Source organism: Centroberyx gerrardi, chromosome 8 (assembly GCF_048128805.1).
Source record: "Centroberyx gerrardi isolate f3 chromosome 8, fCenGer3.hap1.cur.20231027, whole genome shotgun sequence".
Taxonomy (NCBI): domain Eukaryota; kingdom Metazoa; phylum Chordata; class Actinopteri; order Beryciformes; family Berycidae; genus Centroberyx; species Centroberyx gerrardi.
Genome location: NC_136004.1, coordinates 18,700,877 through 18,959,848, shown reverse-complemented (window position 1 = coordinate 18,959,848; position 258,972 = coordinate 18,700,877). Strand labels below are relative to the sequence as shown.

At 42.1% G+C, this 258,972-nt stretch overlaps 20 protein-coding genes across 23 annotated transcripts; 12 read left to right on the top strand and 8 right to left on the bottom strand.

The window, feature by feature from the left end:
* Window positions 1-31,035: 31,035 nt before the first annotated feature.
* On the bottom strand, window positions 31,036-43,491 carry LOC139927559 (hypermethylated in cancer 2 protein-like). The gene is made up of 2 exons (XM_071919750.2): window positions 43,420-43,491; window positions 31,036-33,754 (listed from the first exon to the last, which is right to left on the bottom strand). Exon 2 carries the CDS (start codon window positions 33,698-33,700, stop codon window positions 31,934-31,936), a length of 1,767 nt encoding a protein of 588 aa, XP_071775851.2. The 5' UTR covers window positions 33,701-33,754; window positions 43,420-43,491; the 3' UTR covers window positions 31,036-31,933.
* Window positions 43,492-46,511: 3,020 nt separating this feature from the next.
* LOC139927431 (uncharacterized) lies at window positions 46,512-47,378 on the bottom strand. Its single transcript, XM_071919572.2, has one exon. The coding sequence runs from the start codon at window positions 47,376-47,378 to the stop codon at window positions 46,512-46,514; it is 867 nt and encodes a 288-aa protein (XP_071775673.1).
* A 5,095-nt stretch (window positions 47,379-52,473) lies between these two features.
* Window positions 52,474-53,367, top strand: LOC139927457 (uncharacterized). Its single transcript, XM_071919601.1, has one exon. The coding sequence runs from the start codon at window positions 52,474-52,476 to the stop codon at window positions 53,365-53,367; it is 894 nt and encodes a 297-aa protein (XP_071775702.1).
* Window positions 53,368-57,188: 3,821 nt separating this feature from the next.
* Window positions 57,189-58,109, top strand: LOC139927467 (uncharacterized). Its single transcript, XM_071919613.2, has one exon. The coding sequence runs from the start codon at window positions 57,189-57,191 to the stop codon at window positions 58,107-58,109; it is 921 nt and encodes a 306-aa protein (XP_071775714.1).
* Window positions 58,110-66,618: 8,509 nt separating this feature from the next.
* On the top strand, window positions 66,619-67,506 carry LOC139927472 (uncharacterized). The gene has a single exon (XM_071919624.2). The coding sequence runs from the start codon at window positions 66,619-66,621 to the stop codon at window positions 67,504-67,506; it is 888 nt and encodes a 295-aa protein (XP_071775725.2).
* A 3,293-nt stretch (window positions 67,507-70,799) lies between these two features.
* Window positions 70,800-71,684, top strand: LOC139927482 (G-protein coupled receptor 183-like). Its single transcript, XM_071919637.1, has one exon. The coding sequence runs from the start codon at window positions 70,800-70,802 to the stop codon at window positions 71,682-71,684; it is 885 nt and encodes a 294-aa protein (XP_071775738.1).
* Window positions 71,685-73,667: 1,983 nt separating this feature from the next.
* LOC139927374 (protease-associated domain-containing protein 1-like) lies at window positions 73,668-77,687 on the bottom strand. The gene is made up of 5 exons (XM_071919501.2): window positions 77,567-77,687; window positions 77,113-77,213; window positions 76,872-76,981; window positions 76,190-76,357; window positions 73,668-76,056 (listed from the first exon to the last, which is right to left on the bottom strand). The coding sequence occupies exons 1-5, from the start codon at window positions 77,640-77,642 to the stop codon at window positions 75,936-75,938; spliced, it is 576 nt and encodes a 191-aa protein (XP_071775602.1). The 5' UTR covers window positions 77,643-77,687; the 3' UTR covers window positions 73,668-75,935.
* A 1,439-nt stretch (window positions 77,688-79,126) lies between these two features.
* il12b2 (interleukin 12B 2) lies at window positions 79,127-84,748 on the bottom strand. Its single transcript, XM_078285246.1, has 8 exons — window positions 84,683-84,748; window positions 84,126-84,207; window positions 83,669-83,935; window positions 83,029-83,137; window positions 82,689-82,867; window positions 81,905-82,053; window positions 81,667-81,777; window positions 79,127-79,349 (listed from the first exon to the last, which is right to left on the bottom strand). The coding sequence occupies exons 1-8, from the start codon at window positions 84,683-84,685 to the stop codon at window positions 79,218-79,220; spliced, it is 1,032 nt and encodes a 343-aa protein (XP_078141372.1). The 5' UTR covers window positions 84,686-84,748; the 3' UTR covers window positions 79,127-79,217.
* Window positions 84,749-87,553: 2,805 nt separating this feature from the next.
* LOC139926987 (transcription factor BTF3-like) lies at window positions 87,554-90,760 on the bottom strand. The gene is made up of 6 exons (XM_071918939.1): window positions 90,699-90,760; window positions 89,747-89,815; window positions 89,526-89,639; window positions 88,671-88,872; window positions 88,498-88,554; window positions 87,554-87,954 (listed from the first exon to the last, which is right to left on the bottom strand). The coding sequence occupies exons 2-6, from the start codon at window positions 89,813-89,815 to the stop codon at window positions 87,908-87,910; spliced, it is 489 nt and encodes a 162-aa protein (XP_071775040.1). The 5' UTR covers window positions 90,699-90,760; the 3' UTR covers window positions 87,554-87,907.
* A 547-nt stretch (window positions 90,761-91,307) lies between these two features.
* On the top strand, window positions 91,308-98,566 carry utp15 (UTP15 small subunit processome component). 2 transcript variants are annotated; one of them, XM_078285190.1, is made up of 12 exons: window positions 91,308-91,454; window positions 91,968-92,080; window positions 92,221-92,313; window positions 92,928-93,112; window positions 93,631-93,809; window positions 94,730-94,855; window positions 95,429-95,564; window positions 95,732-95,816; window positions 96,835-96,990; window positions 97,228-97,329; window positions 97,562-97,695; window positions 97,837-98,566. In XM_078285190.1, the coding sequence occupies exons 2-12, from the start codon at window positions 91,991-91,993 to the stop codon at window positions 98,126-98,128; spliced, it is 1,578 nt and encodes a 525-aa protein (XP_078141316.1). In that variant the 5' UTR covers window positions 91,308-91,454; window positions 91,968-91,990; the 3' UTR covers window positions 98,129-98,566. The 2 variants fall into 2 exon arrangements, with proteins under 2 accessions (XP_078141316.1, XP_071775430.1); XM_071919329.2 differs by having other exon boundaries at window positions 91,947-92,080.
* Window positions 98,567-100,335: 1,769 nt separating this feature from the next.
* Window positions 100,336-142,401, top strand: LOC139927218 (rho guanine nucleotide exchange factor 28-like). The gene is made up of 39 exons (XM_071919281.2): window positions 100,336-100,368; window positions 103,517-103,658; window positions 105,303-105,412; window positions 105,731-105,917; window positions 108,338-108,521; window positions 109,082-109,283; window positions 110,862-110,937; window positions 112,549-112,595; window positions 113,449-113,521; window positions 123,229-123,350; window positions 123,573-123,931; window positions 124,568-124,742; window positions 125,478-125,589; window positions 125,818-125,898; window positions 126,974-127,016; window positions 128,073-128,162; window positions 128,796-128,919; window positions 129,730-129,874; window positions 130,152-130,207; window positions 130,980-131,037; window positions 131,706-131,844; window positions 132,371-132,492; window positions 132,699-132,839; window positions 133,269-133,519; window positions 133,598-133,723; window positions 133,898-134,015; window positions 134,536-134,790; window positions 135,271-135,347; window positions 135,445-135,623; window positions 135,775-135,872; window positions 136,075-136,266; window positions 136,903-137,031; window positions 137,131-137,264; window positions 137,359-137,406; window positions 137,649-137,750; window positions 137,924-138,088; window positions 138,857-139,108; window positions 139,873-140,242; window positions 141,170-142,401. The coding sequence occupies exons 1-39, from the start codon at window positions 100,336-100,338 to the stop codon at window positions 141,358-141,360; spliced, it is 5,508 nt and encodes a 1,835-aa protein (XP_071775382.2). The 3' UTR covers window positions 141,361-142,401.
* A 312-nt stretch (window positions 142,402-142,713) lies between these two features.
* Window positions 142,714-159,027, top strand: osmr (oncostatin M receptor). Of its 2 annotated transcripts, XM_071919401.2 has the most exons (17): window positions 142,715-142,885; window positions 149,728-149,888; window positions 150,082-150,235; window positions 151,052-151,309; window positions 151,525-151,654; window positions 151,904-152,058; window positions 152,382-152,515; window positions 152,621-152,762; window positions 153,725-153,813; window positions 153,947-154,160; window positions 155,205-155,390; window positions 155,494-155,595; window positions 156,375-156,542; window positions 156,982-157,128; window positions 157,306-157,387; window positions 157,482-157,566; window positions 158,130-159,027. In XM_071919401.2, exons 1-17 carry the CDS (start codon window positions 142,798-142,800, stop codon window positions 158,547-158,549), a joined length of 2,715 nt encoding a protein of 904 aa, XP_071775502.2. In that variant the 5' UTR covers window positions 142,715-142,797; the 3' UTR covers window positions 158,550-159,027. The 2 variants fall into 2 exon arrangements, with proteins under 2 accessions (XP_071775513.1, XP_071775502.2); XM_071919412.2 differs by lacking the exon at window positions 157,482-157,566 and having other exon boundaries at window positions 142,714-142,885; window positions 158,130-158,304.
* A 1,555-nt stretch (window positions 159,028-160,582) lies between these two features.
* On the bottom strand, window positions 160,583-165,427 carry LOC139926741 (uncharacterized). Its single transcript, XM_071918546.2, has 5 exons — window positions 165,309-165,427; window positions 164,596-164,650; window positions 163,724-163,795; window positions 162,025-162,109; window positions 160,583-161,764 (listed from the first exon to the last, which is right to left on the bottom strand). The coding sequence occupies exons 1-5, from the start codon at window positions 165,366-165,368 to the stop codon at window positions 161,716-161,718; spliced, it is 321 nt and encodes a 106-aa protein (XP_071774647.2). The 5' UTR covers window positions 165,369-165,427; the 3' UTR covers window positions 160,583-161,715.
* A 156-nt stretch (window positions 165,428-165,583) lies between these two features.
* Window positions 165,584-172,152, bottom strand: ykt6 (YKT6 v-SNARE homolog (S. cerevisiae)). 2 transcript variants are annotated; one of them, XM_071919131.2, is made up of 8 exons: window positions 171,971-172,152; window positions 171,404-171,577; window positions 171,134-171,216; window positions 170,076-170,176; window positions 169,873-169,977; window positions 169,377-169,442; window positions 168,388-168,489; window positions 165,584-168,279 (listed from the first exon to the last, which is right to left on the bottom strand). In XM_071919131.2, the coding sequence occupies exons 2-8, from the start codon at window positions 171,505-171,507 to the stop codon at window positions 168,244-168,246; spliced, it is 597 nt and encodes a 198-aa protein (XP_071775232.1). In that variant the 5' UTR covers window positions 171,508-171,577; window positions 171,971-172,152; the 3' UTR covers window positions 165,584-168,243. The 2 variants fall into 2 exon arrangements, with proteins under 2 accessions (XP_071775232.1, XP_078141323.1); XM_078285197.1 differs by having other exon boundaries at window positions 171,404-171,574.
* Window positions 172,153-177,887: 5,735 nt separating this feature from the next.
* On the top strand, window positions 177,888-183,680 carry gck (glucokinase (hexokinase 4)). Its single transcript, XM_071918594.2, has 10 exons — window positions 177,888-177,968; window positions 178,534-178,696; window positions 178,833-178,987; window positions 179,433-179,552; window positions 179,766-179,861; window positions 179,998-180,097; window positions 180,207-180,390; window positions 181,062-181,217; window positions 181,881-182,114; window positions 183,038-183,680. Exons 1-10 carry the CDS (start codon window positions 177,888-177,890, stop codon window positions 183,183-183,185), a joined length of 1,437 nt encoding a protein of 478 aa, XP_071774695.1. The 3' UTR covers window positions 183,186-183,680.
* Window positions 183,681-185,586: 1,906 nt separating this feature from the next.
* Window positions 185,587-188,477, top strand: myl7 (myosin, light chain 7, regulatory). The gene is made up of 6 exons (XM_071918581.2): window positions 185,587-185,622; window positions 187,361-187,436; window positions 187,734-187,838; window positions 187,998-188,076; window positions 188,191-188,239; window positions 188,355-188,477. The coding sequence occupies exons 1-6, from the start codon at window positions 185,587-185,589 to the stop codon at window positions 188,457-188,459; spliced, it is 450 nt and encodes a 149-aa protein (XP_071774682.1). The 3' UTR covers window positions 188,460-188,477.
* A 2,832-nt stretch (window positions 188,478-191,309) lies between these two features.
* agpat9l (1-acylglycerol-3-phosphate O-acyltransferase 9, like) lies at window positions 191,310-198,465 on the bottom strand. Its single transcript, XM_071918977.2, has 14 exons — window positions 198,398-198,465; window positions 197,739-197,954; window positions 197,502-197,568; window positions 195,830-195,978; window positions 195,521-195,666; window positions 194,758-194,832; window positions 194,539-194,628; window positions 194,350-194,443; window positions 194,120-194,235; window positions 193,677-193,732; window positions 193,365-193,450; window positions 193,092-193,220; window positions 192,390-192,469; window positions 191,310-191,956 (listed from the first exon to the last, which is right to left on the bottom strand). Exons 2-14 carry the CDS (start codon window positions 197,880-197,882, stop codon window positions 191,851-191,853), a joined length of 1,338 nt encoding a protein of 445 aa, XP_071775078.1. The 5' UTR covers window positions 197,883-197,954; window positions 198,398-198,465; the 3' UTR covers window positions 191,310-191,850.
* Window positions 198,466-202,383: 3,918 nt separating this feature from the next.
* Window positions 202,384-224,817, top strand: LOC139926995 (A disintegrin and metalloproteinase with thrombospondin motifs 12-like). Its single transcript, XM_071918952.2, has 24 exons — window positions 202,384-202,570; window positions 202,771-203,123; window positions 209,802-209,979; window positions 210,124-210,332; window positions 210,594-210,677; window positions 210,904-211,028; window positions 211,131-211,280; window positions 211,966-212,109; window positions 212,794-212,938; window positions 213,058-213,150; window positions 213,294-213,439; window positions 213,647-213,816; window positions 214,345-214,478; window positions 215,204-215,324; window positions 216,374-216,618; window positions 216,990-217,131; window positions 217,295-217,421; window positions 218,143-218,353; window positions 218,508-219,731; window positions 220,510-220,662; window positions 220,825-221,001; window positions 221,709-221,855; window positions 222,004-222,157; window positions 222,507-224,817. Exons 1-24 carry the CDS (start codon window positions 202,453-202,455, stop codon window positions 222,620-222,622), a joined length of 4,866 nt encoding a protein of 1,621 aa, XP_071775053.2. The 5' UTR covers window positions 202,384-202,452; the 3' UTR covers window positions 222,623-224,817.
* An 8,176-nt stretch (window positions 224,818-232,993) lies between these two features.
* Window positions 232,994-239,938, top strand: fgf10b (fibroblast growth factor 10b). Its single transcript, XM_071919536.2, has 3 exons — window positions 232,994-233,453; window positions 238,655-238,758; window positions 239,133-239,938. The coding sequence occupies exons 1-3, from the start codon at window positions 232,994-232,996 to the stop codon at window positions 239,322-239,324; spliced, it is 756 nt and encodes a 251-aa protein (XP_071775637.1). The 3' UTR covers window positions 239,325-239,938.
* Window positions 239,939-242,678: 2,740 nt separating this feature from the next.
* Window positions 242,679-250,225, top strand: paip1 (poly(A) binding protein interacting protein 1). The gene is made up of 11 exons (XM_071919187.2): window positions 242,679-243,058; window positions 243,875-244,023; window positions 244,329-244,526; window positions 244,732-244,844; window positions 245,545-245,656; window positions 245,810-245,935; window positions 246,053-246,159; window positions 246,830-246,947; window positions 247,039-247,093; window positions 248,074-248,158; window positions 249,036-250,225. The coding sequence occupies exons 1-11, from the start codon at window positions 242,863-242,865 to the stop codon at window positions 249,121-249,123; spliced, it is 1,347 nt and encodes a 448-aa protein (XP_071775288.2). The 5' UTR covers window positions 242,679-242,862; the 3' UTR covers window positions 249,124-250,225.
* The last annotated feature ends 8,747 nt before the right edge of the window (window positions 250,226-258,972 follow it).

Sequence of the window (258,972 nt, the reverse complement as noted above, 5' to 3'; positions counted from 1 at the left end):
CAGAGTACATGCACAAAGTACACGTACACAAATGTTAAAACTACATCCGTTATAATGGTAGTGTGGGTTAGTTATGAGAGAATGACAGGACCACAAGATAGACTTCGCTGTATTCAAGACAATATGCTTTATTAGTGCAACAAATCTGTGTTTTATAAAGCTCCTCTATGGCCACTCTAAAGAAAAGACTTTCCCTGCACTCTGTGAGGGCTTGTCAGGACACACATTATAGCCAAAACACTCACACACTCACACTAGATATATCTCTCTCTCTCTCTCTCTCTCTCTCTCTCTCTCTCTCTCTCTCTCTCTCTCTCTCTCTCTCTCTCTCTCTCTCTCTCTCTCTCTCTCTCTCTCTCTCTCTCTCTCTCTCTCTCCCTCTCTCTCTCTCTCTCCCCCCTGTGCCCACGTGTTATACACTATTGGTCTGGGCGGCTGAATGGGCCCCTGTGTTCGCCCTCTCCTTATCGTGTGACCTTTGATCTGTTTGGACAGCGTGACCGATGGAGGCTACAGGGAGAGGAGAGCAGAGAGACACACAAGTCAGAGCAGAGTAAACTAATGGAGAAAGACTCGCCACAAGACACTGTATCAAATGTGTGGATTAAAAATGCATCCATGGCATGTAACAGGCATCAACCGCACGCATGGATATCAACATAATTCACATTTTTATGGATCAAATTAAAAGGAGATATCTAGGTCGTCAGGCTGTGGCATTATGAAACCACAGCTAATTCCTCATCCCTCCTATCCTCTCATGACTTCACTAAGTCTCTGTTACGCACTGCGCTGACCTCAAAATATCAGTCTATAACTAATAAATCACAGCATGGCCTTGCACCTTCATACACGAGTGACATGCCACAGCGGCCGACCCGCACACTGAGATCTCAGGATGCAAACTTACTTGTCCCAGTCCCAGAATCAGGAAACTCTTCGCCGGCAGCAGGGCTTTCTCTTGCAAAAGCTACTATTTCTACCAGAACACCTTGGCGGCACATGTTTGAGATTCAGAGACTGTCACTCGCTCTCGAATCTGGGTTAAAAATAGCGTGTTCAGCCTCGCCTACCTACCCTCTTAACCCTCTGTTGTTCCTCCTCTCTATGTGTCCTCCAAATCACTTCCCAGAAGCCCCTGTCCGCCGCCAGCCTCTGATCCCTGCCCTTCACCCAGCCATGGCCCCGCTTCTCTCTATGGACTTAACAACTGACTTGTTCCTCGCTGCATTGACTCTATGGACCTCACTGCCCGCTCTCCAATCCTTTAGCAGTGCTGGATCATAAAAAATGAATCATGTGGACAGTGCATTCCTACGTGTAAAAAACCGAACCACTTTTTCCTATTTCCTTATTGTTTATTATTTTACACACTCCTGTCACCCAGACTAAATTAATAATTTAGCACAGGTCCCCACTGACTCAAGTGACTTGTAAAATAATCTCTCAATCCCAGCTATTATTGTTCATATTTATATTTATTATAGTTCCATTTTTCAGCTGTCTTCTGCTTGTTTGTCTACTTCTTTTTTCATGTATTTAGTGCTTTGATCAGTGTTTTATTATGCCCATTGTGCAGAAATATGTAAGTTTTCATATTTTCTCCATGATGTGTTTTCTTTATATTTCTCTACAGTATTGTGACATTTCTGTGTGAAATGCATTTGGAATATATTTGATTTGATTTGGCAGCAAGAAAAGTATGAGCAGAGACAAGCAGAATACATCAGCGCCACACAACATTTTTCCAAACAGTAAGTTTTCCTACAGTTCAGCCATGCAGCGGTGTGTTTGCCCAGCAGAGGGCTGAAGCAGCAACAAACTGCAAGAGCATCAGTACAGAAACCTTGAATCCCAAACAGACTGGAACAGCTTCATATTCATCTGATGAGCCTTCTCTAAGCCATTCATTTTTTTAGTCCTACTTGTTCTCTCAATTTGATATGTCAAATAATTAAAAAAAAAACTTCAAGTGATTTTTTTTTTCACTTTACAATAAAACTGAATTGAAATTGAGTGAATTCATCCAAAAGCACAGAGCTATTTTCTCCATATAGCTGAAGCACAGAACCAGTGTAATTTAGCACAGTCCATGGAAACCAAACAACAATAAAACCTCTGCCACTCTCTCAACCGTCATGACCGCTGTTGTCACGGAGACCCATTCAGATGCCCGGTGGTGACCTCTGACCTGAGGGGAGGCTGGTGAATGTAGCTGAAAGGGGCGGCTGGGCCGGGGCATCTGGGGTATCATCTGGCGCCTAACAAAGCCCCTCGCCAGCTGGGGAGGAGGGCAGGAGATAGAGAGAGAGAGGGAGCTGGAGAAAGGGGCACAGAGGAGGAGAGGGGAGCAGAGAAAAAGAGAGAGCGCCCTTTTCTTCTTGCCCTCTTCAGAGAGAGTGGCCATTGACACTGTGCATCTCATTAAAATCTGTGCCCCCCCCCCCCCCTCCCTCTCTCCCTCCCTCTCTCTCCCGAGCGCAGGCCTAGGCAGCTGCCTGTCCCGCTCTACCCATTCAAGCTCAAGTGCAGTCCACTGCAGGATATAGAGAGAAAAAAAGACAGACAGAGAGATGGGGCGGTGTGGGGGGGGCAGAGGCCCTGGACATATGCCACCACCACTGGGGCTGGAGAGGTTGCGCTGGGAAAGACATGGCTGTGCTGCTGTCTCTTCAAACACTTTTTTTTGGTTCCTTTTTTCAATTTAAAACAATAAGGAAGACTATGCTGATTAGAAGAGTGACGTGCAAAAAGTGGCGTCCCTACTGCGAATCACTTCATCGCCCTGCTTATCCTACAAAAGAGAAAGAGTGTATGCAGCGCAACATGCATCCCGAGTCAGTCACTTCATTTTTCTTGTTCAGCTGTCTGCTTTTGTTTGTGCGCCTGTGTCTGTGTGTATAATTTGCATGTATGTGTGGTGAGCGAGATGAAGAGCGGCGTGATGTCACCGAGGCGCCAGACACGGCCCCGTCCGTGTGAGGATGGACAGCAGGATAAAACATGCAAACAGCTGCCGGGTGGCAACACGCGTAATCACAGACAGCAAACAATGACACACACACCCCTCGACCCCCCCAGAACCCCTCTGCTGTCCCTTCGCCCCTGAAGGACATTGTGGATATGCACAGGGCTCTCTATGGGTCATGGTCATGCAGTGTGTGTGTGTGTGTGTGTGTGTGTGTGTGTGTCTGTGTGTGTGTCTGTGAAGCCAAGAGAGCACAGCAGGACTGCTGTCAAAACAGAAAATCTGCCATGGGGTGCAAAAGGTGGGGGGTCTGTAGCGAGGGAGGGGGAAATGACTAACATGAGGGGCGGGGCTTAAACCAGTGGGAGCTATGCTGATGAGATGATAATGCTAATACTGGGCTGCTGCTGCAGGTACTGGAGAGCGGAAGATATGCAGAGTCTTCATCACTGAGAGGTAAACACATGCACATTTGTATGTATGCACACACACAAACACGCACTCTAAGCATGTGATTGTTTTAGGAAATAATACAGAAATCGATAGACTCAAAACAACAGGTATCACATGTCTAGAGGAATCGGCCTCAACTCTCCCTGCTCCCTCTTTCATTCATCATAATCTAGTTTGGATTCCTAAATTCAAGGGTACAGAGACAGAGCCCCTCGTCCCCCCGCATCTTCTCTCTCTGTCATCTCTGTTGATGAATGGGGCCTTGCGTGTGGATTTTAATTACTGCTCTGTCGAGGTGGGAATTGGCCATGCATTAAATTGGAATGAGACACATTTTTCCCCTCAGCAGGGGAGGGAGGAGAGTGGAGGGGGTGAGGTAAAAAGGAGAAACTGGTTACTGTATATTAATTGAACCGTCCAGTGGCAAAAAGTTCTCACATAACTGTGCAGGGTGAAGAATAAAGGAGGTAAGGAAAAGCAGCGCAGGTTTTTTTTTAAATAAGCAAATCAAGGCGGTAAAGCAGAAGTTTACTTTTGGGTTTATATTATGTGAAATAGGACATGATCTGTCCCTTTAATACAAAACGTTCTGTGCCCCATATTTTACAAGAGGGACATTTTTTCCTTCTGTGGAACATACGACATAGCATAAAGGCAGACTATTGTATGGGTTAAAGGCATGCTGGTTCCTCTAGTTTATTCTACTTTATTTATTGTGAGTGAAGGGCTCCCAGCATGGTTGGCAAGGGCAGATGCAGTCATGACGAAGGGCTATCTGTGTCAATTACCTCTGATTAAAAAGGACATCACATAGGTCAAATTACATTTTTGCAGCATGTCAGTGCAGCTCAGCACCATCAAAGAAATTGGAGCTTTGTGTCCATTTGCTCACATAGAGGAAGGCCGCAGTGTTCAGCAGACCAAAGAATGACAGGTCTGCTCACTGAATGTTTTTCCAATTTCAGGAAGTGAAAGAGGACCAATCTTTTGCTTTTGCTTTTCTTTTCCTCATAAAGCACATAAAGCACCTATGGTCTGGGGATGGAGTAGAGATAATGGCAACTCTTCAGCTGGGATTAAAACCAAAGTGGAAATTGAGTCTACTTTGAGAGCCCAAATGTGGGATATGAATATGATACTTGAGGGTGGTTGAAGTTCAATCTTGTCCTACGTTTCAGCTATTTACATCTAGTTACTGTTACTAGTTATTTTCCTTGATTGTATCTCTTTAAAAAGGAGATTCACATGAGTTTTTCTCTACAAATCACACATACTTAAACTGAACTATCCTCCAGTATCCTGCAGTCTAGGCTGTTTCAGTATACTGAATTTAAAATGGTTTAGTAGTGATCTTATTCTCCAACATACTGTTTTCTGGTATGGATTTAGAAATACTAACCGCAAATTAGTAAAACCGACCACAATGCTATGCAACATGGGTGATGGTAGAGTTAAAGCTACTGTAGGCAATTTTGCACATTGGCAGCTCCAAATGGCAGCGAGAGGTAACTGTTCGAAAACTGTTTCAACTTCAGTACCCAGAAATCATGTAATGTGATGTCAGTAAACTGCACACAGCACATTTTCAGACACAGCAAATGGGTTGGACTTACTAGTGTTGCTAATGTAGGAGTGAGAATAAAAATTTAGAGCTTTTATTTCCAAACTGGACTACTATTGTTCCTGCTAGGCGTAATGACTCTACTCCTACTGATCCAGAATCTCAATGCCAGTAATCAAAAGCGTTGCCGAAAAGGAGCAAGGAAGAGATTTCTATAAATAGCATTGACATTGTTCAGGTCACATTGATAGAGGATGACTTAAGACTGACAGTCACGCCTGTCTATTGGATATTGGGAGTGTGAAACTCAATAGGATCATATGCACAGCGGAAGGTAAGACTTTGAAGTGCATATCTCACGGCCCACCGCATGCATTCACAACAGTCCAATGTGGTTGCGAAGTAGCCGAGAAATGATAGAGATGAGTGTAAAACCCAATAACACTGGCATTTTCCGTTAATCATTTACTGCCTCCTGATAAGGACGTGACCTGAAATGTCTCCTAATCAGATATTTTTCCTTTGTTTTTAGCAGACTCCCATTTAAATGCTAGTTCACTTGCGCTGGTGGAGCGGGGAGATGAGTGCGTCTTTCTGACCGCTGTTCTGGGCATATGTGACCATCACATGATCTGATTGGAGGTTACAGAGGTCAACACAGGGTCATCTGTAGTCAGCTGATAGGCAAGAGCCCAATCTGTGATAACAACCCAGACGGGCAAAGGACAGGAAAAGCATGACCTGGCAAACAACACGTGACAAACATCTCTGTCTGTTTGTCCTCGTCTTTCCTCTCTTGTTCTCTCATATACTCTCTGTCGTTCTCCTTCGCACTCCAGCGTATTACTCCCCATCTCATCTGCCCTCCTCAGCTGAGCGCTCCTGTTTTCTCCCAGTATGTTGAAGTTGAGTGCTCCAGAGCTTTTCGCTGAATTATTGATTAGCTGTTGTATAGGGATCTGGAGGATTCCTTCCTTGAGAGTCTTGAGTTTCTTGGGCCTGACTGCCAGGAAGTTATTAGACGGTATGAAATGAAATTATTTTTTTTCCCCTCCAGTTTACATCAGTCAAATATCACATGATTTTCAGTTGCAGCACGGGTTTCATACACGCTGATGGTGGTTATTATCGTCTTGGGGCGGTTACTTTCAAAATGTGTTTTATTACAGATTTAATGATGACCTGCTAAAAATTCTAATCAGTAACATAATCCACTCAAAGCAAAATTCACACTATGCCAGCGTTTATATCAGTCCACACCATCAGAGTTAACACTTTAAGATCCTGCCTCAGATCCATATGAGCTTTAGGACTGAACAAACCACTCTCAAATTTAATTGTCACTGAAAAACAACACATATTAACACTGTTTAAACACTATTTAAACACAGCAACTCAATTTGATTTCCTTCATTCATTTCTTGGTTTACTTGGGCCTTTAAAATCCACCAATATGCTGTTATTGCAGTTTATTCTGATTCACACAGTGTGTAAAATGTTTTTATCGAAACATTATTTCATTTTGTCTTACCTCACCATCTAACGATCTTTTGTCCTTCAAACATACTTTTAAATATACCATGTATAATCAACTATTTCTAAATGAGTGTCTGAAACACGCAGCTATAGAGAAGTTTATTTTGTCTTCCATTTCCCCAGACAACCTTCTTTTTCCACTCCCTTTTCCTGCCCTCCTACTTCTGCTTTTTCCTCCCCTTTCCTTCCTTTTCTCCTCCTCTTTTCCCACTCCCTCCCTCCCTCCTTCTCTCCCTCTCTTCCTCAGTCTGTTAATGGAGTGTTGGCAGTGAGCCAGGGGAAGCCTTGCTCTCTAGGTCTTCCCTCCTTGGCAGAGCTCCCAGTGTGTGTGTGTGCGTGTGTGTGTGTGTGTGTGTGTGTGTGTGTGTGTGTGTGTGGCGCAGAGCTTTCTCATAATCACCGCCATTCAGCACCTCGCCGGAGTGTGTCCGTGTTTACACGAGAGGGGTCAGGGAGCAGGCAACGACTCTCTCCTTCAAACACACACACATACACACACAAACACACACACACACACATGCACAAACATATGCACACAACAGAGGTCAAGGGAGCAGTATGACAGTAGCTCCTCACGTGAATGACACACAGGCACATGCTAAAAATGTATCAGTATGCACAACACACTTGAAAACACCACCTTCGATAAGTGGCAAAGAGAGTGAGGCAGGAAAGTGATACATTTAGAAATGTAACAGTGTTAAAGAGTAAGTGGAATATCAAACGTAAAATATCATATTATCATTCATTCAGTCAAAGATCTCTTTAAATAATACATTTTACATGTGACTCATCAGTGCATTCAGCCTGTCTGTAATTATGTTTAAATGCACGTTGACATCTCAGTATTGTTCCCCTTTTCAGCTGGCATATGTAAATGCCATATTAAAACCTGAATAGCTGGGACATGTTTACACCACAATAAACCTGATCTCATTTACTGATGTCTGACTGTGAGCTCTCTTTCCAAGTTAATATTCAGAATATTCAGTTTATTCATACTTAATAGGATGTTTGTGATTAGAATATGAAGATGGATATAGTTAAACACATTTTGCTATGATAGATTTTAATTGGGATTTGGACTTCCAGCTGGAAAACTGTGTGTGTGTAAACAGTAATTTATAGCTTTCAGCTGAACAAAGCATGCTAATAGTCAATAGTCAAGCGGTAAATGTTTTTGCCCCCTTTTATTTTTGTACCCCTGTATTACGTTTGCAAATGATGTTAAGCTAGGCTCATAGGAAAAACACTGGAAGGCATTTTCAACTTTCATGGGCAGAAGAGTGGTAGTTACAGCTCGCAGCTCTCAGCAGGGCAACCTGGTTTTAATGTGCAATTTCACTGCACTCACGTTGACAGGTATTGTGAGGAAATAATTGTCTTTGAAGCAAAGATACCCCTGGCATGGTGGAATGTGGCTCGTTCTCTTTCTCCCTCTCCCTCCCTCTCTCTCTCTCTCTCTCTCTCTCTCTCTCTCTCTATTTTCTTTACCTCCCTGTTATCTGGTATTCTTTTTTCTCTCTAATAGTTACCCTCTGCATTTCTCCCTGAGGGCCTGCAGGCCATTCCCTATATATTTGCATGTTAGGAGTGGGTGTGTGAGCAGTTGAACTGTCTGTTTGAATCTCAAACAGCCCAGGGAAACACTAGTCATCACTGGATGGGAATTGTGCTTCCTGGAAAAATGATGGACACCTGTAAGGGTAACACTGGCTACCTTTGGGGCTGTCCAAACAGAATTACCATTGTACAGTGTTAGAGAATTAATATTCATGATCCTGGTAACTGACTTTGGTGTAGATTTTATTAACTGCTGCAGGACCAGTGTTCTGCTATATATATGTGTGCGTGTGTGTGTGTGTGTGTGTGTGTGTGTGTGTGTGTGTGTGTGTGGACGTGCACATGTGCAAACACACATAACTGAAAGTGAGAAATGAGTGGCCCTACATCATGCATGTGACTGAGCCATACAGAGATAGAGAGACAGATAAATAAGAACAGAGAGAGAGAGAGAGAGAGAGAGAGAGAGAGAGAGAGAGAGAGAGAGAGAGTATTATGTTGCAGGTATGCTTACAGGGTAAAAGTGGGCCTTCCATAAGCCCCCCAGCCCTCCACACACACACACACACACACACACATAGAGTTTCTTTGCCCTATTCTACCAGCATGCTTACTCCACTGGATTACCATGGCAACCAGCCAGCAGCCCTGCATGTTAAAGAGGAGGATGTCCCAGAGCGGGAGAGAGAGGGAGAGAGAGAGAGAGAGAGAGAGAGAGAGAGAGAGAGAGAGAGAGAGGAGGGAGAGAAAGAGAGAGAGAGAGAGGGAGGGAGAGAGAGAGAGAGAGAGAGAGAGAGAGAGAGAGAAAGAGAGAGAGAGAGAGGGAGGGAGAGAGAGAGAGAGAGAGAGAGGGAAGAGAGAGAGAGAGAGAGAGAGGGAGAGAGAGAGAGAGAGAGAGAGAGAGAGAGAGAGAGAGCAAAGTGGGCCTTCCTTATTATTAGACGGCAGACGAGCAGAGTGCTGGAGTGGAGAAAAGTAATGACACAGAGGCAGAGAGAGAAGGTAAGTAGGAAGGGTGGATAATCCAGGTAGAGAAGGGAAAGAGTGGTAGTTTGCTGTCCAGGGACATTAAAATACAGTATAGTAAAGTAAGTAAAGCATGAAGAAACATGCATCCATTGTTTTGTCCAGAGCTCCTTTTGTAATCATAAAACAAAAAACACAAACACCAACAAATAATTGAAAACAGAACAGCTGCAGGGTTTTAATTTGATGTAATGTCATTTAACGTAATTTATTTATTCTATAGTTTCATTTGGTTTAATGTAATGAGCAAAAAACACTGAGAGAGGCCAGATCCCACTGTGACACAAGTAGTTAAGGTTGAGGACATGTGACCTACAAACTGAACCAGTTTAGTCCCCAGTCTGCAGGTTTGTGAAGGGCCAAGCCGTCTGCCCTCTCTTTCCCATTAGACCTCTCCTTTAACTCTACTGGCCAGCTCTTGTTTTGGTTAGAAGAGGAATATGAGAAACAGAAACAATATAAACAAAACCTTATTGGAAACATATGCATCAGCACAGATCTGGTTTATTATAATTTGTTTTTTTGTTTTTTTTTCATTAGTTTATATTAGTGTCAATTTTGATTTCTGCTTGGGTTTCCTAGTTTTAGATTTATTAATACTTCTCAGAAATGTTTTGCATTAGTTTGTATATAATTATATTCTAGTTTAACTTTTAGGTGGTACTAATACTAGTATGGTGGTGGTACTAGTAGAGAATTGTCCATGGTTGGGCAATCCTCTATCCGTGTCTCTAAAATGTATTGCTAAATAATCAGTGCCCATTCATCACCAAAAGATTTGTTTTCCCCTTCACTCTCATTGCAGTACTGATCAAAAGGTTGATTTCATTGGTTGATTTCATTTGGTTCATTGATTTCTTTTTTTTAGTAGTTCACAGATTGTAGCCATAGACTAGCCTCTTATTTATGAACTTTACTTTTCATTAACATTTCAGTTTATCATATTTGTATACCTGTGCTAATCTTTGTTTCATACCCAGTATTAATCTTTGTCATCACGGTGTAATCCGACCGTCTCCTCCCAATAGCTCTAATCCTTATTTTATCCCACCTTTACATTGATGGCATTTAACCCTCAAAGTGGCCCACTCATCAGCAATCTGCTTATACCAACTGGGTCACTTGCAACTAATGAGGAAATGAGATCAACGAAGGGTGATCCAATTCCCTGGGCTCGAGATCACACCCACAACACTTTTTCTCCCTTTTCTTCCTGTATACACACACATACACACACACACACATACTCCCATTCCTCCTTCTATCGTGTCTCCTTGGATTTGTTTCAGGTATGATACAACTGTAATGGAGGCATGAAAGTAACTTAAAAATATCAGTTATAAACAACAGTAATTAGAAAGTGTGGCCATTGACCAGTAGGTTTTATATGAGGCCCAAGAGGTCTGTCTCTCCTTCTTCCTTCTTTGTTTTTCAAGAAACAGCAGCATTGAGCTTAGTTTGGTTTGGTAATTCTCCAAGCAGATTAGGATGCCTACTGCATGCTTGCAGGGGATTGGGCACACGAGCACACAGCAATACAGCAAGACAGATTACCTATCCACAGTGGCACAAGGCTGACCACAACTACAAGGAAGTGCAGGCCCTACATTTATATACACACATACAAGCATCCATAAACACACAGGCAGCCCTTTCCAGATACGCAGCATACGCACACAACGCACACACAAAAACACACACACTAGCGCACATGCCTACACAAACAAATACAAACACACGTGTGCATGTAGCCGGCACACGCCAGTACCCAAGCACTTGAGCCTGATCATCTGTGTTGATCTGCTGTTTTGTATGTACAGAGGTCAAACTACATTACATTCACATGCATGTGCACATATGTATGCTTTAAGCAGACATAATGTGCTCTGCTCCGTAATGTTATTTTAAAGGGAAAATACCGGCCTTGCATACTCTTACACTGTTATATATCATCAATCTGTGATGTTCAAAGTTATTTTGTGATGTAACTTTTTTGGTGTATCCACTTTCCCTCAATCTGCCTCATCTACTTCTACTAGTGATTTCCTACATTTCCCAGAATGCCTTTCAACAACCCCCAGAGAACGGGTGTGAACTTGTTTCATTCAGCCGTGGGTTATACGTGTAGGTGGAGAGAGTAATAGCAATAGCGATAGTAAGAGAGAGTTTTTTCAGTCAACAAAAACTGAGTCGCCCTTTACTCAAAACACAACATGTCTTGTGGCTGCATTGCATTCTGGTCTATTGAGGCTACTGTCGGTGGAAAACGTAGTATCTCTTAGGCCACAAAAACTTGACGTTTACTGTTGATGATTTAGATAGCTGAAATTTTTTTCTGCTATCAAACTCCATTTTAGCTGCATTGGAAATATCTCAACATGACATAATGTAATCGACGTTTAGCCACTTATCAACGGGAATAAGATTAATATACCACCAAACAACAAAAAGGGCTCAGAAATGCAAGGTGCATGACCAATAGCTGGATGGATTTAAGTGACTGTTATGGTGTTATGGAATCACATAAAGACAAAAGGTTCAAACTGCAACAGTGCCAGGGGCAAGTTGCTGGACATATGTTTTATACCTACTGGCTTTGAGTGTATGTGTATGTGTGTTTCTCTGTGACTTGGTTGCCCAACCATTCCCTACTCCCTCTAATGGGTGAAAACAGAGTGAAGCAGGCTTGCAGTAAATATTGGGACTTTGAATGCTGACTCTGTAAATCAACATGGCACTGCCATAGCTACAGCTGAACGTGACAGGATTCGCTTCAATTTGTGACACTATAACACTGATGCTTTGCTTGCTGCTGCTGATCCTCCTCATCTCATATAAACAGGCACCAGCTCACAACAAGGAGAACTACATAATATTGTTGTTTACCATTGTGTGGCAGGCTAGCCATGTGCAATTGAGATTTGCAAAGAGATTTTTTGTTCAACCCACTCTATGCTATAAAGCAAGCATTATGGTGAACTACATGGAATAGGAAAACACTGGCCACTGCAAATGTGTTATATGATTTATCCTCATCTGCCCTGCTAAGGGAAAAGTCAACCCAGAGCCACTGGCCATGTTTTCCTCCATTTTCCCAAGACTGTTGTTCCCTGCCAGCAAGGTTATAATGCTACAGCTTCCTATAGGAGGAATTGAGGTCTGCTATTGACTAACAACACAAATGTACCATACAATTGCCCACTTATAGACTGCGAAATGTTCACACAAGTCACACACACACAATTCGCTAGTGCTGCACTTGTGAAACCTCTATCTACACATCCAGATAGAGTGGGTCTGGCCCAGTCTAAGGGCCTGAAGTCCCAGAGGGCCGACGAAGGTCTCAGGGCCCCCGTGGTTGAGAATAGCTAGGTGATCTATATTCATTGGCTAGCTTTGGAGAGGCCCGCTGTCATGGCCTCCCCACCCCCCAAGGCAGACCAGACCACGGGACCTGTGTGTGTGTGCATGTGTGTGTGTATGTGTGTGTAAGTGTGTGTGCATGTGCTCCTCATGGCACTAATGCAGTCTGACAGAGATGAATGGTCCTGGACCACACGGTTTCAGCAATGAGGGGTCTACAGAGCATACAGCGGAGGGAGTCATCTGCATAGAAAGGGAAAGAGAGGGGAAATGGAGAACACAGAGGTGAGAAGGGAGAGAGAGAGAGAGAGAGAGAGAGAGAGAGAGAGACTGCAGGGAGAGGAGAGAGAGGGAAACAGATAAACTGGAGGGAGGGAGGGGGGGAGGGAGGGAGTAGTGGAAGAGATGCAGGTGTTGAGCTGGGATGGGCCGGGCTTGGAGAGAAGAGAGAGGGGGGGAGAAGTAGAGGAGGGATATTGGTCCACTTCATAGGCACTGCATATGCATTGGGGTGAGGATGGAAGAGATCATGATGGCGAGAGGATGGTAAAGACAAGAGGACAATGAGAGAATGACAAGGTTGAAAGAGGAAAAAGAAAGAGAGGGAGAGAAGAAGACGTGCATAGAAAGTGGGGGAGAATAAAAAGCTGTGGTTGGGAAAGGCTGTGAGGAGGAGTGAGAGAGAAGGTACAGGAGAGCAGAGAGAAGGGTTTGAGAAAGGGGGCTGGTCCCATTAATGTTAATCAAACAGCCCTGACAGATCCTAATGGAGGTTTCATAAGGAGGGTTATTCATGACTTCTCCTCTCACTCGCAGTATCACATATCCACACCGGCGCTGGAGTGGCGTTTGTGACCGAGAGCAGAAGAGTTCATCTTTGGCAGGTTTTTTTTTAATGACCTTCCAACTCCTCCATTTCCCCACAGATTGCTCTCTCATTTAATTTCCTCTATATAAATGGAACTATTTTAACCAAATCTAAAATTTGAATAATAAGATCAGTGTCAAACTAGCAAAAGCAGGTTCCTAGACGCTAGGTGGGCTGCAGAGGAGGAGCAACCAATAATGGGAGGCCTGTGTTGATTCAGGGTCCTTTCAAAATCTGATTACAGCTGGCATGAGCTTGTATGTTTGTCGTGAGATACAACATGGATGTGGAACGAGTGTCCAGCATATAGACTCCAACCTTTAGGGATCCATACTTGAATGTGGAACCTGACAACCATCCTTGGTTGGCCATGGCAGCCATTTGAGCTGATTAGCCAGCAGGATGTACAGCATGGCTAACATGGAAGGGACAATTAAACACATCACCTTTATGTAATGCCCACATATGTGTATGTGTGGGCCTGTATACAGTTTGTGTATCCTTGTGTGTGTCTGAGTGTGTGTGTAGGGGGGTGATCATAGTTTTTTTCCAGGTTTCTGGTAGATTGACTCTCACTAAAAGGAAAGCGTGTATTCCATACATGTCACGGCCAGGATAATGACTGTGTTTTATTGTGGACATGCACACATATAGTCCTTCGTTCCCTTTCTGCAGGGTGTCTGTGCCAGCAGCACTGATGTGTTTATGTGCCATATGCACCATGCTGGTTCCCATTATGGACCTGCGTTTCTCTTACCTCCCTCCTCCGCTCACTGCGATTAACGGCACTATCCTGTCAGACTAATGAACACGGCAGAAAGCAGAGAAAAGAGTGAGAGGAAGAGAGAGAGAGAGGGGGAGGTTATTATGAAAGAGGCGAAATGAGAGGGAGATCGTGAGATATAAAGAGGGATATTAATGAGGAAATGAAGTGAGAGGGAGATGGAGAAAAAGAGGGGGATACAGAAAAAGGAGTGAACGGAGGGAATGTCAGTTTGCTCAGTCAAACATCAGATCTTGGGTTTACTATGGCAGCAGGGGGGACCAACCCTCTTTATTTATGGAAAGGCCATTGGCAAACCTGTGCATCAGAGGTGCCAGCAAATGACAACCAACGACCCCACAGAAGAAAACTTCTGCCTGTCTATACTGCCGGTGAAAACTCTGATCAGGAAAGTCATTATAAATTCGATCATAGTGCTAGCTTCTAATGAATGAAATAACAGAGAAACTAAACTACTCCTCACTGTGCTGGGTCCCTGGATTGAAGTTTGGAAACCGGAGGCGATTTCACACCTTGAAGTCTGTCATTCCAAAGAAAAGCCAATTTGGCTCTGGTGCTGCAGATGAAGGTGGGATCAACAATATAGTTAAAACAGAACCAGTCTCAGAAACATATAATGCCCTCACCATGCTGAAACAGTGAGCTACTCTGTCACTTCAGCCCTATACATGGCTAAATTAGCCTGAACCTAAATTAAATGTAACAATTTTTATATACGCAATTTTATGCATGATGAAATGACACATACTTCTTCTCCGAATTCTTAGTCAGATGAGAAAGTTGCAAAAATTGTATCATTTACTGGTAAACTGTTACATGGAAATTAGATTATTCCCTCCTTCAGCAAGACTTTACAACCCCACACAGAGGTGTAGCTCTCAACACTGCAGTCGCCTCCTTAAGTGAAACAGAGATGACAAGATTACTGAATCTAATGCCACTGCAGATGCTGTGATTCAGTATTCTGTCTTAAATGAAAGAGGACCAAGGAAGGATGACAATGATGACCCCGGTAAATGCCGAACCAGTAAATGTCTATTTGTACCGCAAATGAATGCATGTACAATGTCATATTTGAACACTTCAGGAATTAATGTTCATGAATGATGATCAGTAATAATTCCATCAGCTTGTTAATAAATCATTTACTGCCGCTTCTCTGTATCTGGGCTAGATTAGTGGGGGAAATTCTTAGGATGAGAAAAGGGGGGGGGGGGGGGGTAATGGAGGTTGCTATGGCAACGCTAATGACACCCACCCCCTCTGCCTATGTGTGTTGGCCCTTTCCTCAAGACAGTATGTAATTGCAAAGCTGCTGCAAAGGTTGGCAGTGCAAACATTTGTGAAAAACCCTTGATTTAACCCAGCGTATTGGTCCATGTGTGAGCTGCTGTTTGAAGTCTCAAGGGGAAAATTCCACCCACTTCACGAGACACAGTTCACGTTTTTTTTTCTCTGACAGTTAAGATTTGTGATCTTGAGCAAGTCACTGCCAAAAGCTTGAGATGAAAGTGCCAAGACTAATATTTGATGTAATCAAGCTAGGACAAATCCTATCAATCAACAATAAATGGGAAAACGAGTGCCAAAGGCATTTTTCCTGGGATATGTGCTCATTATTCAGGACAGTTTGCACAAAATTAAAGTTCATTTGGGTGTAAAAGCTCAAACAAACATTTTACAGTAAGTGTTTCAGCAAGTGTCAAGCTCCAGGTAGAAAACCCCGTTATTTCCTTTTGAAGAAATCACTGATTGCAGTCTTTGAAATAGATTTATTAATGCTCAGTGAAAATGTTGTATCTGCCAAACTTCAGCTTTTCAGCAATGAAGAAAAACAGATTTCCAGATTGACCACCTTGCATTTTTGACGTTATCCAGTCTCTGGTTTCATAAGCTCAAGCTCAACCCATAGAAGACCATGCAATCCTTCAAATGAAGTTAAAACATGAAATTCACCACAATTGGAGCTACAAGGTTATGTCTGCGCTGTTTTTTTGCGCATGTTCATGCTCACAATCACCTTATTTTGATCTGTGTGTTTGTGCTTTCATCTTGCTGAATGTGTGATTACATAATTTTTATGCATGAATGTGTGGATATGTCACTGTGTAAATGTCCTTGTTTTTTTTCTCAGTCTCAGGGTGAGAATGTTGACAGGTTAGACACTCACATTCGAGTTTATCTTGTGTTGTTGTTTTTTTTATTTTTTTTTATTCCAACCACATTATTGCAGATATTTTCCCTTTATAAAAAAGTGTACCTTTTCCTGGGTGAGTGAATGACGGGCCCTGCAGCGTTGGCGCACATCCCACAGCCCTCGGACTGGGATGAGATGACTGAGGAGACTGGGCTGTTGGTGTGGAGAGAGGCTTAGACCCATAGGCTGATTACTGATTACCGCAGTACTGCTGAGTATGCTAAAGCACATAGGCTCAAGGTGGGCTGGGTCACTATGATTAGGGGAGGGGAGGGAAGGAGGAGGGGGGATTGGAAAGCGAAGGAGGGGACAGGGCCGCTGAGACCCCACCAGGAGAGAGAACTGCTGAGCTGGACCGAGAAAAGCCACTGCAGGCCAAATCATCCTTCCCGCCTCCTCTGCTCTCACGTCATTCTACGTTCCCACATAGGAAAACACACGGGTGACTGCCCACTTTCCAGAGGGAACACACTATGAAAAGGAAATGACCTACCAGACACAAATATTATGTCACTGCAATGTTCACAGAGGTGCTTGGGAGATTCTGCATGTCTGCAGTCGGAGTTTAAAAGTGTCAATCACAGACACGGTGCTTGACATCTTTAAAATGTTGGAAGAAAAAAAGGCACAGCAGAACGCTTTAGCGAAAGCTGTCAATATGGGTAGGGTCATACAGTCTGCTCTTGAGGGGAAGAGGCTTGACAGACTCATGAAGAAAATGAAAATGTGCTTTCGTGGAGAAAACACCCGGAAAATGCTGAGTTTACCTTAATCCAAGATGCGTGTGTGTGCAAAGACATACTTGAATCGTGTTGAAGATTATTAAATCCGTTTGTGTGCGTGTGTGTGTATTTGTATGTGGTGCGTGTGTGTGTGTGTGTCTTTGTGTTTGAATGTGTGTGTGTTCTGTCCCCCTCGGGTAGCTCCTGATTTTATTGCTGGTCGCCTTATTGCCACAGTGTAACTGTCCAATCACTACGGGTGAGACGATAATGAAGTTGCCTTTTATTGGTTTAACAGTCCAAGTCAAGAGGCCACTTTCCAGCTTCAGGTCACAGCTTTTATGTATGGGTGTGTGTAAGAGAGAGAGAGAGAGAAAGAGAGATTGTAGCAAAACTGTGAAAATGAATCAGATCATTGCAAAGTATTCGGCTGAAGAGAAAAGGTCAGTGAGACAGGAGTGGCTGTTTTCCTGAATAACAACCATCAGGACCCGTTCAGCTGGCCAGTAACACGACATGAAGAAATGTCACAACACAGCGTCTTATGACCAACAGCCCCACTGCCACACTAAATCAATAATCATTAATACTGTAGCTATGTAATGCTAATTACATACACAGCATTTTGAAAGCATTACACAGAGTCACACAAAGCATAAGATGAATATTTTGTTCAAATCGATTCCATGGAGCTCATTGTACTAATTATTTTATGGATGTATCTTCCACACTTCTTTTGCAGTTATCTGGGGAAAACTGATATTGCTGCGGAAGCACATATTAACACTGAAATAGATATGCTCCTCATCTTTTGACCCATTATCTGTGTATTTTCTGGATTCCACTCAAAGACACATGCAGGCACACAAACAGTATCGCTGCCAGGCAGGGTGGAATTACTAGAGATGTGCTTCAACTTGCCCAACCACATTCCCCAGAAACCATGGCAACCTAGCAAGGTATATTGCAAACGTGTGTGGTGTGTTTACTTACCTTTAAGGGTCTCCAGTGCCCATTGGCAACAGAGTCTTGACTACACCGGCCCTCACTGCAGCCTCTCCACATCTTTCAGAGGCTGAATAGGGTCAAGCCTGCATGGCAACAATCTCTTCTTCTTTTGTGGCTCCCTGGGATCCTTCTAAGAAACCAGGAGGGCATAAAACTCATTCACTGACTCACTCACTCACTCGCTCACACACACACAAGCTACACACACACACACGTACACAGACGCACTGTTACACATACACACACATACAGCTGCAGAACATGGTGGTCTTGTGGGAATGGAGGGGTAAGTGCAGTGCAACCTCAGACAGACCCCTCGCTTGAGTGAAGGCGCATGCATGCATGCACACACATGCATGTACACACACACACACACACACACACACACACACACACACACACACACACACACACTCTAAAGAGGCCCTAAGTATAATGCTTTCAAAAGGTAAATCCAGCATTACCATCCAACTCTACCTCTTAACCCTTTCCAATAAGTGGCTGTGAAGTCGGATGTTTGCAGCGGGATATTTTGGTACCTAAAGTGTGTACAGTTGGAGGCGGATTCCTGAGCAGAGCTGTGGGGTGAGGACAGCTAAGGGTCAGTTTACACATATCTCTCTCTCTCTGACTCTTCAATTATTCATACGCTGTAACATCCTCTCCCTGCTACCAACCAATCAACATAAGCTGGATGAGGAGAGGAGGCTTGGGGGAGGGCATGGAGGAACTTGGGAGTAAAGAAAGAGCTGATGCATCCGTGGGCTCCCTGAGAAGCTGCCATTCACACACCGCTCACCATTATCTTCTGGGGGTATCAGACAGTATCTGATTGCACAGGCACAAACTGTAGATGGTACACACAAGCATGTACACATGTACGCTCATTACATACAGCAATTTAACACACACACACACACACACACACACACACACACACACACACACACACACACACACACACACACACTCAAGGAAGCATTCACTGAACAATGCCGCTACAATTGCTGTGTAAGCATTAGCATAGTAATGGTGTGTTGAATACAGGGTGACAACAACAACTACGCATCAAGTACTCTTTTGGCTAAATTGAAACTGGCATAGGAGCAAAATGACTTAAAAAATGTGTTTAGGGGTGAAAACAGAGGTTTTCAAGGCCGAATGGATTGGGATTCTTGCGGTTTCAGGAAAGTCAGAGGCAGAAAAAACACAAAGAGGCCTGGTGAAAAAACCTAAAGTGAGAAGAGGACCTGGCGTGGCTAAGTGCTGCTGCTGGCCTGAGAAGTTCACTGAAGGAGCTGATTCACGTTGACAGCTATCAAATCATCACTGTGTTTGTGGAAGACACTTTGTCACAAGTAAGGAGATGTTTACTAATTTATCTCACAGATTGTAGTGATTGTAAGAGGAACTTAGCTACGATAGCTATATCTGCTTTAGTCATTCTATTGGTGTTAGCTAGCTAACATGAACCTTTTTGTGCCATGCAAGAGGTTAGCTACCATATTGACTAAATTCCACTTAACCTAACCTAGATGAATGGCTAAATATTAATAAGTTTAGTCAGCTGTATAAATTAGGTGGCATTCAGTTAATATGGTAGCCTAGCTAACATGAGTAAACATTTTTCTAGTAATTTTGCACCAATGTAGACCTATGCTGGTTCAAAGTTGTAGCCGTTAGTGCTTGATGCGTAGTTGTTTACATTACATGAACATCACATATTGCTCTGAGGGACCAAACAAGAAGCACAATCACTGTTTCTCCCTGGAGTGAGACTGCCAACTGACCTGCTTCCCACAATGCACTCTGATGGCCTCAGGGCAAAGGGTGTAGCTCTGTGCCACAAGGGAGCTTTCCTACTGCCCTTTAACCCACTGCCCTTACCTTTCTTTTATTCCTCTCTTCTTCTCTCTCTCTCTCTCTCTCTCTCTCTCTCTCTCTCTGAACAGAAACTGAAGAAACTGTAGTGAAGAGAGTGAAATAGTGAGGGGCAAGGGAGAACAATGGAGAGAAACCAAGCAAAAAAAAGAAAACAAAATATTGAAAGCGGGGGGAGAGAGAGCAAGAGAGAGAGAGAGAGAGAAATAACTAAAAGAGAGAGAAAAGAGAGAAAATAAAGAAAAAATAAGACAGAGGGGGAAAGAAAGAGAGAGAGAGGGGCAGATCAAATTCTGTCCAATTACAGCAGTAGCTGAGGCGTGAAGCAGAGTGGTTTGAGGAAGGAGGAGGTGCTCTCACTAACCTAATATAACCAGACAGAGAGGAGAGGAGAGGAGAAGAGAGGAGAGGATGAAGTGGTATTGTGCCTGGGCTTGATGGGGAAAAGAAGGAGGATTTGAAGGAAAATGGTGAATTGGCAGCATAGAAGAGACCAGGGCAGCGGGTGTTGGGAGGAATATGGGAATATGGGGTCAGGGGTGAAGTAGAGAGGCTGAATCAGACGGGTGAGAAAAGGATGGGAACCGGTGATGGGAAGAAAGAGGTGACAGAAGCAGTGAGAGAGACAAGAAAGAGATTTGAGAGAAACCAAGCAGAGAGGGAAATCAGTACAGCATGAATTCAAGCTACTAGATAATGACGAGCAGCTACATCGCCAACAGAAAGACTACTGTAACTTCTGCCACTTCATTTATCACTGTTAACACTGAACAAAGATTTGAAGTTAACTAAGTTAATTCTTATGCACAAAATGTATAATGTCATCAGTGAAAGTGATTTACCAATGTGTCCGAAAGTCAAACATATCTGTAAGAAATCAGCGCTCTGACACAGCTTGGGTGTACCTGAGACACTTTGCATTCAGTAATACCTCCAATTGAACACATAAAGTGAAGTTTTTCTCCATTAGAAACTGCAAGCAGCTTCACATGCTCTGTGCCTTTAGTGAAACCAAGGCTATACAAAAAGGAGAGAAGAGGAATTTCTCTGAAACTGAATGAGGTTCTCTGCACAGAGCCTGTGCTTGATCTGCTAACAGAGCCAGATCTGCCATGACTCATTCATTCAGCATCAGTCCTTTTATAGTATTCAACCCTGAAAACATGTGATTTATTTATTTTTTAATCTTATTTCACATGTACGGCTATGCTTTTTATGTAGGGTCAGGGAAAGACTGATAATTGGAGCAAAAGGGAAGAAGCATTTAAACATGATACATACGTTGACAAAACTAACTGATTTGATGACACCATGCATATATACAAGTCACCAAAAACATAATAAATCTCACTTTTTGTGTAAAAAAAACATCTTAAACAGATTTGTTTTTGTGCAACTTTGATGAATGAGGCTCCTGGATTCTTTTAAATGAAAGATGTTCTGATTTTTTTATGCTAAACAAAATACTGATCTGTTGTAACTCAATAAATAAATAAAAACATGCAATGAATGTGTCACTAGCCAGTCATGTTATTTATGTTTCACTGTATGTAAGCAATGACCAGTAATTAAATTGCTGCCTTTCATACAAGACATTTTATGTGAGCTTGTGCCTGTGCATGCCTGAGATTAGTATTTCAGAGTATTTATATGTGCGCTGTGATTAACACTCTAAGTCAGGCAGTGAATGATAAATTAGGAGCAAGTTCTAATTCACTCACCACCAAAGGGAATTATAATAATCAAAAAAATAATCACACACACACACACTCACATACACGCATGCACACACACAGAGATAAACAAATTAGTGCAAAGGGGAGGAGATTAGAGAGCAAATGAGTTTATTCATACACCATGACACTGATTACTCTTCTAGACAAATACCTTTCCCCTCATGACGTCCTTCCCCTGTTTATGACTTGAATGTAAGTCTCATTATAGAGGGCAAATGAATGAGAGACAGTAGGGGACAGTGGATAACCTCATGCTTACAGGACTCCTTTGTGCTATGGAAAAGTTTGCTATTGGGCCCAAATTTCCTCAGTGAGTTATTACATTGGTGTGCTTGGGAGAACGTCATTTTCAAAATGGCACCAAGATGAATTAGACTTTTACAGATGTAAGTTAGGATTTATTCAGCAGATAGAATAGATCATATATTCGATGACAAACTAGATGCGAAGAATAGTTTAGCCTTCCCTTGGCCAGATCAAAGGGTATGCAAAAACCTTCACAGATGACAAGAAAAAGTTTACACTGAAAAACAATCTGATTTCTCTTAAAGAAACCACAGTATCAAGCAAACATCACAAACGCCATTCGGAGTGAACAAAACCCCAAACAGATGAGACTGTACCACGAAGCAGGTCAGCCAGACTTTAATTCTTATTTAGCTCTGAAATGGGATAATGATGATAATGAGTATGATTACCGAAATGGACGTCTTCGAGCACAATAATCTAAACTGTCTGTCACAAAGAGCAAAAAGGATCTGTGCAATTTTTTGTGCGGCTGTGTGTCACAGCTTACAGTACTACTCTGTAAATGAGCTGGCATTAGCATGCTCTGAAAGGAGCAGAGCTGGGGTTGAAGGGAGCAGGTGAAAATCTCACTTTGAATCATTTCCCCTCCCGGTCCCTGCCATTGTTCCTGTCCTCACACATGGCAGAGGCAGAAAGAAAGGATCCTATTATCCCAGCCCAAGCCTGTTCTCCTCGTTTATCGTTTAAAGAGGGGGAAGAGAGGGGGAATATTCTGATGGAAAGCAGGGCCTCTGTGGCAGGCTAGCAGTTGTGTGCCAGCTGAAAAGACTCTGCGGGCTGAAGCTGCGGCAGTGCCCACCACCTGCCGAGTTCTTTCTCCTCCATCTCTCTTTCTCTCTCTGCTCTCTTTCTCTCCCTTTCACCGTCAAGCGCTCGGTGACTCAGCAGACCGGGCTCAATTCAGGCTGAGGCCTCATGAAATAAAGTGAAAAGAAGGGCACAGAAGAAGAAAAAAAAAAGACAGAAAAGATTAATTTCTTGAGTGGGAGAGAGAAAAGGGGGGAAAAGAAAGTGTGCGCTGGGCAGATACATAGGTACTGTATTTTGTTTTGCACTGAAAGAAGGGGCTACTAAGGGAGTCTAAGCTGCACCTGGCTCTGGATTTTGAAGTGGTTTCTATGGGTGTTGAAAAAGGAAGCAACATTTATCTCACCCTCTCCTGTAAACCGTCACACTTTTTGGTTTGGACCACACAGTTTCAGTGTGTAACCACTACAACATCCTACCTCTACTTTGTGTGGAGGATGTGTATGTTATACAGAGCATGGACAAGAGGTGCATTTACTTGAGCTGTGTCTGTTTTGGCCTTGTGTTGTTCCTTTACCTTCTGCAGAGACCTTGGACATCCTCCCCTTGCTCCATACAGAAGACCCACTGAATTTAAGATCAAGCCCAAACCTGTAATGATGCTCTGAGTGTACTCAGCCCCCATCAATACTGATGGGTTATTAATGAAGAAGTGAGAAAATCCTTGTACCACACCATCATGAGACCAGGCCTGTCAGAGGAAAATCTCTGTGTGCAGGTTGGGTAAAGCAAGGTGTTGCCATATACATGTGCACACACACAATGCAAAAATCAATGAAATCCCACACAAATGGAGATATATACATTGCCTGCAGCGTTGCACTTTTGTGCCAAGACAAGTGTCTTCCCAGTGGGCCAGGATCCACTGCAGTCTTCCCTGAGGAAGGAGGAGGAGGAGGAGGAGGAGGAGGAGGGCACGGTGAGCTGGATGGACAGAGGGAATGGCCCCACAAGCAGAGGTACAGCGATAAAAACTATAAAGAAGAGAAGAAGTGTTGGAACTTGATATGAACAGGGCAGAGTTTTGTATCAGAAGGAAAGCAGCAGTGCATCAACATTTCCCAGGATTTCTCCCTGCTCTAGCAGGAGGAGGATCTGATAACGGCTATACAGACAACCTGGAGCTTCGAGGCATTAATTCAACACATTGTTAATAATTGATGTGCAGCACAACATTGAAGATATATGCACACATGATCAGAATGCATAAATTCTACTTGTGGGTGATCCACTCTCTCAAGGGAGTTTTAACCATCTGGTCTGCAGGCAACTGGTATATTGGCTTTACTGAGCTGCAACCTATCTTTCTCACTCTTCGAGCTACTTTGGACCGAGAGAAGGGTCTGTGTTCAGCTTTCTGTTAGAGAGGCTGGCATCACAGTGTGCTTAGTCAAATAACAAACCAGCTCGCTCACTTCTCAGTGCTAACAATCTGTTTTGCGTCTGCTCTAAATTATGCTCAACTTGGTCACAGAACAGGTAACGCTTATACGTAATTGAAACACTGACATCCATTTTGGATACAATATTTGTATATGGTAACGGCTCCATCTTTGCAGCTACTACACTGAACTGAAAATGCCCCCTTAAAAGCAAAGTAGAACCAGAGACCAGTCACCAAGATGAGACCATAGTCCTTCTGCTTAATATCATGGCTACAGTTAACAGTTTGAAGACAAGAAGGTCATCTGGCATTGGAGATAAAGGTGTGCGTGTGGTGTGGGTGTGTGTATACCACTTATAACCAGACGTTGTCCATCTCCTCGCCCACCCTGGGCAGGCCAGGCATCCCTCATCCACATTCCTCAGATTGTAGAAGGCCATCCCGGACGAGCAGAGGCAAGCCTGGACCCACCTGGGCAGACCCTGGTAAATTCCACTCATTCTCACAGACCCAATGGGACAGGGAAAGCTGTGGAGAAGTGGGGGCATGAGAGACCATTTTAGGAATTTCTCAATTCCCTTTTTTCCCCCCCAGATTAAAACGACAGCATTTGAATCAAACTGGCCTGAAATGTTGAGGTTCCTGTTCTCGCCGACCAAAACGCCACTCGGCATGAATGACCCCTGGCAAATAGGCTCTCCTGGTCTTTGCTGTGGGTAATGTCCACCCCGTACCCACCCCACCCACCCCCTCCGCTCCCACTATTGTGTTTGCCTGGCGCTGATGTTAGGGAGAGAGGGGCTAGGGTGGGGGGAGGGCAGCGCAGGGCTATCGACACCAGAGTCATTGTTTCTCAGCGACCCCATTCAGGGTCATTTAGCATGTGACACCTCCAGGGGCACAGCGCATTACTAATGGCACAGAGGAGCAATAAACGTGCCAGCTCCCCACTCTCTGACCTGAACCAGGATGATGAGAAACAAGGCAAGGGGGTGGTGGGGGTGGCAGAGAGAAAATGAGATGATAGACTAGAAATTAGGGACAAGACAGGGAGTGCTGGCGAGCAACATGCACTAAGTGAATCCTGAATAAGGGAGTAACGACAGCGAGAGACACGGGCTTAAAAGCAGAGGAGGAAGGCCGAGGAATGAGAAAGAGCTCATCCACCCACCTGGGGGGTTGATCTATGCAAGCCTGTGTTTACCGTAAGTGATGGACCAGCCAGTAGCCCACAGCTATGGCCACACCTTGCCTGCCTGGGCATTCAAAGGAACATGTGAGAGAAAGAGATGACGGGGGGAGGGGGCTAGCTGTGCTGAAAAAGGGGCCAGTCCTAACCCAAGTTGGCTTGTGAGAGCACTCAATCCTAACTAGCAGTAGAGTCCATAGGCCATATGGATGTTGGGCTCATATCTATTGTCTGTGACAAAAACCGAAACAATAGACTTCAGTAATCCGTCTCTCACCTCATACAGAGGAACATACACATGCATGCTAGCACATAACACACGTCACTAGGCATGTTTATAGAGTGCACATAAATAAACCCTCAGGCAAACTGCACAAGGCAGCAATGACTGAAATGAGACAGAAAAATGTGCCATGTGAGTCACAGACACTGTATATATAATAAGATCTGTGGACAGAATTGCATACATGAGATATCTAATGCAAGACACACTCTAGAAGACAACAAAACTAAGAAAAGTCAAACACAGACTTGGTTTTCAATCAAGCTTTTAATGAAAAGATCATAAAATAACAGTTTATTTTTCCTCACCGCTGTACATTAAGACTGCAAGGTTGTGAGTGCTGAGGTCAGCTGTATTACACTTTTATGACACTTTGAGTTTGCGAGCCTCATCGCTGTGCGCGGTGATGGCTCTGACCTGAATACGAGCTCTCTGAGGAGTGGAGATAAAGAGAGCTCAGCCTGGGTGCTGCCACTAGCCACAGGGGGTCACAGAATATCACCTTAAATACTGGTGTGAGTGTAAGTGTGTGTTTGAAGTCTAAATGGAAAGAAACTGTGGCATCTGTGTCTTGCATGTGTGCGAGTGTATGCACATGCATATCAGCAAAAGTGAATCTGGGTGTGCACACCTTTGCATGTGAAGTGTGTTTGCAAAGGGGGAGGGCTTGTCAGCCCTTAATTATTCATCGGCAAAGACCCTAGATGTCCATTCCAGAGCCTCTCAGCCCACGGATCCTGATACATTATTGAGAGGCTGTTCATGAAGAAAACAGACAAGAGAGAAGCTTGATACACCCACTTCATGGACAGCTCCGGTAATCAACTTTTCAAGTACTAGTTTAGCAGCTAATCATGTCTTTCCATCAACATAGTGCACACTAAGGTGACAGCGTGCCGTTATAAATTCATAAAGAGATGTAATAAAAGATTACTTACTACTCCAAAAATGATATTTTGGTTAGAGACGGACAGTTAAAAAAACAAAACAAAAAAACGCATAAATGCTGAGATGTAATGGCAAGATAGCATATTGCTGTAAACACTGAAAGTTTTGAGGTAATTTGGTGTTTTCTGTTGTAGTCACTTCTGCACAATGTCACTGTAGGTACAGTAAATACTGATGTGAAGATGTAAAATGCAGCAGAGCGGAGGATACAGTCACCTGTTCAATAACAGGGACGACAGAGGGTCAAAGGGCTAAGCAGTGGGTGAGGGGTAACTAAGATAAAGCAAGGGACAGTAAAGCTTAGACAGGGTTTAACAGCCTCCTTGAGTCTGGAGCACACAGCAATGAACGGGAGGCCATTTTAAAACTAGCTTTGGTTTAGTCTGCCGAGGTAATGAGGAGCATCTCCATAATAACTGGACAGACCAGCCCCTCTACTGTACATTAAGCCTGGAGAGGATGGCAGGGTGTCATAGGTTACAAGGTAATAACGACCGCACAAGGTGTAACAACAATAATAATACAAGAAATGAGACGGAAACGTGAACGTTCAGAGCCGAGTACAGTCGCTCGGTTGCGTTTCCTGCCTTGTATATTGGTTTTTAAAGCTTTTGTAACACTGCATAATGATATGATATTTCAACAAACACACGGCAACAATGATGAGGTAAGAGAGAAAGACAAAGAGTAAACCGTCAGTTAATGGGAACCGATATGAGAGCGCCCAGGTCTTCCCAGAGGCTTTGAAAAACATACAAAGTGCACTTAGTAAAGCTATCTCACCCCACACTTCTAACACCCTCCAATGTAGAACTAACAGACACTAAAAACAAAAACATGTACAACAGATGGAAGTAGTGGCAAGAGGTTTAAGACAAGAGATGTAACAATAGTCACAAGGAGAATACTAGAGAAAGAGAGAAGTGTTGATTATGTGCATGTTTCTGGTGTGTGAATATGTTTTTAGCATGGCGGGAGCGTGGCAACACCCAGGGAGAGCATGTTTGAGAAGATACAGTAGCCTCCATTCTGCACAGGTAGGTCACAATGTCCTGCCTGTGTCCACAGACACACACAAGGGGTTAAAGTTCAATTCCCCTAGTGTGCAGTCATTCAGTGAGAACCCAAGAACACATGGGCACAAACACCCATAGTGAATTACATGAAATAAAAACCCTACAGACTGTCAGTTATAACTGAGAAAGAAGATATTAAATGCCATAGACCATTTTCTTTGAGTCTCTGTGACAAAAAAAATAAAATAAATCCGTTCTCCCCCCAAAAAAACAAAAACAAAAAAGTCACCTTCACAGATTGTGGTTAATGGCTATGTTTTGTGTCTCATTTTTGATTCTCAGCTTGAAATCCTCAAAACGAAAACAAAACAAAAAAAAAAGGGGGTCCTGCCACCACCTCAGTCTCACACACTGAGCGAATTCTTTACAGAGGTGAGGGCAGGACCAGAAATAAATACATTCATCACTGACAACAATAGACATTTGATAAAAAAGAACACTGTCAATAAGTGTTTGCACCAACTTTGTATGAGGCCCGGCCAGCCAGAGGTTTGTGCTGCTTTTACACACAGAACACAGGCAGCTAAAAAAAATCATAGATTCAAAACATCATAAAAAGCAGAAAAATGACAACAACATTCACAGTTAAGACTACCAGATAAGCCTGTTTACATGCAATTAATAAATCAAAGCTACTTTCTCCAGATAGGTTTCAACCGCCAGCATCAGAGAGGTACCATGAAAGACTATTAAAATATCCCAAACCCTTCAAGCATCACCCACCCACTCCCACATATTAAGAGACCCAAGCAGCAGAGATAGTCCTCAAGTGCATTTGGGTAAACATAGAGACACAACATTGAGCCAAAGACCCTGACTAACAATGCCTTTTGATTAATATGTCAAGGACACATTGCCCACCCCCACCACTGCTGTCCCAGCTGAAGACAGGCCAGAGGGCAGGGGGACTGGGGCGCAGGGTCACCCCAAAGCCAGCTGGCAGAGGGGGGAGCGCCCCTAAACTCCACACCCCTCCCCCTAATTGAATATGCAGCAGTTCACCGCATGTTTGACGCTATGCTTTTGTTTTGGCAGCAACCTCTGTGGAAAAGCATTTTCAAAAATACACAAAAAAAAACACCTCTCTGACTGGCCGAGCCTCGACTGAGGTCTGTAAAACTGTAAAAGTTTATGTAAACAATGAGATAAATACATATGTTTCTTTTTAGAGCCACACACGGTTCCATAATCATTCAAATGTGCTTTGGTTTAAAAAATAGTTTGTGGATTTGGGTATGAGCTTTTTTTCTTCTTAGTTCTTTGTACAACTTTGCAACTATTTCTGAACATATTGTGTTACTAACTAAAATGTAGACTTGTTTTGAGCTGCCTCGCCTTTGTCAAGGCTCTTTGTGTTAGTTGAAAAAGTACCCCCCTTTTTGTCTTAAATATGAAACTAGTGTTTTGCTTTTCCCATGATTAAAATACAGAGAAATCGATACAATACTATGTCTTACAAATGTAGCTGAGAGCCCTGCATTCACAAATGCAGAACAATCCCTGAAGTATTTGAATAGTAGTAGTAGTAGTAGTAGTAGTAGTAGTAGTAGTAGTAGTATGGTCACAGTTTGGAGTTCGCAGTTTTCTTCTTTATGTCGAACAAGCAAGCATTCGACTACAGCTGCAAAGTCTTTTGCAGAGATGGCTAGAGATCTTGTACAAAAACACCTTTTGCATGACAGACATTATGCTGTACTGCAGTAAGTGCTGACAAGTACAATAACGTTTGAAGGCAATGCATTGTGGACTCCCTCTTAAGCTAGAAGAAATCACAAGCAAAATGGATCAGGCGATAAATAACATGTTTGTGGGGGGGAGTGTGAAAAATCCATAAATGTACCATGCAATCACTAAGCAGTAACTGCTTTTTAGCAAGACACCAACATCCAACATAACCAAGTAACAACTCCGGGAGTCCAGGACGCAGGTACCTTAAAATGGTAGTGATGCTTGTGTAACTGTAGCTGCATCCCTATGATAACAAACATTTCACAGACCATAACATGAGGACGAAGGAGGAATAAAAATCAAGAAGACAGTTAAAACCAACATAATAGAGGAATGCCTATACCAAAAACTTGTACTGAAGGTTCATGCTCCACAGTGTAACTGTTAAGAGTCTCGATACACTGGACAGGTTTCAACGTAGCCCAGTGACAACAGAGGGGCCAAACCCGACTTACGATTGCTAATGGTTAGGTAAAGCTTTGGAGGTGATACCTAAAAATAATGAAATCATTCTGTGGTATAATGGAATACAATCAGAAAAACGGATGCTGCAGGAGACCATTGAGTTGTCCAGCTGTCCAGTGCATCTCTGCTTCTCCCTTCTTATTACAAGTTTTCACAAGTCTGGCTCAAAAAACTAACAAGCAAACTTGAACTTCACATTAAAATTCTGATTATAATTCCTATCTTTTTTTCTTTTTCTTTTTTTTTTGGTCTGAACAGAACACATACAATGTCATCAAGTCCTGTTTTTAAAGTCAGGGAATATAAAGTGATAAGGACTCTGGATACAAACGAAAGAAAAAAACACGTCCAGGGAACATGTTTTAAACTTTACCCATTTCTTTAGGTCGTAAAGTTTACATTATACCGGCCCACCAATCAGCACAAGCTTTCCTTGCAAACCACACAAGAACTCTCCTCAGTCTCAGAGTCATTGGTCAAAATTCCATCAAAACAGTGGATTTCTTTGTCTGGACTTAGAATATAATTCATAATTTGTTTTTATACAGCAAAAAGAAATCAAAAGTGAAATAATTTAGTATGCTATATATCTTAAGTACATCTTTTTTTTTTAATAACTTTGGTTATGAACTTGTCTAGCAATGTTTGTTAGTCAGCTCTGTTCTCCTCAACATTCATAAGATCTTTGGAACACTGTACATCTAAACTAACTAACCACTATTTGCTCCAGGCAGGAAGCTACAGTACATTTTGAGGCGGGGCACATTGAGCAGGGCACCCAAAAAAGCTATCTTCATGACAAGTAAAAACAGCTAAAAACAATGTTAACGTGTAAAATCTATCAGCATTAAAAACCTGTGTTGAGAGATGGGCAGGTTAAAGCATTAGGTGAAAAGTTACCGTAATCTACACACTTTTTACAATTAATTACATTGGAACTTTCGACTAATCAACATAGAGTTCGTAAGAGTAATCAGAGGTAGCGAGGTCACAAGCCTATATAAATAGACTTTTCTTTTTTCTGAGGGGAGGAAAGCTATACAGACAAAAAATAAACGTACCCACTGAACATAATGTTCAGTCTACACCCTCTCCCTCCCCCCTCCATTAAACTACCCTCCCACCCCCCCCCCCCACCCCACCCCGACCCAACCCCCCCCTCCACAAGAAACATCCCAAGACCTTCCAGTTTAAACATTCACTGAAACATTACAAGTTCTTTGAGTAAAACAAGTACCTCAAGGGGTTCATCTTTCTAACAGGATTCATTCCTGGGAGCTCTAGCAGGCAAAAAACAAAAAAGAACGTCCTTTCTAAAGCCCTGTGAACAGCTGCAGAGAGGATTTTGAGTGTTTGTCGTCTGTAATAACTAAAACCTGATCCAATGTCATCCCACCTGGAACCCCCTTTCAGGACTTTCAGTTAAAGCATGGAGATGGTCCCAAACCTGGTCACCCCTCCTCTTACATACAGATCCCCATCACCAACATAACCAAGGATATAAAGCTGTCTGGGTAAAAATAATCTTTTGCTGAATTATTGCCTGTAGTGTTTGCATGGGTTTTTGGTCAAAATAGCATTGGAGCACAGAGGGGAGTCTGAAGTTGACTGTTGACCATTTGAGGATCAATCTGAAAAACTCAAAGACTTGACGCTCAAAGATGGAAGAGTGGGAGACTGCTGAGGGGTATGAGATGAGGGGGTTTGACATTACACCAGTACCCACATTCACATTTAACAGACTTACAACACAGAGCAGAAGTCATGCCACTCCACCATGGGTTCGTGACTTTGGAGAAAGACAGAGGAGTAAATTGTCCCTCCAGATCTCCTGAGAGGTGAGCAGACGTCACTTGATATAGATGATGACATGATCCCACCATCACCAAGAGCCCACTCTGGCCAACGGCTACATCATTTTCTTAGCCAGGGGCTCGTAAACTGGAATCAATATGTAAAAATGTGTGTGTCTGCATGTGAATGTGTATATGTGTGCGTTTCTTTGCTTTTGAGATGGAAAAAGGTAAAATAGATAAAGGTTTGTTTCTATTCCCAGAGTTCTTTGGCTTGATGCGTTTCTAAGAGGGTGAGGTGTGCATTCTCAGGTGGCTGATGAGGTTTCGCTGCTGGGTGAACTTCCCCCCACATAGCTGGCATTCATACGGCTTCTCCCCAGAGTGGACACGCATGTGCTCCGTCAGACGGTACTGGCGTGTGAAGCGCATGCCACACTCTTCACATGCGAACGGCTTGAGGCCGAGGTGGCTGCGCATGTGGCGCGTCATGGTGCCCCTCTGGGTGAACATCTTGCCACAGATGTTGCAGGGGAAGGGCCTGGTCAGCCAGTGGCTCTTTTCATGTTGTCTCAGCGTCGCTGGGTCTTTGTAGCTCTTACTGCAGACTGTACACTTGAACGGACGCGTTTCAGAGCCACCAAAGGTGGAGGGACCAACAGGGGCTGAGAGGTCCTCTGCCTCCTCTTCATCTTCCTCTTTCACAAAGGTCCCTCCCTCCTCTTTGATGTACAGCTCATCCTCAGTGTGTGTCTCCACATGAGCATTGAGCTGCTCAGAGCTGGGGAAGCCCTTCCCGCAGGGGATGCACACATAGAGGTTGTCTCCAAATGCTGGCTCAAAACCTTCCTGGCGGTACACGTAGTTTGCGCTGTGGTGTCCCCCTCCTGTTCCTCCTCCACCTCCTCCGCTCTCTCCATCGCTTTGCCCACTCTCTTCACTGTGGTCCTGGCCGTTTTCTCCTCCCTCTTCCTCTTCTTTACACTGGAAGGACTGATCAGAGGCAAAGCTGCTGCCGCTGCCCCCTCCAACCCCACCAGTAGAGGAGCGACCCTCTTTAGGACCCACGATCACCCCGTTAACCAGGGGCCTGTCATGGTCTTCAGACTTCAGCCCTGATGCCCCTCTCTTAGGCCATTCCTTCTTGCGAGCAACCTGTCTGGATTTCTTGTGGGGTGGGGGTCCATCAGGGTGGTTCTGGGTTTCCTCAGGGGCTTTGGGGTTGAGCTCCATGGACTCTGAGCCACAGGCGTCTATGCCTGGTAGGGTGGCAGAGGAGTCGTCCAGTGAGGCACTGTTGGTTGTGGATACTGAGGCAGATTGAGGGGACTCTTGGGAGTTGCTGTGTGGGCTGAGGGCGTCAGTGGCTGTGCCCGCAGAGGGAGGGCTCTTCTTGGACAGGTCTAGTCCAAGGTCTGGCTCCCCAGCACTTCCTCCACTGCTGAGGTTACCATTACTGCTGCCATTCCCCCCATTCCCATTCTTCCCAGAGCTGCCGACAAACATCTCGTCATCTGAGAGTTTGTCCCGAAGGCCTTCATCTGGCTGTGGCTGGTCGGCATCGGAAGGGGTGGGAGGGTAGTGGTTGTTAGGGCCAGCAGGGGTAGAGGAGGAAAGGCGCTGGTTGTTGAGGCGTAAGCGGCTAAGGGGACCTGGAGTGGAGGATTTACCTGGTAGGGGTTTCCCACCACTGCGCTTGAGCTTCTTTCTGCACAGAGCAGCGAGGTCATGGAGCTGGAGGTAGCTGGCTGCGGTTAAGAGGGCACTGAAGTTCTGCTCACTGCTCTGGTCCGACGAGGACAGGAGCTTCCCAGTGTAGATGAAGTCCAGGACCTGTCTGAACACAGAGGGGTTAACCATCTCTGTGTCCAGGTTAATGAGGTTATCGTGGAGGACCAGAGATTTGAAGTAGATGCTGCTAGCCGCCAGGATGTTCTTGTGGGCACGGAAGAGCGCATTCTCCACCACGATGATAACGTCACACAGGAAGCCCTTGGCTCTCTGCTGGTTGAGTTGCAGCAGCAGTTGTTTGGCATGATTTGGCAGTTCCATTTCCACCTTCCTTCTTTCCTTCTCTCTCTCTTCCTACACGAACACCACCTGAAGCTGAGACAAAAAGAGAAGAGACAGTGGTTAGTTATACATTGGAATATGGAGGAATATTATGCTGAAACTCAGATATTGTAGAGAAAGTTGCCTTCTTTAAACCGTACTTGCTTGAAAAGTTTAACTACTAGACCACAAATAAGCAGCGGGAGAAAAAAATATTAAAATTCTGCCTGGCAGAGAATGTTTCCAATTTCTAACACTAACCCTAAGTAAGATTTGAATTCATTAGAGGCTTAAAACAAATTTATAGTCTGAGAGTGCCAGCATGTGTCTGGCAGATCTAACAACATCACTCAAGATGCATGTGTTATGAATCCTGGTGAGAGTAAATCCATCTAAGCTTTTAGCCCTCATGGGGAAATTAGCAAACTGTCAGCACAGCACGCGACATAATCACATGGTAGATGAGAAACAGTAACCCTTGCCTCCCTCTCTTCTTCCTTTTCAAACAAATTGCTACACTACATGTATCAAGTTCTGAATTGTACACATTGCCACTGTTCTGGCACAAAAGCCAAAGGGGCGGATAAGAAGAAAAGGTAAAATAACTACTTTTCTAAGCTGCTCTCTCTCAGCTTCTCCTCCCTATCTAAACAGCGTAACTCTAGTTTCGATGGGGTGCCCTCTTTGGAAGCTCAGCTCACACTAGTCTCCATTAGGTCATGGTAATGTCAGCCCTGCCCCATTGTCTGGGGGTGGGGGTCGGTGGCATTGCAGGGCCGGGGGGAGGGATTAGGTGACACCTGAGCAGGTAAAACTACACAGGAGCTGGGGCAGAAGAAGGGGGAGAGGGTGTGGCTCAGAGACAGGGATAGCACCACCTGATCCTCCAGAGAGGCCCTCATTTATGGAATTAGGACAGATGAATCTCATTCACTGTTTTACTACATACTGAGCACCTATTACACACTATTGTGCTCTAGTTCGACTCTGTGACTGAATCCACAAACGTTGTAAAGAATTACAATGCCAAAAGAATATATCCACAGCTCAAGTCTAATGGTAACACTAATAGTGTGTTTTGGCTAAAGCAGCAGGGTCTGTCCCTGACTCATGTTTAACATGTTCTTAAAGCCTTGGACATGCTGGGAAAATGGACACACACCCTTAATGCCCCTGATCAGAGCAGGGTATACCGTATTACAGGAGATTATACTGTAATGCAGAAAGATGCTTCACTTGAGCCATAAATAAATGTGAAAATGTACCATTTCAACCCAGTGCCAACCTAGAGATTTACTGAGAGTTATCTTTCATAATACAAAGCTGGAAATACTGGAGTGGTTCCTAAACTATACCAGAGTGCCAAAAGCACCAGACCTGAATGCAAACACATACAGCAGAACTTAGTTTATCTAAACCTCCTCTGGAATAAGGGTTCTTCACAGGGCTGAAATGTTTTGATCATTGAGATAGTCTACCAAGACAAAGCTCATTCTTAAAACCGCAGATCCCAAAGCGGCATGCGCAGCCTATTTTCTGGTTAGAATACTCTTGATTGCATATCAGCCAGGATCAACTGCACAAAAAGACACAATATGTTTTTGTCCAATTACCCAGTCAGTTCAGATGCCTGAGGTTTGGATAAATGAGGTTACAGTAAGCTCACGGTGCATCTGTTTGCTTCATCAAGGAATCTGATTTTTTCCCCCACAAAAAAAAAAATAAAAAAAGACGACAGACTCCACTGACGACAGACTCACAGCCTGTCAACTATTTCTTGTGAGAACATTCTATTATAGAGAGCAGCAACACAACAGCCTACCAATCTTACTTGAAGCCTATAAAATGCTGTAGCCAAGGCCCTACATTTATGATTCTAATGAGAAAACAAGAGTTGCCATTGAAGAAAGTGAAATATAGGAAATAATTTGTTTGGTCTGGCTGATGAGGACATGAACAAAAAGATAAGAGCCGTAAATTAAGGATTGCTGGCTGATGTATCAAAACAGGCTTGGCTCAAATATTCGGGCTGGCTGATACAATCAGCTGGAGTGATCATTACTCTCAGGTCCAGGCCTGGGCTTGCCTCCTCCGCTTTGACACTTCTACCCATGGTCTTCCCCTCCCCCTCTCTTTCCTCTGCTTCTCTTGTCCTTTCTCTCTCCCTCTATCCTCCCACCCTCACCACCCTGTTATGGGGCATGCAGGCAGATCCCAGGAATACTTCCCCACATCCCTGTGCCCAACATGACTCACAATGAGCTACACTATAATACATAACCCAGATCAGCAGTTAAATAGAGGATGTGCTACAAGGGTGAACAGCACTCAACCCTGCAGGCAGTGAGGTAGAAGAGGACTAGTAGAGAAAGAGGGCCTCCACTATGATGCCAGCCAGGAAGCCATATATCAGTCAAGTCGCTCTCCAACACACACACATATACACCTCTGCAGGCTTTATGGGGGGATTCAAGAGGCTTTTCCAGCAGACCGACGTAAAAGGGGGCTGGGCTCAGAGTAGAGAAGCCAGCTCAGGAGAAAAAAAAAAGAGCCCTCCCCCACCCCCCTCCTCTTCTCATCCCTCGTTCTCTCTCTCCTCCCCCCCATCACCCACACGGCTGCCCTCTCCCCCTGGCCCCTCCTGTGCTGTGCTGTGCTGTGCTGTGCCGGCTGGATTCCAGGGAGCTGCTAATGGATTATGCCTGATCTATATGCAGCTAGGGTGGGACACGTGTAGGCCCAGCTCCCCCTACCACTGGTGCTGCCCAGGAAAACAGGCTTAATACCACAGGGGACAGATAGGCCTGCACCATCATGGCAGCTCCATCTGTGAGCGCCTAGCACTCTTTGTACGTTGTATTAACATTTTCAATACCTTGTGTAGGCTATTGAGCAACACCTCAAATATTGAAGTATCACAGCCTGAAGCATTAGAAAAGGATGATGCTATTAGAACTACACTGACTGGAAATGTGCTTCCAATGTGTAGAATGCCTAGTTCATATACTTAATGTTAAGTAGTAGACTAACTGAGTGCAGTATTTCCACAGGGCTGGATCCCTGTATTTTAAGTCCTTTGCGAGAGCTGGTGTGGTCTAGCAAGACGGTTGAGAGATGGCGAGGTGGCCGGTCAGGAGGGCCATAATAAATTATTGACACCGGAGAAACAAGACATTCTCAGACCAAATATGGCACCACATACCAACCAGAGCCAGCTCTGGGACTGGACCAGGGTAAATGTTGCCCTTAAGCACAGGCACAGGATCAGCTTACCTTGCCCGCAGTGTTAACCTTTTCAAAAACTGACTGTGGCTTAATGATAGAGGGGGCAGCCTCATTTTAAAAACACAGCGCCCTCCTGCTTAGTCTCAAACCTTGACTACTTTCATGAACCTACTTCTGAGCAGACAGTGACAGTGTGATGTTTACACAGACTAAACAGACATGCCTACATGATCAGGATAAGATGTCTGTGTGTCGACTTGGGACTGAGAACTGGTGAGCTTCACTGCCCCCAGCACTGAATTAATGTCAGTCTCCTCTAAATTAAACAGGTTACACTAGAGATCCGGATGATCTGGTTTGACTTCATTAACTGCTTCCTGTCTTTGTATCCCCTTTTCCAAGCAGTCTGGGGATCAAACAATATGCCGGTAAACCTATCTTTTGGAGTCCGTGTTCATGCAGTGAAGGTGACTGTGAGAGCGGTGGGTTGTGGTACTAATCTCCTGAATAGAGGGGCAGACAGCCAGGAGAGAAGGCAGAGGTGAGGCAAAGTCCAGTGGCGCAAACAACTAGTAAAGAACACACACCCTACTACCGAGTAAGATTTACTGGTGGCGACCAAGGGAAAACACCACTGAGTAGGATTCTGAAAACATATTCAACCTAGTCTTTATTGCAGGCTGATCTTTCACTCCGATTCCTTTGAACAACATACAGCAATGCCTTTGTCAGGCTGTGTAGACGGCCACATTGTGCGGGAGAAGAAGAGGGGGAGAAGAGAAGGATGTGCAGGTGAGGCATGCTTCAAGCAGACAGAGAAAGAGCCCATCATGTCCTCCAGGCCTTGCTGCACGCACACACACACACACACACACACGCACAGTACACTCAGCACACACCCAGAGTGAATGCTGGTGGGCAGAGGGAGTGGGGGAGGGGTTAGGGGGATGGTACAAAGCCAGTTTGAAATACAAACACCTAGCAACCAGCTCAGAGCCATTTCAACATGGCTGATGGGTTGCTGTATGGGTAAGGCTGATCCTTGTTGTACTCACGGGCATTGCAATTATCTGCCTTTCGGTTCTCTTGAGTGAAAGGGTGGCCGACAACACAGAGTGGAGATGAAATAGAATAGCAGCGCTTTTCACCTACCCATTCTGTGGGTTGCTCTATACCTGTGTAACGCCTACCTGAATAAACAAAGTAGCGCCATTTTACTGTACAGCGTAAATGTATTCGTAATTCCACTGCGAAAACAGGAGGAAAATGAACTATTCATGTTACATTAATTTGTTCCTGGTCTAAATAATCTACTTGAGAAAACTTACAGAGTAGTAGCTGTATAGCAAAAGCAACATACACTTCTTCACAACACACAAATGTTTCTACATTAGTCTTTTAGTTAACCTAAAATGGCTTGCTGGCTTTGCTTGCATATGAGAAACTTTGGTCCACAGTGTGACAAATGAGAGAAATAAGCAATCAAATTCAAACTGTAAAAGTTAAAGCCCTAATACAACCTCAATTCTTTTTTTTCTTTTTACACAAGAATTATAAAATATGCTTGTCTTGTATTCACCTCTACTCATTAACACCATTTCCTTATATAGGTCCAGTGATGTATCTAGAGCATCTACTGGAATTCCTGGACACTGATTTAATTCTGGACATAATCTCTTCACCAAGGCTGCTGGAGAGAAGTCTTGCTGTATAATGGCTCAAAAACAGTGCGAAGGACAATAGGTAAAGGCTGATCTGTCCGGTCTTAGAAATGAGAAATTCTACAGAATTGTTGGATATAAATGCTAGTGAGCAGGTGCAGTGACCCTAGTGTTGCACGGCTGAGGTGGGAGGGGGGGGTACATCATTTACTGTACCCCTGCCGCAGTCCGGGTGGAACCCTTCCAATTAAGACTCATTTTCCATCGGGCAGGTCAGCCATGTTGAACACAAACACAGTCCTGCCCAGGGTGCAGTGGAATGAAAAGAGCCCCGTCCATTTCATCACAGGAGGGGGCCTTTAGTCGCTGCGTACCCCAGATGTGCCAGTGCTGTGCAGAGAGAGAAGAAAAAGCAAGACTCTCTCTCTCTCACACACACACACACACAAAGCCAAAGGCAAGACTTCCACACACATACATGCACCTCAACCTGTAATCAAACCCATGGATCCTCACCATCTTTTTTCTGTTGTACGGTCTACATAAACCACATATGTTTAAATAACAACTACTGCTTTTTAGGATCTTCTTATGGCAGGGCATTAACACCAACAAAGAGAACTACATCAAGTTGGTGCATGGTGACTATAATGACTACTGTAAGATATACAATGTATGGCAAAGTATTCTTAGAGAAACTTGAATCTCTCTTTCCCTGGCCTGAAGAAGTGGGACTGTGCATGTTAAATTTTTTGTATTTCCTACAGCTCAACCAACCAACAGCTTGTGAATGAGTAAAGTGCTAATGGTGTGCATGTCATCCACTGGTAATACTAGACCCTCGGGGCACAGCGAAGTCTAGAGGGGGTAACTGGTATACTTTCTCATGCACACAATAATATCAAACACACCAAACCTTTTCCCAAAATTTCACTCCTATACATTTATCTTCATGAGGATGGTCGATGCAGCGCCCGACCCGGGGACAGTCGCCTCCCCTTTTAACCTTTTATAGGCACCATCACCACAGTGTGATTAGGGAAAATCCAATTCAATACAAATTTACGCATTTATTTATCCGCATGGGGCAGTTTAAAGCATGCAAATAAAAGGCACAAGCAAACACTAAAAACCAGACATAGAATAAAGATATCACATTACAAAAACAGGCAAAACAGGACAGATTACTAGATTAACAGTTGACCATTTGCATATTTGTGCTATTAAAGTGCAGCGTGCAGGCAGAGGTAAGCAGTCATACGCATAAAGCTGAAATTATAACCATCCAGTGTAAGAAACCTCATGATTCTTATGTGAAAATGTTATTGCTTCTGGTATATTCTTCTTTAGATTTGTCTGACACTGGGGTGCTAGAAAGCAGCTACATGATTGGAGGAGGTTGAATTCACTGTGCAGTATGTGTGACTTATCTAGTATTGCTTGGGCCTTTCTCCGAACCTGCTGAAAGACTTCCAGCTTCTAGACTACCAGCAATACAGATTACCAATAGTTGACAACACGTATTGAACTGTGGATTGTTTCACTAAAAAAAGTTGATCAACCACTTCACTAACATGTTAACATATGATAGCTATGGCAGAGTGAAGTCTGCCTTGAAAGAATGAATTCTGTAGATGAGATAAAAAAAAACCCATAAAGCAGCACACTGACCCACATGACCAAGTGCCTAATGCGCTTGTTAAGGACAGAGGGCATGTTGGGTAAAGAAAGATCCTATATGGTCCAACGTTTTACAGAGCTGCCACCACCCCTTACTCACCCCCCCACCCCTCCCTTTCCACACACACACACACACACACACACACACACACACACACACACACACACACACACACACACACCTCCTCCGCCTTTAAACACTGCACAACCTTCTGGCTATCAGCACTACATTCCAAGGACTGTTTCTTCTCCTTAGAGAACAACAACAACCCTGCCCCGAGGTGCTTTAGCCACTGAACAAACCAAACTGCCTGGAACAAGCAGGACAGAACAGACGGACCTATATGGATACGACAGGCTAGCACAATCCATAAGTCCTAGTCCAACATGTCAGCAGAACATATAGCCTAAGTACCCTTCTTAGTGCAAGTGCTGCCCACACACGCCACTGTAAGCCATGATCACAATGTACACAGGATACTGTGTGTGTGTGTATGTATAGAAGGGGAGGGGGGGGGGGGGGGGGGGGGGACAAGACCAACCAGCCGATCATGAAGCACACACACACACAAACCCACATACACACACACATAAGGCTAATATTACCCTCCAGGCCTGACTTGCCAGTCCATAGTAATCATTCAAACTAGTCACATTGATCAGTTGATGGTCATTCTAAAAGGCCTAAATCAACTTGTCCATCACTTATAGAACAACATAGTGATATTCCACAACAGCTACAACATCCAGATGGGCGGGCCTGGCAATGCGACTGTTACTTCATTATACTTTTGGTCATAGGCCAAATAATCTCTTTAATTGCTTTAAAGTGTTTTGGCAAATAAGCCATCTTGCTACAGAAGAGTTTCAGAAAACATGTTTTATTTAATCAACCAACTGAAACTGAATGTGTAATGATGAAAACACACAATGTTCTCGTACTTCATGTTTGCATATCTCTCTCTAAGCGATTACATTGGTAAGAAACAATGTCTTAGAAAATAAAGGGACCACATGAAAAAAAGGGCTTGGCACCGGCAGATTTCAAAGCTTACTGCTATAACGGAAGCAGCATTGTGACCATTACACACACACAGTATTTAGGCAGGTGCCCTATTCCAGCTTTACAAGCCTCACCAGATTAGATTTTGAATATAAAGCGAGAAATATATTCGAATGAGGCCAAGTCTTGAAATAGCTTGTGCTTTTAAGCTGCATTTGCAGTTGTTTTGCCAATATTTAGACTGACAGACCAAAGACAGACCCCTCAACTACATTTCTGGGTGACTTTTTCCCCAAAGACATTGCAAATGTCTATAAGTATGTGTCAGCTTTTATAAATGGACTCTGAAAAAATATATAGGCTACACATCTTCAAAATTCTTCAAAATCAACTCCCTGACCTTCATGCAACAAAACGCCTATACCTAACATGTGGTTACACCTACAAATGACCCGATTCTTGAATCATAAGGATGTATTCTATATAAAAAACTAAAAATAGAAAACTTGGTGTGAGTAGGATACAAAGTGACACTTCAAAACCACATTTCGTCACAGATGATCAGGAGAAAAACTGGCAAAACATTGTGGCTAACCAACTTCAGACTCACTTTTTATACACAGACACAGACCTTTCTACCACTAGATAGACAAGCACCTCTGACTTCTGACATATTACTTTCGACTCAAGCGCAAAAATGACCCACTTTTAAGTCAATTGTGGCAAAATAACTTTGTGAGAGGTCACTTTTTACACTGTTATTCACATTGTTAACTTGTATACCAGTATAGAGACCACATTTTGTGAAGTCACAATATTTCTTGTTTGGAAATAAACAATGTACTTAACATACCCATACTGGAAATGCTTATGGAACTAAAATGCCATTTGCTTACACAAAAACAACAGCCAGTCAAGGGAACCCACATTACTGACATTCCTGTGCCTTATTATCTCCATGCCCCTTGGTACTTTAACCACACTAATCACCTGAGAAGGCGAGCTGCCTTCACACCTGAGCACTTACACAATAATATTAGCCAGCAAGTGATTAATGGCCAGCCTGGATTTGAGTTTAATAATCATACATCAAACATATTGATCTGGCTTTTTTGTTAATCGAAGTGCCAATTTAAACCCTAAAAACACTGTGTGGTCCAGAATTACGCAACACTGTTTCTGGTAAAGCAAACCAGTTTTGGGTCACAATGTAGCATTACATCCACACTGTAGCCGATCACAAAGATGGTCGATGTGTAGCAGTGGAAGTATGCAGCACCTATATAGTAACAGATATAAACCCATACATTGATAGCCTTCATGTTTACAAGACAACATGGCTAAAACAGAAACTATTTGCGTATAAACTGTGTGGTCTCCATAGCTGTTAGATAATTTCCTAATTAGTCCAACCTAACGACCAGGGTAGCTTAACCAACATATAAACAATGTAGGCTATATAGGTGTCGAGTGAAAGATCTCTATAACTATCAGGCTGATTAGACAAACCATCACGCGTAAAATCCATAGAATGATTTCTTTAACTTGAGCAATTAAATGCAATTTACTATTTGAATAAATTCACAGTAATCTGTTATGATAATATGACAGCGATCAAATTAAGGAGGACCTTCCGCGCATTAATCTACACTGTGGTAAACAAATCACGGATCACACTTGATTATAGAAGAAAGAGAAAACGAGGTAAAGTGAGGAAAAACATTTCAACATTTCTTGCAAGTGCTACGACGCACCGAGGTGGCTCCTTTCTCTCGCCTAATGTGCTCTGCCAGCCTGGTTATTATTTGGTAAAGAGTCGTGCTGTGGGGCATCTCCTCTACACACAACGCTGATATAAAATCCACAACATTTGTAAACAATTTACTTGCGGTTTCGAGCAGGAGCCTGGTTAAACTCATGCAAATAAAGTGGGATTTTTCGGTTTGCCAAGCAGGCTGGTAGAGGCAGAATAGGCACCAGCGGAGCCCTTTTTTGTTGGCACGCCGTGGAAAAAAAAATCCACCGTAACACCGAAAACCCTTGCGATCCTTTCAGCCACCGAGAAAAACGATCCGACCGAAACGGACGTAAAAGCTACCCAAATGCGCGTTCACAATTCATCTGAAAGGAGAATAATTTCGTTTAAATACCTTATTACATCGGTAGGAGCGTTCTCAATTTACCATCCTCTTGCTCATCTCACAGCCTTCGGGACGCCATGTTGCAAGCTTATGACGTTAGGCTTCCTCACCCCTGACCCACATTTGAATAGAAACCAGCCCAGAGTGCAGCGGAGAAAACATCCCACTCCGGGAGGGTTTGGCCAGTTTCTCAGCCCAGGACCATTGGCAACTTCACCTACCGGGTGTCAACCGTAGAGATAGAGAGAGAGAGAGAGAGAGAGAGAGAAATATATTCTGTGTTTAGACCCTGCTTTAGGCCTTCTGCCTGCAAGATTCAGCCATGGCCCTATACTGCTGAATGCAGGTCCACACTGCAAAAAATGTCCATCTTAACGAGTCAGTTAATCTCACTATCATGAAATAAAAAAGTGAGATATTGTCCTCCCGGTGAGGTGAGGTCAGTCCACTGCAGTTTCACCTGAATTTTATAGAAAGTGTGAATATCTTGTAACAGGCCGGCATAAGGCTGTCACTCCGCTAATAGCCTACAATACCATTAGATGTAAGAAATTATTGAGAGAAGTTAACTTGCACTGAAAGCAAGTGAAATGATATGACCCCACTTCACTTATTTTAAGAAAAATACTATTTTAAGACTCAATGCTTAAAGTTACATTAGGCTACTTGTTAGGACTGGCATTTTTTTGCAGTGTAGGCTGTTTTTCTCTGCACCTCCAAGAGCCTTCAGCAGTAGGCTATGTAATGTCGATAGTGTAATGTGTTTAATTAATGCCTTTATTGCAAATTAACAACCAGACCAGCATCACCATGACAAACAACAATAGTCCTGCTCATTCAGAAAACGGTGTTCATTTAGGCTAGTTGATTTAAGATAATTGTTGTAATCAGTCTCAAAATTTACATTTACACCATTGCAGGCCTGGAATTCTGCCTACAGTCTGCATCCATCCATATGATAGGCCAAACTGTTTCGACAGTTTCAATAAAGGCAATACCTACATATGTGTGTTTTATTATGGTGTTTTGCGGGGACAAGAGGGCATATTATGCTTGTCTGTTTGAGGACCAGTGATATCAACAGAGATATTTCTAAGCTCTTCCGGGCTGAGCAGATGAGTCGAGGCATCAGCAGAAGAGCTTGTGGTTCACAAAGTGGGCACCAGATGTGCGGAAGTGTGGAAATGTGGTGGCTCCTCCTCTCAGCACAGAGGCTCGGTGCAAAGATAACATCCCAGCTCTCCGCCAATAGACGCAGTCTTGAGGCATAACTATGATATGACCCTATGGATGGTTTTAACAATGTGGCATTTGTTGGAATGGCAACGGGGTTGAATGTTTGATGCCATTATGCCTGTTTTGGTAGCCAATTATGAACATAATTGTCCATTGGCTCAAAGATGAGGCTCCAAGGCGCTGCAGAAACGCAGATTGGTCCAGTCAGTTTTGGGTTACGTGCTTTTTATGCGTATATAGTGTCAGTTTCGTCTTCATGCGTTATGCGTATGGTTCACATTCCACGGATATCTGAAGTTAGCCTGATGGCGCTGTGCCAAAGTACTCTTCTGACACTCAGTGGTTGCTGTGGAAACTGCATCCTCCTCTGTGACGAAACTTTACACCCACCCACCGAGATGCTGGGAGGCGCACTGCACCTCGACTAAGCAGGTTTCTGGAATACCAACTCCTCCCAATTTAAAATCCCTTACGAACAAGAACTAGGCCTATAGTAATCCTATCATACGCTTTAAAATGATGCTATAAAAATGTCACAGCAAAATGGAATATTACATTATGATGTTTATTATAATATTCCTGATACCGAATGAGATATAAAATACCATAAAGTAGCCTAGGATAAGGTCATTATAAACCCACTATTCCGCAGACACACCTTAAGTCCCTTTCCACACTTTAAGGAATATTAAAGTGATTTTTTCGTTAAGGATAATTCACTGTTGCCTATTGAAACATGTTAGAAGCAGGGCTATGAGTTTTTCATTGAGTCTAGACAGACAAGCTGATCTACCACTAGAGAGAAAGAGAATCACTTCATATTTTGATCTCTTTTTGCACCATCTTCAGTGGGAAACTCTCGCCTTCTAAAACTTAATAACGAAATTAAACTAAAAAGAGTAATCAACAGGTCTACCAGGCGAACAAACACCATGATTCTTCTCACTTGGGGAAATTAGGCTGTATGAAGTTGAGGCCAGAGTTAAGTTTCAGTCAAGTCAAACCAATGACGAACATTTTCTTTTTTGTGAATGTATTGAAGTAGGCTATATCCAGGACGGCAAATTCCAAACAAATGTAGGCATATAGGCTCTACTGTGTTCCCAATTTTATTTGTAATTTCGTTTCTATCGGTTCTATATTATATGAATAACCTAACAATTAAAATGGTAAGAAATCCAATATAAAATCATGGAAAAATACAACAACAACAGGGAACAATTTCGTTCAGTGTGATTTCAGGAAATATTTAGCCTTTAATACGAAATATTAATGAAACAGTGAAACAATGTGCATTTGTTAAATGCGCGTTAAGTGTATGAATAAATATAACATAAAACATAAATAGCCTTCAATGAATCCCGAGCCTGCAAGATATCAATCCACTTTGATATCTGGTGAAATATTACATTTCCTTTTCCTTCCTGCCTTCATTAATTTGGTTACCATGGATTTAAGACAGAATTGACTTTGACATCCCATCCGCCTTCAAGTGATCCATGATAACTGTTTGCTTTAAGTCTTGGAGACCGTGGAGACCGGGTGTGTGATGGGGCCAGGTCCTCTCACTCCGGGATTCATGCTTTGTGTAGAGAGGATGAAAAGGAAAACAGACATGTGCATAATTGTCATACACACATACACGATATTTAGGGCCTATAAAACTGTTATTCTGGGGCAAAAACATCTGAGGCTGGATTGTGCAACTGTCGGAGAAAACAAATCTCGCTTTCTGAAATGGGCTCAGTCGTGTTTCACTGCGTAAAACCTTTGGAAATTGTCTTCTCTAAAACAATTCACCATTAAAACATGAAAAGCAACTTTGGAAAATACAACATGTAGGCTAGTCGACCGCCGTCACCCTCTTACCTCTTTCTACAGCAGTGTCTCCACACTTTGGTGAACAGCGTCGCCCTGAGCGCAGCGCACCCTCTAATGTACAGAAGTGGGGTCAGGACAGCGTTAACTCGGGGCAAAATGCGAAGTGGGTCAGTGCCTTCATTCTTAAACGAATAACACGTTGAACCAACAAAATTACACACTATAATATGAATGAATATGGGCAGCCACGCTCCTAGGAAAAACACGGCAACCACAACTATGAGATACACCGAGGAGCGCTTGCTGTCTCTCTCTGCAGAAGGCTGCTCCCTTTGCAGCTGGAACTTGGCTATGAAAAACAGTCTAATATTCAAGCCTATCATTATGATCACTGTGAATATATTTCCCACGAACGTACCGATGCCCGTGACTCTTTTGGCTACCCCTACTGTGACCAGATTGTTGACGGCCACGATGATGAAAGCATAGACCCAGTAGGCAAAGATGACCAGCAGGGTCCTGTTTCGGGTCATTCGCTGGGAGTACTTGAAAGGCGATACGACCGCGTGGTACCTGTCAGCCTGCGCAGCAAGTATGGCCATGTAGGACAGCCCTAGAAATGTGGGTGCGATGTAGTAAGTTCTCGTGGGGGAGTTGTAGTTATCCCTCACATCGAGAACCCCGACATAACAGTAAGACACGCCGGAGCAAATGTCACTGAAACTGGTGCTCAGCATGTACATGAAGCGGTTCTCGCTGCGCAGCGCCTTGTTCAGCAAAATGGAGAGAAACACAGACATGTTGAGGAAAACGATGGCTGCGGCCAGCGCGATGCTGAAAAGAAACATCAACACATTGCCAAAGCTGATGAGGGGCAACACAGGCGACAGACCCAGGCTGTGGTTACTCATCGGTGCAGAGAAAGGGCGTGCGCGTCAAAGTGTTGAGGTGCTCATCGCCCAGACTGGAGCCACACAGGACTGCAGCTCTCTGACTGCACACCTGCGGGGTTTTATGTCTGCTCTGGCACCAGATTTATGTAAACAGGGTGAGGTTTACAAGGCGACGTCGACTGGGGTGACTTCAATTCCCAATCAACCCGCTCTTAGAGAAAAACAGGTTGATGTCTTGGACTTAAAATGAGCTGAAAGAACATCTTACCAAGTTTCACTAAACTGATAATATTAAAGTTTATTAAGAAACTTCTTATTAAGAAAGCTTATTAGCATACTTGCCAGCATGAACTGTAGGCTATTTGAATGAACTCTTCAGAAAGGCTTCCTTTTTCTAGTTTGGATAGAGACTTGCTGTATTGTATCTTAGGTGAATCATAGTTCTATTGCTGATTAAAAAAATAAATAAAAGTAATGAGAGGCATGATGGAAATTAGTATCTTGTTCAATCCCTACCCCCAATAATCTAAGAACTAAACTTTCACATTACTGCAGTCATCATCAAATGGCAGACAATAATAATTTTATGACACATGAAGAGCTGACACAAAAACCCTCTCAACCCTCATCAATTAGTGGTTTCAACTAATAAACACCTGTCAACCTGACTAGACATTTGCTATTTCAGTCAGCTTACAATGTTAAGGGAGCAAGATGAAGTGCCTTAATAATTTTTAGACAAATATCTCGGCAAAACTATAAGTCCCTGTAGGAATATTACAGGAATAAGGTCTCTTGAATAAACAAAAGAGCACACATGAACAGATATAAATTATATTGATGGAGCTTATCCTCCTGAAGCCTGGAGGCTGTAAGGCCTACAGGTCTAATACCAAAGAATAAACATTTTTGTTAAAAAACAGAGTGGGTAGATCACTTTATTTCAGAACACAAGAAAGAAAAAAGAGTAAAGGGAAGGATAAGTGACATGCTCTTCCATTTAGTGTAGTGGCCCCCAAAGCTGGGGTCCCCAAAATGAGGTTTATTTTAATTTCACTGTTGAGTTAGGACAGTGAGAGAATGATACAGGAGCGTCTATTTTGATCAGAGGCTCATATCTCCCCACCTACACCATAACCAGTCACCCAGTTCTACACCAAATATATCTACAAGTTAGAAAAACCTCCTCAAATGGGCTTCATTAGGGTAAATTTATCAGATGGGGGTACGTGGTCTAACTGTAGGAGGCCTTCACATGAAAACGTTTGGGAACCCCTGATTTAGCGCAGCACCACATCCCCAAGAGCACAATCAGTTGCCAGTCATGAAGGTGTAGATGAGGATTATGCAAAAGCCAACTGCCTTGCCAATGGATTATGTTCATAAAGCATCATTTTCTCAGTTAGCAGAGCCAGTATACAAACAGTTTGGATGCTTTAAATATTAACTGGCAGACCTTTAACCTGCTCAGAGATCAGTACGCCATTGCTGTGCATGTTTCCCATCAAAACGACAGCATAGTCCTTTCACAAACTCAAATTCATGTTGTTATAGCGTTCAATATTCGAAGCGGGCGATCATTAGAAACGGTTTAGGATTTGTTAAAAACTATAATGTGAACATACGATTTCTCCTTTATACTGATGTTTCATTTAATTTGTTAACGTTCAACCCCTTTGAATTCGGGTGACCACTGCAGAACTAATGCTGTTCTTATGTCTTAAAATGTTTTGTTTTTTTTCTTCTAAATTGCAAGAATTCTCGCCTTTTTTCAAACAACATATTTTAATTGATGGCCTAGTCTTCTAGGCTACATCACACCACTAGTTCCTCCAAATGGACCAATTTAAGAGGATCCCACTTTCATACATTAAGCGCTTATTTTGATGTTCCGATTGTGATCTCATAAAGGTGTGACACATTCAAGTTGCATGGGCCAGTATCAAAACTTGGTGTTTGGTAACATATCCTTAACACCATGGTGGCATAATGTGTGGCAAGAAGGTAGGATATTTAATACAAATTATTTAAACAGTGGATCACCAATGGGGAAAGGAACTCATTTCAATACACATGTATAGATTCTGAGAATTTGAAGTTGTGAATTGTGAACCTATTTCAAAATATATAGGGCAATTCATGTATTTGGCCATGCTGTAGTGAAACATATCTGAAATGGGCTTAGCTCATTGCACACATGGCTTATTAGCTCCCTCTAGTGGTTGAAATCCTCCATTAACATTTTGATAATAGACTACTTCCTGCTGTTTGTGTCCTACTGGCTGTATGATAGTTAGTTAGGCCAACTGTCAAACTGCAGTGCGATCCTCTACAGAAATCAGCTAAAACTGAGAGAGCGATCATGCAAGAGAAATCGCATGAAAACTGTCAAAACTGACAAAACATTTTAGTAGAAGCCGAGTATATGGAGCTGTGTAGTGCTAAACAAGGAAGACCGGGGCTGGTTGTCACACAGTTTATCCAATATGGGATACAAATTGTTTTCTTCAATATTTAAGTTCACCTTAAAAACACAGCTCTTATTGAGCTTTACTATAATGTGTGCAATTTACTCACCTGTGACCCCAATAAGTTGTTGTTCAGCGCATAGCCTATTGCAAGTCGTTAGATTTCAATGTTTCAAATAACAGTAACGCGAGGAAGGACGGGGGCAGACGGCAGGTGGGCTACTAGATCTACATTTGTGCAAGTGGTCAAATAAATAGCTCAGCAGCGAAAACAAACGGGTCCGCAAACGTGATCGAAAGACTGTCATAAAAGAGGCAGTTATGGGCTATCAGATACTGGCTGTAGGCTGTAAAGGAACACAAGACTAAAAACTGATTTTAATCCATTTCATTTCGACTACTTTTTATTGCAGCTCATTTGTATGCAAAAACCCACTAGATTAGGCTATATGCAAAAGGTTACCTGGATAAAATGTCTGCTATGGCATGTAGCCTATTGTTTTATTATTAGGCTATCTGTGTAGGCTATTTTTTATTTATTTTAAGTTGGAGCTATGAAAAGCTACCCATGTTAGTGAAACCTGAACTGTGCGTTACTGCAAATTCGTAATAAGCTGCTGTGTCTACATGATCAAATGTTCATGAATGTTCACAATAAGACTGGAAAAAACATGAAACCAGACAGATAGTGTCTAGTTCTGACAGGCAAGAGCAGGTAGGCCTATGGGAGATTCACAGCCTCGTAGAATTATATTTCGTTAGGAATTCGTGTTTTGGGAATAATAAATAATGACACAAAAGATAGTTATTTTAACGAAAATAGAAAAGAGAAGTAACTTTATTAGCGCTGGGCTGGGTTGTCTTGAGCCACGCCAGTAGAATGAATGACCTTGCATAACGATAGCTGTAAAGCACAAACTCAGTGCCACTGTGGTTTTCTTTTAATTAAGAGTAGCTACACAAAGATATTTAACTATTCCAGCGAGAAACACCATACCCAGAAAAAACTCCATTCATATAGGCTATTAAACTACACTTGTCTTATGTGGTTCTTATTATTTGATCGATCACTGCATCCATCCTGTTCCTATTTAGCTCTATAGCTGAAATAGAAAAGATTCTATTTCAAAATGTGTGTGCTTGCTTCAGTTTGAAAGGTTAAAAATAATTAATTCATGGGCTATACAGACTTTGATTACGCGGAGCTTAAGTAATTCATTTCTTCTTAAGTATTTAATTTCTAATTTCTTTCTTCTTTTAAAAGTGCTTTATAAATACATTAAAGAATACGTAATACTGTTTTAAAAAGTACATGCATATATGAAACTTTGAAGTCAAGCTGTGAAGTAATGAGCCTCAAATTTAAAAGTAAGAATGAAGTCTGACTTAAAACTATACCGTTGTCTCTCTCGACCCAGCCTTATGGTGATGATTACATACAAAATACTGATTTTGTAAGCAGAGGTTTTAGGCTTTAAGGGATTAATAGGCGATAGAAATGACAAAATATAACTATAACTGATAAAAATGGATCTAAAATGGGGCACGGTTGTGAAGTCATCAGTGGGGGACACAGAGAGTAATGATTGAGAGAAATAAGCATGCTCTCTTCATTCAGGCCATAAGGCTAGAGTCTAGAAGATTTCCTCTTTGTGGAGAGACAAAGACCTTCAACCCTCTTTGTAACTTTAGGCCAGAGAGGAAATATTCTTTGCCTGGAGGAAATGTGCAGAGTTTTTAGTTGTTGTTTTTTTTTTTTTTTTTTCAATTGCCACATATTTATAGGCCATATGTGCAAGGCCACTAGGGTATTTGATTGTATGAATCACATGTGATTATCCATCTTATGGTGTAGTTTTTGGCAGTATGAGTGAGATAAAAGCAGCAGTGCAAAATTATCTTAGGCACATTTCCAGTGGGGGAAATGTCAGTGAAAATCAGTCATAGCAGCTGGTGGCGTGCCATCATTCGAAAGAGAGGAAGGGCAGGCCCAAGGAACTGAGAGAGTCAAGGAAAACTCAAATTTCTTTCTTGGTAGGCTACAGTATACTGGCACACATGCCAGACGGAATAAAGCATGCAGGGGTTCACATCAAGGACCCACAGATAAATAGACCACAGAGCCCTGTTTGATAAAAATTTGTAAGGTAAGCCATCTGAACAGATTTTTGCTATTGGGTGTGATTTAGAATATAACTGCATTCCTATTCTGTAGGTGGGGAGCTAACAGTGGGGACAGTGAACGCTATGAATAAATAGTCACTCTTGTCCATTCTTTCACTGCATCTTCTTCCAGGGTGAAAGTGAAATTAAACTATGGGTCCAACTGAACCACTGGGCTTAAGGATCCAGGGTGAAATGAGATCAATGGAAACGCAGCCACCAACATCAGGGAATCAAGCAAAGTGTTATGGAGACCAGGATGCACAAGTATGGCTAGTGATTGGTGATCAGCTTGTTTTTCACCATTACAAAACCCCATGGGACTTATGGTGCTTAGGCCTAATTTTTCCTCTCCCTATGTCTTACATGCCTCATCTCTAATTGTAAACATGTCACTCATTTGAAGCCTGTGCTCCCTGGAGATTCATTAACGGTTTGCTTGAGCTTTGACAAGTAGCCCCATTCATCTATAAATACAATCAATGCGCCTTGACTGGTGGAGCATAACGATGCTCTCCAACGCCACAGTTCCTCTGTCGGTGGACTTCGACAGTCCCGAGGACTTCCTCATCTTCATCTTCCATATTCTGTTCGCCACAAGCGCCGTGCTCGTCGCGAGCTCGGTGGTCGTCGGTATATGCAGTACCCGGTCTCTGCGAGTCCAGAACCGCTTTATATTCATGTTGAATACGAGCATCAGTGACACGCTGACCGGGTTCTCGGTCTACTATCTCGGCCTCTTCGACGTTCAAGAGGGCTATCCTTCGAGGAACGGGACGTACTATATTTTACCCTCATTTCTAGGGGTCAATGTTTTAACCTTCCTGTTTGCTCAGTTTGACCGCTACTTCGCCGTGTGCCATCCATTCTTCTACAACCGCTTCATCACCAGATCTGTTGTCATTGGTATCTGTGCGTTTTGCTGGATTTACACCTATTCTATTCTAACGGTACAAAACATAGTGCCTATCTCAAAAGCGGCTCAAATAAACGCGTTTGGTGTAATGACTCTGCAGATTATAGTTCTCACCAAAGTTTTGATGACCATTAAATTATACATCATAGCCAGAAATCAGCTGGGGCGGGAGGTGCCCAGTACTGAGAGAGACAACAAGAAGGAGTCGCTACGCATTATTGTGTTTGTGGTTATTTGCTTCTTGGCATTATGGTGTCCATCTTTTGTCAACATCATTGTCAGACAGTTGACTAGGAAAGGTCTGAAGTTTAGGAATGAAGCCACTAACTTGTTCGCCACCATGGCACGTTTGAACGCGCTGGTCACCCCGGGGCTCTACATCTGGGGCAGCCCGGCGCTGCGGGGCGCCGTGTGGAGAACAGTGTGGCGGAGAGTCTGTCCCAGACGGATGGCGAGGTAAGACGCAACACAGGGATCAGCCAGCCTACGTGTGATTAAACGTTGTATTTAAGTGTCATGCCTCTCAGCTGTTAATAGGCGGCCTCTCGTGGCTTATTGCTTTTATATAACAACACATCATTCTAACCAAAAAGACAAATGTTCAACCAATATTTGATTTTTTTAAATCTGTAATTACAGGCCTATATGTTACTTTTTCGCCTATTGAACAGTAGGTCAGGGGTGGACCATTACGTGCCATGTAGGGCCGAGTATGTAGGTTTTCATTCTAAACAAAGATTACACCAGGTGATTTTTCCTAATTAACACACCTTCACCCAGAGAGGAGGGACTATCACCTGATGTAGCCTTCTGTTTGAATGTAACCTGCAGACTCTCGGCCCCCCACGGCACATGATTGCCCATCCCTGTAGTATGACCGACGGTCAGCACGTTTTCTTTCCAACCGAAGATTAGGCTACACCAGGTGATTTCACTGGTTAGTTCCTCCTCTCTGGCTGAAGGCTTTCTAATCGGTGAAATCACCTGTGGTTGGCGCATTTTAATGCCCATTTTATCTTCCTAGCATTTCACTTCATTTCACTCTCACGAGGCAACGCACAGACGAAAGATCAAAACGCGTATTTGCTGTTGCGGCCTAATGGTCATCATTGTGTTGGATAGCCTAAATACATAACCCTATTGGCCTTTATGAATGTCAAATCAAAAGCCTGGTGTAATACTAAAATAACTGATATAGCCGCATCTACACAGGCAATTTCCATTCTTTTTTTTAAACGTGCAAGAGCAATTTCGACTCTAATCAAAAACTTCCATTTAAAAATTGCACAATAATGAATAAAGTGAACTGAATGTGTCAAACCGATTGAAAAAACACATTGTTGCAGCTTCTGATTACAGCAGCAGCGTTTCTTTAAATGAACAATCTGAATATTAAATGCACGCTAATTAATGTAGCCTATAAGTTCATTATTTCTCTCTCTCTCTCTCTCTCTCTCTCTCTCTCTCTCGCTCTCTCTCTCAGGATCGGCTTTAATTTCGATGGAGTGATCAACAAAGACGGAATCTTTAATATAGCAAGAATAACGAAGCAACCAGCATGATCAGCAAGGCATCATGGAGAGAATGGACAAAATGCATCTTCGTGATCACTGCTGATGCCAGGACTGCCATTTCAAAAAGGCCTTTGGTTCAATTACTCTTGAATTTAACGCACACGTTTCTCAATCACGGCATTTTAATTTCAGAATGTGTCAAAACTGATTGAAAAACTGCACCTGGAAGCATCTTCTGTGTGGGAATTCAGGTTTGTTGATGTCAAAGGTGCATGAAAGGTTTGATGTGCAGTGCCTCTGTGGTTGGGATGGAGCGAGGAGAGTTCAGAATGTTTGTGCCATATATTTTGATATAAGGAGGTAGTTAAGCAATAGTTTAAGGCTAAAACACCTAAAGTCACTTGATACTCGTAGAGAACAATTGCTAAATCGGATGATAAACTCGACGAGAGTAATTCAAATACAAGACAAAACAGCTGTCCAAAGAAACCGGCTACTACATGATTAGAGGAGTCATAGTGGAAGCAGTTGAGCCTACTGCGCAACAAATTACACAGCACTTTGTAACAAAGGATGTCGATGTCATAAACGCCTTTGCCTGAATAAGAGCAGTCACAGGCTACATTGAAATAAACCCATGTTAACAATTGCCTTGATATATACTTTTATATGTTTTGAGCACAGAATATCATCTTCTACAGAACTCATCTTCTTCAAAGGTGCCAATTGAAATCGTGAACTTGGGCTCTTGTCTTATATTCCAGTTTGAGCTCGGCATGCCGTGCTGTAGCACTGCAGGATGCCGTGCTCAATGTTAGTCCTGCTGCCTTTTGTGAAATCTGTCTATTAAGAAATTAAATCTCTTGACAAACCTTACTGGCTATTTCCCCCCCTATATCAATTAATTCCTGGCTGTTTTTGATGGGAAGTAAAATTTCACAATGTTTGCTTGATATTTAACTCACGAAACTATTCAATATGAGCCAAAGTATATCACTGCTGAAAATATGGAATTTAACCATTGAATAAATGATATTGCCGATATATGCTGATATCAATATTTGAAGCAATAGGCCTACCAATATTTTAGTTTAATTCCAAAATCCTGTGTCCATCAACTGAAAATATTTCAGTTTAATTCAGAGACCTCCACACAAAAAAAAAATATATATATATCACCCTGACAAAATTATAGCTGGAATGAAAATAAAATGGATTGTATGGATTATTTTTAAATTTATGAGTCATCATAAGAACTTCAGCAACATTTTAGGCAGCCTAATAGCTGCAACTAGTTGTGCTTTTAAAATATTCAACAATAAACATCAGGAAACACATTCAAAATGGATACACAGAAACACTTCATCTAATACTGTTCATGTACTAAATATTGCATAATTAAAGACACTTTAAATGGAGAAGAAACTAAAAACCTCAAGTATGGGACGTAAAACTGACTAGCTGCACCCCTGGGTGTCACTTCTTGGCCTTGTGGTGTCTATAATTTTTCAATATTAGGGGGGACCAGGGCATGTCATTGGTGTATTTCCCATCAGTGCCTTACTACTGAGATAGGCTACAATATAGCCTACATTTTTATAGTCTAAGGTCTTTTCTAAAAAATGCCATTTTTACATTTTGAATAATTTACTAGAAACAAAAGTTATTTCTGATGAAATACCACTTGGCAACATGTGACAACTCACCCCACATCTGGAACTGCTGTCACACATGACAGGGCATGTTGTCACATAGGCAAGTGTGCTGCGATTCTGCACTCAATTCCATTTCCTCTTAAGTATATACAGTATACTACAATAACATGAAAAACATACTCTTGTATTGAAAACAACATACTTCATGTCACCCACCACACACCAGGTAAAGTAATCACTCCCTCACCATCCTGGGCTGGGATGCACAGACAAACACAAATTCTGATCCTAACTATGATATACAGTATTAAGGTACACGTAATATATACACATTTAGCAGAGAGGCCACTTGCTACACAAGCCAAAGGTTTGTGGGTACCAAAAGTACAAAAATAATATTTGTTCAGAAAAGAATGAATCTAAAGCTATTTCTAACAAAAACAAACAACCAGAGAGTTATGACAATATGCCCCGAAATCAATGTGACAACATGCCCCAAGCAGGCATTCCTGACAAAGATCTCTTCCCTGAGCACATAAGCTTGACTAAAACATTCAAAATTATTATCAAGTTATAACTGACCCTTGCTTTTATGTGTCACAATGTGTAATTATTTTCGAAAAAAAGAAAGAAAAGAAAATTATTTTGAAAATAAAAAATGAGAAGAAAAACACTAAGATTTTCATTATTTAGCCTACTTTCAGGTATCAAAATTGTTCTCAGACTGTTGTAATCAACAGTCAATTAACTGTTGTGAAATATTTTAACTTTCCTACATTGTCAATTTTGGCTCTTCTCAAATTCGTAGAGTGAAAGAATCGATGTCTTTTCGCTGATACTGTAGCCTATGTTGGCTACTAGCAATGTTGTTGCATTTTACTGCAACATTCCATACTTTGTCTTTTATCCACAAATTAGCTAAATACAACGTCAAATGCCATATAGCTTTATAGAAAAGATCGTTTTTGTGATACAAAAATCATCATTAGAGTAACTGAACAAATTGGCGGCCTGATCATTGGCTAAGATGTCATGGGTAGTGGCTTCTTCATCATCACACCTCAGCTGTCTAATATAAATTCCATGCTGCACTAACACTTTGCGCCAAAACAATGCTCCACTTCAACATCAGCGGTACTCTGACTGGAGGTGTGGCTCTCTCAGTTGACTTCGACAGTCCCGCGGATTATCTCATCTTTATTTTCCAGTTTCTATTCGCCACAACTGCGGTGCTCATAGCCGGCACGGTAGTCATTGGCATCTTGGCCACAAAAGCTCTTCGCCTTCAAAATAGGTTTATATTTATGCTGAACACCAGCATTTGTGATACACTAGTTGGATTGTCAGTGTATTATCTTGGTTTATTTGATGTTCAGGAGGGATATCCGTCGAGAAATGGAACTTATAATGTTTTACCTTCATTTCTCGGGGTCAATATCATGACTTTTTTATTCGCACAATTTGACCGATATTTTGCCGTTTGTTACCCGTTTATTTACTCCCGCTTCCTAAGCAGGCGGGTAGTTATATCTGTAAATGTTTACTGTTGGCTTCATGTCTATGTTCAGTTGCTCATTTCACATTTCTTACCACTTCCTAAAGCAATACAACTGTACGCATTCAGCATTGTTAGTTTACAAATCATTGTGCTCACCAAAGTGGTCATGACTATTAAATTGTACTTTGTTGCCAAGTTCCAGCTCGAGCGCGAGCCTCCCAGCGCCGAGAGAGAAAGCAAGAAGGAATCGTTAAGAATCATCATTTTTGTTGTGATAAGCTTCTTGGTGTTGTGGTGCCCCTCGTTTGTCAACATTATACTCAGACTGGTGATAGGAAGAGGGTTGACTTTTAGAAACGAGGCGACAAACCTTTTCGCCACCATGGCTCGTTTGAACGCCGTGTGCACACCGGCCGTGTATATGTGGGGGAGTCCGGCTCTGAGAGAAGCCATGGTGAGGACGGTGTGGGGCAGAGTGTGTCCAAGGCGCAGGAAGAAGAGGTATGGGCCAAATACACTCATGCAGCAAAGATGACACGTGCTTCAGTCAACATGCAATAAGTAGAATAATGTTTATCTGCTTCTTTCCTTCTCAGAGTGGGCTCCTGTCACGGAAAGGGAGACGGCAGAGGCCGGGGAAGAATGAGTGAGGCTGTGGAAAAATGTAGGACCAGAGGACTACAGTAGCCTACAGTATTGCACGTATTTTAGGAAAATGTAGGCTACGCTATATGTAGGCTATGGCAGATGGACGTGCACCTTCCAAAGATTTGTAATCACTTGATCAGTCATAATTTGTATGAATGATAACACTTTGTAGATATAGGCTACTTTTATCTATAATCTAGATCAGTGATTCTCAACCTTTTTCATATCAAGGACCCCTAATTTAGTACACACTGGAGCCACGGACCCCCATTTGATGAAATTTGGTATCTCGGACCCAAATCTGAGAATATTTTTATTGTTAGATATGATTTTGTCCAGAATTCCATGACTATCTGTATTGTATAGAGAGACAACAGTGAAACTATGAAAATAGTCATTCTTCTACATTCTCTAATTGCGTTAAGGTATTGAAAATTAAATAATGGCGATGTTTAACAAGTCGTCAATTTGCTGGGGACCCGCTGAAATACCCTCAAGGACCCCTGGTGGTCCCCGGACCCCACGTTGAGAACCACTGATCTAGATGTTGGGTTGAAACTCTTTTTTAGCTTTTACACCCAAATAATCCCCATCTATATTTTTTGGTCAAGAAAAATGTACCTTTGCCCCCAGGAAACTGACTGGTGATCTTTCCCGTTGTAGCCTATTGTTTATGGAGTAGCTACAGGTTCCGTTATAATATAAACTAGTGTGTTTGATCCACGCTAATTTACTGTTCATTGATTTGTATGTGTTGTATTACATTATCGTGGTTTAGTGCTGAAGTTTCAACTTCTGGTGGCTAAGTTCTGTTTTAATGCCTTCAAAATGCATCTGTTCTTGGTGTTATTGCTACATTCCTCCCAGATCTGAAACTATTATCTGAAAGTGCTGATTTGAATATCAAACCCTGAAAATCTAGCAATGGAAGACAGACTTGAAACGATTTATTCTCATGCATGTTGATATTTCCTTAAAATGCCTTGTGTGTTCTATCTAGTGCTTTACAGATCACAAGTGATTTTTTCCCCCATGAATGTTGAAATCTGTGAAAATGCGTTATCTATCTTCTCTTTAAAATATCATTAAGTAATATGTTTTATGATTTATCATTGTATATTTTGTCATTCAACTCTAATTGTAGCTATCCCAACATTATATAAAAATGTTCCCCATATATAACATTTGTAACTTTCCGAGGCACTTCATGATGCTTTAATTCTCATAGAATAAAATGTAATAAGATGTTATGATTATTACTGTTGTCCTAAAATGAATGAGGTCAAGTCTTGATTTTTTATGTTTTGAATATATTCATACCACATTTATGTTTCAAATCCTACACTATTTTTCTACATTCAAAGAATGGTGAAACATCACCTAAAGGGAAATGTGTTTGTGTTCCCAACAAACTGTTTCAATTATCCTGGTGAAGATTATACAAAGCCCAGGCCAACAGCAACATCTTTGTTTCATTCAATTTTAACAGACACATAAAGATTCAAAATGCTCACCATGCAAACTAGTAAAATGACGACTACAATATAACACAATATAACATGTTGCAGTTGCACACAATGGCTATATCTTATTGCATTTACTCAAGAACTTGATGCAGCCGTTAACTCAACATGTTTAGGAGCAATGATATTATTTTTGATGTGGAACCAAGGAATAGAGTAACTACAGAGTAAAATCAATGTAATATTGAGATATCAAGCCAATTGGCAGTTGTTCCCATGGTGTTATTTAGTACTTTCATAAGGTATTGGAAAGGCCGTTAGGCAAATGTTTCCAGAGTATAGGAATTATTCAGTAATGATTGCACAACTTACTATAGCCACTGTTATCACGCTAATAATTACTTAAAACCAGAAATGACCAGCGTTTAACCAAGAAATTACACTTTATAATTACAAATAGTTGTTACAATACTTGTTATTACCAGAAATTACCAGTTACTTCCTGATAATTTCGATGTAGGCTAATTACACAGTAATTACCCTGTAATTTGTGTACCGTAAAGTAAAGTGCTACCAGATCATCTACTCTATAGGGTGTACCTGTGGTGTAAGTATGACGTTTCTATCATGTATTGTGTCAACACAGAGGAACAGACGCCACCATGACGACATCATGTCGGGCATCATGTAGACTACCGGTGACGGGACATAAAAAAAGGTAGGCTACTAGTGCGTAATATTTAGTGACTGGTGTCTTTGAGAGAATAGTAAAAATAAAATGAGTCGCTAGTGACTACAAAATAAGAAATAGAAGGGCGCACTTACTAAATTGTTACTAGTAGGCTAAATAGAGAAAAGTGAGAAAAATTAGCCTACGTGTTAGCCTACATATTAAATTGGAATTATCTAGCAACTAGTAGATTATATAGCGACTAGCATGATTAGTGACTGAAAATAAGTAGGCCTACACAAAATTTAAGGAAATAGGCCTAAATGACAAAACGTAGTTTCTGAAATCAACTCTGTCTGCACATTGACTGTGAGCTGTTGAACAAGACGCTGACCCGTCCAGGCTGCTCCTGCACTCTGATTCAGTTTTAACCCCCCTTTCATCAGATTGTATGATATATATCAATACCAGAAATAATCTTTGATTTATCTCAACATCAAAATTCAGACAACTTCTTAAATGTTTGAGTCCATGTCCTAATGTAACACATGCTTTTTCTGATGTCACCTATATGTTGTCATCAATTTTCGCGTTGTTCCTTGTAGGCTACTCTTACTGTACTCCTATACTGTAAGTCATCCCTTGTGAATTAATGTTACATGCTGTCTGGAACAATGAAAAACAAAAAGAAAGAGAGAGAGAGAGAGAGAGAGAGAGAGAGACGCACCCTGCGCTGTCCATGGTGCTAAATGTGGCGCACAGTCTGAAGTGTGACGGGCTGCCTCCTCCCTCCTCAGCATTAACAGGGAAATGGAGCACAGAAAAAAGTGTGTTCCAACGAGTCTATAAAATAAGAGTGTTATTCTATTTCAAGCGCAGTTTAGACTAGGCTGGGCTGCCTTTACCGAATACTCCCATAATGTCTCTCTCGGTCAACATAACGCTTGTTCCTCTGTCAGTTGATTTCGATAGCCCGGGAGATTATTTCCTCTTCCTTTTTCACATTTTATTTGGAACGAGTGCCGTGCTTGTCGCTGGTTCCGTCATAATTGGCATCTTCAGTACGAATATGCTATTACAACAAAATCGGTTTATATTTATGCTGAACACAAGCATATGTGACACAATGGCTTAGGCATTTTCTACCTCTTTGACGTGCGAGTGGGCTTCCCGTATAGAAATGAAACTTTTTACATTTTGCCCTCGCTTCTTGGAGTTAATATCATGACGTTTTTATTTGCCCAGTTTGACCGATATTTTGCCGTGTGCCATCCATTCTTTTATGGGCGTTTCATTACCAGACGAGTGATTGTAAGTAAAGTTTAGTAAGTAAAGTTTATTTATATAGCACCTTTCACAGAGCAAATTCACAAAGTGCTTCACAGGAGTAAAATAGTTAAAATAAGACCATCAAATAGTAAGAAACAATAAAACATAAAAACAAAGGACATAAAAACACACAGAAATACAGTCACAAGAGGCTAGACAAAGGCCAGTCTGAACAGATGAGTCTTCAGCTGCTTTTTAAAAGTGTCAACAGAGACCGCAGATCTTAAGTCCAGTGGAAGAGCGTTCCACAGTTTAGGTGCCACAATTTCAAAGGCTCCATCACCTTTTGTTTTGAGCCTAGAGCGAGGGACAACCAGTAAGCCCTGGTCGGAAGACCTAAGTGACCTGCTGGTAATGTAGGGATGGAGTAGGTCGCAGATGTACACAGGTGCCTGACCATGCAGGGCTCTATATGTGATTACAAGAACCTTAAATTGAATCCTAAACTTGATGGGAAGCCAATGTAAGGAAGCTAAGATGGGTGTGATGTGAGACGTCCTGCTGGACCTGGTCAACAGCCTTGCAGCAGCGTTCTGGACCATTTGTAGACAGTCCAGGGATGACTTGCTGAGGCATGTGAAAAGGGAATTACAGTAGTCCAGGCGGGATGATATAAAGGCATGAATAATCATCTCCAACTCAGCTTGTGACACAACAGACTTGAGTTTGGCAATGTTTCTAAGATGGAAAAAACATGTACGGGACAATGACTTAATATGTTGATCAAAGTACATAGCCTGATCAAAAATAACACCAAGATTTCTAAGGTTAGACCGTACAGTTGAGGAAAGGGACCCAATACACTGAGCAACCTTGGAAACGATACTGTCTGAACTGGTTGAAGCAATAATAAGAACCTCAGTCTTGTCTGCGTTAAGCTGTAGAAAGTTGTTGGCCATCCAGTCCTTAATGGCAATCAGACAATCGTGCAAAACAGACAGTTTGTCAGTCTTATCTGGCTTAAAAGAGATGTACAGCTGAATATCATCAGCGTAGCAGTGATAAGAAATACCTTTAAATTTGCTAATAATCAGTCCTAGGGGAAGCATATATAAAGCAAATTAGATAGAACCCAAAACAGAACCCTGGGGCACACCACAGGATAGGGCAGCAGTTGCAGACATGTAGGGACCAACTGACACAAAAAAACTCCTATCCAAGAGATAGGAGGAGAACCAGTCCAGGGCGCTCCCAGAGACACCCACCCACTGCCTAAGCCTTTCGATCAGAATGCAGTGATCTACAGTAATAATCTAACAGCAATTCGATACAATGTGTGTGTCAACGTGTATAGTTGGTTACACATCTACAGTCAGTTACTCCTACAACCATAGGTGTCATTTACACTGGGGACGCTGGGGACATGTACCCACCACTTTTTGAAATGGCCGATTTTGTCCCCATCACTTTTTAAAAGCATAATTTGTTAAAAATGTTCTGAAAAATAGCTTGCACCAAGAAATGTTAACTAACAAATGAGAACGCTTTGAGAAAGGTTTATTTGCACAATAAGAAAACATACAATGCAGTGTAAATATAGAAGAAACAAATGTGCATTGTCCAAAAAAAAGTAATGTAAGCTAAAAAAAAAAATCAAAAAAAAAAATCCATGTAGTTTGTTCTATATTTCACATTATTTGCGCACAGCCAGTTCTCGAATGGACCTCCATGGCACCTGCTGTGGCTGCAATTGCAGAGTCTCTATTAAACATACCAGCATTTCATTCCGCTCACGTGTGGTGGACACTTTACTTAGAGATGAAATTATTTGTTGAGGTGAACAGTTTTTACAGGGAAGAGGAAGAGGGAGAGAGCCACTGGAGGAAAAAAGGAGATTGAAGAGCAGGAGAGGGCATAGGTGTCATTTACACTGGGGACGCTGGGGACACTGATTCTAAAATGACCCAAAAACGTGCATGCGCCGATCAGTAACTTTAACAAATTCTTGACACAGTTTCTTCTTGTCCAAGTTTTCCGTTCTCTCTCTGTGAACATGACAAACAGCCACGCTGTTGAGTCGGGTTTGTGACATTGAAGAGTGAAGCCAGGTCTTCATGCACTGGTGCTTTCTACAGTAGATGTGATATTGGCATTGTTCGATTGACATGGTGTTGCAGCTGTGGATGTGATGCATATGGATGACTGTACTTGTGCGGTCGACGTTGTGTGTTTTATGCTGAGTATTTTCGTATTGTCGACTCTGTAGTAGCCTGCCCTTTTGATGCGCCGTTATGCAATTTTTTTCTAATTAAATGTTGTTTTTGTCCCGGTGGTTTGTGTCAAATAATGTATCCCCTAAAAATGTGTTTACCCTGGCGGTGTGTCTTGGCCTCAATTTCACGCCAGGGGAGAAAATAGGCTTAAGGAATTGAGGTTACATTTTTGTGGATTGTTTTCCTATTACTGACCTTTCAAACAGTAAAAAAACGTTTTAAAAACATTTCACGGGATTACAAAGAATGAAAGTAGCCTAATAGTAATAACCAATTTGCCTCGAAATGAATGGAGATCACACTTGTTGGTGAGGTTGTTATCTCAAACAACAAACTTCTATAAGGAAGTTGATAAATTTACCCCAGGTAGGGGAGAGTGGGGTAAGGTTAGCCAGTGGGTAAACTGACTTTCTCCATTTTGCTCTGGCTGTAATGGAAGAAAGCACATGGGAAAAGTAGTAGGACTAAGCACTTTTTTTGTTACATATTGGGTGTAATGACTGTTGTGTCAATGCAAATTTGAAATATGAAAATAGTTAGGCCTATAGAGACAGTGCATAAAATAGGCCACGCCCATCGTGGGAGAAATCACTGCACCGCTCTCCATTCACCTTGTGTGACTGAATGTACATCATTGTCATTATTCCCCAAATTAAACATGCCTAGCTGTTGTGTGGTGGGCTGCACGCCAGCACACTTAAAAACCGTGAATTACAGTTTTTTGTGCTCCCGAGCAAAACAAGGGAGCCGTTAAGAAGAAAAATGTGCATCCAGGCCATAAGGAGAGAGGCGCTGACAGTGGTACATGGTAGAAGAGTGGGCCCCCGCGACTAAATAGCCTACACTTAATGTGGCCAGCATTTTGTCACTGGCAAGTAAGTTACCAGTAGGCTAATTATCTAGTTATATTCTTATAAGATAACCTGAATGTTAGATTTGTTTAAAAGCTGCTGTCCTAACATTAGGTTGCTACTAAGCTAACATTACTGAGCCAATTCCTCTCTATAAAACAGATGAGTTGTGTGTTCATGTGTGGGTCTCAGGATATTTTGCTCTGTATTGATTGCCATTCCAAGGTGCAAAAGTAATGAGAAATCTCACTGACTTGTTAGTTAACATAAGATAGTTAACTTAGCAACAATCCACTTTAATAACCAATGTCACGTCAGCGTGGCCCAAATTTATAGTCTGAAAAGCATAGCTGTATTTCAAATTTTTAAATATGAAGTGAAATTACTCAAGGTCAACTTATTATCTTACGTAGTGGTAAATGTCTAAGTATTTCACTTCAGGCCACTGTGTGGGATCATTTATCCAGCTTTATTGGAGTAATGAAAAAGGACATTGATGGAGGCCAATTAAGTTAATTTTTTCAATGTACCTTTCCCTCTCTGTTGGAGGCAGTGTGCCGAAATAATTCTTTGACATACTTGCTTACTCGAAAACAGGAAAAACCTTGTCAGGCTGTCCATTTCTGAAAAGATTTCCCCCCGACCGCTGCTTTTGCGGGGTTTGTTGCTTTTGAAGTATGATGCACTCCGCAGTGTGTTCATGTTGATTTGCTAAGGTATAAAAACTTGAACTAATTAGCAAAAGGTTAGTAACAATAATATGTCAGCTCCCTCCACTGTTAAATCTGGTGTGCCTCAAGGTTCAGTACTTGGTCCATTACATTTCTATATCTATAGGTTACTACTTGGCGATATCATCCGTAAATATGGTGTTCAGTTTCATTGCTATGCTGATGATACTCAGTTATACTTACCTTTACAATCTGTTAAGCGGTCCCATTTGTCTAATCTCAAAGCCTGCCTGTCTGACATTAAAAACTGGATGTCCTCTAATTTTTTACTGTTAAACTCTGAACAAAACTGAACTGCTAATCGTCGGACCAGTCAAACATAGGTGTCCAATTTCACCTTGGAACTTGATGATTGCATCATCACCCAGAGCCCAACTGTCAGAAATCTTGGTGTTTTATTTGATAAACTTTGACTTGACCTAGTCCTGAATTACTGTGGGATGCACTTTTTTTTTTCAAAATGGCTGTGGGGTAAAATGAGCCAAAAACTCAGAATATCAGAATTAGGGAATTGCTGTTAAGGTAAATCTCTGATGTATACAGTAATATTTAAATGTATTGCTGTACAACTGATATTGTTTTCATTAGGGCCAGGTAAAAATATTGATTTTCCGATTAATTGTTATTTTCATTTGGACAATCTGATATCGATTCTTAAAATCCACAGATCGATCTTTTAATCTATGCCTTTTTTCAGTGGATGTGTGCTGATTTTTGCAAAAATTGTATTTGTAGAGGGCCTCCCTTCCTCCTTTTGTCAATGTTAAGCATTAACCTTTTTAGTAATGCACCATATTACAGAGGGTTCCCTGTACAGTTCACAGCATTAATTCTCAGATAATTTCTTTCATATCTAACCAGTATTGGTATTGTAACTGAAGTACCCCGATTGAATCAATATTGAATCGAAACAATATCGAATCGGGACCTTGTGAATCAAAATCGAATCGAATCAGGAGATCAGTGCTGATACCCAGCCCATCTGATTTTTGAAAAACACAATTTGAAAAAATTAAAAAAAAAAAAAAGACTCTTCATTATGTCATTATGTCCCAAGAGGACATTGTTGGTGACTTATCGGTGGCAGTGTAGCTATAAAATAGACCTAGTCTTATTTGCATTCACTATGCGCCAAAACAATGGTCCTCGTCAACATCACAGACACTCTGACTGGAGGTGTGGCTCTCTCAGTTGACTTCGACAGTCCCGCGGATTATCTCATCTTTATTTTCCAGTTTCTATTCGCCACAACTGCGGTGCTCATAGCCGGCACGGTAGTCATTGGGATCTTGGCCACAAAAGCACTTCGCCTTCAAAATAGGTTTATATTTATGCTGAACACCAGTATTTGTGATACACTAGTTGGATTGTCAGTGTATTATCTTGGTTTATTTGATGTTCAGGAGGGATATCCGTCGAGAAATGGCACTTATAATGTTTTAACTTCACTTCTCGGGGTCAATATACTGACATTTTTATTCGCACAATTTGACCGATATTTTGCTGTTTGTTATCCATTCATATACAGCCGCTTCATAACCAGACAGGTTGTGATATGCATTAATGTTTACTGTTGGTTTTATAATTTTGCTCACTTGCTCGCCAGAAATGTGTTGCCAGTTTCTAAATCCATACAACTGTACGCATTCAGCATTGTTAGTTTACAAATCATTGTGCTCACCAAAGTGGTCATGACTATTAAATTGTACTTTGTTGCCAAGTTCCAGCTCGAGCGCGAGCCTCCCAGCGCCGAGAGAGAAAGCAAGAAGGAATCGTTAAGAATCATCATTTTTGTTGTGATAAGCTTCTTGGTGTTGTGGTGCCCCTCGTTTGTCAACATTATACTCAGACTGGTGATAGGAAGAGGGTTGACTTTTAGAAACGAGGCGACAAACCTTTTCGCCACCATGGCTCGTTTGAACGCCGTGTGCACACCGGCCGTGTATATGTGGGGGAGTCCGGCTCTGAGAGAAGCCATGGTGAGGACGGTGTGGGGCAGAGTGTGTCCAAGGCGCAAGAGGAGGTAAGGGGTAGGAAAACACAAATAAGCTGCACGTAAAACCACTGCCAGGTTCAGCATGTTTTTCTATATGTGCGTTCAACTGAATTGTCTGTCCCCTTCCTGCAGAGTGGGCTCCTGCCAAAGGAAGGGAGATAAAAATAAAAAAAAAGGCCGTGGACGACTAAGTGACGCTGTGGGAAAATAGGACGAGGGGACACCTGTGTGTTTCTGCCATCTCTCCCTCTCTTTCTCTCTGTCTGATTTTGGGCCAAGCATATTTTTCATCTGCATTCACACAGCTGTAATTCACGCATGATTCACTGTCCTCCTGGTGACAATTTCACACTCAAATTGAATCTTAATTCTGTAATTTTCTTCAAATAATGAGATGGCAAAATGATGGCAGGCCTTTTTAATTATCGTGATTTATTCCAACTGAACAGTAGGCCAACTGTGCAACTTTGCCTAACACTTTATTATCATAGGAAAAGGCCAATCATTTTGCCCTACAAAGACAACCAGCAGTAACTTCTTTTTGTGTGTTTTCAAGATCAACAGTAGGGTTTAGATTTCATATCAGCAACCCATTAATCCTACAAAACAATGTTCACTCCACTTCTAATGACCTACTTCGGACAGGAGATAAATTAAATATTTTTTCTCAGTTTCACTTCTCATGCAGTATATTGTTCTTTGTTCATAGGCCTCTAACTTGTATTTTCATTTAGATTCTCCATCATGCACTAATTCAGCCCTCCTTCCTCTTCACATTGGATTATGGTACAATCCATTGACTAAAAATGGGAGCTTGACTATGTAGACTCAGAATGAATTTAATTTTATAGTATTTGTGACATGTATGAACAAGACAATAGATCCAAGTCCCACTCCGTAATGCTCTAAGGTCAGTAGGTTAGAAACGTTTACATGACGTGTCTGTATTGCAGCCTGTTCTACATTTAGTGGGGACATACAACAGGTCAGTAAAACATTGGCATTGAACTTATCTGTTTTAACTTGTTTGCCAACACTTAAAAGACACAAAGGACACTGTGATGGGATGACCGGTTTCTTCCCCTGCAAACTGTGTGTTGTATGTAAGGGTTCCCTTAGATAAGTGAGGTATTTCAGGGGCATTGTGAGATCCCAAGGTTATTGCAATAACTTATTTTCGACTCCATACCACTAATAATATGTAACTTGTCCTTGTGGCCTACAATACATGAGAATAATAAATAAACACCATAGGGAGGCTCGTCATTCTGTCACAGCACAAATGAGTTAAACAAATCCAAAGAAACCACAAATGGCAGCCATATGGGCCTGGTTATTTATGTTCTGAATACAGTCTGAAGGAAATAATGGGAAGGACTGGAATAGGTTCTTGTTCAGAGATGATGTAGCACGGGTGACTAGGCTAGTTATCACACTTTTTACTACTCAGTGGTAGGTTATTTATCTGCATTAGTTTGTCAATTTTTTGTCACACTGTGTCAACACATTAAAAAATGAGTATGATCCTAGATAAACGTTTTCTTAAATAAATTGTATGTAAACTTTTGAAAGATAATTCCTTTACTTGATTAGAAATAGAGCACCTATAAGTTAAGCCTATCTCCAGTTTATGTTCTCAATATTGCCTCCAGTAAAACTTGTCTCTCTACATAATTTTACTCTCCTTATTAATAATTTGGCAAATGTGTTTATTAGTTTTTCATGATTTAGTTTGATACTGTCTAACAACAGAGAAGGCTATATTATGTTTTCCTCACTAAAATGTGTAAAGTGACTTTACAGCCACAGATTGTTCATAATACATTGCTAAAAACACGTGCACACACACAGGAGCACACACACACACACTCTGATCCTATTTCTTGGAGCTCTCATGCACTTATCTCGTTTGCTTTCTATCTGTTTTTATGCCCTTTGTTTTATGTACACCACTTTGTGTCAATCCTATTTATCCAAATCGTTGTATAAATAAACTTGAATATTGAAATATTGACAATGTCAGTGAATATTGTAAATGATAAAGATGCAAGAGGGATTTCTGCTTTTTGTTAGAAAAATAAAGATTTCTTGAGGACTGGTTGAAACAGTAGCCTACCTCTGCACGATTAGAATGATTCCGTCATTGAAAATAATCCAGTTAATGATTCAAATATTTGGGTATATATGTCACCTTGCTTCTGATTTACCAGTATTTCTGTTTGTGTATTTCGATTGAAAAAGACCAAAAATATTTTCTGTTTTCAGAGGTAGACTTTCAGAAGTCTCCTTTATTGTAGGCTACCATCTCTGTCACTATTTGTCAGTGAATTTGGTACCAGCAGAGGGGAACACATTTAGTTTTTATGTGGAAAGAATCAAACATATCAACCCATACAGGCCAAGGGAAGTTATCAGGTCAAGATGAAAGCCTATAAAACTCAAATTGAGCTTAAAGAATGTGCGTAATTTTGGCTGTTTTTTTTTCTCTCTCAAGCTTCATAAATGAGACCCCGGATGCGCTGTCTGTGGTGCTGAATCAGCACGAAGTCAGTGTAGCTAGCCCATGGGTGCTAGTTACAGACGTTTCTATGGTTACATTCTGCTACAGTGTACCCTATAGGTGCTAGCTACAGGCGTTTCTATGGTTACAGTTCAAATTGAGTCAAGTCTGGGGGTCCCATCCAGAAAGGGGGTGGGGTGGGAGGAGTGGCGGTTGCCTTTATTTATGAAGGAGATTATCTGAGGCAACAGAAGCAGCAATAATGGTATTATTTTTTCTGGTCAACATTCCGACAGCAAAAGTGTTTTCATACACTTCCAAGCTAGCTAGACCTAGCATACATTAGAAGAGGTTGGTGTAACAGCTATAGCAGTTAGCTAGTTATAGCTAACTACTGTTAGAAGTGCTATAAGTAAAAAAAATATTGAAGAGACCAGCACAAAGTGGAATTTTTCTTATCATAAAAGTACCCTACTTACTAAACTACATGTACGCCAAATTGGTGAGTTCCGGAAATTTTGAACATTTACAGTGATTTCTACGGTATGTTGCATTTGGTTTCACCTGATAACGTGACACGAAACCCCCTCAGGGAGAGGACTAAAGTTTATCTGTCTTATGCTGTACAATTTCCCTCGTTTGATGCTGGTTCCAGGAAGATTTTTGCATCTGCATATTGGCTGCTTTAGTTAGCCTAACTTTAACTTTCCTGACTAATTGGTCACAAGAGAATGAAGCAACGAGGCGCGGTTAGGCTATTTAAACCAGCGACTTGAAACACAGACAGACAGACTGACAGACAGACTGGGACTCCGACTCACACAATGCTGATTCCTGTAAATATAACGCTGGTTCCTTTGGCATTTGACTTCGACAGTGCTGGAGATTATCTACTTTTCTGTTTCCACATCATGTTCGGTGTCAGCGCCGTGCTTCTCGCTGGTTCGGTGACAGTCGGCATACTGGGCACCCACAATCTGCGCATCCAAAATCGGTTTATATTTATGGTCAACACAAGTATTAGTGACACGCTGTCTGGCTTCGCTGTTTTCTATCTTTGTCTCTTTGATGTACGAGTGGGCTTGTCGGGTAAAAACGGAACCTTTTACATTTTAACGTCACTCCTCGGTGTGAACATCTTGACGTTTCTATTCGCCCAGTTTGATCGGTATTTTGCTGTGTGCCATCCATTCTTCTATAGCCGGTTTATCACCAGGCATTTGATACTGGGTATTAATGCATATAGTTGGATACAAATTTACGGTCAATTACTGATACAAAAACTGCTCCCATTGTCTAAAGCTATACAGATACAAGTATACGGCTTGATCACTTTACAATTTATAATCCTTACGAAAATAACAATGACTATTAAATTACTTGTCGTGGCCAAATACCAACTCGAACGAGACCCGCCGAGCCCAGAGAAAGAAAGCAAGAAAGAGTCGCTGCAGATCATCGTGATGGTGGTGGTGTGTTTTTTGACTTTATGGTTTCCATCCCTGGTGAATTTGATATTGAGAGGTCTGTCTGGAAATGGTGTGATGTTTGAAAATGAAGCTGTAAACCCTGTGAGCATCTTGGCCCGGTGTAACGTGTTGTGCACGCCGGCGGTTTACCTGTGGGCGAGTCCTTCACTGAGGGCAGCGGTGTGGAAAACCGTATGGGCGAGAGCTTTCCCCAAACTACAAAATAAGGTAGCTTTATAGCGACATGTGCGCATAGACTGGATGCAAAACAAGCTTTTTCTCATTCCATTTCCAAATAGACTGCAGGTGCCTTGACTCCAAACAGTCTATCCTCAGCCTATCAAAGACCAATATAAACACACCTTACCCCAAAATCACTGTGCGGAATATTTTAAACACATTTTAGCTGTCACAGAGTTTTGCCAAGATCTCTCTCACTCAATTTGTATCTACTCTTTTTTATTATATCAGCTTTTCAGAGAAGCAGTTAATGTAGGCTAGAAATGAGCAAGCCAGTCAGGATTCTAAAGTCTGACTGAATAAAAAAAAAAAAATGCCATAGCTTACAAGACAATGCATGGATCGTTTTCACATTCAAAATAAATTGTATCTTTTATGAATAAAAATATTCCCATTTAGGCTACTGTTTATTTGTTATTATGTTGAGAACGTTTATACCGAAAATTGTAAACCGGACAATCATAAAATAGATGACAGATGAACTCGTGGGGCTGTGACAAGATTCTATATAGGCCTAGTTTGAAAAATGTCAATATCTAGATAATAAATAAAAAATGTCAGACAATTTATGAATCCAAAAATGTCACCAGATTCCACATCCTGCTCCTGTGTTTACGTTTTGAATAAGGATTGGTCTTTATAATATAATCTGTAGTTTGACTGCAGAACATGGGAATTTTGTCACCAATGCAGAGGGAATTAACACACCTTTCATTTATCTGAGCAGACCAATTTCCCATGGGCTATTTCTACACACCATGTTTAGCAAATATTGTTGTGTGGTCACTTATGGGATTTAAGTGAAAAGTGGTGGCAGTCAACTTGTGATTTTTACAATTGTGTTTAAACAGACCAAGTCAAAAGTTTAATAAAACTCCTGGTCTGGTTTGATCTTCATAATCTGATAGAAAACACTATGGTATCTGCAAACAACATAAAACCATATTGGCATTAATAATTTTGGCTATATATTCCATAATTATGAATCTTAATATAATTTAATATGCGTCTCAAAGCTCTTCCTCTTCTTTTGCAGATTCAGTTCAAATGATGGCCTTCTTTGGAAAATGATACAGAAGAGTCAAGAAAGACACATAGTTTACTGTATGTCCAACAGTGGAGCAGCAGCCGGCTATAACTTTATCTTTATCAAGAGTGGCCATACATTTAAAGAATTTTCTTGATGTAGTTGGCAATCTTATAGAGTAAGACATCAGTCTGTTGACATAGCTTGTTCCTCCCTCTAGCTTCCAAATCATAGTGTCAAAATCTATAATGTTCTCATATGTAAATCATCAAAAGGTTATTCCAGGCTCTTCTTTTGGCATTTCTATAACACCAGGCTGTTACTCTAATCCAACTGAAGGGTTAATGAAAGTTTTTCCATCTGTATTAAGTGGAATGTAAGACTATCAACAGGTTACTAGTAAACGTAGAGTAAACAGTGAAATTTGGAATTTCCCCTTTGGTTGAAATGCTTTTCTACTGCCTTCTTCATGTGTCTTGAGTTCTTGTCAAACAGAATTAGCCTATGTCTGATTTTCAAATTTAAAAGCAAATGTTCAGAAATAGTTTATTTCTTAACTTTCATTCTATAAAATGTTGTCATAATTACCCACATCCTTTGTTGCAAAGTGTATTAAATGCCTCCCAAGATTACAGCCGATCTAGACCATGTGTGTTCCTTTGAGATATTATGCTGAACATTTACTGCACCATTTTGAAGCTGTTCAGAATTGTTCAGATACCATTTATTATATATTATTATATTATTTTAGCAGTCTTATTCTATGTAGTTGCATGATAAAATGTCAAGGCACTAAGTGCCCAAGGGAGTAAAATCTTAATTAACTATCATTAAGCTTCTGATGTTCCAGCTTTAAATGCCTATATCTGCAAACTCAATTTTGCCATGTGATAATCCATAAAACTGGTTTTATTTAGAACAAGACGGAGGATTAAAACAATGAAATCGAGAACACAATTGATCAAATATTTAATGTTTGGTCCACTTACAGAGCCCGTACAGCTTGCCTCCGGGCAAATTAATGGATTGTTCAGTTCTTTAAAAAAGCTGTTTTTACCCTTGCACACAGAACTTAAAGCCACAAACCAAAAACTGTTTTCAGGACGGATTTCATACAGTGTAAGTCAACCAATTGAAAAAAATATATACTGCATACAGTATCACTTACCTCTAAGTAGTTCTATTAGAGTAATGTAATTTTGCTTTTATTGAGCAGAAAGTTAACTGCTAGTCATGCAAACCAAATGTGATGTTTCAGGGAAGTCGTCAGTGCCTGCAAAAAGGTAAAGCCACCAAGAAAAGGTAGCTAACCACAAAAAGAGGCTGAGGTTACTACTGCCCCAAAGAACCACCTCAGGGAAGTGATACAATGTACACTAGATAGATAACCAATTCCTTAACAGAAACCTGGACATAAAAATTACTCCACTACAATATGAAAGAAAATTAAGATTGAATACAGACAAAGTAGGGAAAAGCAGGACGGTGCCTTTATATTTAACACAATTCAAATAGTTCTTTGCATGGTGTGTTGGGTTGGTTTAGCAGTAGATTAGATGCATGATCCCTGTGAGGATAACTGACATAATGGACAAGTCTCATTTGTGGCCAAAAAAGTGCAGAAATGGCTAACAGGTCTATTTTTCTTCAAAAATAAACGTATTTAGCCCTGTTGAGCTTGAAAAATGTCGCAAATATTTTACATTCAAATCACTCACGCAACAGATTGAGATGGTCATATAGTCATAGCCAACCTTTCAAGATAAGTTTGTCAAAGTCACTAATAAAAAGTAATGCAGAAATTTCAATTAAAGTTCGATTTGACCAGAGTTTTCTGATCGTCCTACCTCATTTAAAAGATGAGGGTGAATATCTTTTCATAGGACTACTTGTTCTCATGGATTTTCTCAAAGTAATGATCGGAGTATTACGTTTTCTGGTAAACACACTGGACAGCACTTTCACGCCTAATTAATTCAAAGGCATGTTGCAATGTGCATTCTGCCATCTAGCCATTGTATAGCCAATAGCCATTTGGCTATTGGAACCACCTAAATGATCAAGGAAGCATTTGAAATGAGAGGATCCTATTGATCTGACACTAGTCTCAGTAAATTTACATTTCTACAAGGGAAAGTTGCCATGCAGCACCCTCTGTTGGTAGTGGTAGGATAAGTGACAAGTGGACTGGGAATGTGCATTTCATTGCATGTTTGCCATGCCATGAATATTTGAAACAGCTAATTTAGCTAGATTAATTGAGCAGAAGCATAGCATTTCATATTTGAAATCACAAATAGAAATGTTAATTTAATGAAGTGAGTCCATTGCTATCACTCGGGTTTCAGTTTTAAAAAATGCAACAACTACAGTTATTACTCACAGCAGTCTGGGCGATTAGGGGCAAAGCACATGTAAACAGAATGTGCCTATGGTCTTGCAAGGTGTAGAAATGTAGCTCAGAAAAGCTAATAAATATACACAATATTTTATGCAAAAAATATCATCTTTTTATATTTATTTGCCATAATGGACAGTGTTATCTGAGTGCCACCCTGTCTAAATTCATGCAGATGAGCAAGATTAATTCACATTTTGACAATGAGAAGACATTCCCTTTTTTCAATACAGTAGCATGCTGTCATGAGAGGGCCAGGGTTTCATTTTCCCACCCTAGAGGCCTTCTCAACAGCTTGCAATACTGGAGAGGACAGAAGAATGGTGCAATCCAAGCACATACTGTATGTGTTGGTTTAAACTTGTATATCACTGTATATCTTATTGTCTTATAGTTTCATCACTGAGTAGTGACCAACAGCACATCTGCATTGAACTTCCTGGAGTCTGCTCTACTCAAAGATAAATTCATCTTATCATCTTCACAACCACTGGACAATTCAGTCAGCTTCAGCCAGAGAACTGAGAATTAGTGAAGGTGTTTTCTGCTGAATCATCTGTCAGTGACAGGTGTCTAAAGAAGCTGCTGCCACAGACGGTGGAACAGAGAGGCTCTAGCAAAGAGTCCATTGTACACACACAGGTGTCAAAGTGCACTGCGCCAAGCCCATGCGCCTATGGGTGTTTGTTCTAATGCATGTGTGCATATGCTTGTTTTGTTGTTGCGTGAGGCTGTGTGTTTATTCACTGCCGACAGGATATGCATGTGGGTGCATGGATGTAAATTCATGTGGGGATGCGGGTACATCTGCAGGTGTGTGTCGGCTCTACCACAGTGTCCAGGGGGGCTGCTTGAGGGGGAAGGAGGCCAAAGAGGAAACATTGACGGGAATGGAAATGACGGCCCATGGCAGTGCTTGTCTCTGGAGAGATCGTCTGATCATCAGCCTAGAACAGACAAAAAAAAACACATTCATATACAAAAACAGATTATATTCATGTATATATTTGGGTAGCAGTTAGGAACGAAGCAGATCTGAATAACTGTGTGTGTGTGTGTGTGTGTGTGTGTGTCTCGTACCCATCTCGTCCCAGCAGGAATAGTGCAGGTATGCTTGGCTTGGCGGTGCTCCCATCAGTGATCATATCCAGGTACTGACTGTCGTTATCGACTGCGTTATCTGCAATCAGTACAGCTTTGCCTCCTGCCTCCTCCACCTGTCGAGCCTTTTGGACAAAGGAACAACCCCTGGAGCACACAGACAGATGGAAACTGTAATTAACACTTTAAAAATATGTGAGCAAAAAAACATGAAAAAACATGAATTCATGATAGTACCTGTGACTTTCATACTTTCATTCATTCATTCAAACTTTGTTGTTTAGACAACAACGTAAAAGCACAATAAAATATTCTTAAAAAATCACCGCAACATATACCATACACAGATTGACTGATGAGAGCAGACAGGGAGTCAATAGCTTGATACAGTGCAACAAAAAATATCACTCATTGGTGCTAAAACAAAGTACTTATACAGGCACAAAAGGCTGCATCATTTCATGTGCAAACTAAGCCTTCTTATAGCTTGTTCTTTTATTTCTGTTTCCATTGGTTCAATGTCTCTGTCCCAACCCTCCATGGTTGAACGGCTCCATCCCCACCTTACACTTCCAGTCTTATATCACTGGTTTGCGCTCACATCCTCTCTGGCATGCAGGTATATTAGATATAGGACACACACACACACACACACACATACCCTCTTTCCACCAGGATTACTTGTCCCTGGATGATTTCTCTGTCTTTAAGGTCTGCGCAGCCATCTGCTGGGTCCGCTGGCACAAGTAAGATCTCATCATACGACGAAGTCTGGCAACCGGAAAAACAAAACAGAGAGGAGTATTACAGATGGGAACAGTGTGTGTGTGTGTGTGTGTATGTGGCTAGCAGATCCTTTGGGCAACAAATAGATGCAGCAGTTTAGAGGGCAGAGTACTCACAAAATCTCCTCCAAAGTCTTTAGCAGGGGCTGCACTGAAGATGTACCCTATCTCCTCAGGACTGATGACCCGGAAATACAGCAGTTCATTGACCCCGAGACCTGGAGCAGTCCAGGTTAAAGAAAGGTCAAAGCAACATACAAAACACTCATAAGGTAGTTACCACAAAACAGACTCTCTGGAAGATGCTGATGACTGCACCAGCGGCAGCAAGTGACTGTTAGGACTGACCACAGGAGCAATGTGACACGGCATCTATGGAAATTCACGGGGGTTTCGACATAGCACTGCATCATGCTTGACTTGGCAAGTGACAAATCATGAAGCCACAACAAAAGCCTGTCATGTTTTCACCGCAGCTACGCTAGCATGTCACTGACCCGTTAGCTAACGTCAGCGTCGCTAGCTGTGCACTAACCAGCTGAAACCAACCTGCCTCTGCCTTGTCTCTCACCTGACGTGCAGCTAAAATGCACGAAAACACTCCAAAGGCAAACAATCCATGCTGCTGTCCGGACAATCGTAGCCATGTTCAAGACATTTGCAGAGCTACGCGACGTTACAAACACCACCAGACTCAGTGTGGCTTTATATATTTGAAGGCGGGCTTTTGCCAAAGTGTCCACATCGATTGGCTGAGGAGAGAGCGATTCGAACGTTTGTTTATGAGGCACTTCCGTGTTTGTTTCCTTGCGCGTGCGTACCTGGAGCTTGACAAAGAGCCTTACAGAGAGCCTTCGGTGTTTTATCTCTGATCTTACCTGTACCATATGCAGCGAGCAGTGACTCGGTCAGGGTTGAAATTCTCGAGAAAAAAACGAAAAAAAAAAACTCTGGACTGACAGTTGCCTACCATGTAATTGCAACATGTTGGGTTCAAATCCTTGTGGAACTCTTTTTTCTGTGTCTCTTTTCACTGTTAACTGTCTAATAAAGCAGAAATGCCATTAAAAAATATATTTAAAAGTCCACTTCCCCTGACATCCATTTTTTTGTAAATATGGATGATATCCAGACCAAAAGCAATCATAAAGTTAATGGTGTGACAATTAGAATAGATGTAGGCCTCACTGCTGACCAACATAGGCTCTTGAAGAGAGTAAGGCATGTGTGCTGGGTTTGAAGAGCCTACATGTAGGGAATGCTGTGGTATAAATGCCCTTCAGACTGGTTATAAGCCCCTTTCAGCTTATATCTCCTTGTGTGATCAGTGTTAGCAATGAAACTCTTATCTCAGTGTTTCAGTCTGAAAAGGGCACCTATAGGACACAAAGGGCAGGGGCAACCTGTGGAAAGTTTAACACAGTTCACATGGTTTTCAGAAAAATTTTCTTGGAGGACACACGTGATGCACATTGAGAAAACATTTTAAAAAATTTAGGTATTTTTGAGTCTTAGATTTCTGGTTTTCTGCTTTGGGAGAGTTGTATTGGCTGGACTTCCCCTAGACCACTGGAATAACACGTTTTATTTTAGTTTTGTTTCCTATTGATGTGGCAGCAGTGGGACAATGCATATTTATTTTTGTAACCTCCACCAGATGGGGCCAGAAATATGACTGAATCAAGTAGCACTTGATACTGATTATACTGATTTTAAAAATGAGTAAATTAATTTTTGGGAACCTTCCTACCCCTGCTCAAAATTTTACTTGAGTCATCTCTACATTATTACTCTTAATTGTATGCCAAGTGAACATTCAAGTGAACATTCGGTTCAGTAAAGAAGCCAGTAGGCTACCTGTCTGCTAAGATATAACTCTATTCTTGTTATAGTTTAATGTAAAGTATAGTAAAATGTTAGACAACAGTTAACCTCCCCACCATCCCCACCATTGTTAAATCTTAAATCAACCACTGCAGAGTAATCAAAAATGTGGTACATGCTATGTATATATATATATATTTCATTTCTGCATATACACATCCAAATATTTTTTCCATTCACTCATTTATGTGTCTCTAGTCTTAAATGACTGGGAATGTGCTTGTATAACAAAATAATTCCAGCTAGGTTGGGATGCTTGTTTTTTTATTGAACTCTTTTCCAAATAACTATCCTAAACCATCAAGATTCGGTTATGCACATAAACCAGAATCGTCTCATTAGTTTGGCTTTGATTTGGTCTTTCCCCCCTGCTTTCTCTTGCAGTGGCCCATGTCTTCAGGTAGCAGCTCTGGACAGCAGTATTTGGCTGTGTTTTTGCATTTGCATAGCTTCTTTTTTCCTGTCAACACCTGCAATGAGGCAAATGAGAGATTAGGATCTAAAAGCAGAAATTCCCACTGTTTTCACTGGGGATACCATGACAATGACGTTTAAAAAGCAATAATAAAATGCTGCTCTAAACCTAATAATCTGAAATGTGTAAAAATTGGAGGACTTGCTGTTTTGCTTTGAATCAAGGTGTGCGGTTTTACATTTCCCTCATGTTAGACCTAGTGCTGTGTGTCAGTGTCTTTTACTGCTGAAGCTTCAAGCCATTTAAGCTCTACTCCATGGCAAGGTGGGGCGTTCAATGGGCAGCATTTGTTGCATTGCATTTTTTGTTGGGTTTTCAACAGGTAAACTGATTTTTACATCCACCAGCCACAGTGACTAGCCTAATAGATTACATGCAGGTGCCAATCTCACTATTTCACACATTCAACTGACTTTAAGAACAGAAAATAAACTCAAAATAATAATTAATTACCAGCCACCAATTTGGCTGGTAGAGTAGACAAGTTTAGCAGCCACAGTCAAAATTTTCATTGATAAAGTCGGTATGATTGCTAGCCTTGTTGTCTTTTGAGCAATTCTTCATTTTTTGCAATTGGTATTCAGAAGTAACAGCTAAGTATGCAGGAAGAGACGTTCCAAACATACTGAAAAGCAAACAAGATACTAATGACTTGTTTGGTTTTGACTATAGTCACTTGTCTCTTTTTACTAGTAACATTACTTTAATTAATTTCCATTAATACTAGTACTTATCTTATTTCATTTTGTCACTTTTATGTTCTTAAACAAAAAAATAAGCAGTTTTTCATTTGAATCCTATGGGGCTACAGATTTTAGATATCAGCTTTTCAATACTTACTAGTCTCTAATCCACTTCTACTAGCCTAGTTAGTTACTAGTAACTATTTATTAATCACTAGTTCCTAATTTCATTTTTTCTTGTCACTTTTCCACTGTCACTGTAGCTACTAAATAGTTTGTTAACTTCTATTTTTTTTTCCGAATGAAGATATCAACATTTTTGTTAATACTAGACATATTTTTAAATACTTGACATATGATAATGACTTCTCAAAACTAGATGTTGATCATACTGCATGTGTTAGTAGTCAAACTGAAAACAAAAAATACAAAAAATTGTAGTATCAAATGGAATAAAAACTAATCATTATTGAAAAACCACTCGTCCCTAGTCAGTAGCGACCGTAACAATACAACATTCACTAGTGAAGAGTGGAATACCAACTAGTCTTTAATAAATAGTTACTAGTAATGAATGAATAATAACTAGTAGAACTGGATTAGAGTACTAGGCCTAATTTCTAGTGACTCATGCCTTTTAATGGGCAGGATAGTGAATAGTGACTAAAAATAAATACTAGTACCTCATTTTTAGTGACTAGTGCCTTTTAGGAAATGGTAAAAATGACTACTTTCATTTTCTAACCTATTTATTTTACATTAGAAGTGGTATATTACATCACCCTGACTCATTCAGTATTTTAGAACAAATCAAATTTGCAGAAGCTTTGAACTTTATACAGTAAAAATTAAGGAACATACTGTTCACAAATCTACACATATAAATGAACAAGGAACACGTATAAGGAAGGAAACACAGAGCTCTTTTAATAGCCACTTGTGGTGCACAGAGCCAAACCACCAAACTACACAGAAACACCAACACACTCATACAAAAATAAGAGGGACTGGAAGCACGCTGTATATCAAAGTCTGTCTATACTGTAAACTGAGCTGGACTCCGTTGTTTGCAATTCAAATTAAGTTTCCTTATTACATGAAGTTATAAATATGTTAATGTTAGATGGGCTATTAGATGAGTTACAGTATGGTCATGAGTTCACAACTGTTGTAGGAACAATTGTTTTCTTATTTAGTGCTGTTATTTGAAAAGAAAGTTTTCCTTTGGCCTTCCTTTCACATTTGGCAACATATCTGTATTGATATTGGCTTCACTTTTTGAGCTGATAAGTTAAAATAAATAAATAACTAAATAAATAAATAGATACATGAATAAATAGATCGTTTTGAGTGAAGTACTTAAATAAAGGTGTGCTGTGCTGATTTTACATTCCAACATGAAACTCTTAAAGTGAGAATATGGTGAGTACTGTGGCATCACTGGGCCATCAGCCTATGTTTGCCCCAGAGGGAAACAGCCACAGAAGAGACATCTGAGCTGTTTGAAAGGGTGAAACAGATAGTGAAGACAGCAGAGGGACAGTATGAAAGGATATTGGTAGAGATGCAAGTATAAAAGGGAGAGCAGGAGGAGATAAGTGGTGGGTTTAAATAATTTCAGTGGGTTACATTTTTCCAGGGAGACCACTGGCTCCAGGCTGAGCGCACCAGCGAGTCTCTGGTGCGAACCCTCAGCTTGCTGATCCTCTTCGGGATCACAGGAGCGGGTGAGCTCTCAGTCTGAAGCCAAAGGGATTGGACAGTACCAAAAAATGCAGTGGAGAGAGAGAGAGAGAGATCGTTAGACTTTGTTTTATTTCAGGAGTCACTGCCTGCTTGTGTGTGTGTCTGAGTGTCTTTTCAGTACCTTGCCATTGTCTTTATATACATATTCTATCTCGTGCTCCAGACTGAAGAAGCTGTGAGGAGTGGACCAGCTGGATGGTGGATCTATGGTGACGTTCAGCTCCTCACCGACCTCCTGACACCGAACTATCTCGGGACTGTCTGGCTGGACTGCAGAGTTTAAAGAAACAACACAGGTTAAAGTGTCAGTAAAGAATCATCTAAAAAAACACTACATAACTATATAACTCTATAACTCTATATGCACTAGAATTTTGGCTGAAATTAATTATTCATTATTTCAATAGTATATATAAAGTATATAATTATATGAAAAGTCAAAGACATATTCTACACACTTCTATAAATTGGCATAAAGCACTGATGATGGCATGAATCGCACTTTTTATTTTCTTTATTTGCCCCTTTGTTTTGGCACTTGCATCTTAAAGTTTGTCACTTTGTTTTTTTGGGATTATACTGTTTTCTAGCTAAGTTTTAGAAGTGTGTGGAATATGCCTTGGGTTTTTTACTCCATCTGAAAGTTTCATCCACATGTAGGCTACTAACGCTGAATCATCAGAGTTAAAGAGTATTCCACTATATTAAAATGTGTAATTTCATCCCTCCCTGAGAAAATATCTTAAACTTTCTAATACTTGAAAGATAACGCAATATTCTTTTTTCTATTATGTGAGCAATGATTTTGTAAGAGGTGTTGTTTTGTTTTTTGTTTTTTTCAAATCCTGTAAATGACTTTTTGGAAGAAGACTCTGCCTTTATCTAACTAGTTTTGCTCAACTCACTGATGTCTCTGAGATAAAATCTCTTGGTCATCTTGAGGAAGTCCTGGTCGTTGATGGCCTCAGCAGTGACTTCAAACATGGTGCTTTCCTCAGCGTAGGGTGAGAGGGTGTGGGACAGCTCAAACTGGAATCCCCCATCACTGCTGCTGACCCAGTCGCAAGACTTGTTACCTTCAATGCTGCAGAGGCGGGTGGTAAAACGGACACTGAGTGAGATATTATGCAGCTGAGAATTGCTTCTGTCTTTTTTCTTGTCTGTCACAAATAGCAAGCGTTGTGTCTCTCCCAATGATTGCTGGCTGCTTTGGGTTAATCTGTCTGTGTTCTCTTTTTGTCTTACCAGTCCTGGCCCAGTCCAAGGCGCACTGCTGTGTATTTACCGAGGGTCCAGCTACAGTTGAAGTTACAGTTATAAGACCGAGCCCAGCATCTGATGGCTGAATCTGAATCTATAAAGACACACAGTGGAAGTGATTAAAAGTTTCATGTAAAATGTTTGGCTTTTGTGACCGTTTAGGCTCTAGGCTTCAAGGGGAAAATACTACTGAATTTCAGTCATTTATGTTACATACAAACTGAACTATTCTGTGTTACAGTTCAGTTTGTATGTGAACTTTCAATGTTGGCCTACACAGCCAGAAATGAGAAAGTTTGTTTGACTGTGACAATACTCAAGATAGTTTTATGCAGATATGAGTGTATTTTGTGATCTGATTCAGAACTGAAAGCACTACCACAAAATAAAGCCAATTTTGGTGTCAAAGATAAGAGAAATATTCCATTCTCGATGGCATCACAGAGTCAAGACGTCGCTTTGTCACCCCTAGCTTCGTTCATGTTCACAAGTATGTATCCCACTTTCATAGACTGTACCTTCACCCTATATGAGTTCTTATATTTCAGTGGCTCCCTTCTTTATTGCTCTGCAAGTACGCAAAAGAGAAAAATGTGGAAAAAACAAACAAACAAGAAAGTCTCACCTGCATCTTCCACCTCTTCCTCAGGAACCCGCAGCAGAAGATAGGTTGATGAAAACTTTTTTCCTCCACTCCAGCAGCTGTATTCTCCTACCATCGGTTCGTCCACCTCGCTCACATTCAGATTTGCACCGACCTGCTGGGCACTGTCCCAATCCATCTTCTCCATTTCCCCCCCATTAGAGGTAAACTTCCACTCAACGGGCACGCCAGACTCCACATCACAGGTCAGTGTGACTGGATTGGGATCATCCTTCATAGCCGCTACCACTTCAGACACATAGATACAGGTAAACACACATCACACACACACACACACACACACACACACACACACACACACACACACACAAACAGATGTCATTTATATCAAAGAAGAAACAGATATAGAACACGTTGACAAGTGAGGATATGTTACAAGATGTGGCAAAATGAATAAAAAAAAACACCCAAAACTTACCATTTTTAGGGAAGGAAGTGAGTCCATATGCTGCTGGCAGGCTGATGAACAGAATCCCAAATATCCACAGTGACAAAGTCCCCTGAGAGTGTGACAGAGAGAAAGGGAAAGAGGAAGAGAGGGATATTGAAAATGATAAATGATTACTAAATTCTGAATAATAACCCATTGGTATGCTACCTTTATACCTGGTGATAATTATTTATTTTATCTGCAACTGAGAAAGAATGAGATATCTCTCTGCCTATGAGCACTTTACATTTCACTGGGCTGATATTTATATTCAGAAAAGCACAATGTTTTTAATTGCGTGACAATTAAAAAAAAAATTGTCACACAACTTTTTTGAAAAATTGAATTTAACTTACGGCCCAAAATAGCAAAGTTGATCAAATTAATGTCTCATTCTTATCATTTACCACATACAATCAGACTAGAGCATATACCATAGTGTATGACCAGATGATAAATGTAATTTTAAAAAAGCCGTTCACTATAGCCTGTCTTAAGCATCTTGTCATTTAGTGAAGATTTTTCTCCTCGTAGCTTTTTCTTACCATTTGGATGAAGTAACACTGTCTAGTGTTTGATGACCCTTCAGAAAATCTTGAGCAGAAGTTCAGGCTTAGTAATCCTGATGATGATATGCTCACACTGCTTGGCGGGGCTCATTTTATATCATTGGCATAAGTGTCAGAGAGACTGTAAACACACCAACACATCAGCATGCATCATCATGGCACATTGGTGACGTGAGTCAGAAACAGTACAGATACAGTTATTAGATAAGATACTATACAGAGCCTCAAGGGGATGGGAATGCATTTCCTCAAAACTATTTTGCATGTCAAATTTCAGCAATATAATACGTATGTGTGTTTCTAATAAATGACTGCAAGATGGCGAGAGATATGCTGTGTGTACTGTAGGTTTCGGGGGTTGTCCCGTGCCTTAGCTGAAATACTGCAACATAATACATGTCAGCCACTGACAAGATATTTCAGATAAACAGACTTGGTATTACGCAAACATATTTGCTCTCATGCACACACACACACTCTCACACACACAAATGATAGGAGTTACCTTGTCAGTCTTTTTAACAGGACTTTCCCACTGACCATTACTCACCAGTTCAGGGGGCAACCCACCCACCACCAAATATCACTTCCTACTCACTCAGGAAAAACACATTTTGCTCTCATTCCTATCCCAACACGTTAATGTGTGTTATGTGTTGATTCTGTGTCAAGTGACTGGCATTTCTCTTTCACTTCATATACGAATACGAATATGAAAACTTTTCTAGAAATGTGTCTTTCGCTTTACCACGAGTAACAGGACAGACAAGACAATCAGTACAAACCTGGTAAACAACATGGACAATAAAAACAGTAAAAAAAACAGTTACAGAATATTGTTCAGGTGTGGCCTTGGCGATCCCACCTCAGCAAAATTGCAAGGACATTTTAGTAAATCCCACGTCCCTGGACCTTGACACTAAATTTCTTGTTTAATGATACAAATTGGGAAGGGAGGGGGCATATTGTTTTTAGTTTATAATCTTTACTCCACTAGGGACAAGTGACCTTTTAAAATCATCTTTACTGGGTTTTGGCACTCTAAAACAGTGGTTCTCAACGTGGGGTCCGGGGACCACCAGGGGTCCTTGAGGGGGTTCCAGGGGGTCCCCAGCAAACTGATGAATTGTTAAACTTCAGCATTATTTCATTTACAAGAAGTTAACACAATTAGAGAATGTAGAAAAATGACTGTTTTGATCATAGTTTCACTGTTATCTCTCTACCTACATTATAGATAGTCATGGAATTCTGGACAAAATCATATCTAACAATAAAAATATTCTCAGATTTGGGTCTGAGAGACAAAATCTCATCAAATGGGGGTCCACGGCCCTAATGTGGACTAAAGTAGAGGTCCTTGATATGAAAAAGGTTGAGAATCACTGCTCTAAAACACCTCCCAGAAGGTTAGAATTGGAATTCATCATGTAATGAGTGAGTATTCACTATACATCTGCATGATTATTTTGCGTGGACATTTTTCTTTGTCTTATTACAAGTTGAGCTGAACTTTGGAGCTAAATATATATTTCACACATATAACATATGACCATGAACTATTGTGACACATGCAAATTGTAATCATGTTAATGATTTCTCATTCTGTGACACGTATTGGGTCATTTGAGCATAAAATAGTCTTTCTAAGAACTTGGTTGCAGGTTTCACTTCCTTAAAATCCTAAATAGTTGTTCATTAATCACCGTTCTTTGAAACACTCTCTGGGAAAGAGACTGATGAATTGCTGCTGCAGTGTCTGAGCAGCTGGGGACTTCCCTTTATTTTTACTATGAGATGAGAGAGACGCATGAGAGGGTGCTGCAGCTCTACCACACAGGAGGATCTGTAATGCAGCAATTCACAAATGAAATCACAAATTTAAACCAGGAGTTTCAAGGCCTTTGGTGGTCCAGGACCCCACTGTGCCCAGTTAGTAGTCTACTTGTCTTCAATAGTGTAGTCTTTGTTGGCTTTTCCTATTGATGCCAAGTGTATTTTCAGTATGTCAGCTTGTCATCAACTATAGCCCCAAGATATTTTTAAGGATATGGATCATTTCAGTTGGTTCCCTGTGGATGGCTCTCCGAGTGACAAGTGAGTCTTCATTTAAAATCCACAATGAATTCTGTCTTTTGAAATGTTCAAGTCCAGGAACTAATTATCATACAAACTCATCTAGAGCAGGTAAATGTCCCGGTTGATGCGCTGATGGGTGAGGACAGCAGAAATGTGTCACCCAGAAATTACGTGGGAATTACATTATTAGTGTTGGTAGACTGGCAGAATATGTTAAATATATTAGGCTACCATTTCATTTTTTATATCAGTTCTTCAGTAGCAGTATTGTTAAAGTTTTGGATTTTTAATTAGTTGTTTTTAATATATCATTTTCATTTTTTATTTCAATTTGGTTTAGCTCAGTTTTGTGTGTTTGGTAGTTCCAGTTTTTTTTTAATGTTTAGTTTAGCTTTCAGTGTAATTTCTAGTGTTTGTATTTTTGGTAGCTTTATTAAAAAATGTTTTATTAAACATAATAAAAGTTAAATTGAAGGTCCCTTCGCTCCAGATACCTGAGCGCCACCTTGTGCTCAATTTGGTAACTTACAACTCTTCAAGACTGATGTCCCAATAATTGTTCTTCAATGAAAACACAAAAAAAGCAACAAAATTCAATATTTTCTCTTGGAAATTTATATCGGTACTAAGTGCCACTGGATTACCCAATCACTTGTGAAAAATGAACACCAAGAAATGGATATCATGAGTTTCATTCATTAAAATTTTGTCTTTTCCTTATGTCTAACAAAAACTTGGTGAAACATGCACAAAAAATTAACAAATTGAGAAATTTAAATGTAATCTTTATTACATGATTGATTCCACCGATACATTTTTGATGTGTTGGCATCACAACACAGGAGAGGCAGCGTGAGAAAGAGAAAGGTATACACATTTCATTGAATTAATTCATTTCACTGGGACAGCAGAACAAGGCAAATCAGACAAAAGTGTAGGTAAGGGTTGTCATAAAAAGTCTCATTTACTTATCCCAGCCCAATGGTCACGGTTACAATTAAGATAAGAGCAACTTGTATTTGTAGCCACAGAGCAAAGAGGGAGACGAACAGTTATAAAATAAAAGCTGTTGTGTCAAAGTATGGCATGTCGAGAAGAGCCTTGAAATGTTGCTGGTGTTTGTTAGTTTGCCTCGTTCTTTGAAGCCTCGTCAAAGTTCTCAACAAGATCTAAAAAAAAAAAAAAACAAGACAGAGGGGTAAAGGCAAGGTTGGAAGACATAAAAGGTAACAGACAAGGAAGAGGGGAGAGAACTTAGATTTAGTAAAACAAAAAAATACCTCTATTCCAAATCAGATAAAGATTTAGGCTAGTGTCTACAAATAAACCATAATTGCTGAACATGAATATGGCCGAAATGGCGATCAAATCCTACTGAAGTTACATTGAAAATATTTTCTCATTTTTCTCTTAATACTTTCTCATGTTTGACTTGTGCCTGAATATTAAAACCTGACCATAAAATCTAGCTTAAGCCTTAAATTCAGCTACTAACAGGACTTTTCTGAAACCAACCCAATCCCAAGTGGGCAAGTTGGGGATTCCCCATGACCGAACACACTGAGATTATTTAGGTCCCATGGGATTAGCCATAAATAACTAACTCTAGACTAGCCTGCTTTTGCATGTTAGAATAATTCAATGATTCTATTGTTACCTTACAAAATGAATGCAAATTTTAGTTTTTAAAAGGGGAAAAGGGTTTTGCTTACCTGGAACCTCATCATCCTCCTCTTCAGCAGCAATCATGGGGGCTTTGTTCTCTCCAGCTATGAGGGAGGGAAAAAAAGAGATCCAGTGCATTGTTCGGCAACAGCACACACAAACAACTGCATCTAAATTCAACCGATCAAAACAAGATCAATAAAGAATGTTATGTTTCTACCTGGCTTAGGCAGGGTCTCTGCTAATCTCCTTAGGCTGGTGAGACTGTCGGCTCCCAGCTGGTTTAGGATTCCTGGGAGCATCTCTGTGAGCTGCTTGTTCTCAGCGTGGCCTGTGATGGTGAAGGTGTTGGCAGCCAAGGAGGCCTGAACCTTTGGGTTGTTAAAGTGGATCACTGTCCCCTGGTTTGTGAACATGTTCACCTAAAGAAAGCAAAAGCAAAATGGCAGAAAAAGACACAGGAGTTCGATGTCAGAGTCAAAGAAGACAATGCAATACTTGGCATTCACAAGACTCCCTCTACCACATGGTCTGCATTAAGTATGGTCAGTGAGTGCAGACACCAAACACAAATTCTTTATATGGAATTTCGGCTGATATTGATTTGATTCAAGGTCTATTGGTGCAACAGCATGTTGAGAAAAGAAAATGCTGAAGACCTCCATATTCTTTTTTCTTTGAAAATAACATTTTGGTAGTCGTAACGTTGTTGTAAGCTGCCAGAAAAAACAGGCTACTTCGGATTGTTATTTAAATGAACAAGCCAATGCACTGAAATATCAATGAATGTGACATTTGCTTCTAGAAGATGAAATGCAACACAAAAAATGGCATCAAAAGCTGATGAAAAGGGCACACATTTCTGGTTTACCAGGTTTTCCAATTTTGTGAATCAGCCTTTTCATGTGAATCAGACTTTTCATGTCATTAAAGAGCTAAATCTTAATTTTTATTGCCATCCTATCAACTGAAGAATCCCTAGCAGAGACCACTGACATCATGGAAAAAGAAAACACTTCAGTACAACGGTTGTGTGCCCTTCATCACAGTATATGACAGATAGATGCTGCTGTACCTCCTCAATGCCAGAGATGTTGTTGACTCCCAGTTTCTTGAGGGAGAACTGCAGTTTCTTGTCATCTGCTGTAGCTGTTCTGTGCACCACCTTCTTCTTTCTGCGGGCTGACCCCTAAGAAACAACAATGCACTGAAATATGCAAACCTGTAAAATGCAATGACAAACTCACATTGAGGCCCATTTCCTCCATTCATTTGCCAGCATGCATCCCAACTTACTTTGCCGCCTATGCGAACCTGCGCCTGCAGTTTGGCGAGCTTCTCCTGGTTCATTATCGACTCCTTCATCTGACACACAAACAAAACACACAGCAGATGCACACAAATCTGCAATTATAACGCTTGTCACAAGACCAACTTTAGTTACAAGAAGCAGTAGGCTGACATTTGTAGCATGACATTCGGGCAATCAATTACTGGAAGAATCCTCACTAGATGCAAACCCCAAAGTTTCCCCTAGCCACGGTCAACACAGTTGCCATCTAGTCAGTGGCTGCATCTACATAGACACCAATTGAGATTATGATTATCGCCAAGACAAAAATTGCACCAAAGGCTATCTGGGCTGTTCTATCGCATTTGCAACTGTAATGATCCGCGAGACATGAATCTCTCAAAAATCTTTCCACTTCTTTTGGCACAGCGGACGCCCTGAATTTGCAGCTGCCACACGCCTTAAAATAGCTGCACACTCGTTGTTCGTCAATTGAGTCTCAACTGAAGTTGTGCAGGAACCAGGCAGAGGTGGACAGCTAAAGTTAGTAGCTACCTCGCCCCGTTTCACCCAGTTCTCTCCAAAGAAATTTCGGCACGGATCGGGGAAGGTGGCTACTATCAATACCCTGCCTTTCCTGGTATGCCATAACGAATAGATGTGTTGGGGGAATAAGAAAGGGTATGCTGTTACAAATTAGGACCATTGATCATCTTTCAGCGGGTAGGAAGCTATGAAACGTGGGTGTTAACTTACAAATCTGACAACTGCCAGTTAGCAAGCAAGCAAGCTAAACAGCTAACCGTTAGGCCTCTACAATTTGGGGCTAGCATAGACGCATGCTCCACAGTTTCCTTGTGCTTTGGGCGCATACAGGGCAATAATAAGCAGCTCTTTCTTTACAAAACGTTAATAAGCCAGATAAAGCTTATAAAGTGCGCAGAGCTCAGAACTGACCTGGGAGTGTGTAAACACGCGGGTCACACAGTCGATGGAAGCTCGGAGAAAGGAGGGAAGAGAGGAAGTGACGCACTGAGGTCGCTAACGGGCCGGGCTGGTTGAGTCCACCACTCACTAGGTGCATTTGGTTTTGGTCACATGGATGGACGACAGGCGGTTTTAATACTGACCGGCCGCAAAAACTCCTTTGAACGAGACTACCCTGTAGTACAAATTGGGCGCATATTCTAATAAATACGAGCAAGTTGTTATCAGATCATATTTTGGAAACCTTGTCAAAAGAGGCTGAAGTGATTTGAAACAGCTCTCATTTCGTATGAGTGATATTCAGCAACTTATTACACCTCCACACCATAGACCGTACCAATTCATAATTCATCTCCAACATCTAATGATACTGTGAACTATATTTTAATTTCTAGTTAACTGAAAATGAATTGAAGATAGTTGTGTTATTTTTATTACAGAGAGCAAAAAAAGCAAATACATCGGTATGTTCATTGCTATTAGCTGTTAGTTACAGTTGTCACTACATGTGCAAATTGTACCGTTTCAATGAACAATAAAGTTGTACATTTCATAACGGAAGTAGTTACGTTACAATATGGCGGCCTCCTGTGCACATAGGGGCAACGTGATAGCTCATTAAAATGAGCAACTTTTGGTTTACTTTAGCAACGAACATCAATCTTATCTAATTTCATCACGCGACACTGTAACTAAATCCGTATTCCAGGAATTTCTGATTCAAAGGTGAGAATCATCAGACGACAGTTTGTAGCTAAGGTTATAAGCTAACCTGCGTCGTCAAGCTAACATGTTGGCTAGCTTCTGCTGCAGTGAACACGTTGGCTGATGTCTGGTGATCTGCTGTTGCTTTCTGATAAGCACCTTTTGTAATTCAACGTTTTATAAGAGAATGATTGACTGTAGACGTTTTCCACGTTATTAAACTCTATATGTGTAGTCAAAGTGAAGAATACGCACCGTTTCGAAGGAACTAGTTAGCTAGCTAATGTGCTAAGTACCATAACGGATTGCAAACTTGTACTGGGAGTTTGATGAGGTGCTATTATTGTGCTAATAGTGCTAATATTAACATGAAATGCGTTATGGATATAAAATGGATATGTTTTCTCTCTTTAGACTGTTCTTGTGGATCAATATTTGCTAACCAATCAGCCTTAATGTCATCTTTAAATATTTTTTTATTGCTAATGTTTTCCCTTTATGCGACCTAACTAGACACAAAACATATCTTGACAGGGAGGAAACATCAATGCAAAGAAATGGCCTCATTCAAACCTACGAAAATCCAAGTCTATCCTAAACTGGGAGAGAAAGTCACACAGGACACATTGTACTGGAAAAACTACAAGGTGAGCTTGCTGTACGTTGTTTAGAGGTAACAGTTGCCAAGAAATGTTACATACTAAGTTTGATGTTTGGAGTTGCCAGTAATTCCTCTTTTAATTCTCATTGATTGTAATTTACTGTGTCCTTGTTGCTCGTTTCACAGGCTCCAGTCCAGATTAAAGAATTTGGAGCGGTCACAAACATAGACTTCTCCCCTGTGGCTCCACATAACTACGCTGTGACAGCATTCACAAGAGTATGTTGGCTTCTTTTTGTATGAATTTAGTTCAGTTATGTTCACTTAATTCAATAAGGATTCACCCAGTACAAAATACTGGTTTCCAGTGAGTCGTGGAATATACAAGATTTGGTAGAGTGCATTTTCTTTAAAGGAATACATTGTTAATCATATCTTGTGCAAGCTGTTGCTGTATTGTAGAAAGCAGACCCTCCTTTCAAGGTAGAATAGGCGGTGCTCTCCATAAAACACATTCAAAACAATGCAAAGCAATCTGCTGAACAGAAAAGTATTGCACTAGTTTGGTTTGTTTCCCAAGATTTACCTCAACTGGAGTTAAGATATGTACAGTAAACCTATGTACAGTACAGTCATTTAGAAAAGCATTTTATCTTTCCGATTGGGTTACCCATGTTCAAATGTGTGGCAGGAATATCCTACCTGATATAAGTCATATGTTATGTTTTTGTTCAGGTTGGTAGGGCTGGATGAAAATGTACAAGGTGTCTTCAAGACTTCAATAGACTCCCAATTAACCAATCTACCAAGCCAGTATATGATGAACATGGAAGCAATGGAATATCAGTTTGAGTTGGAGATTTCTTCTCATTCTAACACTGTCTTCTCTACAGATCCACATTTACGGGCCGTTCTCCCAGGAGCCGGTGAAGACATTTACACGTTTTAAGGACACTGCGTACTCTGGGAGGTTCCGCTCAGACGGCCAGCTGCTGGTGGCAGGATGCGAGGACTCTGTGGTGCGGCTGTTCGATGTCAGTGGCAAAGTGGCACTCAGGATGTTCAAAGGTCACACAAAGTAGGTGTCCTGGGCTACTGGCTGATGTTGTTTAGTAGTAGAGCTCACATGCCAAATGTAACAAACTGAATGAAGAGTCTTTTGGGAGTGCGGAAGGGTGTTCGCCAGTAAAGTTTAAGGGCCCAAAAGTGGCAGAGCAAACAAGAAGAAACAGGAGCAGGGCTTCCTTGCATACAAAAACATCACTTTAATTTTTTTACTTTTGTTTTTAAAAACATTTTGTTGGTGTTTTTACAGTAGTCAGTGCCCCCTGTCGGTGTCTCTATAACACCTTTTCCTCCTCTTCACTCACTTTTGACTGGCTGTGTGGGTCTTCTTGAGCTTCTTTTTTTTTTTTTGTATTGAAGGGAGTGTACAGCAGGTTGAGTGATGATTACTTGAGTGATCCATCGACTGAATATTATGATGATCTCAATAATTCTGACAACCTGTTCCTGCCAACTGTCAAACTGACTGACAAACGTGTGGTTATGAGACTGAACTGTCCTGAACTGTTTTGTCTGGTTCTTTCCCATCAGGGCCGTACATGTAACAGACTTCACCTCAGACCGTTACCAGATCCTCACAGGGTCAGACGACTACACCTGTCGACTTTGGGACATCCCCAACTCCACTGAGCTCACCTGCTACCAGGAGCACACCGATTACATCCGCTGTGGCACCACAAGCAAACTCAACAGAGATCTCTTCATTACCGGTGAGATAGAAGCTAAATAATTTGTATGGTGTCAATGCTAAATTAAGCTAGCTTTAGTTCACTAGATATCTGGTTGTGTTTCTTTGTTTGTAATAACTACAAAACCCTACTCTCTGTATTTGGTATATACATTAACTTAATAATTTATTTCCACACATCAGTCAGTGAGGCTCTAGCTGATGCTATTTTGTATAAACTGACTACATGGAATGATTGTTCTCTGGACATCACACTAATGACAAATTCAAACTTATTGAATCTTGGTAACTGTCAAACCAAGCAAATTTGTGCAATAATATTTGCATTTATGTCCATAATGAATCTGCATTGTATTTTAGTTGAAGTACTCATTTACTTTTAAAACTAATTAGGTACTTTACATTACAGTGTTACTTACTTACCATAAAAACAAACTAATTATGTGAGGAAGTTACTCTTTATTAAAAGTAACTTGTTGAGAGTACTTCTGCGTTACCCACTTCAGAAACATGCCGTAGCAAAATGGCTTGTGCTGTCAAGTGTGTTGTTGATACATTTTTTAAAATGCAGTGCAAGACTTTTGCTCTGTTTGCTCTGTACAATCTCATTTGTACTATCTAGCATACTTGGATTGTGTTTTTTTTTTTTTCAATTAGCAGCATGTTGTCTGCATGAGATGCCACAGGATTTACTTTTTCTATTTGTGCTAACGAAAATGAAACGATGTGAAAGAAAAATAAAAGTAACAACGTTCTAATATGAAAAAAGTAATGAATAACGGATTACAAGAATTGAAAAATTAACTCATTACTAGTAACAACAAAAAGTAATGTGAGTACTATAGTCCCCAACACTGCCTTTAAGTTGTTGGAGGCAGTGATAATGCAGATGAAGGAATGAGGACCAGAGTGAAGGAGTTTGGTCTGTTTGTGTGTGTCTAGGCTCGTATGACCACACACTGAAGCTGTTTGATGCCAGAGTGGATAAGAGTGTGATGAGCATGGACCACGGCCACCCAGTGGAGAGTCTGCTGCTGTATCCCTCAGAGGGACTCCTCGTCTCAGCAGGTAGGCGCCATTCAAACATATTATGTTCAGTCAGCGCACTTCACGTTAACAGCTGAGTGAGGATTCCTTCCTTCCCTCCTCAGTAAAACTGGTGCTAACCGATCGTCAGACCACACACACACACACAAATGAGATTAACTTTGAAAGTTGTGAAGTGGCAAGAATTATATGATGGGAAGGGTGGAGGGAGGATTGAATAGCCCGCAAAAAATCCGCCATTTTTTTAGGACGTAAAAGTAATGGGATTTTGATCTAAAAATACAAGAAGATAAAAAAAAATGTATACTTTTTTGGTATTTATTGTAAAATAGATGTATGCTGTGATATGGAAAACATTTTTGTTTCATTGTGACTTTAATCTGGGGAAAAAAGGTAAAATTGTTTTTCCTACACTATTGCCTCCCTGCAAATTAATGCAATCATGCACAAAGATCACTTTAGATTTTCCCCATATTTTTTTCCAAAAGATTACTCTATATAGAAACTCATTAAAAATATCCCAAATTCTCTTCGGCAACTGAGGACTTTAACAACAGCCCTCGTTATTTTATTTCTCTTCTCTTCTCTTTTCAGGGGGCCGCTATGTGAAAGTGTGGGATCTGCTGAAAGGAGGCCAGCCTCTGGTGTCGCTGAAGAACCATCACAAAACTGTCACCTGTTTGTGTCTCAGCAGCAACGGACAGAGACTGCTGTCAGCCTCTCTGGACAGGTTTGTGCTATATATATACTGTATATGTGTGTGTGACAGATGGCGGACAAAAGAGGAAAAACATAACAGAAACTGTAGTTATCTCCATTGTGACTGTTAAACACTGTATTTCATAAGAGCTTTAATAGTAGTCTGATCTAATATAGAGCTTCTGTTTGTCTTTGCAGGCATGTGAAGGTGTACAACACAACCAACTATAAAGTCGTCCACAACTTTGACTACGCTGCCTCCATCCTTAGTCTGGGTTTGGCTGTAAGAAATTAAATACTACCTGTCTTTGCATGAAATTATTATCTGTGAACAATAATGAATATTTGAAGACCTGGATGATATTTAAAATGTAAGAGGGAGTAGCGATTAGAGAAACCGTCCCTGTGACTGGAAAGGCAAAGATTCAATTTCTGCAGCAGCCAACAAAAATATCCAATATTTCCAGAGATTTCATGAAAAATAGATGAAACACTACACCCTTTCCTCTTGGTGTTGACATGAGACCCATCTTTTTTTTATAGCCGTCGGTACAAGAGTGTAGTGTTTCCAGAACACCATGTGCTGCTGCTGAATATCAGCTGACAAGAGGCATATTTTACTGTAGGCATTCAATACTCATAGTTTCACACATTTCTATCACCACCACAATCTATGCACAATCTTTTGTCCTGTCACACATTTGTTAGAATCATGCACTATCCTAACAGTAATAGCTATAACCCAGCTAAAACCATTCTGTATACTATGTGTGTGTGAAGAGAAAATGAACCCTAACTGCTGCATTCACACCATACAGAGGCCCAAATGGTGATGCATCGTCACATTTCCTGTGATTGGTTTATATTATCGGTCGTCTGTATAACATTCTGGCATTTTCAGTACATTGATATTGGATAAAAAATGTGTTTTTAATCCAGTGAATCAGGAGGTACAGTTTTCACTCATGCCACCTGCATCTAGATGTCATGTATTCATGTTTCTTGTCCTAGTTAAGACAAAATACCTTTTCAAAAGATCTGAGAAGAGGCCATTACTATAGTCTCATCTACCTGTAATAAAGATGTGCACAAGTTTTTAAGAGTCTGTAATAGAAAAAAAAACTGTGACTTCAGAAATGTTTGATGATTGAAAGCTTTTCCAGTGATGCTGCTGTTAATGTCACCTTGGAAGTTCAAATCGGCATCCGTAACCGCACCACGTTTTCGGACCTGCTCGCTGCACTTCAGGGAGATTCCTGATGAGACTGTAAAACTAACTTTGAGGTTGTCTGTCTTCTCAGCCGGATGATGAGTCCATAGTCGTTGGGATGACCAACGGTGTTTTGAGTGTCAAACACAGGAAAAGCCCCGAGGAGACGAAGGAAATCTCAGGCCAACAGAAGCGGCGACCGGCATATCGTGTTTTTGTGAAAGGGAAGAACTACGTCCCCAAACAGGCAAGGAACTAAGATTACATTCAGTGCCGTTGTGTAGCTGAGGTGAACGGTTTAAGGCTGTTGAGTGATTATTCCCTGAGTGATCCATCGACTGAATGCAACTAATGATGATCTCAAACTGTCTGACAACAGCCAATGCCTATATATTTGTTATGTTATGTTTGTTCATTTTTCGCTTCATTTTGAATTTATTGCTTGTTTCCCTCTTCCATTGTTGTGATATGCATCTTTTTCCAGGATGATTATCTGGTCAGTAAGCCAGTAAAACAGCATTTGGCCAAATATGACAAGCAGCTCAAGAAGTTCAATGTATCCAAGGCTTTGGATACAGCTCTGGAGGTATGTATTTCAAATATCATGTGACTTCTTTATTGCTGAATTTAACTAAGTGGAAGGGCTAGTGTTGGTTATGCTGAATGTTGGGAGCTGGAGGGCAACTCAAGTGATGATCCCTAGAGTGATTCTCTTGAGTGGTCCTCATCCATCAACTGATAAACAATTTGGATAGTTAGTAATATCATGCTTTTAGCAATGTTTTATATACCAATAGATATTTCTATTTTGTTTCTAGACGTGGACAAGATTTAGAAAGCCAGAGATCACAGTTGCTGTGATGAAGGAGCTGGATCGAAGAGGAACGTTGAAGAATGCTCTGGCAGGAAGAGATGAACAGACGCTCTCCCAGTTGCTCAACTTCCTCATAGGGTAAGACTCAGAAAACACCTTGTTACCCAGCATGCACACCTTTCCAAAAGGTGACATGATGTCTTATTGGATGTGTGTGTGGCCACATTTGTTCACATGCTGACTGAAACTATTTTTGTTTTTTCCCCTTTTCTTGTCCAGGAATTTGGTTGACCCCAGGTTTGCCCCTGTCCTGGTAACAGCGACTGAGTTGATCCTTGACATCTATCAGTCGGTAATCGGACAGTCACCAGTAGTGGACCGACAGCTGATGCGTCTGCAGGAGCTGCTGGAGAGAGAGATCGACTACCAGCAGGACCTGCTGGAGGTGCTGGGAATGCTGGACACGATGTTCACCTCCTCCCTCCCTAGGAAAGAGGTGCCATGCTCTGGCATCAGCAGACCCAATGGCCTGGCTCAGGGAGACACAAGTGCCCCGCTTCAGGCCACCTGAGGCCTCTAGGGGGGGGGGAACCTGCTTTATAGGGGATGAGAGTGCCTCTGAAACCTCTTATTAGAACATCAGCCCAGCAAAGAACAACTGACAACTGATAGAAACCTTCAAGACAGGAGGCTACAGCCATCATCTGGACTTCAACTCAAAGCAGAAACATTTTGGTACAGGTTTTAAGAGACAGGAAACAAACCTCTGGTACCTGGGGTGTTTTAATGACTCAAAACACATTGGGCAACAAAGAGGAATATGTTCTTAATGTATACATACATTTATGTATAAAGAATCTCTGGATATATGGATGTGAAGCGAGGCACTGTTTTTACTGGAAGTCTTGTAATTACACTTTCCACTGTAAATGTTGTGTGTGTCTGTGTGATATCCATCAGTCGATATCTACTTTGTATTTTGATATGATTTGCATTTTCCAACGTCTGTTTTGTAGACTAATAAATCTTTATAATATTGGAACTGGTGAATGATCATAAGTTTGAAAAATGAATGAAAAAACTGTCTGTAAATTTGCACTGATAATGCCATATAACAATAATAGCTTTAACGGCCTCGGATTGTTTACTTCAGGGATGAATTGTACTACATGTGGGTTGTAACCATAGGCCGTAAAGTAACGACTCACTGGGTTATCTGTTTCTACAGAAGAGGATTAAGGTCACGTGAAAAATCTGAGTTTCAAGTTAGAATTCTGACTTTTTTCTTCACGTGGCCCTAATCCTCTTCCGTATGTGTCCAACAGAGGTCGCTGTAACCTCAAACAAACAAATACTGGCCCTCCTGTAGGAAGAGCTTGAGGATTTGGTCAGACGCACCACCAGGAAAGACTGAAAGGATGCTCGGGCAGTGAAGTGTGCGGTGTTGCAGAAGCTCAGACTGTGGGAACACCGGTGGGACAGACCGAAGACTTGTTTCTCACCTTCGCTTTCACACCGCTTATGAATGAACGGAGAGTAAGTCCAAGTCAGCTGCTCGTTTTCCCAGGTTGAAGCGCACATGCAGGTTTCCTCTGACGGGAGTTTCTGAGTGTCTCTAAAGGTAGGTACACCAAGGAATGACCCTTTCTTCTACATCTCTTTAAAAAAAACAAAAAAACGCGTCTTCTAAAACTGCTTCTCATCTTCTTGTAGTTGCCAATCTCCTTCTATTTGAACTCTTTGAACAATGAAATGCAAAAATAATGTCTAAACCTTCAGCTCTAGTCCGCAGGTAAATCAACCAATTCAACATTTAATTTAAGAGTGAATTCAGTTCAAATGGGCCGGAATTGAACTGAATTTGAGATTCTTGTGAAAAAATCACTATAGGGACGTTTGTGTCTGTGGTACTCTAGTGAATTTATAATGACCTAAGGCAATTTTTTATCTCCTACGGTATCACTATAATGACTTGCATTTTTGATGTGTTATATTCTAAAATGTATTGTGGGAGTAGGCTACTATAGCTCTTTGCCATTAGAGCCTCTTTTCCTGATCAGTTTATCTTATATGCCTTTGCTCACTACAATATTTGACCCATAACAATCGATTGTAAGTGCTAATAAGATAGTAGACTGATTGTAGAGAGAGCACCAGAGTTTCTCTCTCTCTCTCTCTCTCTCTCTCTCTCTCTCTCTCTCTCTCTTCCTTATTTTCTCTGAGAAATGGTTATGTTTATGAAGACCGATGCTGTGCTGTGTCCTGTTTAGGAAGTGGCCGCTGATAAGGAACAGAACAGAACAGAGGTCTGTTCCCTCAGGACAGAAATACAATACATTTCTCACTATAGACCACACACATGCAGGAGGCGACACACTGACACCGCATCAAACCTGGACACATTATATAGCCTAGGCCTTCATCAAGACAGGAAACCACAGTGGATAATGAGCTGTGTAGCCTACTTGGTGCTTCTGGTACAGTGTCTACACGAGACTGGGAAGTACAGCAACATTCATTAAAATAATTATGCACATACTGAGTCAGGATCAAAAGATTAACCTGTCTCATCAGATGCCCTCTGACTCTGCTTGGCACAGATCAGACTTGTAATCTTGTCAGGATGAGAGGAGCAGGCGGAATAGCCAAAATAACCAAAGAAACAAAAAGAGAAATCACATGGCCCCAGTGGGTGTGTGCTGCTTACTGTCATATTTTTTATTTTTTTTGTCTCTCACGTCTTTTCAATGTCTTCCTTTGCTTTCAGCTGCTGTGCAGATGGAGCTGAGCAGGAGGAAAGTGCCTCTGTATGTGAGTATGTGCACTTAGTTTGCAGTCTAGTTTGAGACCGTCCTTCACAATTAACCTCAAGAGTTAGTTGGCCCCGTGGAAAACCTCTGCAAAACGGGTTTGGAATGTAGTGAGAGATCAGCAGCCTCATTTATGGAACAAAACAAAACAAAAAAACGTCTTAAGCAAAGATTGTGCTCATGAACAAACAGTTGTGATTTATAAAAATGTCTCTTAAAGCCAAAGTCAGTGAGTTACATTTTGTCCAATTTTATGTAATACAATTCTATTATTATCCAACATATGGATGCAATACATATCATTTTTATTTATTTCATAGCAGTCTTTGAAGTGGTCGTATGTATACATTTATAAATGAGACACTGGGGTCGATGAGGGCATTTCTTACCAACATCATCAGGACAGGAGACGTTTTCTGCTCTGGTCAAACAGGAACTTTCATTACTCTTTGAATGAAACGTCTGTGGTTTTGCTGTTGTATTATTTGCTTACTGAATCATACTTTCTTAGGGAAAAAAATAATGTTATCCATCAGCACAACAGCGACAATAGCGCCTCGCCATTTGTGTATATAACTAGTAAATCAATAACTCTTTGCTTCATTCACAATGGTGTTTTTTATTAGTATGCTTTAACTTGCACAAGGTTGAAAAGGAACTTTTATTTGCTATTTGTTTGATTTGTGGTATCTGTGGTGATGTTACGCCTTTGAATGGATCTGTTGTCAGTGAGGCTAAGCTGTAGTCAAATAGAGCAGAATTGCGGTCAAGTACCTTTTTGTTGTTGACTGTGCTTCTTTGAAGATCAAAGTGCGAATCCATTGGTCATATTGTATGCAACCATTTGAATGTGAAGCATCCAGCGCTAGGAGTCATGTAAAAGAAATATTCATAGGAGTTCAGTTTTTATATTTGACATGTTGCATTGTTTTTTCCTGTTACACCCAGGTCACCTAAAGGTTATCCAACATTTTATGAGGATGCCCCATTTTGCCCATAACACAAAATGAAACCGCTATTCCTCAAATACTGTGCTTACTTTCCATAAAGCCCCATCACTTAATGCAGAAGCCACTATATTGAGTTTCAAATTCTGTTATGCAGCCATTGTCTCGGGCTTTTCCTTTCCGTATTTGCTCTGCCTCTGGATCACTGGACCAGCTCAGCATCCGCTGTATCCTATAGTGGTGTGGAGTCGTACTGAAGGCACAGGAGAGGCTGTGTGCAAGTTATAAAAGCTGATAAACCTGAGCGAATGTAGTTTTGTCAAAGGGTAGACAACTAGGGATACAGAATGCATAAGCAAACCTGAAGATGGGAATTAGGCGAGAGAGATGGGGAGGCAGGATTACTGTGAGAGTGCCAGTTTGAGAGAACGAGAGAAGTGAAGAGAAAAGCCTCCTCTCACTTTCTTTGAGCGAGAAATCAGGTCAGCTTTTGAGGTGATACAAGGCTAATAGATAGACTCTCATGAGAGAGAGAGAGAGACAGACAGACAGACAGACAGACAGAGAGAGCCCTCATATGCAAAGCTCCTTGCTCTCTTAAAAGGAAAAATCCAGCTTCAGATACTCCTACACTCTTTTATGTCATCAGTCTGTGATGTTCAAAGCATTCCAGGAGTTATTTTGTAATTAACTTTTTTGGTTTTAGATCCGCTTTCTCTCATCCTGACCTCAATTACTGATTTCCAGTGTTTCCCAGAATGACCCGCGCAACTTACTCAAAGCACTGCATGTCTTTTGGCTGCATTGCATTCTGGTCTACCGAGGCTACTGTTGGAGAAATTGGTATCTTTGCCTCTTCTATAATGGATTTCTCTCTATACAATTGTTGAACGGCTCTAGAAAGAAACCCTTTTTCTTTGATTCTGAGGGGCTGACACCAAAACCTGATGTTTACTGTTGATGTTTTAGATGTTTTAAGCTAGAGGAATTAGAGCTGAAACATTTTCTGCTGTCAAACTCCATTGTAGCTGCGCTGGAAATATCTCAACCTGACGCCACATCATCTACGTTTGGTCAGTTATCCACAGGAATAAGAAAAATATACCCCCAAACAATAAAATGGACCCAGAAATGCAAAGTGTTTTAGGTGGATTTTTTCCTTTAAGGGCCTGTAAGAGAATCTTGGCAGTGATGGGTGTCTGAGGCTAACCCACTACGCCCTTACTCACTTCTTGTATCTGTGTCTCTGAGTTAGACTGTTGCACTGTAGGTTTGACACATGGGTGCTACGGAGCCTTTCTTTTTTGATGCTTTAAGTGGTCTGGTTGTTACAAAGCTTGTGTAGAGCTGTGCCATATACAGCATGTGCTAAATTAATAATACACACATTTTTTGTAACCTATTACATTATTTATTTTTTTACTAAATTCTGTAACTTTAATAGCTTCTGATGGCATAATAGATCTGTGTGCCAAGCTTATCTGAAATTTCTATCAATCATTCAAAATACTTTATTCATCCCTCAAGGCAGCGAGTTCATAAACAGCAAGAGTCCACAATATACGATCATTCATACACATAAAAACAAGAAGATAACAAGATATAAAATAGATAGATATTTAGAAAAAATGGCTAGGCCACAATATAATAAATACTACCCAACTCCGTCCGGTCCAGAGTCGAGAGGACATGTAACCTTTTTGCACATTCATATTTATGGCTCATATAATAGTTTGACTTGCTCACCCTGGGCCTCTCAAGTAAAGATTTTACATTCAGGTGAGGCTATAGCCTCAGTAATTCTGTCACACCTGTATTTGACTTGCACAGAGTTTTCTGAGGATACCAAGCAGACTGAGCATCACTCTTATTGTCCTCTCCCCATTTCACCTTCTTCTCTCTCAGATCAGAGGTCTAAAGTGTTCTGGACGGTTGGGATCAGCACAGATCTTTGCAGTAGACACTAAGGCATTCCTATTTTTATTGAGTTGAAGGGGAATGTTATATTGCACTCCCAAGAGGAATGCTGTAAGGGGATTTGGTGTACTTTACAACTTGACGAGAAATGTAGAACGCTGCATCAGAATAGACTCTTCCTCTGAAATGAGCCATGTATCTGTAGGAATACGTTTTGCTCTCTCACTTTTTTCACTTCATTTCCCCTCTTTCCCTCTTACCTTCTCTCACCTCCCTTTTTCTCAGGGCCAGGCGAAGGTGTTTGCTCTGCTGGAGGGTTTAGACTCGGTGCCAGAGGACGCCGAGGTCTTTATTGTTCTGGAAGGATCCACACTGATCCATGTCATCAGGGCTCAGAGTGATGTCATGCTCTGCTTTATAGTGCCTGGTATGTGCATGTGTGTGTCTGCGTATGTGGGTGCAGTATGTGTGTGTCAGCGTTTGTTGATGTTATACATGTTTTCATGTCTCGAGGGTCATTTATTATTATCGAAAAGGGAGAAATTGTTAGAAATCCATGTCGGAGGGAACCTCAAAGACAGTTTGGAAAGAACAGGGGCCCAAAAATGGCAGAGCAAACAAGAAAAAACAGGAGCAGGGCTTCCTTGCATATACAAAAAAAAACACTTCAATAGTAAGTAAAGTATTTGTGTCCACATGTCAAAAATGAACAGAGGTGGCATATCTTCCAAAGTCAAGAACAAAATACCACAAAGCATTCAGGTACCAACTTACACACAACACGTTTCAACCTAAACAGGTCTTCTATTAAAGTGATTTTTTTTTTACATGCAAGGAAGCCCTGTCCCTGTTTTTTCTAGAAACCTGAATGTTAAAACGTTGCACCACCCGGGTTTTTCATTCCTGTTTGTAATACACTCAGGAACTGGAGCTTACAGCTTCAGAAGGACCCCCCCCCCCCACCCACACACACACACACACACACACACACACACACACACACACACTCCAGCAGTACGACTGTGTGTATTGCTTTTGCACCTTCACACTAGGTGAATCTTGAGACAGAGCAGCACGTACAGACACACAAACTGTCTGAGTCTTGAGGTCTGGAAGTTCACAGAAGCTTATCAGCTTCCTCTCAGGAGGGAAACTAGTCCCATAAACAATATATCAACATGACTCCGCCCCTGTAGAGGTCGACACAGACAACAGACAGTCCTGCAGGCCTGCGCACTCTCAACAGCAACTGGACTACTCACACAGCAGCTGTGTAATTCACGTTTAGACACCGACGGTAGATTCTGAAAATGTCTCTGTATTTTTATCAAGCTCTTAGAAGCTCTTTGTTTTTTGTCCTAGTTTCAAAGTTTGCATTACAAAGTTCTTGCAGCACGCAACACTCACCTACAGGGGCAGAGCTAGGAATTCTGGGCCCTGTGCACAGGAGGTGACTCTGGGCCCCCCACTTTCCACGCCACCATTATTCCAACTATGACAAACATCTATGTCTAGCCATCCACAACTCAAACACACCTCCACATGTTCCTTTACTGATCAATTATCGCACAAATGCCTAATTAAAGTTATTTGTTTTGGTCAATACCCTGATAGGCCTAATCAGCTGTCATAACCATATTTTAACCAGTCGTCCCCTGTTCAAAATCTGCCTAAGGAGGGCACTTTAGTTGTAGTCTGCTCAGGAAAAATCTAGACCAATTTTATTCCTGCTTAAGCCAGTTTGTCTCAGATAACACAACAGTTGCTATGTCATATTGCTGCAAAAGTTTTTTTTTATTTTTTTATTTTTCAAAACCAGAGCTGTGTGAAATAAATGCACTATAAATAAACTATAAATAAAAGTAACAGATTAGGGGCCCTCCCTCAGCTTGGGGTCCTGGGTATTCAGTGCCCCTATTCTCCAATACGGTGCCCCAGGACATTAGTGAAGTAGAGAGAAATAAGGCTGTATGAGTCTCATACATAGTAACACATTAACAAGAGGTAGAGTCTGTTGGGAATAAATTCCAGCTTTTGCTGTGGTGTGACCTCGTTCCCTTTTGGTCTGCAGGACATAACCTGGCTGAGGTGGTCTCTGTCCAGGCCTACCTGTGCTCTGAAACCACGCCCCTCACCTGGGTGGGCGGAGCTACACTGGAGTATGTCCAAGATGATGCTCAGGTAGATATGACACACTGATGTGCTCAAGCACATTTCAAGCAAGATTGCACGCATCCCTGTGGTAAAAAAAAAATGTCTGTCTTAACAAGTCTAATATTAAAATCTTGTTTTCAGTGTCGTTTCACCAGTTTTGAGATTTAAGAAGTAACTTGATTAAATTCTTGAAACAAGTTGATTTGCATTTGAAACAAGTGAAATCATCTCACCCCACTGGCAGATTTTTTTTTGAAGATTAACATTTGCTGGGCGTGTATTGAGCATGGCTGCACGCAACAATTATCACACATTCTATCATATTCACGACTGCTTTCTTGTCAGGACCTGGCAGAGCACCTGGTAATCCACGGTCATCGTCTCAGCTCCACGGATCACAAGGAGCTGAGCAGCCTCTTCAACCTGGGCCAGGAGAGCTCTCGCTGGGCCATGGACCGTCGCGTGGCCCTGGCCATGGCCAACCTGGATATTCCCCAGAACTGGAATGTACTGGGTGGCCACAGTGGAGAGGGTGAGAGGTTTATCATTTAATGTTGCTGAAGGGCTGTTTCAGCACAGAAATGTTGATTATATACTGTATATATGTACTGCTATTTTGGTGTTTCTAACCATGTCTAGGATAATATGCGCAGATATTAATGTTGAATACAGTACAGATACTTTGCAATTTCTTTTTGAAGTCATTGATAGACATGCTCTTCTCTAGATAAAGAATAACTTATTATATGCATGCTGTGTCATGAGCAAAATTGCTTGAGGGCAATGTCTGAACAGAGATAAAGTTGACAGGCTTTTTAGTAAGCTCATTTCTCAGCATCAGCACTGGAAACTTGGACCCAATGCTATCCAAGGCAGGTGAACTTTTCAACTCAACCCCCCCACCCCACCACCACCACCACCACCACAACCCACACACACACACACACACACACACACACCCTCCCCACCCCCCTTTTATTTTCTCTGCCATCATTCCCATTTTCCACGCTCGTTGGGCTGGGATCGGAAGTGACCGTGGTCACATGTGTGCTTCTGCTGAATTCATCAAAGCCAATAAAGCAGCGTGTAATGCGGTTAATAGAGCTTCTCCATCTGGAAGCAGCTCCAGGTTATAGGCAGAGTTAAATAAATCTGTGAGTACGAGTGTGTGTGTGTGTGTGTGTGTGTGTGTGTGTGGTTTGTATGCTGACCACCATGTTTACGAGATGCCACCATCTGTTTGTATGAGTTGAGTGGGTGTGTAGGCCACTAACATAAATAATAAATCTGATTTTGCGTTAATATAGTTATGGCAGTCTGCTTCATCGCAGCGTCTCCCTATGAATGTCTGCAGTTAAGCAGTCTAATTGGATAACATTGCCTATGACATCACTCTATTGCTGATGTTGCTGTATTCGACTGAATTATCAAATCCCAACTTGCCTTTGGTCGTCAGTTTCTGTTTACAGTGTGTTCTGCATGTTTGAAGAATGTGAAGAACTTATAAATCCTTCTTATTGTCACAATATCATGAGACAGCTTGTAGATTTATGTTTGTTATCTAGATTTTGTGAGCTTGGAATTATAAGGTTCTAACTGGGTGGAATGCAGTTATGAGAAATTGAGCATTAAAGTGTTGACATCCCAGCAGGGATTGTTATGTAGTAAAATCTGTACCTCTGTTTCAATGGGGAACTGATGATGAATCTGATTTAATGGTAAAATTGAATTATCAAGTCAATTTTGAAGCACACTAGAATGCATTAAATTGCAAAAGACTAAGTGCATCCACATACTGTAGATTCATCAGCAGATAATAAGAAAGAATCTGTTAGGAAACAATAATGATTATCTGATATTAGTCTGTGTAGCTACACTTAGCTATAGCTAGTGCATCAGAAAGCTAATACTTTAATTGGCAAGCCAGCACTTAGCCTTGATTAAGTTGATATTGTCATTAACTTGAAAAAGCTTCCTATTTTCTGGCTTGTGTGCCAACATTGCGACCCTTTCAGGCTACATTAGCTAACCTCTGACAGGCTGAGGCTGAACGGTAGATTTTGATTGGTCCTTACTGAAACATTGAAGGTCTTGATTGAATGGGAACCTCATAGTACAAAGCTGAAATGTACTTTGAGTTACACCTTCGCCCCATTCCACCTGTCTGTTAACAGGATTTCTCAAAAAGTTATGAATGGATTTGCATAAAACTTTCTGGAAAAGTTAGTCTCGGGGGAAAGGAAGAAGTGATTAACGTTTCACACCGATTGGCCATGTAACTGACGAACTGATTCACTTAACACCATCACCAAGAGGCAAACCATCCATTATTGGTCCAATCAAACAACATGGGAGTACTGGAGAGCTCATTTCCAGTTTAGACATAACCGCCCTGCTAATTTTCCCCAAATTTGGTACAGTGGGAACAAATATAGAGCTGATTGGCCATGACTTGGCGCTAGTCATTTTGACACTGGCCGGTTACCTGGATACAGACCTTATTGGACCTTACTGAGTGGCAGACTCAGAAATAAGAACCTGTCACTGGATTGTTGAAAGGCTTTTATTGCGTTAAAGTGGGTCAGTGGAGCAGAGGTATCCAGTGCCGTGCCAGAGGAGAAAAGAAAACGGGGACGAGAGTAGAAAAATTGGGACTGATCAGTCAGTGTTATTGAGGTTAATTATCAAGAGGAAGTGGTTATTAAGACGAGATGCTCTACATGTTATTTTTCTCATGTTCCCCCTCTCTTTCCTCTGGCCCCTTTTCTCTCTTCCTGCTTATCTCCCTCTTCCATTCAGCAGCTTTCTCAGATCCCAGCCCACTGCATGCTTTTATCTATACAGAGTTATATTTTTAACATATCTATCCACTGCATGAATAATCTCCCTCTGTCTCTACATCTCTCTCTCTCTCTGTCTCTCTGTCTCTCTCCCCCTCCTCCTCCTCCTCAGATCGCAGTCCCAGAGAGTCTCCCCTCCACCTGGCGGTGCGATGGGGTCTGTGTCGGCTGGCGGAGCTGCTGCTTTGCCAGCCGGGGGGTCTGATGGCTGTGAGTCTGCCGAACGAGGAGGGGGTCACACCGCTGCAGCTGGCACAGACAGCAGGCAACACGGAGCTGCTGGAGCTGCTTACACAGTACGATACGTATAGACTATAACAGAACAAAAAATACACTGCTGTGTTGTTTATGCCCACAGTTTAGAGCTTTCACACTCACAGCAGTAAGGAAACATTTTCTTTCTAACAGAGAGGGGAAAACGACTCAGTTTTACAATAGCTGTTACCCCAGACAATTTGCATTCTTCAGATTTCTCAAATGTTATAAATCTACTGTAAGAGGTACATTTAATGCTCAAATCATAAAATGTTAAACACCTGTTAGTATTACCTGTCAAACTCAGGAATGTTTTGTGTCCAACCGGTTGGGCTCAATCTGGGATCCATAAATCTAGGGCAGGGCTTTATGGGCCTCTGTTTACTTGAAAAACGACAAGACCATCATCTGCAGTGAGTGACAGCAGTTTTAGGGAGAGAAGCTGTAACATTACAATGGAGGAATATATTTGGAAAGCTTTTTTTATGCATGTACCAGCTGATGAAAAATGTTCTCCAATACACAGTAAGAAAATTAGCGTTCGAGAGTTCTCTTTTTATTTTTGAATGTGATTGGAACTAACTCACCTGGTGTGCCGCAGCCCACCCAACCCCCTGGCAACGCCTCCAGCAGGACTGTCCCAGGTGTGGGCGGACCGGTCCCGCTTGCTCAGGTTCTGTCATGACACGGAGAACCTGACGCTGACCGTCCGACAAAACCTGAGATGGAGCTCAGAGCAGAGCCGGCACACCGACATCCTGCTTCTCAGAGACAGGCTCAGGGACGAGGACTTCCTCAAAGAGGTCAGTGTCGTGATGATGATGATGATGGTGGTGGAGATGATGATGGTGATGATGGTGATCATTGACCCTAGGGTTGAGAGTTGAGCTAATTCAAAAGTCCTTTAACCCTATTCATTCATCAGGCCTTTTTGAATTGTGTCTTTTTTGTCTTCTGGATGTAAGAAAAAACTCTCACCAAATTGAGGACACTGCCTCTGTTACTGATTGTTTTTATGCCTCCGCTCCGGCGACAGCCGTGGTCGGAGCATTATGGTTTCGGGTTGTCCGTCCGTCTGTCCGTACGTCCGTCCGTCCGTCCCATTCTCGTGAACGCGATATCTCAGGAACGCCTTGAGGGAATTTCTTCAAATTTGGCACAAACGTCCACTTGGACTCAAGGATGAACTGATTCGATTTTGGTGGTCAAAGGTCAAAGGTCAAGGTCACTGTGACCTCATGTCCGTCCCATTCTCATGAACGCGATATCTCAGGAACGCCTGGAGGGAATTTAATTACATCTGGCACAAACGTCCACTTGGACTCAAGGATGACACCAAGGATACAACCGCGAGGCGGTTATTTCTAGTTTGTTTTTGTTTTTCATTTTCTGCATCATGTTTTGGCTCAGTACTCTCTGCTCTAAATTAGTCAGAGGTAGTATGGTTGTGGTAAATAAGAAGAAGTAAGCAAGGATCTGAGTTACTAATCTAGCTTTCAGCAGTCATGCTCCTGCTACAGAAGTCTGGGATGTCCAACATTAGGATTTTTTTTCTCTCATTATTTAGTATTTATGTATTATTTGACAACAATAACAATACAACTACTGATACTACTACACTATTACTGACACTACTACAACTACTATTACTGCTACAATTACTTATACTACTACTACTGTAACTACTACTACTACTGTAACTACTACTAGTATTACTGATACTACTATTACTAATAATAAAATAATATTAATAAAATACTTTTCATTTTCACATCAAATTCAATGAGAAAATTGGTCGGGGGAAATGCTCATCATATGCCCCAATCTGAAGTTCTATTGCAGTAGAATGTAGATTTTGACACTTGATTGGTAATTCAGATCCTTGTCTACTGTCACACACCCTAACCCTATGCTTCATACTGCTTCAGAGTAATTTAGAGCCAAAAAATAGCCTGATTCTGGTGTTTTTTATGTATTTATTTATTTATTTTTATAGATCTTTGACATCTAAAATCATTGCATGATAAACATTTATATTCAGATTCATCTAAATGTTTATCATGTACTTTCAGATGTCAAAGATATATATAAAAAAAAAACTAACCAAAAATGACTTCTTTGTTGAATATAATTATAATCTGTCCAGTAATCTGTACTTTTTGGCCAGAAATAGGGGGATCATGTTCAAAAAGAGATGCAGTTCTTTACCTGTTCATCTAATACACCTGAAAATACCCTCAAATTAAAGCCAGACAGCCATTGTGTTCTTTCACATCTAAAGTAATGAGCATGGAGCCAAAACATCAAGCAGCCTGTCACCGGCAAAAATATTTATGGAGCTCAGTGTATTTCTTCTCTTCAATATATCATTTCTCCCTCAGATCAAAGCGCTCAGGAGGGAGCGGGCAGAGACCATCTTAGGGAAAGAAGAACTAGTGGATGATCCTACAGAGAACGGTATGATACTTTTCCAAGTCTCTCTGCTTTGTGGGATCAGGATACAATGTTTGTGTAAATTGACTGCCCTCCATTGGGAGTTTTGGGTACTGCAAGTCTGTGAAACCCTTTGGGAGTGAAAAGATAAGATGAAACTTAAATCATCCCTGTGGGGAAATTGGGCCATTGCAGCAGCAAATAATAACAGCATGCAGCAAAGAATAATAAATGAATATAAAATAGAATAGAAATAAGAGCATAATAGTGAAAAACGGCCATATAAACATACCCAACGAACATGTAAGTAGAAATGTATGAATCAACCTATGAAAAGGTATAGATTACAGCATTAAGAGAGTGTGCAAAATAGCCGTAGTAACAACAGGAGAAGTAACTGAGACAAAGAAAAAAATAATGAAAAGTATTTACAAAAAAAAACTATGCACCAAATACAATCAAATTACAGCTGTAGATAACATGCGCATTTGGAAATGTATATTACTACCTGTCACCAGATGGATGAAAACGTACAGAAAAGTGCCAATGTGCAAGGCTTATGTGCATTGTTGTTGTTGTGGATGGAGGTGGCATGTGTACAAAAAATGCGTCCAGACTCAGAGATATATGAATGTGCAGAAATATGTACATAAACGTATAATAATAATACATGTACATATATAAATAAGAAACAGTGCAAGCAATGGTCATATAGATCAGTCAGCACCCTTCTAGCTGGCTGATACTGGGGCCGTTTGGGTAGGAAACATTGAACAATCTGTAAAAGACTAAGTCTGAAAGCACACACACATATGCACACACACACACACACACACACACACACAAACATATGTACACAATGATTTCTGGTATGAATCTTGTAGCTCAGCAGAAGACACAGGTTGAAAGATGTCTGCAGACTCTCACTGCCCCAGTGGATGAGGCAATATGTTTAAGGTTGTTTATCTCTCTCTCTCTCTCTCTCTCTCTCTCTCTCTCTCTCTCTCTCTCTTCTCTCACTGGGATGCAACATAAGAGCCAGCTGGCATCAGTGTACCAGCCCCAGTGAATGAACATATTTTATGGCATCATGCTGAGGCACAGAAAGACCTTTGTCAGCTTATGTCCCTCCATGTAGTTCAGCATTTCCTTATGCTCTACATCGTCCTTGCTTTCTCTCTCTCGATTTTCCTCCTGCTCTCATGGTTTCATTTTCATCTCCGCTTTCTCTCCCAACCTTTGAATCCTTTATGAGTCGCTACCACTTCCTTCTCCTGGATTTCCTGTCTTATTTTTACGTGACCCCAGACTGCATATCACGCCACCCAAACACTAATTTGTGTGTGTCGCTGCTTTGTTTCTGGTGGGTGATCATACACCGCGTCCTTTGATCTGGGAGACACACGGTAGTTAAATGAAATGGAGATCAAGGCAAAACGGTAAAGATCCCTCCAGGTTATGAAAAGAAAAGAAAAATAAGAGCTTATTTAGTCGACATCAGAGATACGTAAAGCATGTGGTACATAGAGCATACATCGTTAAAAACTATGACAAACATGTGTGCATACTTGAATCACTTTTGAAGTTTTATGGCTGCTGCATGACCAACTCTGAATAAGTTTTCTCTCCTTCCAGCGCTGTATCCTGATATCAATGGAGGCAACTCGGCTGTGGAAGAAAATGTGAGTACTTTATTAAAATACAAGAAAGAATTTTTCCATATTAATTCACATACACAGCAGAGAGCTAAATAATTGCAACCAGAATATCTTATGCTCATACTGTCACAAGGCTCCTGAGGACTCATGTGTAAATTAAGTACATCTGGTGATATTTATATTCATTACAAAAAACTCTGAAGTTCATCATTCGATATTTCTAAAATATATAGGTAGGATACTGTCTGTAAAAGTGTAGTCATTTTGTCAAACATGAACATAAGTCATCTACTACCCTTCAAAAAAGTACCACACACAGTTTTAATTTTGCGCTGTCAACTATTTTGCAACAGCAGGTGTCGCTTTTTTCAAATGCCGGATATCAAATTTGAAAGCAAAACTCTTCCTCTCCATTCTACCTCCATGACCATTTGCTCCATCCGCTCTCATACCTCGGACCTCTGTGTGAACACACTGGCTGGAATTGGGCGTTGAGCTCCCACTCCCTCGCTGCCCCTCAATACTCCATATTGTTTCACTCTCATTGTTGAGGTGTCGGCACACATGGGTGAATAGTAGACTTTGTGAGCGGCGGTGTGTGTATTGGTGTTTTGAGAGGTGTGGCGCATGTACATGATTCTGGTCATCCTCCAGGACCTGGTTTATGTGGTACAGATGGTTAGCTAATTGATCCCTCTCTCTCCCACTCTCTCACACACATGCACACACCAAGGCACTTGTCAAACACTCCTGTTTTTGTACTTAATCCTACTCCTTTTTTGTTTTCATGGCATGTTTGTAGCATGATGAAAAGCCCCACTGTGGAAATGTGCGTGCTATTTGGTGAAAGGTTCCCTGTTTCAATGTCTCCACTCAGGACTACGAGGAGCCGCTCATGTTTTGCCTGAATGAGGAGGACGAAGACGAAGACCCATCGCAGCCTGATTCTGGTAAGGGATCATTTTATTTCAATAAAATTCATACGACTTCCTTCCCTGCAAGGTTACTTTCTCACAAGTCCCAAGTCAAAAGAGCAGCTCTTTTTATGTTGTTAATTTCAGAAAACTGCAGCGCCTCAGCTGATGCTCATGTTTTGTGCAGACTGAAATCGATCACTGTTGTTTTAGGTGGTGTTATAGTCAGAGGAAGTTATCCAAGTAGCTCCCAGTCAGTTTGTGCGTCCAACTGCAGGAAACATTTTCTTTCCTGAACAGAGCTTGAAAGTCAACTCTAATCCTGGAGTATGACTGTCTACCATCCCCACGGACTATGGGATCACATTTCAGCCCCCTGGCTCGTCTTGCCCCCTCTCTCTCTCTCTCTCTCTGGAGTTTTTGGAGTCTTGTCATTCTGTGTTTACGATGATTGCAGTGCTGAGGAAGCTATTTAATTGCCACATGCAGAGAATACTCCTGTGCGTAATCTAGAGTCAGTGTGGGCCATCCCTGCCAGCAGTGAAAGGAGAACAGAAAGGGATCCTAAATTGGTGGCCGAGGGTGGCTTCATCGGGATCTAGGTTGACCGCTGTGGATGGGGAAGGATTTGAGAGTGGGAACATCCTGCGGGTTAATGATTGGCTGGTATGAGAGCAGAGCAGACTGATGCCTCAGTGTAAGAATGCTGTGGTTACAAGCTGAGGGTTCAGGCTTTATAACACTTGGCATTGGACATCTGCAATTTTAACATCCTGCGGCTGGTGCTGTTTTTCACGCTATATGGTTAAGCCATTTTGTACTCTCTCTCTGTGTGTGTTTGTGTGTGTGTGTGTGTGTGTTGGCTGGTTGAGGATTATAACATTCTCTCTGTACTCTTTGAAAAGTTTGCCTGTGACCTCGATCAGCCAGTCAGATGCCTTGTCTGGTTAGCAAGAATAACAGCGGTCGCTCGAACACTATTTTCTTCAGTTTCCCCTCAACACCATGTTTGAATAGAAAAAAAAAACACACACACTCTGACTGAAAGTGACTCAGGTTGTATACATGCCATTCTTCCGGGATTACACTGGTTATTTTACCCTTGAGGAATTTCGATTCCTCATTAGACATTCCAAAGCTTTCAGGCGTTACAAGCGACTTCCAGGCTTTTTATAAACAAGTGCGGGATATATTGTGATTGCAGCCTGTTTTTATCGTATGCAATATGGCCGCTTGACTTCAGTTAATTCGTCATCGAATAGACAAACAGGAGTCCTGTAGCCCGGCTTCAGTGAGGGATGAGGAATCTTGAGTGTAGCTGTCATGTTCCCCCTGTCTTCCTGATGTCAGCTGACATGCTCAGCCCCTTTACCTCTCTCTCTCTCTCTCTCTCTCTCTCTCTCTCTCTCTCTCCCCCTCTTTCTCCTTTTCCACCCTCTCACCCCTTCACTCTCCTTTCCCACCTTTGCCCTCCCGATGCCCCCACATTTCAAATACCCCCACCCCAAAACACACACATACACCCAAATGCATACAAACACAGACACACACACACACACACACACACACACACACACACACACACTCATGCACCCTCTTCCTCGCCTCCCAGGTCAGCATTTTAATGTGAGTTTAGTGAACAAACAGCAAAGGCCACTCCATCCTGAGGGGCTTTGCTCTGCACAGCTGAAGAAAGGAGTTCTGTGTGTGTGTGTGTGTGTTTTTGTGAGTGTATGTGTATGTGCGTGCATGTGTTCAGGCACTTGTGCGTGTGTGTGCGCCTGTGTGTTTGAGAGGGAGAATGCAGTGGGGAAGAGAGCTCTGAAGGGGGCAAGGGGTATAGGATAGGAAAAAAAGGGGGTGTTTGTGGCTGAATGGGGGTTGCCAAGGCTTTGCTGAATGCAGTTTTCCAGCTTGTTGAGATCCCCAGGGAGAGCAGAGTGGAGGAGTGTGAGAAGGGAAGAGCTGCAGAGCCTGTTTGCATGTTTATATGTGTGTGTGTGAGAGAGAGAGAGGGTTTTTATGATATGGAGAGTGAGGCAGAACAACAATAGAGGGTGAAAAGATGAAGGGAATAAGAGTTTGATAAACTGCCAAAGTTTGACGGCGCTCAAATCGGGAATGCTAACAAGAGTTTCTGACCCCGGCTGTAGGATCTAATTGGAGAACGGAAAAAAAGGATTAAACCTCGCACAGACCCCACAAAGACAGCATTAATGTTCGCCAGTACAGTGCCAACACCCCCCACACACACACACACACCCTCACACACATCCACACACAGAGAAACTACTTTATAACTCTCCACACTTTACTCTTTCTATAGTTGCACTGTACCTCCTTTTCCCCCTCTGCATACTTTGCCACTCTGCTGTTCAGTTTCTGCCCACAGCAACATTCTCCTCACATCCCCTCTCCCCTTCTTTATCACATTCCTTCATTTATATGCATTCATAAAACACAGTTTTGGCCTTCTTCCAGAGCGCCGTTGTCTGAATTGTCTCTTAAACCGCTTCTCTGTCCCGTTCTATTCAATTCTACCATCTCTAGCCAACTGGACTTGTATTCCTGCAGCAAATGGAGCACTGTACTCCCACAAGTCGACAAGGGGAAGAAAAAAAAAGAAAAAAAAAAGACATGGAAAAGCGAAGAAGAAAACAGCAGCAGCTCTCACTGCTGTCTCCATGGTGAGGCTGCTGACCTGGCAGCCTGCCCCCCCCTCCTAGTCTCAGCTTGGCTTTGACATGCTAAAATAGAGAGAGAGGGAGAGAGAGAGGGAGAGGAGTGAATGGGAAGGGGTCTCTTCAAAGTGTTCTTTGGATGTGGTATTATGCATATGAGCGTTTGGTGTGAACGGCTTGTACCTTGGAGTGTCTGGAGTGTGCAGCTCCGCGGCCCGGCATATCTCCGAGACAATCATGAACTCGCGAAGTTAATGATTTCTTGTTGTGTCTCAGACTCACCTCTGCCGGACTCCTGAGCTGTCGGTCCGCCCTGGTGTTTGTCTTTGGTTTAGATTCTGAAGTCACTCCTGTGTTTGACTTTGTCTCTCTCTCTCTCCCCCTCTCTCTCTCTCTCTCTCCCTCTCTCTCTCTTATTCAGTCACTCTTTCCGGCCGTCAATACCCCCTCACCCCCTCTTCTCCTGTCAGCATGTGTTGATCTCTCTCTCCCTCTCTACTGTGTGTGGTGGTTGAGTGTGTGTGTGTGTGTGTGTGAGAGAGAGAGAGAGAGAGAGAGAGAGAGAGAGAGAGAGAGAGAGAGAGAGAGAGAGAGAGAGAGAGAGTTGGCACAGATTTAAGAAGAGTACAGGGAAAGAGAGGGAAGAGTGGTAGAGACAAAAAGCAGGAAAACAAGAAGAGAGAGTGAGTGAGTTAGGCAGAAGGACAGGGAAAGGTCCTAGCTCTGCCGGACAGTTGCTGTGTGGCTGCGGAGGAGGGGGAGGGGGAGGATTTTAGGGGGAGGGGTAGTTGGGGTAGACAGGGGGAGGAGGGGGAGGAGGGGGGGGGGGGGTGGACATGCTGGCTCACTCCTGAAGTGTCAGTGTGTCTCCAGTGAGGCTCTGGAAAAAGGAGAGCGAATGCTGCCGCTAGTCCACAGTCTGTTCAGCTCACTGGGAAATGGATGTAAATTGAGCCGCTGTTCCTTTCTTTATCACAAACACCCAGAGCAGCTTGGGTGAAGATTTCTTGAAGAAAGCAAGTCATGGATTCAGACTCGGACTCTCCTTTCAACTACTCCTGGCCCTCTTTTCCCAAGATGAGGATACGCAGGAAGACAGGAAAAAAAGGTACCGCTGGGTAATAATAATTGATTGATGCGTAGATGCAGGAATCTCAATTTATTGATTCGTAGAAACTGCGTTTTGTTTTCATTACATGATGACTGTGGTTTCTTGGTTGTATGGGGAACTGTAAATGTTCATTAGGTCACTTTTCATTTGACAGACAGTCAAACATCCTTGGAAAACACAAGTGTCACTGTCACGTTGATTAATGCATAAAAATATTCTCTGCCTGCACCCTAATTTTGCTGTATAGTGTTTGACAGATATTAGATAGATGTGGCTTGATTGTAGAGAGAATGTTAATTACTTTTAAATAAGCAGATTATGCAGGGTTTTTTTTTTTTCATTTCTATCTCTCCCCTCATGGTTACATCATGTTATAGATGGCAAATCCAGTGGAGTGAAATTCTACCCTAGAAAGTCTCGACAGAATACCACAAACTGGCCTCCTGGCAGACACGTTCCACCATCCACTCTGGAACAGTAAAGTTAAAATTAGCCTGTTCCCATTACCCGTACTTACTCACAGACCCCCACTGCAGCTCTGGCTCAATCACAGTGAGATAGCTACATGTTTGCTAATGATGTAACCTGATACCTGACAGTATGTTGGGGAATGTCAGATGTCCACTCGAGGCTTATTGAGTGGCTCGGTGCTTTCGACATCTTCAGACCGCACTGTTGTGTATATGAATGAACCTGCTGAGGTGTCATGGCCTCATGTGACTGCCGGATGTTAGACTGTACAGATGTCGGCTTCACTGAAAACCTCCTGGATGCTGTCACACACCTACATTCATGATGATCAGGTTTTTGTTGTACCCTCATTTGAGGCTGTCATTGAAGTGTCATTGGTCCTGGAGTGCTGTGTGCGCCACATCAGACTGTCAGTTCATCATTATCTTAACCAAAATCAATTTAATCCTAGTACTTGACACTGGCATACAAGTGTGTTGTTACATCGCTGGCCATTGGAGAGCGGGCACTAAGGTGAACGCTTAAAATAGTGCAAAATCTGACCACTGTGGTTAAGCAGTTCATTGCAGTGTGTGTGTGTGTGTGTTGGGGGGAGAGAGAGAGAGAGAGAGGGAGAGAGGGGGAGAAAAAAAGAGACAGAGAGCAAGATCAAGTTACTGCCATGCCTATGTCATGGCTCAGCTCCAGTCATCTTTTCCTCATCTTTCACCGTAAACTTTCAGCAGATTATCCACATTATTGCTTCTTAATTGTGACTGACATTACCCCATTTTTTACACACTCTCATTATTCATTTGGACAGCAGAACCCACCGCACTATATAAACTTTTACAGTAACTCAACGCACATTTTTGAGGTGGATACATTTTTGAAATGCCCACTTAGCAACTGTACCTCAAAAGCTGGAATAAACTGCCTGTCGTGTAACAATGCACCTGTGAAGTGAAATGTGATTTCAGGTGTGCGGAGCCACAGTTTATTTCTCCACTGTGAGGACAGATCGGTGTGTGCTGTGGATTTACCTCTTCCTGGATCTCTCTGGCTGGGTGACGCACTGAAATGTAAACACAGTGTGAGCGCATGATGTGATGCTTGGACCGGCTTGTTAGGCCGCAGGTGTCATAACTCAGTGCGGGCTTGTGGATTTTGGTGGACAATTGTTTTAACGATTTAAGCTGCCCTCCAGAATATTTTGGTCAGATAATTACCTCTCCCCTTTTATAAGGTAATAACACCTTCTATTGTGATTCTTTTTCTCCTTTTTTAGGCACGGCTTGTTATTTTACTCTGACTGTAATTTCTCCCAGCTCTCTCTCCAAAGTGACAATTGTTTATTGTGGTGCTTGATGCGCACGCTACGTCATAAAAGCAGTGACAGCATGAACAAATAAGCTTTTTAAACTCATAATAAACAAGCCTTGGTGTTTGTCACAGTTAACGATTATGATCTTCTGTTTATCTTAACTTTTTTTTCGCAATTTAAGCACACCAGCAGCTCCCAAAGAGAGGGAACCTTGAGAAAGAGTCCTTGTGACGGCTTTCCTCCCCCCCCCCCCTCCCCCCTGCCTTCCTCGATCTCTCTCTCCCATGGGGTGTGCACGGGTTGAAGGGTCACACTCTGTGTTTAACTGCCCTGGTCTGGAAACCTGGCACTGACTGCTGTCTTTGTCTGGGTCTCTGTAGAGCTCTCTCTCTCTCCCTCTCTCTTCTCTCTTTCCCTCTCTCTCTCTCTCTCTCTCTCTCTCTCTCTCTCTCTCTCTGCTGCTGCTGCTACCTTCCCGGCAGTGCTACTGTATAGTCTTGGCTCTCACTCAGGGACGTGCTCTGAATATCACATGCAGCCTACCTTTTCTCGGAGCAAAATCCTATACAAACAACCCCGCACACTGCTCTGCATTCCTTAAAACCTGAGCTTTTGAAACGGGAGACCTGTGGACAGCGCTTCAGCCGCGGCGATAAGAGAACCGCTCCAGCTGATGGATTGATTCTGGTCGGCTCTAACCTGTCAGTAATACGAATCGCCTGCCCCTCTGTTATTCTCCCAGTTAACTAATGTTAAACACAGATCTCAGCGCTTGACAGTAATGTTCACTGCGGCACTGTTTATGGGTCGGAGGTGTGTCAATGATAGGGCCCGCGGAGGCCAGCTGTGGGTTTGGACCGGGCCCAGAACCTGAACTATTAGGCCCGTCCGTCAAGTTCCTGAACTGGTTTTATGTGGAACAATATCTGCTTTCAAACAGCGGTTTGACCCACATCCCGGTTCTGACCCTCTTCAGATTTGATGTGCACCGAAGTTAAGCGAAGTGTAATAGAAGGTCTAACATGACTTTGTGCAGATATTATGGATCTGGATTCAAGTGTATATAGCGTTTTCATGTGGATTTACGCAGGACCCAGCAGTGTTTTAACAATAGAAGGCCAGGTTGTAGCTTGGTATTCTCCCATTTCCACTAATTTCAGACTGTAGGAATTTGCAGTACATTTATGTTCCTCTGGGAGATATGATGTGGTTCTCGGGATGATTCAGGGCTTTGGGGATTCAGGATTGATGTGGAGTGTGGTCTGCGTGTCCTGTGGTGGTTCAACATGGACTTGAATCTATCCCGGTGTGTTTGATGTGGAGGGCGCAGGAATCATCTGGTGTCCTCGTCAGTGTCTGCTTGACTCCCTGTTTGCCTCTCAGATTTATGGGACACACCGCCTACAGGAAGCACAGCCAATTGTCTGTCTGATTTATTCTCTGCTACAAATACTGGACTTGTCTTCTCCTCTGCAGTGCTGCTGGCTGGGAAACAGAGATCAACTGTGGATTTGTTCTTGAAGAAAACTGTTGAGTCTCGCCTTTTAATAGCTACTTGAATAGTTTAGGTAGACATAGCAGTGCCAGATATGTGTTTTTGCGCCATTGGCATTGTTGCAGGCATGGCTTGGCCAGTGTAAGGTGACTCTGTCATTAGGAACATAATATAACTGAGCTAATGAGGCTGCCTCCGCTGGTTAGCTTGATGAGTACTGCACTGTTACTGCCTGTTGCTAATGTCGTTAGAACCTGACTCTCTTATCCAGGGAAGGTTTAGCAGAATGTGAATGCTCTTTCTCCATGCCCTACTTCACATTCATACAGTTATTCACAGTCATACCTGAGAGCCCAATTCAACCAAATTCTGCTACTGTTGGCCACTTAATAGCTCCACTAGAGCAGCTGGGAGTGACTTGGCAGCTCCATTAGAGTAGTTGGGGGTTAAGTGCCGTGCTCTGTTGGTAATCGAGTGAAAGATAAAATCATGATAAGCTACGTGTAAATCATAAAGGAAAAATCCACCGTAAAACACATTTAACATTGTTCAAAACAACTATTGGCAATGTACCTTGCATTTCTGGGCCCATTTTGTTATTTGGTGATGTATTTTTCTTATTCCCATTGAGGTGGCAGCTGCAATGGATTTTTTTTTTATCTAAATGATCAACAGTAAACTTCAGGTTTTGGTGTCAGTCCCTCAGAATCAAAGAGAAAGTGCTTCTTTCTAGACTCTCCATTTTGCACCAATGCAGATCGTAGAAGAGGCAGAGATACCAATTTCTCAACTGGCAGTAGCCTTAATAGACCAGAATGCAATGCAGCTACAAGACATGTTGCATTTTGAGTAAGAGGTGCAACTTTCACTTTTTCTCAACTGGAAAACTGGAAGTAGATGAGGCAGGTTGAGGGAAAGTAGCTACACCAAAAAAAATTGTTACAACACTTCTAACTCCTGGGATTGAACATTACAGATTAAGGATATATAAAAGTATCCGATGGTGGATTTTTCTCTCAAGTTTAAGTTAAGTGTTGAGTTAAACACCCATGTTGGTGACATCCAATTCAGTTTGATCTGTTGGCAAATCACCGTAAAAGTGCAATAAATTCACTGAAAACATGCCTTCATTTTTACAAAAAAAACCCAAACAAGCACACATTTTTACTACATCTAGTGCTTGTTTTGATAAGTGTGTGTATGTGTGTGTGTGTGTGTGTGTGTGTGTGTATCATTTCTGTTCAAAACAAGTTGACGGCCAATCTCACACTGGAGGTGACCACATGTGAAAATTGTAAACAGTGTTGGATGTGTTGGACAGACAATAGCATATGAGAGGGGATACAGCTCATTGGATGAGTGTGAAAGCTTTACCTGTGAATAAAGCACGGTGGCTTCTTGCAGACAGTAGTTGCTTATTTGAGTTGATTGAAAGAATGACATCAGGTGTAAATCTGGTAAGCTTGGCAAACCCCACAAAGTGTTGAGTAAAATTCAGAATGCAGTTCTAATGGAAATGTGCGCTGCATAGGAATGCTGAATCTAAACAGAGCAGTCCCATACTTGCCAGTGAAATAGCCAAGCTCACCGTAAATTTTCCTCTTTGGCTTTGTGTAGGTTGACACCCAGGTATTATACAACAACAACTGTCTGCCATGTTTGATTAGTGATTCAAAATCATTAGCTTCTCAAAAGTAACTATCTAGCTTGCAGTCACAACAGACCGGTTACACTTGCGCAGAGTGGAAGAAGAAGAAGAGTGGTGCGTTTATTTATCGTTGTTCTTGACATTAAATACCTCAGCCATTTCACCCAATTTTAAGATGATTATGAAGCAATGAAGAGCAAGCTGAGGTTTCTGTCATACAATGTTTATTTAAAATATCCCACACCCTGATTTTCAGGGTGTGGGATTTTTCATTCACACCAATTCACATCTCAAATGCCTCATAACCAAGCAGGAAGCTGTAGAATTGTGTTTTTCATTGGAATTGGGCCTTTAAAACAGAAGTCAGTCACATTAATAAAGTTCTTTGACTGAATTTCCCTCGAAGCTCTGACACAATACTTGACTATGTTACAAAAATGGCTCATCAAATCGTTCTTTGTATTGCGTGTTGTCACTGGTAAGGTTTTCCTTCAGCCTCTTTGTGTGTGTGTGTGTGTGTGTGTTCATAGGTTCTTTTACTCCCTTATACCTGAAACACTTTCTAAGAAATTCTGTTGAGGAGAAGCTGTGTTTTGTAGAGTGCAACATCCCAGAGGGAGCGGTGTGTGTTTTTCCTCTGTTAAACAGCCATGGCAGGGGGATCGGTCACAGTGACCCTACTGTGTGGAAAGTGTTCCTCTGAATGCTACTGTGTGCTCACCAGGAGTTATTTCCACTCCGCTGTATATGGACGGCAGGGTGGGGATAAAACATGCTTGCAGACGTCCACTTATGCTCACAAATTCAGGCACATGCGAGGGCCACACAGTCACACACACACACACACACACACACACACTCCGGCTCTGAGACTCCTGGTCCTGAACAATGACATGCAACTGCCCAGGATGTGCACGTCACTTCCTGTGTTTGTGAAAAGTTACTTGGTGTTGCTGTGGAAACTGAATGTAATATTGAAAAATCCCCTCCTCTGTCTGTGGCTCCCTCCTCCCTCCCTCCCACTCTCTCTGCAGAGAAAAGCCAGTCGATAAGGGAGAGCCAGGCCGCGTCCTCGACTCTGGCTGCAGCTGCCAGACTGTCGGCCATGATACACGGCAAAGACCAAGTGTACGCCAATGCCATGCTGGTGGACCAGGTGAGTCGGGGTGAAAATTCGCAGGAAACGCCATCTCTTTCTGTTTAGTGTGAGCGGATGACATCAGCTGGCCAACAACAACCATATGCTTCATAACATTAAGTTAAAAAAAACGATGACTGGGTACATATTATGGGGTAATGGTTACAAACCAGAAGCATGCCGGTCAGTCAGTGGAAGGATTCCTGCTGTTTTCCTCACTTTCTCCCTTCCCTGCTGCAGGTTGATGATGTGGATATAAAGTACCGCTCTCCAGGGGAGGACGAGGGGGGCTCTGTGGCCCGGGTCGGCAGCCCATGCTGGGACTCAGTCACCTGCCTCCAGACCCGGCACCCATCCCCGGCCCAGAACGGGGAGAGGGGAATCCAAGGCTCGGCCGTCGGTCATCCCAGGGAGCCGTCCCCTCACGTCTCTCCCCCCTCTCCCTTTGCTTCCTCCCCTTCTTTTCCTTCCTCCCCCCTGGCCTCCGCCTTCCGTGTGTTTGAGGGAGGACAGAGGCGTCAGACGCAGCCGTGCCTGCCAGTCTCTCCTGGTTTCGGTCACAGAGGGACCAGCTTGCCGGAGGCGACCCGGGGCCTGAGGTAGGACATTATCTCTGGGTTTAATCTTTATGACTCAAACATTCAGAAATGTGCATGAAAAACTGGATTAAAACTATTATCTCTAATTGTGCAGCTTCTAATGTGGCTTCCTCACCACTGGTTCAGTATTTTGTGAAAATCTGATCCAAACAAAATGAGAGAGCCAACAGTCTGCATTGCGGCCAATTTGATTCCATGATTTGGTTGAAAAATGAAAGCAATGCAACTGCGTATTAAAGTGTTGGACCAATTTAGATGCTTTGTGTGTTGTTTTGTTTTTTTAAAAGAATGAGAAACATTTCTATGGCTAACCCATATTAAGATAACCAAGAATCATCTCTCTAAGATTTCAACAAAGCATTATTTGATGTTTAGTGCAGCGGTCGCAGTCACAGTGACGGGAAGTCGCAGGAAGCTTGAACACAATTGGGCGGTTTGTGTTTTGAAGTTGCTCAGTACATTCCTTTCAGAGCATGCACAGCTTCCTCAGTGCTGCAGGATCCTCCATGTGAGCCCTAAAGTAACAGTGTGGAATGAAGTAGACACAATTCATGTTTCAACAGACTACAGGATGATGACGCACCAAAGATATAATGGCTTGTGTTTGTTTGTGTGTGTGTGTGTGTGTGTGAATAGTCCCAGTCTTGAGTGTGACAGTGGTGAAGACGACATACTGGGCCGTTCCTGCCCCTCCTCATCTCCAAAGCAGCAACCCGTCCTCCAGTCCAGCTCAGGAGAAGAGAGGGACTCTTTCGACACATCGCCAGACTTTAACCGCACACACTCCGACAGCACACACAAGTCTACCAAGGTACGCCTTCATATGTACTATACCTTTTGTTTTTGCTGTTTAACATGTTCACTGGAATATCCATGTTCCCCGCCTGCAGAATCACATGTGGCCTAGGATCGAAACCCAGCAGAGCTTTCTCTCCTGTTTCTCCCAATTTCTTGGAAAACGATTGATAATGTAATGGTTGCTCGCTTCTGTATACTCATGCAGTTATATGTGAGGTATTCAACAGTCTTTGACTTTGATCTGCAGAATCGACGCGACTGGTGTGGTGTTTAGTGCCTTGCTCAAGGACTTGTAGTGATAGTGTAACTTCTTTTCTAACATCAGGAACCAGTTGACAGTCTGTCTCCAGCATGCTCAGGTCCACTTAATTGACTGGATCCACTTAATTGGTGGATCATTCATTCAGCTGTTAAAAGTCTATTGTCCTTTGAGAGAAATTTGGTTTGCACTGAAAACACACAATAAAAACATAAAAGCACAATAAAACACCTAGCAAGTGGCCACAACACATCCCATACAGACAGCTGGTAAGACCAGACAGAGTCAATAGCTCAATGTAGTGCAGAAAAGGTCAGACATATTGACTGGATCTGTCATCGCACTAGAAGCCAGCTCATTCTACCGCTCTCCAAGTTGGCTGTTCGCAGGACTGAAGCGGTGAACTTTCCGTTGCCGGTCTGGTCTGCCACAAGGGATGTGTACATTTCACTTTGTCTGCATGCCTAATCTGTTCCTGCTCTCATCCAGAATCCAGAGGAAGCTGAGGTTCGTCTGCGCTCCTACTCCTACTCCTCCCCCAAGGCGAAGCCGTCGCGGCCCCTGCTAAACCGAGACGCGGCCATCTCTGACCTGGCAGAAGGTGAGTGAACTTTGACCCCTCTGCCCTTTGACCTTTCTGTTCCCCAGGGACCAGCTGAATGGACACATGTGCCACATGTCTGACAGAGGAAGGACCGGACAGGTGTCATAAATCATTCCCACTCAACTTCTATAAAGTATATGTGTGTGTTGTTGTGTGTGTATGTGTGTGTGTGTGTGTGTGCACGAGCGAGTATACACCATTAAGGCCGTCCTTTGTCCTGTGTAGATGGCGCATTCAGCAGCAGCGGTCGTTCTCTCCTTCAGGCTTTATCTCTCTCTAAATCCCTCTCTCGTCTCAACCAAGTTAGTAAGTACAAGTGCAGCATCGAACAGCAACTTGGAAACTTGGTCGGTGAATGCGTTCTGGGTTACAGTGTGTTTCATCGTTGTTGTTTTCGGTGAACCATGGGACAGATTGGTGATTGTCTATGTAGGGTTGCACAATTAATTGTGTATAATCTTGTATTATTGGCATATCAGCAACATTGAAACTGAATAGAATAGAATAGAATAGAATGCCCACTGTAGTTGAATATAGTCAAGATATTGATATAAGATGCAAAAAGTGCAGTAAAATTATTTTATTGTTCTTTATGATTTGAGGAACAAAATTATTTTACTGTACTTTTTGCAGTAAAATAAATTTCCCAAATATTGTGATCACAAAATCTCAATAATCTGGGTAAACATAATTGTGCAGCCCTAAATCCGTCTGAAGGTTTTGTTTTTGGTGGTGAGTGCTGTGCTCATAATTTGAGATGTGCAACCCGCTGTTTCAGTAATGGACCTAACTTCCAATATTTTGTAGTGCTGGATGATCAAGAGCAGACTTTCTCCAAAGCTTCATGCCAAGAATTTTTTTTTTTTTTTTACCAATTATACAATGTGATTTCGAAAAAATGAGTGGTTAAAACTGTTTTGATTCAAAATGCTCATTTACATGATATAAAGACTCACAAGAAGTGGCCTGAATATGTAACGTTGTGCATTTTGTATCCAGAGGCTTTGGAAAAATTCTCTCTACACATACAGCATCTTATACAGCATCTGAAGGAGGATTGCTGTTTCTCCTCTGGGGTTTTTATTTTGCTCCTGCTTGGGTACATGTTTGTTTGCCTGTTGTTTTTGATTTTCCATCTTTGCTGTCATCTGGTTTTTCAAGTTTCTTTCCTGTGTTTACTCTTTCTCTGTAGGGGTTTGCTGGACCAAGGCCTTTTCGGGGATTCTAATATTTACCTTTGCTTCTACACAGAATCATTTTGATTTCATTCTGATTGGGGATGATGGTTTTGAAACCTCTTACTAAGAATCAGCAATACTGTTTTCAAACTTGTTGAAATTAAATAGTAACATCCACCCTTTCATGTTACTTTACGTTGCAGAGCAGAGAGCGTTCAGCCTGACTGAGACTCCGAGGGAAAAGAGGTAAAAACCAGTCTGTGATTTCTTGAGCTCAAACTTTGAAGGGTCTTGCTCAGATTTTTAGAACAGACATCCTCTCTTTTTAGGCACCAATGTTGACCAGCAGTTAGAGGTTGGCTTGGATGTGGGTGCATGTGTATATGTGTGCGTTTGTGTGTGTGTGTGCGTATGTCTCCCCAGTGTTAAACCTGTGGTTGGGGTCTGGCTGGGCAGGATGTGACATACTTCCTGTTACAAGGCCGGGGGCCAGAATCCGCTCTGATTGCAACCTCAAAATAACCCTGAGTAAACAGACAGACTGAGGGCTTTCCCGGACTGCAGACCCCAGAAACATCTAGCTCATTCTCAGACTATATTATTGACACTGAATTTACAGTATGTATGTTGTAGGCTTAACCAGCTGTATCATTCGTTTCACAATCCCACCTTTTGGCACACAGTATTTTTTTTTTTGATTTCATGCACGTCAACAGCACATATTCATACCGTGATTTATCTCATCTTACTGACTCATCAGTTTATCATGCTCTAATACATTTCATTTGCTATAAACCATGCATCGCTAACAGAGGAAGCATCGTGCTAGATCATATTAGATAACTAGATTATCATATTAGGTCAGTAGATGATTGTATTAGATCATATTAATTCTAAAAATATTCAGAACCCCAGTCTGAACAGATTCACCCACCATTTTACTCCCTCACAATATCAACACGCTACATGCATCTATTTTTTAACAAAATGTGGATGCTGCCCCAGGGATTCAAATGTTCAGTAAAAGTCCTGACATTAACATTTGCTAATATTTTATAATATTGTTTACTAAAACAGAATGTAGAACAAATATTGATGTCACCAGCTACATGTAAAACCTGTAGTCTTCCCACTGTCCCATACACACTTTAAATAGACTTTTCATTTAAATAGAGGTTTGTGGACCCATAGATCATATGTAGGTTTTACTTATAATCGTAGATGAGGGGAACAGTAACATCTTAAGTCTCCTGACGGACCGAACCACAGCACCCAGGTCTAAGGTGTGTTATATCCACGCAGGGTTTTGGGTTTCCGTAAGCGGGCCCAGTCAGCAGAGGAGGAGAGCAGCGCTTCACTCCAACACCTCACCCTCACAGAGTTCCTCAAAGAGTATGTTCTCGCTGCCATGCATGTGTAGACCGGCCGAGGCCCCAGACGGCCCGGCTTAACCCATTCTAACCCTGTTGTCAAATCATGCACCAACTCATCCAATAACAACGCGGTTTCTTCGCAGGTGTTTTTGGTCCAAAATGAATCTCCAGAAGTACTAACAGTTGTAATGTCAGTCCACACTGTTGGGTCGATGTGGTGTTGCATGTTTTTCCCTTCTTTACTTTCTGTCATCGTTACCTTTCACCTGGAATGTCTAATGTAACTAGCATAAGTTGCTATGAATAGCTGACACGTTATTAATTGCATCTTGCCAAGGTCATACTATAAATAGCATAGACTAGAGCCCTTAGTGACTGTTGGTTCAAAACTTCCAAGCATGCCAAGCATGTTCTTAAGAGTAATGGTCTGTAAACCAGGGGTCCTGGAAGACTGCAGGCTGGACATTCTTCCATTCCAGCGTGACACCAACATCCCGGATTATTTAACTTTATTTAATTTACTGAACTAGTAATAAATTGATTATCATTATAAATCGTGTCCATGTTGGACTTGAACGCTGCAGTCTTCCAAAGGCCAAAATAATTTAATGAGTTGTGATGACTGCTGACTGAAATGTTCACAATGACACAGGATCGAGGATGAGGAGTGGGATAAATATATAATCCCCTCCAAGGCTGAGTCGGAGAAATACAAAGTGAGCCGGACCTTCAGCTTCCTCAAGAACAGGATGTCCAGCACCCGCAACAAGACCAAGGTGAGGCAGCAAAATGACCTTTGCTCCGGTGGAAAATACAATTCCTGCGGTTTGAGGCTGAGATTTTGCTTTAAAGCAGTTTCAGATAAAAAAAAAAAATGTGTGTAACAGAATTGAAAAAACCCAGAACTGAAAGGCCTCCCAAAGCAGCGTAGTAAAAGGTTTACCACCACTCAGACAGGCTCGGTCAAAATTCCTGTGCTGGGGAGCCATTGTCTGCACATGGTGCCTTTATTTGGCCAGAGAGAAAATTCCCTCTCCTCAGATCTTAGCAACAGGACACAGTGAAAATATCCTCTTACATAATGCACAGACCCCCAGCACAGCATGAGGAACCAAAACACATTCCATAGTATAGTATAGTATACTCTCGCTCTTATAAATGTGTGCACGTGTTTGAATGCATGTTTCCATGCGTGCTCAGACACACACACGCCGCACGTGGACGCGTAAACACACACTCTTTTAGACTTCCTTGTTAACTTTGATAAGAAAATAAACATCCCTCTATCGCACACACAGAGGAATCCCCTAACTCCCCCCTGAGTGACTTACCACCGCAGCAGCAGCGGTCCCTGTGGACCTTAACAAAGTAAACAGACATAAACCCACTGAGAGGCCCCTCTATCCCATCTAACACCACTTAAACAGGTGTGTGAGCATGGAGATGGCTGCTGTATGCCTCTCTCTGCCTACTAGTCATACTCATGTAATTGTCTGATTTTACTTTTCCCGGTTCCCATGATATCGTGGCATCAACCGCAGCCCGCTGAGTGACGAGATTGAAAATATTTACGACTTGCTTTCCAGGTGAAGGGGAAAGAGGTGAAGGAGGGAAAGGAGAAGCCAGGAGCCGCCAATGGACACCAGTTTGTTCCTGTCTCTCCATCCGGCCCGTCTCTCTGTGTGGCCTGTGATAAGCCTGTTTCTGGGAAAGAGCTGCTGCAGTGCTCCAGTGAGTGTTACACTGTCTGTACTGTTGTTGTTTTATGTCCCGCAGTCGCTGAACTATTTAGGTTTCGCGTAAATCTCCGCACGTGCAGTCTCGATGTTTTGTTTAGCAAAAGCAATGAAGTCAGCGTTGTTCCTCCTTCAACATCAACATCGATTGTAAGCATTTACTGAAGAGAGGGACAGTTAAGCAACCGTCTGCGCATGGAATAGAGTTTTGGTAATTGTGTCAGCTATCAATTAACTGATCAGATGAACTGAAATTTGATCTTTGCCTGCAGACTGTTTCCTGAGTGTCCATAAGGGCTGTCGAGAGTCGGCTGCAGTCTGTGGGAAGGTAACACACACACCAGTCTCACACACCTCATTTCACCTCAAACCACCACAAGCAAGAGTAATGAATCATTTCAAATTTTGATTTAAAGGGAAAATCTACCCAAAAACACACTAACACTGTTAAAAAAATCAGCTATTGGCAATGTACCTTGCATTTCTGGGTCCATTTTGTTGTTTGGTGGTTTATTTTTCTTATTCCCACGGATAACTGGCCAAATGTAGTAAATTTGCAGCTCAGCTACAATGACGTTTCATGGCAGAAAAGTTCTGAAGTATCTAAAAAGTCAATGGTAAACGTCAGGTTTTGGCACTCACCATTTTATATCAGTGGTCAACAATCACACAGGGCGATATCCATTGTAGAAGAGGCAGAGATACTAATTTCTCCACTTCCATACTCCCACCTTTGATTCAAAGCAACAACGCCCTCTTATCTGTGTCGAAAGGCTTCCTTGGAAATGTAGGAAATCAGTATCTGAAGTAGAAGTAGACAAGGCAGGTTGTGGGAAAGTGGATACACCAAAAAAGTAAATTACAACAGTTCATAACCACGTAACTCCTGGAACACATCGAACATCACAGATCGATGATATATAACAGTGTAAGAGTATCCAAGGGTGGAGTTTAATTCTGTTGTCTAACCACCACAAATTGAATCCAGCGTTTACATTTTGAACAATAGTGCGACGACAACTTGATGTTTATGGCACATTAAAAAGACAAACATTATAATTTTCAGCTGCTGATGTTAATATGATTATGTGTGTCCTCAGAAGCCTCAGGAAAGGAATGCATCGTCGATGAAAAGCAAGGCCTCGACTCTCCCACAGAGTGAGTTAGAAATTACTGCTCCTTCTCCCCTCTCTCCTCTCTCATAGTGTCCTCCCTTGGTTTTATTTCTTTTTTTTATTTTTTTCACCTGTCCTCCCTTGTTTCTCCTATAGATTAAGTAAGCCATTGCTCCTCACCTCCCCCTCGCCCTTGTTCCCTGTTGTTCTTTCCCTGTTAAAAGGTTAAATTTTAATCTCCCTCAGTGGGGGATCAGGGCTGGGTTGTGTGTGTTTGTGTGCGTGTGTGTGTGTGTGTGTGTGTGTGTGTGCGCGTGTGTGTGTGTGTGTTCACGCACTAAGGTGTGTATGCATGCATGTGTGTATATTTGAGTACAGAGGTTGAGTGTTTCTCACACTAACTGAAATAATAATTTTATTTCATTATGTGAAGCTCTAAGTCTTCATAGAGTTTTAGATGTCTGACACAGGTGTCAGGGTCAGACCAGATCAGTTTACTGTGACCAAGATATTGACGTAATAGTAAACCTCTGGCCCAGTTAAACAATGAAACATAACAAACACCGACCTCCTCGCTGCCTCACAATACAGTAACTATTCCACTTAGACATAAACAAGGCATCTGAACACTAAACAGACGTTTGGAGTATTTGTTTTTAGAATGGGAAAGCCTCCAAAGTGTGACTGATTCCTCTTCCTGCTCCGCTCCAGACTCTGTGAAAGACAACTCTCCAGCCTCGCTCTTCTCTTCCTCCTCCTCCTCTTCCTCTTCACTTCCCACGATGACAAAGGAGAAGAGAGAAACAGTGGCCCCTCTCTCCAAGAGTCTCTCCATCTCTATAGATGGCAGGTAGGTTGGCAATATGGGGCCGATATTTGCATTTCATTAAATATTGGATATGGGCCAGTCATGTGGTCCGCCGCCGATATGATGGAGCTTCCTCCCCAACCACAGCTACATAAAAACAGTCTGTAAAACCTGCAATGAAACCTGCACTTTTCTTTTTGTATTTAATGATTCATTTAATTGTTAAATTGTGTTTTTTTTCTTCTTCTTTTTTGTAAATACATTTTCCAAGTTAAGGTCTAATGTATCCCAGAGTTTTGGGTCACCCTGCCTTAAGTTGCTGCTAACCTACTGAAAATAATTTCATTAGTATGGGATTCAGTGTGTTTTAGTGTCTAACGCTTTTTTTGAGCCATGAACAAAGATCTTGCATATCAGCACAAAATATCAGCCATCGGCGACTTCAGAATAAAAATATCGGTATCGAATTTCAACTTTTTTACTCACTCATGCACCCACACACTCTTACTTTGTCTTTTGTAGTAAGTTCCATGTTCAAATGTGTTATAAACTGTTTGCTCCTGCGCAGACGGCTAAGTGATGTGGACAGTGAGGCCGGTGTGACCGCTTGGGCTAGTGGCTCTTTGACTGACGAGGGGACGCCGATCACAGCGACGCCCCCGTCCACCGACCCCCCCATCTCCCCAGAGGGTGAGCAAGTCAAGCTCATGTGATAATTCCTTATACACATAATCACCACACATATGATAGTAATGATATTTAGCTACTGGGATGCTTTATTCATTCATTTTTATCATTTATTTAACCAGGTAAATAGTTCTACGCAGGTCAGTTTAGAATAACTGAAGATTGTTATTTACAAGGCAGACATGATGGATGTTTTTGTGTTGTCACAGAAGCAGTTGACGCCCCCCTGCTGAGCGACCTGTCAGCTGACCTGCTGGGACTCGAGGTGGAGTCCTGGAGTCTTGCAGTCAGTCCAGAGTTCTGCAGGAAACATGACAAGCACACCATCAAACGACAGGATGTAATTTACGGTGAGATGATGCTGCCTCCCCTCACAGCACTAACTCAATGGAGTGAAATGGAGATAGTTAACACTTTAATACTACACATTTTCACATCTTACACATATGCGCTTCACTGGACAATGCATTTGTAAATCTGTAAACTTCAAAGAATAAGTCATCATAGCGAGAATTATTTTTAGCCAGTAGAGACTCTTTAGCCGCATGACATGCTCTACCTTTTTTATTTTATTTTATGTATTTATATCCCATCCTGTGCTCCTGTAATGTCCACATTTCCCCACAGGGATCAATAAAGTTCATCTTATTTTATCTATCTTGGCCTCGGAGAAATGCCTGTATAACTAAAACTCCCGAAATTGTAAGTGTGGACATTTGCGCCAGATATTCAGGTGCCCATAATGCACCTGTGCTGCCCCCCCCCCCCCCCCTGTATAGAGCTGATGCAGACGGAGCTGCACCACATCCAAACCCTGACGGTCATGTCGGAGGTGTTCAGGAGGGGCATGCTGCAGGAGCTGCAGCTGGACTGGGACTGTGTGGCCAGGATCTTCCCCTGCTTGGACCCGCTGCTGCTCTTCCACAGGAACCTCTTCGGAGCGCTGCAGGAACGCCGGCAGGCCACAGCCCAACCTGAAAACCCCCGAAATTACCTCATCCATCGGATCGGGGACATACTGCTTCAGCAGGTGGGGGGAGATGAACACACACACGCACCTACGCACACATACACAACCACAGTCAATCTCTGATGACCTCTGTCTCAGTTCTCAGATGAAAACGCAGAGAAGATGAAGCAGGTGTATGGAGAGTTCTGTAGTCACCACACTGAGGCTGTCAACGTCTTCAAAGAGCTGCAGCAACAGAACAAGAAACTCCAAATCTTCATAAAAGTAAGCTTCGGCTCTCAGGCCTTTAGTGCACTTTCCCCTGTAACTCTGCTAAAGGCCATTTGCACTGTACACACTATAATTTTCAAGCTTTTTGGCTCTTATACTGTTTATCATCTGGAGTGAACTGTTGATGTTCTGATATTTGTGTGGACCCCTCCACTCTCTTTCACACAGCAACAGAGCAATAACTCTCTGGTCAGACGGAGGGAGGTGCCAGAATTTATCCTGCTAGTCACTCAACGCATCACCAAGTACCCAGTGCTGCTGGAGAGGATATTACAGTACACTCAGGGTATGTCAGCCGTACTGTGTTCCAAACAAAGCTGTACATATAACTGTACATGTGTAACAGGGATGGGACGATATGCTTCTTTCACGATACGATTTGATATGTGATATGGAGTTCGCGACCACGATACGATGTAATAAATAAAAGTTCAATGACAACAAAGTGTGACTGTGCAGAATTATGTTTATTTCTGTTACACAAATCTTTCTAGCAATGGCGTTAGCTTGCTAGAACGTAAACAATTTAACAATGTTATTACAAAGTGACAATAATAGAATTTGGATGGAAAGCTTGTGAATTTGTGATGGTCAAGCCGTCTCATTTGTGATTACTACAGCAGAATAAATGGAGCTAATATCACGATTCATTTGATACGTATTGTCACATTTTTGTATTGTGATATATTGAATTTCGATACATCGTCCCATCCCTAATGTCTAATATGTTTTCTGTTGTGTAATTGGGCAACACTGTTCTCTATGTTATTGTGCTATAACCTCTGTGTCTCCTCTTCCCCCCGCAGAGGGAAGTCAGGAGCACTCGGACCTGTCGTGCGCCCTCGCTCAGATCCGTGATGTCATTGCCACGGTGGACCTGAGTGTTAGTAAGTATGAGAGGGGTCAGGAGCTGCAGGAGGTGCTGGCCCGGCTGGAGAACAAGAGCTTTGCCAAGCTAAAGAACGGCAAGGTGTTCCGCAAACAGGACCTGCGCAGCCAACACAGGAACCTGCAGCACAAAGGGCTGGTGTACTGGAAGACCGCCACAGGCAGATTAAAAGGTGTGAGTCTCTCTCTGTGACACTCACACTACCAGTCAAAAGTTTGGACACACCTGATTGAATGTACTATGTTTTTCATTATCATAAAGCCATTTTGATCTAAAGGCTTATGCTTAAATAGTGAAGTTGATGCCTATGTCTGAATTTCTTTCCAAAGCCTTTGCCTTTCCATCAAGGCAAAGGGCGGCTACTTTAAAGAATCTAAAATATTAGATAGTTTTGATGTGTTTAACGCTTTTTTGATCACTGCATAATTCCATTTATGTTATTTCATAGTTTTGATGTCTTTACTATTATTCTAAAATGTGGAAAATAGTAGAAATAAAGAAAAATGTGGTGTGTCCAAACTTTTGACTGGTAGTGTACATATCAAAACATACCTGTGTTTTGGTAACTATTACTAATGTATTGTGATTAAAAGTCTTTTGCATTTAGAGGACATTAACTATCAGACCCCCGATCTATCTATTCTCCTTTCAGACACTTTGGCCCTCCTGCTCACAGATGTTCTGGTTTTCCTGCAAGAGAAAGACCAGCGCTTCATATTTGCTGCCGTGGTACGCCTCAAGCCGGCGAATACTTTTCGAATCCGAACCGACTTGTCTTCGCTGCATTCTTCCCCAGCTTATTTATGAGCTTTATCCACTCTTTCAGGACCAGAAGCCTCCCGTAATCCCTCTGCAGAAGCTCATCGTTAGGGAAGTAGCCAACGAGGAGAGAGGGATGTTCCTCATCTCCGCCTCCTCAGTGGGACCGGAGATGTACGAAGTTCACACCGCCACCAGAGAGGAGAGGAATGCGTGGATGAGACACATACGACAAGCTGTAGAGAGGTATGTGTGTGTGTGTGTGTGTATTTGTGTGTGTGTCTACTGTGTGCATGTGTATAGGGCTGCGTATTTCTGGTTAATGTGTGTATAAGTGTGTGTTTGGTGTGTGTGTGTGTGTGTTATTCATTATCTAACCCCCTGGCCTGCATGGCAGTTGTCCTGAAGAGGAGGAGGAGGAGGAGCGGAGTGCTGAGTCGGAGGAGGCCAGGAGAGCGGCAGAGGCCAGAGTTCAGAAGATCCACAAGTTCCAAGGTCAGAAAAAAAGTTCGGTCTATCTACATATAAATCGGATATGCAGGATAAATGACTACTATTACCTATTCTTTTCCATTATTTAGCTATTTCATGTTCTATATACGCCGGTGAGTTTGCGTAATTATAAAACAATGGCGACTTTTATCTGACAGAACAACATAAAATACAAATTTCACAATTTTGTATTTGTTTTGTGCAGAGACTCTGTTGGGTCAGGACCAGCGCATCTGCAGCAGCCTGGAGGAGAAGTTACAGCTGTATGCTGAGCTGACAGAGTTGACCCTCCGCTCACCGGAAGCTGTCCCACAGCGCCACCTCCTGGTCCAGCCGGACACCGACACTGAGGTGCCGCGACAGGCTTCCCCGCTCCTCACAGCCGCTCTGAGAGAAGGTGAGGAAGAGGCAGGATGGGTAGCGAATGGTTTGGGCTGCATGAGGCTGAAGGTCCTGCTGCATATATCTATTAATAGGTATATGTAGCATTCATGCTTAATATTGCCTACCCTTAGGCCGCTCTAAGCAAGATGTTTTGGGGGCGCCCCTGTTCTTACACTTACACGCATACAGAGTCCATTTTAAACTACAACTAACTAAAGTGCACCTTTTTCAAAACACGGCAGTATTGTAACATAGATAGAGAAAGATTTTTATTAGCATAAGCACCACAAAATCAATACTTAAGAATAAGAGTAGAAGAGACAAATCAATATGCTAAGAAAAATCTGGATAAAATTGTAAAAATATTATGAACAGAATTACTGTGCAAAATAAAAAAAAAAGACAAGACATACACATAATACTATAAGAAACAAAAAAGTGCAACAAAATGTTTCAACTTAAAAAAAAAGTGATATGGTATACTTAACAATAGGTATATGTAGTGGTCATGCTGTCCATACTGCATATACCTAACAAAAACCAAATAACCATTAGTCTTTTAGATCCATTAAAATAATTTTTCTAGGCATTTGGGAGCTGGGTTTGTGGACAGAACAGGCATGAACACAGATGCTTGCTTCTTCTGCAGCGGAGAAGCTGATGAGCATTCTGCAGGCGCGTGAGGCCCTTTCCATGCACAGCCTGAGCTCTCCTGTCCAAGGCCCAGAGTGCTGCAGCTACAACAGCCACGGCAGCATCCAGGAGTCTCCCTCTGAACGTGAGTTAAAGGTTTATACAGTACATTCTGCATTGTTTGTCCTTTAGTTCCTGTGTGCCAGCAATTTATTGTTCCTTCCCTTTTTTCTTGTTCCTATAGCGGATTATCTGAGCACGCTCAGTGTGAGCTCCACCTCTCTTGTGTCAGACAGTGAGTGGACAGGGCCGGATGGCCCGCTGTGGAGCTCTGCTGCAGAGCTGACAAGAGGAGACACCAACGGGACGCAGTTAAAGGTTCCGCTACTCTAGTTCCTTATGGACAATGTTTGTTGATGGATAAAGCTGGATGTACATTGCTGTTCCCCTGTAATAACACAGTCTTCTGTAGGTGGCAGAGAGTGTCCAGAGTCTGACTCAGCTTCTCTACAGTCTGCAGGTGAGAAAAGACGCACAAGTCCCCATATCTGTGGTTGACTGTGTGAGTGAATATTTGGTTTGACCCACTTGTATCTCCAGCGTTTTCAATGGCTAGAGCAAACAGAAAACTGTTTGAATGGAGAGGGTAAACATCAAATATAAATGCCTGATAATAGTGACTGAGGGACGCCAGATTGTCCCAATGATATTATACAGGCAGTAACTGTAGTGTGATCAGGTGTCTCCCCCTGGTGTCCGCAGGCTGCTGTCACCCTCCAGGACAGCTGCTATGAGGTGCAGAAACTCCTTCTGGAAGGAGAACGACCACAGCTCCGCACCCCCACTTCCCTCCAAAACAACCTGGTATGAATTAACTTGAACTGATATTTTTTTTTTTAAATATTATGATAGCTGTGCTGTTTAAATTAAACATAAATGCATATCAACATCACTTTGGAAGAGGTTGGATTAGAATTCAGTTGCCTCATTTTGAAATAATGACAGATAAAATTAAAACAGTTTCCCTTGTCATCCAGGAGCAGGAGAAGCAGAGGAGTCTTGATAGGAGGAGAGAGGAAGTAGAAAGGAAGAGTTTAGAGAGGAAGAGAGAAGAGGTGGATGGGGTTCAGAAACTCCATGCGAAGCTGAAACAGGAGCAGCAGCGTTGGGACAAAGAGTGTCTTGCCAGAGAGAAACAACAGGTGAGCCTCATTCATAGCACCGTCTTGATAAAGTAATAATGAAGAAACGACTGCAACATGATGGTGAAGCCCAACCAAACACGATGTATTCACATGGAGCCGCGGCTGCCCCCTCAAGTTGGTCGATTCTGGGTGCCGACTAGTTTTACCAAGTGGGAGAATTTGTCCCATCCAAATATTTTGATATTCAAAGAGTTTAGATAGCTGTGTGAACTTCTAATTACCAGGACATGGAGTTGGAGAAATCATTTTCAATCATTCCAAAACAGCTGAGGAAAAACCATTGCTGTTGATTGTGCTTACTCTAGAAAGGAGCTCTTGCTCTTTGATTCTGAGGGGCTGACACCAATACCAGACCTTTATTGTTGATGTTTTAGATAGCTGAATAATTTTCTGCTATTAAACTTGTAGTTGAAAAATTGTAGTTATGCTGGAATAATCTCAACATGACATTACGTCATCTACGTTTGGCTAGTTAACCGCAGGAATAAGAAAAATACATCACCAAATAATAAAATGGGCCCAGAAACACAAGGTAGATCACCATCAGCTGTTTTTTAACAGCGTTAAAGTGGTTAGGTTGGCTTTTTCCTTGAATTCCACAAATCTAAAGCCCCAATTTGCTCGTAAAGTGCTTGAGGTGCTGAAACCTTCTATCACATCACATTAACAGCAGTGCAGTAACACTGTAATTACCACAGCAAGACAGATACACAGCACCTGAACTGCCTGATGTCTAAGTATATCTCCCAAACCTCCTTGTGGCAGAGTGAGCAGGAGAGTCTGCTGGAGCAGCGTGAGCAGCAGTGCCTCCTGGAGGCAGAGAGGCTGCGCTGCGAGCGTGAGGAGCTGGAGGCTCAGCTGCTGGAGTACCAGCACAATCTGGACCGACTGAGGGAGGGCCAGAGGAGCGTGGAGAGGGAGAAGGAGAGGATCGAAGCCCAGCAGATGCTGCTCCAGAGCTGGAGGCACAACCGCCAGAGCAGCCTCCCTGTCATGATACCACTGGATGGATACCAGGTAGGAGACACAGAGGAAAAGAGAGAGAAAGAAAGTGATGATAATGGAGGGAGAGAATGTAAAAGGGTACAGAAAGAGGGAATGACCGACGGGGAGAGATAGATGAGGATGAAGATCCTGAGCAGAATCTGAGAAATAAATAAGCATGTAAAAAGAAATCAAGTGGGGGATTAGGGTTCAACCAATAAGGGTTTTTGAAGGAAAAGCCGATATTTTGTGTCGATATTCAATATCTTTAAATTTCATGCCAAAAAATTGCAAGAATTTACTGCTTCCCCCAATTTTATTCTTATCATGGTGGAAAAGCCTCTGAAACAGCATCTAGACCATCATGGGACACTAAAACTCTCCACTGAAACCAACACTAATGAAATTATTTTAGTGTTAGCAGCTCTTTAAGGCTGAGGGTGACCCAACCCAACAGAGGAGGAAACTCTGGGATACATTACTTCTTCAAATGAAGAATTACTTTGCAATAAAACATTATCAGCAATTGAATAATTTAAAAGGAAAGAAAATTTCATTGCAGGTATTACAGACTGTTTTATGATACTATCAGGGAGGAAGCTCTATCATATCAGCAAGATGACACTGACTCGCCGATATCTGATATCTAAAGAATGTATAATACTGTATATATCGGCCCGATACATCAGCATATTGATTTATCGGTATAACCGTTATATATATATATATATATAGGTGTAATCATTTCAGCAGACTTCTCCTCCCATTTCACCGCTCTGCTTCTTTCCCCCTCCCAGGTGTCCAGCCACAGTCGCTCAGGCAGCCTGGATGGTAATTGTTCGATGTATGAGAATGAGGCGGCTCTGCTCCACTCCCTGCAGCAGAATCACCTCCACCACCCCAACAACAACCAGCGTCTCCATTCTGGACCGAGGAAGAACCAGGACGGCCCCCTCCACAGCCCCGGCCACTCCGCTAACCTCGGCCTCAGCCCCAGCCTCTACAACAGCCTCAACACCCTCCTGAGCCAGGCGCACAGCAAGCCGCCTCCAGACGCTCTGCCCTACCCAAACTACAGCAACAGCCACAGCTGCCCCCGGCCGCTCAACGACTCCATCCACCCCTTCAGCAGCGGGGTGGCCACACAACCACAGAGGACCAACAACAGTACGTATACTGATGAGGTTCAAGTTCTCTTTCAGTGTATATTCAGGGACAGATAACAGATATATTCAGCCAGATTTCATAACAAATTTGCAGTTACAGTTATGAAAAGTAATGCACCCTTATTTCATGTCATATTTTCCTCATGTGACTGAAACAGGCAGAAGTTTCACTTTGAAATAGTGCAGTGGAAAGTAAAGGCATGGAGGTGGATAGGCGTATACATTCGCCTTCAAGATTTGATTCTGTATTGTAATTGTGGCACTTGGCTCTGGAGAGGCACCGATTCACCGGGGAAATGACTGACTGTCGTGCAAAACATGTTTATTTAGAGTGCAGAATGAAGGGAGTGGGGGATGACGATGAAAGTAGATTCTTCCCAGACCGGGGTTTTCTTCAGGTGGGATTTACAGGGAGAGACGTCAACCTGAGGAGCCACTCAGAGGGGAAGGCGTGAGATACAGGCGGGTTGAATGTGCTCACTAGTCCGTTCATCCGTGTTCTAAGCTGTTGCCGGTCTTCCTTGTGTCCGGTCCTTCCCCTCAGTCAACTTGTCCATAGTCAAGAAAACAAATTCAGAGCACACAGCAGGCAATTCAACAATCAGTGTCCCAAAAGAGAAATCAAAGTTTGCACATAAACTATCAGGTTTTGTAGTTACCAGGGAGAACTGCTTACCCTTCCTCTCCACTGGCTGAGCAGTTTGGCGGAGCTTATAAAGCCAGAAGACCATACTCTGCCTGTCCCGTCCCAGGCAGGTGTGGGGCGGGTCGCTGTCAGAGGGACTGAACGTCCCTTTCCACTGTGGAGCATCTCTCCCCGGCTGAGGCTCCGCAACATGAAAACTTGCAATAAATTACCTTGCGTTTGTCTACCCCGTCCTGCAACATATGATCTTTGTCCTGAGAGTCTTTGTTGTTTTCATTCCAGCAGACTTCAGCCCGCCACTGGACAGGTTTTCCCTGGGACCCTGGAGGTCAGGGATCACAGGCCTGGGGCTGTATGAGGACGACTACCCCCCCTCCGCCTCGCTCGCCCCCCTCATCACCCCACAGGCTTACCTCTCTCTGGAAGGACAGAACGGGGAGGAGGGAGGAGAGGAGAACATTGTTTATCTCTGAGAATCCTGAAAGAGGAATGAGCAATGCAAGCTCCCCTACCTACAACTGGACTGACAATAATGTACCTGTTAAAATACAGTTGCTTGGTGCCAGGCCTGTGTGTGTGTGTGTGTGTGTGTGTGTGTGTGTGTGTGTGTGTGTGTGTGTGTGCGTGTGCGTGCGTGTGTGCGTGTGTGTATGTGTGTTGTTGTTGTTTTTATGTGCGCATCCATCTAAATGGATGTAATATGTTCTGAAGAATGTTTTTTCCAAGAGAATACTATTATATTTGTCATGTTTAAAACCCTGTATAATCAGATGAGGGAGTAAGTAAAGTAAATATTTGCAGAAACATGTGCCTTTATCAATTAACGTGGCCGTTTATCACTCTCTTTCCTGAGTAATCAAACCATTGTGCCTTTTTATCCAAAAAAAGCTCTTCGTAAATCAGCTTTTATACTTGTGCTCCCCTTGTCAGTAGTAAATGTCTCTGTAAATCAGCATTTCTACTTGTGCTGCCCTTTGTAATATCTGTTGCACTTGTTTGATGGCAGAGTTACCCATGTGCCCTAAACATTGGGACCTAAAGCAGCAGGAAATCAGGACAGAAGCATTAGCATTGGCATTATTTTCCCATGAGCACTTACTGCAAAAAAGAGACCTATATGAAGCCAGTTTAGTCCCACAGCAACCCAACACCATGTACAGCATAAACTGCTTTCCTCCAGTATGATGGTTATTTTAAAACCCATAGGATATTTAAGAGGGACTGTGAGCATCTGGAATACGTAAGAAATATACTGACGTCATTGTATAAATATTAAATATATGTATAGTTTTATGGAAAGGCTACCTATGCACACAATGTTTGAAGAGGAACTCATATTTGTATAATTTCTTTCGTCACTCAAGTGCCAAAAATCCTGCTATCCAATACTGTAAGTGATTCCTGTAAAGAAAGATTATAGCATTGTTTCTGTTTATCTCCTTTTCTGACAAGTTGGTAATTTATTGTGTGTAAATTGCTTGATGTACTGTCAACATTAATATTTTTTGTTTGATATGTGTTCTCCCTTGTAATCTATGTAATCAAAACTGTGTGAAGTGCCATATTAACAATATTGTACTGCATATAAAAATCTTGTTGCAAACATTTGTGTTTACAAGTGCTTTTATATTAGATTTTATATTTGATTGGATAATATATATTCCTACCTGCAGGAGTCATAAAGTACAGTACATATACCACCAGATGTACCGTCACAGCAACAATCGCACGATATTTTACGCTCCTTCCCTGATGATCGCCCATCTACAATTATTACTCAATACTCAGGCTGCCAGTAACCAACATATCAGTGACTCATGAGACTGTCGGTTAGTGTGCAGGGCTGCATGCACAGCATTACCACTCTTTAGTTTCACTATGATCATTTCTCTATTGAAACCTGTGGGAATATGAGTTTAATGAAATCCTTGTTATTTAACCTGCTTGTATTGTTTCTAACATTATCCGAGGATCACAGTGGATTCTGCAAGGAAACAGGTACGTTGGATTCATTTATGCGAAGGGTAAATTCCCTCAGAGGCATTTAAAGCTCCATGCTCACTCTTGAAAGTCTCCTGTAACTTTGTAGTTCTCTATCGTATCGAGACTATCTCTCCACCCAGTTACATATTCCATATGTACGGGGACTGACCCACGGGGTCAGGTGACGTGGATAATTTCTTTAAAACAAACCACCTGTGAGGTGGCTGTTCACAGTATAAGAGCACCTGTGCGCCGCACTATCACTGATCATTTTGATTCCACGAGAGCAGGTTGGCGTGTGATACTACGAGAGAAAAGACAGAGTGAGAAGACAGTCTTTGCCACTTATGGTACGTTTTCACAGGGGCATCATTTCACGCGAGGGATCGCGCTTGAACCTCCTTGATCGCGCTGCTTCCCAGTATTGGACGCTTGATAGGTGTGCTTCGATATAGAGAGCCTAAGTCCCTCCCCTTCCGGTGGACCACCATGGGACCTTATTTCGGAAAAAATATGTACGGTAGTCAACGGCGAGAGACAAATAATTGCTTGATCCCCTTTGAATTGTGCCATGAATTACACATGTGATGTTTTGTCAATTTAAAAGATAATTTTGCAAGTCAACAAAGTCGCAGTTTGTCGTAAAAATGTTGAAGTATAAGACTGTGAAAATACGTAATTAGAAAGACTACACACCCAAAAGTCGCGTAAGTGACATCATAACTTTCTCTCTCCACAAGCTACCCAGAGCCGCTGAAGATAAGTCCCCCTCAGATAGCAGTAGGATTATACACAACCTGGAAGGTAGACAGTAAAAACGGATTTAAACTGGTTTAGGATAGTTTTAGTACAGTGGGGGTTAATGTTAACGCGATGCCTGTGTGTTTCGTATGTTTCGTTCCATGATGGTGTTGGTGTTGTGCGAGACGAGAGATGTAGTGAGCGGTTTCACACAAAACTAAACATTACTTTACTGTTTTACGACAAACTGCGACTTTCTTGACTTGCAAAATTATCTTTTAAATTGACAAAACATCATATGTGTAATTCATGGCACAATTCAAACGGGATCAAACAATTATTTGTCTCTCGCCGTTGACTACCGTACATATTTTTTCCAAAATAAGGTCCCATGGGGGACAGCGGAGGGGGAGGGATTTAGGCTCTCTATTGGTTCCTTGTTGCACCTGATTGGATGAACGCTGTCACTCGCTGGGCCGTCTGCCCCCGGATTTCAAACTGGAAAAAACATGGCGGCTCGTTTGCAAACTTTCTCTTATATTATGAAAATAGTTCACTGAAATGTGTTTCTGAGAACATTTGGGGCGAGAAATAAGCCATGCAGTTGCTGAATCTGTCTTCATTTTAGATCGACAACGGTTAGTTCAAAAGTTTGTAAGCGAGTTTTGGGAGTTTCCAGAGGCGGTGAGTCGTGCTGGACACCCCTGATTTGCATAAAGTAGCCTAGACCTCAACTTTATGCAAATGTATAGCGGCCAACATGACGTCCCGTCTCTCGAAATGCACCGCGGCGCTACCAGAATGCATTGCACAGCTGCTTACATAGAAAATATGCGTGGAAATGACGGATCCTGTGGAAACGTACCATTACCGTGTGTAAGAGAGAGTTGTAGAAAAGTGCATCTCGGGGTGGCTGTTTTCTCCATAGATTGGGCTGTGTTTGGGGCTTCTGTGGAAATCGGAGCGGTGGAAGCAGATGCCCGCTGTTTGCCGTGCTGTCGGCATTCAGTTTTTTTTGCCAGCCACTTCCTACACAACGTTACCTGGCGTATAACTTTGACGAGGGGTTAACCCGCCATAGGTACGGAGACTATAGCCAAACCCGGAGCGGGGGAGGCGGTGGTACGCCGTGTTGTGGGGAAAGAAAGAAATAAAACACACAGTAATCGGGAGTGCTTGCGAGGTAGCAGGCAACTGTGCGGCTTTGCCGGCAGGTACTTCCACGTTTGCGCTCTCGTGGGAACTGACACCTCCCGCGAGATTTGGCGAGATGGCAAGCCTAGGGGGCCATAACTGTGTGGGTTGTGGTGTACAGATGCCCATAGAGGATGGGCATGATAGGTGTGTGCTGTGTCTTGGAGAGAACCACGCCTCTTTAGCTAGGGAGAACCCTTCCTCCTGTATGAATTGCTTTATTTTGCCAGCACGGTCTTTGGAGGCCCGTTACTGTGTATTTGGGGGAAAGCGTTCCACCCACTGGGCCCCGGCAAGCTAAACGCCTTAGGGGGGCGGAGTTTGAGTGTGGTTCAATGAACCCCCTTGCTGTTCCTCCACTCAGGTCCTTTTTGGGTGATACAAGGATCGAGGCTGAGGGCTTGGTTGAGGAGCAGGAGGAAGTTGAAGAGGTGGATGTGGTAGGGTTTCACTCTTCAGACAGTGAGCTCCCTCCAGTGCAAGGGGAGGCTGCCCCTGAACTGTAGGAGGGGGAGCGGGGCAGCGAGCTCCGCCAATTCAGAGGGCTGATTGAAAGAGCGGCCCAGGCATTGGGGGTTGACCCCAATGCCATTGCGGACCATTGTGGCTCTCATGTTCCCTTCTGGCTCTGTGTTGGGGAAAACTAGTTGGCCGACTAAGGGATGTTGGACGCCTTGCTAGCTAATGTGCATAGGACTATAGCAGTTCAGGCACAGCTGGCTAATACTGGGTCCATATTGGCGCTGTATCATCGGCTGCTGGCACGTGAGCTGGATGCCAGGCGCAGTGCAAACCTTGTCTCTGAGCTGCAGCTTGTTTCATCTGTCATGGCACAGCTGATGAAGGAGCAGGCGGCAGCTGCTGGGAAGGGTATAGCGTCTCTCTGGGTGACAAGGCGCCATTTATGGTTGTCCCAGTCTGGATTGGAACCAGAGGACCAGAGCTGCCTTTTGAGGTTGCCGGTTGATCCCTCGGCCATGTTTGGTCCTGGAGCTAATGCTATGTTGCAGCAGGCCCAGGAAGCACGTCGCTGTGCCCGGGAGGTTTCCAGTGCACTGGTCAGGCGCCACAGGTGGCAGGGGACTGGACGGTCGGCCAAGTCCCCTGCACAGACACAAGGGCCAAGCTAGGGCTCTGGTGACCTGAGGGCTACCATAGAAGCTAAGCGTGGCAGAGGTAGGGGTAAAGGCAAGCAGAGAGAGGGGGCTCAGAGAAAGAGGCGGCCCAAGACCCCGCCTCGCTCCTGATGCCATACCAGACCCAGCCTGCCTCCACCTGGCTCGGGCACGTCTTGCAGCTTGGAGGGCACTGGGTGCGAGCCCCTGGGTATTTTCAACCATGACCCAGGGGTATTGTATTCAATTTGCTCGTCGACCATCAACCACAAGGACCCCAACAGTCTTCACGGTGGTGGATACAAAATACAAGACAGTGCTCCAGGCCGAAGTTTCCACTCTGTTGGGGAAGGGGGCCATCAGAGAGGTACCACAAGACAGCGGGCAGGCTGGTTTCTATTCCCGGTATTTTCTCATCCCGAAAAAGGATGGGAATCTCCGCCCCTTTTTAGACCTCAGGGGACTCCGTCGTCTGCCATGCAAAATGCTGACAGTCCCGAGGGTGAGACAATCCATCTGCAGAGGGGATTGGTTTGTCACCATAGACTTGAAGGATGCCTATTTCCAGATTCCTATCTGGGAAGGGCACTGGCGATTCCTCAGGTTTGTCTTTGAGGGCAAGACGTACGAATTCCAGGTCCTACCATTTGGGATCTCCCTGGCTCCCCGCACCTTTACCAGGTGCATGGAGGCAGTTCTGTCGCCTCTGCAACAGAGAGGAATCAGGATTCTGAATTATCTGGACAACTGGCTCCTGTGTGCATGTTCGGAGGACCAATGTCAGGCTCATTTGTCCCTACTCCTGGAACACCTACAGCACCTAGGCCTGTGTCTCAATCGAGACAAGAGCAGACTGGAGCCTTCACAGAGGACGCAGTTCCTTGGCCTAGTAGTGGATTCCCAGACTGCACTATTGACATTGACACAAGAGAGGCAGCTGTCCCTCGGGGCTTGCCTCTCACATTTCAGGCTGGGGGCCAAGGTTACATGGAGGCTGTGTCTCCGCCTCCTGGGGCTCATGGCATCATCAGTCCAGGCTGTTCCATTGGCCCTCTTGCACATGCGCCCGGTGCAGAGGTGTCTCCTGGGTCTAGGATTAAGCCCCAAGAGTCACTTGCAGGCCACTGTGCTCGTCACCAGATGGTTACAGTTAGCCCTCCGTTGGTGGGAGAGCAGGGCAAATATTGGCAGAGGGAGTGTACTGGGCCCAATGACACATCGCCAGCTCGTAGCAACAGATGCTTCATTGACAGGTTGGGGGGCAGTGCTCAGGGGGAATGGCGCTGGCGCGGTTCTTGCACAGCCCAGCACATCAATGTTCTGGAGCTGAAGGTGGTCCATCTTGCCCTTCGCCATTTCCTTCCATACCTTCAAGGCCAACATGGTGTGGCTGCAGCAGCTTACATCAACAGGCAGGGCGGCTTGGGCTCCCCTCACCTCTGCAAGTTGGCACACCAGTTGTGGCTGTGGGCGTACCCCAGGTTTCAATCCCTAAGGGCGGTACATGTGCCAGGGCTGGACAATCTTGCAGTGGATCAGCTGTCTAGAGGAGGTCCAGACCCAGGAGGGTGGAGACTACACCCTCAGGTGGTCGCAGGTATTTGGCACCGTTACGGATGAGCGGCAGTCGACCTGTTCACATCACGGGAATCCACCCACTGTCCCCTGTTCTTCTCCCTAGGGAGAGACAATCCTCCCCTTGGGGCAGATGCCATGGCCCATCCATGGCCACGCGGTCTGCTCTATGCTTTTCCCCCCTTCATCCTTCTTCCATCCCTCCTGCAGAGAGTGTGAATGGAGGAGATGAGGCTTGTCCTGGTGGCCCCGTATTGGCCTCACATGACATGGTTCTCAGACATCCCGCCGCTGTTGGACGGGATTCCGTTGGAGCTCCCAGTGTGGCGGGACTTGCTGTCACAGGCGCAGGGAACTCTGGTCCATCCCTTTCCCCAGGGACTCAGGCTCTGGGCCTGGCCCCTGAGAGGACCGAGCTGTTAGCTATGGGACTGTCACAGTCAGTGGTCCAAACACTGCAGGGAGCTCGCGCACCATCGACGAGGGCAGTCTATGTGCACAGATGGAGGGCCTTTGTGACATGGTGCAGGGAACACCAGGCAGACCCTCTCACATGCTCAGCCCCTGAGATTCTGCAGTTCTTGCAAGAGCTCTTAGATGCAGGGAAGTCACCCTCCACCCTCTGGGGAATGGTGGCTGCGGTCAAGGCAGCTCAAGTAGGGAGATGCCAGTTGTCTGAGGAGGTGTGCAACCTTGTGTCCCAATTCCTCAAGGGTGCTAGGAGACGCATCGGCCGTCATTGTAGGCCGTCTCTCCCACCCTGGGATTTGGAGCTAGTCCTATGAGCCCTGGAAAGGACCCCGTTTGAGCCCTTGGAGTCAGTAGACCTGAAGTGGCTGTCCTTCAAGACTGCCCTTCTGCTGGTGCTGGCTTCTGCTAAGAGGGTGGGGGAGCTTCAGGCTCTCTCAGTGCATGAGGACCTGTGCAGGTTCCTGCCAGAGGGGGCAGGGGTGGTCCTGCGGCCGAATCCCGCGTTCCTCCCTAAGGTCCTTTCTGACTTTCAGTTGGGTCAGGTGGTTGAACTTCGGTCTCTTTACTCCACACAGACGGAAGTTGGGGAGCGCAGACACTCATTGGTATGCCCGGTTAGGGCACTCAAAGTGTATGTGCACCGGACACAGGCCCAAAGGAGAACAGACCAGTTATTTGTCTGTTTTAAGCCGGAGCTCCTGGGTCAACCACTGTCAAAAGCCCGTCTTTCCCACTGGATTGTGGATACTATCCAGCAGGCGTATGTGGGCACAGGGGCACCATTCCCTTCGGGCGTGAGGGCGCACTCTACCCGGGGCATGGCATCCTGGGCATTGTGGCGCGGTGCGTCTCTGAGGGAGATCTGTGCAGCTACCACTTGGTCTGTCCCTTCCACGTTTGCTCAGTTCTACCAGATTAATGTGGCTACAAGCACGTCCTTCAGTGAGCGGGTGCTTGGCGTAGGCCAGCGGTAGCAGTGTTTTATTTTTACCCTGTCAGTCAGCCTGGCGTGGGCTGGTCTGAGTGGCCTCTCCACCCCTCTAATTGAGCCTTAGCGTCTTGCGAGGCTGGCAAGCCCTTGGTAGCGTCTGGCGCCTGGGCTTGAGGCAGCAGTATTCTGCGTCTGGCGGTACTTGTTAGCCTAGTGGTGTGTATATAGTGTACATTTGTAAATAGTTCGTTTGGCATCCACGTTGGTGATTCTTTTGAATGCACACCTGTATGGGTATTTTTGTTTAGAGCACTCCTGGTGGCAGCGACGTCTCATTCGAAGGACACTCTGGTCAGCCTATGTTGTGGGGCTGATACTGCTCTATCCCCTCACGGTGTGTCTTACAGAGTCCCCGTACATATGGAATATGTAACTGGGTGGAGAGATAGTCTCGATACGATAGAGAACGGAAGGTTACATATATGTAACCATGGTTCTCTGAGTGAAGAGACTATCTCTCCAGCTCAAGGCTGCTCTAGGATCTGTTCCATCAAAATTATAACCAGTGATAGTGTGGCGCACAGGTGCTCTTATACTGTGATCAGCCACCTCACAGGTGGTTTGTCTTAAAGAAATTATCCACGTCACCTGACCCCGTGGGTCAGTCCCCGTACATATGGAATATGTAACTGGGTGGAGAGATAGTCTCTTCACTCAGAGAACCATGGTTACATATATGTAACCTTCCGATTTACACTCACCTCATTCCACCCGCTGTAAAAATGTGAGTGAACACTTAAAAACTGTGTGTTGCTGTGTCCACCGTCTAGATTGGACGCTGCCAAGACCAAACATCAGTCATCTGCAAGCTATCAATGAAACGCAAAGCCTTGTGGTGGGATGGCTGGTCGACCACAGCAGCTTACTGGAGAAAAGTGACAATTATGAAATTCAGATTGGCCGCACTGAAAACCTAACCATTATTTACAATGTGAGTACTGAAGGATTTGTTGTCTGGATTCCATGCCATTTAGAGGCTGTTTGTAGTTGCATCCAAATAAGTTTAGATCATCACCACATCATTAAAGGTATATTAGCCTGCTTTAAACGGTATGCACTATTTTAATATTATCATTATAAATCAAAAACTCAATTGCAGTTTTTTCCCTGTTTTTGTAATCTAGAGTAATGTGAGCGCACACCCTGTGGGTTCAGATGTGTACACTTGGACATGGACCTCTACTCTGCCGCTGCAATGTGCCGATCACTCAGTCAGGATACGACGGTTCTATAACCAGTCCATCCCAAGCCCGTGGAGCAACTGGATGACCAACTATGGTGAGATGGTGAAAGGACTATAAGTAATCTATGAATCTAGTGAAGAGAGTGAAATATGTAATTCTCCCCCATTTTGTAAAGCACTTGCTGGCTTTGTGTTCTTTAAAGTGCTATACAAATAAAGTTGACTTGACTAAAATGAGTCTAAATACATAGAAAGCAGGGCTATTTTTTGTGTGTGGACCATTTCACTGATCAGATCATGATATTAAATTAGCCTGTCTTTCTCTATGTCAAGTGAGGCCCCCATCCTTTTTCTCTTCCCCTTCACCAATCTTTACATCATTGTTGCTCAACTGAAACTGTTGCAATGACTCTGAACATTTGTGCTCCATGGTCTTATACAATTATATTTAAATCTTGGCCACAATAAACTTGGATGGTAAACTTGCATATTATATACAGTGTATCATTTTATTCTTACTAAGATTTCACTTAGAGGCATTTTACAAATCACAATCACAATTCTTCTGATTCCTCTCATTCTCAGCGCAATAAAGTTTGTTTACTTGTCCAGGATCTTGTACCCCCTGCTGGCCAGATCCTCACCAGGCTGTACTAAAATAATAATAATAATAATAATGATAATAACAATAATAATAATGATAATCTTTATTTATAGAGCACTTTTCTTAACACAAGTTACAAAGTGCTTTACAGTAATAAAACAAATGAAAATAAAAATGGAATGAGAATAAAAGAAGAAGGTTGACAAAGGAGAGGCTATAAAATCTAAAACACTATTATAAACAAATTTGTTATCAAGAGAGATTTAAAAATACTAAAGGTATAAATCTATACTCCTTTCCCCTGTAGGAGTGGGCGCAGACAAAAGCACCAGGATCTTTCCCTTACAGCAGGTGCTGAGGGAGGGAACCAGTGCCATGTTCTGCTGCGTCCCCGGAAGAGGGGTCCACATCACCAGCATGGCCCTCAATGGCACCAAATACCCCCTCATCAGCATCGGAGGCAGAGTCAAGGCTATCACTATAAAACACCTGACTATCTCAAGGGTGTTATTCACTTGTACTGATACAACAGCCAACCTCCAATACTGCTACAACTACATCAGCTGTGAGTTCAAACACTGAGCAAATTATTTTACATTGAATTCTTTCACGTGTGTGGTGTGTGTGTGTGTGTGTGTGTGTGTGTGTGTCTCTGTATGTGTATGCATGTATGCAAAGATGTGTATCTGCGTATGTTTACGTGTATATGTATGTATGTATGTGTGCATTTGACCATATGTTCACTGTATATTTGTTTGTGTGTGTGTGTGTGTGCTCCAGTTCCACCCCAGAAGCCCAGAAACCTCAGCTGTGCGACTGCAGACTTGACAACTGTCACCTGCACCTGGGATCCAGGCAGAAGATCAAACCTATTTAATCAATACAGACGAACACACACCCTCCATATAAAGTAAGCATACATAAGTCGATATACAGTATGTGATGACAGGATTTTGACAGGAATATATTTATTTACTACTGCTATAAACTGCTATAGAAGTCATACTTAAGGCCGGCCTATGCATTGCTATAATGCAGATTGAAAAGCAACTCTCTGTAGAGTAATCAACCAAGTTTTTGTCAGAAGCGCTAGTTGATTTTTGAGATTCAGTGAGTCACTTCATTTGACTCTTTCCCCTTTTTGCTTTTGAAAACACAGCAACGGGAATGCTGACCAGGATTCTTCCAAATGTACTGAGTCAAAATGTAGTTTCCTGGCTGTCCCAAACTTGGAAGAATACGACATCACTGTGGTGGTGAGAAACCAGCTGGGAGAGGAGAGAGAGAGCTACAGCTTCAACCTCTCTGACAGAGGTCAGAGTTCAAACCACATTCTGGATTATACAGAATACTGTGTGGCTGTACACTTTAAATATTGCTTTTCTATATTTCCTAAAGGCTTGACTAACGTGTCCTTCTTACCATATAGTAGATGTATTTCAAATAAGATATGCATTTCTGATTACGCAGCAGTGAGGCAGTCTAGTGGTTGTCTAATGAGTCAATGGTTTATTTGCACAATCTAGCGAAATTGTTGCTGCTTGGTTCATTGCTTTGTCTAAAGATTGACTGCATTGCCACTTGAAGATAAAATGGGTTTTAGTAAGTCTGTGGATTTCATGTGTGTTTGTCTTCAGTGTTTCCTGTGGTAGAGTGGAACACCGTGCACCCAGGGGTGACAGACACCACCGTGACCTGGATCTTACAGGGGAACCTGTCTACACTGGACATCCTCTGCCAGGTTACAACAAAGCCAGAAAGCACCATCATGGTGAGTTTAATCTGGTGTAACTACAATATTATGACAACAGAATAAGTTGAACATCTCAGTGCAGGCTTTTACCTGCACATATCTGTCTGTATGTGTTTGTAACAGGTGACTGGTCAGAGTGAAGGTGGTTATTACAAAGTCAAGCTGGAGCATCTGCTTCCCAACACCTGCTACTCTACCAGCATACGCTGCGCTGTCAAGGGCAAGCTGTGGGGAGACTGGGCACAACCCTTACTCTTCACTACCTGTGAGTAGACAGAGTCAACAGAGTCCGCATAGACCTTCACCAGAGTTTGAATCGATTTCTCTGTCTGCATTTTATTTAGTTAATAAAAGAATTGTGTGCATTGCAAGAGCAGGGTGCGGGAATGTCTTCGTTCTATTGATGCCTTTTCTGTAGTCCAACGCACCTGCACAAAGAAGACTGGATGTGCGAGTTATCCTATTTTTCTTTTCCAAGTACCAGAAGAGTCAGAATGAGGACTATAGTCAACAAGTCCAAATTAACAGGATAGTATGGTGCATACCAGGGCTGCAGTCAAGACCACTTGAGTCCAAGTCAATTCCAAGACCGGGTCCAGTCGAGTCCAGGTCAAGACCAGGTTCAAAGGGGGTCGAGTTCAAGTCAAGACTTAGACCAGAGCAAATTGAGTCCTATTCAACACCAAGACCGTAATAGGCAATAAATTAAACACTGTGCATGTCTCTCCAAATGTAAAAATAATGATTAAGAAGTACAGAGCAGAGATTATTCTGTACCCTTCAACATCCAACTAAGGGAATTGAAGGAATAGGCATCGAAGAACCATTAGATACACAGGTTTATACAGGTCCCAACGCTTAAATTGTTTGTTGTGCTGGGGAGAAGATAACCCAAATATCAATAAAAGTTGACAAGGGAATGACATAAAACAAAGGCCCTTGGCTGGGTTCGAGCTCAGCATGTTACATGGTTTTTTAAATGCCCTACGCAGGAAAAAGTTGAGTCAGCATCCAGTAGTGGCCGAGACCAAGAAAAGTCAAAGTAGACACAAGACTGAGACAAGATGTCAAAAAATGATGCCCAAGATGTCAAAAAAAGGTGGTGTGGAGGCCAGACTCCACGACTACTCTAGTACTACAGCCCTGACTGGATGGAGCTCACTAAAAGACTCAATCAGCCGCTGTCTGTGTTGCATTCAAGAAATAATCTCTGTGTGCTCTCCTTAGATCCGTTAGTGACTTTGGACGTGTGGAGGAGGGTCAAGCAGCTGCCCAACCCACACAACCTCCGTGAAGTCACCCTGCTGTGGACTCCGGTGAGAGTCTACAGCTTGTTTAGTTTATTTCAAATATGTTATTTTGATTACATGGAGACTGATGCAACAGCTCCATGTGCATACAATATTTTCTTCTCCAGTGTAAGAAATATAGTTTGTCCTTCATTCTCAGCACATTCCTGGCTCAGCAGCAAAGGGTGTAATCCAAGGCTACACAGTGCAGTGGTCGCAGGGCGGCCAAAACAGGACCGAAGGGAAGGACAGCGGACAAACCCAGGCAGAGATCTTCGTCGGCCCAGGACAGTGTGACTTCTCTGTCCAGGCTGTCCTCCTCGCTGGCTCCTCCATCCCAGCTCACATCACCGTCCCACAGATGGAAGACAGAGGTGAGAAGCTGGACTGGAGTCACCTGAGTCACCTCCAAATCTACCTCACAAATATTATACATAAAGCTTTCAACTGTGACAATACATTTAACATGTCAAGCTTCCCGTGTTGCAATCAAGGATGGAGTGGAGGGCAAACCCATCTACACTTAGTTTACCCCACTTTTTAGGCTGATACGTCTTTATGATAGTATGATCATAGTATGCATCATAGGGTCTTTTAAAGGGAAAAGAGCAGATATTAAAGTATAATACCGGTGTTTGTTTAAGTTTGTGCCAAATGTTGCCCCTCTCCTTTATGTTATTCCTGGTGGCATCTGCACACAGTTAGTAGTTGGAGATACTTGAAAATTGCCTAAGCTAGATAATCCACCACAGTAAACATGAAGCTTTCATTTGGTTTTGTCAGTGTTTCTGGTTTATCGTTATTTCATTGTGTCCAAGTTGAGTGTTTTCACATGAATGCGCATATTACATTAATTTACGCTCTGCTTAATGTCAATCACTTGAATCCCACAGGGAGAAATGGAAGTCTCTTCCAGGAAATAATCCCTCAAAAACATGTTGCCTTACAAACTTTATATTGTCACATCCATGTGTTTTTATTTAGAGCGTCTTTGTTAGCCGGGACAGCAGTCAATTTCAAGCTAGGTTTCACACTGCAAAGTCTGAATTTTAAAAGCTGATTTAAATGATTGGGGAAATGTAAATTAGACATACACAGCAGTAAATGGGATATGACACCAGTATTCTCCTTTAATGCTTTTCTGAAAATGTGCTTGATTTTTTGTTTATATTGCTAGTTGTGATGCCTTATGATGATTACGGACTAGAGGTCATAGTTACCCACCTTTTTATTTACCAATACTTCTGTAGTTGCAACACTAAACATATAAAGGTTTCAACTGCAACAATAAATAGCCTGTCCAGCAGCGTTTTTGTGTTCCAACCTGTTTTGTCTTCTCAGCCATTGTCTGACCCGTAGCGTCAAATGGTTTGACCTGTGGTTTTCTGTGAGTTGCTGAATCTTGTGTCTTTGAACAGAAATCCTCCTGCCGGTGCAGCGCGTGAGTGGCAGCACAGCAGGGGGTTTCCATCTGTCCTGGGCCGAGCAGCACCCCGCCACCTGTGGCTACACTGTGGAGTGGTGCACTCCGGGAACTGCAAATCCCTGTGCTCTGCGATGGATGAAGGTGCCAAATGGAAATAACACCTTGTTCCTACCTGCTGGTAGGTCTTTGTGTTTATCATTGATGTTGATGAGTTGTGAAGAAGACATAGAACTGGCTTGGGTTTGTTTTGGCATTTATTGTCATAATTCTTTATTTTGCAGGGAATTTCACAGCAGGTTATAGGTATACATTTAATATCTATGGATGCATGGAAAATGGACACAGACTACTGGAGATACAGACTGGATACTCACAGGAGCTCAGTGAGTGTTGTTACTGACATTTGATTTATACTGGAAATGTTTGTGCATGTGTGTGTCTGCATGTGTGTGTTGTATTTCTATACTTACGACAACAAGATGTCCTCACAAGGGTAAAAAAGATGAGGAAAATCCTTCAAAGTGAGGACATTTTGCACTCTTCATTCACTTCTTTGAAGGGCTGGTTCAGGGTTAGGGCATGGCTTTAGGGTTAAGATTAGATTTAGGATGAGGTTTATGGTAAAGGTTAAAGTTAGGCATGTAGTAGAGAGGGTTAAAGTTGGGGGTTATGGGTTAGGGAATGAGTGTAGTCAATAAAGATCCTCGCAAGTATAGTGATACAAACATGAGTGTGCATGTTGTTTTTGTGCTGTGGTGTTGATCATGGGTATCTGGCTTTTAGAGGTGTTAACAAGAACATGGCGGACGGGGTGCGGATGTGAGAAAGATTATCACTAAACCTTATCACTAAACCAATGTGTGAGATACACGGGATGAGAGCACAGATAAGTGCAGTGTGTTTCATGGTAGAAAATTACTGAGAAGTGCAGACACACATGCACGCAAAACACAGACACGGAGATGTACACCATCTCTCCTGCTTGCCAGACATGCGAGGAGTAACACAAAGGAACAAATTACGCAGTACCGCAAAATGCGAAACCAAATTTATTTGTGAAGTTATCCCAATGCAATGCATTTTCTCCCTGTTACTTGAGGCCTTTTATTGCTTTAACTTGAACTGATTCTCTCTTTTTTTGAAACCTCGTCCCTCCCCTCAGAACCTTTACAGTCCCCCAGTCTGGTCAGACCTGGTCAAAGTACTTCCTCCTCTGTGACACTGGAGTGGCTTTACAATGAGGAGGATCAGGCTCATCGAGGGTTCATCACTGGTTACCTGGTTGTAGTGCAAGAAGAAGGATGTGAGAGCACACCAGGTCAAACTGCAAGTGGGTACACAGCAACGTTTCCAGTGTTAATAAGTGTTGATTTTTCAGTGACAATTAGTGTGTGTTGCTTGGAAAAGTGTTTATCCACTCATAGAGCTGATATGGCTCTGAGGTGGCTGTTCAAAATTATTTGAAGTGATTAATTAACTCTGATGGGTGTGGACTGATATAAACACTGGCATAGTATTGATGATGATGCTCTCAGATTTACATGAACATGGCAATTTTTCTCTGTATTAATCACTTACTACAGAATCTCTTTCTAACTCATTACAACATACAGAATGTAAATATCGCTGCCCCTCATATACTGTATGCATATAAACTATAATTTTGAAAAATGGCGGTCATCAGCTCTGATTGCACATAAAAACCACATATGGCTTAAATCATATACCATGGTGTTTAACAATATAAGGCATTGTAATCCTGCATGCAGATCTATTGAATGTGACGGACCCCCGGAGGAAGATTGTGACCATAGACGATCTGCACGAAAGCCAGGTGTACACTTTCTGTCTGAGTGCGGTCACCAAGGGGGGACCTGGTCCACCAGCCAGCATCATCATCAAGACCACAGCCAACTGTGAGCTCCATAACACCCAGTTAGGATAGGCCAATAGCATATTATGCACTTGCATAGTATGGATTGTCTTATGCTGTGAGAAACTAGGCTACAACTTCACAAAATCCGAAGTTTTGAATTATAATAATTGAATGTGTGTGTTAATCTGTGTTTTTCATCTGCTGTTTCTTCTGGTAGACTCTGTTCACTTGGCTAAGATATTGACTCCAGTCCTGCTGCTGCTGGGCTGCACCATCCTTCTGTGGCCTCAGAGGAAAATGTGAGTAACTTCATCCGTGAATCCCACGCATTTATCCTGCTTAAGAGGATCTGGATGTTTTTCTCTTTGTTCCATATTGCTGCTTCTCTTCTAGGCTGACGAGTGGGCTAAAGGGGATTTTTGCTTATCCCGCTGGTATGAACATCAATACTATTGAGGTAGACAACTTTCTTCGTGAGGTATGGACATATCATTGAATTGGTCTAGCCATATACAGAGAGTAAACTACCCATACTAGATACATTTCAATACATACATAAAAATAGAGAACATGGAAATTTCAACAAACTGAATTAGATACAATCTGCAGCATAAACCACAAGGTCCTGCCCTCCACAGGGGTTTCAGGAAGTGTTTTATAGCTTGTTTTTAGCATAGAGATTTCATAAAGGCTGGCTACAAGTGATTCCACATATTCACTTGGCCTTAAAATCACTTTCACAGGAGATTACACTGGCATATTTGTTGTTACACACCCAGCTATGAGTAATTTACATAATTTTATTTCCTTGTTAGTGTTCTGCAAATGAATGTAACTAAACCAGACATTTCGAGGGAAACCAACTTTCCCACCAACTTGTGAAATCAGTCAATAAAATGGCTTACTCATCATCAGTAGGTGCAAGAGAGGGTGTTACAAGTTGTGTACCTCAGCCTGCTTCATATCATATAAACTGATCTGTAATAAATTGCCTTGAGTTTCATTCCTACAGTTTCATTTTTGCTCTGTGTCTGTGTGCAGACCAGTGAGAGGCTACAGTCACAGACAGTAGAAGAGTGTGTCAGCTGTGACATTGAGATCTTACCTGCCGGAACTCCTGTGACTGAAACAACCACACTGATAGATCCCGAGCTCCTGAACGCACCGTCCTCTTCTGCCTCCCAGTCCTCTACTTTATCCTCCTCGGCCCTCTGCATGCCACCCCAAGCAGACTACCGCCCACAGTCAACTGCAGTGCGATGGGAAAGTCCAGTCTTTCAGCAAGTAACAAGTGTCACCAACCAGAGTTACTGTAGCACCATTGGGGGGGATTTCTCCGAGCCACAACAAGTCGCACCTAAAGGCATCAGCGAAATCAACAGCCTCGAATCTTCTGAGAGCCTGCAGGAATCATGGAGTGTTATGTCTGGCTACATCTCCAATGATGCTTTATCAGTGTAAAGCCAAGGATCGAGCCCAGCGTTTTTTTTATTATAAATGTACAGTGAGAATATTTTCAGTGTGTTGTATTTCATATTGAATTTCTCCATCTCAAGAATGTAAATACTGTAAACAGATGCTTGCTCCAGTCACCAGACAGCAGTCATAATGTGAATATGTGCAGTTTTCTGATGTAAGTAATGTAAAGGTTTTGTATCTATGCTACTTTTTTAATTCAGCAAGTATATAGAAGTTTGTTTCTATATAACTATACTGCAGGTTGTCTCTGTTCTCATCTGCAAGTTGTGACTCTTTTGGAAAAATCCAGCAGGCCCGAAAAATAACAGATTTCATCATCATTTACCTAGAGGAAAAAGAGAGAGTAGGCAATTGCAAGAACATTTTAGAGACATCAGAGTTTTCTCTGCTGGCTTCTATATTGTCCGAAAATGAATCTGTTGGAGTTGCACATGAAAATAAAACATATTGTTGGAGTAGAGTAACTTACAGTAAAGGTTTTTGTGAACTGAGAGGGGAATAGAGATGTTGTCTATATACAGGGTGAAACTGAAACTGAACTGACTGTCACCCACATTCTGTTACCAGACAGATACGACAATAATCATTTTGTATTAACTGAGTCTCCTCTTGGTTTTGGTTTTGTTCTTCTGGGCTCAGTTTTTGAAAACTTTTAATCTGGATCAGAATTATACAGATTTTCTAATCCCCCTTTTTTGCAGCCTGGGATCAGACTGATGTTGCTGTTTTTGAGTCAGTTTTTCATCATCTATCTTGCCATCTGTTGGACAAAAAATGTTACATTTTCTATTTGGCCAACATGCTGTTAGGCCAAATAGAAGTGGGTGAAACAGAGAGTGAAAGCCAGTTTGTATGTTTGTTCACTTATCCACCCAAGTTTACAATGCATAAGAATTTAAAGACATAATTCAGTGTCTTGTTGGATGGCAAAAATAATTCAAAACAAAATGTCCTATTTCTCTGCAAAGGTTCACAATAGCATGTCTTGTTCCAACTTGTCCATTCTGCTGCAACGGTGGCAGCTGGTATGAGATTTCGTTTTTAAGGTTTTTGTTCTATTAATAAAATGCAACCAGTAAACACTAAATATTTGAAGCTATATTCAAGATGTATAGGCTATATTTTCCCCACATGCCCATCAGTTAATTCACAATTTCTATAGGCTATAAATAATGCCCTAACTCACTATGATAACCACCCATTAGATTAGGGAACATAACCAAAGGAGATGAGATGAATGAAAATATAAATCACAGCAAAAACATATTTGTTTCAGCTGAGGAGAACACAGCATCATTAATAACTCATTGCTATGCAATTGTAGCAGATTGGATTACAAGAGTAAAACCAGTGTCTCTACTACGCTCTACTAAACCACAGTCCCTGCTCTTAACCCAGTTGTTAGCTCTGCTCTGCGGCTCCAACAAGTCGCAAAACTGGTTCTGAAAGTGACAGTGTTTCCTCCACTTTGATGTGGCCCCGACTGAGATAGCTACTCAAATAGCAGTGATGACACAAACCAAGTCCATTTTGAGTGCAGCCGTCAATTATTAAGCAGTGTGGCTCAGTGGCTGTTGGCCTGTGTCCATCAGCACAGGATGTTCATCCAGCCCACCGCTACTGAGACTCTCATTGTCTGTTTATTCCAAAGGGGCATTATTATAAAGATATTTTGCTGAGATTAATTATCTTAGATGAACTGTATGAACGTATGTATTCTAACATATATTCTTATATCAGTATGGGCCTTGATCATAGCAAATAAGGTTAATGCAACACAAAAATACGAACAAAACAAAAAAAAAACCTGTAAAAAAATCCATAGACTTAGAAGTATGTTGTGAGAATACTGCAACTGGACCAAATAAAACACAGTAAATAATAAAACCCCACCCCCCTGCAAAACACACACACACACACACACACACACACACACACACACACACACACACACACACACACACACACACACACACACACACCAGCCCTTTACAAAGTGCTTCAAACCCCCACTCATATATTATGCTAGTTAGAAATATAACATGAAACACGTGAGAAGCAAGGTGAAGAAAATCTTCAACATTATGACATTTGACAATTGAGTCCAGTTTGATTTTATATGAAAACTGTCACTCATCTAAATCACTGACTTAGCATTTTTTTATGAGACACATTCCATTGTTGTAAATCTGTCAAAAACAACACGTCACAGTTTATGAAGAGTGAAAAGTCATACAGTAGTTGGAATGTCCTGAGTAAAGAAATAAAACGAGCACAATCAATTCATAGTTTCCCACAGAAAATACTGTCTAAAGAGTAGAGTAATGATTGGATAAACAATAACATGAATCTGTCTATTAAAATGTCACAGAGCAACAGATCATACATGATAAATGATTCATCTGCATACATTCATTCACTCAATATTATGACATGACACATTTTCAGCTGGTATCAATACACTTTTCATTTCTAAACATCTTGGCTCCTTTTGCAGCTCCAACAAAATCTTGGAGAGGCATGGATAGAATTAAAATGGACGCAGATGCAACCTAGTGATGCCAACATGAGCTTTCTCAAGCATTATAAAGTCATACTAAGGCAGGCTCATCAGAAGAATCAAGGAAATATTCAAGATGCAACTGATCATTTGATGCAGGTGCAACAACGTAAAAAAAATGAAATTATACTAAATATATCACAAGCTACAGCACACACAAGACATGTGGTTAGTCTCACACACACTCATACAAACAGACGCGGCTGGTGGCCATTCAGCTTATTGATCGTCGGGGAGAGCAGTGGCCCGAGCCGCTTCATCCCTCAGTAGTGCAGAGTTCACAGGCAGAAACAGAGAAAAGCAGCACAAGTTGACCTGCAAACAAAGTGTTTGGCATCACAGAGGAGCTTCGTCTCAAACCGGAGCCACCTGCAGACAGTTTCTGTTCAAATCCCTTCCCCAACCTGAGGGAAACAGGTGGCAGGTTTTTGAATCTGTTGGGTGAATCTTCCTCTGATGATTCAGCAACATACTTTAAGTCTGGTAATATTCTTTGATTAGGAGCAAAGTCTGCTGTCCCAGGTTTTAATCCCCCCCCCCCTCCCAGTGAGACCAGATCCAGTACATTTTCAACCAGGAGGCCAGTCGTCACACAGGACTCCTCCGTTGCTCTCTTACCCTCACCTTTCTCTTCTTCCTGAAAAGGGTGAAACACAAATGAGCACATGCCTGTCAGATAAAATCAGATTGTGACGCAATTCGATTTGAACAATGGAGGAAACTGGAAAAACCGCTGTTCATGTGAGACGATTTCTCCCTCTTTGATGAGCGGGGATACAAAGTTCAGACATGTGACACTGAGGCAGGAGCGCAAATGGCAGTTTGCAAGATCGCCGTGCCAACAAAATCAAATAAAGCTCTAGTCGAATCAAGTTAGGGCTTGTGTCTGTTCTTTACCTTTGTGGTGGTGATACCATACACTTCCAGAGGACAGCATAGAGAGCCAGTAGAAAGGCAATGAACACCGCGGCTGCAATCGCACCTATACACAGACACAAAAAAAACCACAGTAAACATGTGCTCAGATGCACATGTGCAAACACACAACATGTGCAGATTCACAAGCACTCATGCATGCACACACACAACTGTGATTGTAATAAGCTGTGCTGTATGTGGGAGCTTCTGCAGGGAGTCATCCTGAGTAGGTTTGTCTACCTGCTTCTCTTCCTGATCCAGTTTCCTTTGGGAGTCTGGCAGCTGAATGAACCAGTGTTCCTCCCTAGGAAAACAACTCGTTTTGTGACTGCGTGTGCTTGGGCTCTGGTGCACGCTGCATAACTCTCTCCTCATTTTCCTATCTATCTTCACTGCACTATTGGAAAAATTAATACTTCTTCACTCTATTAGAAAAAGGAAAAGGGGTGTCTTCTCAGAGCAGGGGGGGGGGTTCTTCTTCCCTGTGAGAGTCAGTCTGTTGAGATGTCACTTCCCAGTGCAGTGCAGACCCTTATCCTGCAATCATAATATTAGTGACTATTACCGGGACCAGAGGAATTTCACGTTCCCTTCCAAATATCTAGCCTGGCTCTTGTGAACTAACACACTTACTTGATACACTGTGTCTATTTTCTGCCACGGACAGATAAAAAGAAAATGTTCCAACTTAAAGCAGAAGATCATAATCCAGGACAGAGAACTGGAAGAGGTTGGCATGGGTCTCAACATGGCTACATTTACGTTTTTCTCTCAGGAGAGGCAACAGCATAGCATTTTCCAAATCCGATTAGCCAGTTGTAAGACCAAGGTTACTCAAAACTAAGAGGAGCTTTAGTGCAATGCTATTATTCTAGCATCTGCCTTTGGAACATCAAACCTCAAAAGCAAACAACTTATGTCATCAAATACTCAGATTTCACCGTCACCACATCTTGGTCGGTTGCCTGTCAGGAGCTATAAAGGACACAGAACTGACATCAGAGTTTTTGTCAAGACCACCTCAACTGAGACCAAGACCAGACCATAACTGAAGACAAAGACCAAGACCAAACATCTGAGCGACAGCATGGTCTAGAAGTTAACGAGACCGTCCTGTAACCAAAAAGTCACAGATTCAATGCCCGCAGCTGCCCATGTGAGCCATGTGTCCCGTCGAACTGTCCTTGAGCCAGACCCTGAACGCCTCTCTACTCACTCATTGAAGTCACTCTAGATGAGTGTCAGCTAAATGCCTAAAATGTAACAAAATATAATTGAGTCCAGGATAAGATCACAACCAAAAGAGGATTGAGATCAAGTGCAAGACTCAGACTGAACAGCCAAATTTCAGTAAGAATATACAAATCCTTATACTCTGATTTAATGTATGAAATGTTTTGAAAGTCTTGGCCTCTGAATTATCTCGGTCTTGTCTTGATATTTCTACCCAAGAAAGAGAGAACTGTCAAGCATAATCTTTCTGGACTATTGAAAGCTTTGTCAGCTATTGTTGGTCTAACTTGATTCCCCTTTGGTTGTGGTCTTGACTCCGACTCAAATAGGTACAGTGTTTGTTTGCCTTTGACTCAGGGTGGTACATATTACTGTAGGTGTTTTTTTCTGACATGTTATGTTCAGTGCCTGTAAGACATCAGGTTTTGGTCAAAGCGGTGCTCACCGGGGATGATCCCACTGCCCCTGGCTAAAGGATCCTCTGTGCTAGAAGGATGAGTGGCAGCTGCAGTTGAACCTTCATGGAAAAAAATAAACAATAGAATTAGTTGAAAACAAGGCTAATATTCAAGCCTATATGTGTGTGTGTTAAATCAATGCAGTATAATATCCTGATACATTTCTCCACAAAACTGAATCAATGCAGACATTAACAGGCTTAATGAGAAACCACAATATTCTATGAAGTGATGTGATTAAAATTACACAAAAAGCTCCCTGATAGACGGCTTTAAGTCTGAAGGTAATGGTCTAGTATTCGAAGTGTGTATTTTTCATTATTAATATAGAGGGGATGGACTAAATAATGGAAACACCTCACAATATATGAATAACAATAAGGAGTAGGGCCACCCTTTGTCTTCAAAACACAAAACAGCTTCAGTCCTTAAACTATCATACAAGTCCTGAACTGTGTGTAGTGGGAAATTGTGTCTTTATTCTGCAACCAGCTATAAATACCAGCTTTGGCAAGCGCACCATGTTCAGTTTCTGTTGAGACTGTGTCAGAGGTGTTGATTCAGTTCTGTGGAAATTTTTGAGACTGTATGGTGTTTAGCAACTATCCAGTTACATGTCCATCGGTTCCTGTTGGTAAGTTAGGACTTGTGACCATTCTTCTTTACCAGTGCAGTTTGTCTGTTTGTGGCAAATGATGTCATGACTTTCCAGACTGTTCCCCTTTCCATATTAAAATAATTTGCAGATTTTGTGATTCTCTGGTGATTACTATTAGTGTGGTTATGAGGGGGAGAGAGAGAGAGAGAGAGAGAGAGAGAGAGAGAGATAAGTCAGTAACGAAAGCCTGTAAAACCTCACCATTTCTCTGCTGAACAGCATTTAAGAGTTGCCAAGTGAGTTCTGGGTCAGCCATCTGAAAGTGCAGCAAAACACATTCATGTTTTTGAAGAAATGTGGAGCAGAAGTCACAGGCAGGACATGACACACCACCCCACTCCACAACTTGACTGTGCAAAAATGCATATCTTGTTTGGATTAGCTGAATTACCCACTTATGATATTTGGAATACGGAGGAGACAAAGGAGGAAATAAAGAAAGAAAAAGACGCGATGAATAGATAAGATAGCTAGCCTAAGGGAGGGGAGGGGGGGACTCATTACAGGAAGTCCTACAATGTGGAAAATCAGAGTGCAGGGCCACGACTGGAGCAAGATAAGAAAACATAAATGGGCCATATATTTCCAAAACATTTGCGTCGCGTCGCAACAGGCTCTGCTGCAGCTCACGGAAGCATGAGTCTAGGTAAATGATTTAAGTTGAGAGGGTTTAATGAAATACTCATTGCAGGCTTGTAAAAACAGAAGGGAGTAAGATGGGAGTAAATTGCCAAGTTGTAGCAGTCGTAATGTGGAGTGGATAACATTTGCACGACTGCTGATCATTTGCTGACCTGCAGAGAAAGTCACTCGTTCACCAGTGCTGTTTTGTTTTGGCATGTTCTGGTAAGTACTGGAAACAGTAAATGCGCGGATTTCTCCAGGTGAACTACTTCCAGGCTGTTTTCTCTTACCTCTGAGCGGTTTCCATCACTGACGAGAGTCTTGCTCTTGTTTTTCACCTCCGTCCACATTTCCGAGGCTCCGGTCAGTCTTCCATCAGTTCATGCTGTTTTCTCCTCACTTCAGCTGTGCAGGGAGAAGCGCCTCTCGCGCTGCCTTCAGGTGCTGCTCGTTCGTTCCAGATCTTCGGTCTTGTGTACGTATCCCGCAAAGAAGCGGATAAAAGTGCTTGTTTTTATAGGCTGTTATATTATTTTTTGAGACCAAACGGCACAGAACACAGAGGATCAGGCATGTAATCCATGTTTATTCAAAACAAAAAAATGTGACAGCAAAACGTTAGAGTGCAGGTAGAAACATTATGCTACACCAATACTAACTGACATAGAATGCCAAGCAATAACATATAGTATAACAATAAAAAACAATTTGTTGAAACGGCCTCCATGCTCACCGCCGCCTAAGTCACATTTCATGGTGGTATTTATTTGCCACATTTTGGGATCGTTCATGTTCTCTCTGACAACACTTGAAGGCATCAGTTTCTCATCAGCTGACCTTGCAGAATAGAAAGGCGGAGGGAAAACACCACACAGCCTTTAGTTTGCTGATAAATATACTGTATGTGTGACGTAGGCTGTAGGCTTCAAAAACACGGTCTGCACCTGCACGGGGCAACTTTTCACACCTATCACTTGTAAGCGGATTTCCTGCGATACGTTATTGCCACTTCAGATAAATAACTGCAGCGTGAATTCCTGATAAAAAAAAAACAGACATGGCACACCAGAAGCCATTTTTTTCTTCTTTATCTAGGCAAGATTACATGTTCTGTAAACAGTTAGTTTCAGTGACTCAAAGTTCCAAAACAAAATGTTAATACAGACAGAAAAGACTGTTCATAAATTCGATCCTTGCTTTCAATTTGCAGACGATAACTGGATTATAAATTGTAATGCAGACTGTTTAATTTAACACACTGGACAGTGAAACTTGAACTGTAAAAAGCTACAGCATAATTCCGTATATTCGATGTATTTCCAAATTCAGCACATTTAAAACTTTGCAAGAAAATCCAACTTTAAACAAATGGTTCACAAATACCCCTGGACAAGCTTCACATGGGAGAGAGTTAGTCATAAGAATATACAAAGGTCAAGTTACTGTCCTTTATGGGAAATATTGTTTGCCGTTTATGCTCCCTATTAAAAGAGACATCAACCGACAGTCTGCAGAGCTATTGCACAGAAGTTTATACTGTAAAAGCATTAAGAGCAACTCAGATCACACACACACACCAGTCCTCACACAACCACAGTCACACGGACATCAATGCAGTCTACACGTTGTACATCAGCAAAAGTCATACATACAGCAGAAACAAAGCAGAGAAACATCTAAAATACAGAACCAAAGGCATCTCTTCGTCTTAAGTTGATCAACAGTTCTGTACTGCAAGCACCTGAAGGGATTTCTACCCATTCAGAGATCCATCCAAAGCAAACTGAGTACTTTGCAAATGATACTGACAGCGGGGAGAAATAACAGCTGTGTGATCAATGTGGAGTGTATCATACCATGTCAGGCCTGTGAAATCACCCAAATTACAGTGGCATCACTCTACAGAGCCCTGTTATCTCTTTTCACACATTAATTATACCCATTTTACATAAAACTCAACCAGCACAGAAAAGGTAGCCAGAGAGAATGTGGACCTTTGATGGCATCTGACGTCAGAGTGCTGGTCAAGGATCAGATTTGCTTTTTGACCACAATGAATACGATGGTAAAATGTCAGTGATCACAGGTTTGAGGGGTCTGATACATACAAGCCCTGGACAGATGAGACCCAAGTGGGTGTCATGAGCTCTAATGACCAGCTTCATGTATCTTGGCTATAAAAAAGAAAGAGTATGGCTACTGTATACTGAGTGTAAAACAGAAAAGCTCACAAAACCTGTCCTCATTAGACTGCACAGTCTTTAACAGGACAGGGGATTACATGTACGCCATACTGCAATAAGGCTCGGTCTATGGAGAACATCTATCTATTCTATATTTTGCATCCCTACTCCCACTTCTCATCAGCATCACCAGGCAATAACACAATCACCCAAAGTGGGAATGTTTTTTTTAAGTGTTCACACTATGAAATGCAAGAAAATCACATAACTTAACCCAATCTAGAAAACCAAAGATGCTTAAAAATCATTGTACAATTCAGTGGGATTTCAATCTCACATGTCCAAGCAGCCACTTGCTGCTGTCTTGGCTCACATTACAGTTTCTGGAATTACCTCAACATGGAGGCCCATTGAAAAGATACCCTTATGGCCTCAATGCAGGAGTGAACAAATAGGGCCACCTAGTGGGCAGAATAAGGTATGTCTGCAAGGAAAACAGCTTACTTCTGTCTTGGAGGATTTCACCTCAGCAGTGACATTAGTTCAAAAGATAAGAACATGAGATTGTCAGAGTTGCCTTGAAGCGAAAGCACAGACAAACTTAGTTAATCCCCTTTCAAAATTTCCATAGAGCTGAGATCAAACTCCATTAAGAATTGATTCAATCTGAATACATTAAATGTTTTGAAGACATTTCAACAACACACCACCAATACACAAGATCACACTATTATGTCCTCAGCTGGTATTGAAACACCACAAAGATGTTTACCCTTTGAAAGGTTAAAATAATTCAAATATTACTTTTTCCCTGACCAAACCCCATCAGTCCTTCAGCCCCCATCAGTCAGAGTCCAGATATTTCACATCTAGACTGGCCACCACCTTCCACCCCTTCTTGCTCTGTCCTGGCGCCCCGTCCTGGGTGGGACAGCATTCATTCTGTCCTTTGTGCTGAGAGCTGGTGGCTGGTGCATGATGGGAGTTGTAGGAAAAGCAGAAAGGCAGAGAGAGGCATGTCCACGAGGACTAGGCAGCAGCATCACATGATTTCACAGCATGAGTTTTGCTTCCGTGCCTGCGGGGTTAAATGAACACAGTCAAGCACCTAAACAAAGACTGGAGAATGTCTGTTCAGCATAGAGACAAACAGTCCACTGTTATCAGCCGAGGCTCCAGTACTTACAGTCTTATAGAAGGCTTTGGACTGGTTTCCCAGGTGCTCCGACTTTGCCACAAGATCATCCAGTTTCTCTCCTCTCTCCAACAGACTTTCCATGGTGTTGTGCTACAGAGACAAAACATTTATTAGTTGTACTAGATGGTGTGTAATGTTAAACAGAGTATGACGTGAGACACTGGGGACACACTGCATAACTTTCAGCCGATTATAGCCAGGATTTGACTACCTCGACTGATTTTAGAGACCTGACCGATATGATTTTTATGACTTGAATCTCGTCTCGACGTGGTCCTGTAGTGTGAGCTGGTCAACAACTCAAATCCGGACGAGGACCAGCAATAGCCAATAAGAGTTGAGTGAGAGAGAGAGAGAGAATGGAAAATGACAGGGAGTAAAAATGCTCCAGCTGTTTTGTTTCTGTGTATTCATGTGAGAGCTGGTGATAGGCCACCTTCTGGTTTGAAAATGTTGCCATTAACCTTTATGTGTGCGCCTTTACTTCTGCCCCAAGCATAACGCTGCTACCATAGTGACAGAGGTGGACAAAACTGAAACAACGTTTTCCTCAAAACCTACTCAAAATGTAATTTGTAGCTCAAGATGTTAATACTTCCAGCTTGGGTGTAATTTGGTCTCAAGTTTCATTTAAATTAAACTTGGAACTTTTTTATTATTTTTTTTTTAAACAGAAGATATCTGCAACAGGAGGCCATACCTCACAACTTTCCCCATTAATGCAAATACACTGACAATAGACTCTATTGACATTGTCATTGACATTTGTGGTACCCGGAAACGAGCTCTGAGTGAAAACTCTGCTTTCTCCTCTCAGGTTAGGACCCAGGGAGGGTGTGATCCCCAAATCCAACTTGTGTGTGATGCTACATCAGAAGATGAAAAAATCTGCCAATTCCAGTCTTGAAGTGTGTGATGTCTACCAATTTCAGCCTGTTGAGTCATGTAGTGTGTCCCAGCTTAAGGTGGTATTTTACCAAAATGATCTTTGTCTCATCCAGCTCAGCCTGCACTTTGGTCATTGCATCTGCTTCCCTGGGGTTCTGGGAAGAAAAAGAAGCCGTCAGGCATCACCGTCTTTCCATTATACAAATTGTTTTAAAGCTACATGTTGATTATATCCAGGAAAGGAATACACCAACATCTGGCAAACAAGCTCCTTGATCGTCCAATCATCGTGCCACAAAAGGATCGGCATGAATTTCACTTTCATGCCTCCACTATTAAAGAGTCACTTATCACCAAACCTGGTGCCCAGGTGATGTCACCTTATAATATAGAGTACAACAGTTGGTGACATCATCTGGCAGATGGTAATTTCATCCTTTGAGAGTGAGGAAATTCAGCAACTCTGGAGGCACAAAAGTGAATTTAATAGTTTTCTCAGCACACAATCGTAGTCTGCCATTTGCCAAAATGTTGGTGTTTTCCGTTGATGGTTCTTTTATTTAAGTAAATAGATCACACATGAACCTGGTATTTAGAAAGGTGAATATCCAGGGCTTTGTAGTTGATGGTTTCAGGGGTACCAGAAGGCCAGTCTATACTATCCACTTGCCTGGAGAACTCCTCTAATACCTACAAAGGCAGACAGTAATCAATATTGAAGCTGGCTGCAAAATGCAAGGAATAATGGTAAACAAACAGTATCTTATGTATCTGCAGTCTGTACTCACCTTGTCTAGCAATGTGAAACAGACTCTCTGTGGGTATTCAGTATCTGCTATGACCACAGCACTCAGATTGTCATTTCTCACATACACGTGGCACAGATACTCTGAAGGGAGGAGAAACAAGGTGTGATCAAAACAAAGTCACTTAAAGACAATGGAACGACAATCACATTTCCCAATGTCATGGTATTGTTTAACTTAGGGCATGATGAAGTAAATTCACGCAGGTATGTCCCTTTGTAAGAAAGGCAACATTAAACTGACAGAGTTTTGAATGCAGAATCATGCATCGGGGCTGCGCTTGCCCTGGCATTTGTTAACATTAATTTTGGTTAACACAAGCTCCATAAAGTGTTATGAGATATGTCTGCCATTTTGATAACTAGGTGTATTTGATGCTGAGGGAGTAGAGTGAGTGTTTATGTGTTGCGTACCAGGAGAGAGGAGAAAGGCAACTGAGAGCTTGCCTTGGTGGCTGGCAAGAGTAACGTAGCCTGGTGTAACATGTCAGTTATGTGGCAGTTTCTCACTTCTTTCCTTATCTTTAACATGCATGATATTGTTCTGACTAATATAGTTAAGTATACAAAATTGACAAAAGCAAAGGACCTGGTCTGTGTGCCAGTAGCAGAGAGAGAAAGAAAGAGAAAGTGAGAGAGAGACCTCTGTGTTGATAAACCAAGGCTCATACTTTATATTTCTTATTAAATTTGACATGTGGCATTTCAAATATATCATGATTTTCACAGTAGTTTGTTTTTTTTCCTCAAAAAAATAATTTACTTTAGCGCTGACTGTATTGTCAATGTTAACTAGATGCTTCAGACTTGATGACAACACAAAGTGGATGGTGATGGGCCACACCCTCACAACCTACTGAGAATTATCTGAGCATAGAGAAAGAGGCACCAAAGCAGTTTTAACAAATTAGATGAAGCATCAAAAACTGGAAAAACGACACCCTTTGCATTAGGAATCCATTAGCCAACTACCGAAGTTTGTGGTGAAATTGGATAAAGATGAAAAATCTTTCAGACTGGACTGCATGTTCTCATTTTTACCTTGTTCTTTGACAGAGGCACGGGTTCCATGTGATGTCCGCTCAACAATCAAGGCACTGGTGAAGGTCATGAACTCCTGGACACTACACCAACCAAGACAAGGATATCATTGACGGACAAATTGCTAGTTTTACTGCAAAATCAAACTAAAAAGAGAACACTAAAATGCCACCGCGTACTGTATACTTTCCAATAAATGGTAAGCATCCGAGCGTACTTGAGAAATACAAGGTAACTAAAGTCAATTATATTTTTGTCAGTCAGCCCCACCTGGAGCGCTGAAAGAAGCTGAAGGAGGAGAGGTCGTAGGCCGCTTTGAGGAGATTGGCTCTGGTCACTCCTTTGTGAAGGATGCTGAGACTGTAGAGCTTCATGCTGGCGCCGGATCAGTTATGGTTAATCAGTACACAGACAGTAGATACGATCAGAGGGCCCGGTGATCTGCTTTACAAAATGACACAAGCACAATCACATGAGAGCATTATCCGTATCCAGCTTACGCTAGCTTGCTAACATTAACGCAGCTAAAGAAAGCTTGCCCGCTGCGCTAACGTTACTGATTGAAATGCAGCTGACTAGCTGTAAAAGTGGTCGCCTTATAGCTAGCTAGCTAACCTGCTATTGTAAATCATGATCTGCTAAAGTACTACTCGCCTTGGTCATGATGATGATAGCTGGTTAACTGTCAGTAACTAGTAAAATATTACCAGAGAGTAATGTTAGCTTGGATATCTAAGTTTACAACGACTTAGATACATTTTAAAAGCAAGTCAAGACAAACTAGCCTAGCTAAGTTAATGTTGTTGGCTAGCGCTATCTGGTCTTTGAAGGCCTTACCAGACAAAACAGCACCAAAGAGTTTGATTCCTCCTTAGGAGAAACAGCGGATGTTTTTATTCCACAGTAACGAAAATGTGTTGGTATCCCGGAACTCTGACAAGCTTTCAATCTAAAAAAAAGCTAACGCTAACTAAATAGTTTTCAAGATGCTAGTCAACGACCAATCACCACGTCACGATCCTCAAACAGTCCAACACATGAATGTCTCCGTCGGAAACACACACCGGTGTACGAAAGTTCCTGTTAGAAAGAAACAACCTGTTGATGTAAAGCCATATTTATAGCCCTACAATGAAGTTATAATCATTGCAATAGGAAACTTTATTGCTTATAACTCTCATTTACTCCATGTGCTTAACATCCCCGTCTCCATCAGGCAATACAGTTATTGTAATGCAGAACCTTTTTTGTGCAGCCTAATGACAGGCTAATCATAGCAGGGATAGGCCTACTATCCCTCATTCATTAATGTATAAATTAATAATATTGATGTGATGTCATTTTTATTATTATGATTGCTATTATTATTATTATTAGTAGTAGGCTAGTAGTAGTAGTAGTAGTAGTAGTAGGCTAATAGTATTAGAAAAGTGAACAGCTTAGGTAATGACGTTACCAATGTCTTTTCTACCAAAGATCTGGCACCATAATTTGATGTTTTCCCAGGTGATTTTGCTCCATTTAACAATTTCCTCCTGGCCACTTACCTCAGTGGTAAGTGTTTTCCATGGCAGAAGTGTGCCGGTAAATTCATTTCCAGGGCAACATATTGAAAAGGTTTTGGCATGGAAACAGAGTAGCCCTTTAGGCGCATCTGTTGACAGACGGTTGTGGCAGGGCAAGAAATGTTTTATTTTTTCCTAGAATCAAGGTTTGGTTGCCATAGATGTTAAAGCAACAATGTCAGTGAGAGGGCCAACTACATAGCCTACTGCATACCTGCTCAATGTTTTCCTTAAATGTAGCCTAGCCTACTAGTCCTCAGAATTTATAAAGTCGCATAGTGGAATGAAGGTTAGGCTGGGAATTTTCATGCATAATCTGTTTTTTCTTGGCTAATTGACTGTTGGAGCTGATTACCATATGGCACATCCAATGTGCCCATGAGGATGCTGACTGGACCTGCTGTGTGCAAGAACGGAGATGAATCCATAGGTTATTCATAAAATTAAAATCTGCCCTGCTTTTCCGAAAGATTTAAATTCAACGACAAATAGCTTAAAAGTCGTGCAAAATACTACAAGTATGTAAGACGTGTTAAAGACTCGCAATTGAATGCATCGTGATTTTGGTCAAAAATGCCGGGAATACGATAAAGTTTAGCCGATTCAATTTAGCGGATTAAAATTGTATTTAGACTGCACGGACTTGGAGTTGCTGCACCGTTAAAGCAGAATCTTGGAATCTTAAAAAAGAACTCCTGAATCTACCTGGAAAGGACGATTAGCCTACTCTTCCACCGCAGAGCATGGTCGGCAGGAAATGTATAAATGTATGACATGGATCCTCGTCATGATGCGATGGATAAGGTAAAAAATTCAGATTCAACTCCATAAAGATCCATTCCTCTAAGCTTTTGCGGAATATGGCTTGTCCTTCTGCATGATGTTGTGTCCATGTTCCCTTTCGTTTCAGTCTTTCTCATCTGCAATCCATTGATCAGCTCATTATGGTACAGATAGAAGAAAATGTTTAGCATATAAACGCTCTACAAGACCCTATATGAATGTAGCCTATTATAGTGATTTGTCGTTAGTAATCCGACTGCACTAGTGGGGAAAATTGCTCGTTGGTTGAATCAGAAGCATGCTTTGAGGGAAAATATGTTTTGAGTTTTGAGATCATCATACTCCAAACCACATTATAGGAAGATCTTGAAAGTGTGATACTAAAAACACTATTCAAAGTACAGCCTAGATTTTGGAATGCATTTTTACTTTATATTCTAAGGATTTAGGAGGCAAAGTTACACAAACATAATCGAAGTAGGCTAACCAAATTGCACTTAAAAGATTACGTAATAACAGTAATTTCTCGGTAATAGTAGCCTAATCTGTAATGGATTACATTTTGAAAGTACATCTATCCATTCCTGGCCCTATGACAGACCTGATGTAGCCTACAATACCAGGTTATGCAAAATAGTGCAAAATAGTGCATTAATCAAATGTGTGATACATGTTATTCTAAAAAACAGACAGACAGACAGACAGACAGACAGACAGATAGATAGATAGATAGATAGATAGATAATTTAATGATGATTGCTTTAATTCCATTTTAGTGCTCAGTGGAAAACTGAACAACAGAAAGGATGTTTTGGTCCACAGAGTATTAGTGTAGTAGCCTATGGCCCACCAGGGATCACATGCCACTCCTCCTTAGTTTGGTGTTTGGTAGGTTAGGTTTTATAGGTTTGTTGCTAAATAGACCCATCTAGATTAAATTCTCCCTAAAATAGTTGTTCCTATTAAAAATACTGTGTCAGAATTTTGCATCAGCTTTTTAAGTAAATCCAATACGATGTGATTAAATTTGTCACATCTGACACAAATAAGTTACAGACATTGTTTGTCATGTTGTATTCACTAAGAAGCTGATACAAAATGCTGCTGCAGTCTTGAGTAAAGTGCAGTCTTGCATTTTTGCTTTCATCACTTCTCTTTTTAGATCAAGCTTGTCATGCTCTGATAGCGGACATTGGGCAAAGTCTTGGCACTTGGAGGAAGTATGTTGAAAATAGGCCTATATGTTTCCCCACTGAGCTCAATGAGATATCACAAGTGAGAAACACACACGGATCAACCTGTATTTTTATGTTGAGTAGAAGCAGGGTGAAAGTTCAGCAGAAAGTTACTCCATTAGAGCCTTGGTAAAAAAATACCCTACACTATTTTGAAGTGAAAACAGATACTCTTAAGTAATTAAGTAAATAAGTGAGTAAGTAAGTAAACAAGCAAGTAATTAAGTAAATAAGTGAGTAAGTAAGTAAGTGAGTGAGTAAGTAAGTAAGTAGGCCTAAGTAAGCAAGTAAGTATGAATGAATGAATGAATGAATTTTTTATTTACGTGTCATGCCACTTAGGTGGCCATGGAAAAGAAAAAAAAAGAGAAAAGAACATAAGTACATCATCTCATCTATACAGTGCTGTCTTCCTTGTAGCCGAAGCTTTTTCTAAATAGTCAGCAATTAAAAAGCTTTTGTGTTCAAACAACCATGCCAGTAAGTAAGTAAGTAAGTAAGCAACTAAGTAAGTGAGTAAGTAAGTAATTGAGTGAGTGAGTAAGTAAGTAAGTAAGTAAATAAGTGAGTAAGTAAATACATGTAAGTAAGTAAGTAGCCTAAGTGAGTAAGCAAGTAAGTAAATATTACAGTAACTAAGCAAGCAAGCAAATAAGTCAGCAAACAATTAAGTAAGTAGGCTATGTAAGTAAGTAAGCAAGTAAATAAGTAAGCAAGTAAGTAACTAAGCAAGTAAGTAAGCAAACAATTCAGTAAGTTAGCAAATAACTAAGCAAGTAAGTAAGCCAACACAAGATGATCAACAGAGTTTTCGGCCACTAGTGACGCTAGTGAGCAAAGTGGGTCCCCATACAACAACAAAAACACTTCATGTGGTTTTCAAGCACACACACAAGGCCATACAAGCACACCATGAGCACAGAGGTGATGTAGTACACAATACTGTCTTTACCCAGGACCTAAATATTTCTAGTGGTTGCAGTGTGACACAACTGAGGACACAGTGAGGTGAAAGCATTCCACCTTGCAGTCCTAACCTTAATGAGTGAGCTCAGCTGGAGCAATGAAAAGGCTGTGACATAAATGCCTTGATGTATGATGTAATATCAGCCTAAACATCCTTACATTTCCCTTTCCTGTAATTGAATAACATGGTGGCTTGGTCTTTGAAGTTTACTCTGTGAGAGGCAGCTGGGTGAGTGGAGATCCATCAGGCGGGTCTCTGTGCAAACAACCAGGGAGGTTAAATTAGCTGGATAATCAGCTATGGACAAGCACTTGGCACACATTCAACTCTTATCCATAAATGGACTTGGCACAAACCAAACCAAAGCTGTGTGTGTGTGTGTGTGTGTGTGTGTGCACTTGCCATTTCTTGGCAAGTGCTTTACTGTAAATCAATCTCCCCAGCACTCTACTCACCTTAAGTTACACCCAGTCAGACGATAAACACAGTGTGGCTGGTCAGAGTCAAAACGGCCCGTCCAAATCCAAATCCAAATTCATATCCAAGCAGCTGAGCTTGTTGGGCAACACATATAAAACACATCCTGCACAACGCAATTTACTTACAAGGTTACCAATGAATTGTTTTTTTCCCCTGGAATTGAGCAAAAAAAGGAAATAATTATATACATTACATGCTAGAGTGTATAAATAATGGGCAGCATTATCTGTTTTACATAAATGTGTGTGTGTGTGTGTGTGTGTGTGTGTGTTCATCTTCAGGTCAGTGTCACCTACTGAGTTTACTGTGAAATCCTGAAGTCGGGGCACTGGGGTAGAGGGTCACATAGTTATTTTTGGGGCTTCTTTGTTTGACACACAACCAGGGGTCACAGCTAACAAAGAGATAAGCGGAGGAGGCCTTCACCTGCAGCATGAAATTGTAGAGGGTATTCACCCCTTACGGTTGCTAATTTTAGATCTGTTGCTAATTTTACAAATATCAAACTCTGTGGACCTCAAGTGGCTTCATTGAGTAATCCACAGAGCTGGAATTCATGTTGTCCTTCTCAATGAAATGATCCAGGTTCACCAAGAGTTGATTTGATTTCTCTTTGTCGGCATGCTGTAAAATGTCAGCAGGTTGACTCGACCCTAGGCCTTAGCTCACTCCTGCCACATATAAGCAAACAATAGTTTACCAAACTTATCTTAACTCTTCACATTGACAAGTCAAGGTGAAATTAGATTAGCTCATTGACTGGTAGGTAAAAGTATCAGCATAATTTCAGCATGATGACATAATTCACAAAATCTATAAATCATAATCGAATTAAAATGTGATTAAGTACAGCAGGTATTGAATAGAACAGGTTACAGTAACATCTCTTTTTGTTGTCAACGATATTTCATGGGTTCATTTGTACACTCTAAAAGCAAGTGTCATTTTTAACATATCTGTGTGTCTTCTTTGGGACAGCACACCTTTATGTTACCTTTCAGATATGTTAATAACAACATATGATGTGTTAAAAATGTGAAATGAAAAGTAACACCAATGTGTGTGAGAAGACACAGATGAAGACAGATGTGTTAAAATGATTTTTGAGTGAATGAATAAATTCAATCAATGTGGAGCCACTTACAGAGCCAAAGTACAGATTAAATGACCAAGATATTGATCCATCCAAAAGCTTTGCATGTTGGTGAAATTTCTGAATTTGGTCTTTCTGTAAAAAAAAAAAAAAAAAGTCCTTAAAACTCATTCGGTAGGCTGGAGTGGATACTAATTTAGAAATTAGGTCATGTAGATTTTGGCTCTCTTTTCATTTGCATTGTACAGGGGTTATACTGCCGTGTGTGTGTGCATGCGTGTGTGTGTGTGTGTGTGGGGGGGGGGGGGGTAAATGCATTTGCAGCCTGTGTACATGTGATCTTTCAAATTACCTCATTCAACATTTCTTGGCAAATGCTTTACTGTAAATCAAGTAATCAAGTGTGTGAACCTACGTGGCCAGATGGGGTGAGGTGGGGAAGGGGTGGGCATGTGTGCACAGAGGCCACCGTCTTCTGTGACCAGCCCACTTCACCTGAGCATAAAAACAGCTGAGGTTCTTATTCAGTGGTACTCACAGTTGACTGGCTCTGCACACACGCAGCACGGACGCACACTCACCACACACCTAGATACACACTGACAAGCTCATTTAGTTAGGCTTCGTGAAGATGCCGTGTGTCAGCTCCCACCTCAACCAGATGGTGAAGATGCCCTGTAGCTACAGCTCTGTGGTCGATAAAATCCTCATGGTAAGACGCGCTTTTCGCAAAGTTCATTCTCTAGAGGTTACAGTACATTGTACCCGTAGTAACGTTATGGTTGTACTCTTTTATCCCACGTGAATGTTGTCTGAATTAACCCTAGTCTTCACACACAGACTGCTCCATGTTGTTTGAGAAGAAGCTCTGGGTGAGATGCTTTGTATTAGATGTTCACATGCTATTTTGTAATCCTGTAATTTAGTAAAAACATGGTTGTATGTGAGAGCTGTATAGCAGAGCTTTGAGTCCTCTCCACTTTATGTCACTGTTTTGTATGAAATGTTTAGTTTGTCACTTTTTCCTTCTTTGATATCTACTTTGTGTTCTGTATTCTTTTTTATTCTCACTATTTCTGCATTTTCCTCCCCTTTTTCCTTGTGCCATCCTCTCTCTAATATTTGAAAATAAGTTAAAGTATCATATTTTACAGCAAACCTTTACAAACACGTGTCCAGTACATTGATCACAACTAAAGAAAATGTAAGCTAGTTGCTTTGTGTTAGCTAGTTAGGTCATTTCAGCTCTGACCAGCTCTGCTCTCCTCTCCTTGCAGGTGGAGCAGATCCTGTCGGAGTTCAGGCTGAACAAGGAAGAACTGAAAGAGGTAATGAAGAGGATGCAGCGCGAGATGGAGAGAGGGCTGCGTTTAGAGACGCACGAGGAGGCCAGTGTCAAAATGCTTCCCACTTACGTCTGCTCCACCCCAGAGGGATCAGGTAGATACTCGTTCCTTCTCATTCTCAGCCTGTAGATGTCACTGAGTTTCATTTATCCGTGAATGGCAGGAATCCAATGCTTCTCACCTGGGCAGTGAAAGCTGGTTAATGCATTCAGATGTGTGTGTTGTGTCAGAGGTGGGAGACTTCCTGGCTCTGGACCTGGGGGGGACAAACTTCCGTGTGATGCTGGTGAAGGTGGGTGAAGATGAGGAGAGGGGCTGGAAGGTGGAGACCAAGAACCAGATGTACTCGATCCCTGAAGATGCCATGACAGGGACCGCGGAAATGGTTGGTGTGCATGTACTAACACAGCATATTTTCCAGTGTCAAGTGTTGATTTTTCAGTGACAGTTATTTGGAGTTGATGAGTGTTGATTGGAGAGTTGTTTGTCCACTCATAGAGCTGATATGGCGCTGAGGCAGCTGTTCAAAACTATTAAAAGTGTTAAATTAACTCTGATGGGTGTGGACTGTTATAAACGCTGACATAGTGTTGATTTTTACATTATCAGAGTTAAAACACTGATGATTTTGCTGTGTATTAATCACTTACTACAGACTCTCTTGCTAATTCATCACAACATACAGAATGTAAACATTGCTCTGATGGGTCTGGACTTATATAGTGTTGGTTTTTACACTCTCAGAGTTGAATGAATTTTGCTGTGTAGAAGTGTTTCTATCTCAGTGACACAGTGAAGACCTCCCCCCCCCTCTCTCTCTCTCTCTGCAGCTGTTTGACTACATAGCAGAGTGTATCTCAGACTTCCTGGACAAACACCACATCAAACACAAGAAGCTTCCTCTGGGCTTTACTTTCTCCTTTCCCGTACGACATGAGGACATTGACAAGGTAGGCTCTGAATACACTGGGCAACTTTTTAGGAAATGATAAGATGGGCAAGATGGGACTGATTACATAACAACATCTCGTTGGCAGGAAAAACGTGCTCTTTGATTCACTTTTTATTGCTGAAAACATTCATTTGAAATGTCCCTAGACTTGTTGTTCGTGGTCACAGGTATTTATCATAGAGATTAAACACTGTGCTGTCTCTTCCCACAGGGTATCCTCCTTAACTGGACCAAAGGGTTCAAGGCTTCTGGGGCAGAGGGCAACAATGTTGTGGGTCTGCTGAGAGATGCTATCAAGAGAAGAGGGGTAGGTTGGGTCTCCCATGTTACATTAGAGTGAACATTTATCATTATAAACAACAAAACAGACAGAGTTTTGTTTTCAAAGTCATGTCACCTGGAAAATGACTGTAAATCCATTTTGATGTTGCCATATCATTCAGGACTTTGAGATGGATGTGGTTGCCATGGTGAACGACACAGTGGCCACCATGATCTCCTGCTACTACGAGGATCGCAGCTGCGAAGTTGGGATGATTGTGGGTAAGGAGCAAGCATGCACGCTCATGACCACACAGACACACACACACACACACACACACACACACACACAGATTTAAACAATATGGTCAATGCCTCTGCACTTTCCCAGGTACTGGCTGCAATGCGTGCTACATGGAGGAGATGCGGACGGTGGAGCTGGTGGAGGGGGAGGAGGGCCGAATGTGCGTGAACACGGAGTGGGGGGCGTTTGGAGAAAACGGGGAGCTGGAGGAGTTCAGACTGGAGTACGACAGAGTGGTGGACGAGACCTCGATAAACCCCCGACAGCAGCTGTGAGTCACAGGCTGCATGACACACAATTCCATACTTCTTCCAATGTATGTATGTATGTATTCATGTCCATCCAAGCTTAGAGTTGAGAGTCAAAGATGGTGCTGGGAGTGCGACATTCATATGACTTTTAGGCACACGCAGGCTTTTAATTTGAAACGTGCCACACACTCTCTCCCTCACTCATATCATTCGATGGCAATACTCACCTGACTCTCATCTGAGATCTCTGTGTGGTTGCTAAGGTACCAGCTGTTTTTCCTGTGGATGTTTGTGAGTGGTCAGAGTCTTCATACGTCAGCGGTCAGTCAGCGGGTGGGGGTGTCAGATTAATGATCTCTCCACAGTGCTTGCCATAGTGCCTGCGGGCCTAATGGCTGTTTACTTTTCGCACTGACAGACAACCGCTGAGCCCGGCCTCACTCAGCCTCACTCAGCCTCTTTAGCTCTAGGGCCCAGAGCGACGTGGAGGTTGCTATCCTGCTCCCAACCCACGTAGAAAAGGAAAGTTGTTTGCTCATGTGTTTTGTGACGCACATATCCTTCCTGTTTCCCTCACTAGTCCACCCTCCTCTCTCTTTTAACTTCTTCACGCCCCTCCCATCAAGTCTCCCCTGCTCTTTTAACTCACTCGTTCTCTCTTCTCGTTCCCTCCACGCCTCTCTCCCTGTAGATACGAGAAGCTGATCAGTGGGAAGTATATGGGTGAGCTGGTCAGGCTGGTTCTGCTGAAGCTGGTTAATGAGGACCTGCTGTTTAACGGTGAAGCCTCAGACCTGCTGAAGACACGCGGCAGCTTTGACACGCGCTACGTCTCACAGGTGGAGAGGTGAGAATCAGGCTGTTCTCTGGCCTGACCTGGCTGCAACCAAGTTATCAAGTTAATGGCGATGGCTGCAATCAAGCCATCAAGTTAAAACAACTACATTTTCATAAAATGTTGCTTGCAGAAAAAAACGAACAAAAAATAAGATACGATAAGATGAAACCTTATTGATCCCTGTGGGGAATTGTTGCAGCAGCAAAAGTAAGAAGGGAAAAAAAGACAAATAGAATATAAGCACATTAATATAAAAAAGCAATAGAAACAATAGAAATAACAAATGCTGGTGTAAGCTGGTGACAGATAAAATGCATCTTAAGTAGACTGTATTGGTGGGAAATGTGGGGAAGGAGTATGGATTACTAACATTTTTTATTGGCACAATTTCTTATTTAAATATGGATTACTAAATTAGAAATGTGCTATATCTAAATATAAGTATGTATAAACATAATGCAGTAAAAACATACAAATGTAAGAAAATAATAAGAAAATAGTGGAACCATTCATGAAAACATCATGAAGCCAGAATATAACAATGAGCAAGATATGTGAAAAACTGGAGAAGCAAGTATGTGCATTTATAGCCATATACATGATGTGCAAGTGTGCATCATGAAACATTCACTGCTGATATTTTACACTTGTGTTTTGTCCTGTTTTGATCAGCGACTCTGAGGACCGGAAACAGATCTACAATATCCTGTCCTCGCTGGGTGTGCTGCCGTCGGAGCTGGACTGTGACATCGTGCGTCTGGTGTGTGAGAGCGTTTCCACTCGCTCAGCTCACATGTGTGGCGCCGGACTCGCCGGTGTCATCAACCTCATGAGGGAGCGGCGCAGCCAGGAGGCCCTGAAGATTACAGTGGGGGTTGATGGTTCGGTCTACAAGCTGCACCCATGGTGAGGAGCGGGGAGAGTAACACTAGAAGGACAGAGCTGCAGTCAGCTGATGACTGCTTTGAATTTTAGAATAAAAATATCTCAGTTCTCAAAATCCCTCCATGTATTTTCCTAGAGCCACTTTCTGTGCAAACCAGCAAGACTTTCAAAATCATGCAAGGAAATATGATTAGATTTACCCTCTTAAAGTAAAAATCTGCCCTAACACATTTTAACACTGTTAAAAAACAGCCATTGGCGATGTATCTCATTTTGTTTTGTTTTGTAGCTCTCATATCCCGTGGATAACAGGCCAAAGGTAGCTCAGCTACAATGGCGTAAACATACTGTAGGTTTTAACAGTAAACGTCATGGTTTGGTGTCAGTCCCTCAGAATCAAAGAGTGAGGGCTTCTTGCTAGAGCCGCCATTATGCACCGATGTTCAACAATCATACAGGGAGAAGTCGATCGTAGAAGAGGCAGAGAGACCAGTTTCTCCACTGACAGTAGCCTCAATAATCCAATAATAATATAATAATAATAATAATCCAATGAAGCCACAAGACATGTTGTGTTGTCAGTAAGGGGAGTGGGCTCTCTTGCTCTTCCTTTACTTCGCTATCTCTCCACCTACTCATACTGAAATGTAGGAAATCGCTAACTGAAATAAAGTAGATGAGGCAGGTTGAGGGAAAGTGGGTACACCAAAAATAAAATTACAACATCACAAAGTAACTCCTGGAATGTATTGAATATCACTAATGGTGTTTAACAGTGTTAGAGAATCCTAGGGTGGATTTTTCCTTTAATTGAAGACTTATCTAGTGTTAAGAAACGAGACAGTGGGTGAATTGGAGAAAGAGGGAGGTAGAGAAAAAGGGGTGAGAGAGAGAGTGAGATATGACTGATGTTGTACACTAAACCTCTTCTTCCCTTCTCCCAGTTTCCAAGACAGGTTCCACAAGATTGTCCGGGAGCTAACGCCTCACTGCGAGATCACCTTCATCCAGTCAGAGGAGGGCAGCGGTCGCGGTGCAGCCCTCATCTCAGCGGTGGCCTGCAAGATGGCGGCGTGCATGCTGACACAGTAAGGGCGCTGTGCAGTGAGCAGTCAGCCCACCGTGACAGAGCGAAGCAAGCCTGGCTGAACTCTCATCTAAGAAAGTTGATGGCTACTCGTCGGCGGACGTCCAGCTCCGGCCTCCTCCAGGCTTCAGCTGAGAGATGTGTGTCAGCGTGTGAGCAAGGGTCCTCACCACATGAAGGTGTACAGACAAGAAACCAACTTGTATTATACAGACCAATTTGTAGTATTAGAAAAACAAAACTCCAACTTGTAGCAATTTCTGTATGTTTCTGAATATCTAACATCCATAAGGTCCACTGTTGCACCCAAAAACATTAGGTGGCATGAAAGCTAGTTCAAAAGACAAGCTCCCTGTGTGTCAATGACTGTTGATAGTGTTTGAGTATGGATTGACCCATTTTGAAAATGGTTGGTGTATTATTGATGATAATGTAATATAATACCAGTGGAAACTGGTCGGTTCATATTTTTGTATATGCTGTTGTAAACTTAAACTCAGTGGGATTACTATGACTAAATCAAATTCATTGCTTTACTGTGTAGCCTTTACTGTTTGAGTGCAATGAAATATTTTTTTGGTATTGTATATTTAAAAGTTATGTTTACAACACTATATATTCGCCACAAATGGTCTTAATTTTTCATATGTGCTTCAGAATGAATTGTGTTTTGAATGTGAATAGGCTTCACTGTAAATAAAATTGCTCTACGATAAACTGCTATATTTTAATTCCATCCATCCATTTTCCATACTTGCTTATTCCTATACAGGGTCATGGGGTGGGGTGGGGGGGAGCATCCCAGCATACATTGGGTGGACGCCACTGTATTTTAATTGAATGTATATAATTTAATTTCTAGCAAATCATGTAAAAATAATTTAGTTTTCTGCAAAGATTTATATTGATAAGATCTGATGTCACAGCTAAAATGGGCTGATGCACAAAATTTTGTCATTTTTTTGGTCATGTGAACTTGTAAACAATTGTTTTTTTCCTCAGTGCCTGACAAGTTGTCAGGACGGTTGAAAATAATACTAAAAAACAGTTTATATCTATGTGAGCTAACTGGCCCGGACGTCTCATAACAGACTGGGACTACACAGTCTGAGAAACGCTGCTAATCAAAGAGAACATCTAAACACTGCTAATGTAAGAACTTCCCATTAACATCATAAACTATTCACACAGTAACAATTTGTAGCTAATAGTATAATAATCCTGTTAATGTCCAATAAATGTAATAAAAGTGATCTACCATTGATGTAATACTTTCTTCTTGTTGTTCCTGTTGTTTATTGCAATGTTGAAATTTACTTTAAAAAATTGAATAACTGTAAAAAAAAAAAAAAACTGTAATAAAACTGTAAATAAAAATGTGACAAAATTCAATACACAAATGTCAATGATTGATTACTGATGATTGTAAATGGTTTACATCTCAAAAGTTGCAACCTTGTTAATGTAATATTAATCTATAAATGTATTATGTTCAGGATTAGGAGACTATTGCTACTTTTAGAGTTCTGCAGCTTCTCAAGAATTCAGCCTTAGGTCCCGATACTGCAAAGCATCGTAACATATTGCCTTTTACACACTATGTTGGCCAAACCTACAAGGCTCCTGTGCATAAAACAGCAGTGAGAGTTACCATTGCAGCTTGAGTTGACCTCAGTCGTTAACATTGGTAGCCTGTGGGGTGACTGGTGAACGTCACAGGTCACTTTCTGCCCCCTGCCTTCTCCCTCCCAGACCCTCTTCACTCTCACTATCTCTACTTTCCAGCCCAGAGGAATCCTGGGTGCTTCAGCTCTTATCGGCTCCCTTCAGAGACACACAGAGAGCAGATGGCCATGTAAGGGACTGCGCTGCCCGCCGTAGGCTATTATAGGAGGGCAGCAGATAACATGGGCCATACATAAAACCCATCCCAGCATCACACCTAGTCTGGGAGCCAACAGATTTAAAACACACATACACTCAAACAGACATGGTGAGTAAATCAAGATGATACCTTCAGGGTCTTTTGATACATTCCTTTTGTGATGCTTCAAAAACAACCTGTCTAGTAATTTAGAAATCGTATTGTGATCTTATTGTGTGCCATAGTATTGTAGCCTTAGTGTACAGTTGATTGGTTATTACAAATGTAGGAACTATTTACCAATATTTTGTTATTCTGAAAGTTGCAGTCGAATTGTATAAAGACATCCGCTACATGAAACTTGAACCTGTAGTGATAGTGTCATATTTACCTGCAGTGACCCTGGATGATACACTGTGTTGTTTGTGTAGTCTGAATGAATTGGTGTTCATCCTCTCTATTTAAACGGTGTTCAGGCGAGTAAGAAGGCTTCTAATAAGAGACAGAGAGGAGCTCAGAAGAGTTGCTCCAATGTCTTCTCCATGTTCGAGCAGTCCCAGATACAGGAGTTCAAGGAGGTATGTGGTCCTGCCAGGTTTGTTTTGCCTAAGAAGCACACTGAAGAAGGGCGTCTTGCCCGAAACGTCTGTGCGGCAATAAATATAAATTAATTAATTGGAGTGATGTCTTGGAGTATTTCGTCCTGCCAGGACTGTCACAGCTGAGATGGATGTGTAAACACTAGAGAGGCCAAGGCACAGTCAATATGACGGCTAGAAAGTCTTACTCAAGTGGAAGTATTGTCACTTTCCTGATATTTTACTTAAGTATAAGTAAAAGTACCAGTGTAAAAATCTACTTAAGAAAAAGTAAAAAGCAGCTAATTTAAAATGTACTAAGAGTAAAAGTTATTGAGTTACTTTTTAGAAAAGTGAATGTTGTTACATCTTTTCCATGCAATTCTAAAAGGATGAGAGCACAGAGTTCAAACTAGATTCTTTTAATTGGAAAATGTGGAAATGACAAAATAAAGTGCACAAACAAAGTAAAGCCAGATTACTCTTCTCACTGTGAATGGCTTCACAATTAGCCAATTTACATTGGTCCAGTTTCTGAACATTGGTTCAGTTTCTGCTTATGGAGAGTCTACAAAATCTGTACTCTGTAATGGATGTGATTTAAAATGTGATGTACAATACTTAAGTAAAAACATTCTTAAGTAAAAGTAGAACTACTGACTTTAAAAAATACTCAAAAAGTACAAGTACACAATAAAGCTACTCAATTACAGTAACTGGAGTAAATGTAATTAGCCAATAGTATACTAGTAACTATTAACTAACTATTACTGCTGCTGCCACTGCTATTACCACTACTACTTCAGTTTGATTAGATGTGTATTTAAATTACACAACATGAAGAGCACATCTCTGAAAAATATTCTGTGAATGACAGCGTACCCAAATTAATGCTTGAGTCCAATAATTTTCATGTCTTCTCAGTTTAGTTTAAATGTTTTTTACAAGCTTTAAGAATTCTAAATGTTTTATAAGCTCTAACAATTCTATTTTTAATACATTTTATCTAATTTCATCAGAGTTATTCGTTAGTGTGACAACTATCACATCTTATCCAACTGAAACCTTCAACAAGAGGGTGCATGGATGATAAATTTGTAATGGAAAAAAACAGCTTGTACAAATCATTTAATCTCATAGAGAAAGTAAAGATGTAAGTTTGAGTTGTTAGGTTGATTTTAAAAAGCATTTATTATTTTTCTTTCATAGCCTAAATATTTTAAGAATTTGTAAGATGAAAGAGATTCCCTCTCAAACCTGTTAAAATCAAATATTTCACCATCATGTCTTCAACACAAAAAATATAAGGGCTGAATATCTTTTCAGACTGGGTGTTTTCATCTTCCCTACCCACTAATACACTTTATTTCTAAAGTGACTCCAAAAGAAAAAAAAAAAATTTGCATTCTTGCTACTATTTCACATGTCATGCAATATAATCACTGATGGTTACATTTGAAAAAAGCTTCTACATCAGATAGTAGAGCAATAAATAATTAATGATAATAAATTGTCACTGAAGACTTTCCTTGGAGGTGCAATTCTGGAGCATTGATTACAAGGAGCCAGTTTTATTTCCTGGCATTTGTATGGCTGAATTCACTACTTGAAAAGCTCCTGTCCACAATTAGAAAATTATCATAGAACAGAGGCTAAAATTGCTGATGAATATGATTCACTCTCTTTGTTGTGGTTGAAAGTTTTTCAGCAGCATTTTAATTTGTGCTTCCTCCTGTAGGCTTTTGGCTGCATTGATCAAGACAGAGACGGTGTTATCAAAAAACAGGACCTAAGGGAGACCTATGGACAGCTCGGTATTTTCTTTCTCTTTTTTTTCCCTTTATCTTTTTAATCCATTAATTTATACCAAATGTTAAAAAAATCAAAAGAGTTGCTATCGGCATCCTCGGAAAATTTCCCAAAACATTCATGTTCAAACAAAACAAAGGAGGGTAATTAATTTTACCATTGGAGATCGACCAGCTACGGCATCCTGCTATTCCTGTCATGTTTATTGGTTCACTCTGTGTGTGTGTGTGTGTGTGTGTGTGTGTGTGTGTGTGTGTGTGTGTGTGTGTGTGTGTGCGCGTGTGTGTGTGTGCCCGTGCCAGGAAAGCTCAATGTGAAGGACGAGGAGCTGGATGAGATGCTGAATGAGGGGAAAGGTCCAATCAACTTCACCGTGTTCCTGACTTTGTTTGGAGAGAAACTCAATGGTGAGAGAGAGAGCTTCAACAAAATCCTTGACTTTTCTTGAAAGTCACTAAACCAAAAGCTACAGTGGACTTTAAAAGAGCCGTGGCTGACTCCTGCACTTGAACAGTATCTATCGCTTGCTTGGAATAAGATGAGTTGTGTGTCCTGCCTCCCTGCAGGCACTGACCCTGAGGACACCATCCTGGCTGCCTTCAAGCTTTTTGACCCTAATGCCACAGGCTTTGTCAATAAGGATGAGTAAGATAAATCCCTCAGTTAATAAACTTTCATGTCAAACAACTTTGCAATGTTCGCAGCCTTATACATTCCTTTATCCTCTCCTTTTAACCACCTTTTGCCTTTTTAATTCAGGTTCAGGCGATTACTGATGAACCAGGCTGATAAATTCACAGCAGAAGAGGTTTGTGGTTTGTATTTGTTAAGATCAGCACCTCTTTTGTTCCTAAATCATCATTTTCTACAGCATCTATTCCCATTTAAATTCACCAGCCTTTCTCACTTCCTGAACTTTCCAGGTGGATCAGGCCTTCGCAGTCGCTCCTATTGACGTGGCCGGCAACATCGACTACAAGTCTCTCTGCTACATCATCACACATGGAGATGAGAAGGAAGAGTCCTAAAGAGCATTGTAAAGCATCTATTTATATTTGGAGTGGTCTCTTTTCTTTTCACATAGTTTGTGTATCTTAATTGTGCCTCAATGACTGATAGAATAATGCAAGAATATTTCTGAGTGGTTCGACTTTCTTAAAGGGCAAAATCGGCTGTAATAGACACTGCAGTTGTGGTAATTTTCAAAAGTGGCTCACCTCTTTGTATGCCATTGGGAATAAAGTGTTGTGCTCCTCATTGGCTTCTTTGCTGATTACAAATGCACATTTTTACTTCTAACTCTAAAAGAAAAAAACAATCACTACACAAGGAAAGGACAACATAGGAAACATATGTGAATGTGTCCTTGATCATTTTAAAAGGTGTCTAGGTATATGCTTTGAAAATTCTAAACTAAACTAAACTAAACTAAAATAATCAAATTCATATCCATACATGTAAAATGTTTAACCCCATACTGTACAAAAAACATACAACAAAAAAACAAAAAACAAAACAACAACCCCCCCAAAAAAACTAAGCACTACACAAAGAAAGGACCACACAGGAAATGTCTGTGAATAATCGTCACTGTGATTTTAATATTTGAATTTCAATTGAAGAATACATGCTCCTCTATGGATTGAGAATATACTACATCCCTTGGGTTTATGAAACCCTTTCAAAACCAAATAGATAAACCCAAAAATGCACGGTCATCAAACTAAGATTATAACTGTTTTTCTTAGTTCCTGAAAAGTTCACATTTTGGAGATACAAGATTTTCAACTGACAACAGCGATATGTGATCCTTGATCATTTTAAAGGCATGTAGGCCTATTCTTTAGTATTGTATTCTGAAAATTGTGAACTAAACTAGACTAAAGCAAAGTATCAAGAGCTCATTGGTCAGTGGCCTCATCACATTCAGAAGGCCTGCTGCAGTTCCAGCCTCTTGGAACACTGTTGCCATGGAGACAACAACAAACCCCTCCATAAACTCCCCTGCCTGAAGTTTTCCTGGTCACACACGATAAGCCAGCAGACGACAAGACACGCAGGAGTGTGTGCAGCACTGCAAGGCAGGCTCTATTCAACTCGTTTGCAGCTGCAGAGTTACATCCCAAAAGATTCTGTGTTTAATTTTGAAATTATTGATTTGAAATGTAGCTCTAGTGGTAGAGATGCCTATTTCGTCTGGAGCGACGGGCAGGGTGGATGTGGGAGTGGACACATCCATCGCATGGAGTCCAGATGGGCTGAAGAGGGAGGTGAAACCTGGCAGAAACATCTGTGATTCCTATCTGAAGCGGTGGGTAGATTGCTTTTAATGTGTACTGAGATTTATGCCTCTTTTCTAATGATTGAAAAAGTTTAAATCTGAAAAAGTTTAAATCAAATAAATGAAATAAATCAACAATTATTTCTGAGTAGCAGTGTAATTACAGCTGTGAAAACCTGTAACAGTTGTTTTCGTACCATGGCTTTTGTGGATCATTCAATTTTCATTTTTGTGTGGAAGATACAATTTTGATTAAGATATTACTGTTATTATGCCGAATTTCTGTATATAGTTTCACAAAGGAGTGAATGTGGTGAGTAAGTGTTTTATGCAGACTTTAAAAAGATGGTTACAGAACAATTTCAAATGTATGGTCTTTCATTGCTTAGCAATAAAATCAGTTTAATGTTGACACTGTCTGTCCAGATAAACAGCGACCTGTATGTCGTCTGAACGGTGCAGGGGGAGAGAGGGATGTGAGGCACTAATCAGGCTCATAAATGTTTCACCATACCGTTTGTTTCTCCTGGCTGCTTCACTAAGGAAGAGATATGAGGTTACATTTTGAAGAAAGCTGTAACACATTAAATATCCTAACAACCAAACAATTCCTCTTGCTCCCCTATGATTGTAATCAAACTCATTTGAGTTTCCTAGTCATCACACAAAGGCTAAACTCCTTTCATTTGATGACGTTTGCAGGTATCTGGAAGCCACACAGAAAAGAAAACACAAAAGTGACTCTACAGAGGTAAGTGTTATCATCAGTTAGAAAAGCATATAGCTGTTTGATTTAGAGCATTTTCAGACACCGGGAAACACCGTGGTAATTGGTGTTCCCGTGTCTTTATGTGATTTAATGTTTGTTTTATTGCAACACAGGACGACACAGGACACAGGCAAGATCTTCCCCTTGATTGTGAGAATGATGGTGAGGACACTGAAAATTTGGAGAACAAATAAGTATCAGGATTACTTCAATGTGCACGCAGCAGTGAATCTGTAATAAATCCCTCTTTCATTTTTTTAAGGGGCCAAAGATGAGAACACACAGAGGAACGGAGGCAGTAAAAGTGACACTTCAGGCAAACCGTCCGGTGAAGAGAGACCTAAAAAGTCTCGAACGTGTTCTCTCCTTTAAAGCCCTCGCATCTCATAAGGACTCATAGGGCTTTAACGCTCAGCATTACAATGTATTATTCAAGTGCCAAACCCTTGTGTCTCTGCCTTTGTGTTCACCCTTTACCTTTGTAATGGTAATAAGGAGTTGTGTAAAAAAATTTAAGGGGTTTTCGCAATTGAGACATCTTATCAAGGAAAAGGTTGCTCAAATAGGTTCTCTTTGATAAGTATGTTTTATAGTGTCTATCAGTGTTAAAAAAATATAGATATTAAAATGTTTTGCAGTAAAATTCTGCACGATCACAGTATATAAAACAAATAGTTAAATGCTTAAAACATAATTCCCTCAATACTTCTGAGTTTGTAACTGATATGTCAAATAATCGTGTGCCACAGTAGTCCAATCATTACAAAACCTACAACTGCAAAAGACATCCAGGTTCCTTTTGCTTTTGCATAATCACACTGTGAGTACTGGAGTTAAACGAATATTTATTTAAAAAAGAATGAATGCATGAAAAACAATCAGTGCATGAATGAATGAACTGGTTGTGAATGTATGGCAACAAGCAGCAGTCATCAGTACAGTTGTTCTATCCAGTCGCTGTGTCTGTAGTCTTTGGTTGAATAAAATTCTCTGACATTCAGACGTTTGTCTGCAATCACAGTGGCTGAAGGATTCACAGTGTCAATCATCCATTTCATCCACTGCATTTTGTCAGCATTCCTTTCAAATTCAATTAAAATAGCAGCTACAGCAGCAGTTAAAACAGAACTATCCCATTTCACAGTCTGCTCCTCTTCTCCTCCTCAATGTTCAATTGCACTTGTATTTTCTGTGCATAAATGAGAGCCACGCCTCTCCTTAGTCCTACCTAATGTTTCACAGTCTGTGTCCATTTAGTGGTATTCCATATCTGGTCCGGTTAGTGAGACCACAGTGAGGCAGAGAGGCTTTTTCCAGTGTATATTCTGCTACTTGGGCGAGTGACTGTCCATCATACTGGGCGGGGGGTTCATTCACTGCTGCTGCTGTCGTCTCCCACCACCATACTGCTGTACTGCTTCTGCTGCTGCTCTTTGTAGGACTCCTTCACCTTTGCTCTCTTCAGACCTCCATCCCTGCAGAGGCAGACAGGTGGAGTGAGGACATACAGTAACTCTTCCACATCGAGCATGGTGTCAATCATTCAACCACATACAATATATTGTACGGTTAATGTAATTATATATCAATGTCGTCATGCGAAAACCTTGTGACTACAATTATGGTGATTTTCATGTTTTAACTTCAGTTCAAGGATTACATGGAATCTTTTCAAAAGCCACTGGATGAACTCAAACATACATGGTGGTCAATCTTTTCTTAGTGCCTAAAAAGTTGAAATTTGGGAGATAAGAGGTTTTCACCCAGTGGCGACTATATGGAAGTACAATTTCTTATGTACATGTGTGTGCATTGTAGTATGTGTTAAAAGACTGTGTCTAAAAAGAATGGGAAATACTTCAAAAAGAGAGAAAAATCACATCACTGAGAAATGAAGTTTAGTCTTACCACTGCAGATCCAGCAGTCCTCCCTGGTGAGCAATGGCTGACTTCACTCTGTTGGCAAACTGGACAGCATCCTCCCCCTCCTGCCATTTTTGAATAAACGATAAACTCAATCTACTGTCAGTGTGTCTGTATGTGTGTGTGTGTGTCAAGTTATGTATGTCTCAAAGGACTTCACAGAGAACAAACCTACCTAGATTTAACTAATCAACAGTCAAACAACAAAATGATGTAATACAAAATGATTGATAATTGATGTAAAACAATTGAACTAAGTTTGAGCTGTTCTTTGAGTTTTTTGTGTGATGCTTATCAACAGAAAATATTTGATTACATTTGACAAGTGCATGTAGCATCATAAAGTTATATTAAGTGTTAAAACAGTGTTATTCATTAACATTAAATACTGTCAACTACCATTTAAATAAGTGAATGTAAACTATAATGTACAAGCGCACAGGTGTCTAATTCCCAAGTAAAGTGGCCTCAAGCACTGATAATAATAAATAAATATATTTGTATGGCAAATTTCTTTTCAAAGTTGTCAAGTAAAGATGATACCTAACAATTTTTTCAGACTGAAAAATGTGTGTGTGTGTGTGTGTGTGTGCTCTATGTGTGGACGGGTGGGAGTGGTACTTGAGGGGTGTACACGTGGATCCGTGCATGCATGTGGTCACGTGCATCAGCACATGTCGTACACACCTGCTGGTGCATGGCTGGCAGATACCACACATTACAGACCAGGGCCCAGCTGGTCATCATCCTCAGCAGGTAACTGACCATACTGTACTTGGAACTGTTCCAGAAAGCATCTCCAAACTTGGGGTCATACTGAAGAAAGAGTTCAAAAACGCATAAAAGCTCAGGAAGTGCGGTGAAGAACAGCAGTTTGAAACACGCAAGCCAGAGGGCAAGAAAAAGGATTAAAACGTATCAAATGAGCCAAAGTGCAGAGAAACTCTAGGACTGAAGTACCTTAATGGCCACTGGGTATATTGTTCCTCCGATTTCAAAACTTCCCTTTTTAAACATCATGACGGATGTGTTGTTGACACAGGTGCCTGTGGAAACCAGAGATCAGCAGTTCAGATGAGCCGGACTCCTGTGAGCCGTTTCCAAAACCACAGAAAATGATAGTCGCTCCTTTGTAACCATTCAGTGGTCAGACTGCTGTTCGGCACTGATCTAAGATAACAACACTCACTGAATCACATCCTTCATGATATAAAGACCAACATTATAGTGGTCTGTTTGAAGGTGACTATCATTCTACATGGTGACACTTACCCTCTGGGAAGATCAATATGGGAAGCTTTGTCTTGTCATTAACGTGATCCCTCAACCTGGAAGTAACACAAGTGGGCACATTGTCAATGGAAATGATTTTATGACTACATAAGTATAGTCATAAAGTTTTGGGCCTTCGAATCATGTACTTTCACAACTGGGAGTGTCTGGGTGAAGATGTGATACAATGAGATAGTGGAAATCAAACTATATGAGTCAGTGTTCAGTAGCAACTTTCCAATGGCATATCCATGCTTGTTTGAGTAATGTGAGATGAAGAAATTCTACAGAAGATTTTACTGGCAGGAAAATGCCAACCTGTTTTCCTGTCACAGCAGGAGAAACAGAAAGAGAAGTGTGCTAGATAAATCTGTTATTTCATTGTTAGGGCTTGTAATTACAAGCACGCAGAGGCATGTACTGAAGCTAGGCTGAAGACTGACCTCTTGGTCACTAGGTGGCGATCTTTCATTTCTGCTCTCTCAAACCAGACATGAGGACAGGACCTAACCATGGCTCTCTGGATTACTCCCATCAAACCTCCATGCACCTGACCCACCTGGGAAAGACATGGTAACAATCACAGCAACACAATATGGTTTAATATGAAAACTAAAAGGTATAATCTATCTTTAGAAAATGTTGTTTTCCAGCTGGAGTTGGCACTACATACCATAGCGTAACATCCATCGTTGCAGAGAATCACAATGTCGATAGGGGAGGTGTGATTGGCAACACAGATTCCTCCTTTTTTGGGTCTATTTTCCCTGTAGTTATGAGGTAAATACATGAAGTCAGTATAAGAGGATAAGGTCATTATTGATCTTTGTTGAGGTAGAAGAAGGTGAGGAGGTTGGCTTACTTGTTGTGATAGTGGATGGTGGCAGAGAGTCCTCTAGCACAGATCCTGTAGCACATGACATGGACCCACTCACTGAGCCAGAACTTAATCCTTAAAACAGACACACACAAAAATAGACAAGTGCAAATGAAGAAGGAGCAATCTATGTGAAAGTATAACTGATTTTAAGAAATGGTAAAAATAAGATAATTGTTGGAATAGCTAAGTGTTTGTAGTCACCTCCAATTGGGGAGTAGTCCAACAGCAGATGTTCCTATGACCAGCCAGGAGAGGCCAATGGTGGCCAAGGTGATCCTAGAAGAGAGTGTAACACACTCAGTTTTTGCTTTTGCTGCTGAAAAATTGAGCACTGATATACATAATTAGGAATAGTGAATGGTCAGACGAACATTAAACTGGTTAGACAGAAAGGGAGAGGTTTAGGTTTTAGGTTTATTTTATATGTGCAAGAACTTAACGAACTTTACTGCGTTAAACCTCAATGGGCGGAGCCAAAGAACCACCGTTTTTCAGTTAGCTAAATGGCAAACTTGAACGGCAAAAAACCGGGACTCTGATCAAAATATAACAAAAAAATATAAATGGATTAATTCATTTATTCATGACCTTGGCCTTCATGATCTTGGAAGGTCAGCAGACTATCTAACTAGCCTAGCTAGATAGCTAAAGGCTAGTATGGCGGTTTGAACTTGGAAGGTCAGCTAGGCTAACTAGCCTAGCCTAGATAACTTATTATGGCTAGACTGTATTTCTTCAGTTAGTAGCAAGATCACTAGGCTTCATAATATTAGCTTCCTCCTCTCTTACCTCTTGCCTCTTTCACTGGGCTTAAGTCTAACATTACATAGCCAGAAAAACTGTTTCATTGGCTCCGCCCACTGAGGTTTAGCTCAACCAATGAGATTATTTCTGCCTCCGAGAAATGTTTGTGTATCTAAAACTCCATTTTGCAGTCTGCAAATGATGTGCAGTGTCTCTGTACCTGAGCGGGGCGAGGATGCAGTATCTCACAAAGACGCCCAGGCCGTAGACCAGCGTTAGCTTCAGACTGATATACTGGAAATCGTTGTTGGTGCGAGTCAGCAGGTTCCACAACACCAGCTCCTCTGAAGAGAACCGCTGGGTCACCTAGTGCCAAACAAAACCAAAACAAGACAGAATAGCATGGCCAGTTAGTTATGGTCTAGAATCAACCACGGATTTCAAATCACTTACTACCTTGGACATAAAAATACCAAATTATCATGCAGTTGTTATCCTTCTTATCTCTATATAAAGTAAATCAATGCACCTCATCCTCCACAATGCTCTCAATGCCTCGGCGGGAGAAATAGAAACAGTCACTGAGTGTGAAATCGCCGCCCTCTGGTGGTTTGGGTCGACTGCGTCTGAGCTCTTCCAACTCTTTCTCCATAGAGCCATCATCCCTCTGGATGAGACCTAACACACACACGCATGCACACACACACACACACACACACCATAAAAAGAAGAGATTAATTGTCTTAATCAGCCCCAGACATCTGATAGGAACCACTATCTCAGTGGTAATCTAAAAGATAAATCAGGGTTGCCACATATTTTAGGATGTTGTTGATACTGTGAGTAGACAAAATGTCAACAGAGGAGAAAAAATAAAAAAAAAGTTAATTCAGGAATGTGTTTTTGGAAGATATTATATTTTGTATACATTATGTAAAAATAACAAAAAAATAAAACAAATAATCAAAAATAAATCAAAGTATAAAAGCATTCTGGAGTTGCGGAAGAGGAAGAAGGTCTGGCAGTCTCACCATCACCTCCATATAACAACATTTGTCATTTGGAAACTGGCAGGGCAAGCAGACTCGTCTTCACTGATAAATTTCATCATGATGCATTGCCACTGATAACATCCAACATGAAACATTACACTTTCTTGGTCATAATTAGGAGCTGTCAATACCACAGGGACTTTCCAACAAATCCACTTCAGTGCTCAAAATGCGTCAACAACGCGCCCCTGGAAATGTCCTTCCACTTTTTGACCTGAAATACCCCAGGATAAGATGAGAACTGAGCCGATCACAGAACAGTCTTAAGTAGTGAAAGTGGCCCCTTGAGAGATCTAACACTGCCTTCTTAACAGATCTCAGAACAGCTGAGTTGGCATCAGCTGGAAAGGCTCCACAGTATCTGATAACGTGGGAGCAAAGTCCAAAACCTGGAATGATCGACTCTGCATTCAATATTCAATCAAAACTTTCATAATAATGTCTGCCTTATCTCTGTTTATGAAGCACTTTCCTCTGCTCACACTCATTGTCCGCATTTGAAAATATAACACTGACATACTTTGGACTTTGTAGAGCTTGCTAGCTGCTGACACAACTACTGTCTGTGTGTGCTACAGAGGGGATACCACCCTGTGTAGCTTTGGCTATAGCCTTGTGACTGATAAAGTGTTGAGTAATTGCGTCTTGTCAGATAGGCCCAGTTTCCGGAGCAACTTTACCTTGTTGCCCGTCATAAACTTTCTCAATGTACTGAGCCACGGTACCATACAGAGACTGCTCCGAGCAGAAGATCCCCGGCATGGTGCAGTCCAAAGCACAATTGAAAATACACTCTAAGGGCATAAGGGAAGGCTATCAAGCTGTAAGCATTTGTCTGTATGCAAAAAAAAACAAACTAAACAGGTAAATCTCTTTCTAACTGAGCAGTATCATTTCAAGAGGCCCGTCCAGACTTGTCATATCTTAGGAAATCCAATGTTCCAGTTCAACTCCTATATTTCACAATGAAGGATGTGACAAACACTTAGGTTTCTTTAGAACAGAGCCCTAACCAGAAATGCTGTCTGTCTGTCTGTCTATGTATCTATGTATCCATCTATGTATCCATCTATGTATCTATCTATCTATCTATCTATCTATCTATCTAGTCAAACCATCCTTCCAGAGACCCAGTCTTCTTCTACTCACCGTTAGACGCAGAGGCCTTGAGTGCACGGTCGTCTGCGTTTGCCCTCTGGATCTTCAGAGTGGCCCACTGTGGAAGAGTGGGACAGGAGACGTTCATGATCTGCCACTGTCAGTTGTGTTGCATATGTTTGATATTTGCTTGTTTTTAATGTTTTATGTGGACCACTGGATGAGGATCAGAATATCTGCTAACCTCAATGCACCTGTGAGAAACACAAGAGTTTGAATGACAGTTACCTCCAAGGTTTTGACCAGGATGGTCATGTAGGTCTCGGAGATGCCCAGCGAGAAGCCGAACATGGCTGGCAGCATGATGAGGGCAACAATGAGGTAGAGCCAAATTTTCAGCGCCCACAGCGCCATGGACCAGTACTCCTCCATCTCCACCTTACTGCAACAAGGGGGTGTGCAAATGCAGCCCTGTGACCAAATCTAGCAAATGTAGTCTGATGCCTGGGGAAAAAAAGGTTACAGTTTTGCCTTTTGTCACTTATCAAGTTCAATAAGCCTACAGTGAAACAATACAGACTGTCTCAACACAGCTCCATGCAGGTATACTGTGGGAAAACAAATATCAGGTGTAGAAAAAATAGACTGTAACAAGGAGAAAATTATTAGCATGAAGGTCAGTAACAACAATCACAATGACAAATGGACCAAATAATGAGAATGAAGGCTTGAAACAGTTTGAACATGAATAAAGCCTCAGCAGGTTACAGGACACGTCTCAGGACACACACAGACTCCGCCCACAAAAATGTTGTCGATCAGAACTTACGGTAATGTAAACTTGCCAATTTAAACATCTCCACAAATAAACACATATGTCTACACTTGCACTGTATGTTTCAGATGTTTGTTAGTGCTCTATGTTAGCACGCTTGTGAGCACCTTACCTGTCAAACTTCAGTCCATGCCCTTGCTTCCTCAGGAACAACTCAAGACACTGAGCAGAAAGAGGAATCACGCCCATTTACTACAGCAGCTGTAGACCAAAGTTCACAGAGTTGCTCCCAACAGCGCCTCTCTGTGGCCAGAGGGGGAAACACCGACACGTGGACCTGGGAGCGACTCCAATCAAACTCATTGTTCATGTTTATTGGGGAAATATAAATGGTGGAGAGTCAACATGTAGATTCAACTTGTGCTACCAGGAGTGAACTTTACAGGTAGGTAAACAGGTGGACCGCTTCACCATCATATCATACAACCTCCTGTGGTTTATGGGAGTTAGGAACCACCACCACAAAAAAAAAAAAAAAAGAAAACAAGCCAAAAAGCTGAGGACGCATTGCACACGCAACTCACAATGGTCCGACATGGAATTTCTGCGGAGTAAAGGAAAGATTCACAGGAATTATTACTGTGATGGAAAAAATTACATGTCTTCCCTCTGCCAAACTGATCTCTGGGCAACTCCCTCAACACACCATACAAGGTGCAGGGTATAAGGGTAAAATAGGGGTAGCCTAATCTACTTTTTTTCATTATTTAGGGTAATAACTTTTTTTTTTTTCACTTTCTCTTATCACCTGACAGTATCAATCTCTGGGCCAACTGACTTACCTCAGAAGCCAACTAACCCTGCACTGCTAAAAAACCTGAAGCAGTTTGGGGAAAAAAATAATAGCCCCAAGTGACTTGAAAAGTCTAAACCCCTCAGATGTCTCATTAACCACAACTGAGGGAAGCCTTTATGAGGAATGTTGCAACCCTCTCCCTGTGTAAAAGCCTCTGTCTCCCACCTAAGACTAACAAAAGGTCCTGATTATTTTCCAGGATCAGACATTTCACAGTCTGTTGCACATTACTGTAACAGTGCACTTCAGGGGGGTCAGTTTGGGTAACGTCTCGTCTCTGGGAATGATAAGAAATGAATTCATTCTGGGATTGAACCTAATCCAGACATCTTTCAGGATCACTATCTGGCTCCTTGGCAAAGGATGCATTTTCAACAGGATGTCATATTTAACTGGCTGCCTGCCACAGTACCGTATATAGGCTACATCCCATATGATGACGCATTCCATGTGAACTTTCATCTGTCCAGATTCCCCTGATCAAAAAAGTGTGATCTTTTTTTTTTTTTTTAGAAAGATTATTGTGAGCATCAGGCAACTATCTTTACTCAGTGTAAACAAATCAGACAAATTGCCCAGTCCCACAATTTGACAACAGTTATATAGACATACCAGATGTGTGGTAAGACATTAATGTTGTTCTGGTGAACAAACCAGTGGCTTGTGTCAGGGTGTGGTAGCTCCAGCAAGGCGATACTTGTTAGTACTGAAATAGCTGCTGTTTTCTATATTTGTCCTTCTCACGTTAAAGTGTTTATTACTTATGTTGAATGCTGGTTTTGTTGGGGCCTGCAGGGGGAAACACCCCAGTGACTGAGGCCTGTTGGTGCTGTTATTGTTGCTCTCTCTCTCTCTCTCTCTCTCTCTCTCTCTCTCTCTCTCTCGCTCTTTCTCTCATGTGTGTGTGTGTGTGTGTGTGTGTGTGTGTGTGGGGGGGGGGGGGGGTCAACTTAACCAAACTCAAAGCTCAGCTGACATAATCCTTGTGGCACTGTGTGCTATCAGTGGTTTGCAAAGTTATTTTTAGGGGACCCACATTTTGAAAATGATTCTCTCTCACTCCCAGACAGATTTTCAAGAGATTGGGTGGGCAAATCTAACAAAAGTTACCTGTTTAAAGCTGATAGCATGTTATCCAACAGTGTAATGTGCAGCCTAAATGGACTTGAAAATATTTCGTTTCAAAAATAACTAATTCAAATCTTCCCTGACTCACATTTGGGCCGCTGCCCAGGCCTTTGAAAAGCACTGCGGTAGATAATCCTGTGGTGGGTCCATTTGCACACACACACAGACACACACACACACACACACACACACACGCATGCACGCACACACACGCACAAACACACACACACACACACACACACACACACACACACACACACACAAGTGACAGACAGACAGAGAGATAGACAGACAGACAGATAGATAGATTGATAGATAGATAGATAGATACAGACAGACAGACAGACAGTGAGAGAGAGAGAGAGAGAGAGAGAGAGAGAGCAAAACAGAGACTCAGATGCCATTAGACTCCAGACATTTAACAAGCCCACTGCAGTGTCTGCCACTGTGTTGACCCCGGACAATGACAATGCAGGGACTGTGTCATGTTTCAGTTGCCATTTAGTCACAGACAAGTCTGCTCCAGGGATAAATATCAGGTAAACCACTGAACTACAGCAGAGTGTTTTACTGAGAGGGGCTGTGGCTTCCAGATGATATGCCCCAGAAAAAAAGCATTATCTTGAAATATAGTATACTGTGCTTCAGGGGCTCTTAAACGTTCCCCGGAAATAATAAATTATATCCTATAGAGAACTTTTCCACAGAGTACCTTAAACATCAGAAAAACGTTCTCGTCTCGTTTGGCAATAGAGTTCAATGGAGAATGAAAGTGTATCCCATGTATTTTCACATATAGAAGTGGGAAGGTGGTAAGTTACTTTTCCTTGAAACCTCAGGAAGTGGAATCCAACGCCATCCTGCACCCTGGAATCTAGTTCAATGAATTTAAATGAATGGATATCAGGTCTGCTGGCAAAAAGGCAGAATTAGAACAATTTTCAATAGAAAACATTGTTCAAAACCAATAACTACAACTTAAATATGAACAGCAACATGTGGAATGAGCAAATATTTGTCGGTGACGCAATTTAGCTCAAATAAAACTTAAGGCGAGTGCATGTGTTTGCACACTAGGAGAGATTTATCTTCCGTTTGACTTTTATACCTTTTCACCTTGATAGAATGAAGTACTTTGCATGGATCTCAGACAAAATATTATTTTGCGGAACAGTACAATATACAAAATATCAGTGGTGCACAAATTTTAGAGCACGGTTTCTTAAACTTTTCCATGTCAAGGCCCTCACAAATGAATCTGCAGTATTCCATGGACCCCCATTTGGTAAGTTAGATATGTATTTTGATATGTTAGATATGAGTTTATACAGATTTACATAACTGCCTATACACTGTAGCTGTTGAGCTAACAGTGGTGAGAATAACACCTATGATCAAAACATCATCCTTATGCATTTTATCATTGTACAAACTTCCACAGAACAAGTTTTCAAGTGATGATGAGTGTTGATTTTTCACTCACAGTCATTTGGAGTTGAGCAGTGCTAATTTGAGAGTTTGTCCACTCTATGAGCTGATATGGCTTTAGGGCAGCTGTTCAAAACTTAAAGTTAACTTAAAAACTTAAATCTTAAAGTTAAATTAACTCTGATGGGTGTGGACTCATATAAACATTGGCAAAATGATTTTTACACACTCACAGTTAAACTAACACTGACGATTTTGCTGTGTAGGTAATACTGAAATCAAATAATTGCTCTTTTTGCCGGGACCCCAGCTTGGGACCCACTGTTTTAAAGTATGGTTGTAAATGCAGTTTACTGTGATACGCTTGGCAGGGAGGCATCAAATCGTTTCGCATTGCACAGCTGGAGGCGTTTAATATCAATCCATTACACACCATCACGACTATTATTATCATTCAAGCAGATACGGCCAGTGAGTGAAGCGTCTCCTCCTGCAGCAGCGCTCCCAGCTGCCCCCCCCCCCCCCCCCCCCCCCCCCCCCGCGCGCTCCTGCAAGGAAAGGAAACAAGACACTGGCCCAAGAACACTCCTCCCCTCCTTCGCACACTCGCAGCTTTCTCCCTCTTTAACTATGTTCTGTGATCCCCAGCCTTCCTCGGTGCATGTTTCCCTTCGTGAGGGGAGATTTTCTCAGCTTATTCATGTCATGACACGGGGCAGTGCAGGACCGAAGTGGTCGCCAGACCGCCTCTAACGCAACTGGAACTCCAATGCCGAGAAATCTTTTCCAGTGTTTTGAGTTTGGTTAGATGAAATATGCCATGTTCGCAGGAGAGCCGGGTTCTTTTTCTGCTACATTTTGTTTTCATTTTGGCAGCCGGCCACGAAGACTTCTCCGACTCCGGCAGACTTCTCTCCCCCTTTGCAGAAAAAGGTCGGTGTGCTGCAGTTCTAATAGGAGCTGCATGTCTGTGCATTGATTCTGAATGCAGTGCATCACTTGAGCAGGCTCTATAATTAAGTGCATAAAGGTAAAACTTTGTAACCTGTACCACAAATGTATGGGCCACCTCTTACAGCTTAGTATTCTATTCTATTCTATTCTATTCTATTCTATTCTATTCTATTCCACAGGTCCACAGTCAGATCAGTCCATCGTCCACCCAGTGAAAATCGCCGCAGATGGACAGTTCATCTCCCACTCTCTGTCTCACCACTTCAAGGGTGGGCGAGTCAAGCGTGACCTGCGACCCCCGGGCTTGGAGGGACAGGTTTATTACGAGGTCAACTACAAAGGTCGGGTTTTATTTTTCAATTTGACAGCAAACAATCACCTGGTTTCAAGTGACTACGCTCTGGAGAGGAGGCGCGGGAGTGCGAACAGGACGGAGCATCGTCTCTCCGGGGGGAATTCCTGCCACCTCCTTGGCACGGTGGCGCACTCTGGTGCGCGTGGAACTGCTGCCATCAGCACCTGTAAAGGACTGGTAAGAAGTCACATTCTGTTGGATGCATAGCAGTGCAATTAGTTCAATCTGAGCCTTTGTCTCATTCATTGGATTCAAACCTCTAATTTATGTGATGCTTGATCTTTATGTCATGCTGAATCCTGCAGAAATATGCATATATCTAGAGTACTCTCTAAAGTACACTTGCTTTTGGCAGGAAGGGTTTTTTTATTTTTTTGAAGACACAGGGGAAAGAGGGGCATCACTCTGGGGAAGCTGGTATGTGGTTTAGCCAGGCTCCTAAGCAAACCCTCCAACTGACAGTGCCCTGTCTGTTAGTTTGCCCTTCAAAGACTTCCTGAGACTATTTGCAGAACGAGACTGCTGCAGACCCACGAACGGCTGTTGCTTCTCGGCCGACCATGAAACCCTTTTTGTCTTCTTTGTCTTTCAGCATTTTACACTTTTTACTTTCACCCCTTCACTCATTCATTCATTCATTGCCTGACTCACTCACTCACTCACTCACTCACTCACTCACTCACTCACTCACTCACTCACTCACTCACTCACTATCTATCTATCTATCTATCTATCTATCTATCTATCTGTTCTTTCAAATCTCTGCAACCCCCATCCTTGTTACTTTGTTCTACACAGAGTAAGTTATACTGCAGATGCAATAATTACTTTGCCATATTTTTACTGACTGGAATAATAGAGAGTGACAGATGGAGAGTCGGGGAGTTCGGCCATCACTTTGTTCTCAGTGTGTTTGTGCTTTTTTACTTGTACTGTAATGTTTCTAATCATAAAAGTATTTCAACTACAAAGGAGAGAAAGACAGCTGGTCAGCAGAAAGAGATGAGTGAGCACCATATGAAGAGTTTCAGTCCAAAATCAGATAGCCACCATATGAAAAAAATTGATATACTCTTACAAAATAATTGCTGACAGTGTGAGTTTTTAATGTTATGTACCATTTTAAGACCTTATCTTGCCAAATAGTAATATCCTAAGGACAGAGTCATTTGTGTTTTTGAAGTATTGACTGTTTAATTTCAGGGAGCAAAATGGATATAGCAAATGATTTACAGTAATGATTTGAAACAAGCAAATCGGAAGCGGATGTGGAAAAGGAGGAACTTCCCCCTCTGAAATGATCGGACGTGTCAGTTTTAGCCATGAAGAATGTCTCGCTGTATTTGATTCTGTCCCAGCAGGAATGCCTCTCCTGCAGAGTCTTGCCTCCTGCCCGTCTGTCATGTTTGTTTGGGTTGCAGTGCCTCTTTCTGCCAAATCTTGTAAATGCAGTTAATTTGTTACAACGACCTGGTGAAAACCGCCTGTTGTATCTGCACATGCATCTGACTCAGAGCAAACAGACGAAAACGACAGCCGCTCCTGCGGTTCCAGAATTTATACATGTGACCCAGTTTACATGCTCTCAAGTAATCCTCAAAGGAAAATATGTTACGTCACTCTAAATTCCTGCTGCAGTTCAGTGCCCTTATCTACAACCTATAAACAGGATTTCTCTGCAATCCTGAACGCTCCAGTTTGTCCCTTCTCTCCAACCTAGCAGGGAAACCACACAAATCTAATCCAGTGCTATTCTGTTCTGTGGAAGAAGGGTCATAGCAGCTCAGACCACAGTGAGACCACTGAGCAGCAAGACTCAGCCAGCCGGATGTGGGAGGGAAAGATTGCCAGCTGCTGTTAAGGTCAGTCACCCTCAGGGATGCAGACAGAGACGGACAGCTTCAAAATATGAAATCATAATAATAATAAGCTTTATTTTTGTAGCACTTTTCAAAACAGAAGGTACAAAGTGCCTAAAAACAGGCAGCAAAAGGAACATAGCAAAAAAAAAAAGTAAGGAGGGAAAGTAAAAATACAATAAAATGTTAAAAATAATGACAATACAATAAAATAAGTTCAGTATAAAAAACAGAATGACACAGATCACATATGCCAAGTGTTTACTACTGCATTACAGGGATTGGGAGGGTTACTTTCCAAACGTAATCCATCACAGATTTCTGATAACCTGCTTGAAATTGTGGAATACTCAAATTCCGTAATGTAATCTGATTACTTTCACTTACCTTCGGATTACTTTTCCTCAAAAATCTAGAGAATAATAATTTTTTTTTTCCCAATTTGAATAGTTCTATTACCATAATTGCCAACCATTATTTCAACTTGTACTAAATTAGTTTAGTGCCATAGTATCACAGTTTAATTGCTCTTTTTAAGCAGTGCCTTCGTTGGTGAAGATGATCACCCTGCGATATGTTTGCATAACACAACTGCTTAGGAAATAGCTGCATACCTGCCTGTGCCTACAGCTGGGGAGGGGTGACAGGCTTGCTTTGTCTACAGCCTGATTTGTTCTCCTTGCCTTGAGAGCCGGCTGTGATTGGTGGGATGAACAGAATGAAGGAAGGAAGGAGGGCAACTTGGCACAGAATGGGAGTCAATCCAGGCGACAGAACAGGCTTGTGCCTTTTGAATGCTGTAAGCCACAATGTGGTCCCTGCTGCTAAATTAACACCTCTGCATCCTCTCATTTCACCAACACACTTCTGGTTGAGAACACCAAGTCACATTTGCTCAAACAAATAGAGCTACGCCACAGTGAGCTGTATTGACTTGGCGGGCGATCATGTCTTGACAAAGTTCAAGTTCTCTTTCATCTGCATTATTTACTGTAGAGAACTTCAGTGAAACTGCGAGGACCAGAGTAGGCAGTTGCTGTCAGAGTCTTTTTTGTTCTGTGGGAAACTTCTCAATTCAAGCAAACCCTAAGCTTTTTCAATAGAGGCGTTGGTAACCCCCGAGGCACAACACAGAACAAGTGAATGCAAGTTCAGACCTATTATTTGGGTATTTTCTTTACTTAAATGCATATTTCTTCACACTATCCAGATGAATAATGATGATATCTTTGACCTCTGAGGTAAAGAAATCATCTCAGGCATAATTACTTTCTAAGAAAAATGAATGCTAACTAAAGACCCATAATTATCGAAAGACTATTGTTTGAGTTGTTCTTGTCTAAGTATAAATACAGGATGCTGTTTGGTAGAAAAGTGTTGTGATTAATCATATTGCAGTAATAAGCACCATCCGCTTCCACCTCTCCATGTGTCCCAGTAATCACTGCTAAGGCCACAGGCTCTGTGTAACAGCAGAGACTTTATTCCAGACCCAGTTGGCCTGCACTACAAAACCCACAGAAGCAGGAAACAGAAGTAAAGCAGTTCCACATGGCGGCCGTATTTAGAACACAGACCTGTGTTATGGTAACCTCCCCTGGCTCTGGCACCTCACACCCCAACACGCTTCCTCTAGGTTAGAGAGGAGGGGGATTAATGAAAAGGAGGAGGAGAAGGGCAGGAGGCGGCAGAGGGAGAAGTGGTGGCGAAAGTGCACTGCGGAGTCCAAGGCTGTTTCAGCTGGCAGAACGTTTGGGATTTAGAGCAAAATCTGGGACAGAGTAATCACCCAATTTTGTTGCAGACCCTTTAAATGAAAAACAAAGCATGTCACTGTCCTTTCAAGCTGCGTGTCTTTTTGTTTGTTGAGCACAGACATCACAGAGGATCTGCACATGGTAATTTAAGGATCACAAGTAACACTATAACTACACTGTGCAAGCAAAGCCGTGCAGGCAGCAGCGCTGCACAGTAGGACTGTATTTGGTATGCAGATCATACAGATCATGCAGCGCAATGGTCTGAATGTTTGGATGGGCCTCTCTGTAGCATTCCTCCCCGGTTGATCTGCTCTCCACCACCTGGTTTTGTCTGCTGGGACTCACTTCCAAAGTATAACACTCATGAAAACATATAGGAGCCCATAGGGAGCTCACATGATAACAGAGAATACTATGGAATCAGCTCAGGATGTCTCCATAATGTGCAGCACAGCAGTGAAATGATGAAATGTAGCAATAAATAAATGGATCAAATTTTATCCTGTCACTTTTCACAGAGCATGTAGAGTAGATACAGCGCAACAGTGAGATCAGCTGAACATTTTCTGGACTGGGCCTTTAGGGGAGCTTTCCCAACTGACCACAAGTCAGCCTGCATGCTTTATGGATGAGTCCTCCGCAGCCCTGGGACCCCTGGCCAGTGGCCACACACTGAGTCAGTGTTGGAGAACCCTTTCTCATCTCAAGCATTCACTCTAAGTTTGGACAAGGATAACCCAACCTCAGCCATAGACAGAGGACTTCTGGTTACCGTTTGTTTATGTCGGTCAAAAGAGCTATGCAAAAAGTATTGTTGTTGTAGTGGTGGCTTTTCATATGAAAACAAGCCTGATTTCACAATCTGAACATCAACAGGAGATAACTACTGAGTGGTATACTCCAAAGTTAGTAACAGAACCTCCGTTTTTGGCCCCTATCCATTTCTCCACCCTGTCCATTTTCTGACAGGCACATATTATTTTTTTCTCGGTTTTCTGTCTCACTGTAAGATTCACTGTTACAGGTGTAGTAATGTGGTCTTTCCAAGGGGACGACTACTCTAGATTTGCACTTTGTGAACTCCCTGTATGGAGAAACAAGAAACCCGCCCAGAGCTCTGGAGAGTCCTGAATTAATGTGTTTGGAGAATAATTTTATTCTTCTTCTCTAAAGAAAGAGTAAAACTTGTCAGGATGACCTAGAAAGCTGAACAGCGCATAGCTGCAGTAAACAGCAGGTCAGGCCCTTGGAACCACAACTGGTCAAACTGTAAGCATTGCACGGCCTGATTTCTCACATCTGTCCTTGGCTCCTCGACAGGAGAGAAGTCCAAGAATTAACTGCAAATCAAATTTTTATTGTCTCCATAGAATTCTTCATAATTCTTCATATTACGTAATACATGTGCATGTTAAGTGATTTTTTTCTGTGTGTTATCTCCCATGGCATGTGAATGCATGTGCATGAGTCTGCTTCTTTTTGCTGACAATAAATCAAATCAAAATTCTCTCTTTGCACCTGCAACTAACCCTTCTTAGCTGTGCTTATATAGACCTTCCCTTTTCCATCTGTTTGGCTCTTGAAAGAATTATGCATCCCTCTCTCATTCTCTCTTTTGGAAGTTGGTTTAGGGATAGAGGGAGGGGTTCATCCCTGCACAGTCTGGGCTTGTTTGGACACACATTCAACTTGATACACACACACACACACACACACACACACACACACACACACACACACACACTCACAATGAGCTGGAGAACATTCATAATGCATGTGGGTGTATAGGAAAGTCAGAGAGGTGAAAGAATTCTCTTGGTCTTTCTGTGTGCTCGTGTTTGTGTGTATGCATGCATGTGTGTGTTTATGTATGTGTATTTGTGTGTGTGGGTGTGAGCGTGTGCATGTGCGTATGCATTTGTCTATGTGTGTGTTCAACAGCAAACCTCTCTGATCAGCAAGGGAATAGCCTGCACCAGTAAGAACATGCATGGCATACTTCAGAAACAGACTATGCAGTTCTGCTGCAGCAGACAGAGAATTTGCCCCAGGGAAGGAAGGAAGGAGGGCCGCTCTTAGTTCATATACAGATCTGTTGGCTAATGATGGATTCCACCCTGATGGAAATTACTCAGCAATGACCTTTTCTGCAGGCTTTAACAAGGGAACTTTTACCCGCTCACCCTTAGGGGTGGCAATTTTTGAAATATCACAGTCTTGTTTTAAGAGATTGCTTGATGGATTCATTGATGCACTCATAAATGTTAGAACAAAATGGCACATCACTCAATAGGCTATATCATTTTTCCATTGTAGTCACTGGCTGGGAATAAATTACGTCACATGAGAGACTTAAAGCTGCACTAGGCAAGATTTTTGTGTAAAAATACACCCTTCTTATCAATCCAAATCACAAAGTGGGCCTGCAACAGAAAAGAGCGTCACATCCCCACTAATTGAGATGCTGTAGACTCTCCGTATTTGCCCGAGTAAATTGAATGTGTCAGGTATGGTCACTGGTGGGAAATCCGCTCGGTGCACAGGAATTGACGAGTCAAAATTTAAGAGCAACATACAAAACCTTCTCCTAAACAGCAGCAAATGATAATGGTTGAACCTGTTGAACCTTCTCCTACCCCACCAGCCACTAAGAAATTTAAGTCTGAGGAATGTGCAACTTACTGATGTCACGTTGCATAATTCGAATAAAGTCCTTCAAACTTGTAAAAATTCAATAATTTCCTGCTGACACTTGTGGTGCCAAAGTGCAAAGTTGCCTAGTGCAGCTTTAAAGAGCGAATCAGCATGAAATCACGTTTTTTGAGCTGTAAACATGGTTATATGGCTTCTATATAATGAATGCCATTAATTCTGTACTTAATGTCAACATTTTTCAAATGTATCCACTTCTAGGGGCAGAAAATCGTTGTTGCACTGCTCTCTATGGGCTGAAACTTTGAACCGTGTTGCACTTCTGGCCACACCTCAATCAGTGATGTCAAGGCAGGTATTTCGCCTTTGGCAGCGTCAAATGCTTTCCATTATCACAGACACACACCCCAAATTTGATCTTGCTCCTCACCCCTTCTCACCTTCAAAATTGTGTACTAGGCGGAGACTGGATGATGGTGCATAGGCACTCTTTAAATCGCTTATTCTGTAATGAGGTATCTTTACCTCTTTATAAGTGGATCCATGCACCCATTGATTTCATTTCATTTTTGTGTCTTCAATAGAGAGGCCTCTTCATCTTGCCAGACGGACACTATTTCATTGAGCCAGTCCAGAAGTCTCCTGGTGATCCTGTGGGGACTCCGGAGCCGCACATAATCTACCCGAGAGTTACTACAGAAACGCACAGAAACAAACGCAGCCCCAAGACCCAGGACACACCCGGCCCCTGTGGAGTTAAGGGTGCGTGTGTTTCTGATTCTGTGTGTGTTTGTGTATGTATAATGCAGGTGTTTTTGTAATTGCTCTTCTCTGTCTTCGCCCACGTCAGGCGAGGACAAGCCACTCGTGTACGTGAAGTGATGTGTTCCATTGTCCACACTGTAGATGCTCCAAGAGACTCTGTCCAGGTGGAGAGGGAGAGGGAGGAGTGGGAGAGAGAGCAGCAGCAGGGGGAGGAACAGGCTCAGTCCCGCTCCCAGCGCTCAGTCAGCAGAGAGAGGTGGGTGGAGACCATGGTGGTGGCCGACTCCAAACTCATCGAATACCACGGCAGCGACAACGTGGAGTCCTACATCTTCACGATCATGAACATGGTGAGTGGGTAGATTGACTTCTGCTTTGGGAGTAATGGTTTATTATGTGCAGACTTGCAGGTGTCGTGGGCCTAATTCAGCGAAACATTCATGATGGGAGGTGCCCACTTGATAACTCCAATAACATATCTGCTCTCACCCACCTATCTCTCCTCTAACATCCAAGCTAGGTTTCTACGTAGGTGCTCAGTTGGTAAATGCTTTCATAAAAAGCCAGTGATCATTGATATTTCTGGTACTGAATGATCTCTCTGTTGACAGGTGGCTGGGATCTTTCATGATGCCAGTATAGGGAATGCCATCCACATCATCCTGGTTCGCCTCATTCTATTACAGGGAGAAGAGGTAAGACTCACTTGGTGCAAGACCTTTATGAAACTATAATGTGCTGTACAACACTTTTGCTTTGGCAAGCCATATACTAAACTTTACCAATAAGGGGCAGCACAATGATGAAATTAGTAGGGAGACTGTCCTGAAGTGACAAAATCTAAGATGATGTCAGGTATCTCCCTTTTGTGCGAAGGACAAATGTGCATGAGAGTGTTTCTAATGTTACTGTCTCTTGCAGAAAGGGTTGAAGATTGTTCACCATGCAGACACCACTTTGGCCAGTTTTTGTGCCTGGCAGAAGAACCTCAATCCACAGAGTGACACACACCCAGCTCACCATGACGTGGCTGTGTTGGTCACCAGGCAGGCAACACACAACACACACATACACAAGGTCATAACTTGAAATGGCTGAATAATATGTACTGATATGCACATGTATATTTGTGTGTGTTTTGCCCCTAGGAAAGACATCTGTGCAGGGATGAACCAGCCGTGTGAGACCCTGGGTCTGTCCCACCTGTCTGGGATGTGCCAACCACACCGCAGCTGCAACATCAATGAGGACTCAGGCCTCCCTGTCGCGTTCACCATTGCTCATGAAATGGGCCACAGGTGTGTGTGTGTGTATGTGTGTGTGTGTGTGTGTGTGTGTGTATGTGTAATTGTTTTGGAACCCAGAATAATGGAATAGAAGAATGAAACACACTTGTTCCCATCATCTATTACTATAGAGGCTTTGCAGTTGTGTCATTAATCTCCTAGCAGCCATTTTTGGCACCATCATGGAGGTCCATTGCAGAATTAGCTGTACGCAAATAATGCTAAATATCTAGCAACCAGGCATGAAAAAGAGAGATATCTGAAAAGATTGTTGTGATGTGGGTGAAGATACATTTAGTAACATTATAAGTAAAAGTGAATGGTCTGAGAAGTTAGATTTGTTTCCAAATGTAGGTTTCTGCACAGAAAATGATCTTGTCTTTAGCCCTAACCTAACAGATAGTCCTAGTCACCACTCCAAAGCCATATGAGTTGTTGCTTGAAAAGCATCAGCTCAGTTAACCTAAACAAACAGTTGTTTTTTGTCATTGTTAGCTAGCTAACTAGCCAGCAGGTTAATTTAGAAAAGCAACTGAGTCTTGAATTCTGTTGAGATGGCCAAGTCGTACGTTTAGAAATGCAATCAGCTGTTGACAGCCGTTGTTGCCCAACAGCTGAAAGTGCTCTATTCCTGTAAAATATTTTTATGTCTAGTGATGATATTTCAACCAGCCATGTTTGTTGTGTTTGAATGCAGCTTTGGTATCCATCATGATGGCCAGGGGAATGACTGTGAGCTGGAAGGGAGGCACCCCTTCATCATGTCCAGACAGCTGATGTATGACAGCTCGCCTCTCACTTGGTCGACCTGCTCCAAGGAATACATCACACGTTTCCTAGAGTAAGGCTACGTTCATACTTTACTCTGAAGTCATTAGTTAGAATTAAAAATAACATGTCTCGCTCAACTTCAACTGCCCACACTGTTTTTCTTTGTGGGGGATTCACAAGTGGTCTGCAAGATGTGGGAATTGGCACGGTTGTCTAATCACAGGGGAAATGGGGGCAAGTCAACACTAGAATGATTCTTCCTCAAAGCAGATGAATGGACAGACAGGCGTAGATTTTCATGGAGTGGGCGTAAATGGTCCAATAATTGAACACAATGGGTGTAGTGTTCATTGGAAGAACTCAAAGATACAAAAAAGTTGATGCACGGTACACCATGAAAACTGCATTAACTGCCCATGCTGCTTTTTCCAAGTCAAATTTACTTCTGAAACACTTACAGATACAAAAGTCACTGAACAAGCACAAAACAAATTTTAACAAATGAGGCCAGAGTATCCGCAGGAACACAATAAATGACAGATTAGTAAGAGGAGCTCAAAGGATGAAGTTCATTTTCTCATACACTTCCTATGTGTCAGTGTTTCAACTATGCTTTTTTGCCCTCCCTCTTTCTCTGAACCATCAAACTCTTTCTCTTTTCCTGTCTCTCTCTCCTGCTTCTTGACCCTTCCTCCTTTTAATTTCTTTCAATGTGTCACCTATCTGACTTCGGACCTTTGTCTCTCTGTCTCAGTCGTGGTTGGGGTTTCTGTCTGGATGACCGTCCTTCCAAGAGAGACCTCACCACCCCATTGGCCCGCCTGGGTGTCCGCTACACTACGCACCACCAGTGCCAGCTGCAGTACGGCCCCAATGCTACCTTCTGCCCTGAGGTCGATGTAAGTATTGTGCACATATGCAGAAACACAAACTGAAGGTAAAGAATCTTGCAGAAAATTGATGAAATGTGTGAAGTAGGATTGTCTGCTCATTTGTCTTTGGGTTGTGTTTTTTTCAGAATGTTTGCCAGATTCTTTGGTGCTCAGTGAATGGCTCCTGTCGCTCCAAACTGGACTCACCTATAGATGGCACCCGCTGTGGACCTGAGAAGGTGGATGGAGGCAGTCGCTTTGACTTGTTAGGGTTTGGATTTCTGTAGTCTGGGGAGGAGTATGGATAGCAGTACAGATACAGGGCTGGGGCTGAGACTTCAGTGCTGAATATGTCATGTTACTTCTATCTCTTCTCCCTCAGTGGTGTATCTCAGGAGAGTGTGTGATCGTGGGTAAGCTGCCAGAGACAGTGAATGGAGGCTGGGGACAGTGGAGCACCTGGTCTCACTGCTCCAGGACTTGTGGAGCTGGAGTCCAGGCAGCGGAGAGGGAATGTAACAGCCCCAAGTAAGAACTGACTCTAGATCTGTCTCACACAACAAACCACATTTCAACTCTTTTCTCCCACCCTTTTTTAATTAAACCTTTTTTTCATTGCATTTCAACCATTGGCAAAGTCTTCCATAAAATGACATGACATCCTTTTCTCCCCTATGAAACGATACTGAGTTATGATCACCCAGTTGATTCAAAGCTTTCCACTGTTTTCCACAGACCGGAGTTTGGGGGAAAGTACTGTACTGGGGAAAGGAAGCGCTATCGCACTTGTAACACAAAGCTATGCCTGAAGAATAAACCCACCTTTAGAGAGATGCTGTGTAGTGAGTTTGACACGGTTCCCTACCAGAATGAGCTCTACCAGTGGATTCCTGTGGCTAACCCATGTAAGTATTCAAAGCCACAAATATACAATCAGATCAGATACCACAGATAGACAGACACACAAACTAGCGATACTTGCAGTTCCCCTTCCATATCTATATAGGTATATACCTATAAGGTTCAGTAGGTGTGGTTATATGTCTCAGTCAACAGGGGGCACCAGATACCTTGTAAAGCCACCAGTGTTGCAACTTCAGTAACTGCTACATTTGTAGAAATGAGCACACTTCTCTATTTTTGTTCTGTTTCCTATGGACAAATCAATGTACTTTAAATGATATGCAGATCAAAGCTACCAGGGCTCATGATACCATTTTCTGTCTGCTGTAAAATAAATTATAGTCAATAGAGCTCCAAAAATGCTTTGTTATCTGTGAGTAACATGCTTCATTAGTACTCCCTGAATTTTTAGTCCCTGAAACATTTGAGATTTAAGTTATTTGTGGTTTTCCACACATTCTTACAACGCAAAACATACTGATAACAAGCATTTCTTTGGAATTAAAATGCAACCCTCCAACCATCTTCAGTAAGCCCCTGTGAGCTGCACTGTCGACCAGTCAGTGAGTATTTTTCGGAGAAGATGCTTGATGCTGTGACGGACGGGACTCCATGCTTCATGAACAACAACTCCAGAAACATCTGTGTCAACGGAGTGTGCAAGGTAGTGTGGCTGGGTAAGAGACTGGAGGGGGTTATAGGTTTAAGGAGATGATACACAGGCAATCTTTTTAGGGCAAATTTGGGGCAAAGTTTGCTGGCAACTTTTGCTGGAAATTTTTCCTCACTGAAAACAATTACAAATCTAGCCAAGCTTGATCAGAAAGCAAGCTTTGCTGGCAAGGTTTCAACATCATCCAATCAGAGACAAGAAAATTGGTCAGGTGACCTGTCCTCAGCCCAAAATATTTTTTGAGATAATGGTGGAATGTGCAAGGTGCAGGTCCACAACTGCTACTAAATTTTTATATTTTTTTATTATATTTTTTATATAACATTTAATCAAGCCAGCTAGCTGTTGGATGCCAGTAGAATAGATTATTCTTTTTTGTGAACAAAACAGACCCATACATAAGCCTATAATACACGTTATGAAATTGCAGTGGATAACCTTAATAAAATGATTAAATTATTACATTTTCAGTGGAAAAGAGGAGGCCAAGATGACAGTGATGGCAGCAATATCTGTTATTTCATCTATTTTCACTCATTGCTGACAAATTTTGTCTAAAATTTGCACTAAAAATGTGTTCATGCATCATCAGCTTTAGAGGCAGGATTAGAGCGAAGAGAAGAAGAGAGATTTTTATATCTCAGCTCCCACCTTATGTTATATCCTAATATGTCTGTGGATGTTTTTTGTGTTTTTTTTGTGTGTTTTGACTGTAGGAAGTAGGCTGTGACTATGGTATAGATTCAAATGCAGTGGATGATCGTTGCGGAGTCTGTTTGGGAGATGGCACAAGCTGTGAGACGGTCTATAAGTCATTCGATGGAGGAGAAGGCTTTGGTGAGTTCGACAAAAAAGGAAAAAGCAAATGAAGGCAACGAGGAATTCACGATACTTATGCTCAGGTGGAAAATAAATAAATTATCCAGAGTTAAATGTTCATAAGTATATAGAATCGTAGTAACAAAAACCAGACAGCTTATTACGCCTTCTGCAAAAACTGAGTCACTTCTGAGAAACGGCTTAGACCCCCCCGCCAGGAGGCTGTGAAAAAGGGACATAATTCAAATTTATTTCTCCAGAGAGAAAGTCATTTCAGGACAGTTCGTTAGCATTACGCCATTGTGTTGTTTTTTTGTTGTCATGGCAGCCTTCTTGTCCAGACCATGCAGCTGTTTGTCCTGCTGTACTTGGCTGGTGTATGTGTGTGTGTGGTGTGTCTCTATGTGTGTGCGTGTGTGTGTGTGTGTGCATGCCTGTGTTTGCATTTGTAGAAAGATATGCTTGTTGATGCCTTTGGCCCAGTTTACTGTTATAATTTTCTCGGAAAAGAATAACTCACCCAGTTCACAGAATCAACATGCAGTATAGACAGATTGATAGAGAAAGAGACTCTAAAACAATAAAGATTTTTCCTCCCTTCCTCTCTCTCTCTCTCTCTCCCTCTCTCTCTGTCTGTGTGTGTCTGTGTGCCCCTCACAGCATCCTTTCCAGATAACCAGCCCAGATGTGTAAGACTTCAAAAGGCTTAGACCAAGGGCAAACCTCCCCCTCCTTTGCACAAACACAGAAACACACACACCTTCCCACAAACATCATTAAACTCCAGAGACCCACTCATAGCTGCTCTCGCCCTCCCCCATCCAGCCCCCTATCCACATACTATAAAAAACAGAGACAGGGCAGTGCCCCCCACGCCGAATACACACACACACACTCACACACACACACACATGCCAACCGCCCCCACAGACGCAGCCCACCCTCTATTAAAGATCAGAGAGAAACTGTCTGGTAGTCTGGATGCTGTTGTGAGTGTGGCAGCAGCCATGGTGGGCCATCCATTACCACGCTCTGACTCTGGCCCCTCCCTCCCTCCCCTCTCCCAGGGTACGTGGACGTGGGCGTGATACCTGAGGGGGCGCGAGACATCCTGGTGCAGGAAGTGGAGGAGGCAGGTAACTTCCTGGTTCTGAGGAGTGAGAGGTCAGAGGAGTACTTCCTCAATGGTAATTACATCATCCAGTGGAACGGGGAGTACCAGGCTGGCGGAACGACGTTCTACTACGAACGCAGTGGGAACATGGAGAACCTCACCGCTCCTGGACCCACCAAGCAGCCCGTCATGATCCAGGTAGGCCTAAGTGTGTTTAAAGGGGCGGGAGGGGATCCTTCAAGTCCTGCATTTTCATAGTATTTTGCATATTTTAGTATTCTGAAATGCATTGAAGTAACAATGAAAAACTGAAATGATTAGATTTTGCTTAAGTGACATCAACCAATCAGGGCTGTGGCTCATTTTGCTTGTGTGCTGAAATATAAATTATAAAAAATATCTCTAAACAACTTTTTAAAAATGAAAATGTTTCATAGATGCCAGGTAATCAAATTGCTGTGTGAAAAAGTAAAAAATAGCCCTTTTTAAATCTGTTGAAAATAATTGGATGATTGGTTATATAAAGTGCCGACATGTGGGTAGTCATAATAACCCCTGTGGTTGTCCAGTTGCTGTATCAGGAGAGGAACCCAGGGATAAAGTATGAGTACATCATCAAGAAGAGCCGCGGGACAGGAAATGAGGTCATCGAACCCGTTTACAGGTGGAGACACGGGGCATGGACAGACTGCAGCACCACCTGTGGCCTAGGTAGGTATTGCAGTTCAGTTGACTAAAATTTCTCATTGTTTAGTGTTCCACAACGTGATGGTAGGGTGAAAGTTTTTGGTCATATTTCAGTATTTTAATAATTTATATTGCGATATTGAGTATCGTCCTGACTGTCTGCTTTCTGTCTTCCTGTCTGTCTCAGGTGAGCAGCATCAGCCGGTGCGCTGTTTTGAGATGGATGTGGGTGTAGTAGATGAGGCTCTGTGTGACCCAGAGAGCCGCCCAGCAGACAGACACCGCAAGTGCAAGAATATGGATTGCCCTGCCAGGTCCGTACTCTCACACTCTTGCTCTGATATTCTATTTACCTGCTTGTTCACCTTTATAACTATTATGAGCTTAGAGGAGATTATATTGCAGATTTGAGTTTTAGTTTTACAAATATTCGAGTTTTAGTTTTACAAATATTCGAGTTTTAGTTTTACAAATATTTGGTCTTGTGACTGAGTCAAACCGCAGTGGGCAGAGCCAAAGAACCACAGTTTTTCAGAGCAATCTTGAATGGCAACAAAGGAACTGTGGTTAAAAAACAATAAAAATTCTAAATGGCACTGACGTATTTTTATTTTTTTTCAATTAATCATAATCATGGCATTTGTGATCTTGGAAGGTCAGCAGGCTAGCTAATTAGCTTAACCTAGATTTTTCAGTTAATAATATTAGCTTCCTCCACTCTTAGCACTTTTTCCCTGGGCTTCAGTTTTATGTTACTTAGCCAGAAAACTGAGACTTTGGCTCCGCCCACTGAGGTTTAACTCGACCAATGAGATTATTTCTTTCTCCAGAGAAGCTGCACCTCCAAGAAACGTACTCTGATCTGCTGTTATCAATCATTGATATTTTCATTGTAACAAACAGATGGTTGCATTGGCCTTATGAGGCTTACTATGTTTGTATGTCTCTGCCCTAAGTTTTGGAATACCAACATATCATCAGTATCAACTGTCTCTTTTCTTCACTTCCTCTTCCTCTCCATCCCTTGTCCTTCAGGTGGTGGGTGGGGGGCTGGCAGCAGTGCACAGCCACCTGTGGATCAGATGGGGTGCGGAAGCGAACGGTGCTCTGTGTCCGCACAGTTGCAGGGGAGGAGAGGGTGCTCCACCCTGTGGACTGCAAGCATCTCCTTAAACCCAAACCTTTGGTGCCGTGCAACAGAGATGTACCCTGTGGACAGGACTGGGCTGTCGGTATCTGGGAAGAGGTACGCTGCCTTTTGCTTTTTCACTCACTCCCTTTGATTATGTAACTAACTGTCTCGTTATCCTGTTTCTCCTGTATTTATCCCCCTAATCCAATCCTAATGCATTTCTTTATTTATGTGTTAATGTGTGATCCGTGTTCTTTCTCCTTTGCAGTGCCCAGTGACGTGTGGAGGAGGTGTTCGGTCACGGACAGTCACTTGTGCGATAGCGCCCAAAAAGACCTGCGACCTCTCAACCAAACCTCGGTCCAGATCTCTGTGTGCCCTGCAGAGCTGCCCCAACTCAAGTCTCCGCCGACGACCCGGGCCTCCCCCTAAGTACCGCCGCATCTACCCACCTAAGAGCCCCCCCACCAGGCATCCTGTCTCACCTACCTCGGTTCCCAAGAGCACCACTGCTACAGCTACACCCACAGCTGTTATCACTGTGAGGGAGGAAACAACCAGCAAGGAAACTACAACTGCTTTCATCCCGACCACCACATCCCTCACAACCCCTAAAACCACAACCACTGAAATCATAGATGATTATGAGTTCAGTGTCGTAGTGAGGAGAAATGAGAGCATGGAAGATAAGGGAGGAAACTCTTTCCCTACTAAAGCCACTTCTACTGTAAAGAACACAAAAGAAACTGATGCAGGAAAGAAAGAGGCAGAAGAGAGGGAAGAGGAAGAGGATGGGAGTACGCCAAACATGGTGATATACACTCCGGGTTATGACTATGTTGTGGAGGACAGGACAACAGAGGAGGAGGGGATTATCGACCTGGATGTTACCACAGCAACGTCACTCAGGATTCCCATTAAATCGCCCACCACCACAGCAACACCACACACACTCATTACTGTCTCACCTTTACAGACGAGCCCACATGCCACACGCACAACCAGAGCGCCCACTACACACACCTACTCCACCCCACACACCAGCACTGAAACGTGGGCCAAGACCACTCGCCACTATCCCCTCTCCAACTCTAACACCACCCCTTTCATCAACCCATACACCCACCGGACACACAGGGTGCCCCACACCACTCCCACACCCAAGGGGCACTCAAGTCCATCAAAATCTGGCTACCACACAACACGAGCCCCCTCCTCAACGGCAAAAAAAACGATCACCACTGCAGCGACCCCCAAATCCACACTAAAGATTATTAAACTGAAGAAGCCTGCTGAGCCTCCCAAGAAAAGCAGTTCTGCCTCTCGTTCTAAAAAGCCCTTGTCCCGTTCCAAAGGCTCCTCCCATCGCAGCAAGAGCCAGAACCAGAAACCAGGAAGTCCCAGCGTCAGCTCCACCAGTGACCATAGCAACCTGATGGCCAGAGAGCCAGTCAGCATGGACGTATTCTGGGAAGCAGGAAACTGGAGTGAGGTGGGTCCAAGCATTTTATAACCCTCCCTCCATCCTAAAACACATTAACACTGTTGGTGATGTACCTTGCATTTATGGGTCCATTTTGTTGTTTGTTTGTTTGTATTTTTCTTATTTGTGCGGATAACTGGCCACACTTAGACGACTTGACATCACGTCGAGATATTTCCAGCGCAGCTAAAATGCCGTTTCATAGCAGAAACATTTTAAACTATCTAAAACATCAACGGTAAATGTCAGGTTTGGTGTCAGTCCCCTCCGAATCAAAGGGCAAGGGCTTCTTTGTAGAGCCGCCATTTTGCACCATTGCTCAACAATCATACAGGGAGGCAGAGACACCAATTTCTCCACCGACAGTAGCCTCAATAGACCAGAATGCAGTGCAGCCACAAGACACGTTGCATTTTGAGCAAGAGTCATGACTCTTGACTATTTCTCAACTGGAAAAACTGTCTCCACCTACACGTATAAGCCACAGCCAAATCGAACCAGTTCAGGCACATTCTGTGGGGCGTGTTGAAAGGCCTTCTTAGTAAATCACTAACTAAAGTAGAAGGAGAAGAGGCAGGTTGAGGGAAGTGGGTACAACAAAAAGCAAGTTGAAGAGTATCTGAGGGTGGATTTTTCCTTTAAGAATTTCTGGTAATCATTTTATTATGTTACATTATTGCATCGCAATTCATATCTGAGTCTATATGAGTCTTGTCACACAATTACACACGCAAACACAATCCAAGTTGTGATAAAGAACTCCCCCCATCTCCTCTCCTCTCCCCAGTGTTCTACATCATGTGGGATAGGCGCAGTATGGAGGACAGTAGTGTGCAGTTCCCAGAATGATGAGGACTGTGCCAACCTGAAGAGACCTGAGCCTGCTCGTACTTGTCACCTACGCCCCTGCGCCACGTGGTCTAGCGGCAACTGGAGCAAGGTCGGTAACCTCGGGTGTCCTGCAGTGACTGAATCTGATAATCACTCTGCTTCCTCGTTACTTTTCCAGACGAGGGAATGGGTCAGTTGCTGCTGCAGTCCTTACTCACCCTTTTATTCTCTGAGCCCATGTCTCTCTTTTCTCTTTTCTCCGTGTCTTTAGTGTCCAGAGGAGTGTATGGTGGTGGGGAGGAGGCAGCGTGATGTCCAGTGTATTGATTCCCAGAGTAAACGTCCTCTCAGACCTTTCCACTGCCAGGCGCTGTCCACCAGACCGCCCAGCACCTTGTCTTGCCCCCACAAACCCTGTCTGCCGTGGAGAGCATCACCCTGGGGACAGGTAGGGCGCACACTCTAGGCACAATAAATATTTCAAGTCTGTATATATTACATGTTTAATAAGATTCTTGTAACGTTAATGTTGATTATTATCAATATTGATGTTAGAATAAATTCTGAAAATGCTTAGATTAGAACCTTTCTTTGGTTCATCCATTGGGACTGAAGCGCAGTGGAGTTATGAAGATGTTTTCCAACTTCATTTGTTTAGTTTTCCTCAGTCCTTCATGTTATAGTTTATAGCCAACCAGTATTATCTACATTGATTTTGTCCCATTTTCCTGTCCACATTCCAACCAAAGGTCGTGTTATTGCCAGATTCTACACAGTCTCAAAAGTTGCCCATGTATTATCACATTAAGCATTGAGGAACAATATATTTCACCTATGTAGCCACAAATTGTACACATTGTAGGCCTTTTGTGGTCAAAACCTTAACGGTTAATGGCTAAAAATTGGAAACTACCACATATGGCGATCAGTGGATATAAGACAGCAATGAGAATATTGGGGGATGTTATTTCACCGCCCCTTGCCCCAACACCCCCACCCCCAATGTGAGGAATACTGTTATGCTCTTGGTGTGTGCATAGACAAACAGACACACACATGCAAATGTACACATGGAGAGATTTGATTTCTTTGTCATATTGTTGCTTTGTATCGAATTGCAAAATTATCTGACATGAGTCCTCCTGTCGTCCTCAGTGCTCGGGGAGCTGTGACGAGGGAGTCAGGGAGCGGCTGGTGTATTGTCCCGAGCCTCAGCGCTGTAGCGCCCCACTGAGGCCGAACAGCACAGAGCCGTGCAGACTAAAGCCCTGCACCCACTGGGAGCCCCAGGACTGGGAGGAGGTCAGGCACACCGGGGGCAATGGAGATGATTTTAATGTTGTGGACAAAAAATAATTAGTGGTTATAATAGTCTTAGAAGTGGACTAAATGATCACTCTGTATGTGTGTGTGCACGTGCGTGTGTGTGCATGCGTGTGTGTTTTTACAGTGCTCAGTGAGTTGCGGCGGGGGTCAGCAGCAGCGCGAAGTCAGCTGTGTGAGTGAGGGGGATTTGGCTGTAATGCCGAACAGCCTCTGTGAGAAGATTACCAAACCAGAAACACTCAGGAAGTGCAATATGCAGGAATGCAAGACCAACACAGGTACGCATGCAGCTCTGCCTTTCTGTCTGGCCTAGTCTGTGTTTTGAAAAGCAAACTCACTTTCAGCATATGGTACATGAACTGACTGTATGCTACTGTATAGTTGTGTACTTGTGCTGTTAATCCCTTAACTTTATCTCTCAACTGCAGCTTGTGATTCGATTACTTCTGCAGATTGGCCTTCTTAGACTCCCATTTCCACTTACACATGCATTTTGGTCCACACATCAGTTTTCATTTGTTTTTGTGTCCTTGTGTCCTTTGTTTTCTGTAAAGCACTTTGTGGCAAACCTGTTTGTTAAAAGCACTCTATAAATAAACTCAACTGAGCTTGTTCCCTCTTGAACAGGTCCAGTATGCAGGAAGAACAGCATGTCGTCTCGCTTCTGTGACAAGCTGAAGCTGTTGGGCCGCTGCTCCCTCAGGTCGGTCCAGAGACAGTGTTGTGTCACCTGTGGGCCGTAGCCAGGGGAACACACCCTCATACCCTACCATGGACACATCCCGGTCTACAGTAATACTTATCCTCCTGCTGTACTCAGCCATTCCAAAACCAGAATAACACAGCTTTGCACAGTACTACTCCAAACCAAGGTGCTAACACCCACCACACCACCACATGCTCATGTGAAACTGTGTCCTTACAAACTAAAGTGGGTCGACTGAGATATGGTTTTGTGATATTCTTTGTAATCTTTTTCAAGGAATCATTTTGTGCGGAAACATGCAATAGGCGATAAAGAAAGCTGGAGAAAAAGCCCAAACACTGCTGGTGAATACACATTTTGAGTGCAGCTATCAGAGGTTTAATGTTCATGGAGCCATGTTGAGGTGAGCACTCTGGAAAACAGAAGTGTTGTTCAAAATTAAAATTCAAATGCTTTGACTATCTAATAATTTCGCTACCAGAGTAAAACAAAAAATTGCATACTGTTGAATTCCCCTGCCAGATACAGTTTTTCTAGCCAAGTAAAGTTGGACTGAAGCCCAGTGAAAAAGGCAAGTGGTAAGAGAGGCGTTAGCTAGTATTATGAAGCGTAGCGCTCTTGCTAACTGAAAAAATGCAAAAAAATTAATAAAAATGCAATCTAGCCATACTAACTTATCTAGGTTAGCTAGCAAGAATGCCACTGTCATGAATTAATGAAACAGAAGTCATTGCCATTCATAATCTTTATTTATATTTTGACCATAGTTCCTTTAGCGATTGCCTGGATAACTTCCGCCGTCCGGAAATCTTCTTTGGCTCCGCCCATTGAGATTTAACCTAATAAGATTGTTTCTGCCTCCAGAGCAGCTCTGCGTCCCAGAAATTTAAACTACAATCTGCATTCCAGATCAGGTAATGCTAACCATAACTTGTCCAAGACTTTCTACACTCTGCCAGAGACTGAAAATTTAGCAGGTGAAAGAAGTGCTTTATTTGCTGCTTTTTACAGTTTACCTCCATCTTTATCATTGTCATTGATTTATCTTATTCTCTGCCTCGTTGAATGTTGTCCAGAATGTCAAAATGTGAGATGTGTTCACATTGATTAGCCACCGATCAATATTGGCTAACATACACTGTAGATTTAAGATCAGTGATTGGCTCACTGGTGATGTGCCTATTGCGACATTCCAATCTGACAGATTTTAAGTATAAATTGTGCTAAAAATGCCAAAAATGTCTCATCCACCACTGCTATTTCTCAGAGCAGAGACTTACTTAATTAATGATCTGGTGTTGACTCTATCATTAAAAATGTTCATTATCAGTTGAAAAAGATCCCATTCTAATCTCCAGTGTTTGTTATCTGCCTACCTGCCCTTAAGTTGGCTTGTAACTACTATTGTATGATGTAATACAATATGGGCGGTTATGGCGTTATGATTTACATGCCTACAGTTTGGACTGGACTGGGATGAAGCAGTAATGCCCAGTTTTCAGAATACTATTGTAGGGGATAAATTAAATTATAACACAATGTTCTGGTCCTTTCCCAGTAAATAATGAATAACCTGTTTCTGGACAAGAGGTGCTTGTTTTTACATGATGTGGTGCTGATGATTCACAGCTCAACAGTCATTAGGTAGTTACCATATATTTGCTATTATTTCAAAGTGAACTGGTAAATATATAATGTAAATAAAGCATTTGGGTGATCTCCTCAGTATATTGTTAATAATAATAATAATAGTCTGTATGTTTTTATACTCATATTTTTGTTGTTTCATTCTGCTCGAGTAATGCTCTTGTTCTCGGAGCTGGCACTGTGTGTTTACACTATTCTGGGTACAAGTTCCTGGTTTAGTCGATGTGCTGTGATTGTCGACGATAATTTAGTCAACTGCAGAACCTGCACAGTTCTGTAGTCCAACCTGTGGTGCTCCTCCTCTTTTATGAGATTGACCAATGAGAATGAGGTGTTGCAGGTCATCCCTCTCAGGCCGCACTAAAGATGGCCGCTGTGTTTATATGATGTTGTACAGGCAGTACTATTGTCCTACATACTGTACGTTACCTTGACTGAGCTGTCTTCCACATGTCTCCAGCAATAAATGTAATGATGAAAGATGTTTGTGTCAAAAGTGCTTTGTAACTGAAACATGAAATTGTTTTTTCTTTGAATATTCTGAATCTGTTGGTGTGAAGTATGCAGGCTTGTCTGGGTACCTTATTCTCTGGTGAATTGCTGAAATAAAGTGATGATCTATTAAATATGTTATTATGTTAAATATAATATAACAATAGTAACACTGGGGCGTCCTGGTGCCTCAGTGGTCTAAGGCCTGTGTACCATGTAACCACGACTAATGGATTAAAGGATAAGTTTGGTGATTTTGGACCTATATATAAATTGTCTCTTACATACCTGTAGTACTTCCCTGCAGAGAATATTGACTCCAGAGTCAGCTGTCGGTGGAAACGGCGAGCTCCGTTGCCTCTTGCTGCTAACAGTGAGTCCAAATATGGTTTGTCAAAATATCTCCAAAAAAGTCAGTCTGTGAAAACGATGACAACTCACCGTATTTCTATATTCCTCTGACCGTCCAAAACTAGATCACTCCACCTCCACCAGTAACACACTTTCACCCCACAGCAGTCTGTGCTGCAGCAGAGAAAAATAGTTCTGTGATTTCCTGATTAGTGAAAGTGTGAGTAATGGAGGAACTGTGTCATGTTTACTCTCAACTCCCCTGTGGAGCCTACAAACGGCTTTTTTGGAGATATTTTGACAAACCCCATTTGGACTCATTGTTAGCAGCAACGGAGATTGCCGTTTCAACTGACAGCTGACTCTGGAGTCAATATTCTTTGCGGGTCCAAGTACTACACTATGTAAGAGACAGATAATATATAGGTCCAAAATCACTGAACTTATCCTTTAATCATCTAATCATTTCAGCACTAGACTTAAGACCTTTGTTGCGTGTCATTCCCCTCTCTCTCCCCCAACCTTAATGTTTCTCTTCACTGATAAACTGTCAAATAAATGCAAAAATGCCAAAAAGACAACAAATCAATAACAAAAATAACGAAAACAGCTAATGTTCCCTAGCTGCGATGCACTCCTCTGCCCCCTCGGTGTTTTGCATCCTGACCCTTCAGGTCGACAGGGTCATTCTCACCTGCGAATGCCAGATGCTACTAGATGTGTAACACCAGAATCCGCAGCATCAGGCTCTGTTTCAGGGATCAGGTTCAGCTGGCCCAGATTTCCCAGGCTCCTCTTTGCCAGAAAACCCGACACGAACGGACGCTGCTCCGCTCCACGCATCCCGCTGCTGTCATTCAACCCAGACCAAGAGTTAGTCAGCAGTAATGGAAGGAGTAACAGGACACCGGGCCAATGTGGAGCATCATGTCCTCAATGCAGTGTGTGTTTGTGTGTGTGTGTGTGTGTTATCATGACGAAGCAAACTCCATCCAGTTGCATTACCTAACCACATCTCTCGTTCTATGTTATGTCACTGTGTGTTGGTTCATTTGAAACCTGCTACTCGTGTTTGTGTCCGAGTTGTAATTGCACAACGGAAAGAATCTCGTTTTTTTTCCCTCTTAATTGTTAACCCTAATCATACGCAGTGGATATGACACTTTTTTCCATGAGGAGGCCAGGGAAAGTATGTGGATTACTGTATTGTTTCAGTCCATATTAAGCGTGGGACAGTCAGCGTTTATGGAGCTCATGTTCATGAAAAACCTGAGAATATCTGAAAATGCCTCTATGACTTTGCAGTGGCTTTAGCCTCACCAGGGAGGGAAGTCAAATAAACATGATTCCTTTTCATCTTTTCAGTTCTCGTGCTATTTCTGATTTTAAATGTGTTGTGTCCCCAGCTTACCTCTAGTCTTGACACCACAATACATTCCCTGGTTGAAGCCTAGATGAAGATGATGATGCCAGTAGAGCAGAGTACTCATGAAAGGGAAATTAGCAAGAAAAAAAAACAGCATTTTCTTAAATCAGATCTCATCTGATTTCTCCCATTATCACAATCAATGATATAAAATGCATTTTTTATGACCAAGATAGCACACTGTTGACATTTTTTTATTTCCTCGTTCAGGAGTCCTTGTTGTGTCTATCATACCACTTGTTATGGTAATTCTACTATAATATTTTGTTGTAATATTTACTGCATCGTCACCTCATGTTGCCCCGAGGAAGCCTGAGGACAGTTCAATGCGGATCAGTTGATCCAATGTCTGACCTGTAAGTAAATTCCTCTGCCCTGCTGAAACTGACACTCAGCAGAAGGGGGGTGATGTAAGTGCCTGTGCAGGATGGGAAAGATAACATGACAAACATCTATTGCTCACCATAAGGCAGGAAAGAGCAACCTCATCTAGGTTACCAGACACCCCTCCACACAACGGCCAGGGACACATTAAATATTTACATTTGATGACCAACAGAAAAAAAGAGCCTCCGGTACAAGCCAAGCATATGTTTGCAAAGTATCTCTTTGTAACATGAGGTAACACATTTTCCTGTGATCTATGAGAAGCTTTAAAGTCTCTTTAAAGGAGAATGTTACTTTAATCTGACTGCTTACCTATCAAATCCCAGTGTAAACCCAGAGAGTGGCTTGGGGAGGAATGTAGTGGATCCGTAATCCGTGTACCAACTGGTTGGAGGTTTGGAGCAAGAAGTCCAGTCTGGTGGCTCTCATCTGGACCCCATCAGGCTGCACGTCCCCAGGCAGTTAGACTGGCATCCCTGCACCAGGCCTGTTCCTTTATTAAAGCCTCGGCCTCCTCTGACCCAGCACACACAGAGCGGGCCCCGGGGAACACAGACGGAGACACACACATGGTTCCCATAGGTCAGTTCGGTTGTTTGTGAGTTGTGCGTTTGATTCCCTCATAGACCACATACGGATATGAGCTTAAGTAACTCTGAGTGAGGTGCTTTTCTTTGTAAAACATCTGCTTAATGATAGTGTTCAAGAGGGAGGGGCCAATACGCTCACAGTTAGGCCAAACAAAATCAGACACACATGATGTGACTAAGGTGGATATGGTTTTTCCACAGTTGAACTTGTTAATGCTGACATTGTAAACAGACACAGAACAACAGAGTGCATGGTGTTCAGGGTTGGATCCACCTGCTGTCACAAGATATTTCAGAAACTCGGATCCAAAAATATGTTGGATATGGATTGATTGAGTAAATTACGCTTAAATGATAACTTCTCAGATGTCAGATCACGCTTGTAAAATGCTTTTATTCATGCACTGCAATAAATGTAAAGTTAAAGTAATAATCTGCAACATTTTCATATGATTAAATGTCCTTTTTGCTACTTTCTGTCTCCGACATATTCAGTTCATGAAAGCTTTTAAATTTGTTACATTTTCTGTTGTGTGTTCTGTGATAAGTTTTATTTTTTCAGCAGCAGCAGCAACAACGGTTTGTTTGGAATAAATAGAAGAAGAACTGGGCAGTATATGAGCAGTGATAGCCTCCATGGCTGAACAGACAAAGAAAAGAGCGCCACCTACAGAAATTCAAACTTCATCAACAGAAAGCCCAAGGAAAAAGACATTGCAGTACAACATGACATAGTATAGGATGTATATGATGATGTAGTATGTATATGACATGTACTGTATATGATGCTATGTAAAACCCTTTGAGACATGCTTGTGATAAAGGGCTATACAAATAAACTAGACTAGACTAGACAGTACTGGACTCACTGTTTGATTGACAGGTGATCTCTGGGAAGTGCAGAAAACACTACAGCAATGACAGCTGATCGCCGAAGATGTTGCCAAAATAAAAACGAAAGACGATTTCAGAGATTACCACTTTAAATATCACAGAAAATCAAATTGAATGTAAATATAGCAACTGTTGAATACAATGTTAGGTATTTGGTTTTTTTTTATGTCAAACTTTGCTATAGGATACCATTCACTTTTGTGGATCTCTGTCTCACTTCCAGATGATGTCAGAGCTGATGATGTTGTTGATTCTTGAAAACTGATTTATGCAGACAGGCTTTTACTCTTAACACCCAATATAGAATACACCAACAGTACACCAGGACTTGTGGCAAGACTATCACCCCCGCTGCAGGCTGGGTTTATGTTTTTTATTTGATTGATGACAATTTTTACAGGTGCTGTTTGTTTTTGCCTTTTTATCCCACTTTGTTCCTAGCTTGTTTCTCTGTTTGAGAAGGTGCTATACAAATAATAAACTGTAAATGTAAAAATCTAAATAAATGAGTTAAGATCAGCACAGTAACAGCCTCTGAGCCTGGATATACACCAAAAGATCACTTGATAACCATTGACATTTTTACTGCATTGCCAAGGATAAATGCAGAAAAAGAAGAGCTTGTTCTAGCAGTCAACCGGCTGATTCTTACATTTAAACCAGAGGGATAAAAGGAATCATTCTGTGTGTTTTGCCTTGAATCGTTTTCCTTTTTGGCAAGTGCCATTGTGTGAAATAAAATCTCTGCTGATGCATATAAATTTCCGGTATTTGACTTTTCATTGCCTTTATTGTAATTATGTTTTTGTTTTTGGGAATAGCATAAGAACCCAGCTAGAGCCACAGCCTGTAGCGAGGGATCAGAAGCACATTTGTCTGTTCTATTGCCTATTGTTTTGAACTTTGAAATGCAATTCAGAGAGATAGATCTATAAAGATACAGTAAAAGCTAAAGCTGTGGAACGTGGAGGGAGATGAGACCATCTCCAGTCCCTCCAAATCTCACTTATATTGCGTTTAGAAGAACAAACACAGGCATGGTTACATTTACAAAGAATTTGCTCCTTGGCCTCTAAAGAAATCCTGCAAATCTTTCGAGTCTCTCAGCATCATTGCAGGCCCACATCCCTCTGAGGTACCTACAAAGTACATTACTGTCTTAGTGGAAAGAACACTAAGAGCTGAGGGTATATCTTCATAGTTTTTTATTCTTCATGTTGCTGTGAAAGATGATCTGTACCCCAGAGACCGGATAGTAGAAGAGTCATGCTTCCAATGTGAAATATTTTCAAAGAGGTTCCTGATGTAACAGGGCGGTAAATATAGATGGGTCCTAACTGTCAGAGGAGGAATGTTATATTAGCTCTCATACTGTCTCTGGAAGGCATAGTGCTACAGCAAATAATAGAAGAGTGAGTGGAGGATTTACTGAAAAAGTTAGACTGCAAAAAATGTCCATCTTGACAAGTCCGTCTTCTGTTTTTTCTGAAAACAAGTGAAAATATCTGCCAGTGGGTTGAGATAATTTCACTTGTTTCCAAGGCACATTAGCTTGTTTCAAAAATTTCCTGGCTCAAGTGACATTATCTTGATCCTAGACGGGTGATCTGTCTTATTTCAAGACATTCAGTTGAGTCTTGAAAATTGCTGAAACAAGTCAAACTGCACTGGAAACAAGTGAAATGATCTCACCTCTTTGGCAGATTTTCACAATTTTCAGTTTTCACTTGTTTTTGGAGAAATATAATGTAAGGACTCAATACTAGATTAACTGACTTGTTATGATGGACTTTTTTTGCATTTTGCATTTTTGGTATTTAGTATTTATTTGCACAGTAAGAACACAGACGTTGGGACACACATTAGACAGTAAAACATTCAATGACACGCAGGTGAAGAAAGAAAAACCCAAATTGGTTTTATGTAGATAACCTCACCAAGTTAAGTAAACACAGACAATGTTGTCAGGCTAAAGCAGCAAATATAATGAAAGAGAAGAAAGCAAATTAGATAGAGAAATTAATAAAATACAGGTCTGATCCAATTTAGGTTCACTGGAGGTCATTTTTAATAACCCAAATAAATCCAGAAGCACTATTATACCGCTATTACTGCAGCAACATTAATCAATACAAATGATGCCTGCTCCTCCCGGCCCTGCCTCCTCTGCACTGATTCAGGTTATCACAGTGGGAAGGGACACCACAAAGGAAGCGCTGATAAGATTGCTTTGTTTGTACCCCCAGATAAAGCCCGGCAGCTAAGTTAAGACCAGACCTAAGACCAGACTGCCGCTCTGGTCGTAGATCGTTGACAGACATTAAAGCAGGCACTAAAAAGTAGGACTTAGGGGGAGCGGGAGAGAAAGCGAGGAGCAGGACAGGCCCCAACATTAAAGAGATGAGAAAGCTGGGATCAGGGGAAATATAGATAAGAAGTGAGTTTTACACAACCAGCACAAGTTCTGTTTGCCACGCTGGTTTGTTTAAAAAAAATGTAATTGCTGTGATCCTTGCCATGCTATTTATAAGGCTGATATTGACGCATCCATTTAAAGACATACACTGAATGTTCAATCAGTGTTGCACAATCCACATCTCAATTGCCTCAAAGCTTAAAAATCAAATGCTTCTCTTTATCTAGATCTCCTCCTTTGTGATTGGTATAGATTTAACAAGGGAAATCAATAAGGGATAATGATTCCCCTCATCAGTCTGCTTCATAAACACAGTAATTATTAATTTTGTACATGCAGTGCACTTACAATATTGTCTAGTCTACTATAACATTGTCCGTTCGGTGCCTCTCATTGCCTTGAGGGACAATGATGCATGGTTTGTAAAAGAGTCTCATTGGCTGCTGGCCACTCAGACACCTGAGTCACAGAGGAAGGCAGCGGTCTGGTGAGTGAAACTGGAGAGCTTCATTGCATTACAGCACCGCAGGAGAGATAAAACACTACGATAGAGGAGCGTGAGGGAAAGAGAGAGGCCTCGGCGAGATGCCCACGATAAGCCTGCATCCACACTGGAACCGGCTGTAGTAACTTTATATGATTTTTATCTGAAGAGATAGAGAAGGATCCCCACTTGTCAGACTTATCACATCTTAATGAGTAACAAGTGGGTCCATTTCAATTTGTGTTACTTATCTCCTTTACAGTCAAGCATGCAGGCACGTGCACATACGCAAAACACACAAATAAACATACAACTACATATACAAATACAGCTAGACACATTGGCACTATCCCGCGCAAAAGTTTTCAACCATATACAATAAAAACAGGATCACGCCTTGATTAACCAATAGAGAAATCAGCAGTACAATCTGTAGCTGTAAGGTTTGGCCAAATACTACCAGATTTCTTCCTGCCCTGGAGCATCTACACAGATAAACCCTGATATCTCCTCTCACTCCCACCACCCACTTTCATAAGTTAGATTTGCTTGCATGTAGGCATGCATACGCACACAATTACACACACACACACACACACACACACGCACACACACACACACACACACACGCACACACACACATGGAGCAGTACTTGCTCCCATATGTGAGAGGGGGAGTTGAGAAAGGGAGGGAGGGATCAAATAGCTACCAGAGTCACCCAGCTACACAAAACACTCACACAACCTCTCAGACAGTCATTTTCTGTGATCACCCTTCAGGTGAGGAGATCAGACCAGGAGTCCTCATATCAACGAACCAACGTAGAGGAGGAGAACAACTCTGACTCAGAGAGAGAGAGTCCGCTCTGCCCCCCAGACCGTCACCTCAATGCTCTGTGAAGGTGGAGTCATTCGGGGGTAGAGAGAGAGAGAGAGAGAGAGAGAGAGAGAGAGAGAGATGAGGAGAGAGCGAGAGGAGCAGGGGAAGAGAAGAAGACAGAGGGATTACCTGACATGTACTTGGATTGACCAACGTTCCACTTAAAGTCTTGGATCTTTTTCCTGCTCAGAGCGAAATCTGAAAATGCTTTCTTGCACATGTGGAGTGTAGCTGCTCATCTAACAGACAGGTAGTAGCCTACACTGCGGTGCACCTTATTTGATTTCTGTGGAATTTTACACATGGCAGACTTTCCCGCTGGATATCAGTGAACTTTTTATTTTGGGAATTTTTATTTGAGCAACTGTCTGGAAATACAAGGGCCACACTGGAGCAGCCAAGAAAGAAAGTAAACATTTCACAAACAATTTAGGAAGAATTAGGAAAGTGGAAAATCAGGTTTGATGCCGGAATACACACACATAGTAATTGCTGTTATTTTTTTGCCTAATCTTTGTTCATGCAGATTGATCTTTTTTCCAAGAAAGACTTAGTGGACCGCAGACTAGATTTACAACTTTAAAGCAGTGGAACAGAGAATCAACTGAATAGCAGTTGGAACAGTGACTTGCTGAACAGTAACTGCGCTATCAAAAATAAGCCGAGAGGAAATCTAAGGATTTCATACAGGTGGCACATCAATTGCGCTGCGCAGGGGGAATATCTCGCCCCAGCCCGGACCCTGGAGGGCTCCCCTCCCTGCCCTCCCAGCCTCCCCTCGCCCCCAGCAGCATGTCCCAGGCTCTGAGGCTGCCTCTAGTCCTCCACACAGCACACTACCATGATCAGATGGGCTGCTGGAGGGAGTAAGGCTGCCTCTGCCTCGTCCTGCACCGGGGCTGGGTTAGGGGCTCACTCTGGCTCTGGGACCGGCTCCAGACTAAGGTCATCAACACTGCTTTCCTCCCTGTCTTTGCCTCTCCTGCTGGCCCTGGTGGTTTTCTCCTTCTCCCTGCCTGGGGCGGTCTGCCAACAGCCCCGCAGAGACAGACTGAGGCTCGCCATCCCACGAGCGCTCAGGTCCCCACTGAACGTTTCTGAGACTGAGGTTGTGGTTAGGCCCGGGGCCACTGGGGGTCCCCCGGGCCGGACTGGGGGGCCACAGGGCAGGCATGTGCGTAGCTACACTCATCTACAAGGGGACATACGGAGGAGGAAGCTGTTCTCTTTCCATAAGTTTTTCCTGAGGATTGATAAGAATGGAAGAGTCAGTGGAACCAAGAGCAAGGATGACCCCCTCAGTAAGTAGCTCACTGAATCATATCTTAATGTGCAATAAAGATTTTTTTTAAATCAGGTATTAAAAGCCAAAGACTAGGTCTAGGTCTAAGGGACTCTGTTGTGGCAGCAAAAGTTAAAAGTGACCCTGACCGAGGTTCATTTGAGCTGAAACACATCAGCGAGTTTTAAGTAAAAATTGCCAATGTAAAATAAAGACTTTTAACTTTTGCTATCACAACAGCCTGTCTCGGACCCTCATTGGGTTTTAATACATTCTTGTAGTACACATTATAAAAAGCACCTGTTGATTGCTTTAAGGCAAGGACACTTCTGGAACCAAGTAGCCCTCCTAAATTTTGGGTAATTTCTAATTTGAGAAATCATGTATTTTAACAGAAAAAAATTGTATCTATCACCCTTCTGTCCGTCAAACGTTAGACAACACATGATATCAACATAAATGCATACACCTCAAATATCAGCACATATCAGCTTGACTGCATCATATAATTTGTTGAAAAACGTCATTCTTTTCTTAACTTCCAGACACCACCAGCATGCAGATAGTATGCCTATTGGTTGGTAGTTTAGGTGAAGCATTCCTGATTAGAGTCGTCTTTTTGTTTTAAACCAGACATCCTACTGATATCTCTCCTGTCCAAACACTCAGCACAATGATGGTAGCTCTCAGATGGTTTAAAAAGGAGCTGGGGCAGATAACCCAGCCATTATCAGGCAGTCTTCACAGCCCAGGGTAAACAGCACTGATAACAGCCACAGAAGAACAGGGGTGGGGGGAGGATATGGATGTCAGTTTCATTGATGCTTTCAGACTCTTTCTATCTCTCTCTCTCTCTCTCTCGCTCTCTCTCTCTCTCTCTCTCACTCAGACTGCCTGCCTGCCAGCCAGCATCAAGCAAATTACATATCCTCAGTCACAGATCAGACATTTGTTTAAAACAGTTTGACGTGTTCACTTCAAGAAACACGTCTTTAAAGTGATTACACGTTGTATGTTTCAGCATATCAGTCAGTAAAATAGCATTCTCATTAGTCTCCCAGCATTTCCACTGAGCTACGTGTGTGTGCCTATCAGCCAGCGGGCACTCACATGCTCCAGTGGGTGTGTGATCATATAGCAACCAACAACGACACATGTGCTCACTTATTACTACCACACACACACACACACACACACAGATACACAATCCTCTCTCTCTCTCGCGTCCGCTCTCACTCTGTCCCCCAACCCCATATAGTGTGTGTATATGGAACCTTTTAATGTTCCTCTTGGGAGTGCTAAACCACACATTCAATCAAAGTGACTTAGGGGGAAATGGCAAGAGGAGGCAGAATGTCAAAGGAGATGTTTGTTTTGACAGGGTCACGACAGAAACAACTTTATTTACTGGGCGTATTACGCCGTGATGTCTTTACTGCCGTCTTTGTTACTAGTTTCTTTTAAGTTGTAAAACTGAGATGGGACAAGGAAGACTGACTCAGTTTATCATAATAGTGGGGTGTGAATTCACCCTGAAGTTTATGTGGGTTTGGAGGGTGATTTACCAATCTTTTTTTTTATTATTGGCTCATGGCTTCTCCACACTTTTAGGCGCCTTTTCAAAGGTGAGCAAGTTTGCTTGAGTGTGTGTGGATGTGGTATTAGGGGAGGGAGGCGATGGGAGGAGGAGAGGGGAGAGTCTAGAGGTACAAGTTCATGAATGACATGGCTGAACATCATTGTGGCCACATCAAAGCCGTGCGTCTTCAGTATCAATGGTGGTGCCATCAAAAAGCTGTGTCCTGAGGGGGTCTGGGGACACTGTGTGTGGATTATGTGCCGTGATATCAGGTTCACACGGTAAGGGATACTACACAAGAGCAGCTTCAGTCTCTGCTCTGGCCCCTGGGGCTAGACATGATCCCAGGGCTGAGGTCCTTTGTAGACCCTCGATAGTCCCTTGAAGTGACAAAATATCACGTTTTGGGTTTTTTTTGCGACGAGTGGAGGACGGCTTGCCTCGTCCTGAGCCAGAAATCGCAAGGCAAGGACATATTTTTCAGTAAACTTTCATGACAGAGGCACTGATTTATTTAATCAGCTTCATCTAAGATGTGTGTGAGATGTAGAGGTGCTGGTTTTGGGTGCTGCCTGTGGCCCTGTGAGGACCCGGCTCACTGTCTGTTAAAGAGGCAGTATGCAGCCTCCCACAGATTTATGGGGATGCCAGCGCAAAACTGTCCCACATGGCTTTCCAACCCGCTGGGAGCCTGTGCTGAGGTTACAGAGAGAGAGAGAGAGACAGAGAGAGAGAGAGTGAGAGAGAGAGTATGTAGAAGTCAGCTAACTAGCTATCTGCATGGCCTAAGCACCTAATTAAAATATCCATGATTCACAGTTGAATTGGTGGACTACATGTTTCTCTTTTAAATTTATACACAACTAGAAGCTCTGGGTGACTCGTGAAATATTGCTAAATAAGACTCAGTAGAAAGCTTGGCGGTAAAAGAGTTTGGTTAATTACCCACGGCTGTGATGGTGTGAGAGGGTGAGCCTGTCAAGATTGAGTGTGTGTGTGTATGTGAGTGTGTGTGTGTGTATGTGTGTCAGGCCACCAGTTGTGTTTCTGTGCTGTAGGGGCCGGGCCATGTGTGCAGGATGCTTCTGGACATGGCTCAAGTAGTGTGCATGTACATGTGTGTGTGTGTGTGTATGTGTGTATGTGTGTGTGTGTGTGTGTGTGTGTGTGCGCGCGTGTGTGTGCATTCATCTCCTTTAATCAAAGTAGTCGCCTTTTGCGTGGGAAACGACAGATGGTGCTCTCATGGAGGTTTGAGGAGAGAGATGTATAGTTTTTCATGGAGGTGGGGAAGAGGATGGATATCCCCTCCATGTAAATACACTCAGTGTGGTCCTTATCAAATGTTATTACTATATATCCTGATTTACGCCTCAGTCCTTTCCATTTTTCAACTTCATGAGAATGCCGCAACTCAAAATTTACATTCTAACTTCTCTGTCCAAGTGCTATTTTGCACTGCTTTTGAACATTTATTAAAAAAAGAGTAAACTATGAGTAACTAAGAATAACAATACATGCTGCAAAGCACATGGTTTTTGGCATCCCACTGTGGAAAAACCACCTTTAATTCTCACTGGCATTGTGTGCCTCCATTCCACAACCAACGCACCATTTACTGTTGTAACTCCAAACAGAGCGTATCAAATAAGCCACACATTAGGAAAAAGCAACCAGCATGCAAAAGAAAAACTGCTGTTCCCCCACGTAAACAGCTGGACCTGGCTGGCTGACTTCAGGCTATACCTTACATATGTGGTTTGTAAAAATTACCCTCATACAACGCATTGTTGTCACATTTGAGGCTGATTGTTGTAATTTGGAACATGATAAATGAAGAGCATATTTTCTATTATGGCATTTTCCCATACTTACAGCAATAAGCTCATTACTCTCTTAGTTGTGGGCACACACAAGCCAAGCTCCGCATTCAGCAGAGAAGAATGGAATGGATATTTTGTAGATTCACAGCCAGGTTGAGAGTGTGCAAGTGCACATTCACCTGCTACAATATTAACTCTGTGTGTGCGTGCGTGTACGTGTGTGTGTACGTGTGTGTGTGCGTGTGTGTGTGCGTGCGTGCATACAACCTGTCTCGCCCCTGCCTCCGGTGGGTGACTTTGATCAGTGATCATTACAGCCTTTCTAATCCTCACTCCACCCCCAGTCTCACTGTCATGGCTCCTCTGTCCTCCTCTGTTCTCCCTCCTTTCATCCCTCCCATGTTTACAGAGCAGCCAGAGACTGCCATAGATTGTCTTACATCCTCACTCCATACCCGACACCCGATCCCTTACAGAAACCAGCTCCTCTCAGATCTTCAATGGCTGTTGTGTCACAGTCCCCACCGCCGCCTTGCTGCTTCAGACCTCACTGCCCCGAGGTGCCACTGTTTGAACTAGAAACTGATACAGTCAAGACCTCACGGACGTGCAGAGAAGTCGCTGTATTTTTTAAGAGAGGGATTGTTCTTTGGGGACACACCTGCATCCTCCACTGTCCACACATGTACATAGCTGGCAGCTTTAGAGGCTCAGGCCCCCCAGCCACAGGAGAGTGGGCTTGACAGTAAAGCAGCCTGCCACACAAACAGTCATCAGACAGAGGAGGGAACGGACATCTGATCAAAGGATGTCGTCGTCTCCCTGGAGTTCACACCCCCATGCTGCACTGTGTGTGTGTGTGTGTGTGTGTGTAGACATATGTGTGCTTATCAGGATAAAATAACGACACCACACAGGAAGTGGGGAAAGGAAGTCAGGGAGGGAGGCATGAAATCAAACATGCCATGGGAACCAGGGAGGTTCACATCACACACACAAACACACACACACACACACACACACACACACACACACACATGAGCGTCAGATGAGACAAGTGGGTTCTCTGGTCAAAGGACACAGTAGGAAGTTATATCTCTCTGACCTCTGATACTGAGACCACACAAATAACCATAGCTGTCTGCAGAAAAAGCAAGCCCTTGTTACTGGGGTATAAATTAGCCCTTCTAAATAGCCTTTGGGAAACCTGAATTATTTGCATTGGGACTTTGTAACCGACATACCAAACAGAACATAAACAACTGGAGAATTTGTCTGGTCTCCACCTATTAATTTTCAAGCTAAATGGCCTACGCAGCTGGGATCTGTTACACAGGTGTAGGTTGTAAAGTAACTTTATTATATCGCTGAAATGAAAAATGTGCACAAAGGAGAACTGTGACATTACACAGAATTCCCACAGCGTGTTCCCGCATGAAAATGTCCTGAAATGAGAAGGTAATTTGTTGCTATTTGTTAGTTACTCACCAGTGTCTGCAAACATTAACAGATTTACCCCAGCCTGGCCTGTCACCGCTGCCTCTTATCTACAGCGACTGTGGGCCGAGAAAACATTTTATGGCCTTTAATTCTGACCTTTCCTTTAAGTCCTTTTCTTCTGACTTTTGGATTTGATCTCATAGAAAACTGAGATTGTCATTCTCTGTCAGGTCACCTCAAACCATTAAAGAGCACATACTGAGCACAATCTTTTTACTTGCACAAATGATGTAGGACTTCTTCTGATCATTCAGAATGTTAAAACTTAAAACAATATTGATCATTTTTGTTTGTTTGTTTGTTTTTTTTGTATTTTAGGTATTCTGGAAATCACATCGGTGGACGTTGGAGTGGTGGCCATCAAAGCGCTGAACAGCAACTACTATCTGGCTATCAGCAGGAAGGGAGAGCTGTACGGAGCGGTTAGTATCCGGGTCAGAGGTCAATCTGGATGCTCCAGAGAGAGAGAGATAGTGTTAGATTCTTCTGTGCTTATCAGAGGAGGCCTTATCTCTGCTGCTGTGGCTTCTGGGTCACCTTTGGATCATAAGCAGGCCGGGGCACACACTAGGAAAAGCTAGGAGAAGTGCAGAGCATTCAAAGTACACACTACCTTGTACACACACTAAGTACACAAAGCTACTCGTCAATATGCCCTGAAGGTTAAGAGGCGCTAAATGAACGCTGCACTGTGTGTTACCACAATAGATTTGCATGGGAAAAATGATCTCTGTTTTGACTTAACCTCACATGTCGGGGATATAATACTGAAATATGATATCTGCTCTTTTTCCAGAGAGAGTTCGGCATTGACTGCACCCTGAAGGAGCGGATCGAGGAGAACGGCTACAACACATACGCGTCCGCCGAGTGGAGGAACAAGAAGCGGCAGATGTTTGTGGGTCTGAATGTCCACGGGAGGCCGCTGAGAGGGAGGAAGACCCGCAGGAATAACACGTCCACCCACTTTCTCCCAATAATGGTGTGAACTGGAGAACTGGATCTGGCCAGAGAGAGAGAGAGAGAGAGAGAGAGAATATTCAGCACTGGACAGAGAGTTTTTGAACACTGACAAACTGTATGAGTAAATACGAAGAGAGACCCCTCTCATTTGGAAATAAGGCACTAACACTGTTCAGAAAACAAGTGGTCTCTGCTCCTGACTTTCACTGAGATCATGTTCTTTGTTTGGAGGGTGGTATCTGTGTTTTCTGTGGCACAGGATGCAATATTTATCCTTTTTCTGTGCCAAATGGTTTGTAACTGGACCAGAGTATGTGTGTAATATGGACAAAATATAAGATACAGTCCAAGTTGATGAACTGTGGAGTCATATAGCTATGTAGATTCAAAACTGTCTCAAGCTGTTATTTATAGTCCAGATTCTCATGTGAGAGATGAAATATTCCATAACATAAAGAGGAGGGCTAGAAAATGGATAAGATGGGGGGAAATACCAGGTCAGCTTATCATGAAACCATTAAACAATAGTGACTACAACACATTTAAAGCAAATGTTTGATACTTAACCACTGTGTTTTGACTGTATTGAAATGATTTATTTATTTTGTGAAAATATTTAACTGGAGGGGAACACTTACGAGGCAAGCATTCCTTTGCATTCTTTACTTTTTATAGGAACTCTATTATGTGAAAATAAAAGTACCATTTTCTCCTCTGCAACACAGTCCTCTTACTTTCTTTACACGGCGAATACCGATTTTTTACTGTACACGAGAACGGTGAACAACTTCAGAGGAGGGCCAAGTTTTCTCACGAGCCGCGAGAGAGGCTGGTGGCGGTTCAGGTCATGGTGAGTCTATTCTTATCAGGCTCTCCGAGGTAGGAAGGGACAAAAGGCAACCATTAATGCCTAGCCAGATATTCCATGTGGCAACCATTGCGCTAATGATTAGAGTTCCCAAACAAACGGGAAACATACAGACCGACCACATCAAAATGCGAGGGAGGTAACTTCCCTGGTATGGGCTGTAGATGCTGACATCATTTCCTACTATCACCCCATTACTGTGTAGCTGCAGCATTCCTGAATGGCGGGAGGCCTTGCATATGAAAAGATAGACATTGAGCACCTGCTGAAATGCTAACAAAATATATTATGAAAGCAACTCGGTCGTGTCGGTCACGCCTAGAGGTTTCAGGGCTTTGGAAGAATATTTGAACGTGTGAGGAGCAGGGGATGCAAATGAGAGAGAGGGAGAGAGAGAGGGAGAGAGAGAGAGAGAGAGAGAGATCAGCGATATGACCTGTGTCTGACCACCCACTTCCTTCAGTAATCATCTACAAATGCACTAATCAATGACAGCTGCCTTGATGCCAGATCAAAAGACCACGGGGAGAACATTAACACCACAGGCTTCCGGGCCTCATGTTCTCTTATCCCGCCTCTCTGAACATCTATCTCAGGGAGGGCATGAAAAATTGGTAGGAGTAAGGAAGGAGGGTGAGAGAGAGAGAGAGAGAGAGAGAGAGAGTAGGGCTGCGAGAGGCTGCAGCCAAGTCTTCATTCCCAGATTCTTCTCCAAGTCAGCCTGAGACTGTGACTCCGGGCCGTATGGAGCTGAAAACACTGGAAGCTACTGTGCTATGGGATTCCAGAGATCAGAAAAGCATTTACCTTGAGCTGTGTACTCATATTGTCCTTTTAATGATGGTTTAAGGAATCGCCGCAACAAATGATTAATACTATGGTATGCTGCAGTGGATTGCACCATGACAGTCGGGCTCATGGCAACATATGGAATACTATTTCATGACTTGGGCTCTGCGCTGAGCCCGATATTGTCTATAAGGTTTTCTCTGCTCTCTCAAGTTGTTTTGCAATATGGTGTGGCCGTGGCACCCTGAGGCCAGATTCACAAAACTGCTCTCAAGACAGATCTCAGGAAGTTACCCAAGAAGACATTTTAGGAAGTTCTTAAGAAGGTTCTTAAGTGCAATTCCCCAATATTTTCTTAAGATTAGTCTCTTCTCTCTTGGTTTCTTACTTACAATCCTCTCAATTAGGAACTACCTACTACAGCCACTGCAATGTAAGCAAGCATAAACTGTCTGCTACCATATAGCAATATAACCTTTTTTGGCTTGAAATTGAAAAGAATTTAGAGGCTTACCTTTTCACTGCAACGATTTTAAAACAAGTGGGAGGTTATCTTACTGTTAAGAAAAACACTTAACTAATTTGAGAACATTACTTTCAAAATTCACATTTATTCTTTAAGTTTTTTTCTTAGTAAGTAAAATAAGAAGAAAGTTAAGAAAATACTTTTGATGGATATTATCTTTTCTTAACTTTTTTCTTAAGACTAAAGCTATGAAAAAAGAATAGCCGTTAAAGATTTTTTTTTTTTCCCCCTAAGACGGTTTTGTGAATCCGGCCCCTGGTATGCAACACCACCACACAGCACTGTATTTTCCTTGGTTTATCTTCAATTACTCTAAGCAGCCTTTAAATCACCAAAGATATACATAATGTCTACTGAGGAATATAGGCCTAGTAACCTAGTCCACAACAGTGAAACTCTACTTACTGCCTGTGTTTAAAACCTGTGGTGCTGAGTATGGCCCAAATCCCCCCCGAATACCAAAGCTTTGTCATTTGTCATCCTGTGCATTCCCAAGACTTGTGAATGTTTGAACTTCCTCCAAGATACTGGCATGGGGGAAAAAGGGCAATAACAGAAAATAAGGGCAGTAATCTTTTATCAAAGTGGGTCTCCACATTTCTGGAACGGGAATTCTCTGTGGCATAATGTGATCCAGCTTTGGGAAACAAGTGGAAAATGACTGGAGGCTAAAAACAACTAATGAATACTTACACTGAGAGGTCTGGTGCAACACACATGTTTGTAGTGGGCAGCTACTGAGTGAGCTGGGGGAGAGAGGCACTTCTGAGGGGTCCCACAGGTCCTGAATCTGCTCTGTGAGTGTGTGAGAGTGTGTGTGTGTGTGTGTGTGTGTGTGTGTGTGTGTGTGTGTGTGTGTGTGCGTGCGTGTGTTTGCCGTGTGAAATGTGTGTGTCTTTCTGCCTTTGTGACTGGAGTTTTATAATTAAGGCGGGCAGGGGTATATCAATTAAATCCAATCAGCTCACTCCTCTTGCTATGGCAAATATGTTATCTCAATATGAGGTTATTTAAGTTACTCAACAAAATGTTCTGTAACATTAAAAAGGTTTCTCTTTTTTTCTATGGCTGTGAACTCCCACTCCCTGCCGCTAGAGGCCGACAGCCTCGCCTTGACGTTAGACACTATCATGGATAATCTGTGACAGCGATTTTGTTGTTAAAGGAAGTGGACCTTATTAAAAAAAAAAAAAGTTGTGTACTGTATACCTATACGATCGAGAAAACGTCAACATGAAAGAGAGATAGGGCGCGCTGTGTTGTGGTAAAGCACAAGCATTTCCCGTTGAACGAAGCAGGCTTTGGTTACGTTAATAGGATTCCGTCATTTTCAGATGCTGCTCGGTGTCGTGCCCTGAGCGCCCTGACAAACTAGCAGTCATGAACGAGAATTTCGACCGAGCTCCCGGGGCAGGGAGAGCCCGCACACATCCAACAAGCCCCGGCCTCTCGAGTCCTGGAGATGGAGACACCAAAACATCGCTTTTCAATCAGAGGGAACCCCTGAGACAGCCACGAACATCGCCACCTTTAGCCGAGAACAACATTAGCACGACCAACGACTTAGCTTGTGGAGGTAGGATGCCGCCAACGTAAACGTTAGCCACTTTCAGATTCGATTCTGATTGTGCTTGCTGGCTCCATTAACTATCTAACGTTACTGTCAACACTAGCAGCGCACAAACTGCATTTGGCCTTCATCCAGAATTAATAGTTATAGTTTTTTCTTTGATCGACACTTTTATCTGAGAAGTGTTGCAGTTTGCGCGGTTAACCTGGTCCGCGTTTAACCTGGTCCACCAATCTGTAGGTTTGTAGCTAACATTAGCTAGTTGCTAGGTAGCATTAGCTAACCTTAATTAGCATTTTGGCCTTTGCGACATGCACCTGTTGGATTGTTGGTTCGCGTGTGCAACCACAACATCTAAATAAAGCTCTCACTCAAATGTCACATGTCTAGCTAGTTTGCTTAACAGCTAAAGTGCCACAGTTAGACTGTCTTGCTCGCTTCATATCTGTGATTATAGCGCTAACAATGGCTACCTAACGTTAGCTAAACAGGAATGCACTTCCTTGAGCAGAGGGGACAGGGATGAAATTGGCAGTCATAGCTATATGGTCTGTTGCACAATCAAGTCTGTTGCGTGTGTGTGTGTGTGTGTGTGTGGATGTGGGTGGGTGCATCGGGTAGGCAGTAGGGAGCGAGATCAGGTGCTTCACCCTGCTGAACTGCCCTTGGGCAAGAGGGCAGCTGCTCTGTAGCCGACCCTGCCTGCACTCCGACTTCCCTTTTAGGGAGGCAAGAGAAAAGAGAATTTCCCCTTTTGGAATGAGTGGTGTCACATAGAAAATCACAGAGTAAGCACATTTGTTTGTTTTTTTTCTCTTTCAGACACTAGAAGACAGAGCAAACCTCAACAAAGTGCATACAACAACAGCACATCTGCATTCAAAGGGTGTAATGTGGATGCTTTGGTCAAGTCATCGAAACTTTCAGCCAGCGCTCCAGAGTTTGTCCCCTCTGGATGTAACCAATATGAAGTAAGGGGATTTTCTAGACCATCACTGGCTTTGTCCTGACACAACTACTATTCCTTGTGCTTATTTTTGGAGGATTTCATGAGCCAGATTATATGATAGAGGTTCTCACTTACTTTCTGATGTGTCAGCTAGGGGTTAAATGTGGGTAGGAGCTGTGTTGGTCAGCTTCAGAAAGATCAGAAAATCATATAAATCTTGACAACTGGTGTTACTCATTCAAAAATGTTGCATTGCCATGATAAACGACTATGGAAGTCACCATTTAGTTTGCCATCTGTTTTTATTCCCACCTTCTTTCTTTGTAGGACCCCACTTTTTATGATGACAGTGAAAACTATTACGGTGAGGCAACATTGGCTGATATGGTCGCAGACTTCCTTGGCCACCTTAGCTCCTCACCAGGGTCCTTTGAGTCGGACGTTGAATACATAACTAGCATGCTCAATTCCTGGGTTACTACTGAAGAGACACTTCAGGAGCTGGTGGAGCTGATCTATACACAGGTTTGGAGACACTCTGTCAGTCCTCATTTTGTTCATTGTTTAAAAATGTAATGATCCGTTTGTGTACCAAACCCCTCTAAACACAGCACACCCACACATAAAGTATAGATATACATATTTCTGTCAGAATGTATGATTATATTTGATATTAGATTGGAGTAGATTCATATACTCCCACAGGTATTAAGTTTCTTTTTCATTGCAGTCTACTGCCATTCCAAACTTCTCTTACACGGGTGCCAGGCTCTGTAACTACCTGTCCCATCACCTCGCTGTCAGCCCACCGAGCGGCACCTTTCGTCAGCTGCTCCTGAAAAGGTGAATTTTCTATCAATTTTGACACACTTCCACTTATGTTCATATCAGGATCAGAAAATAACGAGGGCTCGGGGTAAAAATGCCATTGAAAGTTCACAAAATACCTGTGAACTTTAAATTGAGGGGGCAAAACATGGGTGAGAAAAATGGAACGTTTTACTTATCAGAAAACAACCGAGTATGCAGCCTGAAGCAGCAGAAAATGTTGGCACCACTCGGGGCTGCAGGCAGCAGTAGAAGAAAATGCCGACCCCACAAAAACCACTGCGTCAACAACAAACAAAACAAAACAACCAATATGGTAAAAAAAAAAAAAAAACTCAACAATGGAGGGGTGGAAGATGGATTGGTTGGGGACAGAGTGGGGAAAATGGCATCAGGAGTTTCCAGCAGTGGGAAAGAAGTGTGGGACACATGAAATATTATGATTTTAAAATGAAACAAACCGTAGTGGTGCAAATTGAGTGGCTATTTGCCAGTATGCAAAGCATATAATATGTGTATAATTTCGTTGTTAAGTCAAGTTAAAAAAAACAAAATCCCCCTAAAAATCAGCTCTCTGAAAAAAAGTTAATTTCTTACCATGGTTCATAAGTGGCTTATCTGCATCATGTTTTGTTTTTGTTTTTTTTCATTCACCTCACTTTATCCTCCACTTTCTTATCAATCACTCACTCTTGTCTGTGTGTGTCTGCTATAGATGTCGGACAGAGTTTGAGCAGAGGGATGCAGCAGTACGAGGAGAGCCGGAGACTCAGAAGAAATTCCACTCCTTTGTGCTCTTTCTGGGAGAGCTCTACCTTAACCTGGAGGTAGGAGGTCCCACTCACTTGTCTGGTTATCTGTAAGGTTTTTTCTTAAATCTTTTTTTTCTATCTTCTTTTTTCATCTGCAAGAGAGTAATTGTAACCTTTCCATTGTGTCAGCCAGGTGAGTTTGAGAAGAACTGTTTTGTGTTTGTTCAGGTGAAGAGTGGGAAAGGGCCTCCGAATCGAGCTGAGATCCTCCTCACTGCTCTGAGAGAACTGCTGAACGCTCTTTTCTCCAATCCGGTGGATTCGAACCTCATCTGTGCTGTCAAACTGCTTAAGGTCACAAAACTTCCTCAGACAACACTTACAGTCAGTGGTCACATGGTACTCCAGGCCTGCCAGGTAGTTTTACTGCTGAGGGAGGATGGGTAATGAGAATGTGTTTTTGCTTTGCAGCTGACGGGCTCGATCCTGGAGGACGCGTGGAAAGACAGTGGGAAATCAGACATGCAAGAGCTGGTCCACAGAATAGAAAACATTGTACTGGATGCCACCTGCAGCAGGTGTGTGTATGTCTATGTGACTCTGTCTTGTGCAAGTGCTGGGCTGGTTTTTGTTTAAGCTAATGTTAAGTGGATAACATGGAGCCTGGTGAAGCTTATGGTGTGCAGATATATTATTATGCAGGGTTCTTATGTAGGTTTGGAAAGTCTGAATAAGTATGGAAATTTAATTTGATCCATTTTCAGGCCTTGACGTTTTGGAGTTGCACAAATAAGTCAGGAACAGTAATAAATAATCATGTTTTTCAGTGTGAAAGCACATTTTATGTTGTTATAGACCTGCTGCCATGGTATTTGTTGAGAAGAATCTTCAGCAATGGAGCGATATGGCCTAGTTGACAATCACATTGCCCAGCTGTCATGGGCATACATCATGTGGAACACAAACCAAAATGTTCACATTGATTCAAGAAGTTAAAATCTGGAGAAATAATGCATGTAGGAACTAGAGTTCGTACGATACGAGTTCCTGACACCTCTAGGACGCATTAGGCCTTTAAATTTTATATAGCTGCGGTCAGGGAGGAGCATCCATCATGTCGGTGGTGGACGACATGACTGGCCGATTTCCGCCGCGTAATAAATGGCCGATATTGGCCTGATATATCGGTCTCACCCTAATGGAAACCCTGTGTATAATTTTGTGATAGGACTACTCGTTTCTCCTCAGGGATGTAAGACAGATGCTTTTGAAACTAGTGGAGTTGAGATCCAGTGACTGGGGCAGAGTGCATGCTGCTGCTGCAGCCAGCAACGCCACGCCAGACAATGACCCCAACTACTTCATGGTGAGTGTGATATGGACCACGCTCCCCATTTTTACTATTTTTATGGTCGCTGTTCTTCTGGTGGTCATTGCAGTGTGTTTTCCCCTCTCAGAATGAGCCCACGTTCTACACGGCAGATGGCACTCCTTTCACAGCAGCAGACCCAGGTGAGCATTTTAAACATGTTCAAGGTATCTTTGATGTCTTCAGACCAGGGGCGGTCAGCCTGGGGTTTGCAATCTACAGGTCAGTCTACATGTCAATCACATTGTGCCTGCTGGTTGATCACGGGCACCATGGAGAGATGGGATCATTCTCAACTATTGTGTGGTTAATAGAGATATTGCACCCAAATACTGGGTTGTAAATGGTGCATTTACTCGCGTAGGTAGAAAAAAAATAGAAGCGTAAAAAGATGGAACAGGTCGGAACCAGACAATAGCTGAGAATGATCTCACCTCTCCATGGTCAGACTTTTGACACTCATAACTGTTTGGCCTTGACGCATAAATAAATTTGATGACGAAGACACACAAACAGGAGGGGGGGGATATATTTTCTAAATGCTTAATGCTCGACCATCCAAACTTCACACAGGCCTACCTGTTTGCAAGGGGCCTCAAAGTGCATCGAACCACATTTGGTCATGCTGTATAGCAGCACAATCAGGACAAATTGGCAATTTCTCCAAATGAAAATATGTTGGGCAACATTTCACCTGCAGTTGCAGCACTATTACCGGAATGTTGTATCGTTGAGATGTAGAACTTTTCCATAGCTTATATTGTCTCTGTCAAATCATTCACCCCATAGGCTTGGACACCACTAATGGCTGCTTGCGGCTATATTTTTAAATATTATTTTAGATACAAATACCAGTTTATAAATTGTCTCCTCAAATAGCCAGAATCAGTTCTTTATTATTAGAATGAAATTATATTTAGTTATTCCCTGCTTGCATAATTCTTGTTATGAATAGTCATACTTTTTACTGTATCTGCTTGCCTGGCACAGGTAAGTCACCTCACCCTAGTCATTGATAAAGTGGATCTCATATCCAAAAAGTTTGCCCACTCCTGCTTTAAACAGAAAACATTTTCAGCCATGTTGCAGCCACTTATGTATGTTGCTCTCTCTGCTTTTGCAGAATATTCTGAGAAATACCAAGAGATTCTGGACCGAGAGGACTATTTCCCTGACCTTTATGAGGAAAATGGAAGTGGAAGTGACACGTGAGTACACACAAAAAACAAAAACATCTGCTAAATGACGTAATGTAATGCAATGTAATGAGTACAAATACTAAGCATGCAGTCACAGTGTAATCACAGTGAAGAGTTGGGATAATTCTAGTAGTCTGTGCATATTGCAAAGGCCAGCCCCCCCATCTGTGGTTGTAGAGTGCTACTCTGTAGAGACAATTGCGTAATACTCTCTGGGTCACCAGGGTCACTGGCTAACTGATGCCATTGTCATATGCTGGGTATGGCCAGATTGAATGAAACTCAAGCACTAAGTTTTTCATGCATGACTATGGTTTGCTCGTTTCCTGGATGGCAAACTAAATGCTAATTACTGCTAACACACTGATTTTCAGGAATCATCTGGGCTGTCTGTCATTCTATTTTGATTTCATTCTGACCACAATAGATATAGAATATATAGAAGTTAAACTCTGTGACTCTGGTCATGTGACTGGATGGCAACTTCACACTGGTCACATGACCATGTCTGTGTGCGGACATTGACCTGTGGGCCCCTCTGAGCTTGGTGGATGTGATTGACTGCCCCACAATGCAACAGGGGCAACCAGGGCCTTAGATTCAGATTAGTCAGCAGATGGGTGTGAAAGAGGGCTAAGCTTGCTCCTACTGTCCACTCACTCAGAACTCTGTGTGTGTGTGTGTTTCTGTCTGTGTGCTTGTGTTTGTGTGTCTCTGTGTGTATATGTAACATGCACCTGCACGTTGGTTGTGTTAATCCTCGTTTAGCAGTTACTCGAAGCGTCGGAACAGCCGTGCGCTCCTACACAGGAACACATTTGTCTGAAAGGTGTAGAGCCCAAAGTGAAATCGGTGACTCAAAATCACTCCTTTTTTGTGTTCACAGATGCGACTATGACGATGAGATGGAGCCTGAGATTGAAGAAGCTTATGAGAGCTTTTGTTTAGAATCGGAGAGAAAACGACGACAATGACATGAGAGAGAGAGAGAGAGAGAGAGCTGTGAGAGACTGAACAGGCACATAACTGTACCTTTTCTACTCAGCTTGCTGGGATGTTTGTGATGGGGGGAAAAATCAAAGAAAACTTGCATTGGATAGGTTTCTGCTTTTTATTTTACCGCAAGCAAGCATTTTAGCAAGCAGTTTGTTTTTGTTCTGGCAATGTTGGTTAGAAAATGGGACAATCAACAGGATAATTTTTCTCAATGTTGAGGTATTCAGACTATTCTGACTTGAAGTTCTCTTTTTGTTGTTTTTAATTCTTTTAGAAACACTTCTTTCCTTCACTCTTAAACCTAATGCCACGAGGGAAACTGTGTGCTGTGGAGTTTGAGCGTTCTTTTCTGAATGGCAGATAGGTTTCATCAAATGTGTGCATAATTTAATACTAACTTTTGGTTTTGTTTTGGGTTTTTTTAAGCAAAAAAAAAACTTTGAGCCAGAAGACTATATCAGGGGGTCATTGCGAGGGACACAGGCACAAAATTTTGGAGATGGAAAATCTCTCTGTGAAATGCAGTGTAGATGGAAGAGGTGCTTGTTTTTCTACATACAGTGCATATACAGTCATATTCTATCTCCAGTTTTATGAATTTATGTCTCTTATCGGGTTGCCAATATTCAAGGCTGTTTTCAAGGCTATTTGTCCATTGTAAATCTTAAGTCAAGTACCCTATTATGCATTTTGGAAGGTGGTTTATAAAACTAACAAACACAAATACTTAAATTCATTCAGACTGGCCAGTAAACACAGGCAAAACCGTTTTTTTTTTGCTCTTCCTTTTGGGGGTTCAAATTAACATTTTAAGAAATTTTGTTGACAGAATATGTTTCACGATTCTGAGACTGGTATGCATCCAATTTGTCTCCTGAATGTAGCTTTAAATATCTACCCCTCTTGTAGTTTTATAACGGTCAGTGTGACATATTCAACTGCAATGGGGATTGATTTTAACTCCAGACTTAAAGACTGTTTACCAGCAATTTGTGGAACCCATAAAAAGGAATGTTGTTTTATAGTTTGTAAATATTATTTATAGCATTGTTTGCCTGCAATAAATTCTTTATAATGTGAGATTTTTTTTTTGTTTGATCTGTGTTTGAGTGTGAGTGTAGGAGATGTACAGTAGTATTTGGCAGGGCCAGACTGATGTTTTGGCTTCAGAAATCTTTTTGATCTGAAATGACACAATGACTCAGACTCAGTTATATTCAGTAATCATTTTTAATTTCTCATCAAAATGTCTTACCGGCCAATGACCTCTATATGTCAGCCTTTTGCATTTCAGTGCCAAAGCAGTCAAACAAGCAACCGCTTAAGCTGGGTCATCCTATCGTTTAGGAGAAAATAATAACATCTGCATTGCTCTATATACTGTTGAATAAAACTGAACAAATGCCACTCAACTCTTGTCCAGGAGTACTCCCGCCTCCTTAACCTGTGCATATTTTGCATGTATAATTGAGCCCATTAAAACAACAAACATCCTGTGTAGATTCATCTAATTGAAACTATTGAAATACATCCCTTCTAATCGCTGGAAAAACTAATGGAAACATCTACCAGTAAGGACTATGGCCTCCCTTTGCCTTCACACAGCTTCAGTCCACCTTGGAATGCTGTCATACAACTCCTGAACTGTGTGGCAAGTTGGACCGTCTTCAAGAAGTAAAGCCTCCAGGTTTTTGACAGATGCAGAGGTGGAAATCTACTTCACACTTTGCGCTCCACAACATCTCATAAAGGTTCAGTAATGTTTAGATCTGGCAATTGGGGAGGCCGTGGAAGGCGTTAAACTTCATCCTGGGGAGCATGAAACCCTCTTGAATTTGTTAAGCAGTGTGTCTGGGCCTTTAACTATGGGAATATGGGAAAGTGTTTTGCACCATAGGGTGTAAAATTGCCTCATATTGCTTGGCAGTTATGGCGTGCAGAGCAGTCATCGGACTTAACTACTCCCATGAGAAGACTGCCCAGACCATTCCAGATCCACCAACGTGTTTAACAGTTGGTAATGGACGTTGTGGGCTGAAGGGATCCTTTGGCTTTCTCCAAATGTAAACCTGTCTGGATGTAGGAAAAGGGATTAAAGACAATTCATCCAACCGTATTAGTGTTTTCACTGCTCAGGGGTCCAGGTTTTGTGCCATTTACACCAGGTTATGTATTATTGTGTGGTGGCCTTGGGTACAGAGGGTGTCCAGGTCTGTGAAGCTAACAGGTTTTTTTTGGGACTGTCACAGAGGTGTTGATTCAAGTCTGTGGTCAATTTTGAGGCTTGAGACCGCTGTTGCTCTTTGCTGATTTAGTTTGTGTTTGGTATATGTTGTCATGATTTTTGAGACTGTTCTCCTTGCAACTTCAAATAATTTTGCAATTTTGAGACCAAAGCAATTCAAACACCAGCTGTTTGGCCCCTTTAGAACCCTGTTTGTTGCCTCATGTTGCTTTAAAAACTCAACTAGATGATTGTCAGGCCGCTTTTAAAGCCGACACATACTAGCATGGCATCCAACTTAATATGATTTGCCTATGTAGCTGCCTTTGTAAATGTGGTTTAGTTACGTCAACGCTAAACTCCTTTATCATGTGGTGTTTTGGTTATTTTGTCCACCCTCTGTATATCCTGACAGGTCACAAGTCCCTCAAGGTCAACTGTAATTCTCACCTGTGTTGCTCCAGCTTCCTCAAACATCCAATCTAATCCAAATCTTTGAGTTGTTTTGTTTGTTTGTTGACCCTTTAAAGGAACTCCTGACAGAATGGTAACCTTTCAAATTCATTTAGATAGACTGCATGCATTGAATATTTCCGTCAAGTCAGGCATTACAATACTACATCAAAATAAGATTATAGGTACTTTTGAAAAAAAAATAGATTAGTTACTGGGTTGGATTCCTTACATTTCAAAGTAAAGGGAATTTTGGTTATGAGATTATTAACACAATTTTACATCACTTGAAATCATGGTGAACAATGCTTATAGATTATGATAAAAACACTGTCCAAATTACACTGTAAACCGGAATAAATTGTCCGTTTAATGATGCTGAAGATATTGGAGGCAAAGTTTCTGAAAATAATCAGATTACACTGCTAGTTGCAATTTTAAGCAGGTAATCAGGTAATTGCAGCAGATTGTATTTTGGAAGTAATTTCTCCTACCCTGTTCTTGAATATACAGTATACAGCATTATTATTTTCTGGCTAGAAACAAAACAAACTCTGCCACCACCTGGCGACTTTGTGTCTGTGCAACACGTTCCAGTCTCAAATTAGTGCACTTTGTGTTGCATTTGATCACATCAGGGCCATTCTATTTTGCAAACATCACCTGTTTGTAATCAAATCACAGGTGATTGTTAAGTCATAACCATAACCACAGCAATGCACCATGTTTGGAAATGAATGCTACGTCTTGAGAATACTATGAATAAACAGCAAAGCAATCATCATAGTCATTAAACATATTTACTCAAGTAAAGAATTTCCAATGCTTTAGAAGATTTGTGTCAAGTTACATTGGCTTGTTGGTTTTGAGTGGGCTGACACATAGGGGAGGAGCAGTCTAGTTTATTCATGAGTTTATGGCTTTCTGAATACAATGGTAGTCTAATGGTCTTGTTACCCACAATTGTGTATAGTATCCAGAAATTAATCTCAAATATCTGGTTCATCATAAAACATCAAAAATAAAAAGTTAATTGAAATACCCAGGTTATAAATAACTATTTACTACATTTGAGAAATAGTTGCTTTACATTCAGAGGATGCATTAGTCATACTTCGCCACTTTGTAATTCCACACAAAATGTGCACATAGACATAGATAGTTAACTAATTTGAAAACACAATGACAACTGACAAAGAGTACAGTACATCACAACTACATGTAACAATGACAGTGAATCACTAAAGACAAGCAACACAAAATACACTATTTTTAATGTTAATGAAAATGGTGATAATACTGGAGGTAATACTAGGAATAGTAAAAAGAAAAATAATGGCTCATCACAGCTCAACTACAGGGGGTTGGAAGTATGGCTTATTACTCCATTATACATCCAGGCATTAAATTCAATCTGTGACTCATTCATTCTTCACAGTCATTAGGTAACACAGGTGAGCCCATGTTGTTGAATCCCCTCCCCCCCCTCTTTTGTTCCTTTCCCCCCCTTGTTGCTATACACAGATATATATACATATACACATACAAATACATACACATATCAAATATATACATATAGGCCTACTACATATTAAACACATATGGTATGCACACTTCCTAAATGTAACACAGTTTGCACCTATTCAATTGTATGTGCAGTATGAATCTATCAATTGAAATAAGGGGGACAACAATTAGTGTTGTATAGCCTAAATTAGATTGTAAGTTTCAGGTTTAAAGTGCTTTAAGTTTGCAATGTCTCAACACACTTTACCAAGCAAGGGGTTAAAACAGTTCAACATACATGGCAATTTAAAAACAAAATGTCAATTACATGATTCCAGAGAGGTAATGTTTCACATTCCAAAAAAACATCAGTTAATAGGTATGATCATATAGTTCAAAGCTGTAAGGCTGTGCAGATTTTATTTTGGCCTATACTACCACCTGGTGACCAAGTAAAGTTATGAAAGTTAACAGTCATTCACTGTCATGGAAAGAAAGTTGCATTGTAGGTTCTGTCTGTCAATCTAGTGTTGTGTTTTAAATCTTTCTTGCATGCTCTGAGTTCAGCAACACCATACTCTCTCAGTTACAATTGCAATTGAGAAAAGCCCATCAAGCAGCTCCATTGCAGCCGTTGGGGATTCATTTCCTTGGCCAACAGTGCTTAAATAGTAGTTTTTGAGGATGGCGAGCATTTCAGTTACTCAGTTCAGTTCCCCTGCCCAGAGTCCAGGGATTCAACATGACAACCTCCCAATCTCAAGCCTGCTTCTCTTGAGGATACCACCGCTCCCTTGTGTTTTGACCATAGAATGTGAATTGATTGAACGCTTATTCCTATTCAAGTCTACACTCCTGAATGGTCATTTGGCTGGCACACTTACAATGGTTGCCATAGAATGTTTGATAATGTTGTCATGGAAATCAGTGTTGATTTGGTGCCTGAGACCATAGAGATAAAACAGCTGATGTGTTACCATGGCAACATCTTCATTTGGATGAACATTCCAGTGGCAGTTGTGATGAACACTCTAACTTTCAGAGTCTCATGTTCTGTCCACACATAGTTCATGACAACATTATCAAAACTCTATGGAAGCCATGTTAGCTGTGCCAAAGGAAATTTCCATGAAACACTAGGAAGTGTCCTCTCTATCCATTCAAGTTCTATTGTTTTGACCATCACACCGCTGAATTTAATCAAAGGGTGCAAAAGAATACCAGTCCCCCTCCATTCCTTGGTTTACACTGCCACCTTTTCCACATAAAGTGAAGATAGGAAACTTCATGCTTGCTGTGTCAGAAATGGACGTAACATTTGTCATCTGGGTTAAGACTGGCCTTGAAAACTCTTAGTGGTTGCTTCTTAGCGGTTGCAAGGGTACTGAGGAAAATGACAACCAGTCACACCACGACATTGTCTCAACCTCAATGACACACCACAACTATTTTCTTTCTCACTAGAATGAGATGGCTCTACTGTGCTGTAAATCCCAACACTAAGCATATGTTGAAAGTTGCAAGACTAAGACCTTGGGTAAGTGTGAACATTTGCAAATATGGCATTCTGCTTCTTGTTTCAGAAACTCCCATAATGGGAATCTTATAAGGCTGCTGAGGAAGCACATTGCACATGGCTGATATCTTTATCTGCAAACCACTGGGTGACCACTCATGACTTGCAAATAGGAAATTAATCATCTTGGAAAACACTACTCCCATTTAGAAGGAATCGCATCCTTCACTGTGTTTAGATCTTGTTATACCCCTCTTTAGGAATACTGGGACGGTCCCATGCCAGGAAATGCACCTGTACAGATGCGGCAGAACCTTTCCCCTGGTTAAAATAAATAAGTTAAAAAAAAATCCCTGGTCATGTGACTAGATGGCAACTTCACCCAAGTCACATGACCACCATGTCTGTGTGCAGTGACTCGTGAGCGCCTCTGAGCCTGCTGGATGTGATTGTCTGGCCCACAATACGCCAGGCAAAACCAGGGCCTTAGATTCACATCGGTCAGCAGATGGGTGTGAAAGAGGGATTAGCTTGTTCCTACTATCCCCTCACTCAGAACTGTGTGTGTCTCTGTATCTGTGTCTCTATATTTGTGGCTGTATTTGTGTGTCTGCACATGTGTTGTGGTTTTTAGTAACACAACGCACTGAAACAGCCATGTATTTTAATACAGGAATACATTTGTCTGAACGGTCTAGACACAAAAGTGAGAGACTGAAGAAGCTTTTGACAATTTCTGCTTAGAATTGGACAGAAAACAACAACAATGTTATGAAAGCATTGCTGGAATGTTTGTGAAAAATCAAAGAGAACGAGCATTGGTTAGGTTTATGCTTTTATTTCACCACAAGCAAGCATTTTAGCAAAATAAAGCTGTGCATAGTTTTCCATGATCAGGGAAGTACTTTCAAAGCACCAGTTTGTGTTGGCCATTAAATCAGTTGTCTCTAAGGGGATTAATGAAGTTTAAATGAATTGAATCATAATGGAATATACTTAATAAAATTAGATCAAGTTAATATGAACAGTATAGATATTTGAGCTTAGTCTGCAATCATAAATTGTCTCCAAACACCCCAGCCAGCCTCAAATGTCCAATGTTGATACTCAACTATCAGGTGACAAAAAGTAGATGTTCAACAAAGTGTCACTTAGCCATTTAGTGTATCTTCACAGACTATGTAACCCTAACCCTGACCTTAGCCTAACTCTAAACCCAACCCAAAGATTAACCCTAGCCCAGACACTGAATATCTATAGACTACTTTTCACACAATTATGAGCATCACTTGAAACTCAGTAGACTTTAGTGACACATTACAGTCACTTGACAGGACGTTGAGTATCAACATTGGTCTATCCAAATAAGGTGTGACCCATGATCCTCCTCAATGGGGATTTTTAGTGACATGCCCACACTGTTCCCTTACGTATGGGCCTAACTTATGCCACATTATGTTGTTTCAGATTATTTTTTAGATTGCTTAACAGGAAAGTAGTTCACTAGCAATTCCAAGGAAATGCATTGTGGCTTCCTGACGCACAGCCTAGTTAGTGTAGGAGGGATGTAGATGAATGAAGACATGCAGTACCGTTAGAGGAGGAGGGATTTAACTGCTGGAGTTTGTTAGTCTATAATATCAGTAATGAACTGTTCAAGTGTTTACTGAACTTCAGCATGTGCAATGTGCTGTTGGATTGATATCTCTTGAATAAGTAAGAGCTGGTCACCTCACAAATTAATCATGTTTTGCTCACAATTGTTTTAAGTGAGTGATTTCATTCAATTCACAAATACAGCTTTCTTAGTTTATGATGAAATCATAAAATGATGAAAATTTCAATCAACATCAACATTAGACAAGAAGACATACTGTATGCCTCACTAGGAACTGGTCCATATCACTCACTAACTCACAAATGCTTAAACTTGTTCATTTTGAATTCTCAAGGTAGTCCAGCCCACCAGATGACTTGTACACGAGTCATGACTGAACAAACTGGCCAGTGGGCGAAGCACTTAGCAATGCAGTTGCTGAATCAGATCGCACATTGTTTCTTTCAGGCCACCCAAAACTACTGAATCACTTGCACTGAACAAATAGAATGAATCACTTAACTAGGGGTCTTGAGATCAATAGTCTCAATTCAACTCTCAGACAAAGACAATCTGTGGCCTACCTGCCTTGCCGATGACGTCAGTGTATCTGGACGCTCTCTGGGGGCGGTTCCAGATCATGCACTAATTCACAAATGTTAAAATGTCTCACTCAAAGTATTCCAGCCCAGCAGGTGACTGGACAGAGCAGCCAGAGTGTGAATGAGTTACAAATTCATCTGAGTTTAGTTGAAAGTTAGACCAGAAATTGTTTCATTCAGGTCATGAATTACTTTTACTGAACAAATCTAACATAATGTTCAACAACTTTCTGAATAAGATTTGCATTAGCCTCGCCACTGCCTGCATGGCCTCTATCGAGTACAGTAGTTTGTAAATGAGCCAATCCCAAATACTATTCCTACTGCCAGCCATTATTGAATTTTTGTGGTTAGTAATATGAAGACCTAAATTATGGCAGCTTGGAGGGTACGCCTAGTTTACTAAATTCATCATTGTGATTTGAAATGTGACTTGACCTACTTAAGGCCAAGATAACTAAGGATGTTCCACTCATTCCTGTGATTAGACTGCAGGCTATTTGGCTTGTGTGAATATGTTTGCAGCAAAGTAAATGAGCTTCTTTGCTCATTGTGTTGGGGCAGGAGAGGGGCGGTGGTGACCTGTAATACAGTTGGCCATGAATTCTCATTTTAATTCTCATGGATAGGTGAATCAAATGAGTCAAATTAATTAAATGAATCAATTCACCACTACTGGACAGCCTGACAGATCTGAGTTGAGTCAAATCTCCAATTTTTTACCCAGAACACCCTTGCTGTGCTCCCACCTCTGACTTTCATCAGCTCCCACAGACTCTAGCTGCATCCACAGTTAGATCAAGGAGAAGATAATTAGCAATAGGTGTCATTATTAGGTGTCAGTCTACCAAGCCGATAACAGCCCCACATCACTGCAATTACCACTGAGATCTACTATTTATTTGTTTATTGAATGGTTTAATTCTAAAATGAGATATCCATTTGAAAAATGTGACACCTAGTCTAATTAAATGATTGATGGCATGAAGATAAAACTAATTATTAACAACTATTGAAGTTGTTAGCTATCTTGAGCCTTACAAAATAGTATGATTTTAGAGGATGTTATTATCTGTGTCTTTTAAACTATTGAACAATGAGCATCAGCCAACATTTTTTCCCCAACATGGATACATGGCATTTTGGAATGAAACCATTCGTAACCATTCGTAAAACGTCCTTCAACTGTGTCTGACATCCTGTCTAATATTCCATTGTAAGCTCCTGTTTCCAGCAAAGGAAAATTCTTTGTTATTTTTCTCTTGCATCAATTAACACAACAGGCCTATTAGTGGTTTAGCTTACAACTAATAAATTGTTTATATTCACACCATTTATTATAACAGTATGAACTTATTCTTCCTTTTATGCTTTAACACTACAACAAACCTCATACCAGATCTTCTATTCAACTTTTATTTGAACTATAGTTTGGCCCACTATATGCTTATGCTTTTTGATATTTCAAGATATGTGTTCATGCCTCAGCCATAAGTATCTGGTCTGCAGCTAGTTCTGAATGCAGAAACTGTAGACTTTTAATAGGGGCTCAGAGAATGATGTCCCATTTAGTTTCACAGCAAATTTTGCGGTGTTGATTTTTCAGTGACAGTTATTTTATTATTTGGAGTTAACAGGTGTTGGCTGGAGTGTTTGTCCACTGATTGAGCTGATATGGCTCTGAGGCAGCTGGTCAAAACTATCTACGCGTGTTAATTGAACTGTGATGGGTGTGAACTGTTATAAACCCTGACACAGTGTTGATTTTACACACTCTGAGTTAAAACATGAATTCTGCTTGTACCTTACATTGGCTTCCTTTTGAACTTAAGTTTGATTTCAAGATTTCATCTATTATTTTTAAAGCAATAAATGGCTTTCTCTTAGATTTTCTCCTCACTGTTCCAAAATAACATGCCATGTACCTGT

Excerpts from the sequence above, each read along its gene's own strand:
- gck (XM_071918594.2), top strand. The coding sequence starts at position 177,888 with ATGCCGTGTGTCAGCTCCCACCTCAACCAGATGGTGAAGATGCCCTGT. Across the intron at positions 180,098-180,206 it reads CGAAGTTGGGATGATTGTGG|GTACTGGCTGCAATGCGTGC; the intron begins GTAAGGAGCAAG and ends GCACTTTCCCAG. Across the intron at positions 182,115-183,037 it reads GTCTACAAGCTGCACCCATG|TTTCCAAGACAGGTTCCACA; the intron begins GTGAGGAGCGGG and ends CCCTTCTCCCAG.
- fgf10b (XM_071919536.2), top strand. The coding sequence starts at position 232,994 with ATGATCAGATGGGCTGCTGGAGGGAGTAAGGCTGCCTCTGCCTCGTCC. Across the intron at positions 233,454-238,654 it reads GAGCAAGGATGACCCCCTCA|GTATTCTGGAAATCACATCG; the intron begins GTAAGTAGCTCA and ends TTTGTATTTTAG. Across the intron at positions 238,759-239,132 it reads AGGGAGAGCTGTACGGAGCG|AGAGAGTTCGGCATTGACTG; the intron begins GTTAGTATCCGG and ends CTCTTTTTCCAG.
- LOC139926741 (XM_071918546.2), bottom strand. The coding sequence starts at position 165,368 with ATGTGGACGGAGGTGAAAAACAAGAGCAAGACTCTCGTCAGTGATGGA. Across the intron at positions 164,651-165,308 it reads GTGATGGAAACCGCTCAGAG|ATGGCTGACCCAGAACTCAC; the intron begins GTAAGAGAAAAC and ends CTGCACTTTCAG. Across the intron at positions 163,796-164,595 it reads TGCTGTTCAGCAGAGAAATG|GTTCAACTGCAGCTGCCACT; the intron begins GTGAGGTTTTAC and ends TTTTCCATGAAG.
- LOC139927482 (XM_071919637.1), top strand. The coding sequence starts at position 70,800 with ATGCTGATTCCTGTAAATATAACGCTGGTTCCTTTGGCATTTGACTTC.
- LOC139927457 (XM_071919601.1), top strand. The coding sequence starts at position 52,474 with ATGCGCCTTGACTGGTGGAGCATAACGATGCTCTCCAACGCCACAGTT.
- utp15 (XM_078285190.1), top strand. The coding sequence starts at position 91,991 with ATGGCCTCATTCAAACCTACGAAAATCCAAGTCTATCCTAAACTGGGA. Across the intron at positions 92,081-92,220 it reads TGTACTGGAAAAACTACAAG|GCTCCAGTCCAGATTAAAGA; the intron begins GTGAGCTTGCTG and ends CTCGTTTCACAG. Across the intron at positions 97,696-97,836 it reads TTGCTCAACTTCCTCATAGG|GAATTTGGTTGACCCCAGGT; the intron begins GTAAGACTCAGA and ends TTTCTTGTCCAG.
- LOC139926995 (XM_071918952.2), top strand. The coding sequence starts at position 202,453 with ATGCCATGTTCGCAGGAGAGCCGGGTTCTTTTTCTGCTACATTTTGTT. Across the intron at positions 218,354-218,507 it reads CTGTCGGTATCTGGGAAGAG|TGCCCAGTGACGTGTGGAGG; the intron begins GTACGCTGCCTT and ends TCTCCTTTGCAG. Across the intron at positions 222,158-222,506 it reads GGAATGCAAGACCAACACAG|GTCCAGTATGCAGGAAGAAC; the intron begins GTACGCATGCAG and ends CCTCTTGAACAG.
- LOC139927374 (XM_071919501.2), bottom strand. The coding sequence starts at position 77,642 with ATGGCTACGATTGTCCGGACAGCAGCATGGATTGTTTGCCTTTGGAGT. Across the intron at positions 77,214-77,566 it reads GCATTTTAGCTGCACGTCAG|GTCTCGGGGTCAATGAACTG; the intron begins GTGAGAGACAAG and ends GGACTGCTCCAG. Across the intron at positions 76,358-76,871 it reads GTAATCCTGGTGGAAAGAGG|GGGTTGTTCCTTTGTCCAAA; the intron begins GTATGTGTGTGT and ends TGTGTGCTCCAG.
- agpat9l (XM_071918977.2), bottom strand. The coding sequence starts at position 197,882 with ATGGAGGAGTACTGGTCCATGGCGCTGTGGGCGCTGAAAATTTGGCTC. Across the intron at positions 194,629-194,757 it reads GGACTACTCCCCAATTGGAG|GATTAAGTTCTGGCTCAGTG; the intron begins GTGACTACAAAC and ends GTCTGTTTTAAG. Across the intron at positions 191,957-192,389 it reads GGACTGCTGGATCTGCAGTG|GGATGGAGGTCTGAAGAGAG; the intron begins GTAAGACTAAAC and ends CTGCCTCTGCAG.
- LOC139927467 (XM_071919613.2), top strand. The coding sequence starts at position 57,189 with ATGCTCCACTTCAACATCAGCGGTACTCTGACTGGAGGTGTGGCTCTC.
- il12b2 (XM_078285246.1), bottom strand. Across the intron at positions 83,138-83,668 it reads GGAAGAGGTGGAAGATGCAG|ATTCAGATTCAGCCATCAGA; the intron begins GTGAGACTTTCT and ends GTGTCTTTATAG. Across the intron at positions 82,868-83,028 it reads CTTGGACTGGGCCAGGACTG|CATTGAAGGTAACAAGTCTT; the intron begins GTAAGACAAAAA and ends CCGCCTCTGCAG.
- LOC139927559 (XM_071919750.2), bottom strand. The coding sequence starts at position 33,700 with ATGGAACTGCCAAATCATGCCAAACAACTGCTGCTGCAACTCAACCAG.
- osmr (XM_071919401.2), top strand. The coding sequence starts at position 142,798 with ATGAGTTTAATGAAATCCTTGTTATTTAACCTGCTTGTATTGTTTCTA. Across the intron at positions 149,889-150,081 it reads ACCTAACCATTATTTACAAT|AGTAATGTGAGCGCACACCC; the intron begins GTGAGTACTGAA and ends TTTGTAATCTAG. Across the intron at positions 155,596-156,374 it reads TGGATACTCACAGGAGCTCA|AACCTTTACAGTCCCCCAGT; the intron begins GTGAGTGTTGTT and ends CCCTCCCCTCAG.
- myl7 (XM_071918581.2), top strand. The coding sequence starts at position 185,587 with ATGTTCGAGCAGTCCCAGATACAGGAGTTCAAGGAG. Across the intron at positions 187,839-187,997 it reads GTTTGGAGAGAAACTCAATG|GCACTGACCCTGAGGACACC; the intron begins GTGAGAGAGAGA and ends GCCTCCCTGCAG. Across the intron at positions 188,240-188,354 it reads ATAAATTCACAGCAGAAGAG|GTGGATCAGGCCTTCGCAGT; the intron begins GTTTGTGGTTTG and ends TGAACTTTCCAG.
- LOC139927218 (XM_071919281.2), top strand. The coding sequence starts at position 100,336 with ATGGAGCTGAGCAGGAGGAAAGTGCCTCTGTAT. Across the intron at positions 123,932-124,567 it reads GAGGCGACCCGGGGCCTGAG|TCCCAGTCTTGAGTGTGACA; the intron begins GTAGGACATTAT and ends GTGTGTGAATAG. Across the intron at positions 128,163-128,795 it reads CTCACAGAGTTCCTCAAAGA|GATCGAGGATGAGGAGTGGG; the intron begins GTATGTTCTCGC and ends ACAATGACACAG.
- ykt6 (XM_071919131.2), bottom strand. The coding sequence starts at position 171,507 with ATGAAGCTCTACAGTCTCAGCATCCTTCACAAAGGAGTGACCAGAGCC. Across the intron at positions 171,217-171,403 it reads AGCTTCTTTCAGCGCTCCAG|TGTCCAGGAGTTCATGACCT; the intron begins GTGGGGCTGACT and ends TGGTTGGTGTAG. Across the intron at positions 168,280-168,387 it reads CCAAAGCCTTCTATAAGACT|GCACGGAAGCAAAACTCATG; the intron begins GTAAGTACTGGA and ends TTAACCCCGCAG.
- LOC139926987 (XM_071918939.1), bottom strand. The coding sequence starts at position 89,815 with ATGAAGGAGTCGATAATGAACCAGGAGAAGCTCGCCAAACTGCAGGCG. Across the intron at positions 89,640-89,746 it reads AGGTTCGCATAGGCGGCAAA|GGGTCAGCCCGCAGAAAGAA; the intron begins GTAAGTTGGGAT and ends GTTGTTTCTTAG. Across the intron at positions 87,955-88,497 it reads GGAGGATGATGAGGTTCCAG|ATCTTGTTGAGAACTTTGAC; the intron begins GTAAGCAAAACC and ends TTTTTTTTTTAG.
- paip1 (XM_071919187.2), top strand. The coding sequence starts at position 242,863 with ATGAACGAGAATTTCGACCGAGCTCCCGGGGCAGGGAGAGCCCGCACA. Across the intron at positions 244,024-244,328 it reads CTGGATGTAACCAATATGAA|GACCCCACTTTTTATGATGA; the intron begins GTAAGGGGATTT and ends CTTTCTTTGTAG. Across the intron at positions 245,936-246,052 it reads GTGCTGTCAAACTGCTTAAG|CTGACGGGCTCGATCCTGGA; the intron begins GTCACAAAACTT and ends TTTGCTTTGCAG.
- LOC139927431 (XM_071919572.2), bottom strand. The coding sequence starts at position 47,378 with ATGAGTAACCACAGCCTGGGTCTGTCGCCTGTGTTGCCCCTCATCAGC.
- LOC139927472 (XM_071919624.2), top strand. The coding sequence starts at position 66,619 with ATGGTCCTCGTCAACATCACAGACACTCTGACTGGAGGTGTGGCTCTC.